The sequence below is a fragment of the Stegostoma tigrinum genome, chromosome 37, assembly GCF_030684315.1.
Source record: "Stegostoma tigrinum isolate sSteTig4 chromosome 37, sSteTig4.hap1, whole genome shotgun sequence".
In the NCBI taxonomy this organism is placed as follows: domain Eukaryota; kingdom Metazoa; phylum Chordata; class Chondrichthyes; order Orectolobiformes; family Stegostomatidae; genus Stegostoma; species Stegostoma tigrinum.
The window spans coordinates 16,877,728-17,166,085 of NC_081390.1; the positions used below are offsets into that span (position 1 = coordinate 16,877,728).

General features: G+C 40.2%; 2 protein-coding genes across 5 annotated transcripts; one reads left to right on the forward strand and one right to left on the reverse strand.

Annotated features, from left to right (window-relative positions):
* Nucleotides 1-2,195: 2,195 nt before the first annotated feature.
* parga (poly (ADP-ribose) glycohydrolase a) lies at nucleotides 2,196-198,611 on the reverse strand. Of its 3 annotated transcripts, none has more exons than XM_059640270.1 (19): nucleotides 198,485-198,611; nucleotides 189,209-189,321; nucleotides 189,002-189,068; nucleotides 187,064-188,101; nucleotides 165,977-166,139; nucleotides 163,075-163,197; nucleotides 156,228-156,311; nucleotides 153,496-153,570; nucleotides 115,661-115,753; nucleotides 97,503-97,660; nucleotides 84,796-84,875; nucleotides 76,236-76,296; nucleotides 66,087-66,162; nucleotides 60,021-60,168; nucleotides 40,572-40,650; nucleotides 32,639-32,747; nucleotides 4,794-4,899; nucleotides 3,345-3,473; nucleotides 2,196-2,691 (listed from the first exon to the last, which is right to left on the reverse strand). In XM_059640270.1, the coding sequence occupies exons 3-19, from the start codon at nucleotides 189,013-189,015 to the stop codon at nucleotides 2,549-2,551; spliced, it is 2,679 nt and encodes an 892-aa protein (XP_059496253.1). In that variant the 5' UTR covers nucleotides 189,016-189,068; nucleotides 189,209-189,321; nucleotides 198,485-198,611; the 3' UTR covers nucleotides 2,196-2,548. The 3 variants fall into 3 exon arrangements, with proteins under 3 accessions (XP_059496253.1, XP_048419424.1, XP_048419423.1); XM_048563467.2 differs by lacking the exon at nucleotides 189,209-189,321 and adding an exon at nucleotides 191,145-191,228; XM_048563466.2 differs by lacking the exons at nucleotides 189,209-189,321; nucleotides 198,485-198,611 and adding an exon at nucleotides 197,972-198,415.
* Nucleotides 198,612-205,502: 6,891 nt separating this feature from the next.
* rps24 (ribosomal protein S24) lies at nucleotides 205,503-214,800 on the forward strand. Of its 2 annotated transcripts, XM_048563558.2 has the most exons (7): nucleotides 205,503-205,526; nucleotides 208,571-208,636; nucleotides 211,070-211,279; nucleotides 211,365-211,475; nucleotides 212,315-212,334; nucleotides 214,422-214,456; nucleotides 214,712-214,785. In XM_048563558.2, the coding sequence occupies exons 1-5, from the start codon at nucleotides 205,524-205,526 to the stop codon at nucleotides 212,318-212,320; spliced, it is 396 nt and encodes a 131-aa protein (XP_048419515.1). In that variant the 5' UTR covers nucleotides 205,503-205,523; the 3' UTR covers nucleotides 212,321-212,334; nucleotides 214,422-214,456; nucleotides 214,712-214,785. The 2 variants fall into 2 exon arrangements, with proteins under 2 accessions (XP_048419515.1, XP_048419516.1); XM_048563559.2 differs by lacking the exon at nucleotides 212,315-212,334 and having other exon boundaries at nucleotides 214,712-214,800.
* Nucleotides 214,801-288,358: the final 73,558 nt, after the last annotated feature.

Genomic DNA, 288,358 nt, shown 5'->3' on the forward strand with positions numbered 1-288,358 from the left:
CTGTATTCACGCCAGTAACTTTCCTCAAACACCATGGGCTCTCAGCTTATTTAGCAGCCTCCTGTGCAGTGCCTTGTCAAAGGTTTTCTGGAAATCCAAATAGATCATACCTACTGAATCTCCTAACTTGGTTACTATCACCTCAAAGAATTCTATTAGATTTGTCAAGCATGACCATGACTCAGCCCTAACTTAAAAAGCATTTCCAAGTACTCTGCAGTCGCATCCTTAATGACAGACTCTAAAATCCTACCGAGGCCAGACTAACCAGCAATTTACTGTCTTCTGCCTTCCTCCTTCTTAAATGAAAGTGTTACATTAGCCATTTTTCAGTACTCAGGAGCTTCCCTGATTCTAGTGATTGCTGAAAGACCACTATCAATGCCCCTACAACCTTCTCCGCTACTTCCTTCAGAACCCCGGGGTGTAGACCATGTGGTCCCAGTGATTTATCCACCTTTCAGCTTCCCCAGCACCTTCTCCTTAGCGAGAGCCACGACAGCTCACCTCTGCCCCGACTCTTTTGAAGTTCCAGTTTGTTGCTGGTGTCTTCCACTGTGAAAATGGATGCAAACTTCCTATTCAGTTCCTCTGCCATTTCTTTGTCCCACATTACTGTGTACACCAAGGAGTGATGCTGCCCCACTAAGTGCTTGGCAAATTGCCTTTCTTGTCAATTGCAATTAAACAGTAACTGGAAATATTTTTAACTGAAATTACTTGTATCCTTATGCCTATTAAATAGTTTAACATGAGATAAAAACTGGTAGGAATGCTACAGTATTAGAAATTTTATTGATGCAAATGGTTGAAGAAATTCCATGGCATTGAAGATAAGTTTTATAATAGAAAATATGAAGAATGCATCGATGACATACTATAGGTGCTGAGCACCACAAATCAGTCTGATTAAGGTGTTGTGTAACTGAAAATAGTATTGATGAAGTGTTCTGAAAATTTATTAGGCTAAAATGACAAATTTAACTTTAACAAACTGAAACTGACCAGTATTCACTTTCATTTAACAATTGAAGATGCAATATTCTTAGAGAGCAATGCACCAACTGAAATCTTTATGCCAATACAGGTACATCAAGCTATGTTCTACTGTACTGTATACATGCATTGAGTGGGAATAACCAAAAATGAATGTAAATTAAGCTGAAAGTAAAATAAATGTACTTTGTGAAAGCTTGAAACTGAATTATGGGAATGCTAAATTGTAATCCTAAATATCATTTTCCGTTGAGTAAACCTAAAAAACTGGAAATAAAATGTCATAATTTTCAAGTCTACTACTTCAGAGCATTAAGGTTTCTGCATCACATCATAAATATTTCAGCTGGTCTGAATTTACCTGAAATCACTATTTTCTTTCACTTTATAATTATAGGCTCATTTATGTTATATGGTGCTATGGATATTTGAAATACATTCACTGACGATATATTGACAAATGTTGAAGCTAGTTACTCATGCTTCCCAGATTTCTTAATCAGTTAAACAGGCAGTCCCCGAAGGATTTCTGTCAACCACATATTAAAAACTCTGGTATTTGCTACCTAAACTCTATAGAATTCATAATATACCCGATTCCTCACATTACTGGGGTCTGGAAATAGGGAGTCACTATGAGCTCTTTACAAACATATTCTAAGGGCACTGCATCATATGTCTAGTTGTTTCTAGTCTGTGGGTAATCAGCAGTTTTCACTCTATTCAATTTTGCTTCATGATCAGTTTAAAAGATTCAATTCAAAGACAACTATTGTAAAGAACTTCATTAAGCTGTGTACTCAACACCAATCCTTTATTAAGACAGTCAAACAAAAACCTTTACATATTGGCAGAGAATTCTCCCCAGATATATTACCAACAGCTACAGCTTCTTAATTTTTGTAGGTATCAAGCACCACAATCTGAAATGAAATTATTTCAAGTCCTTAAGTAATTTTAAAAACAAATTGAGAAAAAAAGATTGTTTCCCCTTCCGTCATAACCTAAATTTTTTTTTGTTTCTCTAATTTAATTTCCATTTCCATTGATAAACACATTAATAAAACCATGCTCAGAGCATGCTGGGATTTCAACTTTGATTGGAATCTGTTAAACAGAGATTACTCAAAAACCAGAAAATAATAACATTGGTTTAATTCTTCTGAATAATTGCAATAATTACACTCAAGAAAGACAGATTTATATTGGCAACTGTCCTTTTATTATAATTGCATAAAGTATGAAGAAGATATGTATTATATATGGAGTGGATATATATTTCATCCATCAGTCATTTGTCCAAAATGATTTTTATACCTGAAATTTCAATTTGCACCACTTTAGGCTTGATTTCTAGCACTAGCAAACACTGCTAACAAAAATATTTCAGAAATAGTTCTTTTGAATAATGGACAATGCTTTGGGATGAATTTTATTGAGGTATGGGCCTATCAGCTCAGAAACATTTGCAAGCATAGTTCTCATGTTGTGCTAAAAAGCTCAGCTGCCCCATGATTTCAAAGGAAGTCTTTACAAGGACCTAGAAAAGCCATCATTCACCATCCTCATCTGTAGAATCTGTGTATAAGGCTACAGAATCATAAATGAAGCTGTAGAGTTTAATGTGTGGTTTTGAAAAGGAATAAGATCGGCACACTTCGCTGTAATATCGCTCCAAAAGCTTGTAGATTTGGCCTGAAAAGAAAAATGTATACAGGTCAATGCTTCGTTTTAAGATTTAGGCAGCAAATGTGCCATTATTCAGCACTAAAGGGCTTAAAAAATATATGCAACATGCAATGGTCCAAATAAAGAGCCACAATGGATTGACTGGAATATGTTGTAGCATTTAACAGAAATTTTACATTTTTAACTATGTTCACAATTTAAATGCTTTGCATGCAAAGGATCTTTTCCCTTTAAAGCAAAGAAAACTTGCTGTCATTTAATTTCTGAAGAAACATCATGCTGGAGTCAAAATGTTAACTGTGTTTCTCTTGGCACAGATACTGCTGACCTGCTCAGTTTCTCCAGCATAGAGGTAACAAGGTGTAAAACTGGATGAACACAGCAGGCCAAGTAGCATCAGAGGAGCAGGAAGGCTCATGTTTCGGGCCCAGACCCTTTTTCTGAAGAGGAATCTAGGTCCGAAACGTCAACCTTCCTGCTCCTCTGATGCTGCTCCCTACTGTGTTCATGCAGCACTACACCATTGTCTCAGATTCTCCAGCATCTGCAGTTCCTACTATCTCTGAAACAGTTTCTCCAGCACTGTGTGTTTGTTCTTGCTGTCATTTAGTCTATTTCTGATTCTATATGCTAACAATTCTATGGAAAGCTTGCCTTACCAACAGTTTGCTCTTTCTCAGTTAGGAATTTGTGCATCTCATATATCTCAATCATTAATTCTCGGTCTCCGAAGGTGAAATAAACCACATCTCGTCCTGCTTCTGCTGCTGCCATCATTTGCAATAAAGCTGCAACATATTCACATGAGTTTGTTAATCTTTCAAAAACATATCCTCTGAAGTACTGTGCTTAAACATAACTAAATTTCTTTGAAATGCCAAATAATATTTTGTGGATTTGCAACTTTTTTTGCATTTTGAAACTGGCTTTTAGTATTATTTTGCAGTGCTCAGATTAACCACACATTTAACTAAAGTAATTTTCAAAATGACAAAGCCTGGCAGCTAATATACCAGGGCTCCTTCAATATAGAAATATTAGTATTTGGATCACAAATGAGGAAAATATCCTCCAAGATGCAGTCAGTATAAGGCAAAGCCTGGGAGAGTAATGAGCCCTTTGGGACCAGTGATGAACTCTAAAATGACACTACTACAGTCAAATACCACATATAATGAATACTATTTTCCACGTTAAATTCTTTTTATACGTAGGCGTTTGTTGAACGTTGGGTTGACTTTTGCTTGACCTTTTGTTCCAAAAACACATCATTTAGGAAAGCAACATGACTGTAGTTATTTAATAAAAGTCAATTAATTGAAAGGTACTTTTCCTCTGCATGAATTTCTAAACTAGGAATGATCAATATCATGATTTTCAGGCAATACGGCTCATATGTTGCCTATAATTCTGGTTTCTGATGCTATATTTCCTGATTATCTATGTGTTAACTGAATAACCGTACCTAGATGCATCTATGCCAAACGCTGAGAATGTGCGCAATAATTCTTATTCATTCAAACAGAATTTGACAAATGTCTCCAAACAATTTGTGAATTGTTATTGTGAAGATTAAGCAACAGACTGCCTGTTATGCTGCGAGTGGTTTCTAACACTTGGATTATGTTGAACTATTCATTAAGCACAGATCAAAAGATTGAAAATTTAAACAGTGATGTATTTACCAATATGTTTAGTAAATAGAATTCACAAATTATTTATTGTGAAGCCTTCTTCATAATGTATTAACTTCTGAAGATCATTTGATTATATGAAATTAACAAAATAGATGAGCATCTTTTTAAGGACAACAATTCTGTTTCAAATGCCTCTCATTTTAAATGTTAACTCCCCAGGTATATGAGAAAAAAAAGTGCACAATATCTTCTTTCATGACAAAAAAACTTGCATCAATAGAGTATTTGAGATCTTCACAATGTCCCAAATATACCATCACTGAAGAGATATTTTTGAAGTACAATCAGTATTATTTTGTAGGCAAGTTCCCATTAATGACCAAGCAATCTTTATCTCATGGCACTGTCGCCTGGATACATTCAGATAAAAATGGGTAACATTCGTTAAAGTTTGGAAACACATTTCCTTACATTTTAACCTGGCATCACCACCGAAAGCTCCACACCCCCAGTTCCCTGTGGCCACTGCTGGAAGATTCTTGGGATCTATGCATGGTCGCACAAAACCACAGTAAGCCTAGAAAAAGGGTTTTAAGAAAAGGGTAAAAGAAAAGATTTAATGTAAAGTGGGCAAAGGAGACAAACTAATAACTAACAGATCTAATGTTTTTTTGATGCAATACTAATGCCTCAGTCTGTAGGTTTGATCTAGGTCAAAGAAGGATTCCATGGTAGAAGATAATTGTTTAGAAGAGAAATTCTGTTCATTTTCATTCAATAGTTCAATGATTTGCTCACATATTGTTATTAAGCCGACAGTAACTTTTTTAAAATTATAGACATTAACAAGATTTTCTTTCCAGCTGCTTCACAATTGTAACTGAAGGATCACCATGTCATTGGACTGAGTTTCTTTGGCTGATTGCATATTCAACTAAATTGATGAACTACAAAAAAGTAAGCTTAGCTCCTTATTGACAATCTAGAGCCATTTAACTTTGCATCTTGTACTTCCAAGGAAAGGTATTAATTTTTTGATTCTGTTTACGGAAAGCCTATTGAGAGCATTTGGGGATTAGCAGCAATCATCAAGTGAATATTACACAGCAGCACAGCTGTACTTACAAGGCTTGAATGCACACTGGCTTTACGTGCAGATCTTAAAACAGCCTCAATGGGTTTCAGCTCAGCACTTTTGAAATATGCTATTTTCCCTTATGGATTATTAAATCCTCCTCTTGCTGTTTTTCTAAGTTGCACCTTGGTGCTTTCCTATAGTAACATGACTATAAGACTGGCAACTCAACATCATGGAGAAAATTGTGCTTTGATTCCCAAATGAGGAGTGTTTTGCAATTAGGTCCAAGCGAGCTGCACCGCTATGCTGTACTTACTGTTTCAAGTTACTTTTAACATGAATTGCTGGAAATACGTGGAGAAGGATATAGAAGATAGAGAACTTGGGGGAATAAATAGTGGCATCTTGAAAAATGTCCATACTACACAGGTGGTGGTCCTGGGCATCTTAAAACGCACAAATAAGATAAGTTCCAGGACCTGATCAGGTGTACCCTAAAACACTGGGAAACGAGGGAAGCGATTGCTGGGACCCTTGCTGAGAGATTTGCATCAGTGATAGCCACAGGTGAGAGGCCAAAAGACTGGAGGTTGGCTAATGTGGTGCCATTATTTAAGAAAGGTGCTAAGGAAAAGCCAGGAAACTATAGACCAGTGAGCCTAACATCAGTGGTGGGCAAATTGTTGGAGGGAATCCTGAGGGACAAGATTTACATGTATTTGGAAAGCCCGATTAGGAATAGTCAACTTGGTTTTGAGCATGGAAATTATGCCTCACTAACTTGATTGAGTTTTTTGAAGAAGTAATGAAGAGGATTGATGAGGGCAAAGCGGCAAACATGATCAATATGGACTTCATTAAAGCACTCATTAAGATTCTGCAAGGTAAACTGGCTAGCAAGGTTAGATCAGACAGAATACGGGGAGAACTAGTGACCAGCAGCAAGCCACAGTGTTCGTGCTGGGTCCACTGCTTTTCATCATTAAGTAAAAGATTTGGGTGTGAACATGGGAGGTATGATTAGTCAGTTTGCAGATGACAGCAAAATTGGAGGTGTTGTGGACAAGGAAGGAGGTTACCTCAGAGTACAACAGGATATTGATCAAATGGGCCAATGGGCTGAGGAGTAGCAATTGCAGTTTAAATTAGATAAATGTGAAGTGCTGCATTTTGGAATGGCAAATCAGGGCAGGACTTATATACTTAATGGGAAAGGTCCTGGGGAATGTTGCTGAACAAACAGTGCCGGTTTATAATTCCCTGAAGACAATGATGAGGAATGACCTTATAGAGGTTCATTAAATCATGAGGGGCATGGATGGCGTGAATAGACAAGGTCTTTTTCCCAGGGTGTGGGAGTCCAAAGCCAGAGAGCATTGTATAAGGTGAGAGGGGAAAGATTTTAAAGGGACTTAAGGAGCAAAGTTTGCATGCAGAGGTGGTGCACGTATGGAATAAGCTGCCAGAGGAAATGGTGGAGACTGGTGCAATTACAACATTTAAAAGGCATCTGGATGGTTATATGAATAGGAAGGGTTTAGAGGGATGTGGGGCAAATGGGACTAGATTAATTTAGGACAACTGGTTTTCGTGCATGATTTGGACCCAAGGATCTGCTTCTATGCTGTACAGCTCAAAGACTCTATATTGGACATGATGAATGCAGGACGACTACGATGACAGAGTAATTGAGTTCATAGAGATATAAAGCACTGAAGAATGCTATACCATTTCATGTGACAGATAATACAATGCTCTTTACCCAAATTCCTACATTGATTCTATAAAATCCTTCAATGTACAAAGAGTTGTACAGCGCAGAAACACACATTCCGGTCCAATTGGCCCATGCTGACCAGATATCCTAAATTAATCTAGTTCCATTTGCCTCTAAACTCTTCCTATTCACATACCCATCCAGATGATCTTTAAATGTTGTAATTGTACCAGCCTCCACCATTTTTTCTGGCAGCTCAGTCCATACATACACCACCCTCTGCGTGAAAACATTGTCCCTTAGGTCCCTTTTAAATCTTTCACGTCTCATCTTAAACCTCTCGTTTTGGACAGTCCTACCCTGCAAAAATAAGACCTTGGTTATTCACCCTATCCATGTCCCTCACGACTCCATAAACCTCTAATAAGGTCACCTCTTAGCCTCTGACACTCCAGAGAAAACAGCCCCGGCTGCTTCAGCCTCTCCGTATAGCTCAAACCCTCCAACCCTGGCAACATCCTTCTGTCTTCTTTAATGAAGGTCTCTCCACATTTTTGTTATATATTTAAATACACACCTAGGATGCTGTCTTGTTAGGGTCTGTAACTTTGAAAATATATGTTGATTTTACATATATTTTACTTCAGCTCCAGTAGGCTACTGCATCATTAGCACTGCAAAAGTCCTGGTTAAGTACTGGTACTGGCAAAGGCTGTAGAGATCGCGGCCAGGTAAGGACAGTTCATCTGTTTCCCTAGAGTTCAATTTTGAAGCAGATGGATTTTTATGACAACCTGGCAGCTTTTTAGATTACTTCAACTGATAGCAGCCTTTTTTTTAATACATTAAAAATTCAATTTCAGTTCTTGAAATGGTATGGAGGGATTTCAACTTATGCCCTTCAGTTGTGAATTCAAGCTTCTGAATTTTTAGCACAGTAACGCAAGGACCAGACCTTCACAATGCTCTGTGAAATCCCTATAGTTCAGTTAACAGAAAATGTAAATGGGAAACAGAAAGCAGTACTTTCCAAATGAGAATAAAACTGGAAGGGAATGCAGTCCAGAAAAAGTTCACTCAATTGATTACAGCAATGGAGAGATTTTATAACAGTGTGCGCAGATTAGGCCGTACTCACTGAAGTTTGGAAGTAAGAGTGGAGACTTTACTGAACATACAAAGTTCTTAATGGGCTTCATGGTATAAATGTGGAGAGGTTGTTTCCCCTGTGAAATGTTCTAAGACCAGAAAGCATAATCTCACCCATTTAAGATAGAGATGAGCTGATGCTTTTTTAAAATCTGAGATTTGAGAGAGACAAAGTAATTTGTCATTCAGTATGTTGGAGCATCCTGAAGATATTAGTAGCGTTTTTTTCACCAAAACTGTTTTGTTTCTCTCTGAATTTGTGCAATATTCAAGTTTTGTGTAAGAAAGGTGGAAATGTAAAGAAACTTAGATTCTGTGGTGGTGGTGGGGAGTACAAAGACGATATTTTAGGATTAGCCAAAGCAATTAGCTGAACTAAACTTAAATTTTAATTTATGAGAGATGGTTCTGTGAAATAATTTTTAATCACACTTCACTGTGCTGTCATAAATTATGCATTTTAAACTGAAAAGCATTACTTAAGGATAAAATGAACCTCAGGAAGCTTACCAACAAGACAGGCAGTACAGGTACCCAAGCTACAGATGTACAATTTATTGCTGCACAAAGTACATTTTAAGTATATTGCAAACACATGTATCCGAACACAACTTAATAAGGTCAACTGCTTTTAATTTAGAGTGTTCAAGAAAGTTTGAAATCTCAGCAAAAATTTCATTTCTTGCATTTACTTACTTACATAGGCAACAGAGACAATAGTTTTTAAAATAGTGCAGTTTTTGCAGTCAAATATACGTGGATTTTACTCATTCTATGTTATTTAAATTGCTATGAATTTGCAGTCAATAAATTACATTGCTGGATCATAGATCAGCACTCATTATAAACATTTTCTTCATTGACACATGTAGGTACAATGCAATTTATTTTTGGCTGGGCTTATCTCTCACAAAAATTGCTTGTCATATTTGTTCCACGGCAAATATACAATGTTGTAATAGATTAGTCTCAGTGTATGTTCCAGACTGATTCAATTGCCAAAGATATACGTGAGAGCTTAATAGCATCAGAATGGAGACAGGTTTCTTGAGTGCTTATACATTTTCTCATAGAAGTAACTCAATCCAGGTATAATAAATTGCTCTATAGCTAGAACAGGAGCAGTCTTTAAATCACAAGAGAAATAGCTTCAGGGCCTCATATAAATCCCAAGGCATAAATTCAAAAACACAGAATGGTTTAGATTTTGGATGTTTGGTAGCCAGTACTGTATTAATTCTACTAATAGGTTGTTACATGGACTTTCTAAAAGAAGTAGATTTGAGCAGCAACAAATACTCACAACATACAACTGTATATTACCATTAAAGTAACAGATGCTCCAAGGGCACTTAATTTAAAACAAAAAAAAAATTGAACAGTGTTTAAAACACAGAAAATATGAAATCAATATCATTTTGAAGGGAAGCTATCCCTGGGATCCTTTCAATATTTATCCATCAATTAAGACCAAAATAAATTATTTGGTCATTGTTACATTGCTGTTTATAGGAGCATGTTATGCACAAATTGACTGCCACTTTTCCTACAACAATGACTACACTCCAAAAATAAACTGATTGTGAATATCTAGTTTATGGCTTGCATGTTTAAATTTAATTTTAATTTTAAGAATTCAGGTTTAATAGTCGAAAAGGAACAAATGCAACTGAAGGACGTTGAAGTCTAGTGCACCTAAGAATCAGGCCCACATTGTTTTAAGAAGTTAACAGCTAGAAAGGTAGGATCAGAAACAGAAGGTGAGCAATGTTGAGCTGGAAATGTGGTGTTAACTTGGCCTGCACTAACAGCAGTCCAAAAGAAGTGCACATTTGGGAGTTAAAGATGAATGTCAAAAGTGTTTAGGAAATCTGAAAGAATGTAAAAACATTTACTTTATCAGATCAAAGAAGAAATTATAAAATGAAGGATATATAAAAGTCAGGTTTCGGATAGATTGGAGAGAGTAACTGATGAGATGAGATGGAGCTTAAGAAGGTTTTAAACTGATCTGGAATAGTTCTGAACTAGAGGTGCCTCTGGGCAAACAAATGCTGCCACTGGCAGGCTCTAGGTAGTTGGTGCTTAGAAGTCTCGGGGATTGGTGGCTCCACATCATAAGAAATGTTTACAGCTAAACATAAATCCTAGCGCCACTGATAGTTTTGTGCAGTTGAGTGTGTGATGAAAGAAATTCACAAGTGATTTTGCTTGATGCAGTTGGAAAAGACTGGAGCATAGAGAAATTTGGCAGGTGTTTCATTATAAACTGAAATTATGTCAGTATTTCAATGCTTGGGAGCAATTTCAGAACTTCTGGGTGAAATAACTCCATTGAGGCCAGTATCCTGTCACTGAATCACCCTTCATTCACACGTGCATAGTACTTGACACGTGTCCAGCTTCCTCAGAATCAGCAGTGAGTGAACAGAAGCTCTGACACTCCTGTTTATGTCAGTCAGCTAGGGGTGCCTGAGACCAGTTTAACAGCCCTAATCAGGGAACTCCTATTCAATGAGGTCCACCTAACTGACCTCGTTATAATCACTCCATCCCTTCCCCTCTACATCTGGGTACAGAGGCCTGTTTTTTTTCTTGTAGCTCTGCTAGGGCATTTTCATACCGGGTCCGGTTACTCCGATTCAGCGTTGGAGAAGGGTGGTGTGTACTGGACCACAACTCTCTTGTGCCTGGAGCATCTCAGAAGAAATTCATCCTCTTCTTATGAGTAAAAGGCGTCAAGTCTGCAGCATCTGTGTCCATCTCAGACTGAGGTTTCTTCGAAGCTAGACGAAGGGCGAGAGCCCCACAGGTTCTGACAGCCTTTCAAATTTTCTGAGGGGCTGAATATATTTTGTTCTGGTCCTATTCATGGGTTTGCAGTTTTCATGTGGTCCACATGCTTGTTCAAGACCACCTCATCTACCCAAACTTTGTACTTCACATGACCTGATCGCACAGTGACTATGTCTCTTACCCATCAAAACATCATCCCCCAAAGTAAACCGTATATCTCACTGAGAGGAGTCGTGTGTCCGGCATTAGCATTCCTGATGTTGTCCCCCCACCCCTTCATCCCCTAAAAGGACCAGGAAGATCAGATTTAATCTGAGCTTCTCCCCATTAACAACTCTGCTGGAGCTATCCCTGTAGTTGCATGTGGGGTGGTCTGATAATCAAAAAGAAACCGGGACAGTTTGGCATCAAATGAAGTCATAGGCTGTTTCTTTAAGCTTGCTGTCAAAGTTTGGATTGTTCTTTCTGCCAGACCATTGGGCAATGGATAGTATAGAGCTATGCTAATATGCCGAATACCATTCAATTTCAGCAAATAACCAATTCCCTACTGGTAAGTGATGGCCTGTTGTCTGTGACCAACACTTCCAGGAGTCCATGTACTGCAAAAGATGCTCACAGCTTTTCTATCATTGTTTCCATGTTTGACGAATGAGCTCCGTGCATGTTCAATCACTTTGGGCGTCAATAATGACTAAGAGCGTTGCACCCATGAAAGGGTCAGCACAGTCAATGTGTAACTGAGTCCAGCATTCAACCAGTCATTCCCACAAATGTGGGGGAGCTTCTGTTGGTGGTTTTTGCTGTTGTTGACACTCTAGTCACTGTCACATCAATGCATCCAATCCTTGGCACCAGACATAATGCCTTGCTAACATTTTCATCTTGGATACCTCTAGACAATTCTGGAGGAGTTCAGCCTGTATGTGGCAGCGGCCTTCCCTTGGGGTAATCACTTTTGCTCCCCATAATAAAATGCCATCCTCTATGGTGATCTAGCGTCTCCAGGTGCAGAAAGGTTTCAATTCGAGTTGTGATGGTCCTTTTGTTTACCCCCATTACCAGCAGCTGTTTAAGCTTTGCCAGGACCAGATCCTTTTGCATCCACAGCCTGACACTGTCAGCAGTGGCCAGAAGGATGTCCAGAAAATTTAAAACCAGAATGGACTTTTCCAACGATAACACCACTGCCAGCAGGAGGCAGCTCAGGCATTCACATTGGCTACTTGTCCTCCTGGACATTGTTCCACTTTGTAATTGTGCGCCCTTAGGATGACAGCCCAACAGTGAATTTGACCTGAAGCTAAGGGCAGCACTGTCTTATCCTCTGAGTAGCCCTAGTAGGGGTTGGTGATATGTTACTATTACAAATTTACATCTGGAAAGGTATTGGTGGAACTTCCTCACACCAAAGATTACCATCACACCTTTCTTTTCTATCTTGGCATATCTGCGCTCTGGATCAGCCGAAGTCTGGAAAGCATACGCTGTTGGGCCCTCTCCATTGGGCCACCAGTGAGCCAACACTAGCTGATGCCATGGCATTGCATGTCAGCACCAGATCTCACTTGGGATCACAGTGTGCCAACACCTTAGACAATGATAGCTGCTTCCTCACTTACCTAAATGGTCTTGGCTACGAGGCCATTTCCAAAAGCAGATGTAAGACTGCCAGGATGGAGGCCAGGTTTTAGATTAGATTAGATTCCCTACAGTGTGGAAACAGGCCCTTCGGCCCAACAAGTCCACACTGCCCTTTGAAGCATCCCATCCAGGCCCATCCCCCCATAACCCTGAACACTATGGGCAATTTAGCATGTCCAATCCACCTAGCCTGCACATCTTTGGACTGTGGGAGGAAACCGGAACACCCGGAGGAAACCCACGCAGACACAGGGAGCATGTGCAAACTCCACACAGGCAGTCGCCTGAGGCGGGAATCGAACCTGGGTCCTTGGCGCTGTGAGGCTGCAGTGCTAACCACTGCGCCACCATGCCGCCAGGTTGCATATGAATTTTTTTATAATAATTTACTGATACAAGGCAAGACCGAAGCTCTGGTACAAAAGTGGTAGACTGGGCACCCTTGATTGCCCTCACTTTATCTTCCAACTGGTGTAACTTAGGCTCAGTGACTCTGTAGCCCAAGGAGGTCATTTGGCACACCCGAAATATACACTTTTCCCTTCTAAAGTGTACGGCCACCTTGGAGAAATGTCTAAGGTCTATGTCCAAGTGCTGTTATTAGTCTTCCTTGTTATATGCATGTTATCCAGATAAATGGTGACCTGGGGTAGACCTTGCAAAACGATCTCCATCATCTGCTGGAAAATGGCAAAGGCTGCCATTTGGGATACCATCAATCTCATACATTGGTACAAACCCTATGGGTGATAATTTTGGCATAGTTCTGGGAAACGTCATCTAACGCAACTGAAAGTATGCATGGCTCAAGTCCACATTCGTGAGAACAGTCCCCTGCCAGCTTTGCGTTTCAGTCGTTTCTGCAAGGGATTAGGATTTTATCCAGGTGCAAGATGTTTAGTTCAAATCCCCACAAAGGTAAACTGATCCGTCGGGCTTCACAATTGGTACAACTGGTGCTGCCCATTCCACAAACTAGACTGATTTGATGATTCCTTCGTTTTCCAGCCTTCTGATTTCTACCTTGACTTTTGCACATAAGGCAAATGGCACTGTGTGGTCCTGGCAGAATCATGGAACTGCTTCCTGGTAAACACGCAAGGTGGTCTTGACTCCTTTGATAGTTCCTAGACCTTCCTGAAATTCTCTAGGATATTTAATTATGACTTCACTCAGGCAGTCACTTCCTAATTGAAAAACGTTGAGCCCTCAAGCTGAATCTTTCTCAACTGATTTCATCCGATCGAATTCCCCCGTATAGCTTCTCTGTCTATCTGAGGTCTTACACAAATTTAAGGGTTGGAGTCCAGAGCGAATTATGTTAAAGCCTCATTCTGCAATCACTGATAAAGCCACGCTGGTACCAACATTGATCAGAACTGGGTGACCACTTAACCAGATGTTTATTTTGACTTTATTCTGATTTGGATGCCGCTAAGCAATTTAACTGTTCCGAGCCAGATGCAGGTGGGATTGCCAGGGTGTGCACTCTCCTGGATATTGGCCTATAAGTTCTCTTACTCAATTCAGGCCCAGTAAGACTCTACTGCTGTCTCAAGTCAGGATACTGGCAGCAGCATCTGCTGGCTGAGATCCTGAAGAAAATATTAGTCTTTTAGCCGAGGTTTGGCTCTGCAAAGCACATGTCCTGAGTGAGGCTATACAATAGCTTTCACTCAAGTAGTGTTTCCCAAGCTGGTGAGGCTGTCCACTTCCATCCGCAAAACCTGTACCTCATATGCTCCACTTGCCGCATTTGCAGATATCAAAGCCAGTTGTAGTGCTTGTTCGAAGTCCAGTTGGAATTCAGTTAGCAGGTGCTTTTACATGATTACATTATTAATCCCTCATAACAGTCTCTCAGCATCTCATTAAGTGTTAAACCAAAGTCACATGCCTTTGCCATACATCTTAGCCTCATTAAAAATCCCAAAACACAGAGTCCCCTGTTTATTGAACTGCCGAATAAAACAGCAGGGTCTCAAAATTAGTGGAGGTTTGGGGGTCATAATATTCCTTAATCAAATTAATCAAGTCTTGAAACGTCTTAGTATCTGGTGCCTTAAGAAAAGTTAGGGTCCTAATAATCAAAAACACTGTGGGTCCACAAGCAATCAGGAGAATTATTTGTTGCTTTCCATCTGCCCTAATGTCATTTGCTCAGAAAAAAATAACACATTCTTTCCACATACTGAGCCCAATCTTTGATGGCAGAATTGAACAAGTTAAGCTTCCCAAATAATGGCTTGATTCCAGAAAAGCTTACCTCTATTCAAAGATTACTATTGTGAGCAAATTTCTTCTGGAGCATACTTTTTCCTCTCGTTGCTACTACCTTAACTCCACAGTCTGCTGCGCTGACACCAACTCACCCTTCATTTACATATGAATAGTAGTTTACACTGGTCCAGCTTCCTCAGAGCCATCTCCCAGAGTGAACAGAAGCTCTGACACTCCTGTTTACATCTGTCAGTCAGGGGTCCCTGACTGGCCAGGTTAACGGCACCAATCAGGGAACCTGTGCTCTGAGGTCCACCTAGCTGACTTCATTACAATCACTACACTGGGGAACTCAAGATTTGAGAAAAGAGATTGAACAACCACAATGTGAATATTTGTTCAGGCAGTCAAAGTTGGAGAGGTTTTGAGGGTGTTCCAAGTCTAGGTCTTCTGAAATGAAAAACTGTAATTGCTTTGTGAATTAGAGTTTTAATGAGAGTTTTAATGTCCTGACAGGATCTTTTTGACCACATCTGCTCCATAAAGTGCAGTCTGTGGGTTTTTGATCATAGCTTGCCCATTAACTCATTTACCTCAGGTTAATATTAAGTGTTACATAGTCAAAGTTGTTGTTCACTACAAATGGCTTAGAATCATCACTTTACCTGTCCAGTATTTAGCCATTACATATATTTTTGCTTTGTTCAAATTTGTACAATAAAGATTTTTTTTTAATGTCTCAATTTAGCCGAGTGCTATATAATGCGCAAAATAAAAAGGAAGAATACATCCACTGTTCCATTTTAGTTTTTGCTCATACAATAAAACTGTCTGGTAAACACTGAATGGGCGAAACCAATTAATTTAAACAAAATTATTAAATCACTACCAGCTTTAAAGCTCTAGCAAAATGGCTTATTGACCGTTCTGTTTCTAATAGAAATGGATGAATTCTTTCATTTGCAAGAATTTTTTCCCCGCTCAAAGAAGCTTCAAATTATCAACCCATGCTTGTCTCTAATAATAAGCCAAACGTACTTCAGTTCTATTCGACATTTTTTCTGAGCAATCAAATACATAAAGAGAGTCTTGCAATTACACAAAACACTTTATTGCAATTTGCAAACACCTTAAAATGTTTCATGCAGAATTAACACATTGGGCCTTAGTGGCAGAACCAAGAGCCTGCTTTCAGCTTAGTAATAACCAGCTAGTTTTGTTGGGGATGAGTAAGGAATAGTCAGCACTTTCAAAGAATCTCTGATCTTCTGGGGCCTTAATGTACACCAGAAGAACCAAGATAGATGCAAGCTCAATTCAATGTTTCTTGAAATAGTTAAGGATACTTAAAGAATGATAGAAATATGTTGAGGTAACAAGCTATATGGAGTTGCTTTCAAGCATTTGGGATCAAAACAGTCAAAATAGAAAATCAAAATCTGCACGCGTTATTTTTTAGTAACAATGTTTATCTAATTTATATAGCAGCAATCTACAAACTTCTTTAAAATTTAAATTGGGTTTTATTGAGCTAAGTGACAGTTGTTTGATCATGTGAACAATTACAGCATTTGACTGCTGAGGCAGTGGTGGACATTTATGCAAAATTTCTTGGCTAATTCAAATTAAGCTATTAACTGATGCATAAAATTGGGTAAAGTGTTCCAGAAAAAATACATTTCATGGAAAGATGGCTCTGGAAAGTGACAACCAACTGATGAAGATCCACGAGCAGCACACATTCAGCCTTGTTATCTAGCTTTCTGAATGTTATCTGAAAATAGGCTTGCAAATAGGGCAAATAATAACTTATTGACAGACACCAGAGTAACAAAAAGAATCAGAAATACTACTACATTAGAGCTGCTGTGTTCAGCAGTCCCTTTTTACATGGAAGTGCCACAGCTGAAACAAATTAATGATCTGTTCCAACTGACACTGCCAAAATGATTTGAAAAATTGTCATAATTTACTACAGTATACTAATTTACTAGTGGGTCGCATGTGAAATCTATAGACTTGGCACTTTCACTAACTCAATGAATCACCAATAAACAATTTGGAGAAGCTTGCTTAAATTTAGTCAGAAAGCATGTTTATCTATTCACAAATGAAACTTAGTGATTCATAATTCTAATACAATATAGATGCAAATAATCTTAAATATGACTAAACAATTTGTTACTGAAAAATTTACTTGGCATGCGGATTTAGTTTACAATTAAATTGTCACTAAAGTTTACAATATTCATTTACTGTGGATTGGACAATAGGAATTCTCAGAGAGAATATGTTTTTTTTACAATTCCTTTATATGTTGTCACTTTGACGAATGGCAATCTTCAGAAAATACAAACTGAAATTTCAAGCTCTGTTACAGATCTTAGAGACTTGAACTTCACTTTTATGGCTGATAATGGAAAAGATCCTTTGCAACATTTAATTGTTTACATAACTCCACTGCATTTCCAATTTATACTATGCATTTCTACTTCAGAGAAATATATAATGCACATTCCATATAAATTAAAACTCAGCATTGCTTATTAAATTTTGTTACTTGAGTGCCAACCAAATTGTGCATAGTAGCAATATGTATGCCATCTTAAGAGATTAATTTAGTTGCCTTGATTCTTTTGTACAAGAGAACATATAGCAAAAGTTTCTACATGTATATTTAAAGACATCATATAATAAAGCAAATGTTGGTCTTACAGAAAGTCCGTCTGGGGAAATAATAATGGGGAAAAAAGTGGCAGATGAATTGAACAGGTACTTTGCATCAGTCTTCACTACAGAAGATACGGGTAACGTGCCAAAAATAGCTGTAAGGAATGGAGGGAGGAAATAGAGGGTAGTACTTTCCTGAAGAAATACATAATGAAAATATTAAAATAACCCTTTACCTTAATGAGAAGTCATAAGTAAATCATAATGAATGGGATGATCATGAGTAATTGACATCAAAGAGAATCCATCAAAGCAAGTGAAACAATTTGATGACCATCTCACTCAAAGGCCAAAGGCTAATCTTAGATTTATCACTGGACTGTTATCTATTATTGCTAGACTATTAATCCAGAAATTCAGGTAATGTTTTGGGGACCCAGGTTTGATGGTAGATGGTGGAATTTAAATTCAATAAACATCTAAAATCAAAGATCTGACGAGGATCATGAAACTGTCGACTGTCTGAAAAACCCATCTGGTTTAGGAATGTCCATCAAGGATCGAAATCCGCCTTCCTCACCTGATCTGGCCAACGTGTCACTCTAGATGAACAGCAATGCAGTTAACTTTCAAGTGCCCTCTGAAATGGTCTGGCAACCCACTCAGTATCAATTGCTAGGAAGTCTCAGAAAAGAAATGAAACCTGATGAACCACCTGGCATTGACCCAGGCACCAGAAACAACAATAGACAACACAGCCCTGTAGACTCTGCAAAGTTCTCCTTACTGATGTCTGGGCCTAATGCCAAAATTGAGAGAGCTGTCTCCAAGGCTAGTCACATATTCAGACTCATTAAATCATATCCTACACTACCATTACCATCCTCGGATATGTTCTGCAGGACAGGACAGGCTCAGCAAAGGTGGTGGGACAGTGGTGTGAGTCAGGAGAGAGTTGCCCTGGGAGTCACCTTGGGAGTCGTCAACATCAAATCCGGTCGTGATTAAATCTCACAACATCAGGTGAAGTAAGTACAAGGAAAGCACCTGATTACCACATACCATCCTCCATCAGTGGATGACTCTTGTGCTCCTCCATTTTGAACCACATGTGCCCTTGCAAGGGCACAACAGAACATTAGAGAGATTGGGTCTGTGGCAGGTGGTAAGGGAACCAGCAGGAAGGAAAATACACGCTTGACCTCATTATCACCAATCTGTCTGTCACAGATGCATATGCCCTTGTGGAGGTTAAGTCTTGCCTTCATAATGCGAATACCTTATATCATATTATGTAGCACTATCACCATGCTAAATGGGACAAACTTTGATCAGATGTAGCAATTCAGGACTGGGATTCATGAGGCACTGTCAGCCATTAACAGAAGAACTGCACTCCAATACAATCTGCAACCTCATGGCCCAGCATATCTCCCACTGCATCATTACCATCAAGCTAAGGGATCAACCCTAGGATCAATGAAGAAAGCAGGAGGGCAATGCCAGGAGTAGAATCAGGTACACCTAAAATTGAGGTGTCAACCTAATGAAGCTACACAACACAAAACATGACTAACTGAATGGCAAACAAACAGCACAGGCAGCAACTGCTACACAGATCCCATAACCAATGGATCAGATATCAGCTCTGCAGTTCCCTCAGTTGAGAGTCGTGGTAGATAATCAAACAACTCACTGGAGGAGGCAGCTACATAAATATCCCCACCCCAAATCTAGGTGATCCCAATACAAGAGAACAGAAGATAGAGCCTCAAGTATTTGTAACAATCTTCAGACAGAATTGCCAAATGGATGATCCATCTCAGCCACCTCCAGAGGTCCCCAGCATCACAGGTGCCAGTCTTCAGCAAAATCACTTCCCTTAATATGGAATCACTGGATACTTCCAAGGCTGGGGCCTGACATTATTCCAGTAATAATACTGAAGATTTGTACTCTGGGACTTGCTGCATCCGTAGCCAAGCTGCTACATGACAACAAAACTACCGAAGTACAGCCTTTATACAATGAGGAGGAAAAATCCAACACAGCCAACTATAGTCCCATTAGTCTATTCTAGGTCATCTGTAAAGTGATGGAGGGTGGCATCAATAGTACTATCAAGCAACACCTGCTCAACAACAACCTTCTAACTGACTCCTAGTTTGGAATCCACCAGGCGCACTCAATTACTGATCTCAACGTTGGTTCAAACATGGCCGTAAGTCCTGAATTCCAGAGGTGAAATGCGAGTAATAGCCCTTGGCAACAAGGCCCTAATATAGTTGGAGTCATATCTGACACATAGGCAGACGGTTAGTCATCTTAGTTCAGACACCCGCAGTCAGTGATCTCAGCTCCAGCACATCTCTGCAGGGGGCTCCTTACGGAACTGTCCTCAGCTCAACCATCTTATAAAGTCTGGAGTGGGGATGTTCACTGATGATTGAACAACATTCAGCACCTATTTGCAACTCCTTGATACTGAAACAACCATGTCAAAATGCAGCAAGGCCTGGACAATGTCCAAATCTGGGCTAAAAAGTGGCAATTAATATTCACACCACACAGGGATTGACAATCTCTAAGATGACCGAGACAATCTAAACACTGTCCCTTGACATTCAAAATCATTTACATCTTTGAATTTCCCACAATCAACATCCTGGGAGTTACCATTGCTGAAACTGAACTGGACTTGCCATATAAATACAATGGCTACAAAAGCAGGTCAGAGGCTAGGAATCCTGTAGCAAATAAATCACCTCCAGCCACCCCAAGCCTGTCTGCCATCTGGCACGTCAGGATTGTGAGGAAATTCTCTTCACTTGCCTGGATGAACGCAGCTCCAACAATGCTTAAGAAGCCAGGACAAAATAACCCCCACTTGATTATCACCACATCCACAAACATTCAGTCACTTCATCATTGACACACCGTAAACTCTGCTGCTAATATCTACAAGATTGACTGCATAAATTTGCCAAAGATCCTTAGACAGCATTTTCCAAACCTATGGTCAATTCATCCACCAGGACAAGGGCAACAGAAACATAGGAACATCTTGATGTCCAAGTTCCTCTTCAAGCAACTCTCTATCTTGACATGCAAATATATCACTGTTCCTTTACTTTCACAGGGTCAAAGTCCTGGAATTTTCTCCCTACTGGCATTGTAGGGCTACCGATATTGACTACACCTGTTAAAAAAGGGTGCCCACTACCACCTTCTGAAGGGCAACAAGGGTTGGGCAATACATTATGGCCCAATCAACAATGCCCATATTCCATGAGTGAAAAACAGCCAAACCCTCCAGAGGTGGTGAAGAAAGACCAGATACAGAATGTTGCCTTGCACGCCCTAAGCCAAAATGTACAGCCCACAAAGATGCAAGCCTGCTTTGAAAAATATAACTGAACTTCGTTTTAACCGGCACCTTATGAAGTGGCACAAATTAGATATCTCAAATACAGCAAAGTTTACTGTAGTATTCTGTCCAATTACTGTAGTTTTTAAATTTACCTCAAATTAGATGTACTTGTTGCTCAATCAAATGGATACACAAAATATTAATAATTGATTCAATTTCAAGTCAATTTCTCCTCAAATACCGTAGTCTACTACAATCTCCAGATAGTCAGTTGAGGGTGCAAGTGAGAAGGTTCTCTGCCAGTAAGTTTTATTTAAGATAAATGTGCATTATTATTTAACTGATTTATGCTGTAAATAAAGTATAACAATAGTGACGTGCATGTCCCCTGCATTACATTTTTACAGCTTATTGGATATTTTTACACTGATTATGCTATCTTAATTAACTACAATATTTGATCAATCAGCACACTCCTGGGTCCTATAGGACCAGATCTGCTGTACTTTATAATCAAAGTAAAATTTCCTGAGTTATTTCAGCGGAGTATCTCATTTCTTTAATTCTAAAGTCTAAAAAACAAAAGATATTGAATTTTGATTTTGATTCTAATCATTGGGAGGGGGAGGGAGGTAAGGTGCGCTAGAAATAGGTAGATGCGGGTACAGAATTCTTGTGGTTGGTCAGTGGGAAGAGTGGAGTGGACAGGTGAGTCAGAAGATGGACAGGTTGGGGAAGGAGGGATATTGAAGCTGGTGAAGTTAATAGTCAGGGCATTGGGCTGTAAATCCTGACGAAAAGTTTCAGCCCAAAACGTGGACTTTCCTGCTCTTTGGATGCTGTCTGACTGACTTTGCTTTTCCATCTCCACATTTATTGAATCTAGCTTCCAACATCTGCAGTCCTCATTGTCTACAAGTAACAGAAAACAGTAGGCATAAAAGGCCATTTTCTGAATGGTAAGATGAAACTAGTGGGTGCTTCAACTTTCTTTAAAATTTATAAAGGATATGGATGAAGGGGACAAACATTTGGTTGTTATATTTGTTGATGAAATAAATAGAACAGTTGTTAAGAAGACATAAAAGAGGCTACAAAGGGATTATGCAGGGGTCAAGTAAGGGCAAGATCTGGCAAATGGAGTATTGCATGCAAAAATGTGAAATTGACTGTTTTGGTAGGAATTAAAAAAAACAATATCTAAATGATGAGAGATTGCAGAATTGAGATTCAGACAGATTTTAATGTGCAGGTACAGAGAGAATCAGAAAAGATAAGAGAATGTTATTGTTTATTACAAGGGCAAGAGAATATTAAATTAGGGAGGTGGTTCTTCAGTTATATGGGTACTAGCAAGACCCCATCTGGAGTACTGCACACAGGCCTAGTCTCTTTGTTCAAGGATGAATGTAAATGTCCTGGAAGCAGTTTAGAGAAGGTTTACTAATTTAATATCTGGATTGGCAGGGTGTCTTATAAGGAAATTTAGATAAGCTCAGTTTGTATTACATGGAGCTTAGAAGAGTCAGAGGTGATTTGATTGAAACACTCCTGAGGGGTCTTGGCAGAGTGAATATAGAAGTGAGGTTTCCTTTTTTGGGAGAACTTAGACCTAGACCTGTTTATAATCAGAGATCACCCATTTACAACAGAGGTGGTAAGAATTCTTTCCTCACAGAGGATTGTGGGTCTCTGAAATTCTTTTAAGTGGTTTAAGAGTCTTTGAATATCAAGGAAAGGAAAAAATGTGTGCAATAATGTGGGGCTATGTGGCCTACCTGTGTTCTTAATTCACACATTACTATGCACTTAAACTGTTCCATCCAATTTGCTGTATTGTTTTCTCTTCTGATATCTCTTTCCTGGCACCATTTCTGTGTCATGTATTGTGAATAAAAGATTTCTGAAAATGCTGTTTGAAAAGGATTTCAAAGTCCATGCTTTCTGAACTGATTCTCCATATAAAGGGTGACTTATTCTACCAGTTTATTCACATGGAGTGTGTTCTGCTGGCTGGACCAGCATGCGTTGTCCATCCCTAACTCTCTTTGATAACATGACAGTGAGCTGCTTTCTTGAACTGCTGCAGCAATGTGGAGTACGTGTTTGGTGAAAGGAAGGGGTTTTCAGGACTTTGACACAGTAACAGTGAAAGATCTATACTCTGTGGATGGTGGTCCGGTTTTGAGGCATTAGATGGTGAGCTACCCTCTGCTGGCATTTGACCTGTTCTTGTACCTACTGTAGTTATATGGCTAGTTGAGTTCAGTTTCTGGTTGACAGGAAACCTCAGAATGTTGATAGTGGAGGAGTCAGCAATGGTAATGCCACTGAATATCAAAGGGCAGCAGTTATAACCATCTCCAATGAGAGAGAATCCAAGAAGCTAAAATAGAATTCTATAATCAGTTTAGCTGGGAAAGATATCTCTGGCTGTGGAAGACAGGAGACAATTTCTTTTGAGGGATGCGTGGGGAGCCAGCCAAAGCACACTGGGTCTTAATGGCCTCATTCTTTATTGAAGCTAATTGCTTGAGCTAATTGAAGCTTGAGCTAAATTTCTCCACACACTTATGAGATCATTAAATTAGTTGACTGAAAATAATGTCTGGTAGGTAGAATTATTCTGAAAAATAACAGCTTGTATATCAACAGCAGAAGGCAGAAAGAACAATTAAAAATCCAAATGAACATTTAGTTTTTAAAAAAGCAATTGTTTGATAGTTAGGTCAAATGACTAATCATTATTCAAAACAGCTCAGAAACAGTTTTCATCAGAGACTTTTCAAATAGTAATTGTGGTGTTCAGCAGATATCTTAAAACACAAAGGAACCATACAGATTTGCAAGTTGTAGCACCAAGCCAAAACCACTCAGTTCAACAGGCAGCTAATCGCAACTGTGGCTACTGCTTCAAGAGCGATCTCTAAAAGAGTAGTCTGTTGTGTTTTAAATGCGAAATAATGCAGATCAGGTAGCAACATATCAGAACTACACCCTATTTGCAATATGATCCTTTTCCATTTGATTCATGTAGGCAATTAATGACTCTGTTGACATCCATCACACTTTACAAATCAAAACTAAAAGTCTATAATTACACTGAATTTCATTTTGTTATAATAGTTGCACTTCACTTCTTGCATTTCTAACAAAACCTGAATTTAAATTCAAATAATAATTTCTGCATTGCTGTCAAGCTTTTAGAAACAATCATATGTCAGAAAGCTATTCCAAATTATACACAATGTCCTACCAAAATCTTCAGTTAATTGTGATTAAATGTCCTGTGTATTGTGAACTGATTACTTCAAAGAAAAATTCTGACATTCATATTCTTTCATCTAAGTTAAATGTAAAATCTGTAGTTCTTAAACCTCCTGCTGAGTAAAAACATCAATACAAAAAAACAATCAGGGACGTTCAATGTTTATTGCACTGATGCCACAGTTGGTAACATTGGATTAGAGCTCTGTTTTATCTGTGGGTTGAACTCTATCGTGTCACACATTTATGTTCTTCAGTGGCGCAGAAAACGGTCTTCCAACCTGAACACTGTCAGCAAAAAAAAACTCAGACATCACCACAACCCTTCCTGATAGAATGAGCAAACCTCTTGATAGAACTATGCTTAAAAAATGCATTTCTAGCACAGTTACAGCTAGTTGGATGTCTAATTGTATTATAATTCTTAGATTTCCCCCTCTGTTACATAAAATGAATAGCAATCCAAATTGTCACAAATAATCAGTGGAACCAGTGCTCTCGTAAAATTGGAATGTTTTTGCTATTCACAATAGTGTATTTGGATAATTTTAAACTTGGCTGATTAGAGTTTGTGTGACAGCCTATAATTACTACATCTAGAATGCTTGGCATGAGTCAATTAAATATCCCTCAATTAAGAGAAATTTCCATCTTTCCTCATCACTACCATATTGTATATTTCAATATGTTGGTGGTAACAATGAAAACTTGAGAAAGGAGTGAAGGGTGAATTGGCCAGTGATAGTGAAAATCAATGCAGTGAAGAGCAGTGCTTCAATATTATTTCAAGAGAAGTGAAAATGATTTAATTACCGTGAAAATTATCCAGGTAACTTCTTCAGAAATGCTGTTTTTTAAAAATTATTTTATAGTAGCCACATGGCTATCTGCCACACATTTCTTTGGTTTGAGAACTGGAGGCACTTTGCTGAAGGAAAAGCTAAATACCTTGAGATTGGGAATTGGTTTTGGCCTTTACATGTAAGCTGAACACGTTTAGAGTTAGCACATTACTTTCATTACTTGAAATTAAAAACTTAATCAACTTATTCAGGGATGTTATGACATACCTTTGAAGCAGGTGAGACTTCATAGAATCCCTACAGTGTGGAAGTAGACCATTCAGCCCATCGAGGTGACACTGACCCTCCAAAGATCATCCCTCCCATACCCACCCCCTATGTGATCCCTGTAACCCTGTATTTTCCCTGTTTTAGCATGGCTAATCTACCTTGCCTGCGCAACCCAGGACGCCGTAGGCAATTTAGCATGGCCAATTCACCTAACCCAGACTTCTTTGGGCTATGGGAAGAAATCAGAGCACCCAGAGAAAACCATACAGACAGGGATATCGTGGAAACTCCACACAGGTGGTCACCCACAGCTGGAATCAAACCTGGGTCCCTGGCACTATAAAGCACTGTTAACAATTGAGCCACCATGCTGCCCCTCGAATGTGAACCTCCTGGCTCAGAGACAGAGACACTACCAGTGTGCCACAAGAGCTCTAAAATTATTAAAAAACTTATATAGTTGGATTGGTTCTCAACAATCTTTCTGCATGTGACAATGAATGGGAACTTGTGGTATCATCATTAGTGGGATAAGTATTAGTAAAAAATCTTTCTGGATTTCAAATACATTATACAGTTATTTGATTAGTTTCAAAAACAGTTGATGGTCATTCGTATCAGAGTAAAATTACCACTGGTCAGCAGCTTATTCTAAACGAAACACTAGCTGTTTTAGAATTAAATTACAATGCCTTATCAGCCAACATGTTGTCAAATCATACCCTAAAATGAAAAGGACACAGTGAATTTAGTTAAATTTGATCAAGGTCATGAATCACACAGGCATTAATTTTTTTCAAAACTTTTGATGGTCTCTGTTGCATCACCATGACAGAGTCAAATAGAAATTTTGGTGAAGAAGGCAGCCCTGAGAAGCTGCAAGTGCGCCCTGACCACTGGTACCAGGGACATCTGGCTGCTGTTAGATAATTGTCCCGAAAACAGGGTCCCAAAAACAAAAGCCTCAAATGCATGCCACATGGTACATATGGAAGAAAGCAAAGCACAGTGGTCAGAAGCACTCTCAATTTCCACTCATGACCCTTCTTGAAGAAAAGCAGGAGAACACTTTAGCTTTCAACCCATACCCAAATCACATGAACTCATTATTTATTTTAATTGCCCCACCCGCCCATCACCTTGGCTATTCACCCTATCCATGCTCCTCATGGTTTTATAAAGTTCTATAAGGTCACCCCTCAGCCTCTGACATGCCAGGGAAAACAGACCCAGCCTATTCAGCTTATCCCTTTCACTCAAACTCTCCAACTCTGGCAATATCCCTGTAAATCTTTTCTGAGCCCTTTCAAGTTTCACAACATCATTTCTATAGTAGGAAGCTCAGAATTGCACGCAAAATTTTAGTAACATCTCTTTTAAAGGAAAACACCTATGACAGGGTTGCATTCTCTCAGTACTGCACTTACATGTTAGCCAAGATTAACTGCTCAAGTGGGGCACATAAACTCCACATTTAGACAGAATGACACTAAGTTACACTTTGATCAATCCAACAACACTTTAAGACATGAGGTAGGAATCATTTGTAAGCAATGCACTTGTGAGCAGTATATTGTTTGTCTGACCTCAAACATCCTATTCAGAGCATTCTGCACAATGAAGACTGCAGTCAGCAATGGTGGGAATGGAATCCAGCTTTAAATGGAATATCATGGAATTAAAAAGGTCCAAACGCTGAACTTCACAACTTTTCAGGAAGTTACTTCCCCACTGTTCAGTCACAGAATGGGTTTGCACCTGCTGAATCAGGATTGCATACCAGAAATTATAAAAACGTGAATTACTTTTTCAATGCAATTGGTTTTCCAAGTTTTCACTATTTCTACAGTCAAGCTTAATTTTCAGTCAGCAAGAGATTTAAATGCGCAATATCAGTCATCTTTGACATCTTACTTTGCATGTAATCTCTGAATTACAAGAGGCTTTGGGTTCCACAATCAAGGAAGAGCTATCAAATGCCTTTTCCTGGCTTTGACAGCAATTAACTTGAGAGACTGGCACTGTGAGCTTGCAATCAAATATATAGGATAGTCCTTTATGTAATATTGTTGAGACTGCTACACTAACATTAAGATGTTCACTGCTCAAGTTGCATCGTGTAGAATTCGTAATAGAAACATTGCTGATTACCACATATTGTGGCCCGTCACCCAGAGTTTCAGTATTTCTCCACATTGAACACTACGTCAAGAAGCTCGGAGGGTGGCAAAGGTGCTGAATGTAGTCTAGACGATGGGGCACGTATGTTCATCACCAAAAATAGTCACCAGCACTAAAAAGACTAGTTGAGTCCTAAATGATATAGGTGTTGGGCTTATCTGTGGTAGGGGTTAAGGGAACCAACAAGAGGAAGAAACAGATATGACCTCACCCTTACTGAATTGTTTGCCACATATGCATCTGTCCACAAGTGGACCTATAGTAATGTGAATACTATGCAATTATTGTGATAAAGTCTTGGCCTCACATTGAGGATACCCTCCATCCTGTTGAGTAGCATCACCAACATGCTAAAAGGAGTAGATTTCAAACAGATCTAGCAACTCAAGACTGGGCATCCGTGAGGAGCTGTGGGGGATCAATCCTGCAATGAAGAATATGGGAGGGCATGGCAGGAGCAGCACAGGCCTTCCCAAAAATATTATATCAAGCTAGTGAAATTACAACATATTACTAACATGCCAAACAGCATAAGCAGCAAGTAACAAAAAAGAACCAAGCAATTCTATAACCACTGAATGTACTGTATTGATTACTGGGTTGCTTAAAAGGCAAGGAGCCCTAACAATCTTCTAGAAATAGTTCTGAACGCATGATCCAGAACTTCAAGTGCCCCTAGCCAAGCTGTTCCAGTATATCCACAGCACCAGTATGTAATTAGCAATATGGAAAATTGCCCAGTTATGTCCTTCACACAAAAGTGGGACAAATCTAATGCACTCAATTTGCGTCCAACAGTAAAGTGATAGAAAGAGTCAGCAATTGTGCTATCAAGTCACACTTGATTAGCATTAACTTACTGATGCTCGGTTTGAATTTTTCCAGAGGCACTCAATTCCTGAACTCATTAAAAGCTTGGTTCAAAAATGGACAAAAGAGCTGAATTCCAGAGGAGAGGTAAGAGTGATTGCCCTTGACATTTGACTGAGCGTAGAATCAAGATTCTCTAACATAACAATAGTCAAAGGTAATCATGGGGAAAACTCTATTTTCTTAAGTTATACCTAGCACAATGAAAGAAGGAAATAGCAAGAACTGCAGATGCTGGCATCACAGTCAATAAAGTGTGGAGCTGGAGGAACATGGCAGGTCAGGAAACATCAGAGGAGCAGAAAAGTTGACATTTCAGGTTGGGACCCTTCATCAAGTCCTGAACCCAAAGTGTCAACTTTCCTGCTCCTCTGAGGCTGCCTGGCCTGCTGTGTTCCTCCAGCTCCACACTGTATTGACAATGAAAGATGGCTGTGGTTACTGGGGCCTCAGTCATCTCAGCTCCAAGACATCACTAAAGGATTTCCATGGGCTGATGTCCCAGACTCAAACATCTTCAACTGCTTCAATGATGTCACCTCCCGCATAAGGTAAGAAGTGGAGACGTTCACTGATAAGTGCAGCATGCTCAGCACCATTCATGACTGCTCAGATACTGAAGTAGTTTAAGTTCAATGCAGCAAGACCTGGAGAATAGCAAAGACTGGGGTTACAACTAGCAAGTAATATCCTGGCCACACAAGTGCCAATGATCATCCCCAAAAACAAAATCCAACCATCACATCTTGACATTCAATGGCATTACCAACAGTGAATTCCCCTCTATCAACATCCTGGAGGCCACCACTGACCAGAAGCTGAATGGGACTAGCCACATAAGTAGAACAAGAGCAGGTCAGATTCTAGAAGTTTTGCAAGGGCACCTTTCTAAAATCATTCCACAAGTCACAGATTAGCAGTTTGATGGCGTACACCATACTTTCCTGAAGGTCCATCAACATTCAAGAAGTTCAACACATCCAGGATAAAGCAGCTTGTCTGCTGGGAACCATTTTCATAAATTTTCACTCCCTCCATTACTGAAACACAATAGCACCATTGCTCATCATTTACAAAGATGCACTACAAAGATCCAAAGACTCCTTCACGAGCACATTCCAAACCAATGGCCACTGCCATCTAGAAGGACAAGGGCAGCAGATACATGGGAACATCATCTTTAAGATCTTCTCCAAACTACTCATCATCCTATGTGAGAAATATACATGGCTATTCTTTCACTCTCACCGTGCTAAAATCCTGAAACCTTCTCCACAGCATCAAATATCTATTCCAAATGGACTGCAACAAATCAAGGAAGTTGTTCATCACCACCTTCTCAAGTGCTTTTAAAAATGGGTAAATGTTTGCCCAGCCAGTGAAGTCCACATTTAAGGAAAGAATCTTAAAAAATCTGATACATTGGAAGATTGCCAATACTGGAGATTCCTCTGGACTTCTCTCATGATGGGAAACTTCACTGCAAAACCTTGGATATGGTATCTTCATGACAGCGTTAAGAGCCATCTAATCTTAGTGCCTTTTGATGTCAGTTTACCCTCTCACTGACTTTGCCTTAATGGTCTGTAAAACATGTCATGTGCAGATATTATGAAGTGGGATCACAAAGATATCAAGTGTACAGTCAGATTTATAAGTGGACAATTATTCAGGAACAGAAAAGGTCAAACACCGTAAAAGTAACACGGTCCATGGGTCCTTTACACTCTCAGGCTGCTTGCCAACAGAATTTTAAACAATTAAAGGAAGCCCAAACCCAGTGCATTCTAGGGCTAGGTTTCAACAAGGTTCCCTCTGGCTTCTCATGGTCTTTGCCACAATGCTCTGTCCAGCTGTCTTGGATGAGAGACATACACAGTTAGAGTGAGTTAGAGTTACTAAGTGGTGACCCTGTGAGTGAAAGATGACAGAGAGAAGATGGTGGCAATTATCCCTCCAGAGCACAGAAAATAATTAAGCTTCTTCCAACGCTTCTGTTCATTCTGTTGTAATGTGGGATATGGCACCAAACTGGGCTGCTGTTGGCGTTCAGGCTAGCTGAGTCTGCTTTGGCAGCCTGCAGACAAAAAAAAAAGGTCCACTTCATACCATTTCGTTCATCAGCACCAGCAGGCCCCTGTCTACAAAGTGGGCAGCAAACTTTTCTTTTTAAGCTATTTCTTCAGTGATCACCAATGTCAAAGGAACAGTTTCAGGCTTGCATTGTCTGACATGATGTGCAGGTGGTCTTACAATATGGCACCAGCATCATGAATGTGCAAAGGTCTGAGCAGTGACAAGCACCTCACCCTCTCCAGCTTAACAGAAGACTGCTGAAGGAATCAGTTAATAACTAACGAGATAAAGAGTGGAAGATCGCTTGAGAAAAGTCACAGACAGCTACGGCAGACAGAGCACAATGAATCTCACTCAGCAAAACGCTTAACTGAAAATAAGAAAATAACACTGGCAGATTATTGTGACTGTAAGATCAGACAATAAAACAATCAAGGAGATCTAAAACAAGTCTTAATAGGACGTCCGTTTGCCTTACCTGAAATGCTCAAATATGGGAAAAATAAAAGCGGTCTGAATGAGTGGGGCCAAGCTCCAACAGAACCAGGATTTTTAGTTTTAGTTTTTCAGTACCAGTTGCTGCTGGGGTCTTGAAGCTGGGTTTGGAAGCTACAGTACATCTCTTCCTGCTAATCTTCCTCTTCTCTCACACACCATTTTCTCTTGATGTTTTTCCTTCTAGACTGGAGAACTGTACACAGACTATAAGCATTCCTACAGTGTGGAAACAGGCCCTTTGGTCCAACAAGTCCACACCAACTCTCAGAGCATCCCACCCAGACCCATCTCTTTTTCACCCACCTAAACTAAACATCCCAGAACACAATGGAGAAATTTAGCATGGCTAATCCACCTTGCCTGCACTTCCTCGGACTGGGGGAGGAAACCAGAGCATCTAGAAGAAGCCCACGCAGACACAGAACTCGAACCTGGCGTCCTGGCACTTTAAGGCAGCAGTGCTTACCACTGAGCCACTGTGCCACCCACGAGACAATCTATTTCACTAAATTTGCCTTTACCAGTGATGTTACTATATTGTAACAGTTACACTTTAGTAGTTAAAAATCTATTACACTGTAAAATTCTCTACAGAGTTGTTATACTAATTCATTTTCTTTTGTTATATTTTAACTATAGTGCATAAATAAAGTGTGATTTGCTTCGAGACTGGTAGTTTGACCAATCAAATTGCAACCAGGATGTAATGCCTAGCACTTGTCTTTAAAATAACAAAAAGTTAGGGTCTAGGATTTTTATTAATATATTTTGAGGGTTTCTTCTGATCCATATCAGGATCTATCGATTTTGTATCAGATTTCTTATACACTCATTTGTATAATTTATCTATGTCCAATCAGGGAATAATTTAAAGACTTGCTTCTGCGTTAGCAAATTGTATTTTGTTTTCACGTAAGGAGACTAAAAATCGCCAATGAAAATACATCGGCTAATTTTGTTTTTTTTTGTTACATTTATTGATGCTTCATGTTAATATCGTGAATGCAAGCACCTAACCTGAGTTTTTTTAGAATTAGGCAACTAGGTTGAGATAGACATGGAGAAAACACTGCCATAGATGTAATTTGCTCATTTTAAAAATCTCATTTTAATTATACCTCTAGAAGGCACAATTCAAAACGGTGGACAATGTTATGATCCCACTGAACTGGAAGCCAAGCTAATGGTTTTATGTAAGATAACAAAGTGTGGAGCTGGATGAACACAGCAGGCCAAGCAGCATCTTAGGAGCACAAAAGCTGACATTTCAGGCCTAGACCCTTCCCGAAAGGTCAGCTTTTGTGCTCCTAAGGTGCTGCTTGGCCTGCTGTGCTCATCCAGCTCCACACTTTGTTATCTTGGATTCTCCAGCATCTGCAGTTCCCATTATCTTTAATGGTCTTATGTGATTACCTTGCTTGTCACAGACAATGTAGTATAAACTTTTTCCCTTTAACACCAGAGGTTTGCAGTTACCTGCTTGCTAACAAAACTCTAGATTTAATCAGTGTTCAAGGATCTGACTCTTTTCAAAAAGTAAACTCTTCACAGGAGTAGCTAACACTCATCTTCATCTATCTTGAAATCTAAATTCCAAAAGGATTTTGATACATCTAATTATACACCTTGTGATAACCATCACATGGTCACACAGAAGTTATTTGTTTCAGAATATCAGAATGCAGAAAATGAAGTTAAAACACTCACCTTATTAATTTCTCGTTTTAAATTGCATGGAGAAAATTGATCTAAGTAACATCTGAAAGGTAATGCATCGATAGCTACAATTTCTGTGTTGCACCTCTGCCAAGTATCTCTGTATAAATTTAAGCAAGAGATCCTTCTTTAAAATCTTCTTTTTAAACAGCATCTTTAACATTTTAAAACATCAAAAGAAGCTTCACACTGTGTTATCAAATAGAATTTAATACTGAGCCATTTATGGAGATATTAGAACAGACCAAAGTTTGGTCAAACAGGCAGATTTCAGCAGTGTCTTAAGAGTCAAAAAAGATAGGATTGCAGAGTTTAGGTACCAAATTATACAAATTGGGAACTTGGTAGTTAATAACCCAACCATCAATGATAGGAGGAATTAAGTCGCAGATACTCTGGAGCCCAGAAATAGAAGTGTGTAGAACTAAAGGAGATAACAGATTAATCCAAGGTTCATTTTAGGGACAGGATAAATTTAAAGTGATGAATGATAAAATTCTTGAATATCATAAAAATGAAGGATTAAAAGCAGTAGTTATTTTCTATAGAGCATTGACAATTGCTAAAAATTCAGCAGATATCTGCAAAACTATGATACTGGTGGCAAAATCTTTTTTTTCAAAACACCAACAATAAAGAATTCTACTTTATACAGTAAGGTCGCCAGTAGCGATTGATTAATCATTCATGCAATCGTTGTGCAACATGCAGTAGATTTGAATGATTACATGGGACAACATCTGTGTTGGATTTATAGCTATTAAAAATAATTCCCATTTTCTCTTCATCCATGATCATAATGAATGGTGGTGCTGGCTCAAAGGGCCGAATGGCCTACTCCAGCACCTATTGTCTAAAAAATAAAACAGAACAAAGAAATGTGTATAATTTCAGCACAAATTAAACATTATCAGCAGGGTACTGAAAGACTTACTTCAACTGTACCATTATCTAAGTGGTCAAATAGTAGCTACATCAAACAGAGACATCTTAGTAATGTTTCAGGATTTGAAATAATTCTTCAACTGAAGTCATACTTCTTGGCACAAATGAAGATTTGGGCTGATTGAATCACAACATGACAGTAAAGAAAAAAATGCTGTTGACTTTAAAATTGTTGCAAAACATGAGAATTATTCCCTTCCAAAATGTATTTACATACAAAGGCAGGCAGATGAGCTATTTCAGGCAACATATTAATGCTTCTTAATGGGCATGATCTTCCTGAGCCTTGCCTTCAGGAAATGCTTATTTTCTTCAGTGCCAAAGCCATTAAAAAGGGCAGAAACATAGTCCTGTTGAATGTCTATCAATTTTACATGGGCTCACACAGAAGAAGCAGGGTCTGTACACATCACAGATGCAGGAAATCAAAACTACTCAAGTCACAGAGCAAAGAAACAGACCCTTCATTCCACACAGTCTATACCAACCATAATCCCAAACTAAACTAGTTCCACCTGCCTGCACTTGGTCCATATTCCTCCAAATATTTCTTATTCTTATACTTATCCGAATATCTTTTAAATATTGTAAACACCCATATCCACCACTTCTTCTGGAAGTTCATTCCATGCATGAACAATGTGTAAAAGAAGTTGCCCTTTAATGTTCTTCTTAAAATCTTTCTCCTCTCACCTTAAAATATGCCCCAAGTCTTGAAACCTCCCATCCTGGGGAAAAGGGTGCTATTCATTCTATCTATACTCCTCACGATTTTATAAACCTTTATAAATCTCTGCAGGAGTTCCTCAGGGTAGTGTCCTAGGCCCAACCATCTTCAGCCGCTTCGTCAATGACCTTCACTCCATCATAAGGTCAGAAGTGGGGATGTTTGCTGATGATTGCACAACATCATTTATGGCTCCATGTTCACATGCAACAAGATTGAATAATATCCAGGCTTGAGCTGAAAAGTGGTAAATGACCTTCTTGCCAGACTATGGCCATCACCAAGAAGAGACAATCTTACCACCCTCCCTTGACTTTCAATGGTGTTACCATGACTGAATCCCCCACTATCAACATCCTGGGTGTTACCATTGACCAGAAACTCAACTGACACATCACATTATCACAAGAGCAGGCCAGAAGCTGGGAATACTGCAGCAAGTAACTCATCTCCTGATGACTCAAAGCCTGTCCACCATCCTCAAGGCACAAGTCAGGAGTGTGATGGAATTCTCCCCACTTGCCTGAAGGACTGCTGCCCAACAACAGTCAAGAAGCTTAACACAATCCAGGACACAGCAGCACGCTTCACTGGCACTACATCAACAAACATTCACTCCTTCCACCACTGACGCTCAGTAGCAGTAGTGCGTACTATCTACAAGATGCACTGTAGAAATTCACCTAAGATTCTTAGACTGCACCTTCTAAACCCACAAACACTTCCACCTAGAAGGATATACGGGAACACCACCCCCTCCAAGTTGCCCTCCAAGTCACTCACCATCCTGACTTGGAAATATATCGCTGTTCTTCACTGTAACTGGGTAAAAATCCTGAAATTCCCTCCATAATAGCATTGTGGGTCGACCCACAGCAGGAGGAATGCAGTGGTCACAGAAGAAAGCTCATCCCAACCTTCTCAAGGGCAACTAGGGATGGGCAAGAAATGCTCGCCAGCCAGCGATGCCCACATCTCACAATGAATAGAAAACAAAAGCCACCCCTCAACCTCCCACGCTCCAGTGAAAAAAAGCCGCAGCCTATTCAGCCTCTCCTTATAAAAGAAACCTTCCATTCGTGGTAATGTTGTGGTAAATCTCTTCTGAATCCTTTCCAGCTTAATAATTTCCTTCCTATAACAGGGTGACTGGAACTGGTCACATACTCCAGAAGAGGACTTACCAACACCCTGTACAACCGCAACATGACATCCCATTTCCTATACTCAAAAGGTCTGAGCAATGAAGGCGAGCTTGCTAAATACCTTCTTAACCACCTATCTACCTGTGACACCAACTTCAAAGAACTATGTACCTGAACCCTTAGGTCTCTTTGTTCTAAAACACCACCCAAAGGCCTACTTTTAATTGTATAAGTCATGTTCTTGTTTATTTTGCCAAAATGCAATACCTCATATTTTTCCAAATTAAACACCATCTGCCACTCTACAGCCCACTGACCCACATGATAAAGACCATTTCGTAATCTTAGATAAGCTTCTTCACTGTCTACCATTCCAATGCTTAGTGTCATCTGCAAACTTACTAAATCATGCTTTCCAAGTTCGCATCTGGATCATTTATATAAATGACAAACAAGTGGACATAACACTGATCCCATTTGACACCAATGGGCATCAAATCCGAAAAACAACCTCCACTACCACTCTCTGTGCCACCATCAAGCCAATTTTGCATTCAACTGGCAAGCTCACTTTATGCATTAGTCTACTATGCGGAACCTTGTCAAAGGCAAGTGAACAACATGTACCACTCTGCCCTCAATCACCTTGGTTACTTCCTTGAAAACAACTCAATCAAGTTTGTGAGACATGACTTCCCTTGCACAAAACCATGCCTAGTCGTTCCCTGCCTTGTCAGATGCATATTAATTCTATCTTTCAGAATTACCTCAAACAATGTACCCACCACTGTTGTCAGACTCACAGGTCTATAGCTTTCAGGCTTCTCCTTACATCCTTCTTAAACAAAAAAAGGTACAACATTAGCCATTCTTCAGTCATCCGGCACCTGATCCATAGTTGCAGAGAATACAAAAATTTCTGTAAGGGGCTCCACCACTTCCTCTCTAACTTCCCACAACATCCTGGGATACTCTACATCAGGTCCCAGAGAATTATCCATCTTCATACTTTCTAAGATCTCCAGCACTTCCTCTTCTGTAATGTGAACTGTTTTCAAAACATCAATATTTACTTCTCCAAGTTCTCTAGCCTCCATTTCTATCTCCAAAGTAAAAAAACTAATGCAAAATATTTAATATCTCTCCCATTTCCTGTGATTCAACACAAAGACAACCTCTATGATCTTTAAGGAGCCCAACTCTCTCCAGATGCTCTCTTGCTCTTATTGCACTTGTAGAGTCTCTTTGGATTATTCTCAACCTTATCTGCAAAGGCTATCTCCTATCCCCTCTTTGCCTTCCTGATCTCCCTCATGGGGATGCTACTTTACTCTTTATACTGTTCAAGAGATTAATTTGAACCCATTTGTCCATATCTATGATACTTTTTTATTCTTGACTGGACCGTCAACGTCTTTATTCATCCACTGCCCCCTAATTCTACCAGCCTTGCCATTCACTCTAACAGTAATAACAACTCTGAACTCCTGTTATCACAATTTTGAAAGCCTCCAACTGTATCAGATATATCCCCGCTTACCTGTGAACAATCTACTTCAATCACCTTTTGAAAGTTCTTGACTCATACCATTGAAGTTTTTAATTGAAGTAAGGCAAATTTTAACTTCTTTGGAAGGCTTATCCTTTTCCTTAATTACTTTAAATTTGTTTTAAAAATATGCTCACTAGATCCAATATACTCCCCTTTCACTTCAGTCAGTGGCCTGCCTTATTATCCAAAAGAAGGTCAAGTTTTGCTCCTTCTCTAATATAACCATTTACATATTGATAAAGAAAATTTTCTTGACCACATTTATCACTATGATAGTCCCAGTCAATGTTTGGAAAATTAAAATCAGCTATATTAACAACCTTGTTATTCTTACTTCCATCTGCGATCTCTGCACGTGTTCCTCGATTTCCCTATGACTATTGGGAGGGCCTATGGTACATCCAATCACGGTGATCATTTATTTATTTCTAATTTCAATCCATATAGTTTCACTGACATTTTTTTTAAAGAAATACCTTCTCTAGTTACAGCAGTCCTTAACTAAAAATGCCACATCCTAAAAGAAAAACAAATTAACATTTCCTGGGATAGTGTCTCATTTTCTGGCAGACAGAAACTGTGACTTGAAACATACTCCAAATTTTCAGAATTCCACCAGGAGTCATACAGCCTGATCTGCAAGACTGCCATCAAGCCACAGATCGAAGACTGAGAAGCTTCCACCAGCACTAGGCCTGAAATTGCGAATGCTTAAGTTGCACTTTCAAACCAAATAGCATTTGTGGGTTTAAAGTGATTTTCAGTTGCTAAATTTACAAAGTGCAAAAGCAACTTTACTGCTGATATATGAGTCATGTGGCGCGTTCCAATAAACAACATTACAAACACATCTCCTGAGGACATCCTGCTGGTGATTGGAGCTTAGCTCATACTTATTTTGATTCTGCAAGCTTGTGCTGAACAGACACTCTAGAGTTGAGTCAATATGGTGTGGAGTTGGAAGAACACAGGTCAGTCAGCATCAGAGGAGCAGGAAAGTCAATGCTTCAGGTTTTCGCCCTTCATCAGGGCAGAGGAGGGGGAAGGAAGCTCGGAAATAAATAGAGGGAGGACGTTCAGGCTGGGGCTGAGGGGAGATAGGTAGTTTGTGATAGGTGTTGGCCCAGGATGGACATGACACTAAGGGGGTGGGAGGGGGAGTTAAAATGGTTGGCAATCAGAAGGTGCTGTTGATTATAGCCTACAAAACTCTGCGAACTGCACTGACTCCATGCTTGGTCTCACTGATACTGAGGAGACCACATCGGAGCAGTAAACGCGTCTGTGTCAGTATGCGGTCAAAGGGCTTCAGGACAGAGGAGATTATCAGTGGGTTGCAGTGGAAGAGAGAATCACTGAGATCTCTTCTGAGGAAGGACAACTTCTGCAAGGTGGGCATCCTTAGAAGAGTCTTTGCAGTATGGTTTTCAGGCACTTGGAGGAGCAAGAACTGCAGATGCTGGAGTCAGAGTCAATACAGTGCTGAGGTGGAGGAACACAGCATGTCAAGTAGCATCAGAAGCAGCAGCAAGGTCAACGTTTTGGGTTTTCACCCTTCATCAGGATGGGAGAAGGACAACGGAGCTTGTAAATAAATAGAGGGAGGGAGCTGGGCCTGTGAGAAGTTAGATGGGATGGTGACAGGTGGATGCAGGTAGAGGGTTGTGGAGATAGATCATAGAAGTGGTGGGGCGGATAGGTGAAAAAGATGACGGACAGGTTGTGTCAGGTCAAGGAAACGGGGATGAGGCTGGGGTTCAGAAGATTATGAAACTGGTGTATTGTGTGTTGAGGTCATCGGGCTGTTAGTTGCCGAGGCGGAATATAAGGTGTTATTCCTCCACTTTACCTGTGGTGTCATTGTGACACTGGAGGATGGCCTCAACATAGACTTCACCAGTTTCAAAATCTCCCCACCCTGGCCTCATCCCATGTCCATGTCCAACCCTTCCTCTCATTCCTGCCTCCTTGACCTGACACAACCTGCCCATGTGCTTTCTTATCTATTTATCTCACCCTTCCCATGACCGAAGAAAGCATATGGGCAGGTTGTGACAGGTCAAGGAGGCAGGAATGAGAGGAAGGGTTGGACATAGGATGAGGAGGGGTGGGGAATTGTATGTTGAGGCCATCCTCCAGTGTCACAGTGGCACCACAGTTAAACAGGAGGAACAACACCTTATATTCCGCCTCAGCAGCTAACAGCCCAATGGCTTCAACACAGAATACATCAGTTTCATAAACTCCCAACCCCCAGCCTCATCCCATGTCCAGCCCCTTCTCTCATCCATTTCCTTGACCTGACACACCCTGTCCATATTCTTTCTCACCTATCTGCCCCACACTTTCCATGATCTATCTCCACAACCCCCAACCTGCATCCATCTATCACCACCCCACCTACCTTACCCCTGCCCCACCCCCTCCCACTATTTATTTGAACTCCCCTCCTCCTTTCCAGTCCTGATGAAGGGTGAAAATCTGAAACGGTGACTTTCCTGCTCCTCTGATGCTGCCTGACCTGCTGTGTTCTTCCAGCTCCACATTATATTGACTCTGACTCCAACATCTGCAGCTCTTGCACTCAGAGTAGATGCCATTTCTATAGTTGAAAACAATACATTCCACCAAGGAGTGGTATCCCCTGGATGTCAAGCTGATGTTTATTTCTCTCCTTCTGAAACAGGCTGAATGGTTGGATGTTGACTGGGGACATTTGGTTGCAACAATGATCTTTTCTATTTTTTACTTAATTAGGATACACAATGGTGGTTAGCCTGTGTCATTTTGTGATGTCCTAAATTCCAATCGTTCTTAATAGCATCAGTCCTGTTGTAGGCAGCACTGATTATAATGCAATTCGAATGGTATACCAACTGCTTGAAGCTCTATAGTTGGAAAAGTCTCCTGGTTTACCAGCAGAGATGGGCCTTCCCACCGGAGTAAAATAAAGATTGTTTGATATTTGAATGAAAGAACTGTGTTAAGTGCTGGTTTAGAATACTCCACAATACCCTTAGTTACTAACAGCCAGAGATGGGAGATCCTGGTGCTTCTCTCAAGCATCATTAAAGGGGGTGGTACCTGAGATACCTGCTTTAAAAAAAATGCAACAGCTTGATCCTGGATGGCAGAGCAGAGAGCCTCTACTCATTTCTTTCAGTCTTGCAGCAACACAGTTAAGGAACCTATCCAAATTAGGAGTCATGGATGTGAATGCAAGTGTTTACATTAAAATGGTGAGTTTTTTTTTGACTTTTAAGAAAAGTTTAAGTAACAAATATAAACAGATTTTCTGACATGAAGCTAATGAAAAATAAACAGTTAGCTTGTAATTACATTAGAGTTCAGAAATGGAAACTTTGTGCCATATATTTTTGTACTAATAAATAGTACACGCTCTTTAACATCATTTCCTGTATCTTTAGTATTTGTGCACGCTTGCCTCCAATGGGGCTTGTTAATCAGCTTCATAAAGCAAGAACAAAATAAAGTTACTTTATAAGAAGTGGACAGTTATTAAAATAAAACTAAGTTGCACTTTTAAACCAATACCTTGGAATCTTGTCATTGTACTGTCCAGTCCATTTGTATGTATCTGCGTAGCCTTTGTAGACAGAGTATTGCTCGGTACCTAAAACACACAGACAACTTGTTGTAAGATTGCAGCTGTGACCGATCAAAAGGCTTCCATCCCCACATCAGGTACAGTGGAAGATGAGCACAATGCCGGACAGAATAAAAACATAAATCTGGAATAAACAGAAAATGTTGGAACTATCCAGTAAGGAAGAGAGGCGGTTTGACTTTCAGTCTGATGAACTGAGAAAATTTAGAACTTCAAGTAAGTGAAAGGGTGGAACATAGAAGACATTAAATGATGACAGGATTAGTGGTGCAAGGCCAAAGAAACTTGTTTGGAAGAAGTAAAGAAACAAACAAAAAATCTTTTTGCATAATTTGCCCTCATTAGGAAATGGCTTACACGGACTAAATAAACAAATCACTCCCACCACAGTTACAACTGATTTTTGGTTTTCATTGATGAATATTGGCTTCAAGAAAATGTATTTACACTGGCCACTGCCTGAGAAAGCTTGACAGAGCAGACATGTAAATAGACGTCATGAGGGAACAGTACCAGATGCCGAACAACTGAAAGCAAGATAGTACTATCTAAGTGGATAGTGAAAATGGGTTGAATGGCCTCTTGTAAGAATTTACAAATACAGATGTAGCTGCACTGCATTTTGAATTATAAAAGAGGCATAAGCAAGAATTGGAAGAACATCAAGTAGTTATTGCCTTGAGTGCCTCCACAGTACAGAAGAACAATGGTCACAGGCGAGCACTGCATGAAGAAAGCGCAAACATAATCCATATTCTTTGCTTCAAAGAGTGTTCTGGAGGCAAGATGCTACAAGAGGCGATTCCATGTCTATTTTGCAATTCAGTAAGCTATATGAAAAGATGAGAAATGATAGTAAACAGTAGCTTGAAATTTGGTTGATTCTTCCGCTCTCTTCCACCTCACTCTCTAATGACCAGCGCCAACTACAGCTGCTTCACCGTCACTTGGACTCAAAGGTCGTCTAGATACAATCACATTATATATCTGACAGTTTCCTTTATCAAACCTAGAACCTATTTAATTGAATGTTGTGCACACACAGACAGACACACCAAAGCTAATGTGTCCTTATTCTGGTCCTATTTCTTTGAAAATGCTTCTTTATTTAAACTGTTGCACAGCATAAGCAAGAACATTTCTTCAGATGCAGCAGAGGTGGCCAACAGCATTTCAGATTTAAAGGTAAGCATACAACAACAGAAACATTTAAGCTTTCAAGCTTCACCTCCACCTTCAGCAATTTCCTTTCTAATGTGAAGTTGTGTTGGGACATTCCATACCCTTGTTACCTGCATTCTTTTCATTTGTTTTATTTTTCTCAAATTTACAGTCAAATTAAAACTTTTAATGATCCTCCAAACTACCTGATTGTTCCTCACAAATAATGACCTTGATCACAAAGTTTATAACTTAAACAAATAGATAATTTATTATTAATATTGAAACTTTAATAGAACAGATAAATAGCAAGGTAATCTATGTAATATCCATGATTAAAGCTAAATTTTCTTTGATCATAACCCCTACGCTCTCTCAGACAGACACAGTTAAGGAATAAATTTAAATAGAAAGTAAAAGAATTGTAATTTGCCAGTTCAATAAAAAACTTCCAACAACTAATACGAGACCTTCACAAAATCTCTGGACATATTGTTGAGACACAAATAGAATTATATAGCTTGTTTGAATTCTGAAGTCATCTGTTAATGCAAACAGTTTCAGCAGACTTCGAGGAATATTTACTCACCTGACTGGGTTTCTTCCCCTCGAACCCAACAATTCAATAACTGGAGAGAAACTAGAGACACAGCAAGACCAAGCAGCACCGTCTCTGAAAGTCTGCAAAAATCACACTGCCTCCTGCCAACTCCTAGTCAAAAACAGTTCTGCCTCGATTGACTGATTCAACATTCAACCAGCTATGCTCTTGAGCATTGCAACAGGTCGGTGATGATTTGTCTACAGTGTCCTTAGATCAGTAATTAAATTGCATTATCTTTCCAGGCCAGTTTTCAGCAGAAAAGACCTGTCATTTTTCTTTTTTTAAAACAGTCTTCTGAAATCACGATTATTCACTAAGAGAATAAAAAAAAACAAATTTTTTTAAAAATCAGAAGAAATATTTACAATGCACAAGTCAGTAAAGCAAGCTATGACTAACATCTACCTTATATTCGAACATCCAGAATTAACATGAGGTAACCGTGAACTAACAGGCAAATTGTGGTTGAACACCCCATCAACTGTACCTTGAAATGGAAAATACAAAGGCAGATCCTGTGAACTTCTCAGCAATCAAATCAGATGGCAGTGAGCACAGAATCACAAAAATGCTTTGAAGTCCTACCGCTCTCATATGTTTTGACTCTTCTTTTTTGGAGACTTAGCCTCCAGTTTCCTTCAAAAGGCATTCCAACTTAAGTTGCATCAAAGACTGCTCACTTCCCAGTTGTTCCAACTCTTCTCATGACATTGAGTTAAATGAGATTCACAAGGCTGCATTCCAACATCTAATCACCAGCACAATTTGAGCTCGTTAGTTGCTCTGGGCAGAACATCTCCACTCACAGGCATTCATTTGCGTCAACTGTTCGCTTCAGCAACAGACAACGCTACTTATAAGGTTATCATTGCCGAAGTGCCAGCTTGCTACCAGACAGCTTCCTTTCGGCTCTACCAAATTGATAAATGCTCATGGCTACTGGAGTCCCAAATACCCAGCAGCATGGAGCCAGTGACATTCCGTTACTATCTCAATTTCCCATGGGCATTTTTTAAGCCTCAAGTTCATAAAATCAGTGAAAGATTCCTGGGGCTTCTCTGAGCCAGTTCCGTGCGTGCCTCAAAACTACTAACAGCATTTTAATTCTATGGAGTTAGCCACCTCTTCTCCATTGTTCCTGGATAACTTTGGCTAACTTGTTCACTGACCCTTAAAACTGATCTGAAAGATCTATCATACCCTCAAAACAGGGCCTTATCCATTATCTTAGACAGATGGGAATACATAAAAAAACCTTTGGAAAATTCGATGCTTGAAACATTATAATCTGAAGTGATCTAATTGTTACTCTCCCTTCATGCTACAGATAGACCAAAAAAACATTTTGGTCATATGGACAAAATTTGATAAAAGGGTTAAAGGACTGGAGTTCTTATCTCAAATATTTTGCAAATTTGTTGTTAAATCTCATATCATGACTTCGAGTCAAAATCATTGTGGGGGAGGTTTGGTAAAATATTCAATACAAATTAAGTTATGAGTTACAGGTTGCACAACTTAAGAGCAAAAACAAAGTTGTTTTCTCCAGATGCTGCCAGGCCTCCTGAGCTTTTCAGGCAACTTTGTTTCTATTCTTGATTTACAGCATCCACAGTTCTTTCAGTTTTTACAACTTAACAGCAACTTGAAGAATAAATTTTATTTCTCTTATTACTGTTCTTTGTCCTTCCCCTTTTGAAGGTCTTGACTTTTTGCGGGGATGCTACCTGCCAAGGCTTAGAACCTCCAACAGTATTGGTCATTATCGTGGTGAAACTCAAGAGTAAGATTACGCAAGCTAAAAGAAGCATCAAAGCCAAAACATTATAAAATCTTGAAGTCAATACTTCATCTATTTTCTCTCAATAAATTGTTGGAATTCGAAGTTTGTCTTTCCATTTCCTTTAAACTGACTTCTCTTACTTGTATCATTCATGATCACTTAAAAGAAATGAGGAGCATAATAAAGCAGGAAAAAATTTTTGTTAATCATTTAAAAGCCATTACTAGAAAGAGCATCCTGGTGAAAAAAAGACACCTTTTCATTTACATACTCCATTTGGTATTTACGATAATTTGTTATTTGTACTTTCACATCATGAGAGATCGTCTGCAGAACAGGATGTAGATAATGTGAAGTAAAGAAATGCAGCCTAATATACAAAGCTCAATGTGTCAATGCCTCACAGAAATTCAAAGTATTCATCTGAAGGTAATTTGTCCTGATAAAATTGAAGCAAGTCTGTACAAATGTTAATCATCACACTCATTTCAGAACCAATTAAGAATATAAACCAATAGAATCTGGAACTGACATTTGGGATTTATATGAATCTGGAGGTGGTCTCTTCTTGCCATTTGTGATGTTGCACCAATTCTGAGATTGGGTTACACTTTTGTAACTCAATTCATTTTGAATATTCTTAAAATAAATGTAATATGACACAATTATACAAGTAAACAGCATTTGCCTTTTTAATAATAAGCACTGTAGCTTTTAGATTTTGCAGTTAACATCAAATTTCACTGACCGATAATGGCTTTTTTGACAAATTGTTGTCCAGTGATTAAGCTGCACATTCCATATGAGCCAAAAAAAAACTATTTTAAAAAAAATGAAACATTCACAATGATTTTTTTTAAGTGATGGATCTTTCTGAAGCAAATTATATTCAGAAAAGACGATGACATTTTTTGAAAAAAAAAAGGTCAATGTTGCACCACATCTCCTCAGGCACTCTTTGAACAAAAATCAAATTGTTGATTGCTAAAAATAAAAATGCACTCTTCAAATTTGCAATCAGAAAGTCACTTAAGACCTTCAGGATTCACAAATGTTTGATTCCTGACAGCCCAGATATAATACCTGAAAATATTTGACAACCAAGTGTCATAATATATTTAAATTGAGGCGTATTGACTTAAATTTTAGCAGCTTGGTAAAGACTAAAATACTGATCATTGCTGTCAACATTAGCTCCCTCTACTGTTTACGCTCAATTTTACCATTCACTAATAATGCCCACTTAACGCTATTCCCTTCCTGTTTAAAATCACCCAAAAAACTACCAATTTCTCTCAAGGTCACTTAGCCAGTTAAAGAGAATAGTTTAATTGGAGCTGTGCATTTATTAGAATCAATCCATTTTCACACAGTTAACTTCCTGTAGGTTCCAGTGTTTTCAGAAAAGAAAGGAAGGAAAAAATAGTTCACAACTTTTCATTTTAATGGCTTTGTCAATATCACTTTTGTTGGTGACATTATTTCCTGCACTATCAATTAACTAATATTGATAGCTGATTGCATTAGACAGTATAAAGAAAAAGGTCCACATAGCAGAAAACGTAACTGCATACAGGTGTTGCCTGATGAACACATTTGGAGCTAATTTAATAATGAAGGATACAGCATTCATGTAAATTGAACATTTCATGAACTTAATACATTACAAAGTGCTTCATGACCAAGAGAATACCACTGAAGTACGGTTACTGCAATAATGCAGGAATGTGTGCAGCAAATAAAAGAACAGCAACATCCCACAAATACCACGGACAGGAACAACCAGGTAACATATTTTAGTGTCCTTAGAATAGCTTTCCTATTCTAATTCCAAATAGGAGATAGGATCATTAACTTCATCTGACAGACAAGATGGGCCAGGTTCAACACCTCAGCCGCAAGGCATCAACTCCAACAATGCAGCACTAGCTTCATTCAGAAGCAGGAGCTATTGCAAGCCAAAACTGGTAGAATGTTGTCATGTTTGGAAGGAAACAATATCAAAGCTTCAAACGCTGATAAGTTACTATAGTTGCAGTGACAGCATGAAACAGAACAGTTAATTATATTATAACAAGGTGTAGAGCTGGATGAATACAGTAGGCCAAGCAACATCAGAGGAGCAGGAAAGCTGACATTTTGGGTCTAGACCCTTCTTCAGAAATGGCTCTAGAAAGGGTCTAGGCACGAAATGTCAGCTTTCCTGCTCCTCTGATGCTACTTGGCCTGCTGTGTTCATCCAGCTCTACACCTTGTTATATCAGATTCTCCAGCATTGGCAGTTCTTACTATCTAGTTAATTCTATTATATTGTGTTTTCTATTTGTTTTTGCATTCCAGATTAAACTTTTCACCATCCTTTTTGCACGCTGCATTTTCTGTAACTGAACTGCTCAGCTGAAAATTTATGTTCAGACTCCTTGTGTTTACTGTAAAAACATCCACAAAAAAAGTTTTACATTTTAATTACAAATATGTACAAAAATAGTACATGAATTACACACCTAAAAGACATGCAAAACACAAGTACAAAAAGACTGGTTAATACAAGAAGTAGCGCTCATTACCTGCCCATGTTGTTATTTTCTGTAACAACTTGTGAAACACGCAGAATTTCCAGAACAATTCCGTAGCACTGCAGATTTAAGAAGCTGTACAAATAAAGTCATGGATTTCTGCTTTGCATAAATAGGAGGGTAGAAGCCGTCTGCTCTTCAGAAATTGTACTTAACATTGATAATTTTCATTGTTGTTCCTCCTTTTTACCTTCCCATTCTAAAATTTTAGATAATGATATAACACAATTACACAAACACAAGATGAATTGTGAGATTAGTGTTCACTCTGGAGTTATAAAATTGAGGCAAGTCAATGGTATATGGTGTCTCTTTTCAACATCCAAACAATAACATGTGCTTATTGAACAGGGTTGCTGGATGGGGGTAGGTCACAATAAGGAAAGTCTCTCATGGTGTGAATTGGCTCTAAGACAATATGCCTGGAAACGGAAATTCTGAACTAACAGCCATTTATGACAAACTTTTAAAAGATTCATTTATGAGATGCCAGGTCAGCACTTAGCGCCCATTCCTAAGTACAATTGAGAAGGTGGTTGTGAACCTCCTTCTTGAAGCACTGCAGACCAAATGGTGTATGCACCTACAAGGTAGTTAGTTAGAGAGTTTCAACATTTTGATCCAGGTGATGACGAAGGATGGAAATATGTTTCGGAGTCAGTGTGAGGTTCAGAGGAGGATCTTCTAGGTGGTGGCCTTTTCAAGTACCTGTTGCCCTCGTTCTTCAACGTGATCAAGATTGCATGTTTGGAAGGTACTGTTGAGGGAAGTTTGACTGTTGCTCCAGCTTATCTTTTAGATGGCATGTACTGCAACTACTTTGTGTTGTTCAAAGAGGATGATGAGGTCCCATTCAATCTGCTGATCCAGCCTGCTTTTATTCGTGGACAGGGCATGTCTAATCCTACTCCGATACTAGAGTCGGACAATTCCGCATTACTGGAGTGCACTGCAGGAGATTATCCAGTTAGTTGAGAGGGGTGACTCAAAAAAGAGTCAACCTTTCACTGGACAGGCAGCAAGAAGCTTACAAGTGTTCTACACTTGAAAATCTAGATTGTTCTGGTTGGCCTTAGTACAGTATCACCTGAGGATTTTTAGGCTTTAGTTCTTACAAACTGGATTTAAGCTTTCTGAACTGAGGTTAGTCTATAGATGGATGACCAGAGACAATGTGTATTCCAAATTTGACAAACAGAAATTCTTCACAACATTTCCTCAGTAGTTTGATGCGGGGGCATAAACATAGCAATGGATTTTTATACATCTCAGCAAAGTGGCTGACAAAATTATTATAGTTGCATGTGTTATGAAAATGACAAGAAAACTTGTTTTTGCTAAAAATAATCTTTTAACCTGGAAAGGATGGCAATGCAACAAAGGCTTAATTCTATCATTTGCTGAATAGGATTATATTTATGTGCAGGTAATTATATCGTTTGCTGAAAGACTGCATTTTGTTCTTATACCACTAAGCAAATATATCACCTGTCTTCCCATACATAATATCCAATATGACTGATCTTTGTTCAGGCCAGTGCCTGTTAGCTGACAACACTAAAAAAAGGCATTTTAATCATGACAGAAAAACTTGATACCAGCTTCATGTTTATTTACTGCTGTGGGCAGTGAACTTCAAATATCAGTCGCTCTCTACTGCTTAAAATTCTGACAAATTGACAAGCTGGAAAGAAATGCCTCCGTTAAGTGAACAGTAACAATAGCAAAAAAAGGAAGTAGTAGTGACCTTTTTCTCTGCTCTCCAAGGACAACTTCTAAATTGAAGTGTATTGAAATACTTTCAAACAATGAATGAAACAAATTGTTTCAGAGTAATGCAAAAACCTCTAAAACAAACAAATTGTAAAAACAAAATGCTAATGTTTAGAACTGTCACACGATAGAATTTGTATTGATGCAGACCTATAATGTGTCCTTCAAAATACATTCCTGGGAAATCCCAATTAAGCAGAGGAGTCTGGCCTCCAAGTGTTCTTCCATTAAAAACAAAATTAAAAAATATCAGCCTTTTGCCATCTGCAGTTAGGTCAATTAAAATGTAGTAATTCATTAAAATCCATCTATCTGACGCCAGCTTTCACGTCAGACTCCCGAAATCCTAATGTGCCCAGAAATTAATTGGCTTCTCACTGCTATGATGCAAATTTATCATTAGACAAAACATCATTCCTGATCTTCTCCAAACACAGCATCAAACAGAAATTTAATTATGTCTCTTTGAAATGTTCAGCCCTTCTTCAAATATATCAACTTGGTTAGATCCATTAAGCCTTTTGTCAGGGTGCATCAGAAATAAATATAATGAATAGATCAGACAGGCAGGGCATTAAGGAGTCTTAGCTGAAGTCAGATACAAAAATAAATGTGTTGAACTTTGAATAACAAATGTGATGAAATATTCTTCTCCATTAAGGCATCACAAGTTTCATCTGTGGTTATTAATGCCCTAGAATGTGTATTAAGTGTGTGTTAATTGTAAATCTTTGAAAATGATAATAAGTCACTTCACAGAAACTGAGTCAGTATAACCATTAAGTGATTGGCTTAGAATAAGAATTGTGCTTTGAACTTTAAGGAAGAGTTCAGAGACACTTCCAAGCCATTCACACTTTTAAAAAATGGATGAGACAGGACTCACTCTGGAATTCTGACTCTCAGAATACAATACCTTAAATTTCAGTCTTAAAGGATTGTTCATGGGATGCTGGTATCCCTTAAGGTCAGCATTCATTGCCTATTCCAAATCATCTCAGAAAAGAGAATACCTTTCAGAACTTCTTCAATTTGCTTGGTGTAGGAATTAATCCTATGCTTTAGGTGGCAAGTTCCATGATTTTAAACCAGAACAAGTAAGGAATGGTGATATGTTTACAGACCAGGTTAATGTGTGACTTTCCCAGGAGCTCACAAGTACAGATGCTGCCATTTGCCTGCACCCTTCTCCGCAGGTTGTGGCAATGGGAGTTACTTTTGATGAACACTTGACATGCATCTACAGCACTGCAGATGGCACACTTCAGCCACCCATGCACTGATGATGAAGGCTGTGAATGATTTCAAGTGCCTTCTTTTCCCTGAAACTATCAAGCTTCTTAAATGTAGCTGGAGAGAATATTTCATCACATTCGTGGTGTTTACCTTTTAGATAGTGGACAGACCTGAGGGCGTAAGGAGAATATCCAGCCTCTGATCTCTTGAAGTCACAGTATTATGTGGCTGGCCCAGATGAGTTTAGGGTTAATAGTAAACTGGAGAAAGCTGATCATGGGTGATTCAGCAATAATAATAATACTGAATGTCAGGAGGAGATGATGCTACTTAAACATGTTGGAGATGGCAAATGACGCATGATGTGGCACAAATGCTTTTCATCACTTTACAGCACAGTTCTATCACTGGTTCTTACTGCACACCAAATGCATGGCACTGCTTGCTTCATGGACTGAGGAGGGATGTATAGAACTGGATACCTCAATCATCAGTGAACCATTTATGTCTCTATAAGGAAGTGCAAGCCATGATAAATGGAGTCAGAGTCACGTAACATGGAAACAGGCCCTTCAGTCCAACTAGTCCACACTGACCTTGTTCCCAAACTAAACTAGTCGCATTTGCCTGCATTTCGCCCATTTCCCTCCAAACCTTTCCTATTCATGTACTTATCCAATTATCTTTTAAATGTTGTAACAGTATGAAAGACTTAAAAAGGGCATGAGGGGCAACACTTTCTCAAAGAGAGTGGTGCATACAAAGGAATTAGCTGCCACAGGAAGTGGTAGAGGCAAATACAATTACCTGTCCAAATGGCTTTTAAATATTATATGTAGGCAGGAAACGTTTGGAGGCAACCTTTTTAAAAATTTCTTCTCTCACCTTAAAAATATGTCCCCTAGTTTTAAATTCCCCCACTCTCGGGAAAAGACTCTTGTTATTCATCTTATTTATGCCCCTCATGATTTTATAAATCTCTATAAAGTCACCCCTCAACCTTCTATGCTCCAATGAAAAAATTCCCAGCTTGTTTTTATAACTCAAACCCTCCCCCATTCCCAGCAACATGCAGGTGAATCTTTTCTGAACCCCCTCTAACTTAATAACATCCTTGCCATAGCCCAACTCCCACAGTTAATTCTTTGGGCTGAGACGAATAATCTCAATAACCAATACATATTCCTTTAGGACATAGAATATAGAACATAGAACATTACAGCACAGAACAGGCCCTTCGGCCCTCGATGTTGTGCCGACCTGTCATACTGATCTCAAGCCCATCTAACCTACACTATTCCATGTACGTCCATATGCTTATCCAATGACGACTTAAAATGCACCTTAAGTTGGCAAATCTACTACCATTGCAGGCAAAGCGTTCCATTCCCTTACTACTCTCTGAGTAAAGAAACTACCTCTGACATCTGTCCTATATCTTTCACCCCTCAATTTAAAGCTATGCCCCCTCGTGCTTTGTTTAAAGTACGACTCCAGCCAGTTGAGAGTTTTCCCAATTCCACCTGTCTTCAATTTTACCAGGGCTCCCTACTGCTACATTCAGACAAATATTGTTTTGATATCAAGGGCAGTCACTCTGGTCTCATCTCCTAAATTCAGCCCTTTGGCCCAGGTTTAGACCAAGGCTAATTCCTCATGTAATTTGCTTTCTGTCAAAATGTTAAATGTAGATGGAATTGAATAGTAGAAACATATGAACTAAACAGAACTTGAGAGCTTGATGTGGGGGTGGGGGGGGTGGGGCAAAGATTATTTGACAGAAACAGCTGATGTAACCTAAAAAGGTTTTTTTAACTACTATATTTGACATTCAGACTATGAGCACTGATGGGAAATCACAGAAAGCAAGATAAATCTTTCTGAAACATAGAACCATCACCCCAACCCATAGCCCCTTCACCTACCATAACTGCCCAAAGTTCGTAAAAATATAACAAGGGATAGGTGTGTAGATGAGGAATTTTTGTTTTACAGCACCGGGTAGGATCTTGAATGGTGCACAAAGGGCTAATGCAAAATTAGCACATTTAACATTTTCCCTTTCTAAAATGCAGCAAGAAATAATAACTCCTCCTGTTAGGTTTCTAATGACTTTTTCTTTTCACATCAATTATTAAAACTGCTGTTGGTTATATAACTGATTTTATTTTAAACTACATTACCTAAATAATTTGCATTGTAACAAAACAACATTCTGCTTGAGCGAAACCTGCTCACGACCATTACAGCAAATTTAAAACCTACTGATCAAAATATGTTTAGTTTTAAAAAACATCGATGGTGCTTTTACAGTTAGCAGAACAAAACTACATAGATTTTATCAGTGATAATGGGAACTGCAGATGCTGGAGAATCCGAGGTAACAAAGCGTAGAGCTGGATGAACACCGCAGGCCAAGCAGCATCTCAGGAGCACAGAAGCTGACGTTTCGGGTCTAGACCCTTCACCCTCTGAAGAAGGGTCTAGGCCCGAAACGTCAGATTTTGTGCTCCTGAGATGCTGCTTGGCCTGCTGAGTTCATCCAGCTCCATACTTTGTTATCTTACATAGATTTTATGATCAATCAACACTGCTCTAAGCAAAATACATTAATTGCCGAAATCTTATATTTTCAGCAAAATATTTAAATTGAATCTCTTCACTGTTGTATCCATCCAGTTTCTTTTGACAGTAGTGGCTTAGAATATTTGTGCAAATTTAATACAGAATTTCAGTTGCTGTGCCACTGTTGTGTACGCATGCAGTTAGGTGGGAGTACTGCTCTTTTTCCTTATTTCCACATTGCTAATTGATAATAACTACCCTATGCTTATGGGTCATGTTAAGTTCCAAGAAGTACCAGGATACTGAAGTGTTTAAACAGCAATAACTTTATTTTGGAGGTGTTCACTCTCTAGGCAGTGTTTTGCAACAGCTGCTTGTCCTTCCAAAATGGTCAATGACATCATTATATCCCATGATCAGACTCAAAGTGACAGTCCACCACACTCTCACAAATACACAATATTCATCCCCATTTACTTTAGAACTTGCTGCAATGAAAACATACAGAATATTTACAATCCTTTTCCAATAGTCAGGAAGCAAGACATTCTGAAAGAACTTCAATTCCTGAATGGTAGTTGGCAGAGCTCAGACATCTGTTTATTTTTCTCATTGGGCTTAGCCTCTGGTGTTTTAAGTGCCCCAAGAACATCATCTATCATTGTCTTTTCCTGAGGTGACTGAATGTTTGCAGGTTTGCATAATGCTGTGGTATTCTGCATTAAGGTACTGTTTCCCACAGATGCTCCAGTTACAGTTCTGGGATTTGGACTCAGCAACAGTGAGCAAACGCTGACATATTTCCAAATCAAGACAATGGGTGGTTTGGAGGGGAACTTGAAGGTAGTGCTGTTCCAATATATCTGCTGCCCTTGTCCAACGAGAAGGAAGTGGTTGTGGGTTTGTAAGGTACTGTCTGAAGGCCAAGATGAATTTCTGCAGTAAATCTTGTAGATACTACACACTGCTGCTACTGAGCATTGATGGTCGAGGGAGTGGATGCTTATGGATGTAGTGTCAATCAAGCGGGCTACTTTGTCCTGGACTCTGTCAAGCTTTTTGAATGTTGTTGGGGCTGCACTCATCCAGACAAATGGAGAGTATTCCATTACACTCCTGACTTGTGCCTTGTAGATGGACAGGCTTTGAGGATTCTGGTGGTGAGTTACTTGCCACTGCATTCCCAGCCTCTGACGTGCTCTTGTAGTCACTGCATTTATGTGGTGAGTCCAGTTGAATTTTTGACCAATGATAACTCCCAGGATGTTGATAGTGGGGGATTCAATGATGGTAACACCATTGAAAGTCAAGGGAGGGTGGTTAGATTGTTTGTTATTGGTGATGGTCATAGTCTGGTATTTGTGTGGAGTGAATGTTATATGCTACATGTCAGCCCAAGTCTGGATATTGTCCAGATTTTGCTGCATTTGGGCATGGACTACTTCTGTGTCTGAGGAATCACGAATGGCGTTGAACATTGCACACAATCATTGGTGAACATCCCCACCCCAGACCTTATGATGGAGGGGAGGTCATTGGTGAATCAGCTGAAGATGGTTGGGCTAGGACACTATCCTGAGGAACTCCTACAGAGATGTTCTGGAGCTAAGATGACTGACCTTCAACAACCACGACCAGCTTCCTATGTGTCAGGTATGATTCTATCCACCAGAGAGACGGTGCCCCCGGATACCAGTGATTTCAGTTTTGCTAGTGTTCCTTGATGCCACACTCGGTTGAAAGCAGTCTTGATGTCAAGGACTGTCACTCTCACCTCACCTGTGGAATTCAGCTCTTTTGTCCATGTTTAAACATAGGCAGTAATGAGGTCAGGAGCAGAGTGGCCCTGGCAAAACCCAAACTGGCATCACTAAGCAGGTTATTGCTAACCAGCTGCTGGTTGATAGCAGTGTTGATGACACCTTCCATCACCTTACTGATGATCAAGAGTAGACTGATGGAGTGGTAATTGGCTGGGTTGGATTTGCAATGCTTTTTATGTGCACAACATACTTGGCCAATTTGCCACATTGTCGGGTAAATGCCAGTGTTGTAAGCATACTGGAACAGCTTGGCTGGGGTAGTGGTGAGTTCTGGAAAACTAGTCTTCAGGACTATTGCCAGAATGTTGTTAGGGCCCATAGCCTTTGCAGTATCCAGCCCTCCAAATATTTCTTGAAATCATGTGGAGTGAATCCAATTGGCTGAAGATTGGGGACCACCGGAGGAGGCCGAGATGGGTCATCCAATCGGCACTTCTGGCTGAAGATTGCTCCAAAAGCTTCATACTTATCATTTACACTAATGTGTCGGGTCCTCCATCATTGAGGATGGGGATATCCGTGGTGCTTCCTCCTTCAGTGAGTTGTTTAATCATTCACCATCATTCACAACTGGGTGTGACAGGCCTGCTTAGATCTGATCCGTTATTTGTGGGATCGCTTTGTTCTGTCTATCACTTGCTGTTTATGTTGTTTGGCATGCAGGTGGTCCCGTTCGGTAGCTTCACTAGGTTGACACCTCATCTTCAGGTGTGCTTGGTGCTGCTACTGGCATGCCCTCCTGCACTCTCCATTGAACCAGGGTTGATCTCCTGGCTTGACGGTAATGGTTGACTGGGGATATGCCGGGCCATGAGGTTACAGATTGTGCTGGAGTACAGTTCTGTTGCTGTTGGTGGCCCACAGTGCCTCGTGGATACCCAGTCTTGAGCTGCTAAATCTATTTGAAGTCTGTCCCATTTAGCATGGTGGTATTGCCACACAACATGATGGAGGTTATTGTCAATATGAAGGCTGGAACTTGGCTCCACATGGACTGTGCAGTCGTCGCTCTCATAAATACTGCCTCGGACAGATGCATCTGTAGCTGGCAGATTAGTAAGAATGAGTTCAAGTATGTTTTTTCCCTCTTTTTGCTTTGATCCAGTCTAGCAGCTATATCCTTTAGAACATGACCAGCTTAATCCATAGTACTGCTGCCAAACCATTCTTGGTGGTGGATACTGAACTCCCCTACCTGGAATACATTTTGCACCCTTGCCATCCTCAGTGCTTCCTCTAAGTGTTGTTCAACATTGATGAGTACCAATTCATCATTCGAAGGAGGATGGCATGTGATAATCAACAGGAGGTTTCCTCACCTGTGTTTAACCTGAAGCCATGAGACTTCATGCAATCCAGAGTCAATGTTGAGGACTCCCAGGACAACTCCCTCCTGACTATATGCCAACTCTGCTGGGTTTGTCCTGCTGGTGAGACAGGACACATCCAGGGATGGTGACGGTGATGTCTAGGTCATTGCCTGTATGATTCTGACAGTATGACTATGTCAGGCCATTGCTTGACTAGTCTGACAGACTCCTCTCTCAATTTGGACACTAGCCCCAGGTGTTAGTGAGGAGAGCTTTGCAGGGTCAACAGGGCTGTTTCTGCCGTTGCCCTTTCTGATGTTTAAGTCAATGCCAGGTGATCCACCTGGTTTCATTGAGACTCTGTAGCAAATGGTACAACTGAATGGCTTGCTAGGCCATTTCAGAGGGCAAGTGAGTGTCAATCACACTGCTATGTGCCTGAAGTCACATGTTGGCCAGACAGGTGAGGATGGCAGATTTCCTTCCCTGAAAGCTATTAGACAACCAAATAGGTTTTTTCAACAATCGACAATGATTTCGTGGTCATCAGTACATTCTTAATTCCAGATTTTTAAAAAAAGTGAATTCAAATTCCACTGTCTGCCATGGTGGGATTCAAACCTGGGTCCCCCGAACATTATCTAAGTCTCTGAATTAACAGTCTAGCAATAATACCACAAGGCTATCACCTTCCTGTTTGCCAAGAGCTGATCAGTATGTCATCTCCATTGTCTCTCATCTGTATGGCATAGGAAACCAGTCCTGTCTGTGTCACAATGATGGCTGGATCCCCCTTTTCACCAGTCCTATAATTCCATGCTAACACTTGTGACGTTTTTGGAAAACACAGCACTTGGCTTTGTTCTCTTATTGCTTTTCATCAATAATATGTTTTGTCATGACTAGTTTCAACAAATCAAATGCTGTGTGCAACCAATGCTTTACCACGAGCAGCATCTAAGACCTTTGAGCCTTTGAATGGGTTGTGTTCGGTAACTTAACAAGTATTCGGACAATCTTCTGGACATGGACCCTTGTTCATGGGTTAACCTTAAGGAATATTTCACTGTCTGAACAAATCTTTCCACCAAACCATTCGTGGCTAGGTGATAAGGAGCTGATTGAGTATGTTGAATACCATTCTGCTTTTGAAAGCCGTAAACTCTTGTGATATAAACTGTGACCATTATCACTAATAAACTATGGATAACCAAACGTCACAAAGATATTCCCCAGTCTTTCAATGGTTTTCTCTGAAGAGGTCGTCTTCATGAAGGCAACTTCAGGCTATTTAGTTACGCACGAACCACCACGACGAACATTCAGCATTCAAGAGGACAAGCATAGTCAATATACATTTTTTGCCATGGGCTTCCCAGCTATTCCCATGAATGTAATTGTATTAGTGGAGGTAGGCTGTGAACTCTTGCAAAAATTGTCTTTACTTTTGCCTTCTCGTCAATTTCAGAGCTAAGTCCTGGTCACAAAAAATAGCTTCTCACCATCACCCTTATTTTAATAGCACCATAGTGATCCTCATGTTTAACATTTCCATTGCTGAGCTGGAATGCTGAGCCTCATTCCCCGAAGGAGACATCCTGCTTGTACAGATAGCTCTAGCTATCAGTCCCTCTTGTAGAGAACAGGCACAGACATGACAGGCCAAATCCTACCATTTCAAATTATTGAACTAATTAGTGCTTTAGATTAAAAGAATATTTACTCCAACAAGCAAATATTGCTGTCAATACATCAGGGAAAGATAACTATCATGTACTTTTGTGTCAATTAAACAAGGTTTTGTAATATTTTAATGCAACAGGTTGAACAGGTTGCAAAAGGTTTACGAATTTTGTTCCTTCTAATATTCATCTATGCAATAATTAGGATTTTACAGTAATTTGTACAGTAGCTTCACAAGAACTATCGCGTCAACTCCAATTTGAAAACACACACTAAGTATTTTGCAGGATTCTAAGGTCGAGTCCATACCTTTTTCCTAAAGTTGAATCTACTTGAAATTTAGTAGATCTTAATTTGCTCCTGGAACATCACATACATGAAGCATTCTTGTCAATTTATCTATATTTTTTCATTAGTTAAAATTTAATCAATCACATCTTATTTAAGGATTAATAACACTTTTTCAGAAAATTCTGTTCTGTGATCAATTAAACAAGCATACTAATTATTTATTTAAAGCAAAGTAAAAATGTCATCATGAGGAATGGGGGTGCATATTCCAATATCTGAGAGTATGGTTCATAGCTAGAGTACTGTATACAGTACTCTAGATTTTAAAAAAAAATCCAAAACTATGCTTTACAGCCAGATGTTCATCTGTTTAAACCAGCAATGAATGGTAGAGACATACTGAGGTTGCAGGATTCAGGATACTTCAAGGAGGTGTTATACAACAAATCACTGAGGAAATGTGTTAACTCCAAGTCTCAGCAGCCACCTCTACTTCTCTTTGCTGTTGAATATTTGGGTCCCTTAAAAACTGAACTTTCCTAGCATTTACTGAATAGTATGGCATTTCATTCAACAGACATTACAGTATTACTTAACCTTCCAAAATTCAACATATTAAAACAAAGGAAAGAATTGCGAGAAACATGGAGGTCATGATGCTCATTGAACTTGCATCAACAATCTGAGTTGCCAAATACACTGAAAACAATACGCTAATAAAAATGGTAAGCTAATCCTCAGATGAAGGTAGATAAGGGAATAATGATCACACATGACTCACGAGCAGCTGTCTGATTGTCACTGGCCAAGAAGGTTCAGACAGCTGACTGACACAGAAGATAACCTGCCCCTTTACACATGACAATAATTGCTTGGGGCAGAGAGAAGTTCTCATCAAGCAATTCTTGGAAGCAACAGTTCCCGCTGGGCAGTTCTCACCAGGTAGGAGGAAGGCAGATCAGCAGGAAGAGGAGGAAGACTAAGGGAAGAGTTCCCTCACATCTCGGCTAGAGAGTAAGATGTTATCCTCACCACTTTAATGAGACAATCATTCCAAATTAACAGCCTTACTTGTCTTCTGGTATCGGTTCTAGTCACGGTTGTATACTTTCCTTCATCTAATTTAAGAATGTATCATTCTAAACTGTTGTTTCTTTGCAAACTCAATAAACTATCATAAAATTATCTGCCTATGTCAGGTAACCATGAGCACGAACCCTGAAAATCAACACCTGCCCTCCACCTGACTGGCAGCCAATGTTTTGCAAAAATTGGAAACCTAGCTTTTAACTAATTCATAGTATAAATTAACAAATCTCAATGAGCAGACAGGTTACAAGTGATTTACGGCCCTCTAGCATTGGCCACTCTGTGTCAAACTGTAGAGATTATTCTTTTTGAATAATCTGACAAAACCATATGATGCATTTACTCAAATGGATATGCTGCATAACCTTTATATCTGTAATATTTTCGTGATATCAAATGTCTGAAAGTTACTAATTGGTTGCATTCATTAATTGCTGATAAAACTTGCAACTTGCTAAACAGTATTTTAAGAGGCTTTGTTGGGACTGACAACAGTTGTTTCAAATGCTCACCCATAGAGCCTATTGTCAATTTTAAGTGGTCTGTTCATTGCAATGCATTGTTAATGTATGCAACAGGTACCTTACTGACTTTTATCACCCTGTTCAGTTTCTACAAAATTCAACATCTAATTGGAAGCATATTTGAATTGATCAGATTAAGTACCAAATAAGATTCTCTAATCAGTAGGCTATACTGACTGCTGGAGGCTATATGAAAACAAGCGTACCCAGGAAAAACTAGTCACTTAATGATAACTGATCATAGCATCAATCTCAGGTACATTGCTTCACTCAACATTGAGTGTAACAGCCAGCCAGTTTTGAAGCCTCCAGGGAATAACCGATAAAAAATGAGCTTTATGTACCTATCTTGTCAGCCAATGTTGCAGTGATTTATTCACAAAAATCAACTCATTACCTGTTTACACAGATAAAAGACTGGGCAGTAATCTGGCAGGGAAAAAAAATTGCCTCTTACTGAAACCAACCAGTGTGCCAAAATAGTTTTTTCTGGTTTTCTAAGGAATTGCTCTGGTTTTAAAGAAATGCATTCATGCTCCTGTGAAAATAATTGGGACTATTTTCAAGAACTAATGTTTTCAGTGCAAAGCAGGATCAATTTGACTTTTTTCTTCAAAAAGACTTCTAGATTTAAGACATCTTCCAATCTTTGTGACAGATAAGGTAATGTGGAATCATTTCATTCCTATTATTTTAGGTCTTCTCCAAGTTGTGGGGAAAAATACTGTCTATTAGAAAATAGGTTGTTAGTTGTCAGCTGATCGGATACTTTACAATTTGAAAACAAATGTAAATCAAAAAACAAAGTCAAATAAACATACAAGTGAATCAATGAAGTAAAGTATTTTCAAGAGTTTAAAATACCTTTATATTTCATCTAATAGCTAATCCAGAATTTCTTTTGAAGTTTTCAAATTTCAAAATATTGGGCTAAGAAAAAGCAAGAAAGAAAACAAACCTGTAACAATGAGACATTCATTGTCATCCAGAGCCTCTGTAAACAGCCGTGAAACAATGAGTTCAGGGTTTATCAAAAAGCGGATTTCTTCCTGGACAAGTCCAGCACCTGTGACACCACCTCCAACATTTTTGTTTGCAAAGTCAACCTGAAAGCACAGTTTTTGTTTAAATTTAGAGATTAAAACCAGATCATGACTTTGAATGGGCATCCTGCTATTGTATTTTTAGGCCTTCATTAGATATTATGACTACAACAAACTCTCATTTCCTACAAACCTAGGCATGCATATACTGAGTTCATATCAAGAGTGGGCTGCAAGTGTTAGAAAAGCATACAGTCTTTTAATTGCGAGATGCTGCTTGCCTGATGGGTTTTTGAAAGTGAAACCATTTTGTGGGCTGAGGTGAGGGCAAGGGCAGGAAGCATATGAATCTTTACAATGACAATAGTATTACACTTGGCAATGAAATTCTATGTTTGGTTTCGAGTTCAAAATGGCAAAATTCAAACAACGTTATTTGTGCTTAACATTTAATTTTACTTTCTCCTGGAGGAACACAGCCCCTTATTGTAACTGGAATGGCATAGGCTATCAGAAAATCGTCCCACTTAGAATCACCTTACTCTTGCTGATATGCTCATCAGACAGCAGAGTTTAGTTGAGAAACACAGTTCAGCTGAAAACCTAATGAACCATTCCAAATTTTTTATAAACGCAACTGGTTAGTCATCAGTAAGAAACAGAAATCAGCACAAAATGATAGCTAATTAGTTTTAATTATATACACTGCAATGTTGATTTAACTTAATTTACTTTTTGCCCTAATGTGTTGAATTTCTGGTTTGCTGGATCTCTTTACCTCAACCTGCAGTTAACTCCAATGGATAGTTCGAAATTTGCTAAAATCCTTCCCAGGAGTAGCCCTTTCATTGAATCTTAATATTTCTATCTAAAACTTAATTGCTTTAAGTGGTGCAATCATAAATTAACTTAATTAATCTCTAGAAATATTTTGGAACCTCCTTAATTGATCACACATCCTACAATTCAAGTATTACCATTTTGTTTTTCATAGATTGGATATACATGGCAAAAAAAATCTAAAACTATTTTGTAAATAAAATACCAAAACAGATTTTATACATATATGCAGAAAACTAAATGTTATGCACTGGTAGAATTTACATGTACTGAGAGACAAGTGCAGTACTAAGTTAAGTTTCAAACAATTTATGTGACCTTTAATTAGCATATTTACTAATATTTATATGAATCAATAAAAATAGATTTTACCCTATTGCTTAATCTGATCAAATAAGAAAGGCAAGTAGCCTTATTTCATAGAATATTTCGTTTTTGATCGATACAAGCCTACATTTCATGTAAAACATGTACATTAAGAAATAATTAAGTTGGCTATTTGCACATTAACAACTCAAACCAGAATATGATAATTAGGAGTATACACACAGATTGCTGCATTAAAAGGACTATTTAGCACAATTTATACTCAATAGTTAAATCGCTGGTACCCTTCCCTGAAACACATTCAATACATAAGTTGGTTATTACAACAAACCAGCATTAACAGTTGCATTTTTCTGGAGTCAGCACGAACCATTAATATTCCTAGGTTTCTGAGAAACATCAGCAGAGGTTTGGGGACAAGTCCATCAGCTAATTATACAGAGAGTAAGGAAGTGGCATAGTAGCAAAATACTTCATAAAACAGTCAATTGTAGAAAGATTTCAAAACCAGTAAAATTGTTTCAATATTTCAAGTAAATTACCAGCATTTCTACCTCGCTCTGACAATTGATTGAACAAGTGATAGCTGCAGCAGAATGGCACAGTGAGAGCCCATAACCCAAACGTCGATATATTGAAGCCATCTTCTGTTATTTCTGCGTGGCCGTTACAGCTATAAGGGGCACTTGTGGCTCCTGGAGATGTCATTCAAATCTCCCAACTCTTATTTTGGAGGCCCTCTTGTGGTGCAGTGGTGGTGTCCCTACCACTGGATCAGGAGGATTGGGTTCAAGTCCCACCTGCTCCAGAGGTGTGTATTAACAACTCTGAACAGATTGCTTAGAAAAATAGGTTAAATAAAACATTTAATTTTTTTTAAGAATAAGTACTAGAAGACCATAGTTCTTTTTAAGTACATAGACATATACTGTGAGCAGCATTATATACTGAACAAGTTTGAACCAAATTAATAAAAAGCTGAATTCAACTATTTCCTGCAAAAAGACTATTTGCCTTGTTTACTTCAAGTTCACCGTGTAGCTCTAATATTGTATTCAATGGAACTTCAGTATTGTTTTGGAAGATTTCCAATTCCATTGTTAATAATGAATTTTTGTGAAGGGGATTTGTAAAAAGGGCTACATGACAAATATACCCTAGCAACCATCATTGCCTTTTGGGAATAAGGAGAAACAATTCCTCAAAATGCATTAAAAAAAAAAGCTGCGCAATTATACAATATAATACAACTGAATACATGACAAGAATGGCCCCTTTGGTACACCAAGTCCGCTCCAATTCTAATGCGTATTTAGACCTGCTACTTATTACCAATGCACAGTTTCTATCCCTCTGTACATCCCCCATTCACAGGTCATTCAAAATATGCCTTAAATGTGCCTGTTTCACCATCTTCACTGCCAGCGCATTCCAGGCACACACATCCCTCTGAAAATATTTCCCTGCACTTCTCTCCTCAACTTTCCCCCTCTCACCTTGAACGTGCACCCTGGTAAAAAGCCTCTGACTATCCACTCCATCCATGCCTTTCAATTTTGTAGTGCTCCGAACTTTCCAGTGAAAGTAATCTGAATTTGTCTAATCTCTTCCCATAAATAAAATCGCCCAGACCAGGCAACATCCTGGTAAACCTGTGCACCCTCTCCAAAACATCCATGTGGTACTGTGGTAACCAGAACTGCATGCAATATTCCAAATGTGGCCTAGCTAAAGTTTTGTACAGCTGTAACATAACGTGCCAACTTTTATATTCAATGGCCCAACTGAGGATTGCAAGCATGCTGTATGCATTCTTGACCACCTTATCCACCCGTGTTGCCATTTTCAGGGACCTGTGGTCCTGTATGCCCAGAAATCTCTGTATGTCAATCTTCCTAAGGGTTCTGCCATTTACTGTATAATTTACATCATCTCAAATTTACAGAATTAGATTTTACGCTCAACGGACTGCAAACTAACTCTGAAATTTTGCTTATTCTACTTTGCATCCTAATACATAGATTTTCACACCAAAAAAGACACAAAAATATGTGGCACAACTGAGCTTGGGAACCTGTGGGGAAGGAAGGGCTGCACGCTAAGATCCAGATTGAAGATGTTATGACATTGCTGCTACCATAAACACAAGTATGCCGTTCTGAAGAAACAGCATTAAAAATAAATATGTCCCCGTACTGAATACCAAATCAATAAAGTCTGTAATTTTAAAATCGTAAGGGTTAATTGGCCAAACCACACTTCTGAGATTAAATCTGAACATTTGTAAATCAATTCTGATGCTGTCGTATTGAAAGCCACCAAGTTCTTTAAAAGCTATTTACAAATTCAACAGAAAAAATGTGAAAGAGCCGAGATGAGGCTATGATCCCATCAGAGTTTTGCTCTGGTGTCCGACTTGCCAGGTGACAGCTGCCACTGCAGCTCCTTCAAGCATGTTAAAATGAAGTGGAGATATGATAGGAGCTGCCTCAGGGCTAGGATTTGAAGTAGACTCTTTCAATGACCACCAACATCTTCATGTACCTTTAATTTATTTCAATTTGCAACATGCAGAATGCACTTTTAAAAGGCACTGCATTATTCAGATGCTATTCGAAGTGTGTCCTTCAGCAACTACAGAATTGCTTATTTTCCACTTTCAATCATGATAGTAAACCAGACAGGTTAAATAGTTAAATCAATTTTTAAATTTTCTTCTTGTTTATTTATTTCCTTTACCATTTGCATGTGCTTTGAAATTACTGCTGTTTAAGGATGATGAGTCTATAATTATATTCAAACATTAAAGTAATTTCTAAAGACTTTTAAGGAAATAACCATTAAAAGCTCAATGTTTATACCGCTGTTGAAAACCTGCTCGACTGTGAACTACTTGATTTGTTTTAGAAGAAGCAAATCTCCAAGGTGCATTGATATTGTACCTTCTCCCAATAGGATTTTATGGTTATGCAACTATGCTCAATTTGGTTGAACTCACTAGTGTCACAAGCTCGTGCATTTTCCAACTGTGCACATCTCCTTTGCTTTATTAGAATTAGACACCAATTTCACCAGCTGCTTCCTGAATATCATCTCTCTCTACACTGACCCCCTCCTTCCATTAAAAACATTAAGCCTCAAGATTTCAGCCACTTGATGTGGAATGGTATGTCACGATTTTTAAAAAAAAAGATGTCACATTGACAACAGCCTTTGATTTTTGCCTCAGCAGATAACTTTGCAAGGTAGCTCAAACAGTACACTTAATGCAGTTGCTGGTAGACCTTTAAGTTGACCACAAGCCACAGGCAACTGGACAGCATTCAGGCTGCTCTAATAATCTATCAGCATGCTGCTAGAAAAGGTTATCCTGTCAATTTAAAAATTAGTGTCTCAGTGCACTGTGTTGCTACCATGTAATAAGCAGAAAAGGTTTATAAGAAGCATCTTGGTATCCAAAGCTCAGAATCGTTATTAAATTTCAAATTCAAGGTGCTCTCTATGTGATAGTTTCAATCAAAAATTTTTCAGGAGTCCTGTATATGATTATTAGTGGATCAGCACCACAAAAGTTGCTAAATGTTTGGGACAAACATGTATACTTATGACAATCTTGAGAGCTGAGACAGCTGACTTCAAAGTTTTGTATCAATGCAAAACCCTTCAGGCAATACCAATAAAGTCTTAATAATGTGTTGCTTAACTGTGGAATTTTATCAGTTGTTGTGGGTATTTAGTGCCTATCCCTTGAAAGCGCAAGTCTGTGTATGAAGTTAATCACAATTTATAAATAGGGTTTGATAATGGATATTTCTCAGCTCAATGTTACGATTATGCTGTTTAAAAAAGAAGAAAGATCGCGGCTCATCAAAAAGTCCAGCTCTTTGAGTACAAGATTTTCAGTTTTGTCACTTGGAGTCCTAAATATAACTTTGAATTGCTCTTGTTCACCGCTGGAAAGAAGAGAAGACCCATTTATCAAAATGGAAATACCATGGAAACACACGTTATGAGGTATTTATGCAATACAATGGCAGAAGTATGCATTTTGACAACGGTGCAAAACAAATTGTTATTTCTACAACTGCAGAAAATACCATGATCTCTACATTTGCTGACCACCGACTCTAAGTCTCTCGGTAAACTGTAATCATACTTGAACTTTTGTAGTATCTCAGCATGTTGAAATGCAAAATACCTGGATATAATTTGATAATACAATGACCCAATTGAACGCAAGAAAAATTGATCCCAAAATAAAATGGTTTATATGATATGGCACTTTATTTTAAATAGCCTCTAAATTTATTATATTATGTTGAAATATCAATTAAAGAGCACATTTTTAAACTATTTTGTTTTATCTGAACCTTTTGAATTTTAATGACTCTGTGTCACTGGCTTAACCGACAATTATCGCCTATTCCTAACTGCCTTGGCCAGGTAATTTCATAGGATAGTTAAAAGTCAACATTGCTTTGCATCTGGAGTTACACACATGGCTGACCAGGTAAGGATGACAGATTTCCTTCCCTAAAGTGAATTACCTAGGTATTTACAACAATCATCAATAATTACATGGTGCCAATAGACCAGCCTTTAATTCCAGACCATTTTTTTGCTGATTCTTGCTATTGTGAAATTCAAACCCACAATCCCAGTACATTAATGAGGGGGCTGTGGATTACTCATTCAGCCACATTATCACTCCTCTACCAAAACTCCTTGGATGGTCCAAGAAATATGATAAACAGTATAATTTTGGTTATCAGCAAATTTTCATGGCTTTCTTTAAGCTTGTATTCTGTTCATACCTGAAGCATGCCACAACCATTGTCTTCGATTGTTCCTTCATACGTAATGTGCAGTTTGGTCAGCTTCTCCGTGGACCTGAAAACAAACATTAGAGCTAAATAAATCTAATTCATTTGAATACCTAAGATGGAAAATAATGTACTTTATAAGAGATAATAGGAACTGCAGATGCTGGAGAATCTGTGGCAACAAGGTGTAGAGCCGGAGGAACACGGCAGGCCAAGCAGCATCTTAGGAACAGGAAAGCTGACGTTTTGGGCCAAGACCCTTTATCATAAAATCTTCTGATTCGTTTTCTGATGAAGGGTCCAGGCCCGAAACGTCAGCTTTCCTACTCCTAAGATGCTGCTTGGCCTGCTGTGTTCATCCAGCTCTACACCTTGTTGTCAATGTATTTTATAAATTTATATTAGATGTAAGGGAGAAGGTAACATCATGGTAATGCCAGTGACATGGTATTGCAGAGCCCAAGGCTAATGATCTGGGAAAATGGGCCAAAATCCCACCATAGGAGGTGGTGAAATTAAACCCGAGCTTTGCAGGGGTTCAAGGAGAAAGCTCATCACCATTCTGTTCCAGGTCAATTAGGGAGATAATTGGTTGATAGTGAGAGCTTAGTTAGTAACATCAAAATCCCACCAACAAATCTCTTTTTAAAACAGATGCCAGCATTCTTCTAGAATATTCACCTAATTATTATGATCTATATTCTGGCTTTGAACTGCTATACACCCTTACCCATTGCTTATTGATAGGTACTGCAATTTTTAGCAAAGTAGTAAATTAACTCTGAGTGGAACTTCTTTTTTGCTAACTTCTTAACACAATGATATATTGCTTATCTATCTCAAATGATACCTTTCAAAATTCAAAGATTACCAGTGCACATTCATGAAATCAGAAATTACTTCTTTAAGAACATGACAAATTATATAAACATAATTAAAAGTGTTTTCAAATGATTAACATAATCATTATTATTGTCAAAAATGCCAAGCTAATTACATGCAGCAAATGTATTTTTGAACAAGTCAGAACACACTTCGAGGGCAGGTTGACGAAGAGTCACTCAACCTGAAACATTAACTTTGATTTTTCTCCACAGATGCTGCCAGACCTGCTGATCTTTTGCAGCAATCCCTACTTTTGTCTCAGCATCGGCAGTTCTTTCCGTTTTTATCTAGGACAGGTTGAACTTGAACCTTGAAATTCTGATTCTGAGGCAAAGACACATCGTAATGTGCCACAAAGGCTCCTGTCACAACTTTAGCCTGGTGTTCTTCATTAGTAGTCCAGTTACATTACCACCCATCATCACCTGCCTCCAGTGCTGAATGGGTAACAAGAGCCTTGCCCTTAAGATAGGCACATCATTCACATAATACATGAAAATCAGAGTCTAATCAGATTACCATTTGTCTCAATTTTATTCTTGTTAGCAAAACTTGCAAGAAGAAATATCTAAATACAGATGAGAAAATTTAGTTATGTAAATCTAACAGCCCAAGTATTTATACTTTGTACATTTGTCAACTGAACTGCAAGCATGAAATTCTAACTACCAAGTGAGTTTAAATTAAACAGAGATAAACCATATACTTAAAAAAAAGGAAGCTTGTCAGAATTAGAAAAATTGAGAACTGCAGAACCTTGAACCTCCAACAATGAATCGTAACATACTGTCAGAGTGGTGCTTGCTTCATGAATTATTGGTAAAAGTTTATATCCTACGTGGCATTTAAATTCATGGCAATGAGCATTCTTATTGCTCAGTGTATGAATTTTCGCAGGACAATGTTCTGCAATAAATTTACTGGCCAGGCCAAAGAAAATAAATTTGGCCTTAGGTCCCAAATTAACAGTAGGGCCTTACTGGTAGACATTAACCCGGACATGAGGACAAAGCGATCACCATTTCTTTTCATTCTTTCAACTGAGATAAAGGAAAATATAACCAGTGACAAGTTAATTTGCTAGTAACCTAAACTATTCAAAAGCTAGAATTGTGGTCAACATATTTACTAATGCAGTGAAATCAATAGGATTTAAGTCATAAAAACTATTCAGTATCCTTCAACCATACATTTTCATGTGATATTAGAGGAAGTTTTGGTGGCATTCCATTGAGATCACGGTTGTATAAATGAGGAAATGCTAGTTTATCACATGTAATTCACTCTATGAGCTCACCCAGTGATTTCTGATAGCAGATGGCATGAAACTGTGTTTCTGGGAAGCTTTGAACTCAGGTTTTGAAACAAATTTAACCAGTGTATTGATATTACAAATCTATGGACACCAGTGGGCTTGATCATTATTTTAAATTAGCATAGTTAATTAAATATATTCACAGGTAATATTTTATATTTTATATTATTTTAGTATCTTCCAAGGTCTGTCCAAAGATAGCTAATATCACTTTTCATGTTAATGATCAGACATTTGACCATACCAGTAAATAACCAATATTCTAATGAGGTCATGCACCAGGTTTTTAAAATAATGTTCATGACTGCTCCCTAATCACACACCATCTCCCAGACCATGAGTGTGTTTGAATATTTTTTATTTATGGTTTTTTCTTCTTTGCATTGAAGAGGTCACATTAATTAGTCAAAATGTTTGAAAACTCAGGGTTAATGCTGCTTTCTAAGCAATATGATATTGCTTGGAAATTATGTGATAACTTCAAATTCTTGGATAAAAGTGGCATTATATGTGTAACTGAAGCAAATCTCCGAAACACGTAAATTGCTTTCACCCTAAGAGCCTAAACACAACTTAAACAAATAAGCTACAAATAAAGAAGTCAAACTTCAGTTCTTAGTAAAATTAATTAAACTGTGATATTCATTTCATAAGCAAGAGGAGAACCACACTCAGGCGGCTGGCATTTCATTTTCAATGTTTGAAGAAATTAAGCTAAGAAGTCAACTATTAACAGCATCACAATCCAATTGTTACTCCCTGCTCCAATTCTGTAAGCTCCTTGCAATTCTTTATTCATCAAACTGCATCAAACTAGCAATTACTTAATCCTAAGCCTTTATTAATGTCATACCTATCTTGAATGCTGTAACAACAGAATAATACAGATTGATGCACTGACCAATTTCCATTTCTTTGTAAAACTGCTGCATCAATGCTTGGATCAATCCTACTCTCTAATTGTATTTCCAGCAGACAGACGTCAGCCTTGTATGTTATGACATTTCAATTGCTCCTCTAAATATCTAAAATTTGTGAATGTTCCCACCTTGACTCACCTTACAGGCAATGAGTTCCAGATATCATCACCCTTTGGGTGAAACCATTTTCCCTCAATCAACCTTCAAACCTAAACTCAGCTTAAATCTACATCTGACACTGAGTAAGGGGAAAGGCGTTGTCCCCTCTAACCTATGTCCCGCAATTTTGAACACCTTCGTCAAGTTCTCTTGCAATCTTGCTGCTCTAAGGAAAACAACCCCAGCCTATCGGGTCTCTCTTTCCCTGAAACGATCTTACCCAGGCAACTTCCTGGTGAATCTCTGCAGGACCGTCTCTAGCACAGTCAGATCCTTTCTACAGTGTAGCCAACAAAACTGTACACAGATAAAGTCCATCAGAGATAATGGGAACTGCAGGTGCTGGAGAATACAAGATAACAAAGTGTGGAGCTGGATGAACACAGCAGACCAAGCAGCGTCTTAGGAGCACAAAAGCTGACGTTTCGGGCCTAGACGCTCTGATGAAGGGTCTAGGCCCGAAACGTCAGCTTTTGTGCTCCTAAGATGCTGCTTGGCTTGCTGTGTTCATCCAGCTCCACACTTTGTTATCTTATACAGCTAAAGTCCATGCAGGCCACATCAAATGCCAAACCCTCCAACTCTCCTGGTTACCTCTCCAAGCCCTTGATACATTCTATGCCTCAGAATTCTTCATAATAATTCCAATTTTTGCTTGAGCATTGTGGATAGTTCTCGACATCCCACTATAGGAAGGATGTGAATACACTGGGCAGAATGCAGAAGCAAATTATAAGAGTATTTCCAGCAATGAGAAAATTCAGTTGTGAGTTTAGATTAAAGAAATTGGGAGTATTTTCCTTGGACAGAAGGTGGCTGACAAGAGGTGTGATGGATGTTTTCAAAATCACGAGCAGGCGGGGTAGAACTGATAGGGAAAAACTGTTCTGCTTGTAAATGGAATAACAAAAAGGCACAGATTAAAAGCGACGCGCAAGATTTGCAAGCGTGCTATTGTGAAGAATCATGCCATCCTGAAGTCATGTCTACAATTACAGAAGTATCTATCTACTCCCCTCACCAACAAATCCTTAGCTGCTATTGCCTACCCATAGTTCTTCCTCAGCCCAAGCAGAAGGGCCACCCACGGTCCACGGCCTTGACTCGGGCAGGCCTCCAAGGAGGAGCAATCATTCTCATCAGTTTCCAAGGGTATAAACAGTTTAACTGCAAAATGCACTTCGGTGATTCCCTCACTACCTGCCTGATCTCTTTCTTATGTTTCTCAGTCATCCATTCTTTCTGTACCAGCATGACCTTATGCTGCAGGATAATTACATACTTAAAATGGCTGTCCATGAACCTCTCTGCCTCATGAATGCAGCATACTGCCCAAATGTTGCTCGAGTTCCAAAACCCAGAGCTCGATTGCTCCAGCCAGAGGAACTTCTTGCACACACTGTCATCCAAACTGTCAGGAGCATCTAGGGTCTCCCAAATAGCACAGAACGTGCTAATCATGGATCTGAGCTTGCCAGATATATCTTAACTAAACATAACATGAACACTTGCTTTCATTTAACGCTTATTCCTTTAAAATCACACGTTAGAAAGATCTTGTTCTTGTCAGACAACCAATCTCCTTAAGTCTATGAAATGAAGAAATTCAATTTTGAAGTTCTAAACTATTAATTATCTGTGCATAGTTCTGCATCTGTACTTAAGGCCTTAATGTAAATCAATATCCAGAAAAACAGACAGGAGAGAAAAATTACTCTGTTGCCCTGCGATGTCTCATTTTGATTTTATTGGAACATCTCCACCACTGGTCCACCTACCTCTGGGATGCCTCTGCTCTCACCTGTTCTTTCTAAGTTCCACATAAGTCTGCTGCAGGTTTGCCCACTTCATGGTGCTCACTCAGCAGCTCCTTACCATGATGCAACTACAAACAGCAAGGGACCCAGCACTGAATCCTGTGGTAACACCAACAGACACACGCTTCCAGTCACAAAAACAACCTTTGAACATTACCCTTTGTCTCATCACACTAAGAATATTTGGCATACAATATGCCCAATTGCCCTGGATCCCATGAGCTCTTAGCTTCTTACAAAAGATCCGATCAGAAGTCTTGAAGTCCATGAAGACTACGTCAATCAAACAACCTTAATCTACACACCTAGTTGTCTCCTCAAAAAATTCATGCAAATTTTTTAGACATGATCTACCTCAACAAAACCATGTTATCTTGATTAATCCTTTCCTCTCTAAGTGGAAACAAAGAAACAAAGAAACCTACAGCATAGGAACAGGCCCTTCGGCCCTCCAAGCCTGCGCCGATCACGATCCTCTGTCTAACATGTCATCTATTTTCTAACGGTCTGTGTCCGTTTGCTCCCTGCCCATCCATGTACCTGTCCAAATATATCTTAAAAGACGCTAACGTGTCTGCGCCTAAAACCTCCACTGGCAACACGTTCCAGGCGCCCACCACCCTCTGTGTAAAGGACTTTCCACGCATATCTCCCTTAAACTTTCCTCCTCTCACTTTGAACTCATGATCCCTAGTAATTGAGTCCCCCACTCTGGGGGAAGAAGCTTTTTGCTATCCACCCTGTCTTTATCCCTCATGATTTTGTAGACCTCAATCAGGTCGCCCCGTAATGTCCGTCTTTCTAATGAAAATAATCCTAACCTATTCAACCTCTCTTCATAGCTAGCACCCTCCATACCAGGCAACATCCTGGTGAACCTCCTCTGCACCCTCTCCAAAGCATCCACATCCTTTTGGTAAAGTGGTGACCAGAACTGTACACAGTACTCCAAATGTGGCCGAACCAAAGTCCTATACAACTGCAACATGACCTGCCAACTCTTGTATTCAATACCCCGCCCAATGAAGGAAAGCATGCCATATGCCTTCTCGACCATCCTATTGACCTGCGTTGTCACCTTCAGGGAACAATGGGCCTGAACATCCAGATCTCTCTGTTCGTCAATTTTCCCTAGGACTTTTCCATTTACTGTATAGTTTGCCCTTGAATTTGATCTTGCAAAATGCATCACCTCGCATTTGCCCGGATTGAACTCCATCTGCCATTTATCTGCCCAACTCGCCAGTCTATCTATATTCTGATGTAATTTCTGACAGCCCCCTTCACTATCAGCTACTCCACCAATCTTAGCGTTATCAGCAAACTTGCTGATCAGACCACCTACACCTTCCTCCAGATCATTCACATATATCACAAACAACAGTGGTCCCAGCACAGATCCCTGTGGAACACCACTGGTTACAGGTCTCCAATTTGAGAAACTCCCTTTTACTACTACCCTCTGTCTCCTGTTGCCCAGCCAGTTTTTTATCCATCTAGCTAGCACACCCTGGACCCCATGTGACTTCACTTTCTCCATCAGCCTGCCATGGGGAACCTTATCAAACGCCTTACTGAAGTCCATGTATATGACATCTACTGCCTTTCCCTCATCAATCAACTTTGTCACGTCCTCAAAGAATTCTATTAAGCTGGTAGGACATGACCTTCCCTGTACAAAACCATTTTGCCTATCACTGATAAGCCCATTTTCTTCCAAATGGGAATAGATCCTATCCCTCAGTATCTTCTCCAGTAGCTTCCCTACCACTGACGTCAGGCTCACCAGTCGATAATTACCTGGATTATCCTTGCTGCCCTTTTTAAGCAAGGGGACAACATTAGCAAGTCTCCAGTCATCTGGAACCTCACCAGTGTCTAAGGACACTGCAAAGATATCTGTTAGGGCCCCGGCTATTTCCTCTCTCGCTTCCCTTAGTAACCTGGGATAGATCCCATCCGGACCTGGGGACTTGTCCACCTTAATGTCTTTTAGGATACCTAACACTTCCTCCTTCCTTATGTCAACTTGACCTAGACTAAGCAAACATCTATCCCTAACCTCAACATCCGTCAAGTCCCTCTCCTTGGTGAATACTGTTACTGGAGATTAATTCTGTCCCACAGAATTTTTTTCTCAATGCTTCCCTGCCACTGATATTAGACTCATCGGCCTATAGTTTCGTTGTTTAGCCCAGCCATGCTTCTCAAACTAAAACACAATATTAGCTGTCCTTCAGCCCTCTGCTACCTCTACTGAGGCGAGAGGGGATTTGAAAATTAGTGACAGAACCTCAGTAGTCTCCTCCTTTGCCTACCCCTGCAGCCTGGAATACACTTCATCTGCATCTGGCTTTTAGGCACACTAAAGCAGATAATACGTCCTCTCTTTCATTGCTAATTTGTTCAAGCCTATCACATCATCCTCCCAGGTCTGTATACTCACAGTGGCCATCTCTATCGTGAATGGTGCAATACAGCTCATGCAAAGTACTCATTTAAAAGCTCTCCTACATCTTTTGTTTCCACATTAGAGTACCACTCTGGTCATTACTCTTTCCTTGGTTATGCTCTTACCCCTAATGTACTTATAAAACTTACAAGGTGCTTATAAAATGGATTTTTATTTATTTTACCCATCAGTGTTGCTTTATGCAGCCTCTTTGCTTGTGTAATCCCCTGAATGTTCTATACTCCTCTTTGTTTCTCCTGTTTTGAACCCATGGTAGCCGCCATCAGCTTCCCTTTTTTTTCTTTATCCAATCCTGTACATCTCTGGATCACTTGCTCTCGCCCTTCACCTTAATAGGAATACATCAACCTGCATACACTATGCTTCTGTTTCGAATGCCTCCCACTGCTCTGGTGTAGACTTTCCTACAAATGGCTGCCTGTAGTCTACTAATGCCAGATCCTACCTTCTATAAAAAGCGACCTTCCGCAAATTCATAAATTTTACTTCTGGTCCATCTTTATCCTTTCCCACAACCACAGGTAGTTCTGCAATAATGCATGTTTCATTAACATGAATTGGCTGCAACACCATTGATGAAAAGCAGACACTGTTTGGATTGTGTGTACTTTCTGCTGCACAGGTATAACGATTTTCTACGGCAATTTCCTATAGTGCAAGGTCACACAAGAACGCAACTATCAGGTTATAGGAGAACTACCTGTACCTTCAATCTTACTGCAATATGTTCACTGTCACTGAAATGTTCCCCGCACTGGCACTTTTATCACTCGCATGACTTTGCTCCCTAATTTTAGAGAGACCTGCCTATGTAACTGCTATTCTATGGCTCCCTGACTGCTTGGGGATCTATTGTACACTCCCAGCAATGTGACTGCTCCCTTTTTATTTTTAGGTTCTACCCTTATGACCCCATTTGAAGAACCGTCCAAAATATTATTCCTCCTCACTGCAGTAATTAATTCCTTGATCAATATTGCGACACCATTGCCTCTACTACAGTCACACCCTCCTTTTTGCACAAAGGTTCTATACGACAGAATGTGGCGTTGACTGTCCTGACCCTCACGTCTCTACGACAGTAATGATATCACAGTCCCATGTGCTCATTACATCATCCACTCATCTCCAATATAATAAAGAACTGTGGATGTTTGAAATCTCAAACAAAAACAAATTGCTGGAGGAACTCTGCAGGTCTGGAGAGAAAACAGAGTTAAGGCTTCAGGTCCAGTTACTCTTCTTCAGATCTGAAACTAAAACATTAACTCTGCTTTCTCTTTACAGATGCTGCCAGACTCGCAGAATTTCTCCAGAAATTTCTTATTTGTCTTACTTACAAGATACCTTGCATTAAAATAAATGTCATCTAGCTTTGCCATGCTGCCTTATGCTTTAACATGACAACATACATTCATCTTGTAAACTGACTCGTCTTTTCCTCTAGACTTGTATATGCATCACCCCTACTGAACCTCCACCCATCCCCCAGACAAATTCATCTAAATCTCTATGAATAGTACTAGCAACTACCTTCCTTGAAAAATAAGGACTAGCAGGCTGCCGTCAACCTAAAGGCAGAAAAATAATTTACATCTTAGATTAATGCGGTATAATGGAAAGTATTTCAATACACACTTTATAGATTTCGACTGGCTTTCCTTGTTTATTTATTTAGCAACCTGACTCTTTGTATGATATTTTGAGAAGGCCTTTCGGCTGATGTGAGTGGTTGTGCTTCATACCTCACATTTGCAACATAACCTTGAAGGAACCTATCTTCTCTGCACTTTACTATTCAAACTGCACTCTGAGTGCCGGGGGGAACTGGAACGTTGTCTCTTTGATGGCTACTTTAAGTTACATTATCCTGCAATAAACTTCAAAAATACATGCTTAGGGCTATCTATTCATCCAGCACTAATACAGGTGTAATATTTTAGAGAAAAGCAATTTCTTGCAACACATTAAATCCATTGGCTTACTTTTTAGGGATCTTGATTTCTGTGTTAAGGTATGGCCATTCATATATGGATCCTTACCTACAGCACCGGGGAAAATTAACTATTGTGCAGTGAGATACAGTTAATGCTTCAGGTGGGTAAACTGTCATCAGAACAAAGATGGTTTAACTGGAATATTTTCGGCATTTTTGTTTACATTAAATTTTCCAGCAGCCACAGCATTTGCTTTTAAAATCTTCAGTTATTTTATCAACATTAAAACTATATTGCTACAAAAACCTATTCAATTCAAACATTCAGATTGATCGTAACAACCATCCAATCTGAATCAATTGTACACAATGTAATAGACCGAGATAAACTTTCACTTTGGACAGTTTGAACGTGATTTTTGGCCTCAGCTATGAAGTCTTCTTCGCAGACTAGGGAGCAGGTGTTAAGTGTATAAACATTATAGATTATTCACAATCTCAATCACTTTCAACAGCGTTATATCAAACAAAAGAATGCTCAAGCACAATGTGACGACTGACCAGTAAGTAAATACAATGAAGTCAATGTCCCTGTTAAATTTAAACCCAAGTATAGGTTGGTAGACTTCTCTTACCTTTCCCACTCAGGGAAGTCATGTAGACACTGTCGCTGAAATGTTACTAAGCCTGTGGGTTCTAAGACAAAAAGAGAAAGAAATTAATAAAAGACAGAGGCATCCAAAATAATATATCTAGACACATTAAATTGACTTGTATGAATAGTTATACAAATTAAAATGTTACATTTATTACAATATGGACATTACAAACAAAAGGTCATATTGCACTGTTGGACAAATTCTGCCTTTAAAAAATACTGAACATAGATATTTAACTAAAAATCATTGTATGGTTACAACAAAGAAAGAGGTTATTTGCCCCACTGTGGCTCTTGGGAAGAGCATATCATCACTGCTATTCCCAATAGCTATTCAATCCTTTTTTCCTTTATCTGCAGTGAATTAGGTAGCCACAAAAGCAACTTTCAGAAGGTGTAAGATGTGACAATGTAAGGATAGCTACATCTAAAGAATCAGATATCGCTTAAAGTAGGAGTCAAATTAGAAATCAGTTTGGCTCATCAAACCATACATTCTCCAGGAAACCAAATCTAAAAGTTATATTTTTACCCTTTGTTTGTTGTTCACAGAAAGGATTTGTACACAAGTTAAATTAAGGAGCTTTTTTCTAAAGAAACAACAATGGCTGAAAAAGGGGTTACTTCTCAATATGGCTTATATTCTGAGTCTATCTCGGTAAGGTATCACATAAAATGACATCACTTTTCCCAGCCATAATAAAAATGATTAGGAAATTCCTCAGTTAGTCACCATATTTATATAACAGGGATTGGTTCTACTAGCATAATTGGAATTATGCAACTATCCTCCACTGAAGGCACTGTACAATTCAGAGAGGGTTTGCTGGAGCATTCTGTAGAATGTTGTGTTCTGTAGCTTATAGAGGTGTTTTTTGCAAGTATATTATATTTGCTTTACTATACGTCCCATTCACTGCTAAGCAGAGATGTCAAAAGACACTCAGATTCCAGTAGAACAATACAAGGAAATCATGACAACACAAGGAGGATCTCTGAGAAATAAGCAATGGACAATTCATGAGTGGGCTATACAGGAGAACACTTCACACATCAGTATCTATACCTCGTTTTCACCACTGTAGCTGCTGACAGAAGCTTGTAAAAATTTATAAGGGCAACACAAAGGAGGATTAACAACCAAAGGTTACAAAGGAAACCATGACTGGACAGGAACCGAAAAACTGTTTTAATGTTTTCTTTAAATTTAAATGACTCATGCTGGCACGCTAATACTTATGGTTCTTTGGTTTTGTAAGAGAGTATCGGAATAGGAATGTTTTCAATTATATGAAATTACTCTTCGTTGCTCTACTTTACCTACAACGGATAAAGCAACTTACAACACCAAACTTCTCCATCTGTTCAGAAATACTGAAGGAATATGTAAAGTATCAATTCAGAACAAAAAGTAATTCTGTTGCAATATCCCTGCTCCTTTTAACCACGCCAGTTGACAGTCAGCTTCCACAATAAGTCAGCGGCCAGATCGCTCAATATGGTAGCTAACATTAATGAACCCAGGTAGATTAACAGTTGACAGATCTCAATTTAAATAAAATGAAGGTGACAACGTCACATCCTAAATGACAGATTGCATTCTTTACTTATAACTTTTACTTTTGATCAGGCAGTTGTTACAGCACATGTGGGATGAATCCAAAGCGTGTCAAAGTGAGGAATCTAATGCAGCATCAGCAAGATGCAGTGGCCAAATTAGCAATTCTTAAGCAACAGGTTTATCCAGAATTTAGTTTCCATAAAATGTCTTCAAGACAATTTTGTGGTACATTAATGGCTAACTCCAATGTAACAGGAGAATTCATTGGGTTCACAACATATTTAAAATGTATTTTACGAGGATGTTGCTTAAGCTGGCAAATTGTAGCTGTGAAGAGAGAACACAGCAAATGATAATGGTCTGTTTCATTGATGAGAAGTAATTTAATTAGTACACAAGAGAATGTTTGGGAGTAATTATAAAAAAAAACTCCTGCTCACACGCCTGATGAAACATTGGCATTGGCACCATTCTGTCTTTCAAAAGGACAGAACCATAAAAATGATACAGCACAGAATAGGGCCATTCAGCCCATCTTGTCAGTACTGGCCCAAAGACACCCAGATATCTTTCTGATCCCATCTTCTGGCACACGGCCCAGAGCTCTGCAGCTTTACAGCACTTAAGGTACATCCAGGAACTTTTTGCAAGAGTTTAGAGTCTCTGCCTCTATGACAACTCAGACATCGAATTCCAGACACCCACCACTCTCTCCATTAAAAATGTTCTCCTCATGCCCCCTCTAATCATGCTTCTGCCACCTTGCTTGAACTTATGACCCCTGACTTTTGAATTCTCTGCCATGGGAAACAGGTTCCTTGAGTATACTCTACCTCGATCCCTGACAATTTTGTACCCCTCGATCATGTTGCCAGTCAGCCTTCTTTGTACAAGAAAAACAACCTCAACCTCTCCAATCTCTCTTCACAGCTACAATTTGCCAGCTTAAGCAACATTCTCGTAAATCCTTTCCAGAAAAACTGCATCCTTCTTATAATATGGTGACCAAACTGTGCACAATACTCCAGCTGTAGCCTCACCAGTGTCTTATTCATTTTCATCATTACATCCTGACTTTTGCATTCCATATCTCTGGCAATGAATAATAGCATGGTATATGTATTCTTTACAAATCTTATCCGCCTGTACAACTACCTTTAGCGAACTGTGCACTTGAATATTTACATCTCTCACTTCATGTTGAATTCCCTAAATGCATTACCACACACCTCTCAGACTTGAACTCTATCTGCCCACTCCACCATCCTATTGGTATCACTTGTGAGCTTACAGCTATCCTCTACACTATCCACTACGTGGCCGATTTTCGAGTTGTCTGTAAATTCCCTATTTGTATGCCCACGTTCAAGTCCAAATCATTAATATGCAAGACAAGCTGCAGGGATTCCAATACCAAGCCCTGCTGAACAACACTTGAAACAGCTTTCCATTTGCAAGGGTTGCCATCAACCATTACTCTATTTCTTGCAACTGAGCCAACAGTGGATCCAGTTTGACACATTACTCCGTAGCCTATGGGCTTTTACTCTTTTGAAAAGTCTGCCATGTGGAACCTTGTCAAATGTCTTACTAAAATACATGTAGACAAAATTTACTGCCCTACCCTCACGGATACACCTCGTCACTTTTTCAAAGAATTCTATTACATTTGTAAGTCATGAACTTCCTTTAACAAAGCCATGCTGACTACTCCTGACTAATCCATGTCTTTAAAAGTGACAGTTTATCCAACCTCTCAGGATTGAATCTAATTTGCCCACCACTGAAAAAAAACTAACTGGTCTATAATTGTTTGACATTTCCTTTGTACACTTTTTAAATGATGGAAACATATTTGCATTCCTCGACTCATCTGGCACCTGACCTGTGTCGAGCGAAGATCAGAAAATAATCTTCAGAGCATCTGCAACTTCCTCCCTGAACTCCTTTAACATTTGTGGTGACAATCCATCTGGCCCTGGCAACTTTCAAGGATTCCAACTCCCTGATCACTCACTTGCTCATGATTTATTTTGTTCCATTTTACGTACTGTTCCTCTTCGATTACTACATCCACCCATACCTTTCTCTGTGAATATAGAGGCATAAAAGTCATTTTAAAATTTGTCCCATATCCTCAGTAACACAAGTTCCCTTCTTTATCTCCGATAAGGAAAAAGAGGGACCTAACTATCCTTTTGCTCCTCATATACCGGTAAAACACCTTTGGGTTTTCCTTCATCTTGCTTGCTAATATTTTTTCATGTCGTCACTTTGATTTCACTATTTCATTTTTAACACAATCCTTATACTTTCAATACCCCTCCAGCCTATTTGCAGTGTTGATTTTTGTGATGATCATAAGCTTTCTCTTTCTGTTTAAACTTCCCATGTATTTTTCTCAGCAACCACAGGGGTCTAATTTGCCAGTACCATTCTTATTTTTGTCTGCTTTGTGCCCTAATGTTCTCACTTTAAAGTGTCTCCCACAAGTGGCTACCATTGATTTAGCAGTCTTGTCCAGTCCAACAAATCACTTCAGTTTTGTAAAATTTGCCTTACCCCAATCTAAAACATTTACTTCAGATTTATCTCTGTACTTTTCCACAACAAAACTAAATCTAACTGAATTGGGGTCATATACCAGATATGGTCAGTTCACTCATTGTCCATCTTCATTTCTCAAAACTAATTGCAGGATTTCATCTCCTCTCATTAGGCTTGAGAAGTACTGTTTTTAAAAAAAAACTTCCTTGACACAGTGCAAGGATTTTTCAACACCAACACCCCTTACATTGTTTGAAATCCAGTTGATATTGGGATAGTTAAAGTCTCCTACAACAACTGCCCTCGTATTCCTACAGGTAGAAATTTATCTACATATATGCTCTTCTATCTCCCTCTCACTACTATTTGGGCTGTCTGTAATATTTTCCTACCAGTATGACTGCCTGTTTATTATTTCTAACTTCAGAATGACTCAATTGTGAACCCATTTAGTTTATCACCCCTTCTCACAACTATAATTGATGCTTTAACCAATACTGCTAACCCCCTCCATTTTTGTCACTCACTCTATCCTGCCTGAAAATTCCAAATGCAGGGATAACTGAGCCACCAATTTTGCCTGTCCTTTAACCAAGTTTCTGGTCTGGCAACAACAACATTGTACTGCCATGTATGTGTGCCCTTAGTTCATCTGCCTTGTTTGTAATACTTGTTGTATTTAAGTACAAACAGCTCAACCCTGTCAATTTCCTTTGCTTGATGCTTTCTAATCTTTGTTTCCGAGTCACTGACTACATCACTAACTAACGTTCTACCTCCCTTTTCGTGATCGGAATCTGGCCTGTCTAAGACTACAGTTTGGTTCCCAGCCTCCTGCCATACTAGCTTAAAACCTCTCCAATATGATTACCATAAGCCCTTGCAAGGATATTTGTCCCAGCTCTGCTCAGGTGCACCCGATCAAGCTTGTACAGGTTCCAACCTCCCCAGAAACAGTCCCTTAGCCTCAAGAATGTAAATGCCCTCCCTGGTGTACCATTTCGCCAGGTACACTGATCTATGATCCGTCTGTTGCTTTTATCCCAGTTCTCTCTGGCACTCAGTACTGGGAGAAATCCTGAGATTACAACATTTGGGTCCTGCATTTCAATTTCACTCTTAACCTCCGATATTCAGCTTTCAGGGCCTTTGTTTACCTATGTTGTTGGTACCTATGTGTACCATGACCACTGGACCTCCGCTCCAGAAGATCCTCCAGCTGCTCTGTGAAATCCCCAACCTGGACCCTGACACCAGGTAGGCAATATATCATCCTGGATTCATGATAGTGGCCACAGAAATGCCTGTCTGTGCCCCTTACTACTTTCCCTTTCAAGAGTCAGAGAGATGTACAGCATGGAAACAGACCCTTTGGTCCAACTGACTCATGCTGACCAGATATCTAAATTAGTCTAGTCCCATTTGCCAGCATTTGAGCCACATCCCTCTAAACCCTTCCAATTCATATTTCCATTTTGATGCCTTTTAAAATGTTGTAATTGTACCAGCCTTCACCACTTCCTCAAGCAGTTCATTCCATACATGCACTATCCTCTATGTGAAAAAGTTTCCTCTTAGGTCCCTTTCAAATCCTTCCCCTCTCAACTTAAACCTATACCCTCTATTTTGGACTCCTTCACGCCAGAGAAAACACCTTGACTATTCAAAATAGAAACTGAAAGGACTGTGGATCGTGAGGACGGGTCACTCGACTCAAAATATTAACACTGATTTCTCTCCACAGATGCTGCCACAGCTGCTGAGTTTTCCCAGTAATTTCTATTTTTGACCTTGACTACTTACCTCTCACTGGCCCTCATGATTTTATACACTTCTACATAAGGTTACTCCTCAGCCTCTAACGCTCCAGGAAAAATAGTCCCAGCACATTCTGCCTCTTCCTACAGCTCAAACCCTCCAACCCTGGCAATATCCTGGTAAATCTTTTCTGAACCCCTTTAAGTTTAACAACAGCTTTCCAAAGCAGGGAAATCAGAATTGAACACAGTATTCCAAAAATGGCCTAACTAATATCCTGTACAATTGCAATGTGACCTCCCAATGCCTATAGTCAACCACTGACCAACAGAGGCAAGCATACCAAATGCCTTCTTCACAATTGTTTCTACTTCGAATCCACTTCAAGGAACTATAAACCTGCTCCCCAAAGTCTCTTTATTTGGCAACGCTCCCCAGGATCTTACCATTAAGGTAAGGTGACTTGCTCTACCAATATGCAGTACCTCACATTTATCTAGGTTAAACACCATCTGCGACACTACAGCCCTGCTGCACATTTCTCCGCACCCCGCCCCGCTTCTGTTGCAGCACAGCCACTTGTGGTGCCATGAACATGGCTGATATTGAGATGTCACCCCTCAATAATACTAATACTCAATCTCAAAACAAAGATCAATTGTTTTTAAGCTTTTATTTCTTTCAAAGTTTGTCAATTTTGTTGACATCACTTCCTTAATTTGAACTAGGTGCAGGTGTATGCAATTTCGCCCCCCCATCCCTGCTCCACCATTTGACATGATTGTGGCTGATCGTATCTTGACCTCAACTCCATTTTCCGCCCACTTTCCATAACCCTTCACCCATTACAACTTGAAGATTTGTCCCAGCATCTTCCACTTTAAACATGGCGCAACATATGAGTGATGAATGATAATGGACAGTGAACTCCATAGATTCAAGACTATTTGAGGGGAGTAATTTTTCTTCACCTGTTTTAAATCCCTTGTCCTAGTTTTTTTTTATTAATTTGTGGGATGTCAATGTCGCTGGCTGGCCAGCATTTATTATCTATCCCTAGTTGCCCTTGAGATGATGGTGGTGGGCTGCCTTCATTAACTGCTGTAATCCACCTGCTCTGGGTTGGCCCACAATGCTATGACGGAGGGAATTCCAAAATTGTGACCCAGTGACAGTGAAGGTACAGTGAATCGTTTCCATGTCAGTGTCAAGTGGCTTGGAGAGGTACTTTCAAGTGGTGGCGTAGCCATGTATCTGCTGTCCTTGTCCTTCTAGACGGAAGTGGTTGAGAGTTTGGAATGTGCTGAGGATCTCTGGTGAACTTCGGCAGTGCATCTTGTAGACAGTTTACTCGGCTGCCACCATGCCAAGCATTGGCGGTGGGGAGAGTGGACGCAAATGGATGTAGTGCCGATGAACAGAGTTGCTTTGTACTGAATGGTGTCAAGCTTCTTGAGTGTTTTTGGAGTTGCACCCATCCATACAAGCAGGGAGAATTCCATCACGCTCCTGACTTGTGCCTTGTAGATAGATTTTGGGGAGTCAGGAGGCAAGTTATTCACCATAATGTTCCTAGCGTCTGACCTGCTCTTGTAACTATGTGACTCTTGTGACTATGTCAAGTCCAGTTCAGCTTCTGGTCAATGTCGAACAATGTCAAACAATGACCAGAATCTGTTACTTCAGTCGGACATTCTGGAAAATGGTCTTGAGCATGAGAGATGAAACAATCAGTATGGCATATTGCTATTTGACAGATTTGTTTCGGTAGAGCAAGTCACCTTACCTTAATGGTAAGATCCTGGGGAGTGTTGCCAAATAAAGAGACTTTGGGGAGCAGGTTTTTAGTTCCTTGAAGTGGATTCAAGGTAGAGACAATTGTGAAGAAGGCATTTGGTATGCTTGCCTCTGTTGGTCAGGATGTCGACAGTGGGGATTCAGTGATGGTAACACTGTTGAATGTTAAGCAGTCGTATCAGATTGCCCGATGAGGGGAAACATCCTTTCTAAATCTAATTTGTCAACTCTGTTAGTATCTTACATATCTCAATTAGATCCCTTCTCATTCTTCTAAACTTGAGAATATAAACCCAGACTGCTCAATCTCTCTTTACAAGACAGATCACTAATCTCTGGAATCAGTCTCGTGAAATTCTTTGGACCTGCCTCCAATACAACCACATCCCTCCTCAAGTAAGGGGACCAAAGGTGAACACAGTACTCCAGGTTTTCAAACTACCATGAGCTCATACTTTTATTTTTTATAAAAAAATTTCTACTGTTTCAAATTGATAAAATCAAAGAGTTGCTCTCTTTGCTTACTGGGTGAGGATATTTCTGACTAACTTGAAAGTAACTACTTGTGGCGAGTGAGGAGAAACAGAGTGTTATTTTTCCTTCTCATCTCTGGAGACAAACCTGACCTCTGTTTGCAATCCTCACATTATCATCAAGATTCAAGTGGGAGAGGCGGAGAATCAACAATGTGAATCCATGCTACATTATGATTGGCACCAGGTACTTGTAAAGTCTACTTTATTTGATGCTGCTTTACAGGTGGGTAATAAAATTTCAAATGGCCCATTCGTAAATATTTGAGAATTTGTAATTGCTTCACTGTAGAAACTCAATGAAGAACTGTTAATACTCATGCCAAGTAGTATGAACTTACTTTCTTCTGTGACTTTTCTGAAATAACAAAAAAGTGTTTTAAGCTTTTCAGCTTTCTTGTGTGAAGATCCTTCAAACAATCTGAGAAAAAAATTAAAGCAATATTGAATAGAAGGAAATATTTTTCATAGAATCAACAAAAGCCAGAATAGAAAAACAAAAGAAAATTAAGTTTATGTTAAGATCTGAAGACATTTCTTGCATAACCGATGTCAAACTGGATAAATAAATGAAAACGGCTGCTGCAGCTTTAAATATCGTAATAAAATTTGATGCAGGTACTGGATCCATACTCTATAACAAATGAAGTTTAATGCTGCAACAAAGAAATGAGCATTAATTTTCATCTCTTTACTCTTCAATGGTCTCATTCTTTTCAAAAGCCTTTTAAAACAAAAGAATACCCAAGGAAATTCTTAATGAATTGTGTACTTCATACTCTATTTTTATGATTTTAACCCTCAAGCAGTATTCAAAATAATGCAAGAGATCATGCTGAAAACCGATGAATATTCTTCGTTCCTTTGCTAAGTAAATGCTAATCTATTGTAGGACAAGTATGCATACACTCATCTAACTGTATTGCTTATTTAGTTGCCTTCTACATCATGTCATTGTTCCTAGATATAAATACCACTCTCAGGGCCTTTCAAGCAACAAGTCTGGGAATAAAATTGCTAAATCTAAGCTGATGCAGTAAAATCCCTTCAGGCTATATATAGTACTTCTGAGAGCTGATTACAATGCCAAACTGAAGTGACATGCATTTTTCATCAGACAGGTGAACTGCTGTATGCCTCAAGATAAAGCAGTCCTTTTTTCATACAGGATAACTGAATTTCCCAGGTAACCCTAAAATTTCACCTCATAATTAGAACAGTGACAAACTATTTCAAGCTACTCCTTAATAATCAAAATGTTGTATCCTCCATCTATGTGTCATTATTTTACACTATGTTTGAAGGGGAAAACAATGTAATTTGATTTTATCCAAACACTAAATATTCACTCTTCTCTATATGCCTGAAGAATTCAATGCACTTTATGTGAAGTATCCTGCTCTCTTAAAGAAGGCATTTTCCTTTTTGCTGATTTTCAAAGTGATTTTCATCATTTAGTTTTTAATGAAGTTATCTAACTACATAAGAAATTATGAATGGTTTATTTTAGGGCAGCAGGGTAGCTCTATGGTTAGTGCTGCTGCTGCACAGTACCAGAACCTGGGTTCAATTACACCCTCAGGTGACTTTCTGTACAGAGTTTGCACATTCTCCCCATGTCTGCGAGAGTGTCCTCCCACAGTCCAAAGATGTGCAGGTTGGGTGGATTGGTCATGCTAAAGTGCCCATAGTGTCCAGGGATGTGCAGGCTAGGTGGATTAGCCGTGGAAAATGCAGGGTTACAAACATGGGGTTTGGCTGGGGTGCTCTTCGGAGTGTCAGCGTGGACCCGGCGGGCTGAATGGCCTGCTTCCACACCGTGGTGGCTCTATTCTACTTAAGTTGGTTAGGTATTTCTGTAGAGAAACAACAGATGCATGGAATTAGAAAATCTTTTCAAGTTGATGAATCGCATGATAAAAACAAGTTTGATAGCATATTCAGAATAATATAACACCTCAACAATACTGAAAACAATAATGGTTCCAACCATTAAAACACGCTCCTCATACAAACATGTCTGTAAACATGTGTACGTCATAACAATACCACTTGAACAGATTTATTTAGATTACAATGATGCTTTCCATTAAAGTAATCATTTGAAGGATAAAGGTGACCATAATGATTAGCTTTTTATCCAGATAATAAAACTGCAACTCTTATTTTTCTCAACTAAATTAAATTTAGAAAAGTTGGGAACCCTATAAAATATATTAAAAATACAAGCGACCACAGGAGGTAAAAGCTGCAGGACCATGCAATACAATAAAGTTATGAGTTCAAGTCACACCAAACTAACTTGTGCAAAATCCAGAAATGCTGGGAACTTGTGGATCATCATCACAAAAAAAAATGTACCACACCGAAACCAAGATGATCCAAAAAACCCAACTTTGTTCACAATGCCATTCAGTTAAAGAAGTGATGCCTGTGCGTGCCATTATTGACCTATAGTGTCTTTTAAAATGGTCTGGCAAGTCATGTAGTTATAGGAAACAAAATTACATGAGTAAATGATTCAGATCTCACCAACTAGAAAATGCAACCTGCACATTCAAGTCTCAGCATAACAGGACAGTAAAAGTGAAAGTGCAGCCAAAAGATCCCTTTATCTTCTTGGCAGCAGTGTTCATGCATTTGAGGATTAATTAATCAGTAGTAACCCCAATGGAAGCCAACTAAGTCCAATAGTAGCAAAAACGAACTTTTAACCAAAAACTAATTTTCAACTAACCATGGTTCATATTTCAGTTACGACTTACTCGCAAGACCACCTCTTCCAGTACTAGGACAAATAGCCTAACAGCATTCGTACAAAAGGGCTTCTGACAGTTCCAAAGAATAATTTGTTCAGTGAAATGTAGTCAAAAAGCATAACTGTGGAAGCTTCATTACTTGAGCGACTTTTGATTTGGTAATCTCTACTGTGAATTCTTAAGTGGCTTTAACATTCATTTGCATTTCACAAACAGGACACTAAAAGAGCAGGCAAATGGGCTTCCCTTCATATTTCTTAGATTTACAGATTAATAATCATTCGCTGTCTATTACATAGTTTTTTTTTGGAATTTCCTTCCCTCTGCTCCCGAACATGCAGATCTATGCTGAGGTACGTTTAAAATAAGCATAGTACATTGCTAAGAAATTCAACTGATCAGTCTTCATGTGTGTGCTTATCCGAACTGCAACACATGTCTATCTGATGACAAGGATTGACCCTGGCCAATAATTTCTGACGATAGCTTGAGAACTTCAAGACAAATTCTTATGATCAGAACTAATCCTATAGGAAAGTTATCACCCAGTACACAAATCCAGACACATTTTGGTCTGTTTAACTAAGTAAGCTACGGACTGTGCCACTAGAAGTGCATACATCAGCCAAATTCAGTGTCTTGCAATATAGGAAAAGATCATAAATATTCAAAAGGATTAAAATACAAAGTCTCAGAAGAATGAAAACCCACAACAGGTAGAATTAAAGTAAAGTATTAAAGATAAATTAATTTTAGGTGCACTTTGTTTTGCCTAACAGAATCAAGAGACCTTCTATAAAACAAATGTGACGATGTTTATCATGTTCTCACATGCAAGGTGCAAAACAAGAATACAAATGCATGGCTGTTAACCATATTCACAAAATTATGCATTTAATATGGTGAACAATGCAGTCACAGAATATGACAGCATGGAAAGAGGCCCTTCAGCCCATCATGTCCATTCCAACCATCAATCATCGATCAGCTCTGGATGTACAGCTCCTACAACTTATCTCTCCATTATAACGCATGGAGGTAAAACTAAATTTGTGTTAAACATAAGCTAGAGGCAAAGCGATGAACAAAATCAAAATCTACTGTATTCGTAATTATTTCAAGGCTTACTGAAGAATGTCGTTCAACTTAATGTGCTGTACCACAGAACTAGATCAATTTATTTCTCTGAACTTAACCATTAACTTCTATTCGTGCATACTGTTTGGGGTGACTGTAACAAGTCAATAGCAATACATTATCTACACAATAATTAAGAAAAAGCAAAATCAGAGTACTGTCTTGTTATCTACATCAAATGCCACATGAATATTAAGAACAATATCACTAACTAAAGTGATTCACAGAATACAATTTAGGACAAAATTGATTCATAAATATAGTAAAATCATTCACTTTTGTTCTTGAAAATAAAGCACAAAATATAAATAAGATAGACCTCTATAACCATTTCTAATTACAAAGTGCGCTGGAGAGCTGTGCAAAAGCTGCCTGTGAAACCAAAGGTTCGCACACATAATATTTGTTTGCGTTACTCTGTTACCTCTCCAGTCAGAAAATGTTGTTCGGAAACATCACTTGTCCAGAAATTTGAGCTGCCGCTCTCTTTCAGAATTGAGACATAAACGATAGAATATTTGGATGGATAAATCAATGTTTCATTCTGCGTTATAATATTTTATCACATGTTTTGGGAAAATATTTACACATATGATTAGGCATTCTAACATAATTTTACAATCTAGAAAATTTTAAAATCCAGGAATGACTTTGTCCCAAATATTCCAGTCTGAAGTGGCTACCATGTATTTAGTTAAAGGTTTTGTCCAATGTAAATGTATTGCACCAATGATATGGCAATTTCAGTTACGACAATGCAATTAAAAGACTGCATTGTCCAAAGAGAATTCTTGTAGAACTACTGTGGTGAACTTATATATATAATATATATATATATATAATATTGTTTATGTATATATATATATGCAGCAGGATTAAGCTCAACTAACACAATTAGCTTAGTCACCAGTCATCAAGGGTCAATGTATTGCTCATTTGTAAAAGCACAAGCCAAATGTTTAAATAGGAAATTGTGCACTCATCCAATTACTGGGGCTGTAAATCAAACAAAACATTCTGCACCACGTTGAAATTTGAATTTTTTTTTGGAAATACACAAAAGTGCAGTACTTTGGGAGGCACTAATGCCTTTTTGGCATTGACTTACATCAGAATGCTTTACATCTAATTCACTTAACTCAAGAAGCACACCATGAAAGCCACCCACAGCCAGTCTCTGACCTTTTCACTGTCAGTGTGGAGCAGCTGCATCAATGGTAATCAAATATATTCCTTCACTTAGATAATCAGAGTCTGAGCTACCCAGCTGCAGACAGGACAATGACATAAAAACACAGCACTGTCAGTCTTTATACACAAAAGCAGAAGAGTAATGAAAGAAAACAGAATCAGCACAGATTCATTCATTAGGAACTTTAAAAAGGAAGATCACTATTTAGAACTATTTTAGAACTACTATTAAATTTGATTTTATGAATTTATTAAGAGCTACAAAAGGAAGTAAACATACTTGGGTCCTGTTCCAAATATACTTCGGAAAATAAAAATAAAAAAATACAACGCTGCATCATTTAGCCATTATAGAAATTGGGTCTAAAGCTGTCAAGAGAGCATTAACTTTCAATTTAAAGTCACAGCAATTCCAACTGTGTTTCCCTTTCCTGAAAAAAATATCAAATAAAGGAGACCATCATTCAACAACATGCACATTCAACATGGAGGAAGCATAAATCTAAAAGAAAGATACTTCAATGGATGGCTTTTCATTAGTGAAATTACAGCATGAAATGTCAATGTTCTGAATATAACATTCTTGACTAATTGATATAATTATAAGAATTCAGCTCAGCAAACTGAGTAGGGATTATGGGATAGTCTCCATTGCCACTTAACCAGAACATATTTTGTTTTACAGATATTTCAACATTAAGTGTGATTAAATTTATTCACATTTTAGGTTCTAGATGCATTATGATAATAGGGAAATTTTACTAAGCCATGTGTGACAAAGAACTGAACACAATGTTTGTGTAGTTAAGAGTCAAGCGCCAAATAAATAAATGTGATACATCATGGGTCTTAATAATTTTTTCATCCTGTATTCACTGAAAAATTAAAATCAATCTGATAAATATGAATGCACCTTAATTTTACCAAATAGTTTGAATTTGGATTTACACGTCAACAAGCACCAGTCTATTTATTTTTAAATTTATCTTAATTCTAAACACTTTCATCAGAATATATTTCAATATCTTCTGCTCTAGTTTTCAAAGTCTGCATATTTTAATTTCTTAATTTTATGCCAAATTAGTATGAACATATATTAAGTCATGCTACTCAGCATCTTTCAGGGATGAAATAATGGTCCTTCTGATAGAAACACAGAATATACTGAAGCATATAATGCCTCACAAAAGACCTTCCACATCAAGGAGATGTTCACCTGTAGATCTGCTAATGCGGTATATTGTATCTGCTGTTTCAGATGTCTCCTCCTCTACATTGGGGAAATCAAGCGGAGGCTTGGAGACCGATCTGCAGAACACCTATTCTCGGTTCACACTAAACAACTGCATCTCTCAGTCGCAAACCATTTCAACTGCCCCTCCCGTTCCGCAGACAACATGTCTGTTCTGGGCCACCTGCAGTGCCACAACGACGTCACCTGAAGGCTGCAGGAACAGCAACTCATATTCCGCTTGGGAACCCTGCAGCCCAATGGCATCAATGTGGACTTCGCAAACTTCAAAATCTCCCCTCCCCCTACCGCATCCCAAAGCCAGGTCAGCTTGCCCCCGCCTCCCTAACCTGTCCTTCCTCCCACCTATCCACTCCTTCCACCTCAAGCCCCACACCCATCTCCTACCTACTAGCCTCATCCTGCACCCTTGACCTGTCAATCCTCCATGGACTGACCTATTCTCTCCCTAACTCCCCACCTACACTCACCTTTACTAGCTCCACCCCGGCCTCTTTGACCTGTCTGTCTCCTCTCCACCTATCTTCTCCTTTATCCATCTTCTATCCGCCTCCCCCCTACTGCCCCCCCACCCCCATTTATTTCAGAATCCCCCTCCCCTCCCTGTCTAGTCTGGAACGTCAGCTTCCTGCTCCTCTGATACTGCTTGGCCTGTTGTGTTCACCCAGGTCTACACCTTGTTATCTCAGATTCTCCAGCATTTGCAGATCTTACTCTCACCAAAATTACTGATTGCTTTTGTGAAGATCTGCCAATTAGTTTTGCAACTTACCATTACTTTAGTTTAATATTTAGCAGGTTTGGAAGACCTGGTAATGTAGTGATAATGTCACTGCACTAGCATGATGTTCTGGGGACAAGAGCTCAAATCTCATCATTGAAATAGTGGGGGAAAGAAAAACCTGGGATTAAAAAATTGGTCTAATGATGAAATCATTACTGATTGGTGTAGAAACCCACCTGGTTCATTATTGTCATTTAGAGAAGGAAATCTGTCATCCTTACCTGATCTAGCCTGCATGTAATTCCACAAGAATGAGAATGACGCTTGATTGCTCTCTGGGCAATTAAGAATGAGCAATAAATGCTAGTCCAATCAGCGATGCATATATCCCACGAACAAATAAGTGTCATATTCTGTTATATTCTAACCAGTGGCAAGAAATCTCTACACGTGTGTGTTAATATCCATGTATGAGTGCTTTCTAGAGCTGGAGCACTGCAGCTGAAGTCAGGCAGTTAAAATTATACGTTGCCTGGTTGAAACAGATATTAGCTGTCTCACACGGGTAGTTGTACAATAAATGCACCCTTACTGACAGGTTGGTTTCGTAGCTGGACCCTATCTATCCAAAAGGCAGGGAGCATCTGTACACGCAAGCCAGGAAGCTAAGGAAACTATTATTGAACACTTTGGTGTGCCTTCAAGAAGAATTATTTGAAGACATTATTCTGCTGTCTTCTAACAATGTTAGATTAATTGAATTGAATAATTTACTCTTACGAATCACCAGATGATGCTCATTACTGCCATAATTTATGTTGTTTACCATTATGAATCTTTTATAATCACTTTATAACACTAAATCAAATTTTAAGTCATTCTGGACATATGTTTAACTACCCTTTTTAGGTAACCATGAACAGAAATATCTTATGAATGGAATATTCACACTTATTTCTTTGTTCCTCATTCATAAGATTTTTTTTGAGTCTCTTCTGGTATACCATAAAGTCTTTTCTGCATAATTACAAACTTTATATAACAATTATGCTTCAACACAGATCATTGGGTATTTTCCTTTATAAAATGTCCTTAGTAGCAATGATATTTCATCAAGAATTTAAATAATATTGAGAGCAATGAGTATTTTTATTTGGGTTGAAGTGAGCTGCAACACAAGATACTTATATCATTAAATGTACTATATTAGTTACAGCAGCCAAATCCAAACAACCACCTTCTGAAAAGCACAATGAGTTTGCTATCTCAGGGTTCAACACTGAATAAATATAATCATTCTAATCACTCACACTCTCCCTCATACAACAAGCTCCTTATCCTAGGTGCTTTTGTACCTTGAAAAACAAGTCTGAATGTTTGAAGATGAATCTAAAGAAAGCATTGCATATTATAACTGGCAACTTCTGCTATTTTCACTTTTTGCCCCAAACAGCACTTTGGAGGAATCTCAAAAATTATTATCCTGGGTTAGTTTAAATATAGTAAGCGCACTTCAATTTCTTATACTTATATGACTAACATCTTTGAAAAAATCTAAAATCCTTTAATCAGATGGTCATGCAATGTAAATGTAGGAAGAAGAATATTCTAAGCTTTTCACCTCACGCTTGGTGGTACAAGAAACAAGTTACATTTGCTTAACACCTCATCACACCCATTAGACTATTTCCCAAGCACATCTAACTAATTCTTTTGAAGCACAGTCATTACTGTTGCTGAAGCACAGTAGTTAGATCTTGCAAGTACCAATAAACTCCCTGCTTCACCCTTCAAGGAGTTCAGAGATAGTTTTCCCAAGGTACCATATAAATCAACTGAAAAAACATACAGGTAAATAAACAAGTTACTTCTATCACTATGTTTCACTGCATGTACATTTGGATTTGGTGCTAAAGATCATGTTACTAAGATTCTACTGTCACTGTTATGTTCACAACAAATGGTAGCTTTTTACTAATGATGGGACCGGAATTGATATTACCACATAAAGAGCTGATTGTATCAAAAGATAACTTCAATGGATGGCTCTCGTCTGTGCTTTAATTTTTGATCATATGGAACATATGTAACCTTAAATTAAGTCTGCTTATAAGATAATATCGACAGGATACTGCACTCCACCTGGGAGCATATTGAAAAATATGTATGGTAAAAATAAACAGATTTAATTTCTCAAAAATTTCAAACATTTGAAGAAGTTTTAGAACAGCATAGTGGCTCACTTGTGGCAAAATACTGAAAATTAGAGGATAAACTGTTATGAAAACATCATAGCATGCAGGATGCCACACACATTAGTGATTCAGCATTTTTGTTTGCCCGTTTTCTTTTTCACAAAAAGGACTTGTACATAAGATATTCTAAAAATGCATTTGTTTAAAACAAGATATGATCTAAAAAGGATTACCTTCTCAATACTGCACTGGGCAGAGTTGTGTATTGGGATGTAGTCAAATGTTACAAACAATGTAGGATGGAAAGTTGTTTTGTGAACCCTATAACAATAGGTAATCTCATTAACCATGTTTGGTTATTCCATAAAACATTTTGTGCCTTGATGTTAAAAGCCTCTTTTATCACTGCAACTGCTTTGAAGGAATCAGAATAGACATACCAAGAGTCACTGGGCAGCAAAAAGTTGAAAAAGCACAGAGCTGCCATCATGATGATAGGACAAAATACAACGACTGCCTTTTTACATTGTACTAGCTCTTATGGTGTTCTTCATTTTTGTGACAGAGGAGATAGCTTCAGGGACACTAATCAATCTCATTGTTCCATGCTGCTTTTTTCTTTACTGGAATAAAAGCATCTTACAATGCAAACTGAATACTGACATACCCAGTGCCCAGTCTTCTACGGAAGAGCTGAGTTAAGTGCTCGTATAGATGATACAGAATTTCAATTCTGCTCGCAAGGAGTTTAATTATTGCATTCCTGGGTCTCCTGCTAAACTGATGGATGCAAAGTGCCAGAAGTCAAATTCCACATAAAGTAGGCAGACTAAAGGAGAAGGTGACATTATTAGACTAGGGATAACTACACATTCCGATCAGATATTCAGGTCTCAACAACATTTACTTAGTAGCCTTAAAAGGTGCAGCCTTGAAGAAACTCAATAGCTCAGGTAATTGAGGTTAACCTGATAAATCTCTAAGCTAAGCTGCAAAGCCTGCATAAATCAGATGGTTGTTTTACAACTAATCAATGGGCTGGATTTTAGCATAGCCTTCAGGACCTGACATTGGAACCAAATGGAGGTCCAGAGTCTGGTCCTCTTGGCAACACACTTTTCTGGGAGCCAGCCTCTTCACGGGCCATCTTCACTTGCTATCTCTCAAGGACAGTGGTTGACTCATAAGCTCAATGCCAAAGAACTGCCTCTTCTGAAGCCTTAACAGTTCATGGGGACTTGTGAGGGAAAGGCACAACACCATGGAATCAGCTTTTGGAGTGTTAATACAAAACAAGATGTGAGGGCGAAAGCCATTGGGCACCTTGAAGCAGAAGAGGAGCCACAGCATAGGAACTGTTTGAGCCGTGAGTGAGGCCTATCCATCCCTCCTGGGGTCATTGGAGCATGAAGCCTTTTAACTCCAACAAATCCCAGACTGCTACAGGGAGGATGGCTTCACTGACCCGGTGATCACTGCTGTGTCAAAATTCTGTCAGCTACAAAATTCTAGCAAAGCTATAAAATCATTCCTTTTAACAAGTGACAGTTGATTCCTACCCAAGCCTGCCACAAGAAAGTTATCCAGTAGAGGCTTTGTGGAGATGTCCTATCGTGGCTCTACCTGTTTATCCAGCCCTCTCCCTAGCTTCTAACTACGATCACCATGTGGCCAGGAAAACTGAGCCCATTGACTCTTTTGAGGAATTTCAACAAAACGGCAAATCTCGGTATAATTAGAGGCAAATTACTGTGACTCTGACCTGTTAAAATGAGTAGAACAAAAAAAAACTTGCCTAATGGATTAGTTGTGATTGGTTTACATTTTGTAGGTTATAACAAAAAAAGTACTCAATCTGACAAAAGTCAATCCATTCTATTCAATTCATGCCCCCAATTATCCTATCAAGTATAAAACCATGTAAAAAAAAATCAGTTTCTATCTTACCTAATATATTTATCAGCAAAGCAGCAATACAGCTGTTTATCAACTGCACAGTAAATCTGTCTAACCAACCGAGCACTGTAAAAGCCTAAGGTGACCTCCATGCAAACATTATGATCAGGAGTAGACATTCAACAAGATCATGGCTAATCTGACAACCTTTCAAACCCTTGTTTATTAAGAACCTATCTACTTCTGCCTTAAAAATATTCTTGTCAGGAAGGCAGAGATTCACCACCCTCAGAGGGGAAACAAAAAATCGCCTTTCCTTTATTTGCAAAGGAAGACCCTGGTTTTTAAACAGTGGTTGCTAGTTCTATAATTTTCCCAAAGGAAGAAACATCTTCATCACACATACCTTATCAAAACCCTCTGGATCCTATATGATTCAATCAACTTGCCTCTTATTCTTCTAAACTTCCAATAGATACAAGACCAGCGAGTCCAATCTTGTCTCATAAAACAGCCATTTCACTCCCATTATTAGGCTGGAAAATGTTTCCTGAAATGCCTTTGGTGCATTTATAGCCTTCCTAAATAAGGTGACCAATACCTTTTCATAGTACTCCACATGCATTCTCACCAGTGCCCTATAAATTTAAGCACAACTCCTTATTTGTGTATTCAACTTCCTTTGCAATAAAGGATAACATAATTACTTACTCTATCTGCATGAGGACACTCCGAATCCAATGCATTTCAGACCTGAATCTGTCCCACATTTAGATATTGTGCTCATTTTTTTCTCCCAAAATGGACAATTCACATTTTCCCACATTACACTCCACTTATCACCTCTTTGTCCATTCACATAACATATCTATATCTTTTTATAGCCTCACATCCTTTTCATAACTTACTTTTCTTATCAACTCTGCACTATCAGCAAATTAGGCAACTATACATTCCATTGCTTTATCTAATTCGTTCATAAATTGTGAACAGTTGAGGTCCCAACACCCAAAATTCCTGTGTCACAATCATTAGATCTTGTGAAGCTGATATAGACCCATTCACATCTATTCTCTGCTTTCTGTTAGCTAGCCAATCTTCTATCCATGCCAATGTGTGACCCCCCATATCAAGAGCTTCCATTTTCTGCAAAAAGCTTTGATCTACTATGTTATATCTCTTCTGGAAATCTCAGTGTAGTACATCTCCCTGCTCTCCTTTACCTAGTGCATGTGTTACTTCCACAAAGGATTTCTAGTGGTCAAACACGATTTCCCTTTCACAAAACCATAATCAACTCCGAACTTGAACTTACACAAGACCACCCGAAATGTAGTGAAATAGTTGACTACTGTTACTCAAGCATGCCTCCCTCCAATGAAGCACAGGGCTTCCAAGCAATTCTCTAAAATAACATGCAGATGCTGGAAATACTCTCAGCAGGTCAAGTAACACCTGTAGAGAAAGAAGCAGAGGTCACACTTTAGGTCAACAATATTTTGTTAGCTATCTGACCTGCCAAGCACTTCCAGTATTTTTTGCTTAATAAATGGATGATTGTATTTTCATAAACCAGGTGATCAATTCTGTCAGGCATCATTCAAATTTTTTTTGATCTCTATGCATAAAATATTGCAACAGGAAATGTACAATAAAAACAACGATGACTTTGAGAGATGGCTTTGTCATATTGATACTGTATGTACTTCAAGAACTAAAAACTGAATAAAGAATGTGATGCTAGAGACCTGAAAACCACAATTACATAAACTGCTGGAGAAACCCACACAGATTAGTCGGTATCTGTGGAGATAAAACAGAGTTAACGTTTTGAGTCCAGTGACCCTTCTTCAGAAATACTGCGATATACTGTAAAGGAATTTTTTGTACTTACTTCTTAAAGTTTATGTCCGGGAAGTTAGAATATTCATGTTTGCCTTTGTTATTGCGTCGAGGGAATGTGCAAAAGAAGGCATTGGCCAGAAGGCAAGCTATTTGTTCTTGTGACATTGTGATGGAGTGATTCATCTTCCGTTTAAGTAGTGGTATCGGCTGGCATGGCAGGAGGCAAGGGAAAGGTAATTAGTTTAGCAATTCAGCGAATAGAGAAGCAAAATTACATTTACCAAATTAAAGAATGTATAGTAATTTAGGAGCACTGCTATGCCTTACAAGCAGCCTTGTGGCAGTAATCACATTTACGTCAATTGATTGGGAAGCATTATTATTTGACGCATTAAAAAATCCCAATGTTTTAAAAGGACTCAAACCAACGTCAAGAAAAACATAGAATGGCTCCTTCCCAATATTCTGTACAAGGAACACAATGCAGCCTAGATACTTTTAAGGGAGAGGCATTTCTTGTTAGTCATAACTTAAACCAGCTCGTTGCCGTTTAAAATATCAAATATTTATATTTGATAACAAGTTCATTAATTTAAAAGTGGTTACTTTCAGATATGGATTTTGTGTCATACTGGTACACTGTGCATTGTGTTGAGTTTCATGTACATCGTCTGCCTTAAACACAAATTTGAAGCATTACTTCAATAATTTTTGTTTCCAATTTAAATGTTTGAAGTCAAACTTTGAGATTAAAACAAAACTTCTGATGCCATGGTTAACGAACAAAATAATCATTTAGCTTTTTTATACAGATTTACAACACAATCAAGAAGAACATTTTTTATTTTACAAATACATCACCTTTTGTCAGAATGATCCAGACCTTTAGTTTTACGGATATGTGGCTGGACGGCAAATCCTACAAAAATACAGTTTTTCCAGGGGAAGGCTTTTAACTTTTGCTAGGCCAACTTTTCACTTTGAAACTTGGCTTGTGAATTTTTCCTGCCTATATGACCTGCACTTTAATACTCTCAAACTAACAGCTAAAGGAACTGTTTTAGAGACCAGAGACAATAACTCCCAAAATGACAACGCTGCAGTGAGAGAATTTCTTTTTGATCAACTAAGACACACCACTGGACACAAACTGAAAATAATTTTACAATGAATATTACACATTCACCCAATACTTTAAATAACTCACAAGGCTCAAGCACTAGAATACTCAAAATTTGCCTATATTATTGATACACTGATTCATCCATTGCAAAATTACATTTTTTGCACATGTAGAAATCAACAAAATTCAAGTCTTTACCTTTGGTATCTCAATAAAACAGTTGTCACTACAAAGTGCTCAAAATAGGAATATTTTGTGACAAAAGAGGAAACCAATTCTACCAAGTGTAGTTCAATATGTGGAATGAAAGTTTAGCACAAGGATGTGCTTTCATTAAAAACTAAAAACAGAAGCACTCAAAGTTTCTCATGAAATTCTGTTTCTACTTTCTTTTAAAGACATTTCCTGGAATGTTAATTGCAAATTGCTTTGCATCCCAGCAGACTTTGTTCAGAAACAGCTGGAATCACACTGGGATGTAGCTAGGATCCTTTAGGTTCCAAATATAAATAATTATAAATGTTATACTTGGATTTGAAAACATTGTCCATCCGTAACTGCCCTGGAGTGTGTGATAGTGAGCTTGGCTTCATCCACTGCAGTTCTTGGGGTGTAGTGAAGTGCATAGTGCTGTTCGGATGTGTTTCAAGATTTTGAAGAGGCTATAGTTCCAAGTCAGGATGATATGTGGCTTGGATGGGAAACGTGCACATAGCGATGTTTCCTTGCATCTACTCTTACCATTTTAGATGGCACAGATCACAGGTTGTAAGACACCAAAAGAGGTCTTGGTGAGTTGCTACAGTGTATTCTGTAGATGGTGCACACTGTTTCCATTGTGTGTTGGCCATGAAGGAATAAACACAAAGTTGTGAATGGGACAACTGTAACTCTCAGGATGTTGATAATGGGAGCATCAGCAACAGCAGGAGTCTGGTTAACTCAGTTGCTTGGACGATTGGTTTCTAAGGCAGTGTGATTCCAACAGCTGGGTTCAATTCCCATCACTGGCTGAGGTTACTGTGATGGACTCTCCTTCTCCTCCTCCTCTCCCCTCATGAGGTATGGTAGTTTTCAGGTTAAAGCACCCACCAGTGTCTCTCTCTAATGAGAAAGCAGCCCTATAGTCTGCTAAGACTATGGCAATACCACTGAACATCATGGGAGGGGGCTATATTGTCTCGTGTTAGAAATGGCACTTATGAAATGCAAACATTACTCCCCACTTTACAGCATAAACCTGTGTGTCGTCTGGACCTTGCTGCACATGGACACAGACATCTTCACATTTGAGGTGCTGTGCAATCCTGAATGAACATCTCCACTTCTGACCCCATAGTCCAAAATCAACATCTCCAATTATGACCCCAGAATGGAGGGAAGACCATTAATGAAGTAGCTTAAGATGCTAGAGCCTAGTACAAGTATACTACTCTAAGGAACTTCTGCAGTCATGTCCTGGGTCTGAGATTGACTTCGAACAATCACAACCATCTTCCTTTATGAAAAGTATGACTCCAATAACTCTTTTTGGAGTCATACTTTTCATAAAGGAAGATGGTTTTTCCTGATTCCACATGACACCAGACTTTGACTTTAGACTAGGTTGCTATACTTGTCATTTTCTTTTCATTCTTTCGCAAAATCTATTTGTACCACTAGATTTGTACTACTAGATTTGTACTCTGCCTTTTTCATTAACTTCAAGCCATGGGAAAATGTCTACCTATAACTCCAGAACAAAACTATAGCTTCATACCATTGTCATTAACTAAAACCAAAAGATAAAAGGTAAAATCACTATAACCTTGTTCAACCATAGGGCTGCTCTCTCAAAGAGACACAGTGGTGATGGTTTAACCTTAGAGTCACCATGTCTCAGGCAAATGAGATGGAGAAGGAGAATTCTTCATGGTAACCTCAGGTGCAGGAATTAATCCCATGCCGTTACCATCACTCCGCATCACATACTGAGCTAATCCACCTGCTCTAATCTGAATTTGTGACATTGCAACACACTGTTCACTCACATACCTTACTGAATGTAAGAAGTGATTAAAACCCAAATTATAACTAACAACTTGCATTTACATCATTTGAGGATGTTTCATGATTTTCAATGCTGTTATAGTTTTAACATCATGAACAAAGTTATCAGTATGAATCAGATGACTGTTCATGAAACGTTGTAGAATACATGCACTTGATACAATGCAGCTTACATTACAAACTAAAAGCCTAGTGATATTTATCAGTTAGCCTGTTACAACATTATTTATTCTAAAATATGCACAGTTAACATTTCAAATCTGGTGAGAACTTGTGATGAACAGTCATCAGACTCAACATGTTAATTGTTTTCTTTCCATAAATGCCACCAGACCCACTGAGTTTCTCCAGTAATTTCTGTTTGTGTTTCCTCAGTCAGCATGCTGGTTAGATGTAAAGCACCAACAGTCCATAAGCATCCATGATTAATATTCAATTATCAGCAAAGGGAGAAAATGAGAAAGGAAGACATTAGGATCAACGGGTTTCAAACATATGGGTTTCTGAACCAAATTACTAGGCTTCTGACCAAGCCCTCATTAAATATTTTTCAGCTTTAAATTCCTAAAATATACCACGATCACTAGCTAAACAACAAAGCTATGCAAGTTTCATTTCATTTCCAAATAGTACAAGGGGGCACTTAAGAAGTTAATATGGGAAGTAAAGATATGTTGAGGAAAGCGAAGCAGGTAACATTGAACTGAAACCCAAGATATTTGAATAAGCACCAACAAGTGTAACTGGTTAGGAAAATAGATAATTTTCACCCTGTTAAGGAGTCAGAAGAAAATTTTATGTAGAGGCAGAGGACACAAAAAAGTACTTAAGAGGACTTTGCATCTCTTTACAGAGGAAGCAGATAACACAAAGGTTATCTGTAGAATCAAACGTAATCTGCAACATTCTCCTCATGTCTGCACGAGAATACCAGCTGGGCTGTTTAATTTTGTTGTAAAGTTTATAAAGGCCACGCTGTTTTATTTTCCATTATTTTGGATTGTGAACCAAAATAGAAAAAAGGGTACTACTGCAAAACAAGGACTGTGGGAGTAATAGCTGCACTTTCAAAGCTAAGCTGCTGGGACTCATTGAGCTTTGTTTACACTGTTCCCGCCTTTAAGTAGTGAAGGAAGATCTTCAGACACCATGAGACAAAGTGAGTAACTGAGTTCAGACTAAGCTTCATCCAGATCCAGAATGGTGATTGCACAAACCAAATGTGGACCAGATGTCGGGGGCAGGAATTATCAGCATGACAACTCTCTGAATAGCTCTGGGACAGGTGAACAATGTGTGAAAAATACGGGATAGGGGCTTCCATACTACAAAAAAGTGACAAGATCTCACTCTCTCTCTGTGTAGTGAGCTAATCAACTCCTAGAAGATAACTAGTTATTTTTTCCCCATCAATAGCTGTAAAATGTTGCTTGTAACCAGTGACCGAGAGACTGTATATGTATCATGCTAACCACCCTGTTTCTTCAGCAAAGAACATGGAACCTGGATGAGGAGATCAGAGAACATAAGGATTTGGAAGAAGCAAAAGCAACACCTCAAATGAATCCTGTGGATTTGTACAGTGGTACTATGAACTGTGTTTCCTCAGTATTTCTTCCTCCAACGATAATATCTTTGTTTGTGTCTGTCTGCATGTGTGTACAGAGATTTAAAAAGGAGGAGAAAGAGAATTTCAACCAGTAGAGTTATATGCTGACAATTTATATTTCAGTTTGTCTGTAGTTAGAATTGATTTATTTAAAATAAGTAGTAGTTTATGCTCAGTACTGAATTCTGGTTCGTGTTTCCTGCTGACCTAGTCCATTAGGTAGAATAATTGAGGTCTTCAAGTGCTTTGATTAAATCTTAAACCTTTGTGACGATCACAGGAACAGTGGGTCTTGAGTACTTGTGTGTTTTCCCATGTGGTTTGTGACTGGTTCAAAGCCACAATTCACTGACCAAGAACAAGAGGTCCTACTAAGTAAGCAGCACAAATATTCCAATTAGATGTACAGTGCCCAGGAAGGGGCAAAGAAACAGCAAAAATTCAAACAGGAAACTACAATCCTGTTAACCCCCTTGCATGATGGTCATGCATGATTGTTGGGTGGTATCCCTTCATTTGACCATTTTGCTCCCGAAGGTTGAAGCACTTAAAAATAAAGTGAACGTTCACGAGGTTGAAACAAAAGGAACAAAATTTGGATGGGACATCTAAAGAAACTGAGCCCTGTGAAGTCAGTATTTTTGGCAGCAAAGAAAGATTGAGACAGGAGAAGCAAAGTAAATTATCACCTAAAAGTTTGCTTTCTGCAGTGACATATTACACAAAATAAAACTAACAGCAAGTATAATAAAGCCATGGAATAAATGGCAAATAGTTAGACATGTAAGTAAATATTTGGAAGTCATCAGGATTTTTAAATTGGCCTGGACTGAATCTTAACCAACATAATGAATGGATATACCTTGCAGGAATGCATGCAGGAATTGTAAGCCTACAAAAAAAGACTCTTTCCAATACATTTGTAAAAATTAAGAAAAATGATTCCGATTGAATAAAAACAATTGCGAGTGATGAGTAAATATGTCCCTCTGAGACAGGCAAGAAGGGGTAAGATAAAGGAACCTTGGATGACGAGAGCAGTGGAGCTTCTTGTGAAAAGGAAGAAGGTAGCTTACATAAAGGTGGAGGAAGCTAGGGTCAAGTTCAGCTAGAGAGGATTACTCGCAGGCAAGGAAGGAGCTCAAAAATGGTCTGAGGAGAGCCAGGAGGGGGCACGAGAAAGGCTTGGCAGAAGGAATCAGGGAAAACACAAGGCATTTTACACTTATGTGAGGAATAAGAGAATAGTCAAAGAAAGAGTAGGGCCGATCAGGGATAGCATAGGGAACTTGTGTGTGGAGTCTGAGGTGGTAGGGGAAGCCCTTAATGAGTTTTTTGCTTCTGTCTATACGAAAGAAACGAACTTTGAGGTGAATGAAACCTTTGAAGAGCAGGTGTGCATGCTGGAATGGATAGAGATAGAGGAAGCTGATGTGCTGAAAATTTTGTCAAACATTAAGATTGACAAGTCGCCAGGCCTGGACCAGATTTGTCCTCGGCTGCTTTGGGAAGCGAGAAATGAAATTGCTTCGCCACTTGCGAAGATCTTTGCATCCTCGCTCTCCACTGGAGTTGTACCGGAGAACTGGAGAGAGGCAAATGTAATTCCTCTCTTCAAGAACGGAAATAGGGAAATCCCCGGCAATTACAGACCAGTAAGTCTCACGTCTGTCGTCTGCAAGGTGTTAGAAAGGATTCTGAGGGATAGGATTTATGACCATCTGGAAGAGCATGGCTTGATCAAATACAGTCAACACGGCTTTGTGAGGGGCAGGTCATGCCTCACAAACCTGATCGAGTTTTTTGAGGATGTGACTAGAAAAGTTGATGAGGGTCGAGCTGTGGATGTGGTGTATATGGACTTCAGTAAGGCATTTGATAAGGTTCCCCATGGTAGGATCATTCAGAAAGTCAGGAGGAATGGGACACAGGGGAACTTAGCTGCTTGGATACAGAATTGGCTGGCCAACAGAAGACAGCGAGTGGTAGTAGAAGGAAAATATTCTGCCTGGAAGTCAGTGGTGAGTGGGGTTCCACAGGGCTCTGTCCTTGGGCCTCTACTGTTTGTAATTTTTATTAATGACTTGGACGAGGGGATTGAAGGATGGGTCAGCAAGTTTGCAGACGACACAAAGGTCGGAGGTGTCGTTGACAGTATAGAGGGCTGTTGTAGGCTGCAGCGGGACACTGACAGGATGCAGAGATGGGCTGAGAGGTGGCAGATGGAGTTCAACCTGGATAAATGCGAGGTGATGCATTTTGGAAGGTCGAATTTGAAAGCTGAGTACAGGATTAAGGATAGGATTCTTGGCAGTGTGGAGGAACAGAGGGATCTTGGTGTGCAGATTCATAGATCCCTGAAAATGGCCACCCAAGTGGACAGGGTTGTTAAGAAAGCATATGGTGTTTTGGCTTTCATTAACAGGGGGATTGAGTTTAAGAGTCGTGAGATCTTGTTGCAGCTCTATAAAACTTTGGTTAGACCGCACTTGGAATACTGCGTCCAGTTCTGGGCGCCCTATTATAGGAAAGATGTGGATGCTTTGGAGAGGGTTCAGAGGAGGTTTACCAGGATGCTGCCTGGACTGGAGGGCTTATCTTATGAAGAGAGGTTGACTGAGCTCGGTCTCTTTTCATTGGAGAAAAGGAGGAGAGGGGACCTAACTGAGGTATACAAGATATTGAGAGGCATAGATAGAGTTGATAGCCAGAGACTATTTCCCAGGGCAGAAATGGCTAGCACGAGGGGTCATAGTTTTAAGCTGGTTGGTGGAAAGTATAGAGGGGATGTCAGAGGCGGGTTCTTTACAGAGAGTTGTGAGAGCACGGAATGCGTTGCCAGCAGCAGTTGTGGAAGCAAGGTCATTGGGGTCATTTAAGAGACTGCTGGACATGCATATGGTCACAGAAATTTGAGGGTGCATACATGAGGATCAATGGTCGGCACAACATTGTGGGCTGAAGGGCCTGTTCTGTGCTGTACTGTTCTATGTTCTAATTCTCTTCCACGCTGTCAAATGGTTGATTTGCAATCTTCAGCCAGATCAAAATACCTAAGAACATTTTGCATCAGATAATCTGCTCTGATTCTGTCAAGACCCATTAAAAACTCTCCAAAAAAAAACAAACCTTGATTTTTTTCAGTGAATTGCTAGAAGGAACAGAGATTTCAGGCTTTAATACCTTTACTGGAGTAAATAAATGAAAAGCAAACATGAAACATTATTTTTGTAGGCAACTTACACTAAAACTATAGAAAAGGACTTCTCCGCTTAATAGATCCCATTGAAAACTCCATGCTAAAGTCAGACTTTACACTGCTCTGTAGGTGGACACTTCTTTCTCGAAAATCAAGTCCAAAGTGATTCCTAGTACTTGCTGGCTGATGTCCTTTATTTCTTTTCCTTTTCCAGCTGAGCAATATTTAATCCTATAATTGGCTTTCATGAAGTAGGACCAATTAGAGATTCTTCCCTCCACCAAGCTGGGAAAGTCTTCTAGTCTCGTTAGATCATCAACTTAGGCTTTTCAATTTGAGACTAAGCTCTCACGTATATTTGGCAAGGTGACCAACAGAATCAGCATTCTGAGATAATGGGAACTGCAGATGCTGGAGATTCCAAGATAATAAAATGTGAGGCTGGATGAACACAGCAGGCCAAGCAGCATCTCAGGAGCACAAAAGCTGACGTTTCAGGCCTAGACCCTTCATCAGCATTCTCCCTGCTTGATGTGTCTTTATCTTTCTGCTTTCTCCTCTCTGAATTTTTCAGACTTACCTGTCTAAAAGGTTGGGATAACTTAAAACCTTGAAATGTGCGACTATAATGACTTTCTATGGCCCGCACTCCCTTCACTGCCTGTCTCCATGGCAACATGAATCACATGCACCTTGCATTCACTTATAAATGTCGATTTACTGTCTTTATAATTCCCAAATCTATTTTGGAAATAAACAGACAATTCAAATTATAACCAGTTATAAAAACCTGATATTCCCAGCATAAACCAGAGATTAATAGCCTAACCTATAGTCAGATGCTCTTCCACTGTCTGTTTATGAATATCTTGCTGCTTCTTCCCAGGAATACAACCTGGATCCTTCTTTAACAACCAAACACCCCAACTTTGTGTTGGGGCAGAATTCAGAACAGGTCACTCGACCCCATTTAATTCTTCCATTTTACACTAAGGACCCAAACATAACAATCACATAAACTTTGTATTTTTTAAACAAATTATTAACCTTCCCATTGAGTTATTGGCAATAATCAACAAGTTCCACACAATTCTGAAGAATTAGCAGCGCCTATAATGATCTTGTTAAACCTGCACAAATGACAAAGAACACAACAACAGTCCTTGTTTCTCAAATTCGGATTCTGTCATTTATCTCAAGAGTTTCAAGATTGTGTTAAATGAAACAGCAATGGAGGAAGTTGCCCACAAAAATTACTTAGAAGTTAATCTGGCAGAATTCCATTTCAAGAACATAAGAAATGCACTCAGTTCTCCTAATTATCAATGGCAAAATTTGTGTAAACCTGTGTGGTAAATCAACTCAGACATTATGTTGGTAACAGTGTCAAGGCACGAAACAAGGGCTTCAGAATGAATGTCCACAGCGAAATTTGCCCAACTGTTGTAGTCTTATGCATCTTCACAGCAGGACCAGGACAGCAATGCTTGTGGGTGTGTGAACATAGAAATGATCTTTTACACAACAGACTCATTCCAAGTTGTAGCCAGAACTATTTGCAACATCCCTCATATGTTGTGCAAGGGAGATTGAAGATTCCTTAAGTTTGCAGACTTCACCAAGATGCAAGGTATCAATGACTGCATACCTGCATGACTGCACACTGTAGGAGATGCACATCTACTCTGTACTGTGCTGGAACAGAAACTCATTCCCCTTCCTCAATGTCCAGTTGCTGTGCAAAGCATGCAGGTTATGACATCCTGACACCAGTTATACTGCAGCAGTATCCTATATACATTTCATTTGGGGCACCAGAGCAAACCAATGGGTGACTAGTGGGCAACGACATGGCGGACAGCTCTGGAAAGCATAAGTTAATCATGCATTGAAATCCACAGTCCAACTTTAGGAGCAATCAAAGTTTAGCCACAAGTAGTTTTAGTTTACTCTTTCGTTCCATGTGACTGTCAATACTAAGATTAGCATTTGTTGTTTATCCCTAACTGCCCTGAGAATGTGATTTGACCTACCTGAATTGCTGATGCCAAATTGGTCTAGGTATATTCACAGTGCTGTTTAGAAGGTTTCCAGGTTTCAAACCGAGAGAGATTTAAGGATGTGCAATATATCCATATATGGGGCAGGGAGGGGAACATAAAGTTGAAGATTTTTCATGTCTGTTGTCCTTGTCTGACAATGGTTCACATGGGAAAGAAACTCAGCAAATTGCTGCAACAAATCTTGTATGTGGTACACACTGCTGCAGTGGTAAATGGGATGTTAATCGAGCTGCTTTGACCTAGATGATCTTGAACACATTGTCAGAACTGCATTCATTCAGGGAAGTGAGGGTATTGCATCACACTCTTGACCTGTACTTTTTAAATGGCAAAAAACTTGGGAGTCAGGTGGGGAGTCACTCAGTGTAGTATTCCTAGCCTCTTACCTGCTCTTGTAGTCAATGTATTTATATGGTGAGTCCAAGTACAATTTCTGGTCAATGGTAACCGTCAAGATGTCGATAGTGAGGTATTGAGTGATAGTGATGCCATAGAATGTCAAAGGGGTGGTTAGAGGTCATTGCTTGTGGTGTGAAAGTCACTTGCTGTTTTTAAGCCTAGGCCTAGATAATATCAGATATTGTTGCATTTGAATGTATCCGAGAGGTCTTCGCCGAATGGTGCTAAACATTCGCATATATGGTGAATTTATGATGGTAGGAAGGTCATTGATGAAGCAGTTAAAGATGGTTAAGCCTAGGACACTACCTTGAGGAATTCCTGCAGACATATCTTGGAGCTGAGATGATTGACCTCCAACATCCACAACTATCTTTGTATGTGCCAGGTTTGACTCTAACCAGTGAAGTGGCGTCACCCCAATTACCATTGAATTAAGTTTTGCTGTGGCTCCTTGATGTTACAGTCAATCAAATACAACCCTGATGTCAGGGCTGTCACTTTGGATTGGTCTTGCTTTTTGGACAGGTCATACATAGCAATTTTCTACATTGTTAGATAGATGCCAGTACTGTAGGTGTACTGGAACTGACAGATAGCGAGAACTGCAGATGCTGGAGTCAGAGACAAGACAGTTTGGAGCTGGAGGAACACAAAAGGCCAGGCAGCATCAGAGGAACAGGCAAGTTGACGTTTCGGATCAGGACCTTTCTTCAAAATGTACTTCCCCAAAACATTTTTGAAGTAGTACATTTCTGAAGAAAGGTCCTGACCTGAACGTCAACTTTCCTGCTCCTCTATGGTGCGTGGCCTGCTGTGTTCCTCCAGCTCCACACTGTATGGACTAAGAACTGGGTTTGATCTGGAAACACAAGTTTTCAACAATATTGCCCACAGGCTTTCAGGGCTCATTGTCTTTGCAATAGCCAACGTTTTTAACTGTTCCTTCACATTATATAACATGAATTCAGTTTTTGAAGACTGGTATCAGTGATGTTGGGGACCTCAGGTGCAGATTAAGGTGGCTCATTCACTGAGCACTTCTGGCTAAAGATGGGTGCATGTGCTTCAGCTTTGACCTTTGCACTGATGTAATGGACTGCCTCTTTGTTGGAGATGGAGGGGTTTTGCGGAACGTTCTTCTCCAGTTGGTTGTTTAATTGTCATTGCCACGTATAACTGGGTGTGACAGTACTGCAAAGCCTGGATTTGACCCATCATGTTGCTGTGCCCATCATTTGAAATTTAGCAGGCAAATAATTCTCTATTGCAGCATCATCAGGTTAACACATCAGTTTTAGGCTGGCTTGGTCCTGCTCCTGGCATGTTGCCCTGCATCGTTCATTGAACCAGTCCATTGACAGCAATTTAAAAAACATCAGTGGACACTGATGGATCTTCATTCAGGAAGATGAGAAGAGTGGCTTGAGAGAGACCTGGAAACATTTCACTGCCTCAGTTGGTTATCTGAAACTCTGGACAAATGATTGGGCATATTATGTACTTAAGCATATGAACATTCAGATGCTGAGTTCAAAAGGTGTAAAGTCATTTCATTCTCTGCATTGATAGCCTCCATATCACTGAGCACAAAAATTCACTTGTCTCAAAAAAACTGGGATATGTAAAATATAGACTTTCTATTCAACTTATTCAGTTGCAAATTAGATGAATACTATTTGACTGATCCATTTCATTACTTATTTGTTTGAAATGTGATGAGGTGCTATATAAATACAAGGCTGTATTCCTCCAAACTAAAACACTTTGAAATGTCCACAGTCTGTATTCTCATCGTGCTCTTGTTTCTCATCCTAACAATTTGAGTACATGTATTTTTGTTCTGCTTGCTGGCAATCATCTGACTTTATGCGTTCAAAGTTAATTTTATTCATAAAGTTGTTGCATAAAGCAGTGACTACAAATAAGAAGAGACTCATTACAGCCTGCAGTCAACAGGAGACACATAGCAGAAAGTAATTCTAAGTAATCTTTCTCTTTACATCTTCCACAAGTACGACTAAGAGAAGAAAAATATCTCAGCAGTAGAAAGGTACCAATTTTACCCAACATTCCTGACTTGGGCTCTCCTATGCCAAAATCCTCAAGAGACTGAACTGCATCAGGTTGGTTGCCACCACCGATTTACACTCAGCTGAAATCAGTGTCAGTGATCTAACAGTCTTAAAGAAAAGAATGGAAATAATTAACCATTAAGGAAAAGGTTGACACTCTTGAGTGGATATTAATTTTCAAAGATACCAGCAGTTAAGCATGGCTGTGTACTTACCTGACACTGATTCAGGGAATTAATGCCTGCTCTAGATCCACTGCAAAGATAAACAGTGGTCTTAAACTTCAAATGACACAGTTTCTCACATCGGAGAAAAGTCTGTCTGACTTAGTATGGGAATCTCAAAAGGCTAGTAAAATTAAACATTTAATTGACCAGGCAGGAAGATAGCGCCGCTGAGACGGGATGGCGCATACACAGGTGACGTGTAGATCAAGGGTAGCAAAGATTGCAAACCACACTTCATAACTTGCAATTGTATTGTCACTGCTTTACTATCACTGGTTAAAAATCCTGAAACTCCGTCCTCGTCAGCATTGTTTGTACTCACACCAAGTGAACTGCAGCGGCTGAAGAAGGCAGCACACGACCGCCTTCTCAGAGGAAGGGCAATTAGGGTTGGGATTAAATGGTCTCACCCTGTGAAATAATACATTTTGAAGTTAATTTGTTAAATAACTAGAAAAGCAGTTCTGACAACTAAAGAAGACACACACAACAGGGAGTGAGGTGGTTTATAAAGAAATGCGGACAATGAGATGGTTTGAGGTGTGTATACATCAATGCTAGAAGCGTCAGAAATAAAGCGGATGAATTAGAGCACGGGTCAGTACCTGGAACTATGATGTTGCAGCCATTACAGAAACTTGGGTAAGTCAGGGACAGGAATGGTTGTTGGAAGTTCTGGGATTTAGATGCTTTCAAAGAAATTGGGAGGGTGGAAAAAGAAGTGGGGGAGTGGCATTGCTAGTCAGGGCGAGTATAGCAGCTACTGAAAGGCAGTTCGAAACTGATAATGTCTACAGAGTCTCAGAGATAATGGGAACTGCAGATGCTGGAGAATCCAAGACAACAAAATGTGAGGCTGGATGAACACAGCAGGCCAAGCAGCATCTCAGGAGCACTCTGATGAAGGGTCTAGGCCCGAAACGTCAGCTTTTGTGCTCCTGAGATGCTGCTTGGCCTGCTGTGTTCATCCAGCCTCACATTTTGATGTCTACAGAGTCTGTTTGGGTTGAAGTCAGGAACAAGAAAAGAGCAGTCACTTTGATGGAGGTTTTATACAGACCCCCAAATAGTTGCAGGGAAGTAGAGGAGCAGATTGGGAGGCAGGTACTGGAAAGGTGCAGAAGTCACGGGGTTGTAGTCATGGGTGACTTCAACTTTCCAAATACTGATTGGAAACATTTTAGTTGTAATGGTTTAGGTGGAGCAGATTTTGTCCAGAGCGTTCAGGAAGGATTCCTGACACAGAATCTAGTTAGACCAACACGAAGAAAGGCCACTTTGGATTTCGTGCCTGGCAACGAACCGGGCCAAGTGTTAGACCTGTTGGTAGGATGGCATTTTGGCGGTAGCGATCATAACTCTGTTTCTTTCACGATTGTCATAGGATAAGGTTAGGTACATATGGCAGGGAGAAGTTTATAATTGGGGGAAGGGTGATTACAATTCATTTAGGCAAGAACTGGGTAACTTAAATTGGGAACAGATGCTGTCAGGGAAGAGCACCACAGAAATGTGTGGATTGTTTAAGGAATGCATACTGCGTGTGCTCGATATGTTTGTCCCTAGCAGGCAGAGAAGATGCGGTTGAGTGAGGGAGCCATGGTTCTCAAGAGAGGTCAAATGACTAGAGGAAGAGGGAGAAGGAGGCTTATGTAAGGTTAGGAAAACAGGAACAGAAAAGGCTCGAGAGGGATACAAGTTACCAGGAAGGAGCTAAAGAAAGGGCTTAGGAGAGCTATATGGGAGCATGAGAAAACCTTGGCAAATAGGATCAAGGAAAACTCCAAGGCTTTTTACACAGATGTGCAGAACAAGAGAATGACCAGAGAAGGGGGTAGGGCCGATCAGGGATTTTAAAGAGAGTTTGTGCACAGAGCCTAAAGAGATAGGAGACATCCTTAATGAATACTTTTCTTCAGTATTCACAGCTGAGAGGGATCTAGTTGTAGAGGAGGATGTGTAGGCTAGAGGAGGTTGATGTTAGTAAAGATGATGTGCTAGGAATTCTGAGGAAGTTGAAGATAGATAAATCTCCCAGACTGATGGGATTTATCGAAGGATTCTATGGGAAGCGAGGGATGAGATCGCAGGGCCTTTGGCAATGATCTTTTCTTCCTCACTGTCAAAAGATATAGTGCCACAAGATTGAAAAGAGGCAAATGTCATTCCCTTGTTCAAAAAAGGGAACAGGGATAACCCTGGAAATTACAGGCCAGTTAGACTTACGTCAGTGGGTGGGCAAATTATTGGAAACGGCTCTGAGAGACAGGATTTATGATCATTTGGAAAGGCACAGATTGATTCGTGATAGTCAGCATGGATTTGTGGAGGGTAGATCATGCCTCACAAACCTTACTGAATTCTTTGAAGAGGTGGCCAAACACATGGATGAAGGTGGAGCAGTGGATGTGGTATACATGGATTTAAGTAAGGCATTTGACAAGGTTCCCCATGGTAGGCTCATGCAGAAGGTAAGGAGGCATGGGATAGAGGGAAATGTGGCAGCTTGGATTCAGAATTGGCTGGCCCTTAGAAGACAAAGGATGGTAGTAGGCAGAAGATATTCAACATGGTGCTCAGTTAAGAGTGTGTACCAAAAGGATCTGTGCTAGGTCCTCTTCTATTTGTGATTTTTGTAAATGATTTGGATGAAGGAGTGGAAGGGTAGATTAGCAAGTTCGTGGACGATATGAAGGTGGGTCACGTTGTGGACAGTGTGGAGGGTTATTCTAGGTTACAAAGGGACATTGATAGAATGCAAAGCTGGGCTGAGAAGTGGCAGAAGGAGTTTAACCCTGAAAAGTGTGAGGTGATTCATTTTGGAAAGACAAACCTGAAAGCAGAATACAGGGTTAACGGAAAGACTCTTGGCAGTGTGAAGGAGCAGAGGAATCTTGGGGCTCATGTTCACAGTTCCCTGAGAGCTGCCACCCAGGTGGATAAAGTTGTTAAGAAGGCGTATGGTATGTTAGCTTTCATTAATAGAGGGATTAAGTTCAAGAGCCATGAAGTTGTTCTCCAGCTGTACAAAAGCCTGGCTCGGCCACATCTGGAGTATTGTGTCCAGTTCTGGTCATCTCATTACAGGAAGCAATGTGGAAGCAATGGAAAAGGTGCAGAGGATGTTGCCCTGAATGGAGGGAAGGTCTTACGAGGAAAGGGTGAGAGAGCTAGAGCTTTTCTCTTCAGAATGACGAAGGGGGAGAGGTGGCTTGATAGCAGTGTACAAAATGATCAGAGGTATAGATAGAGTAGACAGCCAGAGATTTTTTTTCCTGGGGGGAGGTAGCTTTTACGAGGGGAAATAGTTTTAAAGCGAGAGGAGGTAGATATCAGGGAGACATCACAGATAGGTTCTTTACTCAGGGAGTGGTAGGAGCGTGGAATGCATTGCCGGATAGGGTAACGGAGTCGGCCTCATTAGGGGCATTTAAGCAGCTATTAGATAGGCATATTGATGATAGTATAACGTAACGTTGGAGGCTAGACAGATCTTAGGTTTAGGGCAAAAATTCAGCACAAAATCGTGGGCTGAAGGGCCTGTACTGTGCTGTACTGTTCTATGTTCTTTTAATTCATATAATACCTCATCACAATCTCAGGATTTTCCAAAGCTCATTGTAACCAACGAATTACTTTTGAGTCTTAATTATTCTGGCAAGTACATCAGCCAACATGTGAATTATACACCTCCAATTAATCTATGGTTGAAAGAAATATGATGTTGAGTATATAATTTTTGTTGGTCTTTGAATATGAACAAAGAGGCTGGAGTTTGGTTTAATGTTACATCAAAAGGCTGTATGTCTTCGACATTGGCATTTTAGTGAGAGAGCTGCCAAAGAAGATTGCAGTGTATTTGAACCCATGTCTCTTTGACTTGCTGATAGAAACAGATAACTTCAATCATGTTCAAGATTTAGAACACTTCAATACTGCAATACCAAATTAGTTGTTGGGGTGCAAACATTTTCAGCTACATTAGAAACTGATATACACTTAAAGTTTTGGCAAAGATCTGTAGCTCGGATTGTGGACTTGCTCGCTGAGCTGGCTTGTTTTTGTTCAGCCGTTTCTTCACCATGCAAGATGACATCATCAGTACAGCCTCCACTGAAGCGATGTCATTCTACTCCGCTTGGAATTTATACTGTGAGGTCCATTATGGTGAGCATTGTCATTTTCGGTTTTCATCTGTATGGGTTTGTATATGGGATTCAATTCTACGTGTTTGTTGATTGAAGTACGGTTAGAACCACGCCTCTAGGAATTTTGGTGTTTGTCTATGTTTGGTTTGGGCTACTGTGGTTACTTTGTCAGAGTTAAATTGATGGCCTTCATTATCTGAATGCACAGATATTAAAAAGAGAGTTCATCGAGTAATGTTTGTGGCATTGTTGCACCCATTCCCACAACATGCAGAATGAACATGGTTTATAAAATACCATGCAACAACTGCCACAAACATTACAAATCGGACAGACAGGAAGGAAACTAGCCATCAGAATACATGAATGACTGCTAGCAGCAAAATAGAACAATGAACTCTCCTTAATATCTGTACATTCAGACAAAGAAGGCCATCAATTTAACTGGGACAAAGTAACCATAGTAGCCCAAGCCAAACACAGACTTGCACGGGAATTCCTAGAGAGATGATTCTCCACCTATATTTCAACCAAAGTATATATAGAATTGGACCCCTTATTCAAACCAAAGCAGATCAAAACTGGAAATGACAGTACTTACTATAAGGGACTGGACAGTATAAATTCCAAGTGGAGTAGAACAACATCGCTTCATCAGAGGATGTCACCTAGCATGGTGATGAAACATCTGAACAAAAACAAGCCAGCTCGGTGAGCAAGTCAACAACCTCAACTGATATACATTTCCATGTCTTCTGTGAGCTATTTTCCCCTGACTATTGACATAATCACGAATCACCTGAACAAATTCCTCTTTAGTGGAATTTGTTCTGTTATTTGTTATGGACTAGAAAATGGTCCACTGCTTTGAAACATTCACTGCGAGCATGAAATATTGTCAGTTCGGGCACAACATAGTTGGATACCGGTGAAAGCTTCTTTTCATTTGCCTCGAGCAACATACTTCTGCCCAAAGCAGAGCTGATCAGTCAAAAAATAACTGATTTCAGCAGCTGGATGCCATTCAGTGGCAACTAAAATGCATTAAATCTGACATATACCTTTGAGAAGAAATATATTTTTTAAAATTGTTTTATTTTCCACCCCAAAAGCTTTTGATAACCATGGTCTCAAGGTGTGGCCTTTTCTCTTAAGCTTATTGTTCTAAAATGTGAAATGAGAAACAAACAATAACGGTTCACAAAATGTAACCCTGGTCCAAAAGTCGGATTTCTTCTATTACTATTAGGATAAAAGGTTTGTCCAGGCTTCAAAGCATTAAACTATTTTTTTTAAAACCCAGATTGCCACCTACCTTGGTACAAAGAGTTGGCAATTGTAGAGCCAATTCAGCCATTTCAGGTAGAAGGAACTGAAGAAGGTGCTGTGTTTCAACGTCATTTAAAAGCTAAAGAACAATACAAATTTATTGAGTTATTTCAACAATTTAACTTATGTCCTGCACAGCAATACTGCATTGCCTTGGGACAAAAATTTTGTAGATGATTTTTCTTTAATTAAAAGTACTTGTTACACAGTATAGTTTATGATAAATATAACACAATAATTGCCACAGAATTACATTAATGTTGTATGATCTACTTGAGGTTTGAAAAAATGTCACTGGACTGATAAATTAATTAAAACCCGTTGTTTACATTAAACCTGAAGTATCTCACTGTTCATGAGGTATACTAATGGTTCACTATAATTTTAAACAATATTTCGTACTTAAAAACATTACTGTTGACATCAATTTTAAACTTAGGTTTTGAAATGTGTGTGAAATTTCACAAGCAACAGCAATTCATTTGGAAATTCAACAGGGTGAATGGGTCCTTGAATTGGTCATCTTATTTGCTGAATTGAATATTAAGCACAGAAGAAAAGTTATTGCATTATTTAGGAGTTCACTGCCAAGCTACAGAGAAATTTAGAGATACAATTTTGTTTGACCACTAATCAAATGCAGGCACGCTGCTTATGGATACATTTGCGATATAAATTTATAAGAGCTCAAGAGGCACAGATTGGCTAACCCAATGTGCATTGGGTTGCTGACTCTGGGCAGTCAAAACCATGACCGTCAGCTCAAAACATTAACAAGCTAATAAAAACATGGTCACCAATACTGGCACAAAACTTCTTATGCCTGGTGTTCAACCAGCTGTCCATCAGTTTTCATCTCAAATTTAGCTATTCACGGGACATGCTGTATCTGGCACATGGGGCATATTGAATCTGGCACACTGGAATTATTCCCTCATGGCAGTCTGGAACACTCCGGGCACTTCAAATGTTCATTTCCTGTCCTGAAAGCCAGGCTAATATTATTAAGTGCTAATTCTGGGTCCGTGTATGTGGCACTGTGGTGAAGACCGAACAGAATTAAATCAGCAAATGACACAAAAACTTATTAAGTATAAATATGGGAAACAGGCAGGGAAAAAAAATGAAGTCAGAAAGAAGGCAAAAACAAAATCTTTTTGGACAGAATGCTCTGATATAAAAGCAAGACAGCACAGATCCTACAGAACAAAACAATACAGTTCATCGTCTCTCAAGTTATCTTTGCAATGTGCAAAGACCAATCTTTATCCTTTCCACTGGCAGTCCCCAAGGAATGAGGATGTTTGCTTCTAATCCAGTTCATTGGGTCCTGAAGTGGTTGCTAAGTCCAACGTGTGAACTGCTGACTCTGCTACAGGTGGCCAGAAGGATTGAGTATAACTCTGCACACACCCAAAAAAATCTCTCAATAGTGCCCTGCTGAACAAGCCTTCTCCTTTTTCTTCTCTTCAGAGCTTGTATTCACCTCAGGACTAAGTGTTTCGCTCCCACACTGCATTTTCATTGAGCTATTAGGCTAGGTGGGATTGAGATTCACAAGGAAGAGGTATTAGAAATCCTACAGAGGGTGAAGATAGATAAGTCCCCTGGGCTGGATGGGATTTATCCTAGGATCCTCTGGGAAGCCAGGGAGGAGACTGCCGAGTCCTTGGCATTGACCTTTAACTCATTGTCTACAGGAATAGTGCCAGACGACTGGAGGATAGCAAACGTGGTTCCCCTGTTCAAGAAGAGGAGTAGAGACAACCCTGGTAATTATAGACCAGTGAGCCTTACCTCAGTTGTTGGTAAAGTGTTGGAAAAGGTTATAAGGGATAGCATTTATAATCATCTAGAAAAGAATAAATTGATTAGGGATAGTCATCACGGTTTTGTGAAGGGAAGGTCGTGCCTCACAAACCTTATTGAGTTCTTTGAGAAGGTGACCAAACAGGTAGATGAGAGTAAACCGGTTGATGTGGTGTATATGGATTTCAGCAAGGCGTTCGATAAGGTTCCCCACAGTAGGGTATTATACAAAATGCGGAGGAATGGAATCGTGGGAGATATAGCAGAGGGTGGTAGTTGATGGGAAATGTTCATCCTGGAGACCAGTTACTGGTGGTGTACTGCAAGGGTCGGTGTTGGATCCACTGCTGTTTGTCATTTTTATAGATGACCTGGATGAGGGCGCAGAAGGATGGGTTAGTAAATTTGCAGACGACAGTAAGGTCGGTGGAGTTGTGGATAGTGACGAAGGATGCTGTAGGTTGCAGAGAGACATAGATAAGCTGCACAGCTGGGCAAGAAGGTGGCAAATGGAGTTTAATGCAGACAAGTGTGAGGTGATGCACTTTGGTCGGAGTAACCGGAAGGCAAAAGTACTGGGCTAATGGTAAGATTCTTAGTAGTGTAGATGAGCAGAGAGATCTCGGTGTCCATGTACACAGATCCTTGAAAGTTGCCACCCAGGTTGACAGGGCTGTTAAGAATGCATAGTGTTTTAGCTTTTATTAATAGAGGGATCGAGTTCCAGAACCAAGAGGTTATGGTGAAGCTGTACAAAACTCTGGTGCGGCCGCACTTGGAGTATCGTGTACAGTTCTGGTCACCGCATTATAAGAAGGAAGTAGAAGCTTTGGAAAGGGTGCAGAGGAGATTTACTAGGATGTTGCCTGGTATGGAGGGAAGGTCTTACGAGGAAAGGCTGAGGGACTTGAGGCTGTTTTCATTAGAGAGAAGGTGGTTGAGAGGTGACTTAATTGAAACATATAAAATAATCAGAGGGTTAGATAGGGCAGATAGGGAGAGCCTTTTTCCTAGGATGGTGACGGCGAGCACAAGGGGACATAGCTTTAAATTGAGGGGTGAAAGATATAGGACAGATGTCAGAGGTAGTTTCTTTACTCAGAGAGTAGTAAGGGAATGGAACGCTTTGCTTGCAATGGTAGTAGATTCGCCAACTTTAGGTACATTTAAGTCATCACTGGATAAGCATACGGGCGTACATGGAATAGCGTAGGTTAGACGGGCTTCAGATCGGTATGATAGGTCGGCACAACATGGAGGGCCGAAGGGCCTGTACTGTGCTGTTATGTTCTATGTTGGTTCCCTGCTCCTTAATGAAACTGAAATTCTCAAGTCTAATGAAGATCCATTTATAGTTTATCAATCTCAGTTATAACCCGGTCAGACGTGCTGCCAAAACAGAAGTTAAGTCTGAATAAAAAAAGTTGGGAAGGAAAGAACAGCGCACTTAATTTAGTTTTTGAAACAACCAAGTTCAAAAAACAATTTTATGTAAACTGTACAAGACATCTAATGTTTCCATGGCTACTTTAAAGCTAGCTCACATCAGTATCTGTCTCCTTAAGGCACTTCTGGTATCACTGCACTGAAAACTGTAGCTTGGTACAGACTCCAAGGTAAAATTTCAAGCTGTTAGCAGGAATAAATCAAAATGTTGCTTCTGTCATCTATTAACTTAAGGAGTTGAAATGCACCTTTCAGTGTGTCGTTACTGACAAAGCTCCACTTCAATGGATTTCTTAAGGTTAAGGTTGTTGAGCGGTATGGGAGAACCCAAGCACACGGAGTTGAAATACAGTATCATGCATTATTGTGTTAAATGACAGAATGAATCTGATGTATCACCTCCTCCTGCCCTACTTTCAATGCTATTTCATATTTTTTGTAAGCAAACAAATACACCAGAACATGAGCAATTTGTACTCGTATATAATATTAAAAACAATGTCCCAAGGCATTTTGAATGGGACAACAAATAAAAAAGAAATAAAAAGGAGGCCACAGCGACAATGGTAGCAAAGTCAGAGTGAAAACAGGCAGTTTGGTTGTAAAAAATGGTTTAAAACTGGAAAGAGAAGTGCAGAAGTTGGGAAGGGGTATTCAATGAGGCAGTTAGTCACAAATGAATTACATAATGGACTATTTGACAAGTAGGAGGCTTGTACCAAAAACTGGAAGCAAAGTGGGGAAATTTTATCATGATGTGAAAATGAAGGACTGAATTGCGAATTTACTGAACAGCAGGGATATAATTGTAGCTCAGTGACAACTGGATTCCGGGTCAGAAACACTGATCGGAAATGAAAAGAAACATCTGTTGTTTATGGCTTGGAAGAGATGATAACAAAAACATTTCAGAAATTAAGCTCATTGGTCACTTGGCAGAGATAAATTGAGGAGGTAGGCCTGATGATGGATAAAATGTGGAGTTTTAAGCACATCTCTAGATAGTTAGACATCTCTTAGCATAACTGCTAAGATTTAACTTCACCTAGTCTGGGAATGGTTCAGTGAAGTGATTAATCAGTGACAAGGCACTGCATTAATTATGGGAATGAAAGCATCACCCTGCCCAAAAGGATCAGCTGGAAGAAATTTTTATTCACTCATGGGATCAACAGTTGTGGGATTCAGGAATAATATCAACATAGTCAATGGTTTGCATTGTCTGTTTGCTTAGTTACTTGCTCACCTCTGAATTATGATCAACGTTCCAAGTTCAAGTCCCACTGAAAATTAAGGCTGAGGCTCCAGTGGAGTATTGAGGAGGTATTGCATTCTGTGGAAATGCCATTTTTGGTTGAGATTTTAAATTGAAGCCTGATATGTTGGCTTGGGTCTAAGTATCCCATGATTCAAAGAAGAGCAGAAGTTATATCCAGGGCCTGACCAATAATTGCCCCTCAATAAAAACACGGTCCTGAAGGGGGCTTGACAGGGCAGGCATGAAATGGGCATTTCCTTGTACAGGAGCAAGGGGAACTAAAGGTCACTGTTTCTCAAAAAGGAGATGAGGCAGACTTCACTTTTCCCCAAGACAGTGTTCAAAATCTTCAGAACACTTGTCTTCAAAAGGCAGTGGAAGCAAAGTCTTTGAATATTTTTAAAGTCGACGGTGGATAGATTCAAAGTACACAAGGGGAGGAAGTTTACGAGTGGTAGGCAGAAATGCGAAGTTAAGGTTAGAATCAGCTCAGCAATAATCTTTTTAAATGATGGAAAGGCTTTTTCTTTTGGAGGGGGAATTGGGTTTCAAATGGCCTTTCCTGGTTCTTACCCTGTATGTTAGAAGAAACATTATCTTATTGTTATTTGTCAGGGGGAGGAGAAAGACAGAGAAAGGAAAGAAAGTCAAGCTCATTTTGTTTCGATGAAACCAAACTTGAGGGAAAAAGGGGATATTATTTATTAATTTCAATATTACTAAATTTTTCACCAGTGATTTCAGTCAATACCTCATCATTTCTCAGATAATTGTTTCCTCAGTTTCAATACTGTCTGATACAGTTTTGGGGAACCACTCCTGCACAAACATAACGTTTGACTATAGCTAACCCTCTTCGCAATACTACTGTCAACTCCTGAGAAATACCATATATGAAAAGTCAAATCAGCCTTCTGTCTGTGCCCAAAGACGCAAGCTGTCATTGGCTAATAATTTGTACAGAATCTAATTTCTAGTACCTGTCAGCAAGTGCTATATACTGCACAACATAGGCACTATCCTGAATACTTATTAACCTGAATACTAAATCTTTCTTCTACTTTCCAGATGTGACATTCAAGGTATAGTAATGGCAACAGGCTCATCAATACAAATTTCGCACAGAATATTAAAGTTTGATCACACGGAATGCATGTTACTACTGTCATTCAAAGGTCAAAGTACAACACCCTTTTGTTTTGTCCAAAATCAAAGACATGCAACATACTCCAATATTTGAAACAGAATCATTATGTATCTGTTTCAGTGTTGCACACACACCTTGTTTCTTTTTAAAGATAACAATCAGGATGCTGGAAGGCAAAATTCTTACAAATAATAATAATTGGGGTTGCAGCCAAAAAAAATGGACATCTACACTTTAAATCTCGAACAAAGACATTCAAAGCTCTGACCTGCACAAGTATTGATTTAGAGATATTGGCTAGGAAGTGTCACAGCAATCAATCACTGACTAATTTCATCATGACTGGCTTGCAGGACGTTGATTAAATGGAAGCAAAGAAAAAAATGCAAATGGGTTGATTTAGTTGGAGGATGGCAACTTCCTGGGCAGACAGCCTTGACTAGCAATTTAGTAAAGTGAACATATATATTGCCACAAAGAAGGTTGACTAAATACTGTCATAACTAATGACTGCTTGTCACTATAAACCGTTCTCATGTGGGTAATAAATGAGTATCCCTGACGGGACTAGATGAGAAGGCGCTGAGGCAGCAGGCCTAGCAGTTTTAAATCAAATCTCGACAACACATCAAATCAAGTAAACGAAGACCTGTCACATGACCACAGACATTTCCATATATCACAAGGGAAAAATCAGTAATCAAGTAAAAAGGCAGCTTTAATACCAGTGTACACAAAGGTGCAAATTTACAGTATTTTATTTATCCAGGCTGATAAACCAACAAGGTTGATTTACTTTGACAGACCCTGACAATGGGAAGAATGCAGCTCTTTGAATTGTTAAGTCTGACATTTCAAATCTGTAATCAGGTATGTCTAAGTAAACATTATTCCAAAGAAGCAGTTCCACTGAAAATCAACTTATCCAACAGACCTTTACTTTCTAATTAATATAGGGATTTTAGCCGAATTACTACTTTGCTGAGAAACAACATGACAGGCATATTTAATTTAAAGAAAAGCTCATTCATCTTTCTGAATTGGAAGCCAAAATTATCAAGAAACAGACAGCACTTTGTTACAATTTTCGTTCAAAGTTTGTGTCAACAAAACTGAGGCCTGCACTAAATACTTTACTAAAAGGAGAGAGAAAAGGCAACCATTCAATTCCATTTATTGGTTAAAAATGTATTAGTTTCAAGAACTTACTGACAAGTAGTTCACAGCTAATTGTCCAAAAAATACTGCTGAAGCTGAATTTGTAAATTTATTTTTCAACATCGAGCTGTTTTGTATAAGCTAACAATTCTGAATTCTTTTGCACAGCACATACAAATGCATTAATTCTTATTTGTCACAGGAAATCATCAGCTGAACACTAGATTTCAGCCATACAGAAGTATAATAAATTGTGAGATAACTGGCATAGAAGCTTTTTGTGTTTGAACTTTGATCGGAAATGTTATAATGCAGAATATATCAAATGTATTTTTTTTTTCTTTATTCATTCACAGGATGAAGGCATCGCTGGATAGGCAGCATTTATTGCCCGGGGGCAGTTAAGAATCAACCACATTGCTAGGGGTCTGGAGTCACATGTAGGCCAGACCAGGTAAGGATGGCAGTTTCCTTCCCTAAAAGGGTATTAGTGAACTAGATTGGTTTTGCCCAACAAACGACAGTGGATTCATGCTCATCACTAGACTTTTATTTCCAGATATTTATTGAATTCCAAATCCACCATCTGCCACGGTGGAATTCAAACCCAGGTCCCCAGAACATTATCTAGGTCTGTGGATTAACAGTCCAGTGATAATATCACTAGGCCATTGCTTCCCCACCTACTTACAAAGTATTATACAATTATGAAGGAAGTTTTTTCTCTTGGAATCAGGTGTAATGCGTCATTACTCTCTATGATAATTTCACCATATCTAGTGGATGATGAAATGTAGCTCCATGGTTACTGAATGCCAGGGCGAAATATTCTCCACAGGCTGGCACAGTGTAGTCAACAGGTCATGATTTCCCTTGGCAAAGCAAGTAATTTATGGCACAGAATGAGGCTATTTGGCGCATTCTGTTTGTTCTGGGTGGAAAAATTGTTATCCCGTCTAATTCCATTTTCTATCACTTGGTTCATTGAATTCTCTGTCTTTTGTACTTCAAATGCATAGCCAATTCTTCTTAAATGTGATGAGGATTTCTGCCTCTAACCACCTTTAGTTCCTGTCACCCATCTCCTCCAGGCAATGAGATTCTTCCTCAAAACTTGACAAAAGTCAAGTACTAGTACACACTAACGTATAAAAAAAACTCAGGGCAATTCAAAATCAACAATAGTGTGAAGCAGACCACTGAGCACAAGTCTATCTATTTCGAAAAATGAGAATCAGTGCAGTACTTATTTGATGTAAAATTAGTTTCCTGAAGAAACTAATGTTTCCTTTGTTTGATTTGAACCCTGACTTTTGAAATCAGCACAGAGTAAGACTGGAAATTGAAATATAACATGTTTTACTGAACCTGCAACTTAATTTTTATTTTTTCAATTTTCACTTGCATGCACAAAATTCTTGACCATTTGTTTTTGAAAAAAAAAGGTAGAGAACCTCTCTACCTGCATCATGTCTCTAGGTCAGATGTAACATCCAGTGCCTGTGGTGTTTGGTATTGTTATGGGCACTGTCTGGAAACCCGAGTTTGCAGGTCACTGAGATCAAACAGCTGGAGTTTACTCAGCTCTCCTACACTTACAATGGCAAATGTCGTTGGCAACATAAGGAATAAATCTTGAACAAAAAGATTTTACACGTATTTTCTCTCTCAACGTGCAACTGTTTCTACTGCACCATGAAGCCACTGTCTTGAGACTCAATTTCCAAATGCACTAGCTCATTTCATCCTCATTGCAATGAATATTTATTCTCAAAGCATTACGGTCACTTACATTTACCCTCACCTTAACCCTTCTACCATGAAATCTTCACTCATACTTTGTCACCTCCTTAAATTATCCTAGTGCTCCGGACTGGCTTTCCACACACTGCCAACTGTATGATAGTCAGCTCAGTCAAATTCTGCTGCCAGCATTCAATCATGTCAGGTTTTGCTCATCCATCAGTCCTGTTGTCGCTGGCCGACATTGACTTCTAATAGCATAATGAGTCAAATTTAAATTAATTGTTCTGAGAAGGGGTTATTGGACCCGAAATGTTAACTCTGCATTCTCTTCACAGATGCTACTAGACCAGAGAGTATTCCTGGCAATTTCTGTTTTTATTTCAACCTTTCTGCCTGTCTCTCAGTCCCTTTGAGTATGCCCTTTTCTGTCTATGTGCCCAATATCTTTTTCTTTGCTGACATTTGCATCGTCTTGTCCCAACCATAGGAATAAGTTCAATCATCAAAGTTGAAACTATAGAAAGACGCCACTTAGCTTATAAGCCAGAAGATCAATGTTGCTTTCATTCAGAGAATACTGGACTCTGAAGACCAAGGGTTCAATGCCTCTCCAGGACCAAGCATCAAAGTAACTATACAGGGGCCCCATCCAGATGAAAATATTTACTGAACAGAGTCAGCCTTAAAGACGGGAAAATATGCGATCACCTAGGGCATGAAATCAAGGGAATTATTGTTAAAGATTAATTAATTACGTAGTGGTCTGAGGTAGGCTTAATATGAGACAGGAGGTTGCCTACATGCAGCAGAGCGGGCTGGCTGTCTCAAAAAGGATGATGATGGGCGTACATGAGCAATGAAAGCAGCTCAAAGATCACCAGGTAAATTCATAGATATCAAGATTAGTGTTAGGGGTTAACTGAGTTCAGCCTCATTTGAGAGGAGAGATTTTTAAAAAATATTTAAGCATCATTACTAAATTTCAAAGAAGCTTCTTTTAAAAGCTGACTTACAGCACTATTTAAACACTTTTCAAATGTAGCACTTTGACATACATAATACAGTACTATAATTTCATACTGGCAACCATGCTTCCCTCATTACCCGATCATGATCTACATGCTCATTGATTTACATCAGCTCCACAGCTCAAGAATCCACTCAACTGCTTCCACAGCGTCACCCCCTCCTAATTTTGTAATCTCCGCCATCTCTACAACCTTTGGAGATTTGGTGTTGCTTAACTGTGAACTCTTCAGCATTTCCAGTTCTAAGCTCTCCACTATTGACAGCCATGAATTCAGTTAGCTCGTTACCAAGCTCTCTAATACCGGCCTTAGAACGTTACCACACTGCATTTTCCCTTTATAGCCCTTTTATAAACTAGGCTGTGTGTTTAGGCTTTCAGTCAACCATCTAATATGTCCTTTTATTTTTCTTTATAATTTTCCTGAAGCACACTGCAAATTTTATTATGTTAACTAAGCTTCAAAACTGGTGCTGCAATGGAAAATCACCTGTGATTACAAGCCCACTTGAAAAGAGGTTTCTCAGCCAAAAAGGTTTGAGAACCACGATGCTGAAACAGCGAGCTTAAAGCATAAGACCACAAGACATAGGAGTGGAAGTAAGGCCATTCGGCCCATCAAGTCCACTCCGCCACTTAAATCATGGCTGATGGGCATTTCAACTCAACTCCACTTCCCTGCACTCTCCCCGTAGCCCTTGATTCCTTTTGAGATCAAGAATTTGTCGATCTCTGCCTTGAAGGCATCCAACGTCCCGGCCTCCACTGCACCCCGTGGCAATGAATTCCACAAGCCCACCACTCTCTAGCTGAAGAAATGTCATCTCATTTCAGTTTTAAATTTACCCCCTCTAAGTTTAAGGCTGTGCCCACGGGTCCTAGTCTCCCTGCCTAACGGAAACAACTTCCCAGCATCCAGCCCTTCTAAACCATACATTATCTTGTAAGTTTCTATTAGATCTCCTCTCAGTCTTCAAAACTCTGATGAGTACAATCCCAGGATCCTTAGCCGTTCATCATACGTTAAACCTACCATTCCAGGGATCATTCGTGTGAATCTCCGCTGGACACACTCCAGGGCTACTATGTCCTTCCTGAAGTGTGGGGCCCAAAATTTGACACAGTATTCTAAATGGGGCCTAACTAGAGCTTTATAAAGCCTCAGAAGCACATCGCTGCTTTTATATTCCAACCCTCTTGAGATAAACGACAACATTACATTTGCTTTCTTAATTACGGACTCTACCTGCAAGTTAACTTTTAGAGAATCCTGGACCAACACTCCCAGATCCCTTTGTACAGCCACTTTACGAATTTTGTCACCATTCAGAAAATAGTCCATGCCTTTATTCTTTTCTCCAAAGTGCAAAACCTCACATTTACTCACATTGAATTTCATCAGCCATTTCCTGGACCACTCCTAAACTGTAAATCTTTTTGCAGCTTCTCCACCTCCTCAGTACTACCTGCCTGTCCACCTATCTTCCTATCATCGGCAAACTACACCAGAATGCCCCCAGTCCCTTCATCCAGATTATTAATATATAAGGTGAACAGCTGCGGCCCCAACGCTGAACCCTGCGGGACACCACTCGTCACCGGTTGCCATTCCGAAGAAAAGCCTTTTATCCCAACTTTCTGCCTTTTGTCAGACAGCCAATCGCTCAATCCAAGCCAGTAGCTCACCTCGAACACCATGGGCCCTCACCTTGCTCAGCAGCCTCCCGTGAGGCACCGTATCAAAGGCCTTTTGGAGTCTAGATAGATAACATCTACTGGGTTTCTCTGGTCTAACATATTTGTTACTGCTTCAAAAGAATTCTAACAGGTTTGTCAGGCACAACCTCCCCTTACTAAATCCATGATGACTTGTTCTAATCTGACCCTGCACTTCCAGGAATTTAGAAATCTCATCCTTGACAATGGATTCTAGAATTTTTACAAACTACCGAGGTTAGGCTAATCGGCCTATAATTTTCCGTCTTTTTCCTTGATCCTTTCTTAAATAAGGGGGTTACAACAGCAATTTTCCAACCATCTGGGACTCTCCCTGAATTCAGTGACTTTTGAAAGATCACAACCAAAGCCTCTGCTATTTCCTCAGCCCCCTCCCTCAGAACTCTAGGATGTAGCCCATCGGGGCCAGGAGATGTATCAATTTTTAGACCTTTTAGCTTTTCTACTTTCTCTTTTGTAATGCCTACCATACTCAACTCTGCCTCCTGGCTCTCCCTAAGCATCTTTGGCATACAAAAAAATCTCGGTGTCACAGACATGGTGAAATATAGCTGAAACCACAAGAAATCATTGGCCAAAACGGTACTGCCAATACCTTTGGTAAACTATTGGTAAGCAGAAGTTTTGTCAAACAGGTGTGTTTGAAAGGAGAAATGAGTGGCAGAGAAGTTGGGAGGCTCACAGAGGGATTTACGAAGAATGGGGCCTAGGACAGAGAGTGTGGAAGGAGTTGAAATGCAGATGGAAATCCCGTTGGATGTAATTTCAGAAAATTATTAGGCTTGGTTATGATGCTTTCAGAGTTGAATTGGAAGCTGCTGGTGAAAAGGGTTGAAAATGTGACAACCTCACTTGTGCTATAGAAACCAGGTTTACTTACTTATTTACTTACTTAGGTTTTACTTATTAGTAGGCATCAGGTGCAATGTGGTTACCAAGGTAGTGCAATTCTTTTTACAGCTAGTTGACATATAGATGAACTGTCAATTGCAACATCCCTCAGACCTGTTTCACCTCCAGCTCAATCCTGTCTAGCTCAGCATGGGACAATTAACTGCTTCCTTCAGGGTTTTGTTTACTCAAGAGTAACAAAGCCAAATGTATTAACATGATATGTTTACAATGGAACGGTGGTCAGCACAGATATGATGGGATGAAGGCCGTACTGTATCTGGTATTCCCATGTCAGATCCCATCCCAGATCTAACCAGGCCTGAGTCCACTCAGGTTACAAGATCAGACGAGATTGGATGTTTTCAGGTGAGCATGGCTGTTCCTGTGGTGCACTGTTTTATGTTCTATTATACATGTTTAAAATTATGTTTTTGCTCTTACCACTATACAGTCCCATTAATAAAGGCTACAATACTGCACTATATTAACCTTGCCCTAAAACTGTCACATCACATTTAAAGAATTACACACAAGTACATTTAGGTCACTTTGTTTCTGCAACCCCGTAAGAAATAGAGCCCTTTGCAGGGTTTCTTTGGATTCTTCCAACTGCAATTAATCGCTACATTTCTCGGCATTAAACTTCAATTGCCACTTGCCCGCCCATTCCACCATCTCCTTTTGAAATTCCACATTATCCTTCTCACGTTTACAATACTTGCAAACTTCCTTTCACCTGCAAATTTTGAAACTGTGCTTCAAACAACATGGTCTAGGACATTAATATACATTGGCCCCCCCAGGAACTCCATTACAAACCTTCCTCCAGCCACAGAAACATCTATTAGTCGCTATTCTTGGTTCCCTATAACTCAATCAATTTTTATTAATATTGTATTGTTCATTTTATTCCACAGGCTAGAATTTCCAATTCTGCTTTGTGGCACTGTATCAAATGCTTTTTGTATGTGTGAGTAAATCACATTAACAGGATTGTCCTTAAATATTTGTTACTACTTCAAACAATATTCTATTGTTAAATCAGATTTTCCCTTAATTAACACTCATTTGTCCATGCAACTATTAATTTTAACCAAAATTATTGTCTTTAGAAGTTTCTCCATCACTGAAGTCACTTTTAAATAAGGATGTAACACGTATAAATCCCCAGTAATCTGGTAGCAAATAATCTCAGACTAAACCGGGAATGTTGTAACATGCAGAACCTTAATAATAATGAGCAGATCATAATTATTATTTAATTAATTCAGAACAAGATCAAGATGTAAAAGGATGATGATGCTGTCACTCAGCTAATTAGAAATGAATAAGATCAAATGCAAAGTTTAAGTAAATATTAGTACTATCTTAACTTGCTTAAATGGGAGGAAGTGAAAAGAAGAAACTAGTCAGAATTGTGCTGAATTGGGTCTCAAAAATAAAGTTTTCAAGTACAGACCATAATGAAGCATGTAGTTGTGAATGCTGTAGATTTAAGTGGGTAAAATGGCTGTGTGTCTTTAATACCCTAATCATTCTTTCATTTAGTCCAAAATGAACAAAACTGAACTTTAAACATTCCTCTAAGCTGCAGACCACATGATTTAAAAGAATGATATGACCTTGTCAAAACTGCAACTGTTTGCAGCAATCCCAAGTTAATAAACTGCAACTGATTATACTGTCCTGTCAATACTATTAAACAAAAACCTGACAAAGAACAAGAGTATAGTCTTCCAATCGAATTATTAAATTACCCACTTAAAAAATATAATAATGTGCCTTTGTTTACAGGTGTTAGTATACAAATATTTATGAATCACAAATGCAACTGGCTACTTATTGTACCTTGACATGGGCCACATTGGTGCCAATGGGAAAGAAGCCAGCCGCATATCTGTTCAGATGGTGAAGTTTTAATGTCAGAGCAGTGATACAAAGCACTGTTTGGGATTTCTGAAATGCATCCCTATACGACCCCAAGCATCAACAAACTTATGGAAAGCACTCCCAAAAAGGCACTAAGAAATTTAGTCATCAGTCTTTCATTCCTACGAATGCAGAAGCTCATGCATTTTGTGTAACGATATGATTTGATTTACACTTCACTTCATCACATCTCGAATCAATGCAAGAGAAGCAGTACAGATGTCTATTCATACAATGCAAATAAAATCAAAATACGACAACAGCCATTGTGCTCAGTGCTTCTCCATTATCCAACTGGAGATATCAAAAGGACAACGAACGATGACAAACTGAAGAACTCTACAGTATTAACTCAGCCGAAGAAAAATCAGTACCAGCCCAAAACTTGACTGAACTGCTTCACTAATGAGCACAAGCTGAAAACGTATTTGTCAAATCAAAACAGCCTTTCACAGGAACTTTTTGAATGAATTACAAGGTATGTTGGAACAAATTTATCTGGGCTATTATTCGTATTCTACATAAGCCTCTGTCCACCCATTTTCATCCAAATTGCTATCAGTATAATTACTTATTCATTTCTCCCTCACATTCTTCCCTGACTTCCTTTGATTCAATTCCCTCAACTAGTCCAAGTTGCACATACTAATCACTCTGGGTAAGGAGGTTTCTCCTGTATTCCCAACTGAAATTATTAGTGGTCGTGATATTTATGACTTGCAATTATTGTCTCCCTCATATGTGGCATCATCTTGTCTGTTGTATCAGAAACTTCGTAATTATGAATGCAATACATCAGGACACACTTTTCTAGAGAAAATAGTCCCAGCACGAATAGATTATTCCATTACTGGTATTGCCTATTTTTATTACTCTTTGAAACAAGCATTGCATGCAATTGATTTTGCAGAGCCTCTTACATTATCAAATATTCCACGTTTTCCTTCATTTCAAACTACACAATAACAACCAGTTTCTGGATGTGAGTTTGCTCGCTGAGCTGGAAGGTTAGTTTTCAGACGTTTCGTCACCATTCTAGGTAACATCATCAGTGAGCCTCCGGTGAAGCGCTGGTGTTATGTCCCGCTTTCTATTTATCTGTTTAGGTTTCCTTGGGTTGGTGATGTCATTTCCTGTTCTTTTTCTCAGAGGATGGTAGATTGGCTAGAAAGCAGGACATAACACCAGCGCTTCACCGGAGGCTCACTGATGATGTTACCCAGAATGGTGATGAAACATCTGAAAACTAATCTTCCAGCTCAGCGAGCAAACTCACATCCAGAAACTCAACCTGAGCTACAAATCTTCTCAAAACTCGCTAATAACAACCAGTAACAGCACAACATGCTTCCACTGCTGTGATAACTAAAACTTAATGACATTAAATTTGGCCCTGAATTGAGCTCAATGCCAACAGGAAAAAATATTACTGCCCAACCATTCATAACTAGCCATAGTTACCAGGTCCCATAGCCATCTCTCTCCATTTACTGCAGATCTGCACAGCCATCATTCCTCCCTTTATTCAGCATCTGATGACGCCCACCCACAGTCCATTTGTAATCTACTCTAATTTTTCCCAATGTTTCACCTTCTATTGTCAGCAACACTAAATTCTTACTTATACTTTACAGTTCCTTTTCTTAACTGTCATGGAGTCAGAGTCATACACAGCATGGAAACAGACTCTCCAGTCCAACTAGTCCATGCCAAATGCAATCCTAAACTAACCTAGTCCCATCTGCCTGCTCCTAGCCCATATCCCTCCAAACCTTTCCCATTCATGTAACTATCCAAATGTCTTTAAATGTAACTTACCTACATCCACCACTTCCCCAGAAGTTCATTCCACATGTGAATGGCCCGCTATGTAAAAATTTTGCTTCATATCTTTTTTAAATCTCTCTCCTCTCACCTTAAATATGTGCCCCCGTGTGTCTTGAAATTCCCCATCCTAAGGAAAAGACAACTATCATTAACTCTATCTATACCTCGCATTATTTTATAAATTTCTATCATCAGGTTACTTCTCAACCTCTTACGACCCAGTAGAAAAAGTCCCAGCCTATCCATCCTTTCTTTATAACTCAAGCCTTCCAAACCCAGCAACATTCTGGTAAATCTCTTCTGAACCCTCTCCAGCTCAACAATATCCTTCCGATAACTGAACAACCAGAACTGGAAAAAATATTCCAGGAGAAGCCTCACCAATGACCTGTACAACCTCAGCATGAGTTCCCAACTCCTAACCTCAAAGGGGTGAGCAATGAAGGCAAACGTGCACAAGGTCTTTTTAAACACCCTGTCTATATGTGACACGAATTTCAAAGAATTACGTACCTGCACATCTAGCTACATTTTTTTCAAAAGACTACCCGAGGCTCCACCATTAATTGTATAAGTCCTAGCCTTGTTTGTTTTACCAAAAAACAATACCGCACATTTATCCAGACTGAACTTCATCTGCCATTTTTCAGCCCATTGATCAATTTAATCAGGATCCCTTTGTAATCTTTAGAAAGCCTTCTTCACTGTCTACTACGCCACCAATTTTGGTGTCCTCCGCAAACTTAGTAATCATGCCTTCTAAATTCCCATCCAAGTTATTTATATAAATGACAAGCAAAAGAGAACCAAGAACCGATCCGTGGAGAACACTGCTGGTGACAGGCCTCCAGCCCGTAAAGCAATCCTCCAATACCACACTCCATCTCCTGCCATTAAGCCAATTAAGTATCCAACTGGCAAGCACGCCTTGAAGCCCACGTGACCTAGCTTTACTAATTAGTCTGCGATACAGAACCTTGTCAAAGGCTTTGCTAAAATCCAAATAAATAACATACTGCTCTGCCATCATCAATCCTTTTGGCGACGTCCTCAAAAAAAAACTCAATCAAGTTTGTGAGACACGGTTTTACTTGCTCAAAACCACACTGACTACCCCTAATCACTTTTTGTCTCTGTAACAGTCCATCAAATGTTCGGATTCAGATTTTTCAGTGGACAAATTCATTGGTGGTTCTTTGTCCAATTCTGGTTCTGAATAGTTTACACCAATGCCACATTTCAAAAACTGTTATCCACTTCTCATTGGCCTCACATAGGATTCAGCTCTTCTACCTGTCTCGTCTAATACTCCACACAAAGGACTTGTGGTAAACTGTTTTTCAAGTGCAAGCTGATGTAAATGCCCACAGAGAATGAAGAATGACTTTATTTGTAGCTTCTTGAAAATAGTTCAGACCACTATTTATAAGATTAGCAATCCTCTCTCCATCTTTTAACCAGTAAATGACTAAGAAGTAAAATTCACTTGCCTTGTACTTTCAGGTCCTCAAAATAGCTCATAATACGTGGCCAAAGAAATGATTTAACATTATCTTCTCAGGAGGGAACCAGGGATGGACAATAGAGTCATGGAGATGTGCAGCACAAACAGACCCTTTGGTCCAACTTGTCCATGATGACCAAATGTCCTAATTAAATCTAGTTCCGCTTGCTAGTATTTGGACACAGCCCTGTTAATCCACTCTATTCATACATCCATCCAGATGCTTTTAAATGCTGTAATTGTACCAGCCTTCACCGCTTCCTCTTGCAGCTCATTCCATACACGCACCATCCTTTGTGTGAAGAAGTTGCCCCTTAGGTTACCTCAAAATCTTTTCCCTCTCTCCTTAAACCTACGCCCTCTAGTTTTGAACGCCCCCACCGCAGGGAAAAGATCTTGCCTATTCATTCCATCCATGCCCCACATGACTTTATAAACCTCTAAGGTCACCCCTTAGCCTCCAATGCTCCAGGTAAAATAGCCCCAGCCTATTCAGCCTCTCCCTGTTGCTCAAATCCTCCAAGCCTTGCAACATTCTTGTAAATCTTTCATGAACCCAACTTTCAGAACATCCTTCTTGTAGTAGGAAGACCAGAATTCCATGCAGTATTCCAAAAGTGGCCGAACCAATGTCTTGTATAGTCGCAGTATGACCTCCAAACTCCTTTATTTAATGCACTGACCAATAAAGGCAAGCATACCAAACACCTTTTTCATTATCCTATCTACCTGCAACTCCACTTTCAAGGAAATATGAACGTGCATTCCAAGGTCTCTTTGGTCAGCAATACTCCTCAAGACCTTACCAGTAAGTGTGTAAGTCTCGCCTTTCTAAAATGCAGCACCTTATATTTAACCCCATTTGCCACTCCTTGGCCGATCGGTTCATGTGATCAAGATCCCATTGTACAGAGGCATCTTTCATTGTCCACTACACCACCCTGCGGCACGGTGGCACAGTAGTTAGCACTGCTGCCTCACAGCACCAGGGACCTGGGTTCAATTCCAGCCTCAGGCGACTGTGTGTGGAGTTTGCATATTCTCCACAAGTCTGTGTGGGTTTCCTCCGGGTGCTCCGGTTTCCTCCGACAGTCCAAAGATGTGCAGGTTAGGTGGACTGGCCATGGTAAATTGCCCATAGTGTTCAGAGAGGTGAATGGGTTTGGGCGGGTGCTTTGAGAGTCGGTAAGGACTTGTTGGGCCCAAGGGCCTGTTTCCGCACTGTAGGCATTCTATGATCTATGATCTAACCATACCTCCCATGTTCACATCCAAATCATCTACATAAATGACAAAAAGCAGTGGATCCAGCACCAACCCTTGTGGCACACCACTGGTCACAAGCTTCCCGTCCGAACAGCGACCCTCCACCACCACCCCATCTTCTACCTTCTACCCTGTATCCAAATGGCTAGTTCACCCTGCATTCCATGTGATCTAACTTTGCTAAGCAGTCGACCACGAGAAACCTTGTTGAACACCTTACTAAAGTCCATATAGGTCACTACCACCTCTCTGCCTTCATCAATCCTCTTCGTCAGTTCTTCAAAAAACTCAATTAAGTTAGTGAGATAAATAAAGTGTTTGTAGTCACGCCCACAGACCTAAAGCAAATAACGTTCTCAAAGGGCACTTTTTTTCCTAAGCCTAGAGTAACTTGTAAAACAGTGTTAAGAAATTAAGTCATAATATTTTTAAAGGCAATATTTTTAAGGAAGCAGTTATTAAGTAGTCAGTAGATTTGGCTAGAGTCTTACGAAGCTAAAATTTTACTTAGAGACTATAATGATTGAGAGGTAACCAATCTACAGAGGAACATAACAGCAATAGTGATAGGTGGTAGTTTTGGGTTACAACAGTTCTGAATTTCCAACATATCTTGGAGAAATAATGGCAGCTGATCCAGAAAAATAAACAAGATTATGCAACAAGACAGCAATAAGTGAAAAGTTACAGTTGAAGATCAGATTAGTAATCACTGATTTAAAAAAACTACAGACACCCGTACCAAAGTCACTGGATTTCTGTCAAGTTTTGTGGTTTAAAAGCTAAATACGAGGAATCATGACCTAGTACTTAGCTGTACCCATTAGGATATTAACAGATATAATCTCAATTCATTCAGTAACCACTCAATCTGGTGAGCAGTTGGTGTGCAACAGTTGTACCTCTAGCTTAAACTAGGAAGAGGTGGCCAGAAGCATAGGACAGTTTGCTTCTGAATCTGGAGCAGAGGCATTGCCATCTCTTTGAATTCTTATGATTTACTCTTTGAGTAACAGACAGGGTCCAAGAGGCTTGCCACAGTGCCATAATCTGGTTTTCACTTACACCAAAGTCCTAGCATCAAGAATCTGAGCTTGTTTTTGTTCACTGATGATTATACCAATCAAAGTGGATATTTTTATTTTTAGTTTTGCACAGCTCCCGCTAATTGTCTGCTGTTTGAATTATTTGTTGTTTAAAATTGCTTCATTTACTTGATGTCTGCTAACGATCACAATGCCAAAAACTAGTTTTATTAAAACTGAATAAAGGAGCCTTTCCTTTATGTGACTTTATTTCCTGTATTTCTTTGCATAGTGACTAGTAGTAAATGAAAGCAAGGCGACTGCTGTCTGTTTGAGAATATATATATAGATAGCTCAATACAGTATTTTATTTGAAGCAGAGATGAAACACAATGTTACATTCTCTATAATTTCAGACAGTGCACAATGACTCAAAAGTTAATGAGCCTTTCATGGAAATCCTTTATTTAATTTCCATTGATAAGGCAAAGCTTCACATATTACTTCCCATTAATTTAGTTAACTCCAAGCGCTCTTCATAATACCCAATATCTGATTCAGTCCAAGCAATTTTTAGATGACAAGAATGTTTATTCCTGTGTCACTGTCAGCACTTCACAATGAAAAATCCAAGTCAGAATCAAAGTAATGACTCATTCAATGACATGTACAGAGTTTACAACAAATTAAAATAGGGAGGATCAAAGCAGAAAACAATTATGGCATCACCACAATGTGAATGGCATTTTATCATGTCAAAATATATTAAAATGCCTCATAAAAATTACTAATGAAGTTTAGCATCTTATGTATTAAATGTGTAGCCATTATGTCTCATTCTACACAAAGCCATGAAACAAAATATTTAATTTAATAGTATTTGTTGAAGGAGAACTGTGGCCTATTATAACAGAACTCCCACTTTAAAATGTAGACAGGTCCTGATTTAATTGTAAGATGATGGGCTCCTCTTAAGATTGCACAATAGAATCAGTAGCTCAGTTCCTGATGAGGGATTCAACACAAAAATTCACAATGAAGTACAAATCCCAGCAATTATACCAGATTGAAATTTTTGATATGGATAAAGAATAGCTACAAGTTGAAAAAATTAAAACTGTATGCCCATTATTCAGAAATCTTCTAAGATTTATTTATTTTCTGATCTTTCGTATGTACTGTTAAATTAAAAAGAACCAATTCTGTAAAGATCAGTCACTAATAACAGTCACTGCACTTGAAAAGTAATTCACTGGCAATAAAGCACTGAAACATCTTGAGGATATGAAAGGTTCTACATAAATGCCCATTTATTTTTTAAAAGTCAATACACAAAATGATTTAATACTGCCATCTGCTGGCAGACATAAATGCATTTGGCCTGCCAACAGAAACAAATCTGCCAGGTTGTCATACTGCTCATCTCAATTGGGTCCTGTACATATCTGAATAAAACCTGATGATTCAAAATTATTTGCAGTTTAATTAATTAAGTAAGTAAGTTAGTTCACCACGCATACAGCATACTGACTGAAATGACAAACTGATAAAATGTAACCTTCAATAAACATTACACATTCCAAATGTCTATTGCAGGGGTAACCTGTACCTGGCAATGTAAGGTGACTTGTATTTGACTACACCAAGCAGCTCATGCCTGCTTACAAAATGGAAGACAGAAGTTAAACAAAACTAAGCAGCCTGCTCACAGTGAAATACAATGGTACTTTTGAACAGTCAGTAAAAGAACACTGTAGGTTCCCATCCAAGACAGTTCTGATAAAAGGATGCCTTCGGACATAAATTGACCAAATCCAGCTTTATTAATGAAAGGATGATTGTCCCAGTAAATAAATAACATCAGGTGTTAGATCAGGTCCTTAAGCAGCTGATCAATAATGGGCGCTTCTATGGACAGCCACCAGTTCCCATGATTTTGCTTTAGCTGAATAAAACCTGATGATTCAAAATTATTTGCAGTTTAATTAATTAAGTAAGTAAGTTAGTTCACCACGCTAAAGTTTAAGTTATCTCGTAGCTACCTGCAATATTAAATAGTTTCTAGCTAAACATAAAAAGTTGGTTTCAATACATAATCAGGATATAATACAGGCCTTAAAAATCATTTAAGCTTAGATGCAAAGGTTAACTTGGCCTTCGGCAATGCCTTATGCCTGAACGAGATAGATTGCTCACAACTCAAATTACAAAATGCTAACAGGAGAAGTAGTTGTATAACACTGCACTTTGTAATTAACTTTAGAACAGAAGTTAACCTTATAGCAACTAGTTAAAACTAAGTGACTTTTTATTTTTATATTATGCAATTGGAAAGTGGGAAAATTAAAGAAGTAATCGAATTTAATCACAGACAGCACCAAAATGCAATGAGTAATAGAAGTCGAGCTGTCCTTATAGATAAACTAGCCCAAGAACAAACCAAAGAAGAGGAGCCATTAAACTTTTGGAATGTGATTGAACATGATGCATAGAAAGATTGCAAAGCCTACAGATTATAATGTCTAGCTATTACCATAAAATCATGGGAACTGGTGGCTGTCCATAGAAGTGCCCATTATTGATCAGGTGTCCCACGGGATTTTGTGCTGGATTCAGGGGTAGGACAGTGAATATGTTACATTGATCAATGCAACACAAAATGTATAAAAATGCTGTATTTCTTTGTAAGAGCAGAGGGCGTGTCACTGATCCATCTTTTGAACCAGGTTCAGGGAAGATCCTTTGCCTCTCTCCCTGCATAAACTGGTTTCTGCTTGGATAAATACCTTTTGCTTGCCTGAACCCTGTCTGCCTCCTGAGTCTTTGTCCTGGATTGGGAAAAATGCTTCTACACCTACCATATTAAAGAATTCTATAGTTCCTGTTTATAATAAATTTAAAATGCTTCAAATATTTTCTTTCATGGTAAATTCTACATCCTCCTGGGAGGTCCAAGATTCTGCACCTCTAAAATTCAAAACTGTCTCATCTCACATTAGAAAACACCAATGAAAGATCAAAACCTTGAAACATCCACTGTTTATCTGTTTAAAAATGCTGCCAGACCAGCTGAACAATGCCAACATTTTCCAAATTTTAATTCAGAAAAGAACTGTTTGCGATCAATTAGGATCCTTCTTTCAACTTTATCAGTACTGATCAGTATCAATCAGCACCAAATACTCAATGTTATAGAGCCAACGTTGAATTTTCCAGCTTCTGGCCCTCATGAATAATAATGTGCAAACACAAAAAGAATGATGATCCATCCTAGGATCCCTGGAACAACTCACTATGTTGAGCAATTACAGCTGATCTAACTTAAATAATTCTTTTGACCTTTGGGAATCTGCAGCAGAAGGAAAGGGTTGTTGTGGGTAAAACAAATGTAAAATCCAAGACATTCTATTCAGTTATAATTCACTGTGGAAGAGTTCTTTGTTCATTTTTTTTCCCACTCAAACAAAAAAGCAGTTTTTGAAATCGGTGCCAAAAATTGTATTCAAAAGGTCCGACATAGATATTGGGAAAAACTTTCAAAGTAAATACTGGCAGGATAACAAAGTCACACATTTAAAGTTGTGAGTAGTAAATTTACGATCAATGGCAGCAAGTCCTTTTTCATGCAAAATGTGAAAGACATACAATGAATACACTTTTAAATGGAGTACTGAACACAAAAACCTGAAATTATTTTTAGTAGCATGCAATGGCACTGTTACCTTGAACAATAGATTTCTTTGGCCTTCCTCATCCTTACTTATAACTTAAAATTACAACTTACTTTTTCATGTTTTTCAATTTGTCAGAATGCATTTATTTATAATTTGGAGTTTTGATTTTAAATATCATTTCAGATATGTTTTCTGTGGAAAGTAATATCTCACTTGATACTCCAGATGGATTAGTGGTTTCTGCTGCTTCTTTCATTCATAGAGAATGCTGTTATTGAGAATACTTTCCCTGCTCTTCATTTTCAGTGACCTCCCCACCAAAGTGCACTTTTGCATTGTTTGAATTCTTCAGAACAGCTTGTACTGGAGCCTACCAGGGAGAAGGCAATTCTGGATCTGGTGTTGTGCAACGAACCGGATTTGATCAGGGACCTCGAAGTAAAGGAGCCATTAGGAGATAGTGACCATAATATAAGTTTTAATCTGCAACTTGACAGGGAGAAGGGAGAATTGGAAATGTCAATACTGCAGTTGAACAAAGGGAACTACGGAGCTATGGGGGAACAACTGGCCAAAGTTCAATGAACAAAACCCTAGCAGGGATGGCAGTCTAACAACAATGGCAGGTATTTCTGAATACAATGCAGAAGGAGCAGGATCAGTTCACTCCAAAGAGGAAGACAGATCCTAAGGGGAAGCAGGGGAGGGCATGGCTGACGAGGGAAGTTAAGGACTGTATAAAGATAAAAGAGAAGAAGTATTACATAGCAAAGATGAGCGGGAAGCAGGAGGACTGGGAAACTTTGAAAGAGCAACAGAAGATAACTAAAAAGGCAATACGCGGAGACAAAATGGAGGTACGAAGGCAAACAGGCCAAAAATATAAAAGAGGGTAGTAAAACTGTTTTTTAGGTATGTGAAAAGAAAAAAAAGGTTAAGACTAAAATTGGACCCTTGAAGACAGAAACGGGTGAATTTATTATGGGGAACAAGGAAATGGCAGAAGAGTTGAATAGGTACTTTGGGTCTGTCTTCACTAGGGAAGAGACAATCAATCTCCCGGATGTAATAGTGGCTGAAAGACTTAGGGTAATGGATGAACTGAAGGAAATTTATATTAGGCAGGAAATGGTGTTGGATAGACTGTTAGGTCTGAAAGCTGATAAGTCCCCGGGACCTGATGGTCTGCATCCCAGGGTACTTAAGGAGGTGGCTCTAGAAATCGTGGACGCATTGGTAATCATTTTCCAATATTCTATAGATTCAGGATCGGTTCCTGCGGACTGGACGGTGGCTAATATTGTCCCACTTTTCAAGAAAGGAGGGAGAGAGAAAGCAGGGAATTATAGACCAGTTAGCCTGATGTCAGTGGTGGGAAAGATGCTGGAGTCAATTATAAAAGATGAAAGTACGACTCATTTGGATAGCAGTAACAGGATAGGTCAGAGTCAGCATGGGTTTACGAAGGAGAAATCGTACTTGACTAATTAATTGAGGATGTAATTATGAAGATGGACAAGGGAGAGCCAGAGGATGCAGTGTACCTGGACTTTCAGAAAGCCTTTGATAAAGTCCCACATAGGAGATTAGTGAACAAAATTAGGGCACATGGTATTTGGGGAAAAATACCGACTTAAATTGAAAACTGGCTGGCCGACAGGAAGCAAAGAGCAGTGATAAATGGGTCCCTTTCGGAATGGCAGGCAGTGATGAGTGGGGTACCACAAGGTTTGATGTTGGGACCGCAGCTGTTTACAATATGTATTAATGATATAGATGAAGGCATTAAAAGTAATATTAGCAAATTTGCTGATGACATGAAGCTGGGTGGCAGTGTGAAATGTGAGGAGGATGTTATGAGAATACAGGGTGACTTGAACAGGCTAGGTAAGTGGATGCAGTTTAATGTGGATAAATGTGAGGTTATCCACTTTGGTGGTAAGAAAAGGAAGGCAGATTACTATCTAAATGGAGTCAAGTTCGGCAAAGGGGAAGTACAATGAGATCTAGGTGTTCTTGTATGTCAGTCAATGAAAGCAAGCATGCAGGTACAGCAGGCAGTGAAGAAAGCTAATGGCATGCTGGCCTTCATAACAACAGGAATTGAGTATAGAAGGAAAGAGGTCTTTCGGCAGCTGTACAGGGCCCTGGTGAGACCGCACCTGGAGAATTGAGAGAAGTTTTGGTCTCCAAATTTGAGGAAGAACATTCTTGCTATTGAGGGAGTGCAGCATAGGTTCACGAGGTTAATTCCCAGAATGGTGGGACTATCATATGTTGAAAGATTGGAGCGACTGGGTTGTATACACTTGAGTTTAGAAAGATGAGAGGGGATCTGATTGAGATGTCTAAGATTATTAAGGGATTGGATACTCTGGAGGCAGGAAACATGTTTCCACTGATGGGTGAGTCCAGAGCCAGAGGACACAGTTTAAAAATAAGGGGTAGGCCATTTAGAACAGAGTTGAGGAAAAACTTCTTCACCCAGACAGTGGTGGATATATGAAATGCTCTGCCCCAGAAGGCAGTGGAGGCCAAGTCTCTGGATACTTTCAAGAAAGAGATGGATAGAGCTCTTACTGATAGTGGAATCAAGGGTTATGGGGATAAAGCAGGAACAGGATACTGATTGTGGATGATCAACCGTGATCATAATGAATGGTGGTGCTGGCTTGAAGGGCTGAATGGCCTACTCCTGCACCTATCATCTATTGTATCTATTGTTTGCATTCTTAAACTGGCATCAAAAGTCATTTGCAATGAAACAGACAGATATCTGCCCGAGAAGGATCACTGGACTCAAAACATTCATTCTGTTTCTCTCTCCACAGATGCTGCCAGACCTGATGAATTTCTCTAGCACTTTTCATTTTTCATCCACATTTGGTGGCTCTATTTAGTTTAAAAGCACAATTATTCATTGCACCCACTACAGGGCACAACACTGTCAGATTTAAGATCAAACATCAACTGCATAATATATTTGCTCTGAAGGATAGCAAATAGATGCACCTGAGACACAGCTGACATTTTAAACCCAAAGCATCTGCCATAACTTCTAACAGCATCAACTAAATACTGTTTATATTTTATCAAAATGAGCCATACAAAAACTTCCTTACTTGTTGAAATATGATTTAAAAAATGTACAGGTTAAATAACAGAAATTGCTTTAAATCTGCATGTTGCAAAATGAACAATTTTTGAACTCCATCCACAAATTAGGTAAATAATTCTAAGAAAGAAATTACACCTTAGAATTAAACAAAAATACTACTTTTCAGTAAGTGTTTGTTCTAGTTTTGAAAATTCAAATCAGTACAGAAAATTCACAGATGGTGTGTATGCTAACAGATGTAAATTCAGCTCTATTTCAGATTAACTCAGCCAATAACTTCAAGAGGACCACATACTACTAGGAAACCTTAAAGCAACTGTCCAAAAAGAGGAAATAAATAGAAAGAAAGGAAATAGAAACTGGCTCCCAATTCATAAAACCCGAGAACGTATTTATTTTTCTCACAGGTTCTCAATGAATGTAGATTCTCCTAAGATGCCAAAATTCCAGTCAGTTGGATTGTAATAATGTAAGCATATACTTTGAAATACTCTCAGTTCTATCGAAGCAATCATATTCCCAGTCACTAGGGCACTGCTAAGTTTATTGGTTTCAGTCGACAGGACAAGTGCACACTTTGCTTAAAACCAATCAGCAGTTACAAAAAATGACAGATTTAAATACATAACTGGGTCTCTTGGAATTTCTTTGCTGAATAACTTTAACTTTGTGGTTAAACTTCAAATGTTTAAAATATCTTACTTGAGTCAATTTGATGAGTGTCATCTCTTCTTTTAATGCAACAGATCAGTAGCAGCTGTTGATTTCATGCTCAATGTTTGCATTGTCCCAAACTAACTGTCAGTGACTAAATTCTTGCAACAACATAAAATTTATACTTACCAGCTGCAGACCTCTCAGATCAATCAACATTACGATAAGCCCTTTAGTAGCTTATGCTATTTCTTTCATTGCGAAAACCATTTTTACATTCAGAAGTTAAGAAGATGTATGCAAATTGCTTCAACATCAACACATCCGAATACTGATAAATATTTATGTTTCATACTTCTAAGTTTACAATACTAAGTTATGAAGAAGTCATTTTGTAATCAAAATGTTAGCTGTTTCCTCTCTACTAATGCTGTCCAACTGAGTTTTTCCTGATGAAGGGTCTAGGCCCGAAACGTCAGCTTTTGTGCTCCTGAGATGCTGCTTGGCCTGCTGTGTTCATCTAACTTCACACTTTGTTATCTTGGATTCTCCAGCATCTGCAGTTTCCATTACCACTGAGTTTTTCCAATGTTTTGTTTTTATTTCAGATCTCCAGCATTTAATGTTTTTATTTTAGAAACATCTCACCATTCAGCATTAATCAAGTAAAAATGTATATAAATTAAAATATGCTATCAAAGTAGCTCTGGTTGCATGAAGCAAAATATTTGAATCACCACTAATCTGGGAACTTGCGCTGAATGAGCTGTCCTACTGACCAGTCAAGCAACAATTCTAGTCAAGGAATCCCCAGTGATCTATCACCATCTTTGAATACGTACTGTCTCGTGGAGTATACATTTGAGGAAGTGGCCCTTAGAACCCTCAACATTGCTGAAACCCCAGTAAATTATGTGGTAACAAGTCAACATGGACATTAAGACTTTGTGCTGATTATCACTGTATACATTGTGTTAGTTAATGAATCAGTGCTCATTGATTTTGATTATCACTTAGAAGAAATGCTGAGGATTGCAAGGGCAAAGAATGTACTCTGGTAGGAGTCTTTAAAATCCATTATCAAAACTGACTGGGCAGCAGGACTTTTAACTGAGCTGGTCAAATTCTGAAGGGCATAGCACCAGCTTGGGCTTATGGCAGTAAGAGAGAGAACTAACATGAAAAGGAAAATCTACTTGATCTCAATCTTACCAGCCCACTTTCTGCAGCGTTATTTTTCCATAACACTGGTCAGAGGAATGATGATCGGCCTCTAACAACTAAAACCACCTTCCTTAGTTGTTAGGTATAATCCATCTGGTAGATGGCTTTCCTCTGATATTCACTGACATTAATTCAACTGGGGATCCTTAATTCCACACCTGGCCAAAAAGACCCTTGATGTAATGGCCAGTCACCTTTTCCAATTCCCCTCGAATTACAGAATTCCTAGTGTGTGGAAGCAGGCCATTCTGCCCATCAAATCCATAATGACTCTCTGAAGAGTCTCCCACTCAAAACCCCCTAACCCCATCCCCCCCTAGCCCTGCATTTCAGATGGCTAATCCACCTAGCCTGCACATCCCTGGACAATATGGGCAATTTATCATGGCCATCCAATGAAGCTGCACATCTTTGGACTGTGGGAGGAAACCCACACATACACAGGGAGAAAGTGCAAAGTCCACACAGACAGTCGCACGAGGGTGGAATTGAACCTGGATTCCAGGCACTGTGAGGCAGCAGTGCCATACTGAGCCACCGTGCTGTCTCTTAATGAGGGAAAAGTAATCTGACCGTTTTTCTTCTCCATGTTTGGACCAAGGCTGTGATGCAGTTTGGAGCCAAATGGGTCTAACAGAAGCTAAAGTGAACACTGATTAGCAGTTCAGTGCTGATACCTATTACCACTTTGTTGAATTGTGTGGGTGGCTTTTAGTAAATAAATTAGTTGGATTGGATTTGTTCTGAATTCTGTGGGCAGGAAAGATTATTTTACACTTCAATGAGAAGTGATGTTGCAGCTGTGTTGAGACAGCTTGACCAAGGGCACAGCTAATTCTGGAGTGCAAATCTTCAGTACTGCAGGATATTGTTGCAGTCCACAGCCTGAGCTATTTTCACGGCCATCAGCTGTTCCTTGACACTGCAAGGAGTGAATCAAACTGTACACTGGGATTTAAAAAGAATGAGGAACTCAAAAGACAACAAAAATTGGCCTTCCATTCAGCACTTCTGGCTGAAGGTGGCTGCAATCACTTGAATATCTACAAAGTTGTGATACACAAGAATTCCACAAATGATTACAAATAGCCAGCACATTGCAGCAAGTTGCAGTATAAAAATGTTATTTCACAAAGGTTAACATTCCTTTCAGTGAAGTAATGAAACAAATTTTGAAGCTACTTAATGTTGCCTAATTGCTGGACAAAGAAAGCAATTGCAAGGGCCCTAGAGCTAGTCTACTTACATCCATTCCAAATGTGACTTCACTGGCTGCAAAGCACCTTTGGACATCATGAGGTCAGAAATGCAAGTTTTTTTCTTACTTTCTTGAACTTCTGCACATTTACTGTAATAATTTTAATCCCTCACAGTAATATCTCAGCAATTTTCCAAGTCTGAATGCAGTTGGAATATATTTTCAAAAGTCTCATTGGAATATTTTCTCTTGATTTCACTGAAGAAAAATTACAATAGAAAATCAATTTTGATTGCAGCAGTAAATTAAGAAAACAATTCTTGACTACTAGAACCATTATTTTTGGCAGCAGACATTAACTGAAAGTGAATCCAAGTACACCCTTTCTTCAAGCTACCACACATTAATTGATGTGATAAAACGATTTGTCACAGATCAGTCTACAGAGAATAATAATTAGCCAAGACCATTAAAAACTGCTTCACTGCCTATTTAACAACCATTTTTAGTGCAAGAAAATTGGAGAAATTGAATAAACTCAAGGAAAATGGTTCTTAACTGTCACTTAACTGGGGTAATGGAGATTGTACATACGTGAAAAATTACAGCACTGCTCTTACCAAATAGTTGAGTACGTAACCCAGGACAGACTTTGATAGGTGACCTCAGTGTTCACATATTCATTAGTGCAGTAGCTACTAATTCAGAGCCTCCTTTGCACTTCTTAATTAGGAATGGAAAACTGATATTTGCTGTCACAATTACGAATAATCTTGACACCACATTTGAAACAAAATCCAGCATTCATCACAAAAATCCATATTTACTGCTTTAAGATCTTTTCCTGGTTGAAATATGCTTCATAGGTGCATATGCAAAATATCACTGAAACCGCTGTACAACATACATGCTGAAATCTTACAAGTGGTCAACGCTGGCCCAGAAAACAACAGAAGCAACTTGTGTCATATCAGGGAGAGTTACATTTCACTCCAAAAGCAAACCACAAATTCATCAATAGAAATTAGAAAAAAAAAACTGATTTCTAATTTCCCTATCAGTCTATAGATTGAATGGGTACTGGTTATATCTGAATAATCTTACAATTTTTATATGGGGAGGTGCAGGGGATGCTATTTTTAGGCTCTTGTGCCACTATAGTAATATCCCTAAGCTCAGGTTCAAATGTCACCTACTTCAGTGGTGAGTATTACATATCAGAACATGCTGATTAAAAATATCTACACCAATTCTGGCTAATTTTCAGCAATCACAGAACCACCTCAGCATAAAGAGCAGCAATTTGATTTATTATGTTTATGCTGGCTCTCTGGAACAATTTGTCTAGGCCTACTCCCCAACATCCTAGCTGCAGCTGCGTATATTTGTCCTTTATGAACAATAACACAATTGCCTATCCTGAATGCCTCAACTTAACCTACCTGCACCACACTGTATCAATGCATTTCAGATCCCACGCAAGTGTAGAAGAGGTTTTTCCTATTTTCATCATTGCCCTATTTGCTAATTGTCTTAAAAATCTGTGCGCTCTGGTTCTAAATCTGTAAACTAACAAAAACAGTTTCTCCTCGTCCATTTGGTCCACACCATTTATAATTTTGAATACCTCTGTCAAATCTACTCTCAACCTCAACTACACTAAGGAATGAAAACAATCTAATTAAGTTCAGGTCATCAGAATTGTAAAAGGTTCATGCAATTAGACTCAGAAATAAATCATTAAAAAAATCTTAACAGTTTAAGGAAACCAGAAAAGCATCAGTTCAGTAGACTTAAAAAGCTGAGATGGGTTGATAGTTCTCACAGATTGAATGTCTGTAATGGACTGTGTTGGGTAACAGACTGAAGCTTTACTTTGACATCTGTAAGATATTTTTCACCGTGATGCACACATTTTTGTTTTCTTTCTTTGACGTAATAATATTGTGGTGCAATATTAAAGAACATCTTCAGCCTTGAGTGAATATGTTTCAGAGACTAATAATGGCATCCATCAACAAAAATTACTTATAGGAACTATCATGTCAGATTTCTTTCTGGGATCTAATTTATCCAGTTTTACTGTTGGCTGGAATCATAAAACTTTCCTGCCACTGAGGTCAAACTGACAGGTCTGTCATTGTTAGGCTTACCTTTACTTTGGCATGGGTGAATAAAATTTGCAATTAATTAGTACTCTGTCATTGTCATAACTCTAAAAAAATTTCAGCAGATTATGAATGCATTGTCCATAAACTTCCACTCAGTGTCCTTAGCAGTCATCTGATCCTGGTATCCTAACAATTTGAAGTACAGACAGCCTATTTAATACCCGTCCTTTATCAAAATTAAATTCTTCTAGTGTTGGAATTACTTTCTCATTCACCATGACCTGTACAGCATTGACCCTGAAGACAAATATAAAGTATTCAGTTAACGCTTCAGTCATGCCCATTGCTCCCATGTGAAAAAAACACCTTTTATTGTCTAATCTATTCTATTCATCGCCTTTTCACACAATTTTACAACTTATATGCCTATAGAAGGCCTCAAAATTCCCTTTAATGCTTGTTAGGAGATAGCAGAGAGGTCAATGGCTAGGAGTTTTGTTTTGAAGTGCTTGGTATAAAGGTTACAGATGAGATGAGAAAAGGTTTTTTTTTGCCCGGAGGCTGGTTGAAGTCGGGAACTCACTGTCTGAAAAGACCATAGAGGTGGTAAACATAACTTAAAAACTGTCTGGATATGTACAAGTATTATAGCCTCATAGGCCATGGACGAAATGTTACAGAGAGTGGGATCAAGCCAAGCAGGTCAATTTTCAGCTGGCTCGGACAAAATAGATCAAGTGACCTCTTTCTGTGCCTTCTAAGATTTCCGTGATTCTATGTTAACAAATTGACGTTTGGTAGTACATAACTTGAGTACTGCTGAGAGGACACACATATTTTCAAGTATTTTGCTTTCATTCAACAGGACAATGTAAAACTGGCCATAGTGAAAGAAAAACAATTTCACTGTATTCAAGGAGTGCTAATAGCTTGGCAAGTAGACTTTGATTGGTACAGGCAGTGCCATGGAGAATGCAGCAGTCAGATGATGGCTAATTATCAAAATATATATCAAATTTTAAACTAGGCAAGGTTAACCATGATCGGAAAAAGTATCACCCTGAGAAATGAACCAAAGGATGACTCACTTATTTTATATTTAAACAGGAACAGTGTATGTACATTGTCTTTCTTTCTGTAAAGAACAGGGTCTAATGAATGCTGATAGTACATGCAAGTGCACTACATTGCAACCCAATTCTAAAATTAGCTTGCTTCCTAATTCTTCAAACACTCAGGAATATTTAGCGTATATTTTTCAATTGCGGAATCACATGTAATGTTGGACGCAGCACTCTGAGTTTTGTAAACACCAACTGTTTGGTACAGTAGTAACCTGCTTAATGCAAGCAGCCAAAGGAATATCATGTTTGATATTATCTCCCGTTTTTTGGGTGTACATTAGTAACATACTGGCTCTGAAATTGATAGACCACATCAATCATTTGAGAGATAAGCAGAGAGTATTTTGGCTTGACAGCAGCATCCTGTTGTTGGCAAATATCACTCAGGTTCCCTAATACTAGTAGTTTGAAACTGTTGCTCAAATTTTTGACATACAGCCAAAAGTAAATTGGACGTTTTATATGACACTGCTGTTTTGCTCTTATTTAGGTCATTCCTGCAAGTTGTCCTGATGAATACAAATGATAAGCTTGGACACAATGTGTCTTTTATCAGCCAGATTATGTATTTATTTTGTCTTGCGTCTATTTATTATTAATCCTCATCATATATAGTGGATATGATTGCATGAATTGAATTTTTACACTGCACAACAATGACATAATAGTGAAACTTCCAATTATCTCAAACCCAGCTTATACCAAAACTGTTCTCATATTTGTCTTTCCTAAGCTTATGCAGGTATTGTTTTTCCCCACTACCACTTGCCCCCGTTACATTGACAGGAAGGTCTGAATAAATAAGCTTCCATTTGCAAAAGATATATCACAAATTAATTAATATTAAAAACTAAGCAGATCGCACTGTGTCACTCGGTACAAAGATAGATTAATACAGCAATTCGAACCCTTTTATTCCCAGAACAATCCTAATTCTGTGAAAACTGGATGAGAATCAGCAGCACTTCTGGTTCAATGTCCAGAGTATTTGTGAACAGTCCATACCAGGAATGGTTAGGCACATGACCACAGGTTTGCGTCACTGGGACATACAAACTACAGATACTGGTAAGTTTGAGGCAGTTAGGATGAACATACTTTATCAATTCACTTTAAAGCAATCATTCCCATTCACTTATTTGCTGACTTTTTCACAGAACAATGTGTTAGAAAGGAAAAGCAACTGGAATTTATACAGTGTCAATCATAACTTAAAACTACTCCCAAGCACTTCAGAGCTACAGAAGCATCTTTAAGGGGCTGTCACTATTACAATGAAGCAGTCAAAGAAAATATGGATAAATAGTAAATGAGGGAAGAAGGGAATAGAGGACCATGTTGATTCAATGACAAGAGGAAAGGTGGCAGGAAACTCAAGTAGACCACAAACATCAGCAGAGACTGATTAGTTAAAGTGAAGTTTCTGTGCTCAATATTCCACTGAATTCTACGTAACACAGCAAGCAAACAAAGCAAAGAGCTTTAACTTGCCCACTTTCCAAGATGATTCAATAATGGTGACATTGCACAACAAAGGAAATTGTGAAGGATGGAGAAATGAAACAAGTATCATTTTTTTTCCCAGGAAAGGTATATTTAGAAGCACAACATAAGAACTCAGCCCAATAGTATCAATATGGACTTCACAAGCTTCAAAATCTCCCAACCCTGACCGCATCCCAAAGCCAGCCCAGCTCATCCCCACCTCCCTAACCTGTCCATCCTTTCTCCCACCTAAACCCACACTCCCTCCTCGAATCTACCAGCCTCATCCCCGCCTCCTTGACCTGTCCATCTTCCCTTGGCTGACCTACCCCCATCCTAACTCCCCACCTACATTCGCCTTTACTTGGTCCATCCCCGCCTCCTTGACCTGTCTGTTTCCTCTCCACCTATCTGCTCCTTTGTCCATCTTCCATCCACCTCTCCCCTCTCCCTATTTATTTCAGAATCCCCTTCCCCTCCCCCATATCTGAAGAAGGGTCCAGACACGAAACAGCAGCTTTCCTGCTCCTCTGATGCTGCTTGGCCTGCTGTGTCCATCCAGCTCTGCACCTTGTTATCTCGTAAGGACTCTGGGAATGGCTTTCAATGAATTCTGAAACATTGGGCCAGATTTTCAGAGAGTGGCAATCTCACTCAGGTCACCACTCTGTCCTTTCGTTTTCGTGCCAAAAGGGAACTCCACACTTCTGATAGGAGATTCTGCTCAGAGCTCCCTCAGAAATGCAGAGCTTTAATTCCATTACGACAGTTCTTTCATCAGTTCAGGATCGAGTTTGTAATGTCATATCAAAGAGGCTCATTTGTTCTTCAGCCAGCAGATAGAGTGTTACGCAGGAAGAAAAAAAGTTAAAGCAGAATGCTGAGCAACCAAATTATTTGAGGTTGCATCACATCTCACTACACTGATCCAGATTTAATTAACTGGAGTAAGATTAAAGAGGATTTGCTTGAACAGAAAGTGTTCTGGGACACTGAAAACACTTCTAATGGGAACAGTTTGCATGCAAAGGATGACTGATGTAATGCTTTGAGTAAGTAAGGTGGAGCCTGCAGCTTACCTTAAACTCCAGTCTGTCCTGATTTTATCACTCATATCAACACAAACATCTCAGAAACTGCACTTTCTTCCTAATGCACTGCATGATGAAAATGTTTATAGTAAAATATCATTATCTAAGAATTTGGGTTCTTAAGGAGAAGTACGTAGGATTTTGCTCTTTGCTCCTGTGACATAAGTGCCTTGTTTTGAAAGATTAGAACTTCTTTTTATTAAGCATGGGTCAAAACAGCTGTTCCAAGAAATAATTTAAACTAAATACCTAAGTAAACCTCCTGGTAAAGTCTTTACAAATTTAAGATTTACAACCCATAAAGAGAGAGACAGACAGCTAAAGGAAGGTGAGGGGCACAGAAAGGAGCCAGACCAGCGAAATAGTTGCTTAGTTTTGGTACTTTCCAGGTCAGAGATCTACAACGAGCTATCAAGGCTTGGTCATTAAGTACTTGCAAGGCTGATATAGCCAGATTTTTAATTAGTAGGGAAAATCAAGGATTGTAAGGGAAAGGCAGGAAAGTTGAGTGCAGGATTATCAGATTAGCTGTGGCTTCCTTGAATGGCAGAGCTGACTCGAAGGATTGAATGGCCTACATCTTCTCCTATCTTATGGTCTGAAGTTATTTCAGTAGCTCAAGCAAATAGGGCTGGGAAAAGCCCTGAGTTCTTTTGTAGGATTCAGTGAGTGAACTTGTGTCTGTGTGTCTTAGCTGGAAACGATAGCAAAGAGAACGTCATCGGGTAAATGTGCAGGCATTCACTGCAAGTAAACTGCCCATGATCTTGTCAGCTGAGTAAGAAATCGTACAATGAAGAACAGGAGTAATACTTCACTGAGACTAACAGCATATAAAACGATACTGTTAGGAAAAAAAAATTGAAATTTCATTTTTGCTGTTTACAACAAGATTGTTCCAAATTGTCTTCTATATATAACAATTTTTGTGATAAACCTATGTTCATGTGAAAGTATATTAGACTGACCATCACAGTAAGCAAACAGCAAAAAAAAAGTTAGTCTATCAAACTAGGTTTCACTCTGGAATTCGACTTTACTAATATTATAATCATCAGGGATGATAATTGCTATAATCTTTTCATATTTTCTTCACTTTTATCTCCAAATCCTGGTCACAGCCATTTGAAAGTTGAAAGGACACCACTTTCTTCAGATATTTGAGTCTTGAAAGCACTTCATTTCAATGGATTTAGATGAACTGGGTGAACTAAACCAAACTCAACAAAACATCATTTATACCTTTCACAAATAGAATGCGAATTTCCAAACCAATGCAGGGTACAGTCTACCCTTGATACTGAAAATTTGCATTGGATTATCCAATAGTGATATCACGTAACACAGCTAAATGAGCATTTTGCACTAAGAATGGGTCATATACTTTGAACAGAGTAAACATAATAATATAACACTCTCAGACTTTATCTTGGTGTTTCACAATATTTTCCCTCTGTAGCCCTATTTCAAGGCTTGAGAACTATTAAAACCCCTCAAGAACTGAGAGCGCGCGGGCCCTTTAGAGCACAAACCTGACAGTTGTAGCTTGATCAGTGCTCCTTGGTGGGTATTACCGCCTTGGATCTCACAAGCTCACTTGGGTCCTGATCCCCCTTTTGGGAGGCCCTGTCTTAACTATTCTTGTCCATGGACCACTAGTCCTTTATAATTGCTGATAGAAAACAACTGTGTAAAAGATCTATGTTTCACGATTTCTTCAAACTACACCAGACATGCATTTCTGAGAAAAGACTGGAGGAGGGAAAATACCTCATGTTTAAAGAAAATTAATTTGTTCTGACTAGTAACACCTGCATTTGATTTTTAAAAAAATATTAGAAACTTATAGCACAAGAAACTGTATAGACAGCTTGTCAATGTTGTCTCAAAAAGATATGCAGAAATCTGGCAGGGATAGATGGTTTCCAGCCAGTTTCTATCTTCCCATCGCTGCCAACCACTGGACCCCAACACCCAACAGTGCTAACTGAGGAATGCTTGAAAACAATTTTGAAAATTACTGAATTTCTAAAGGTTTTCAGTAGAAAACTAATTAATAGAGTTATTTTAAAAGATTTTTTTTTAAAATGTGCCGAATTTGCAAGGTTTGCAGGTTTCTTCTAATATAGTCACTGACTTAATCTTCTCAATAATGTATTCCAGCTAGGTTTAAACTAATGTCACCGCCATATAGGAAGCAAAACTACTTGAACTGTTTAAAAATAAAGCAGAAGCACGATTTATATAATCTTCATAAGGCAATATACATTATGTTGGTCTAAACTAGCCACTTAAAACTGAGCTAAATGGATTTCAAAACTGCACAATGCAGATTCAAATTCTTAGAACTCCATCAATAATTTTCTTACCTTACTACAAAGGTAATTCAGGGTACTGAAGTCCCATTTCTTGGCATATCCTGCATTATACTTCAGTATTGCATCCTTTACAAAAACAAAAGAACAATTTCCAAACAGTGGTTATTTGCCTAATTTTATTCAACGAATCCATTCTCCAAGTCACCAATACTATAGCTATGCCTTAATTAGACAGGTTGGTCCAATCAGCCAGGAATAGTGAGCCGAACACATAAAACAAGGCAGAAATCAGCAGTTCAGTTTATAAAAGATTGGTAAAATCAAACAGAAAGCAATAATAGTTGAAAATGGTTGAATTTTAAAACAGAATGGTCTCCAACCATCAGTAAGTTCCAGAAAAAAAAAAAAAGAGGGGGCCAACTCTGATTGAAAAGATCAGGGGCACAGAAGAAAAGTATAAAAAATTCTAAATTTATGTTTTTAAAAACTGCAGTTAAAAATTGTAATTGTGGCTAAAAGTGGGCAAAAATGAAAATACAGTCTCATGATCCATCTCTGGTGCACTGTTGCATACTGAAACAATTATTTTCTTCCCCTTTTAAATTGACCACAGTAACACAGCAAGATTATTCTATTTTAATTTTGTTTTAAGGTCCAATATAAAGTCATGTATAAAACAGTTTATCCCTTGGCTAGCACTGAGCTTGGGCAGAGAGGCTGCAGTAACACTAGTCAGTCCAGCACTGCTGACTCAAGCAATGGAAAAGCCACAAAAATCATGAGGACATGCAATGAATTTGATGTGAGGCTCTCCATAGTCAAACTATCAACAATTACCTTCTTTATTGACATGAAAAGAATGGTTATTTAGAATAACACAGCCACGAATGGGTGGCAGAGGAAAGAAACATCAACATTTAAGAAGTACTTGGATGATTAAATGAAGCAGCATAGCATACGAGACTACATGCTAAGTGCTGGAGAAGAGGAGTAGAACAGATAGGTGCTTGATCACTGGCAAAGACATGATGGGCTGAGCAGCCTCTTTCTATGCTATAAATCTCTATGACTCTAAACCCTATCCTAAATTTCAATTTCTCTATCAATCGTTGTTTAATCTTCTCTACAGAAAAGCAAAGAACCTTGGCTCCTCCAATCTCACCTGAACTAAAGTTTCTCATCCTTTACATTAGTTTATTTATTCCGTCAATATGGGTGACGCTGATTAAGTTACATTTATTGCCCAAAGTTAGCTGTTCCGGAAATGGGGTAGAGAGTTTTCTGCTTGAATCGTGACAGTTCTTATGCTGACTGATGGTGAGCCATTATAGTGAATAAATGAAATTCAAAAATAATGTACACCAGTGAAGAAGATATGGTGACATATCCCCAGATTAAAGTGTCTTGTGATGTGGAGGTGGTATCTTCACGACATTATTGTTCTTCTTGAGGCCAAGGTCATGATATAGAACAGTGTTGCTGAACTAAGCTGGGTAAATTTCAAAATTCCAGCCTGCAATTCATATTTGCAATGACAGTGTGGTATGATGGAATGGGTGAAGTGGGTGAAGGTTGAGTTCAGTACTTCAATCAAGGAAACTGCTTTGTCGTGTATGGTGGTGAACTTTGGATGGTTATTATGTTTGAAATTATCCAGTCAGGTAGCAATTGTTTATACTAGTAAATCTGTTCTTTGTTCTCTTAATAAATAGCTTCCAAAAGTAAGGGTCCATAAATAGTACAGAATACATTAAACGATTTAACTATGCTTATTTAACATTATCTCGTAGATAATATTACCTTAAATTCCTATGTATAAGTCCAACGATTAAACAGCTTTTCCAACAAGCATTTGCTTCACTGAACACATCAGCCAAACTGGCAACTCTATGTTGGAATCTCAAACATAGATATGACAGTTTGCAATGTGTTAACAAAATGCACCTATTTTCTGGTTACATAGTCCAACCTTAAAATAATGCCCTCATTATGCTTCACTCCAATACTTATAAATATTACAGAAAAAAAAAACATGCTGTTGAAGCTTTTCATCGTGTACTTGAGGATAGTTTTGCAAGGCTACCAATCATCAGCACTGATCAGCACAAGATGAAAAGTTTTGATAGCATGTCTCTGTTTTCTGGCAATGATAATGTTCTGTACTACAAAGTGATTACTTAGATTATTTTAAATTAACACTGAGAAACAAGGCTGCAGAAAATTTTTTGCAGATTGTTAACAATTTGGATAGTAATTCATACAATCACATTGCAGGTGTAAGAAACATTACTGTGCCTCCTAATCCTGCTACCTTGAAAATCTATTCAATTATAGTAGTTTCATTTCCCTACCCTGTATGTCCCTATAGCCCTTAGATGACAGAAGTTATAATATTTTGTAATGGATGGACTGCATTCACATGAAATGTTAAATGATTCAATGAAATACTAAAACGTTTCTTCATCACTTCATCAATACTAACATAACTAGGCTATAGTAACGATGACCATACTATTAACCTAGCAACTGCTAAAATGGTGAATAGAGAGCTGAAATTTAAGATAAATGATTTGACACTGAGGCCATTTGTGGGATGTTACACAATGAGTGAAAATGCCACTTCCAGAAGGACATCAGTAGATCTTAATGCTGACAGAACAGAACTATTCTATTCAATTCTATACAAATATGTTCAAAAAATTGAATTTCATCAAATGTACTTAAAATAAATTATTTAAAAACCCTAACCACCACAACTGATTTGATCTTATTTCATATTGTACCTTCACATCCTCGGAGTTAGTAAACTTTCTCAGCAGCGCTGTTCGAATTAACTCCCATCGACTACTCACGTTCTTGCTTCCATCCTGTAAAGAGAAAACAACTGAATTTTTAGATGTAGTTTATGCTCATAAGCTCTACAGCAAAATCTACACAACATAAAAATTATAATTCAACAAAGTGACATTACTCCAGACTTCCTTACAAAATACAAAGATTGTTTTATACAATAATCAATTATAAATTAAAAAGATTGAGCAAATGCCATAAACATGGCGTTATATCCAACAGCATTATTGTTGCTACATCACCCAGAACCAACATCCTTGATCAAAAATTGAATCAAATCAGCCATCCAAATAGCACAACTACAAAGCTGGGAATTCTGCAGCAACTCAGCTCCCGACTCCCCATGCCTGTTCACTATCAACAAGCCAAAAGTCGGGGATTTGGCGGATACACTCTACTGTCGACATAAATGTAGCTTCTACGCCACTCAAGGAACACTAAGATAAAGTAGCTTGCTTGATCAGCTGCTGACCAAAGCCACCAGCTTCAAAATTTACTCCATCCACCACTGATACAGTGGCAGTAGTTTGCATCATCCACAAGATTTGCTGCACAGCTCACCATGGTTCCTTCCAAACCTGTAATCTCTTTCACTAACAAGGCAAAGGACACCTCTTGCTTGGAACACAATCACCTGCAACTTCTTCTCCAAGCGACACACCATTGTTACTTGGAACTATGGCAACATCTAAGGTTTTAGAGTAGATTTGTATCTCAGATTGTGGATGTTGTAGTTGTTGGCTTGCCGAGCTGGTTCGTTGTTTCGCAGACATTTTGTTACCATGCTGGGTAACGTGATCAGTGCAGCCTCCGTTGAAGCGCTGTTGTGTTTTCCTGCCTGGTATTTAAACTCTGGAGTCCGTTGATCTGGATTACCTCACTTCTGGTTCTCCTTCGCAGTGAAGTGTATATGGGGTCAAGCTCTATGTGTGTGTTGATGGATTTCTTTGTGGATTACCACGCTTCTAGGAATTCCCATACTTGTCTCTGCTTTGCTTGTCCCATAATCTTGGTGTTGTCCCAGTTGAATTGGTGGTTCTCTTTGTCCATGTGGATAGAGATGAGTGAGTATTGGGCATGTCTTTTTGTAATGACAATCAACTGGCTACAAAAGACACGCCCAATGCTCACTCATCTCCATCCAAATGGACAAGGAGAACCACCAATTCGACTGGGACAACACCAAGGTCCTGGGACAAGCAAGGGAATTCCTAGAAGTGTGGTGCGCCACAAAGAAATCCATCAACAAACACAGAGCTCGACCCCATATACACTTCACTGCGAAGGAGAACTGGAAATGAGGTAATCCAGCTCAACGGACTCCAGAGTTTAAATACCAGGCAGGAAAACACAACAGTGCTTCAACGGAGGCTGCACTGATGACATTACCCAGCATGGTAATGAAACGTCTGTGAAACAACAAACCAGCTCGGCAAAACAACCAATTACAACATGGCAACATCCTTCAGGTGAAACAACAGGAATACACGAACAAGACTATGAAGGCAACTCCAGCAGGCAGACAGTAATAGTTCAGCAAAGTGTTTCACCACTGCCTTTGAAGGAGCAACAAGGGATGGGCAACTAATGTTGTCCTGGCCAGTGACATCCAGTGAGATTAAGAAAAGTTTCAAATACAAAGCTGTCATTAATTGACAAATTCCAGCTAAATTATCAATCATGCAGGACCATTATCACCACTAACAAGCTCATTATTCAAGCCAGCATAACATATAAATCACCATTTTCATATTCCAACATCAAGAACGCAAATGCCAGACACAAGATTCCACTAAGCAAGAGAGACAGTGTACTTCAGGGGCAAAGTCTGGTGTAGAAACCGTGGGAATGGCATCCCACAGGTAAGAGGTATAGTTGTCATGAGGTCAGGTCCAGGTGTTGTATAAAGTTCGGACAGGTGTGACAGTCCTGAACAAGCACATGGCCTGTACAAAAGCTTCCAACGAGCAAACAGTGTAAGAGCAAAGCATGCCCAACTCCACAGCTTTTCCGCTTGTTCCAGAACTGGTGAGTCCTCCCTCTTCCGTCAAGTGTCGACGATACCTCGAAATCTGAGACAGGCACAGCATATGCTGCTGCCTCAGCGCCTGAACAGGAGAATGAATTTCTTCCAAGATGCTCCTAGTGCAAGGGGCGAGCTACTGGGCATTACAAATCACCCGTATCAGAGTCAGAGTTGGAGGAGCCTGAGCTGGTGTCATGACACCCCAGGAGCAGCTACAAAAAAAAAAATGAGCCAGCCTATGTCCTCTGGCTCAGGAAACAACGGATGTGGTGACTGTCATGCGGTTAGCCAGATTCCCCCCCACAGAATATGGCACCCCTGACTGGGGTTGTTAATCTAATCCAATCAGGGAGCCCTGGCTATCACAAAAGAACAGGAGAGTCAGAGATTCTGTTCACTCAGACCTGGCTCTGAGGGAGCTAGATCAGCGTCAAAGACTCTCCACGTGTAAGTAGAGGGTGACTTGGTGACAGAATACCAGTTTCTGTGGAGTTGTTTCAGTTCTCTCCTCTTCCCTTCTTTTTTCTCCCCTCTCCTATTTGTATGCTGAAACTTACCAAACAAATATACTGAACATCATAACTGATAAATGAAGAGTACTCAGCACTAACAGTAATATTTACAGAAAATACAAATTTTACTATGTGCACCCAAAGTATTAAAAAATACACTTCTGCACCAACAATCAACATAAAGCAGACCTTTAAAATGCAGTCTCTTATTTCTTAGATGGTTGCTCATTCCATGGAGTCTTGTGATTAATCACTCCCTGAGAATTCAAGATAGCTTTGTCTACTGCCCAAGATTTAGCTCCAAATTTCCTTTGAATATATCCCAGAGGGAATGTTAAAAACTGTATCTCTCAATGAGTTTATCTCATCAGTGATTAAACATGCCAGCACAAAAGGAGGCCATTAGGCCAATGTGTCTGTGCCGGCTTTCAAGGAGCTTGCTAATTAGCCCCATATCCCTGCTCTTTCCTCGTAACCAGCTAATTATTTTCCTTCAGGTATTCATTCAGTTCCCTTTCGAAAGTTATTTTAATTTTGAATTTGTTTCCACCACCCTATTCAAGAGTATATTGCAAACCACCGTAAGCTCAGAGAAGAAATTCTAATTTGACTTCTGGTTCTTCTATTATTTACCTTAAATATTTTTCTCCTGTTTCCAATCATTCTCTCATTGGAAACTGTTTCTTAATATGTACGCTATCAAAACCTTTCCATGATTTTGAATTATATTATACTTTCCCTCAGCCTCTTTTGTCCGAAAGCCAACACCATCTTCTCTCCATGTAGCTGAAGTTCTATTCCTACTTGTGTCAACATCACAGCTGGTATCATTCTGCACCATTAATGTTGCCATTCTAGAAAATCTCCTTTACATTCTCTCCACTTGTAGCACCATCTCTACATCAATTACACACACCCTAAAATGTGATTCCCCAGGACTGGTTACAATATTTGGATCTTAAACATGTGACAAGTAAGTAAGAATCCTCATGAAGAATTTATGACAGACAAAAAGCTTAATTTGTTTCATGCCAATATTAGAACAACCAAAGCTGTCATGCAGCAGGAATACAGATCTATTAGGTGGAGATATTTCATAAAAGTATTTACATTCTATTTGAACCACCAGTGACACATTTAATGCATAACAGTAATATGTAATTTATATATTATGCATTTAAGAAAAATGTAGAACAGTGTAGTCTGTACTGTCAAATCACAAGCAATAGAAATTAATGAGTCGGTTAGGCATTCTTTCTGTCTGTCCCAAAAACATAAATAAAGCTTTAATTACTGTCCTGATCAAGATCAAGTCCTATACACTTTACTTACACTGATCTTCAAGTGAGACTAGGTCAGATTGGGATGTCTGGTCAGCATGGATGAGTTGACCCCAAATGGTCTGTTTCCATGCTGTATGACTCTCCGATTCAATGACTAAGTGTCAAATGGATGGCTTATCTTGGCCACAGTGCAGGCCAAATAACACATGTGCAGTTATTCCTGTTGCCGTCTGGTCAGCATCAGTAGTTACTGTGCTCAGGCAGCTGAAGGTTTGGACATTATACAGATACAGCGAGACAACATAATGGAATGATTTGGAAAGAAAGACGAGAATTTTAAAGTTGAACCATTGCCTAGCTTGGACCCAATGTACACCATATAAATACTCTGTATAAAACAGCAGGTCAAAGGCTTGGAATTCTGAGCAAGCAACTTATTACTTGACTCCCCAAAGCCTATCCATCATCTGCAAGGCAGAAGTCAGCAGTGTAATAGAATACTCTCCACTTGCAGTGCAGGTCTAACTACTTGTCACTATCCAAAACAAAGGCCAATCAAAATCCACATGATTTTGAATACCATTGACTAGATTGATCCTCGGATTGATAAAGGATTAGTATTCAGGTCTCCCCTTAACATTCCTTGACAACCAACTCAGTTTCTCCAATTAAAGTGCTACAGAAACTCAGCAAGTCTCAGTATGCAGCAACTTAGCTTCTCCAATCTCTCCACAAAATTGAACCTTCTCATTCCAGAATCATCTGGTAAAACTCGTCTATACTTTCATCCGTGGCCTGACACCCTCTGAGCGTGGTGTTCAGAATTATACATAATACTCCAGCTAAGGACTAACCAATGATTCACAGAAGTCCAGCATGAGTTTTATGTTTCTGCTTTCCATGTTCTCATTAACAAACACAAATATCCTTGTGCTTTCTTAACTGCTTTATCAAGTTGCTAGGTATCTTCAACGATTTATGTATATGTAACCACAAGGCCCTCTACTCTTTTACAACTTCAAACTGGCAATGCTTAAACTATCAGAGATAATAGGAACTGCAGATGCTGGAGGATCCAAAATAGCAAGGTGTAGTCCTGGATGAGCACAGCAGGCCAAGCAGCATCATAGGAGCAGGAAGGTTGACGTTTCAGGCCCAGACCCTTCATCAGAAAATCAGGTCAAGGGTCTAGGCCCAAAATGTCAGCCTTCCTGCTCGGCCTGCTGTGTTCATCCAGCTCGACACCTTATCTCTAATGCTGAGACTATACTACCTCTCTAGGTCAGTCCTTCTAAAGCACAGCACCGCACTTTAAATTCCATCTACAATCTGTCTGTTAAATGGTATTAGTCTGACTATACTAGTCTGCAAATAATACACGACTAAATTATAACAGATTTTCTGCAAATTCTGAATTCTTTTATTTCCATTTTATTTTTCTCAAAACTTTGAAATATAAGGGGCCAAATGCAAACTGAATAATATTTAGAGACATTACCTAGTGACCCAGCCTCTACAGTGCTTTATGGTAAAGAATTTCACAGGTTTACTACCCTTCAGAGAAGAAATTCCTCAACTCTGACTTCAACAAGTGGCCTGTAACTCCTGAGTTTATGATCTCTGGTCCGAGACTCCGAAGAGAAAATAACCGATCAGCAAACACCTTGTCAGGTCTCTCTAGAATCTTGTGTATCAACAAAGTTACCTTTCATTCTTGTAAACTTCAGTGAACATAGGTCTAACTACTCCACCATCTTCATGCAAGAAATTCCCTGCATACCAATCCTGAGAAAGATTAAGGGGACCTTAACTGTTGACAATATTCCAGGTGTGTTTAGCTAGTATACTTTATAAGTCTTTATAAGCGTATGGGTCTGGGTAGGATGTTCCAAGGGTCGGTGTGGACTTGTTGGGCCAAAGGGCCTGTTTCCACACTGTAGGGTTTGTATGATTCTATGAAAACCATGAGCTCTTAAATATTAAATAATGTTATGTGTGGTACCTTATCGAATGCCTTCTGAAAATGTAATTATATTATATTTACTGTTTCCCCTTTATCCTGTTTGTTCAATCCTCAAAACAAAACTGAGGCATTATTTCCCCTTCGTAGAGCCATGTTGATTTTGCTTGTCAACATTTCATATTTTGTAAATGCTGCATTTTGTTTGACAATTTTCATCATCTTGCACTAAAATCACCAGACACAGCCCTCTGCCAAGATATACTCCAACTGACTGTGGTGAAATTAGAGAACACCTTACCAATGTCTGCAGTTGAAGGATCAATCTTGTTTGCAAAATGACATTACAAATGGTTGTGGCAGCATGGGTGGCAAACCAATTACTCAAATGATAATTAGATCCAGGATTTTGTTACAATTTCAACTAAATGCTTGCAAAGCTCCCATGTTAAATTTATCTACAAATTTTGCAGGTTCAGAACTAGCAAGACATGATTATACATTTTACACATTCAATCTTGTAACCTAACTATCTCAAGGAACTGCAAGCTGCAGAGAAATGAAGAGATAAGAACATCAATCCAATGGGGAAGGGTTGGCAATGTGGAAATATAACTTGACTAATAATCTAGAACCTCAGGTTAATGTTCTGGGCACACAGATTTGAATCTCACCATACAAAATGGTGAAATTTTAATTCAATCAAAATCTGGAATAAAAAGTTAACCTAATGGTGGCCATGTAATCACTGTTAATTGTCATAAAAATCTTTCTAGTTCACCATGCCCTTTCAGGAATAAAACCTGCTATTCTTACCTGGTTTGGCCTACATGCAACTCTGAGCAATTTGGTTGCCTCTTTATTGCCCTCTAAATAATTAGGGTTAGGCAATAAATGCTTGCCTAGCAAACAACTGGCCCAGAAAAAAAGTATTGTTTGAGTATATAACATCCAAGGAAAGTGCATATCAATGATTAATTACATAAAGGCATCCTTTACCTCATTTTCAACCGGAAAAAGATTTTGAACAGAGCAGGGCATTCTCACATGCTTGTCATCCCAGACATCATTAAAATATGTGGGATAGGGTCGAGGGACTTCACCACTTTTCAAAAGGTCTGTCTACAATACAAGCACAAAAGGTAACTGTAACAATTATATATTTATAGTTGGTTTTATTATAATGCATGTTCCATCAACGCAAAATGGCTGTAACGCTAACGATGAATAGGGGAGCACTAAAGCCTGAACTTGTGTTGGCTAAACCACAATTCCCTCAGTATGCAGAGGATCAGGCGTTAACATCACTTGATTGCTTCACAGGCTTTGTCATGAATACTTACAATGTTAGCACAGAGACAGTCTCCGCAATGGTGATCATTTCGCGGGCTTTGTTTTGAAGTGCTGTCTATGAGAGGTACAGCACAACTTCCTCCCCATAGTAGATTCGTCAACTTTAGGTACATTTAAGTCGTCATTGGACAAGCATATGGACGTACATGGAATAGTGTAGGTTAGATGGGCTTGAGATCGGTATGACAGGTCGGCACAACATCAAGGGCCGCAGGGCCTGTACCGTGCTGTAATGTTCTATGTTCTAAGTTATCCTGACATTTTTTCCAAGGTAAAATGTTAAATTTACTTCTTTCGTTATTGTTACGAAGGAAACATTTATTCAAATTGTGCTATCATTTGTTATAGACTTTTGGGTAATTTTTGAGTGACGTTGAGTGTTTTTTTTGGTGGTCTGCCTCTCACCCCATTTTTTGCATAGGTTTCCTTACTTCAGAATAAAAGGTTTTCCACATCAAATAGCTCTATACGTCAAAAGAAAGTGCCTTTGTTCGACATCCCTAAAACACTAAGAGAAAGGAACCTATGAAGTTAATTGAAAAATTGGCTTAAAAAACATTTCTTGCTGCAGTTTCTAGTTTATTAGATGTTGTAATTATTTGGTATAAAGTCTTTTGAAACATTTTACTAAATCTGTAAATGGTAGCACGAAAATCAACAATTATTTGACAACGAATTGGTTCAGTTGGATGACATTATTTGTTTTGTATGTAAGTTTGCTCGCTGAGCCGGAAGGTTCACTTTCAAACATTTCGTCACCATTCTAGGTAACATCATCAGTGAGCCTCCAGTGAAGCGCTGTTGTTATGTCCCGCTTTCTATTTGTGTGTTTAGGTTTCCTTGGGTTGGTGATGTCATTTCTTCCATTCACTCCACCCAAGAACTACTGAACACCAAATACACCAAGATAGAAGAGGATGAAATAATGGTCTCCTTTGACGTAACAGACCTGTTCACATCCATCAACATCAACCTGGCCAAAGAAACACTGGCTACACTTTTAGAAGAACCAAAGACACATACACCAGACACCACCAACCTCATCAGCAAGGACATCATCATCAAGCTAGTGGACCTATGCCTTACCACCCACTTCACTTTCAATAACAAAACCTACAGACAAACCAACGGAACACCCATGGGATCTCCGATATCAGGGTTCTTAGCAGAGGCAGTAATGCAGAGACTCGAACAAACCGCTCTGCTAATTATCCAACCCAAACTTTGGGTCCGCTACGTGGGTGACACCTTTGTCATCACTAAACAAAACAAATTACAGGAAACCTTCAAGACCATCAATAATACCCTTACTGGCATAACATTCACAAAAGAGGAGGAAAACAACAAACTGCCATTCCTAGATGTCACAGTAGAGCAAACAGTCAATGGGGAACTTCAAATCAGGATCGACAGGAAATCAACACATACGGGCCAAATACTGAACTACAGAAGCAACCATCCCAACACCAATAAACAAAACTGCATTAGAACATTTCAACGAGCCACCACACACTGCAGCACAGAGGAACTAAAAAGAGCAGAAGAAAATCACCTATACAGCGTATTCAAAAAGAACCGGTACCCAATAAACACAGTCCGCCGAGTTCTCAGCAACAAACTCAAACAAACAGACAAAACGGGCCCAGAAACCATAACCACTCTCCCCTACAAAGGCATCTCAGAAATGACTGCCAGACTACTCAGACCTCTTGGCATCATGGTAGCCCACAAACCCACCAACACACTAAAACAGCAGCAAATGAACTTAAAAGACCCTATACAGACAACAAGCAAAACGAACGTCATTTACAAAATACCTTGCAAGAACTGTGACAAACACTACGTTGGACAAACAGGCAGAAAACTAGCCACCAGGATACATGAACATCATCTAGCCACAAAAAGACATGACCCACTATCACTCGTATCCTTACATACAGATGAGGAAGGACGCCACTTTGATTGGGAGAACACATCCATCCTAGGACAAGCCAAACAGAGACACGTATGAGAATTCCTAGACGCATGGCATTCCAACCAGAACTCCAATTGATTTGGAGCCCATCTACCACCTGCTGAGAAAAAGAACCGGAAATGACATCACCAACACCAGAAATGACATCAACACAGGAAATGGCGTCGCCAACCCAAGGAAACCGAAACACACAAATAGAAAGCAGGACATAACAACAGCGCTTCACCGGAGGCTCACTGATGATGTTACCTAGAAAGGTGACAAAACGTGTGAAAACGAACCTTCCCGCTCAGCGAGCAAACTTACATCCAGAACCTCAACCTGAGCTACAAATCTTCTCAAAACTCATTATTTGTCTTGTAAAGCAATTTAGGTCTAAGGTGACTTGAGATTGGCATACTCTGGCTAGGGACTGGGTCTTAAAGCACAGAACTCAGTAATAAGTCCATATTTGTAAGGCACATTTCAACTATTACTCAGTTGGATAAATTACTGCGCAGCCAAGTTTTCCTAATAAATAACTGTGCTCAATGCGTATATTGCTTGGAAAGAAAAAAAATTATTTCAACATACTCGGATAGTCACTGAGTGATTGCTAGATGGTCTTAAAGGTGGCAACGCACTGCTGCATTCTGGTGTTCGATGCATCTCAACGATTGGAGTTCCAAGCCATGTGATATCCGCAGGGTATTTCCCAACATAAGGTCTTTTTCCTTCCACTGCAGAATGTTCTCTTCTAAAAGTTAAATATTTTTTAGCACAATAACGCAATCTGCATTGGAAGTCAAACAACTAATCTGCAGATCACACTGTGTGACATTTCATTAGTTTTAGAGGATAAAATATCAAATAATTCAACATTTAATGCCTGAATAGTTTACTCTTTTCAAACACCGATTAACTGCATTGAGTCAAGAAACATAATCCTCCAGGTGAGTTTCATCTGATTTCAACCAATGTTCTGGTTTGTCTTAGAATCAAAAGTTTTACAACAAAAAAAACTTTATTCATCTGAGATATTCGGTGAAATAAGTACATTTGGTATATCCAGAATCTATTCCTTGATTGGTTCAACAGAATGTTCAAGTCCTAGCCTCCACGCCTGCATACTCGGCCTTATGATCACAGTCTGCAATTACACACAACCCATCGTCAGTCTCCAATAACAGGTATTCCCCCTTCTAGCCAGATCATTATCCACTCCTTTGTCTGTCCACTGCTTTTCTCTCTCCTTGGGCTCTATCCCCACATATCGTTTGCTCTTTACACCCCCCGCCCCCAACTTAATCCTCTGCATAAAAATCCACATTTTCCTAAATACCATCAGTTCTGAGGAAGGGTCACCAGATCTGAAACATTAACTCTGATTTCTTTCTAGATGTTGCCAGACCTCCTGAGTTTATCCAGCAATTTCTGTTTTCGTTTTCAATTTACAGCACCCGCAGTTCTTTCAGTTTCTGTTCAAATCATAGGTTTGGGAGAAAGCATTTAGTCTGAATAGTAATTTAATACCACACAATTATAATTTACACTTTCAAATGAACTTCAGCTGAAAATAAATATTTTGATATTGTAATCTCGTTACAAAATCAGAATAGCTCCAGTAGAGAAGACAGATATTTAGTCCACTCTGTCAACTTGACTTTTCTTAAAAATCTGAAATGTTGCTTTATTTTTAAAACCAATTTTAACCCACTTTGTATTATGCCACTTTTGACTCATTTGAAGGCATAGATTACTGGTTTAAATTCTAATTGATTCAGAATAGATCCTGGCTGTATCGGATTTACTTGCTCTAACTGAGATATTCAGTGAAAAGTTTCTGTAATCTCTCTCATTTATCTTCTAAATGCTGCAATCAATAGGAAACAGTACGAAAAAGACCCAACTACTATCACATGTAATATGAATAGAATGTATATATTAGGAATTCAAAAATCAATCTATTCATGCTATGATCAACTCAAGACACCCATGCTTGTAAATGCTGCAGCCAACATTGTATGACTTTGCTACTCATGCTCTATTATGCTACCATAGAAATGTTGCTTACAAAGACCGAAGGAGATTCTAGCTACTCCAAAACATAATTAAAAATAGTAAAATCTTCAATTAAATGGCACAAAGGTTGGGGTGGGGAAAGAGGATATGTATGTTTTGTGTCCAACATGCAGTGGTCTTCCAATGGCAGAGACAGAGACAGTCAACAGCAACCACCGAAAGAATGCGACAACACAATTAGCAAGCTCTACCTTTTAAATTTTTTAAAATTTACTCACAGGATCAGAGCATCACTGGCCAGACCAGTATTTATTGCCCATCCCTAATTGCCAATAGGGCAGTTAAGTGTCAACCTCAGTGCTGTGGGTCAGGAGCCACAAGTGGGCAAGGCCAGTTAAGGGACATTAGTGAACCTGATGGTCTTTTTTTCTGAAAACCAACAATGGATTCACGGTCATCACCAGACTCCTAATTCCAGACATCTGTTGAATTAAAATTCCAACATTTGCCATGGCAGGTTTTGAACCTGTTCCACAGAACATTACCAGGTCTCTGATTAACAGTCTAAAAGTCTAGGCCATCACCACCACTTACATGGAAATGACGGGATACACATTTTTTCTTTAATCCTCTACTTTCTTCAAGTACACATAACATTGACTGGAAATGAAGTCAGTACAAGCTTGCCCAAGTTGCAAGCTAAGAAGCTGCTGATATCCATTTCTAACTTTCACACACAAACATTGTCACTTCAGAAATAAGGACCAATTGTGCAATATTTTAAAGGTCAAGTGATTATACAATACATGCAACACAGTAAGTGATTTGGTGATTTTGGAAAAAGAAACACTCAGACATTCACTTACAGACTTGTCCATTTTTGACGGCACCAGATGAACAGCCCAGAAGCAGTTGATTGCTCCTGATTCCTCTCCCTTCCACTGCTGGACATACACATTACTGCAGCACTTCTGCAGATGTAGTACTTTACTATCTGTCAATTACACAACATGCTCAGATCAAATGCAATTACATCCCTAGGGGCAAAAGTAGACTGTACAGAAAACCTTACGATACCCAAAAAATATTAACAAGCTAATTTTAAAACTATTAATAACAGTACACATGTGCTGCTACCCTTCGCTGACAATGCAAATTATCCTGCCTGACAAAAGCTTTGCAAACAAAAGGCGGCACTTACGGTATTAAATGAGCTTGACCTGAATGCTAAAAGTAAAACAGTTTCCTAATATGTCAAAGAAGCCATCTGATGAAAGGATTAAAACGATATTTAACCCTTGAACGATTAATTCTAAAATTAAGGTTAAACATAACACAAGTTGACTATGCAGCTCAGTTGTCATAACTACCCAGCTTGTTTGATGTGTCAGGCTCGTCTTTTCTCCATATGTGTGAAATATCAATACAGGGCCAGTATGACATTGACAGCTAAGCAAAGTTAATGGGGAGTCAGCATTAACGTGCCCATTCAATTTAGGATAATAACTTATGAAAATATAGTAAGCATTTAATTTAAAATATTTTAGTTTGTTTGTGTACAATACTCAAGTTGGGTTTTAATTTTTTTATTGTATTTTGAATTTTAAAAGCATGGATTGCTCGGGGTCAATTTAAACTGAGATTTACAACTTTAGTTTGGGAATAAATGAAATCCAGAAATTAGAAAGCTAGCTTCCAGCATTTTTCAGGTCAGCTTCATACTCCTTACACATGAAGTTAACTTCAACTCAGCTACAATTCTGTAGACACTATCAAGTCTTCCGGAATATATCCAATTTGCCATATTTTATATGAGTCTAGACAATGAGCCCTGGCAGACTATTAAATAGTAGACGTGGTAAAAGTGGTATTATTGTAAATTTTTCAACTTGATTTTGTTCATTCATAAGATGTCCACATTATTGGAATGCCCAGCACTTTTGCCCAATCCTAAGTGACCTTGAGAAAGTGCTGGTGAACTACCTTACTGAAATGCTGTAGTCCTGGATAAGCATATGGATGATGATGGGAGCGTGTAGGGGGTGGGGCTTAGATTAGTTCACAGGTCGGCGCAACATCGAGGGCCGAAGGGCCTGTTCTGCGCTGCAGTGTTATATGTTCTATATGGTGTGATACATATTAATATTGTTATAATAACTCATCAAGGAAGTGAAGGAACAAAACTACGCCACAAATTGCCTTAAGCTGCTAAATATGGTATTCTGCTCATCTTTAATATCCCTGCCTCTGGACTGGGAAGCCTTGGTTCAAGCCTCACCTGGGATTTGTAATAACATCTTTGAACAGGTTGGTTAAAAAAATGGGATAAATTAAAGAGAAATTCACAGAAGTAAAAAGCAAAATATCCTATAATTTAGAATTTAAGATTCTATGGTATGTTAATATGGAATAATATTTGAACCAAAATGCATCAATTAAACCAAAATTTGGAGGCTTTATGAAGTAATTATAAAATAGACCTAACGCAATGACCACAGCTCTTGTTCAGTGTTCTGTCAGATATTGAAAGTATCATATGCTAGCTGCAGACAAACTGCTTCCAAATGAAACAGATCATACTTTTGTTTTTGTTGCTAATTAGGCTGGCCAAAGGCCAGTCATTTGAAACTTTATCAATCAAACTCTATCCCTTTGAAAGGAGAAGGGAAATATTAATTCACTTAGTAACTCAATCTATGCCTGAACATAAAAACTTCACATTTATCATTTGAATTTTCAAGCAAAAATAGTTTCAAATGACTGGCCTCTGGCCAGCCTAATTAGCAACAAAAATAAGGTGTGGTCTGTGTGAAAGCATCTCATGTGAAAGCAGTTTGCCCGCAGCTTGTAGATGATGCTTTCAGGTCGAAGAGTCGCTAATTTTTAAATGAAAGGTATATTATAGCATATAGTATGTTGTAAGGGTTTTCCTCCATTTGTGCTCCAACAGATCAAGACAAACATGAATGATCCTACAGCAGCCCAACACCACCGTTTTTAGTGGGTATATTGGTGTTAACATGATTTGTCTGCCTGATGTTATTTATTAATTATGTAAATAGCACCTTTGTAATTAAGACTATAATTAAGGCCAATCAGCCCACTGAGGCTGCTTCGCATTCAATGAGATCACGGCTGATTTTTCCTGCCTTTATGCCATTTCCTTGATTCTCTTGCTGATTAAAAAACTGTGCATGTCAGCCTTGAATATTCTTAACGAACCAGCCTGTAGTACTGGCAATTTAGCTTTATTTGCTGATTGGTAGGAACAAATGTTAAGGAAACCTAAACAGATAAATAGAAAGTCGGGCATAACACCAGCGCTTCGTCGGAGGCTCACTGACGATGTTACCTAGAATGGTGACGAAACGTGTGAAAACTAACCTTCCAGCTCAGCGAGCAAACTCACATCCAGAACCTCAACCTGAGCTACAAATCTTCTGAAAACTCGCTAACAAATGTTAAGCACTGTACAAAAAATCATATGAATCTAAGTGAAAACTATAATATCCATAACATTTCATGACTTGTCTGTGAGCTTCAAATTAAAATTAATCTAATAACCCACTGTAGATCTTGGTAGTTGTTTGTCAGGCCTTGCTGTGCCATTTCAGTCAGTTACTGCATTTGCCCAGAAAAACAAATGACAGCTCTTCAAAAATATACGCTGATCAAAATGCACCCAGCTGAACAAAACAGCAGAACATGCACATTAATGTGCTCCTGTAATTTCCATCTATGCAAACAGTGCCACAACAGTTCCAGCAGTGCATATTTTCAGACCGCACCCTGTTATGCATAATAACGTAACAAACCAGTCTGTGAAACAAAACTGAACACTGCCATGTTACTTTCACTTTCATTTCCAACTCCTTAAGGAGAGAGAAAAACAGATCAAATCCACATATGTAGAAAATCCCTAACCAATATGATGATTTTATAGTTGCTACGCGTTCACATCTCTACACAATGCAACATTTTTAAAGTTCTAAGCTGGAAAAGGTTACACTTTGCAGGTTTTTAAGCTTAACTGGAAAGTACTTATTCTGCAATATACCATTTTTCCTTGTGCAACGTTTCATTCAACTTTGTTCACAATATCTGATACAACTGAAACAGCAAAATATAACATAACTCAAAAAATTCTTTCATATATGGCACAATTCCTTACAAGAAGGCACTCTTCTAAACTGATTTAAATAAAGTGATGGCACTGTGCAAGGAAGGAATCTTATTTTTGTACTTTCCACACAGTATTATATTGGCAGTTTGTATTGGTAGGATCTAATCATAACTATCTTGACAACCTAGCAAATTCAATAAAACTACAACACGCATTGCACCAACAAAACTAATATTCCAGCTTTGCACTATTTTCTACAAACCTTCATGATCAAAACACATAACAGGCACAGAATAGTAGAAGAGCATTAATTCTGCATGAACACTTGCTCGATTGTTCAGCTAAATTCAGTTAATTGACAGGACTTTTCATTCAGCTACACCACAGGAACAGGCCTTTGCACAGTCACTAACACGTTTCAGTCAGTTTAGTAAATCACTCCACACACAGAGGAACCACCCACTGTCCGCTTCCTGTTTCCAAAGCAAACCCAATCAACCAGAGATCAGTTCATGAATTTTAGAGTACCAACTCCTGTTGTTTCACTGTTAACCTTTGAACTATCATAATCTTCCATATTTTCAACACAATTGTTAAATTATTATTAACACAAATTTAAATGAGGGAAACACAAATGCAACATGTGGAATGCTAGTTACAAAACATTGTTTTGGGCATTTGCGAGAAAAGCTCTACTTTATAGTTTTATAAAATCGTTAAAAGTGATAAAAGGTGTGCCACATACCTATATACTTTGGAATTTGGATTTCAAAGTATAGCCCATGCCCGGAATGGGTTCTGTTCCTAAATCTATTTGCAGGTCGATTTATATGCATGTCATGCTAACCAGTCTATAATTTCACTTTCTCTTTAACTCACTCTTGAAATACATTTGCCATCTGCCAATCCATGGGAACTATCCAGTGTCTATAGAGACTTGAGAGATGACGACCAATGCACCTGTTATTTCTCAGGCTACTTCCTCAAGTACTTGGATGTAGGTCACTGGCCCTCAAGGATCGGCAGGTCCGTAATCTCATCGATTTCTCCAACATAATTTCCTTCAGTTCCTCTCACTCATCCAGACCCAGTGTTCTGCAACGTTTTTGGGACATTATTTGCATCCTCCTTTGTGAAGACAGGACCAAAATATTGTCTGCCATCTCTATGCTCCTCATTTTAACGTGCACGGTTTCTGACTGTAAGGGTCCTTCATTTGTTTTCATATGCGTTTAGAAGTTTATACATCCAAACCATACTTTCATATTCCATTTTACCACTTTTAATCAATACCTTTGCCCTCCTTTGTTGAAATCTAAATTTCGCCCAATCCTCAGGTCTGCTGTTTTTGGCCAATTTGTATGTCCCTTCCGTGAATCTAACAATCTCCCTTGTTCACCATGCGCAAATTTTAGTAGCAGCATCAGCTGGAATCATACCAAAAACTGTAAACTAAACACTATGTGCTAAAACAAGTAAATCTTTGAAAAGTCTCTCATTTATTCTAAGATATTTAATGCATTTCTTGTAATCACACAAACTAGGAATATTTTAGAGGAATTAAAATGAATATACATACCAGTTAGTGTCCACTAAGCCAAAGAGATCTGAAAGGTCACAGACTTGATTCACTATCTGAACCAAATTAGCTGACCTCTACACGCATAGGAGGCTGTGACCCCTCCTTCTAAGTCGTTGTTCTTATTGAACTCGGTTGCGAGAAGTTCTTCTTCTCAGAGTTTTGAATCTTTGGAATTTTCAGCTCCAGACAGCTATAGATGCTCATTCTCTTGAATATACTCATGACAGAGATAGGTTTGCAGGACAATACAATGTTTTCTCCATCTGCTTACTGACCACCCTCCTGTCTGGATTCATCAAAAAGAATGACTCCAGCAAAGATCCATGAGCTGGAATGCTGATTTACTGACAAAAAGGTTGAAAATGTGCAAAAATGCAGACAGCATTTATAAAACAGAAAAAGACTGTCTGCAATTAATAATTAAGCAACAACAAAAACATTGCCTTCAGCAGAGCTGACCTGTATGTTAAAAACATGATTAACACTGAATCTATCCCTCTTCTTGACAAGAATTACCACACCCTTGATTTCTATTCATGCTCACCCTCTAACTTTCTGGCCCTTTCTTTCTGTTCCAAGAGCATGTGCAAAAGCAATACTTTTCAGGCTGGAGTAATAATTTTCCTGATAAGTAGTACTGATCTACATCTTGGTATGCAGCAGACAATTTCAAAGATTTTAGTGTCAGAAATGTGATTCACTCTTCACTGCACTCTAAGTTGGATAATAAATGCTGGCCTTATTCTATGAATGAATTTTAAAAAACTAGGAAGAATTGTGAACCGTGAGAAGGATAATGCAGAACATACACCACCACCACCACAACAACAATGACGCCAATGACAACGACAACAATGACTACGACAACAATGTTGCTGGAAAAGCTCAGCAGGTCTGGCAGCATCTGTGGAGCAGCGAACAGAGTTAACATTTCAGGTCCAGTGACACTTCCTGCAGAACACAGTTGGTTCCATATGGTACAGCAAGGTTAGATCACGCGGAATACAAGGAGAGCTAGCTATTTGAATACAGAATTGGCTCAAAGTTAGAAGACAGAGGGTGGTGGTAGAGGGTTCCTTTTCAGACTGGAGGCCGACAACCAGTGGTGCGCCACAAGGATTGGTGCTAGGTCCACTGCATTTTGTCATTTATATAAATGATTTGGATGAGAACATAGGAAGCATGGACAGCAAAGAAGGCTACCTCAGAGTACAACAGAACCTTGATACCATGGGTCAATGGGCCAATGAGTAGCAGATGGTATTTATTTTTGATAAATGTGAGGTGCTGCTTTTTAGAAAGGCAAATCAGGGTAGGACTTATACACTTAATGGGAAGGTCCTGTGGGGTTTTGCTGAACAAACAGACCTTGGAGTGCAGGTTCACAGTTTCTTGACAGTGAAGTTTGGGGTCATTTTCCCTGGGGCGGAGGCTAGCCGTTGGCCTTAAAAAGTTTTATAAAATCATGAGGTGCATGGATAGGGTAAATAAACAAGGCCTTTTCCCCAGAGTGGGTGAGTCCAAAACTAGAGGTCTTAGGTTTAAGGTGAGAGGGGAAAGATTTAAAAGGGACCCGAGGGGCAACTTTTTCACACATTGGATGGTGCATGTATGGAATGAGCTGCCTGAGGAAGTGATGGAGGCTGGTACGATTACAACATTTAAAAGGTATCTGGATGGGTGTATGAATGAGAAGGGTTTAAGAGAGAAAGACCAAATGCTGGCAAATGGGACTAAATTTATTTAGCACATCTGGTCAGCACAGATGAGTTTTGCCGAAAACGTCTGTTTCCGTGCTGTATATTTCTACAACTCCAAAAGTTGATAGGACGAGCAGATAAGTGGCAGATGGGTTTCAATGGAGAAAATGTGAGGTGATAGATTTTGGGAGGAAGAACATTGAAAGAAACTGTAAAATGGGCGGGGTTACAGAAAAAGAGGGACTTTGTTGTGTACGGGCACAAATCTTTCAAAGGAGGATAGGTAGATTTAGCAGTACATAAAACATAGTATCTACAGCTTTACTAATAGGGCAATAGAGTACAAGAACAAGGAGGTGATGTTAACTTGTATAAGATGCTTGTTCAACCTCAGCTGGAATACCATGTACAGTTCTGGGCACCATATTGTAGGATGGATGTGAATGCATTTGACAGAATGCGAAAGTGGCTTACAAAAATAATTTCATGGAAGAACTACTTCAGTTCTGAGGACACATTGAAGTAGTTGGGGCTATTCTCCTTGAAAAGAAGTCGACAAAGAGGAGATGCAATAGTCATAGAGTTGTACAGCACAGAAACAGACCCTTCAGTCTAACCTGTCCATGCTGAGCAGATATCCTAAATTAATCTAGTCCCATTTGCCAGCATTCGGCCTATATTGCTGTAAACCCTTCCTATTCATATACCTATCCAGAAGCCGTTTGAATGCTACAATTGTAACAGCCTCCACTTCCTCCTGCAGCTCATTCCATACATGCACAATCCTCTGCATGGAAAAGGTGCCCCCTGAAGTCCCTTTTAAATCTTTCTCCTCTCACCTTAAACCTATGTACGCCCTCTTGTTTTGGACTTCCCCACCCCCCACAACCTCGGCTATTCACCCTATCCATGCTCCTCATGGTTTTATAAATTTCTACAAGGTCACCCCTCAGCCTCCAGCACCCTGGGGAAAACAGACCCAGCCTATTCAGCTTCTCTCTTTCACTCAAACCCTCCAACCCTGGCAATATCCCTGTAAGTCTTTTCTGAACCCTTTCAAGTTTCACAGCATCATTCCTATAGTAGGAAGCTCACAACTGCATACCATATTCTATTTAACATTTCTTTTAAAGGAAAACAGCTATGACAGGGTAGCACTCACTCAGTACTGCACTAACATGTTAGCCGATATTCTCTGCTCAAGTGGGGCACATTTGGAGAGAATGACACCAGGTTACACTTTGATCAATCCAACAACACTTTAAGATATCAGGTATGAATCAGTTGTAAGCAAAAAGTTTACAAAACCATGAGCAGACTGGATAGAGTAGACAGGAAGAAACTGTTCTCTCTCATAAAAGGAACAAGAACAAGATGGCATAGATTTAAAGATATCAGCAAAAGGAAAGAAGAATAAAGTCAGGGAAAATTTTTAACTCAGCAAGTAGTTAGGGTATGGAATGAACTGCCTGGAAGCATCACGGAGACGGGTTCAATTGTGACGTTCAAGAGTGCATATATGCAAGGCTGCAGAGAAAAAGGAGATTACCACCACAAAAAGGTGCTGATTTAACCAGCTAGTACAGACAAAGGCCTCCTTACAAAGTTTAACACTTCTGTTATTCTGTGCCATTTGCTCCTTCCTAATTTTGTCTACAAAACTTATCAATGTTCCACCTCTATCTCAGTTCGAGTCACTTGTGACCTGAAATGCTAACTTCATCCCTCCAAATAGATACTACCAGACCTGCCATGTTTCTCCAGCACAGCAATATTTTCTGTAATAAAAATGATGTTTTAAGCTAACTTTCTTCTGCAGTTAACTACACCTTTACCAACAGACGCTGAAAAACAGAACCAGAAGTGATGCCAACCACCGCAGCAAACTGAGGCATATAATAACAAGCAGGACAGAACTCCAACGCTTCACTGGAGGTGCACTGACAATGTTACCCAGCAGAGTCACAAAATGTCTGCAATCAAACACACTGGCTCACTGAGCCCTTCTACAACCTCAATTTGCATTTATGTTGCAATGTCGATGTACATAAACATTATAAGGTGCTTCATGAAAGTTTAAAAGAAACAGAAACCAAGCTTTTAAGAGAATTTGCTAAAAGCTTGCTTGACTCAACACAGGCTATTGTTTGGTGTCATTAATAGATCCAGTGTTGGAAAAGGAAGATTTTTTTCCAGGATGAATGGTTTCAGATTCAATATCTTAGAATCATTTCACCGTATTGTATTTCTGTACAAGGTTTGCTGACTTTCGCTTCTGTTTTGAATTCAAAGATGGTTAGTAGACCGACAAGCATGGCAAATTTCCAAAATTCCTGGTACTCGTATTATTCCTAGGTGAATTTGATACCAGGCTATCGGTAATAATAAATAACAGCCTTAAATCCAACAGAAAATAAAGAAACTCGACCAAAACCTGAGTTCATTCAACTGAATATACTATTCAAATGGGATTCAGGAAGGAAAACATAAGTTGCTGGAAAAACTCAGCAGGTCTGGCAGCATCTGTGAAGGAAAAAAAAATCAGAGTTAATGTTTCGGATCCGGTGACCGTTTCTCAGAACCGGTAATACAATACCAGAATTGGTATTGTGCAATAAGACAGGATTAACCAATAATCACATAGTAAAACGTGGCTCAGTGGTTAGCACTGCAGCCTCACAGCACCAGGGGACCTGAGTTCAATTCCAGCCTCAAGCGACTGTCTGTGTGGATTTCCTCCAGGTGCTCTGGTTTCTTCCCACAGTCCAAAGATGTGTCGGTTAGGTGGATCAGCCACGCTAAATTGCCCATAGTGTTCAGGGATGTGTGGGTAACATGGAATGGGTCTGGGTGGTTCAAGGAGCAGTGTGGACTTGATGGGCCAAACGGCCTGTTTCCACACTGTAGGGAATCTAATCTAATCAATGTTTTGGGCGGCACGGTGGCTCAGTGATTAGCAGTGCAGCCTCACAGCGCCAGGGACCCGGGTTCAATTCCTGCCTCGGGCGACTGTCTGTGTGGAGTTTGCACATTCTCCAAGTGTCTGCGTGGGTTTCCTCCGGGTGGTCCGGTTTCCTCCCAGAGTCCAAAGATGTGCAGGTTAGTTGGATTGGCCATGCTAAATTGCCCGTAGTGTTCAGGGGTGTGTGGGTTATAGGGGGATGGGTCTGGGTGGGATGCTTCAAGAGGCGGTGTGGACTTGTCGGGCCAAAAGGGCCTGTTTCCACACTGTAGGGAATCTAATCTGAAAAAGGTGGCCCTGGGTTAGATCAATCGTAACAAACATTCAGCTTGAACAAGAGTGGAATAGGTCTGAGAACATTTTTTAAAAAGGTAAACAGAAGAAATTATAAAAATGTCAAATCAGAGTTTATTAAAGTGATTTGGCAGATTAGATTAAAAGATAGGTCAATAAAGTGGCAGACATTTGAGAATATTTCAGAACAGACAAAATACACACATTGTAACAAGCAAGAAACATTCTAAGGAATAGATCCTCTATCCGTGGTTAACTGGAAACATTCAAAACAGCATCAACTTAAAGAAAAGAATTTCAATTTTACAAAGATCAGTAGCATGTAAGAAGATTGGCCAGTATATGAAAAACTGCAAAGAATTACCAAAAATGATTAAAAAGAGAAAAATTACAGCTATATTCTCACTCTCTTCCCATGCCCCTTGATGCCTTTAGTGTCTAGAAATCTATTTCTTTCTTAAATATAACTCAGCGACCTGGCCTCCTCTGCATTACGTTGCAGTGAATCTCTCAGATTTCACCACCAACTGAATAAAGATATTTCCCTTCATCTTAGTCCAAAATGGTCCAGCTTGCATCCTGAGACTTTGATTCCTCGTTCTAGACATCCCACTCCATCAAGTGGAGCATTATTCCTGCATCCAGTCCAACTAGGTGTGCAAGAATTTTATATATTTCAATGAGATCTTCTCTCATACTTCTATACCCCAGGATTACAGGCACAACTGATCCAAACTCTCCTCAGACAACAAACGTGCCATCCCAGGAATCAGTCTTGTGAATCTTCACTGCACTCCTTCTACAGTAAGAATATCTTTTCATGGGCGAGACCAAATAGCACACAATACTCCAGGTGTGGTCTCACCAAGGTGCTGCACGGATACATCAAGACATTCTTTGCAATGACAGCTAAAATATCATTTGCCTCCCCAACTGCTTGTAACACCTACATGCTTGCTTCAGTGACCGGTGTAGAAAGACATACGGGTCCCTCTGTATATCAGCATTTCCCAACTTATCACCTTTTAAATAACATTCTGTTCTTCTTTTTTCTTACTGAAGTGGATAGCTTCACACTTACCTACATAATGCTGCATCTGCAATGCCCACTTAGTCAATTTGTCCAAATTTCCTTCAAGCATTTTTAGTTCCTGTTCACCACATTTAGTTTATTCTAGTTTTGTGGCATCAACAAATTTGGGAATATTACATTTAATTCCTTCATCTACATTGTGGATATTCATTATAAATAAAAAAAATAATAGCTGGGGCTTAAGTACTGATATCTGTGGGTACCCTATTAGCCAGTGCTCTTAAAAATAGACCCATTTATTTCACTAAAATAAAAAATTGCAGATGCTCTAAATCAGATACAATAACAGAAATTACTGGAAAAGCTCAGCAGGTCTGGCAACAGAAATCAGAGTTAAAGTTTTGGGTTGAGTGACCCTTCAAGTGACCCTACTGGACTCAAAACGGTAACTCTGATTTCTCTCCACAGATGCTGCCAGACCCATTTATTTGAACTCTGCTGGCCAGATGCTCGTTATTTTAGGAGAGACAGGAAATGCTCGTGGGGAACCTGTGGAATCCCCTTAGAGTCATACAGCGTGGAAACAGACACTTCGGTCCAATTTGTCCATGCTGACCATGTTCCCAAACTAAACTAGTCTTAGCTGCCTGCATCAGGCTCATTTCCCTCCAAAGCCTTCTTATTCATGTGGTTATCCAAATGTCTTTTAAATGCTGTAACTGTATCTGTATCCACCACTTCCTCTCAGTTCGTTCCACACGCTAGACACTTTGTTTAAAAAAAAGTTGCCCCTCAGGGTCCTTTTTATATCTTTCTCCTCTCACCTTAAAAATATGCCCCCTAGTTTTAAACTCCCCCCACCTCAGTGAAAAGACCTTTACTAAGCACCCTGTGTATGCCTCTCATGATTTTACGAACCTCTATAAGGTCATACCTCAACATCCTAACCTCCAGTGAAAAGAGTCCCAGCATATTTTCCCCAACTCAAACCCTCCATTCCCGGCAAGATCCTGGTAAATCCTGCATCTTTTGGCTGCAACTTCTAGTACTGGACACCCTGATCAATGGGAACATTGTCCCTGCATTTACCCTGGTGTTAGGGCTGCCTATGACTAAGCAACACAAAATGGCCAATAGCTGACCATGGCTAAAAGGAGTTAGCGACCTTTGGAAAATATCTGCTTAATGTAGTCTTCACAAATACTAGCATTGTAGACTCGAGGTTACTGGACTGAGATAGTATATACAGTTGCAGTTGTTTACACATAAAACACTGGTTAAAAACTGTTATAAAACCGAGGTTGATTATTCCACCTCTCCCCCCCAACTGATGACTAAAACAGAAACACCCAGAGGAGCGTCTCACCGTATAATCTGCTAAAACAACCCCAATGTCTCATAACAGAGTAGATAAATAAAAGTAAACCCCTGACATACTCTTTATAATCAACAAATAACTATTTCTCTAAAATTTGAATAAATTAACTAAACTATGAACAAACTGAATAAACCCCCTTCTAATTACTAACTATTCCCGAATACAAGATTTTAATGGTATGCTGTTCCAATAAATATAAGTCCCACAAATGAAACTTTAAAAATTAGACTTCAGTATCTTGAAATTACAGCCGGATCTTCCAGAACATTCTGCGTCTTCTCCAATGTATTCTTCTATCAGGAACGCATTCTAAGTGAATCCTTCCGTCAGGAACACATTCTCTGTCATGTTATTTTGTCAGGAACATTAACTAATTTTGCCATAGGTAATTTAGATGGAGCTTACTCTAAAGTTTAGAGAATTCTGAGGGAGCCAGTGAGTCTTTTAGAGCAAGGAGGCATTCTCTTGGCAGATGACAGATGGCTCTCCCCTGATTTTCCATATGTCCTAATCGTTTATACTCTTGATGACATATTAATTTCTTATGACAGGATTGGTCCTATATTGTCAGAACCATCAGATTTAAATTTAATTGGTTTTTGGTGCCTAAGGGCCTGGTTTAAATAATTGGCTTAATTCAAAAGCCGGTTGTCTTGATTAAAAAAATGCTGCTTTGCCTGCTAGCTGTATAGCCTTTCGATACAAATATTTCAATTCAGGTGCTCCGTGCACCTGCACACCCTATACACCCCTTGCGAAGCACAGAAAAAGCACATCATCTTTTAAAGGGGCCCTGCATTGCTTTCCCCACAGCATTTTATAATCAACAAAATTCTACAAACACCAAATTCTAATGACCTGCCTTCCAATCCACAAGTACTCTCCATAATTTCGTAACAAAACGTTTCACACTAATTAGTGTTCTTCAATTACACCATCATTCTGTTACAATACCAAGAGTTGGCTTTAATTAAAATTCTTCACATTATTGTAGATATGGATTTTTAAGTACTTTTAGATCCACCTGTATACAAAGAAAAAAAATCACTGAAAGCACTAAAGGAAAGATTCAAACCAGCCAGGCAGTAAAAGCAGCCCCCATATCATTACAGGGAGACAAAAAAGTCTGGTTTCATCACAAAACCATGTAGACCGTGGGTGGACCACAAGCCTGTGCATCTCTTTATCATTCAGTGATCCAGAGATTACAAAGGGATAACTCATCACTGCTGAACAATTGCAAGCACATTGTGTGTGTGCGCGCCCGTGTATATATGTATGTGCGCGCGTGTGTGTCGATATGCACTCTAGGCTTGAAACGTATAAGTTAAGACATTCTGAAATTCTGTATGCTTTAATCGCTTTGGAGAAATGAAGCTGTACTGAAAATAAAGCTGCAATAAAGGTTACCTGAAACCATCTTGAGCCTCAGACTCTCATTGGAAAAAAAGAGCTCTAATACCTGTCTTGTCCTGTTGGATTTTATAGGTTTCCATGAAATCTCCCTCATTCTCATTAACTTTAGTGACTAATGTCCAAAACAATCCAATCTCTCTTCTTATGTCAGTCTTACTATCGCAAGAGTCAGTTTGGTAAGTCATTGTGCACTCCTTCCATTGACAGAACATGCTTCTCAGAAAAGGAAACAAAACTGCTCTGAGTATTCCAGCTATAGACTATCACTCTGGAGGCCAACATGCTACTTGTCCTAAAATAAAACAAAGAACTGTGAGCAAACTAAAGAACAAACAAGAACAGAAATTTCTGGAGAAGCTCAGCAGATCTGGCAGCATCTGTGGTTCTTAGTACACCGAAGGAAATTGCCCAGAAATTAAATTATCCTCCTAACAACTCCTCTAGGTCGGGAACACTCCAAAGTCACTAGTTAAATTGGAGGCTTCAATGAAATTAAGTAAAATAGTGGTTCGTAAGAAGTTAGACAGACCTCCTAGTCCTGATGCAAACCCCCAGTTCCGTTAGATTCAACCTGAAACCCCTTCCCAATGGACCTGACCCAGTAGGTGAATTCTGTATAACGGGTATTATCTGACTTTCTTTGACAGTTCTGTGCTATGGAAGAACTGACAGGATGGAAACACTGTTCTATATTTCTCATGGAGTTCCGAGTGGAATCTCCTCTCAGCAATGTTAAAAAAGGGCCAGATTGTCAGTTTTTGAAAAATCCAGCACATTATTTCCTGTCAGCTGACAATTCTCAATCCATGCCGATATGTTACCACAATTCCATGTAGTTAAATATTTCACACAAACCTTTTATGGAACACATTCTTAAAATCCAAATACACCACTCCCACTGGTTCTCCCTTCTCTATTACACTCCTCAAAATAAAAAACTACAGAAAGTCTGTCAAACATTATTTGTACTCATGGTAGCTATTCAACTTTTTTATTAAACTCTACCTTATATCTAACTAAAAGCACTGCTTAAAAATTGTGTTTACTGCATGCAGAAATTCCATCATTGCTATTTACGATACAGTGTAACCTCATTAATAATTTAACACTGGCAGAGTGATGTATATTGAAGTTCAGAAAGGGAAAAAAAAATGCACATGGGCCATGAGTAGTTTAACATTATAAAAATGTAATTTATGCAGGGCATTAACTAGTCAAATCAATCGTGGAAGATGCTTCATGACGCAGGTGAAACAGATCAAAAAAATTAATTCCTTTAATACTTAACAAAACACTCAAAAAACATAATATTGTAGAAATCTTTGGAAAATATTCTAAAAGATACAACACAGACACACACATATAATTAGACAGTACACTTTCCTTAATGTTTTTCCAGCTGAAGGAAACCTACCTGACCAATTAAGGAACATGCACAGCTTACTGTTAAAACAACTTACAAAGTCACGCAGCATGGGAACAGGTCCGTCAGTCCAACTCATCCATACTGAGCACATAGCCTAAACTGATCTAATCCCATTTGCCAGCATTTGTCCCATATCCCTAAAACACTTCTTAATCATGTACCCATCTAAGATAATAAAGTGTGAAGATGGATGAACACAGCAGGCCAAGCAGCATCTCAGGAGCACAAATGCTCTAGATGTCTTTGAAATTTTGTAATTGTACCTGCCTCTGCCACTTCCTCTGGCAGCTCAATCCATACAAGCAACACACTCTGCATGAAAATGTTGCCCCTCAGGTCCTTTTTAAATCTTTCCCTTCCCATCGTAAAATGATGTTTTCCAGTTTTGGACACCCTGGAAAAATGACCTTGGCTATTCACCCTATCCACGCCCTTCATGATTTTATAAACCTCTACAAGGTCACCCCTCAGCCACCCATGCTCCAGGGGGAAAAAGCTCAGCCTATTCAGCCTCACAATAGCTCAAACCCTCCAATCCTGGCAAGATTCTTGTAAATATTTTCTGAAGTTTAACAATATCTTTCCTATCAGGGAGACCAGAACTGAATGCAGTATTTCAAAAGAGCCCTAACCAATGCCCTGTACAGTTGCAACATGATGTCCCAACTCCTGTAGTGAATGCACTGATCAATGATGGTAAGCATGCCAAACACCTTCATCATCACCAATGTCCACTTGCAACTCCATTTTTCAAGGAACTATGCACCTGCATGCCTAGGTCTCTTTAGTTCAGCAACACTCCCCAGGGCCCTAAAGTTTACTGTATTAGTCCTGCCCTGATTGTCTGACCAAAATGCAATATTTCACATTTATTTAAATTAAAGACCATTGGCCACTCCTCGACCCACTGGACAAGCTGATCAAAGCTCCATTGTACTCCAAGATAACCTTCTTTCACTGCCCACTACACCAGCAATTTTGATTTTATTGTCATGGGTACCAAAATACAGTGAAAAACAATGTACAGGTCAAAAAGACTTAGAGGCATACCGGCAACATTGAAAGTTACATTATTTGAGGCTACAGTCCATTCAACAATCTGATAACGCCAGAAAGGTGCTATTTGTGAAACTGCTTCTGCATATTCAGGCTTCTGTACCTTCTGTCTGATGGAAGAGGTTGTAGGAGGTCATTATCAGGGTGCAAAGGGTCTCTGATGATGTTGGCTGCCGTTCCGTAACAGCGGGTCATGTAAGTAGAGTCACTGGATGGAAGGTTCGCTTCCGTGATGGCCTAGGCTATGCACATCATCTTTTGTAGTTTCTTACTATCCTGAGCAGAGCAGTTGCCATACCAGCCCATTATGCACCTGGATACTACGCTTTCAATACTGCATCTGTAGAAGTTAGTGAGTGACCTTATAGACATGCCAAATTTCCTGAGCTGTCTGAGGAAGAGGCATTGTTGTGTCTTGACTGTCACATTTACGTGAAATGTACAGGTCATAGGTTACTGTCACTCCGAGGGTTTTAACACTCTTCACTCTCTCAACCTCACGGGGGCGTGTTCTCTTCCTTTCTTTCTGAAGTCGACGATCAGTTCTTCAGTTTTGCCATTTTGCCAACTTTTGAGAGACAAATTGTTTTCATTGCACCACGTCACCAAGCCCTCTATCTCCCTTCAGTGAATCCACTGGTTCATCGTTGTTAGATATCTATCTCACTACTGTGGTGTCATCAACAAACTCATAGATGGCGTTCGTTCGCAATTTGCCAACACAGTTGTAGGTGTACAGGGAGTACAATGGAGGATGAGGGCGTATCCTTGGCAGGCTCGAGTGTTGAGTGTTATTGTGGAGGAGGTGCAGTTACCTACCCTCACTGATTGCAGCTGATTGTCAGAAAGCTGAGGATCCAGTTGCAGAGGGTGGACCGAAAACCCAGGTGAAACAGTTTTGAGATCCTGGAGGACACAATGGTGTTGAAGGTGGAGCTGTAGTCAACAAGCAAGAGTTTGTCGTAGGTGTCTTTGTTGTACAAATGTTCCAAGAAGGAATACAGGGCCAGGAATATGGCATCCTCTATGGACTAGTTTTGACAGTAGGCAAACTATGGGAGATCTAGGCATGTTGAGAGACTGAAGTTGATGTGAGCCTTGACAAGCCTCTTAGAGCACTTCATGGTTACGGAGTTCAGTGCTATTGAGTGGTAGTCAGTTTTGAGGTCATCTGCAAACTTAGTAACCATACCTCCTATATTTGCATCCAAATCATTTACATAAATGGCAAAAAGCAGTGGACCCCACACCAATCCTGGCAGCACACCACCAGTCACAGGCCTCTGGTCCAAAAAATAATCTTCCACGACCACCGTGTCTCCTACCTTCAAACAAAGTTTGTATCCAATCAACTAATTCCCCCTGGGATCCATGTGATCTAGCCTTGCCAGCGAGTCTATCATGCAGAGCTTTGTTGAAAAGCTTGCTAAAGTCCATCCTGACACCATCTACCACTCTGCCTTCATCAATTTTGTCACGTCTTCAAACTCATTAATGAGATACTATTTCCCATGCACTAAGCCATGTTGACTCTCTCTAATCAGTCCTTGCCTTTCCAAATGCACATAAATCATGTCCCTCAGGATTTCATTTACTCTTACTGGTCAGTGACCCCATGACAACGTAGTTCCACCTCACTCTCAAATACCTTGCCTTAAAGGCCATTGTCGATGCTCAAATCTACCATTCCAACAATCAGAAAATCCCAGCCTAATCAGGGTTTGTCTTTCCTTAATGTCCTTTTGTGAACATGTAGCAACACTAGCAAATTTATAATTCTCTTATAATTCTCTAACAAGTAGAACTGAAGTTAACTGTAGTAGGTTTATAGCAGTTTTTGTTGAAATTACTCATGTTAGTATAGAGTGAAAACATAAACCATTTATGTCTGTTTGCTACACCACACTTCCTTGAAAGTGGAGTCACAGATGGACAGGATGGTGAAGGAAACGTCTGGCACGCTTGCTTTCATTGGTCAGTGCACGGAGTACAGGAGTTGGGACATTATTTTGCAGCTGTACAAGACATTGGTTAGGCCACTTTTTGAACACACAGTGTACAATTCTGGTCGCCCTGCTAGAGGAAGCATGTTGTGAAACTTCAAAGAGTTCAGAAAAGATATACAATGGCGTTGCCAGGACTGGAGGTTGTGAACTATGGAGAGGCTGAATGTGGGGGTGGGTGGGGGTGCTTTTTCCCTAGAACATCAGAGGCTGGGGGGTAACCTTTTAAAAGTTAATGAAATCAAAAGGGGCATGGATGGGAGTTAATAACCAAAGTCTTCTTCCCAGGGTAGGGGAATCCAAAACTAGAGGGCATAGGCTTAACGTGAGAAGGGAAAGGCTTAAAAGGGCCGGAGGGGCAGTTTTTTCAAGCTGAGCATGATGTGTGTACAGAACAAGCTGCCAGAGGTGGGAGTGGAGGCAGATACAATTACAACATTTAAAAGGCATCTGGATGGGTACATGACTAGGAAGGGTTCAATAGGGATATGGGCCAAATGTTGGCAAATGGGTCCAGATCAGTTTAGAACATCTGGTTGGCATGGACCAGTTGGAACGAAGGGTCTGTTTCTATGCTGTGTAACTCTATAACTGACTAGACAAGCTTGTCATTGCTGGTCTTACATCATGGCAGATATATTTGGAGACTCAGGCACTGCCAGAATAAAGAAATAATAAGAGTTTACCTGTTCAACTTGCATGACTTCCTGTCCAGGTACTCAAAATGATCTGTGATTTTTCTCAATGCCTTTTGGGGTCCCTTCCAATTTCCCACCTGTGAAGACGAACTAGTTGATAGGTTTGTTTTTAGCTCTGGCTTCAATACTTCTTGTGTTCTATCCTTCAAACCATAAAATCCCTTTGGTTGTGCCTTTAAGAGTGGATCTTCACATTGGTAATTTATGCCTTTATCCACTTCCATCATTTCTTCAATGTTTTTATTACCAGAATGAGTATCGAAACAGTGAACCTTCTGGGTAAGTGAATTGTCATCCAAATCTTTTGAAACTTTGGCTGATAAACAATTAAGTTCCGTTTCTGATTCATAGAAACAATTACCTGATGTATCTACTTGCATAGGCAAGACAGGCTCAGTCTCTTTCTTAACAGAAAGACATATTCTTGTGTGTCTCTCTCCAGCATCTTGCTTTCCAGTTCCACCTGTGCCTGGCATCTCCTGTTCACAGCCAGAATCAGAAATCGGACTTTCTGGAACAACATACATGTCGTCAACAGGATTTTCAAATGACTTTGTGACCTTAGGGTCAACAATATGATGTTCCTCTTTAAGAGTTGTTACCCCACCAGGTTGAATGGCTGTGGTATTTTTTGTTACTTTTGCACTTGAAGGTTTTATTACCCATTCCTCAAGTGTCTTGCACTTTTTTTTGTCCGGGGTTTTGCTCTTACTATTCCCTCCAGAACCAGAGTTTTCAACTTTGGTACTTGGTGTTTTTTGATTATCTGTATCACTCTCAGAGGTGCATCTGCCCACACTTCTAGTTGTCCATTTAAATTTCTCACCCTCTGAACCGATGGAATTCTGATTCTCAGTTTTCTCTTCCAGCACACTGCACCCTGGGGATATATTGTATTTGGATTCATTTTCTGAAATATCAGCAGAACTGCTTTGCTGTGTATGTTGGACTGTTGGTATGTCCACATTTCCAACTTTAGAGGTTGCTTCCAATTTTCCACCTTTAACTTGCAGCATTTGTTCAGGGCTGCAAAATAATACATTGAGCTGAATGAACAACTATTTCAATACGTATAAATGTGCATTTGATAACTTATCATGTTCTGTTAATGTGAATTTTTTTTTAATACTTTCTTTTCTTTCCTGCGCACACCCAAAATCTGGACAAGATAGATCCTCAACAGCCAAAAGGCAATAACTCAGTCCAAGTTGTTTGTTGCAATCCTATGTTCTCCAAAAGGAGCTGAATTTTAGGTCTTTAGAAAGAGGCACATAAAACTAAATACTCCAAAGAAAACAAACCAAAAAGAATTTCAATTTGACCTTGGGTATCCCCAAGCTTAAACTAAAACCCTGGTTGCAAAGCCTCAATCTGACTGCTAGCTCTTGTTAATTACGATAAACTTCCAATTAGTTTATTTGCGGCTAGTTTGAGGATATTTAGAATCAATAAATAGCAGGGAATTGATGTCATTTTATCTGTTACTAACTCACAGAACTTTGAGATTTATTATTTCACAATTCTTCCTAATATTGAGCTCAACACTAGTTATTAACCTAATGACATTACGAATGGACCACCATACCTACATGTCAGTTTAAAAATTTGTCAAAACTATTTCTTGCTCTCATTTCTTTCAGTTTTATCTTCAACATGCAAATGTTCATCTTTTGTTTGGAGTAGTTTATTCAAAGCACTCATCTCGCACCTATTATCACCAGAAATTACCATCAGGAGAAAATTATCAAGTGACTCAGTATTAATCGCAGCTTGCAAATCCTGCACGCTGGACAGAGTTGCTGATACATACAAACACAAAGGTATGTATCTTGTTGCTCACTACATTCTGTGGGAACATGATGGCGTCCATGCAGAGCAAGAGTTACTACACCACAAGTAATAAATGCTATAAATTGAGGATTATACCTGGCATGGTCCATCTTTAACCTATTACTTTTGCTTGTTGCTAAATCTTCCCACCTTTGCCTTTGGCCTGTAAAACACCAAAACATATGTTACCACACAATTCATAATTTCAAAGATTAAAATTTTAAAATCTAAAAGCTACTTCATACTAAATTCAAATTTAGGTATTATGGAGCCAATTGTTTAACCCAGTTTGGCAACCCTTACTTCATGCCTTATTCCTGATGTGTGCTCGTTACTTAATCTCCTCCAATATTTCCATCAGTTGTAAGAAGCATGGATTCAAGTCCTACCTGATCCAGAGGGGTGTGATAACATCTCTGAACAAGGTGATTAGAAAAATAGGTTAAATAAAAAAACTCCAAACAAAATTTTAAAAACATTACCTCCTGTGCAAGCATCACATGCTCTGACATTTTGTATTTTGCCATTCAAAACCGTAAGACCATTAGATGCATGTGCAGAAGTAGGCTTTTCAGCTCAACAAGTCTGCTCGTACATTCAGAGATATCATGGCTAATGATCTTCAATTTTTCCCCATAATCCTTGATTCCCTGACTGATAAAGCATGTGTTCATCACAGCCTCGAATATACTCACTGACCCAAGTCATAACAGTCTGTGGTAAAGAATTTCACAAATTCGCTACCCTCACAGACGAAACTTTAAACAAGCAACTCTTTAATAGAAAATTGTGGCTCTGGTTCTAGATGCTCACAAAGGAAAACAACCCTTCCACATCTATCAAGTCCCCCAAGGATCTTGTAAGTTTCCATAACATCACCTCTCATTCTTCTATATCCCAAGTACAGGACTAATCCACTCAATCTCTCCTCATAAGATAGACCCTCCACATGTATTAGATTAGTGAACCTTTTATGAACTGTAGTACATACTCCTTCAGGTAAGGGGGCTGAAATTGTTCATAGTACTCCAGCTGAGATTTGGCTACTGCCTTGCATAGTTTTTGCAAAACCTTCTTATACACACCATTCCCAATAGACGCCAACCTCCTATTTGCCGCTGAACTTGAATGCTAGCATTTTTGAGATTCGTGGTCGAGGACTCCCAAATCCCTCTAATCCGCAGCTTTCCACTTATATAATATTCAGCTCCTCTACTCTTCCTGCAAAATTGCATAACCACACATTTCCCCCCATTGAATTCTCTCTATTCTATTCTACTCTTAAGATTTTGCCGACACACTTTATTAGTGTATACCCCTCTGGAGACTGTGTCATCCTCACCATTTGCCTTCCCACATTCACTTTTTTCATCCATGTCATTAATATATTATAAATAATTGTGGCCCCAAAACTGATTCCCGTGACACACCAGTAGTTACAAGTGGTCAGGCTGAAACCATCTACCTTATTCTACTTTCTTTTTTTATTTAGCCATATCACCTCCAATACCACTGGCTCTAATTAAGTAACCTAATGTGTGGTAACTATTTCTTAACTCTTCCAAACTATTTTCTCTAGGAAAAACTATTTTATACATTCAACTTTAACCCAGAGTCCTACAAATTGGGGGAAAAATTCCAAGCTATAAGCTTTTCTCCTAAGCAAAAAACAAATTCTAACTCGTTGAACTGAAAGCAAGCTGATATGCTTCAAAGTTTACCCTGTTCTCTGTCCCAACGCAAAGAAGTTCTCATTATCACCCAAGGACTCTGTTGTTCATATCAGTTTTTCTAAAAAATGATGGCACAGAACAGCTGACAAGATCACAAACGCCCTCATATTCAAAGACCAAAAACCCATTTGCCAGCAGTTCAAAATCTAAACTCTAAAATAGATTATATAGCTCATCAACAGTTATATCTCACACACCCGGGATCACACAATCAAGATACTTGTTAGAGTGCAAAATTCGCCAGAGCAAGACAGAGGCCTAATGATAACACAGTGTAGAGCCGGAGGAATACAGCAGGCCAGGCAGGATCAGAGGACCAGGAATGCTAACCTTACGTTTAGGCGGGATTCTGACTTAGAGGCGTTCAGTCATAATCCCACAGATGGTAGCTTCGCACCATTGGCTCCTCAGCCAAGCACATACACCAAATGTCTGAACCTGCGGTTCCTCTGGTACTGAGCAGGATTACTATTGCAACAACACATCATCAGTAGGGTAAAACTAACCATTAGTGGGTTAACAATCCAACGCTTGGTGAATTCGAGTCGGGACCCTTCTTCAGAAATCTCTGTAAGGCCAAGTGAGTTTGTCTGGGAAAAGAGGTGCTTAAAGTAAGGTTTACTACACGTAGTAAAGTATGGTGGGTGGGGAGTCTAGTCAAAGGTGGAGAGGAGTACATTTTCCCCACCTACTCTTTTTCAGTAAGTAAATTAGTTGGTAAGAAACTGCTATAGGGACTGTCTTTAAATTGCTGCAAATTAGATAACAGTATTAGGCAAAAAGCTGTCAAATGGGATTAGATCAGTTTCGGACATCTGGTCCACAATAATGAGTTGGACCGAAGGGTCTGTTTCTATGCTGGATGACCCGATGAATCAGTGTACTCAAATTTAACTGAGAAACGCTAGGAATAAAAGGAAAATCAGGGTCAATATGATCAAGTAATTTAACTAATCCAAAGCATAATAAAGGTGAACATAAAAGCAGTAAAGTTATGATGTGCTGCTGGAGCTCAGTTGAATGGAATATGTGGCCTGTATTATGGGACCCTACCAGTGTCCTCGACAACCGAGCTGGAAAAGCTGTCAGCTACAAAAACTTGAACTCCAGATTTCAGCATTTAGCTGATAGTTACATAAATAGCACACAGATAGTCGCAGAGCAGTTGAAGCAGAAAGGCACTGTCAGTTCCTGCAAAAAAAAATAGGCAGGTAGCACAAGATCCCGAGTCCAGCTGACAAATCGGTTTGCCTTTCTGGATGCTGGTGAGGGCACTAGTTCCTCAAAGAGTTGTGATCACAGCAACATGTATGGCAATTCAACTGTATAGGAGCGGACAAAAGGAGAGCAAAAGGGACAGGGGATGAGTTTGACAGGGAACAGACAGGTGTTTCTGAGGCCATAGGTATGATTCCAGGATGGCATATTGCTTCCTGGGTACCAAGATCAAGGACGTCACACAGCAGCCAGAGGACATTCTTCTGGGGGAGGGTGAACAGCTCGAGGTTACGATCCACATGGATACCAATGATTTAAATCGAAAGGAGAATGTGGAACTGCAATCAGCATTGAGGGATCTGAAAAGTTCTAATCTCCAGTTTACTCCCAGTGCCACATGCAAACGAGTACAGAAATTGAAGAATAGGGGCAAATTAATACGTGGCTGAAAAGATGGCAGGAGATAGGGTTTTAAATATCTGAGATTGGCTCTGAGGAAGATGTCACCTTTACAAAAGCCAGACAGAGTTGGGATGGAGTTAATTTCATGGTGTTTTGCTCCTACTTCTGGAAAAACATTAATCTTGTTTGGCAAAGGTTTGGGTAACAAGAGAGAATATTAAAGAAGAACAACAAAGTTCATAAAATAATGGACAGGTAGCTAAGTTAGTTAAGTTAATTAGTAAAGTCAGAACAAGGATGAAAGGAAAACAAATCCAAAACACCTGTTAGATCTCAGTTACACTACTGTGTACAGTCCTGGGTACATTATAAGTAAAGGTGAAGTTGCCATAATCCCAGCAGACGAAAGGGCTGCTCTAGAGATGACTAGCAGAGTGTTTAACCTAAAAGATCACCACACCTCAGGTTAGAGGCAAGGTTATGAAGGCGGTATTTTCATGACGATTTCGGTTGGTATAGGAATTGAACCCATGCTATTGACATCTTTCTGAATTGCAAACCAGCTATTCAACCAACTAAGCTAACCAACGCACATTATAGGGTGGATGTAAATGCATTAGAGAGACTGCACAAGAGGCTATGAGAATGGTTCAAGGGATGGGGAACCTCAGGAACAAACTTCGACTGAAGACTTTTTGCATTCGGAAGAAGACAGCAAAGAGAAGATGTGATACAGACTTTCAAAATCATAAGTGGCCTGGATAGAACAGATAGGGAGAAACTGTTCTTGCCCATAAAAGGAAGAACAGCAAGTGGGCAGTCATTCAAAAACGGTCGGCAAAAGAAGCAAAGGTGAGATAAGGAAAAACCTTTCAGTCAGTGAGTAGTTAGGATTATAGGATAAACTGTCAGGAAGTATGGAGGGGTCAGATTCAATTAAGGCATTCACAAGAGTAGGGGATGATTATTTGTATAAAAATAACATTCAAGAGTACAGAGAAAGGTAGCAGATTGGCACCCCACGATACTTGTTTAAGGAGCTAGTACTGGGTCAATGGGCCAAATGGCCACTGTCTGAGCTGTAACACATTGGTGATTGTGTAATGAAGTCTAAATTGGGGTTACCGTGCATGGATTTGAATGCACAATATAGTGAATAAGATGGAGGAATAACAGGTGCAAATTGCCATATGGATATAATATTGAACTAGTAACAGAGACCTGGCTCAAGGAACGGTCAGACTGGATGTTAAATATTCTTAGATACAAGATCTGCAGAAAAGATAGAAAGGGAAGAGGGTGGCAGTACTGATTCAGGGGAATGTTACGCGCTGCAGGAAGTGGCTGTCTTACAGGGGTCAAGGACAGGATCAGTTTGGCTAGAACTAAAATTACTCAGTGCAATCTATAGAACAACAAACAGGAAAGATGCAGGGGATCGAATCTAAAGTGACATTACAAATAGGCACAAATTTTATACAGCAGTTATAACGGCAGATTCCAAAAATAGACTGGAGTACTGGTCATGTAGGGACACTGAGGGACAAGTGTATCTGGACTGTGTTCAGGAGAATTCCCTAAAGAAGTAGGTGTACAGTCTAACAAGAAAGGACATATTGCTGACCTGGATCTTGGAAATTAAGTGGACCAAGTAGGTCAGTTTAGGACAGTGACAATTGTATATGTTTTAAGATGATGGTGGACAATGACAATGGTCAATCCAGACTAAGAAAAGTCAATTGGTGGAGAGTGGACTTCAATGGGACAAGAACAGAGTTCAGCCAGATAGACTGCACCAAAAGGTTGGTGGGAAAACAAGAATGATTTAAAATAAGGCTGAAGTGTTTGATGGACTATTGTTAATGAAAGTTGACAAGACACCATGACCAGATGAGATGTATCCTGAAGGATACTGAAGGAATTAAGTAAAAAGAAATTGCAGAGGAACTGACCACAATCTTTCAGCATTCCCCAGACTGTGCCAGAAGACTGGAAAATTACAAACATTTTGCCCTTGCTTAAGAACAGGTTGTAACTATAAGCCCGATAATTACGTGGCAGTCAATTCAAATCTAGTGATGGGGAAGCATCTAAAAGCAATTACTTAAGACAAAATTTGTAGTCACAAGGATAAGAGTAGATATTTGGAAAGAGCCTACATGGATTCTAAAGAGCAAATCATTTTTAACAAAATGGAGTTTTTTTGAATAGGTAATAGAAAGCCCAATGAGAGTAATAATGTACTATGTAATAACGAATGCTTACACTGCATTTGCCTTTGTAAATGCCAACTGAACCTGCACGTTAACCTTAAGAAAATCCTGAACTCAGATTCCCAAGTTACTTTGCTCTTCAGTTTACCAGAGCCCTCCCCATTTAGATAATAGTTCATGCCTCTATTCTTCCTCCAAAATGGATAACCTCACGCTATTCCATCTGACACTTCTTTGCCTCCCAGCTAATATGTCCAAGTCCTTCTGCAGTTTCTCAAGTTCCTCAAAATTACTATACCTCCACCTATTTTTGTCATCTGCAAACTTAGCAACGATACCTTTAGTTCCTTCATCCAGATCATTAACGTATAACTTGAATAGTTGTGGTCCTAACACTGTAAATTGAGATGGGGATGGTGTGGAAATTTAAAAGAATGTAGACAATTTGGAGGTGGCTGGATAGCCAACGGATGAAGTTCAATGGAGAGTAGTATGAAATGATGCATTTTACAAGAAAGAACATGAATAGACAATACAACATAAGGGGTACAAAACAAGCGGGCGGAGGAGCAGATGGACCAGGATGTATATGTGCATAGCTCACTGATGGAGACCAGACAGGTGGAAAGCAGTGTTAATAAAACATCAAAAATCCTTGGTTTGATTCATTGGTATGAGGATAAAGAGCAAGTAAGTGATACTGAACTTGCACAAGACACTTGTCAACTTCAGTTGGAATATTGTCATTGTACCAGTTCAGGGTGCCACACTTTAGGATTGAATGTGAACATACTGGAGAAAATGCAGAAGAGACTTTATGGTTCCAGGAATGACATACTTCAGTTATGAGGATAGACTGATGAGTTTGGGGCAGTTTTCCTTGGAAAAACTACAGAGATCTAATAGAAGTTTTTAACAACGCAAGGGGGCTGGACAGACTAGATAGGGAAAAACCATTTCTATTCATAAAGTATCAATGAAAGGGCACACATTTAAAGTGATCTGTAAAAGCAGCAAATGCCAGGTGAGGAAAAAATGATTTCACAAGATGGGTCCCAGCTGTACATTCCAGACCCGAACAAACATAAATGGAGGTTCAACAAAGGCGTTCAAAATAACATTAAATAATCATTTAAACAGAAACAATGCGAGGGTATGAGGAAGATGCAGGAGAAAGGCACAAACTATGATGCTCATTTGGCGAGCACAATGAGCCGAATGGCATCCTTCTGCACATAACACTTCTGCAATTTGTGATATGTTTTAAAGCCAAAACAAACTATGGTGAGCAAACTATGGTAAAATACTGCATGATTCACCAGATATTTTGCAAAGAGATTTCAATTTTCATGCCAGGTTAAGTTAAATGTTAAAAAAAGGGATTTCGCATAGCAAGTTTTTTATACGATGTATTCATAAAGTAATTATCAACATATCTCCTTTTGGCCACTCTGCAACCCAAACATAGATGCATGAATGAAGACCTGAAGGTGCAAAGGTTTAGTGAAATGAGTGAGTGACTTTAATCATATGTAAGGTAAGAATGATTACTGATTTTATGAATAAATAAATCTAAATAAAGTTGTATAAAATCAAACAGAAATTGCAGCCTCATTTTTGAGATTCAATGCCTCTACTCTGCTCATTTTTTGGGAAACAGTAAATTCATCAACTCCTATAGACACACTATTGAAAGCATTCTGTCCAGCATTATGGCCTGGTGTGACAACTGCTCTGCCTGGAACCATAAGACACTACAGAAGGTTGTGTGCACAGCCCAGACCAACACGGAAACCAACCTTCCATCTGTGGGGTCTATTTACACGGCTCACTGCTGTAAGAAAGGCAGCCAATATCAGAGACCCATCACACCTTGCTAATGACCTCAGATAACCTCTTCCGTCAGGCAGAAAATACAGATGCCTGAACACACGCACAAGCAGGTTCAGGAGCAGCTTCATTCTGGCCATTATCAGACTGCTGAATGGACTCTAGCCTCAAATAATGTAACCTGCACGCCCCTCTTTGATCTGTACACCCCTTGTTTGTTGTGATCTGCCTGTACCACTTGTAAACAAAGATTTTCAGTGTATTTCGGTACACATTACAACAAAATCAACCAACTAAAATCTCATCCATTAACAATTCAAAATTGTATACATTTAGTTGCTCATCTGAAGATATCCAATGTACTGTAACAACTCAGATAATTACATCAGAGAGACTTCCAAAGTGGTCTCGTAGTAAGGGCAGACAGCATTATTAATAGAGAAAAGATGATGCCTGAATTACAGAAGTCAACTTTGTAGCCTTCTCACTCAGTTTTCTCAACTGCAATTTAACACTTGCCCAGGAGCACAAACTTATCCTTTCAGAGACTGGCACAGAGCACTTTGGTTCATACAAAAGAAAACTTAAACAGAAATTGCTTGAGAAATTCAGCAGGTCTGACAGCATTTGTGGAGAGAAAGTAGAGCTAAGATTTTGGGTCTGGTAACCCTTTTTCAGAACAGAAGTTCTGTAGCAGAGGCACCACCATACCAAAAACTTTAACTTTGTTTTCTCTTCATAGCTACTGCCAAACCTTTTAGTTTCTCCATTTGACATAGTAGGAACTGCAGATGCTGGAGAATCTGAGATAATAAGGTGTAGACATGGATGAACACAGCAGGCCAAGCAGCATCAGAGGAGCAGGCAGGCTGACGTTTCATGCCTAGACCCATATCTGATGAAGAGTCTAGGCCTGAAATGTCAGCTTTTATGCTCCTAAGGTGCTGCTTGGCCTGCTGTGTTCATCCAGCTCTACACTTCGTAATCCCACACCTTTTTATCTGAGTTTCTCCATTAACTTGTTTTTGTTTCAGCTTCCAGTACCTGCAGTTCTTTATTTTAAAATATCTTAAGAATTACTTGCAAGAATTTGCATTGACTTCAATTCACAGCACAGTATTTATGCCTAGAAAACAGAATTCTGCTCAAGGAAGAGAACACCATCACAGATTTGTTAACTTGTGAAAGAATCTGTCACCTTGGTGCAGGAATGCTAATAAGTGGATTATTGAGAAAATAGGCAAGAAAAGCAAAGGATGAAAGCAAGAACGGCATGGAAAACTGACCAAGTATCAGTTTAAATGATAAGAATGATGTGGGCCACATTCAACATGATGGCCCTCCAGTTGTCTTGGGACTCCCTAGGAACTCTTATGTACCTCCCTGGTCAATGCACCAGTATCCAACGACAAAATTCATGGAGTTTTAGGCACTTTTGTTTATTCTTTCCTAACTTGAAACAGGAAACAATGCTTTTTGGCAGTCGTGACGAAATCTCCAAGCAGAAGTCCAACTAAACTTAATGGCAACCCTATAAAACAACAGTACATTTTCTTGAAACTTTGCGCCTAACATACTGCAGAGTTGATATTGAAGTCTGGCACAGGTGAAGTTCAGACTGGAAATGCTGCTGTGTGGTACAAAGGGGCAGGCTTTGCCTGGTTACAGACCTTTCTTACGGAATAGCAAGTCAGTGCTTCTCTCCTCTCGTCGACAGATGCTGGAAGGGGAAAGCTGCTGGGGGGCAACTTCCAGCCTCAGTCTTTTGCTCATGGGCTCGCAGCCTGGCACTACGCTCATGACTGATTTGTTTAGGGGTAGAGAAGTAAAGTAATGCTTAGAAAATTAAAAAAAACACAGCTCAATCACTACGCTTCAGAAATAAATTAAAGCACAAAAAAATGGGAGGCAGGCAGGTTGGAGATGGGGACGATGAATATTTTGCTGCTAGAGGGGGTGGGGAGGCTCTGGGATCCCGCTATAACTAAGATGGCGGCGGAGGTGGGATAGATCTCGCGATCGCCGCGGAATTTTCGAGAAGCGTCCACACCCTCACCCCAACCCACACTTCACGTCACGGAGCGGAAACAAAGAAGAGGGTCTTTGCGGAGATCGACAAAAAAAAGCATCTCCTTTCCCCACCCCCGATCCTTCCCCTCATCCGTCAAGGAACATATTTAAACCTGTCGCGTCCTCCGCCTCGCCGGCATCCTGGCTTCGATCACCGTCCCCGACCGCCGCCTCCCTTGTCGCTCTCAAGCCGGCCGCCTGCCGAGTCAGCGAAGCGGCTGTAGTTTCCCGGTGGCAGGGCGGAGCCGGGAGCGAATGGGGGAAAATGGAACGTTGAACTACAAATCCCGGCATGTCCCGCGATGGCTGTCGGACCGTCACCATAACTGACATCCGAATACACCAACCATCTTCAAGGCCCTTGGCGCGTCACCGTGAGGGCGGGCGCAGTCCATGGTGAAGGGAGCACCCGGAAGTAATACGTCTCTGATCAAGTTCACTGTTTTGACAGAGACCTGCTGTAACACCCCTCCATCAATCAACAGTATTGACGATCGGTGGTTAAATAGCTTGGGCCAAATGCTTGAACAGTTTTCCATTCAGCATAATGACTGGCCTGGATGAATTGCTCTACTCTCACCTCCAGTTAAGAAGAAGGGTCACTGGATTCGAAACGTTAACTGTTTTTTCTTAGATGCTGCCAAACCTGCCGAGTTTCTCCAGCAATGTCACTCTTTTTCAGATCTTCAGTATCTGCAGTTCTTTGCTTTATCTTACTTCCTGGTTGCTGTAACCTAAATGTTTGATCTTTGTGAATTTGACATCTGGAACAAAATGTAAACAATTAGCTATATAATCGTTTATTTTGTTTTACATAAATGATTTGGAGTTGGGGACTAAGTGTGGGGTGTCAAAATTTGCAGATGACACTAAGATGGATGGTAGAGCAAAGTGTGCAGAAGACACTGAAGGTCTGCAGAAGGACATAGTTAAGTGAGTGGGCAAAGGTCTGGCAGATGGAGTACAATGTTGGTACGTGTGAGGTCATCCATTTTGGTAGGAATAACAGCAAAATGGATGATGTTTAAATGGTAACAGATTGCAGCACCCTGCTGTGCAGAGGGACTTGGGTGTCCTTGTGTATGAATCGCTGAAGGTGGGATTGCAGGTGCAGCAAGTAATTAAAAAGGCAAATGGAATTTTCTCTGCCATTGCTAGAGGGCTGGAGATTAAAAACAGGGAGGCTATGCTGCAGCTGTATAGGGTCCTGGTGAGGTCACACCTGGACAACCGTATGCAGTTTTGGTCTCCTTACTTGAGAAGAGATATACTAACACTGGAGGGGGTGCAGAAGAGATTCACTCAGTTAATTCCAGAGTTGAGAGGGTTCGATTATGAGGAGACTAAGTAGGCTGGGATTATATACATTGGAATTCAGAAGAATGAGGGGAGATCTTATAGAAACATATAAGATTATGAAGGGAGTACATAAGGTGGAGGCAGAGAGGTTGTTTCTGCTAGCAGCTGAAACTAGGACTAGAGGGCATTGCCCAAAATAAAGGGAAGCAGATGTAGGACTGAGGTCAGGAGGAACTTCTTCACCCAAAGGGTTGTGAATCTATAGAATTCCCTGCCCAGTGAAGCGGTTTAAGCTACCTCGCTGAATGTTTTTAAGGCAAGGCTAGATAAATTTTTTAACAGTAAAGGAATTAAGAGTTATGGTGAGTGGGCAGGTAAGTGGAGCTGAGTCTCAAAAGACCATGATCTTATTAAATTGTGGGGCTGGCTGAGGGGCCAGATGGCCTACTCCTGCTCTTAGTTGTTGAAATATGTTCTCACTTTTTCGGTCAGCACAGAAAACATATTACGGCAGCATCTATCTGTCAAGTGATATGCTGGATGAATAAGTGGACCTGCTTGTATATCCATATATTTGGAAAACAACAAAATTAAGTTTTATACCTTCATTTGCTGACATATGGTTTTCTTCATGCAGCTGTGAGTAACAGGAAAGAACAGGAGCGTTTTTGTAAATTGTATTTCCATATAGCTGGACTTAGTAAGCAAGTGGGCATAGAATGTTCGCAAAGTTTCCAAATATGCATATTTTATAATAGTTCCTGTTATTTAAAACAACATATTGCTTGTTAGACATATGCTGTTGTAATAGTTTGGGAACAAGACCAGAAAATATTCCACATAGTAACGTAAACAATCCTCATTATTTTTGTCATACGGCTGTGCTTGAACTGCAGCATAGAGGGAGCACTTTCTACCCATGCACGAATACTTTAGCTGGCAACATTAAAACAAATACGTTGACTTGATGCAGACCAACGATAAAGTTCAGGTCACACATCTTTTAGGTCTGTGCAGTTCTTAATGGTAAGTTTTTGGCATTTAATTTACCTTGAATCTGTTCCCCCTCTAAAACATGCTTATGATGATTAAATAAATGAAGAAGATATATAATTAAAACGCTTCAGTAAATTAGATTCTTGAATTCTAATGTACAGAATTGATTGTCATATTTAGCCTGGGAACACATTTTCATAAAATGTAAAATGGATTTCCTAAATATTTAAGAAAATTCAATTAACTGGGAGGGAATTCATGGTGACAATTGAGTGTTCCATTACATATCAATTTAGTAACCTGAGAAGTGGGGTTTCTTTGTGGTCCCTGCACAAAGCCTTATATGATGGGATCCAGCTTAAGGGGGGGCTTAAAAGTCCAAAGTCCATGACAGGTGTACTGCAGTAGTTCAAGAAGGCTGCTCACCCCTTCTGAAGAGCGACTAGGGATGGGCAATGAATGCTGGCCAGCCAATGATACCCACATCCTACAAATGAATAAAAAAGTTACTGAAAGGAAAGAGAGGACTTTGTGTATATTTATATAAAAGAAAGGCCTGAAAACAACCTTGTTTAATCTCCTTAAAATGGTAAAACAACTCTCGGTAAGTACGTTAGCAAGTTCCTAAATAATCTTATACGGAGAGAAGTTACTCCACAGTCAATTACTTTATCAATGTCCCTTTCTTCTCTATTGTCTTCAGTGACTGAGTAAACTATTTGGCTGCAACAGCTAATTCTGAACACAATGTCCCTTTAAGGTCAATTTATGATTTTATTTCAAGACCTTGTTTACATATTCCCAAGATAAAAGATTTTAATTCTCTATCACAAATTTCACAAGGTCTTCAGAATTTTCAGAACTCAGGCTCTTCACATGTGCCCAAGGCATATCTAAGTTATTAGATAATTGTGCATCCAAAACCTTAAACTTCCACATGGTTAGTCATTTTAGACATGCAATTGTTTTTCTGGCTTCCAATCCAGGTGTCAATGTGGTCAGTAAAATAAGAACAGTTTCCCCTTTTAAATCATAGGAAACAACTCTATTTTTCTACTGTGTACTGATCTAGGAAAGACATTAATTCAGTAAAAACAAATGCTGTTAATATAAATAATATTATGACTGATTACATAATTGATGAATTTTGACTTATTCAAAGAATAATCATTCTTAAGTTCAAATCAATAATTACGAAGTAATAATCCAATACATGTCCACTAAAAATGATGCAGAAATCAGATGTAAAAAATGTGCAAATGTGATTGTACACTTATGCTATCTGGGTAGATCAGAGGGACACAGCAAGTACTCAAATAAAATGATGTGTATATTAAACCTGTTGTAATATCACTGGATATTTTAAACATGATCCAAACACGTTGCCAACTAGAATGGTACTGGAGCGGTTCCATGTGTGTAACTGGCCAAAGTGTGGGCCAAATGCACATGCACAACAATCCCCAATGTCCCTCCAATCAGCAGTAGGAATTATTATACTCAGAAAGTTGAAAGTCTGAAGAATTTTTCAGAGATGATGAGACACAAAGCAATGGAAACATTTGAAAACAAGACTGAAAAGTTTAATATTCAGCCATTATTCAGCTGGAAGCCAAGGTAGGTTAATAAACACAAAGGAACGATGAGTGAACGAGATTTGGTATGAGTATTGAATGAGTCCAAGCTTATAGAGGATGAAAGATATGAGGCAGAGCATACATTGGAATATGGCAAGGTGGCTCAGTGGTTAGCATTGCTGCTCAGTGCCAGGGACCCAAATTCGATTCCAGCCTTGGGTGACTGTCTGTGTGGAGATGGCATGTTTTCCCTATGTCTGTGTGGGTTTCCTATAGGTGCTCCAGTTTCTGTCCACAGTCCAATAATGTGTAGGCTAGGTGGATTGGCTGTGCTAAAGTGCCTCATAGTGTTTAGGCATGTGCGGGTTAGGGGGTTAGCTGTAATGAAACGTAGGGTTACAGGGATAAGGTAGGGGCTGGGTGGGATGCTTTTCAGAGAGTTGGTGCAGACTCAGTGAGTTGAATGGCTATTTTCAGAGTGTAAGGATTTCTATGATTCTAATCAACTCTAGTCATAGCAAAGGCAGGAATGAGGGTTTCACCAATCAATAAGCCGAGGCAAAGGATGTCTGGGAATGTAAGTAGTCTTCTAGTGATGGAGCAGATATGTGGTCAAATACTTATCTCAGAATCAGGAAGTATGTTAGTAAATCTATTTTGTCTGGAAAACCGAAATTGGGAACATGTGTGTGTTTATACAGGAAACAATTGAAACATAGGAACCAATGTTCAAGGATAGTAAGAACTGCAGATGCTAGAGTCAGAAATAACACAGTGTGGAGCTGGAGGAACACAGGAGGCCAGGCAGCCTCAGAGGAGCAGGAAAGTTGACATTTTGGGTCAGGACCCTTCTTCAGAAAATCTGAAGAAATTTCTGAAGAAGGGTCCCGACCCGAAGAATCAATGTTCAATCAAGATTGCCTGATGACGCGATTTTCTGATTGAAATCAAGTTGATTAGTAACTCTACATCTTAGTAATAGAGTCATAGAGGCCTGCAGCATTGGAAAAAGACCCTTTGTCCCATCAAGACTGCACCAGTCAAAAAAAAGCATATTCAAATGCCACTTTTCAGCACTTAGCAGATAGTCTTGTATGCCTTGGTATTACAAGTGCACATATAAATACATTTTAAATGTGATGAGGGTTCTGTCTCTACCACCCTTACAGGCAGTGAGTTCCAGATTCCCACCATCCTCTGGATGAAAATACCCTCTAAACTTCCTGCCCCTTAACTTAAATCTATGTCCCCTTGATTATTGATCCCTCCACCAAGGGGAAAAGTTCCATCCTGTCTACCGTTTATATGCCATTCTATGCCATTATACATCACAATCTCCTCCTTTTGTCTTCTCTGCTCCAAATAAACAAAAATACCCTGATAAATCTCCTCTGCATTTTCTCTAGCACAATCACATCAGTCCAAGAATGTGGATTCGGGTACTGCTGAAATGGAACAGCTGAAGATTGTTGTGCCCAGACACTACTATGAGGAACTCTTTGTCATAGTGTACTGTGATGGAGATGATTGACCTTCAGCCACCATAACCATATTCCTTTATGCTAAGTATAATGCCAAACAGTAGAGAGTATTTTCCCTGATTTTTTTATACACATCCATGGGACATGGGCATAGCTGGCCTGGGCCCAGTTTCAGTTGTCATATCCCACTGCTCTATTCCATCTGCAAGCAGAGGTCCTATTTCATTTGTATTTTTCCTTTTGTTCCTCTTGAAAATTGGCCATAGTGTGCTACACGCGCCCCCCACCCCCCACTCCACCACCAAACACCCTGCCTGCAAAGTCCCAATCAAAAATGAATGGCTCACAATTAATTCTCCAGCATTGAAGCAGAAGTATGGCTCTCTCATGATTCAGACTTGGGCTTGCACAGGCATCCAAGGAAGAACAGCTGGAATGTTGTGAGCTGGCACACACAATGGCAATCAAGGCACAATATCCTCCACACAGGAATGAATGGTTGGTCCTCTGCAGAAACATAGAATCCCTTCAGTGTGGAAGCAGGCCATTTGGCCCATCAAATCCACACCAAACCTCTGAAAAGCATCCCGCTCAAACCCAGACCCCTGCCTTGTCCCTGTAACCCTGCATTTCCCATGGTTAATCCACCTAGCCTGCACATCCCTGGACACAATGGGCAATTTAGTATGGTTAATCCAGATAACCTGCACATCTTTGGATTGTGGGAGGAAACTGGAGCACCTCGAGGAAACCCATGCAGACACAGGGAGAATGTGCAAACTCCACACTATTGTCACCTGAAGGTTGAATCAAACCCCGGTTCCTGGCACTGTGAGGCAGCAGTGCTAACTACTCAGCCACCGTGCCACCCTATGAAGGTCACTGAGCGTCAAAAACGGAATAGGTGCCCAGAGGGAGAACTGGGTGCACGGCATGACAGTGGTATTGAGAGACAGTACCCAGAACTTTATGTCATCCTGTGCCTGCAAGGTCACACAGTCTGAGGAGGGAATAAGAAAAAGGGAACAAAAAAAACTCAGCAGGATCCTGAAATTGCACTGGGCTCAATCCTGCCAGGAAAGTGAGACACCTTCCTAAATCCCTCACCTCAATAGCCCAATAAATTCAGAGAGAGAGAGAGAGAGCCTCCTTAAAATTCTTAAAGAGAGTAACACAGAAACACTTCAAAATACCTCTTACCCCAACTATGTCAGGGAGAAAGAGAGCAACTTATCCATATCCTATATTAGAATACATCACTAACTGGTTGCTTCATTTGCCCAGATCACACAACAGTACAATTGCAAACTAAGTTTTGTATTTCACCAAGATTCTTTCAAAAATCAGTATTGCTGATGAGAAACAAAAACAATTGTTACTAAGCTGCAAGTTGTTATAATTTGCTTGAAAGGATGATGGAAGGGTTTATAACAAACAGCCCTCTAAAAAGAATTGTAAAGGGAAAAAAAATGCATGGTTATCAGGAGAGAGCTGGAGGGTGAGATTAATTGGAATACCTGTAACTCTGTCAGTGAACTGGCACAGATACAATGGGCAGGCTGGCCTCTTCCTTATGAACCGATAGTGAAAGCACACAGTGAAAAAATTGAAGAAAAAATATATTTGCACTTTCTACAATGGCTATGCGTTTTAAAATTTAAAATTAAACACTGTCACAGGAATGGGTAGAAAAGCTATGCTTCCAATCAGGCAGTTGCACGGCCTTCACGAGGGCATATGATTGACAGGCGTGGGGTCTTAGTTCCTTTTCCGAGCCGTGCACCGAGGCGCCAGCCGAGATGGTGAGTGCGGAGTCAATGAATCCGTTCGAAATCACCGCCATCCGTGGCCATCTGTCCTCAGCCCTGGGGTGGATGGCTGTCCAAGAGTTTTCTCAATGTTTTGGCGTCTTATTTTCTCTGTATGTTGTCTATTTATGTTACCAAATAGCCCCTAAGTTCCGAAAGGGACCTCCAGCATCCACGGGCCTGCTTCATCCCGATGGCAGGAACTCGCTCCGCCTTTTCGCCGCTCCGTTTCAAATTGTAGTAGCCTGAATCCAGAGGTTGGCTTTTGGGTATTGACGAGGCGAGAAATGTGACCCGGACTTTCTGATAGTTTGTAGTTGAATGTATCAGCTCCGCTGGTAGCAGAGAAAATGAGAACTTTCTTTAACTCGTAAGAGTTAAAAACAAGGTATATAACGTGTTAAATTATGAGCTGGTAAACATGCTGCAATCCTCGTTTGGAATGGGATTTAATTATTAATTATGCAGCCATACTCCCAAAGTTTATTTTGATTTGAAGTACTTAGAGAGTAGAACTTCAGAGGCTTTTGGTTACAGTCAAAGTAAATGGCGTTCCAATCTCGGAGGCGTTCCTGCCTTAATTCCCAATTAGAAAATAATATCAATGCCGTCTACGTGGCTTTAATAAAAACACCGTGGTTCGTGAATGCACAAGGAGTGATAATGTTAAGGGTTGGGCTTCCTGATTAAAATAAGTTTTAGCTCATAAAATGGGGGAGGATTTACAGAAAATGTGGCTGAGGGCTGCTGTCATGGGTTTCAGATCAAGATGTGGGAAGGGGAACGTTGAGAAAAAATGAGAGGTGAACCAGCGTGCTTGTAGATTGTGGAATTTTGGAGAAGAGAAAGGGAACCAACAGCTACGGAGGAAAGAGGAGCTGAGGATTATCAGATCAGCAATAATCTTCATTGAGTGGTGGAGCAGACTTGATTGGCTCTTATGTCTTGTAGAATTATAGTTGGTATATTGGCCAAGTAGGTGGTGGGTGAGTTTCACGGGTGCTCAGTGGTTAGCACTGCTGCCTCACAGTGCCAGGGACCCGGGTTCAATTCCACCCTCAGGTGATGTCTGTGTGGAGTTTGCGAGTTCTCCCCGTGTCTGCGTGGGTTTCCTCCAGGTGCTCCGGTTTCCTCCCACTGTCCAAAGATGTGCAGGCTAGGTGGATTGGCCATGCTAAATTGACTGTAGTGTTCAGGATTGTGTAGATTAGGTGGGTTGTAGGGAGATGGGTCTGGGTGGCTCTGAGGGTTGATGTGGACTTGTTGGGCCAAAGGGCCTGTTTCCACACTGTTGGGCTTCTGTGAAATGTGAGGTGGTGCATTTTGGTAGGAACAGTTTTGAAAGGCAATGTAAAATAAGTATGATTCTAATCAAGATGTAGGCATAGAGCGACCTGGGTGTGTATGTGCGTAGATCGTTGGTGGCAGAGCAGGTGGAGGGAGCATTTTGGAATGTATGCAGTATCCTCTGCTTTATTAATAAGTTCATACAGTACCAGAGCAAGGGTGATGTTGAACTTGTATATGACACTTGTTAGACATCAGCTGGAGTATTGTGTACGTGTGTGTTCCACAGGAAATATGTGATCATTTGAGAGTGCAGAAGCAGTTAATGAGAATGGTTCCGGGGATGAGAATGGAGGCTAGATTAAAGAAGATGGGTGTGTTCTTGGAGAGAAAGCAGTAGAGAGGAGGTCTGATAGACGTTTACAAAATTGAATGGGCTGCTTCTAGAAGACAGGGAGAAACTTTCCTGTAAAAGGGACAAGGTGTAGATTTTAATTTGCAACAGAAACGAAGGTGTACCATTTTCATTTGGATTAATTATGGAATTAAATGCTGTGCCTGGAAGTCTGATGGAAGTAGGTTCAATTAAGGTATTTTGATGAATATTGGGCACTCAATTAGATAAAAATAAACTGCAAGGGTTTGGGGAGAAAGCAGGAGATTGGCACGAGATGATTAAACTTGTCTAAAGAGTTGTTGCAGGCACAATGGCTCTCCAGCTTCCTTTAGTGCCATAAGACTTGTGATTGAGGTTTTCCCTTACCTAGAAGCCTAAAGAGAGAGATGTCTAAGTGAAAAGCTCAGTTTGGAAATGTTCTGACTTCTCTTGCAGAGTTAAATTAAAGGTTTCCAGTTGAAGGCAAATTAATATTGTTTTGCCTTCGTTGTGTACAGCCTGCCAATGAAGAATACCTTTCATGATGTTTGCCTTAAAGTGCTTTGGACTCTAAACTTTTTTAAAAATTCATTCATTCATGGGATGTGGTCATCGCTGACTAGAATAGCATTTATTGACTATCCCAATCACCCAGAGGACAGTTAAGAGTCAACCACAATGTTGTGGGTCTGGAGTCACATCTAGGCAAGATCAGGTAAGGATGACAGATTTCCTTCCCTAAAGGATATATTAGTGAACCAGATGGGATTTTTTTCCTGACAATCAATAATGGCCACAGTTAGATTCTTAATTCCAGATTATTATTGAAGTCAAATTCCGCAATCTGCGGGATTTGAACCCAGGTCCCTAGAACATTACCTGCATTTTGGGATTAATAGTCTAGTGGTAAAAGCACTAGGCCATTGCCTACCCACAATGGCACTCAGTATTGTCATGCAGCAACTGTGATAGTCAAATTACACACGTGATCCCACGAACAGAGTGCAATACATGTCAGATATTCTGTCATAGTGGTTCTGGTTGAGGGATACACAGTGGTCAGAACCAAAGGAGAATTCTCGTGTTCTTCTACATAGTCTCATAACATCTACTTACAGTCAAAGTGACAGGCAGCTGAATGTTGCATCTGAAAGATGACGTCTCTGACAGTGCTATGTGTCCTCAGTGGTAGCCTGGAGTGTCAAGCTCCAACTATGTGCTGAGGTTTCTGGGGTGGAGGTTGAATCATTGACCTTAGGATTGAGGCGAGAGTGGTACCCACTGAACCATAGATAAATGCATGATCTTGCTAATTCATTGGTGTACTTGTTGTTCATTATGTCTACATCTAAATATTTACTGTTTCTACATGCAGAATGACACCGTAACCATTAGAACCAGAAAGTTCATGACAAATCGCTTGCTTCAACGCAAGCAAATGGTGAGTTGAAATACTTTGCTATTTCTATTATACTATATATACTTTATTTCTATGCAAATTTTTAAAAAACTCATCTGATAAGTAATCATTATTTTCTTTCTTACGCATACTTACACTATTATTGCTGATTTTTGTCTAGTCAGTTTTTGTTTTTCCAAAATTGCAAATGTGTGGTCTTATGTTTTCTCCCAGTTCAGTCTGCACTTGTTGAAATCGTGATTGTTAAATACCAAAATCTTAAGTGGAGCCCGTTCCTTTCATAAATCTTTTTCCTTTCATTTTCCTTGCAGTCTTCAATATTTGAAGAAAAAAGTACTCTTTATGTTAGCTAAATTGATGCTGCTTGCTGTATCCTGTTGTTTACTCTTGCAAAACAGGGTAGTGGTTGTCGCATGAGTTTCCCTATTTAACAAAAAAATGACAAAAATAAAAGTTGTTAAAATAAAATTTACTTGTATTTATGGGAGCCTGAGAATAGTTGTAATTTCTCTGTACATCAGTGAAAAATTCTTCAGAGTTCATGCGGTCCTCTTGAGATGATTAGCAATCATCTTTTATACCCCTTAACTAATGTAATTATTTGCAATTTGACAAACTGCTGCAGTGGTCAGCCCTGGATGTGCATGTTTTGTTTAATGTGTAAACAGTCAATAGCAGTGTAAAATTGCGAAGAAATGTAAATGGGTTAAGTGAAGCAGCAAAGCCTTGGCAAATGTGATTTCATCCTGAAATAGATACCCAGGTCAAAATAGTGATGAGCTGGAAACAGGATGAAAATCCAAAGATACTTGGAATGTAGATTTATTTAAAAAGTTATAAACAAAATCAAAAAGTATCCAAAAAGACTAAATATATATTCATCTTGATATCCACATATACAAAAACAGTGCTTTAGTTATGCAAAACCCTAGTTAGATCACAAGCAAAAGCAAAGTTGATGGAAAGACTCAGCACGCCTAGCAGCATCTGTGAAGGAGAAAACAGTTAATGTTTTGGGATCAGGGACCCTACCTCTATCACGTATAGAGTAATGAGAGCAGTTCCAGGTTATGCTTGGAATGCTTTATTTGCCTTCAAGAGATTGCAACATAGATTGACTTGAATAATACTTGAACACTCGCGAAAGTACTCCCAAGAGTTTAGATGGACTAAGGGCTGATTTGATTGAAGATTTTCAAGCTCTTAAGGGCAACATTTTGGGTGTTTATCAATATCCAGTCATTAGGAAATCTTTAGACTGGGGACATATGGATGTGAGTTTGCTTGCTGAGCTGGAAGGTTAGTTTTCAGACGTTTCGCCACCATTCTAGGTAACATCATTAGTGAGCCTCAGACGAAGTGCTGGTTTTATGTCCCGCTTTATATTTATCTGGTTAGGTTTCCTTGTGTTGGTGATGTCATTTCCTGTGTTGGTGATGTCATTTCCTGTTCTCTTTCTCAGGGGGTGGTAGATTGATTTGGAGCCAGTGTGTTTGTTGATGGAGTTCTGGTTGGAATGCCATGCTTCTAGGAATTCTCGTGCGTGTCTCTGTTTGGCTTGTCCTAGGATGGATGTGTTGTCCCAATCAAAGTGGTGTCCTTCCTCATGTGTATGTAAGGATACGAGTGATAGTGGGTCATGTCGTTTTGTGGCTAGTTGATGTTCATGACCCACTATCACTCGTATCCTTACATACAGATGAGGAAGGACACCACTTGGATGGATGTGTTGTCCCAATCATAGGACAAGCCAAACAGAGACACGCATGAAAATTCCTAGAAGCATGGCATTCCAACCAGAACTCCATCAACAAACACATTGATTTGGAGCCAATCTACCATCCCCTGAGAAAAAGAACAGGAAATGACATCACCAACCCAAGGAAACCTAACCAGATAAATAGAAAGCGGGACATAACACCAGCGCTTCGTCGGAGGCTCACTGATGACGTTACCTAGAATGGTGACGAAATGTCTGAAAACTAACCGTCCAGCTCAGCGAGCAAACTCCATATCCAGAACCTCAACCTGAGCTACAAATCTTCTCAAAACTCGCTAGCACTCGGGACATATCTTAAATTTGAGCCAGAGTTTTTGAGAGTGAAAAGTCATTGGGGAAGCGGGGGGGATGGAATTTGAGACAGATCACTAACTTGTATTCTATTTGGTATTTTCTGATTTTTTTTTGTTGACAACTGTCCCTGAAACATGCAAAAATGCCCTTGCATTAAGATTGTGGCAGAGTAGTCTGGCTTGAAATTACCTTGTAGCTTCCTCATGTTGCATTTATTCCTTGTATGTTTCCTATATTGATAGTTTGTTGAAAATTGAGAGCCAAGTGCTTTCTGACAATGATTGCCTTTAGTACAGCATCATGTGCCTATTGCCCTTTTGAACTGATCTCATTATATTTTCTGATTTATGGAATGGATCACTCATCTTTTTCTAACCTAGGTTGTCGATGTTCTCCATCCTGGCAAACCCACTGTTCCTAAGACAGAGATTAGAGAAAAACTAGCAAAAATGTACAAAACGACACCAGATGTCGTGTTTGTTTTTGGCTTCAGGACACAATTTGGTGGTGGTAAGACAACAGGTTTTGCCATGGTCTACGATTCCTTAGATTATGCTAAGAAGAATGAACCTAAACACAGGCTGGCAAGGGTAAGAATACAATTTGTGATGCCTCAGTGGGTGTTATTGCATACTCTGCTTCAGGTTTGCTGACTTGTGCCTGTTGTGTTTTTAGCATGGTCTGTTGGAAAGAAAGAAGGTTTCCAGGAAACAACGAAAAGAGCGCAAGAACAGAATGAAAAAAGTTCGGGGCACAGCTAAAGCTAATGTTGGTACTGGCAAAAAGGTATAAAACCTTTCCTCAAAAAAACAAGTGCTTTTGTGTCTTGTGATTGTTTTCTGCTCAGCTTTCCATTTGAGAGCATCACTTTTCAGTTTTATCTTTTTCATTCATGTGTGCTGTCTTTTTTTCTTCTGGAGTATAGAAGGTAATTCATACTAATTTTGTGTATAAGTGTTCTAGTGTTAGTTTACTAATAAGCTTGGCTTTCCTGATAGCTTTACTGAATCATAAATATATTTATAGTTGATGGTTATACCATGGCATTTAGTTAAAAATGCCATTTCTCCCACTCTCCACGTTAACATAGCATGTTTGATATTAATGAACTTGTCAAAAAACCTTCAAGATAACCATGTCATCAGTTAGCTTGAGCTTTAAGTTTTCTACGTGTGGACTGGAACAGATTGCTCACAGGTTTAAATAATCTTTTGAATCCAGCAGTATAAAAGTTGAAGTGTCCACTCCTTGTAAATAGACAGAACCTGTGTATGTAGAGGCTCCTCTTATCTCGTTTTCACTTCATGCTGTTAAATGCTGCCTGTTCACTTTCTGGCCCTAGTTTCCAAAAGATTGGAGACCTCAGAATTAAGTTCTAGTTCTGTCAGCCAAACAAAAAAATTCACAAGCAAGCTATATGTTGTTGTGTTTGCTGTAACCCTTCGAACCAAAAAGTAGTTAGAAATTGCATTGTCCATTTAGTTTATACTTTTCCCCCACTGTTCGTGTTTCTTCTCACTCGTTTTAATAAACACTAAGTTCATTGTCTGATTTGTTTCTTAACTGCAATCAGTCAATAACTTTGTTTTGCCTTTCTTGTTATTCTTGTGGATTATGTCCTTCAGAAATGAAGCGTCATTGACAGGTACTGGATTCCCAGCATGTGTGCTGATATAAACTGCATGCCATCAAAATTTGCACTGTACTGCTTGATGTTCACCTGATTAGTGCTCTGCATGTTTGCAATATTTCATAAATCTGGTGCTGCTTTGTGATCAAATCAGGGCGTTTACATTTTCTTGTCATGGTTTCATAAGCTTTCTCATGCCTGTCAACAAAACACTGAATATGATTGAAAAGCAAAAATGTAAATGCTGGAAACCTAAAATAAATCAGTTCAACTAAGGGGAAAAGCACTGACTGTCTCTCACTAGTAAAGACAAAAGGAAGCCCATATTTTGGTATAACACCAATTACATTATAGGAAAACAATACATATCCAGCTCTTTAGCAAATTGAAAGTGAATCTGTGGATAGATTTCCCCCTCTGAAATAAGGTAAATTGATATTTCACTGATTTGAATGCCTTCACTTGAGTCTATAAAGTTACATTGCTTTATCTGAAGCTACCAAGAGAGTAAAGTTTGTCTAAAAGCCTGGAAAAATAAGTGTTAACCTTGCACTGATGGAAGGAACTACTGGTGTGATCTTATAATTGGAGGTACATAGCATGAAGTTTATAAGTAGAGAATGCTGTAAGCATGTTATGTGTAGTGAGTTGGCAGCTAGTTTTGAATACCATTTACTCATTTTACAATTTTTTTTCTAAAAATGAACATGTGCTCCACCTGCTGGTCACAAGTGGTGCACCACCATTACAATTTAAAAAGTGTTGAACATTTTGAATTAGTTACTGAAGCTGAATTGATCGTCACATAAGGATGCAAATAATTCAGTGAGGTCCATAACAACTGTGGGTTTCATCTGTTAAAAGTAATAAGCAGGGAAAGAAGCATTAACTCTGATTATGCAACATGAAGGAGGAAAATAGGATGAAAATGTATTGGAAAAGAGCTAAAATTCATGCGCAAACTCATTTCTGACATCGAATCACCTCAACATTTATATTGGGTGTGTAAGAGGAGAGGGAGTGACTGTCAAGATTAATGATTAAGCATAGGACCCCATGGTAACATTAGACATGATACATGACTTGTTTGTAGTAAGCTACACAATTTGTAACAGTGTAGTAGCAGCATTTTGAGACCTAGATATAGTGCATGGTTTATCAGCGATGTGTGTTAAATCTGAATTTGGTGTGAAATCAAATTAAAGATTTTGAATCCTTTGCTTTTCTGTCAAGTAATAGGCACTCTGGCTTTTATTACTGGCTTGTATGTAGAAGCTGGCAATAGTTCGGTTGTATTTCTAAACTTGGTTTAAATGAAGCACAGAAAATCAAATTCCTGTGGTGTGCAACAGCTTTTGTCTCTTGAAATGTAGCATTGTCTTGATCATTGAAGTACCTTAATTGTCACTCTGCATTTTGCTGCTTATGCTTGCGCAGTCATTGTTTCAGTAGCGTCTTTTAAAAATATATTAAAGCTGATTGTTGCTGTGAATTTTTCAGTGTCCACGTTTATTAAATATGTGACTGCAATTGCAAGCTTTGAATAGGACACTTTCATGTTATTTGGAATGTGAAATACTACATCAGATCTTATTGAGAGTTTAATTTAAATTTGATTCCTGCCATTGCTTATCTTGAAGTTAATTTATTTTTGTGTTGAGAAAATTCTTGATCTTCCTCTCTTCTTGTCCTGAAGAGGACTGAATCTTAATCAGATGTTTTTGTAATAATCGGAGTCCAAAATGAGAGGGAACTGAAAGCTGAAACGTAATACACACGTGGAAATGTTGAACATGGAATCAAAATTGTTGGCAATATTATCGGGTCCAAAGAAAGTTTTACTTATTGGGAATTAGTTGTTGGGAGTTCACAAAGCTTTCTGGTCACTCTGTGTCTTCTCTGACCTCCGAATAATCTCTTTTTCTACGAATAGCATATTTGCATTGGCCACGTGCATCACCTCTCGGCAGCAATGTGAGAAAATTCTCAGGTTATGAAAGATATCCTAGGACTTTGCTACCAATTTATTTTTATTGAAGGAACTTGACGTAACATTTTTGTGAATTGGCTAAATTTGTTCTGCTTTATTTTGTTTGCTACAGTAACATGGGAAAGACGTTGGAAGGTTCCTTGAAATGTGAGTAATTGATTATATACTTGCTGTTTATTTTATGATGCGAAACTTGTGTGTATAAGAATAACTTCTGCTCAGACAGAAGTATAGCGCCTTGTTACCTTGCATTTATTTACTTCTTTTAATCTTCAGTTGAGATTTTTAAATTGGTTCAGAATCTTTGTAAGGATTTAATCCTTGACTAGACAGCAATATAATGGATGATGTAAAGATGCAGACTTAAACTAATTTTTTTTTCCCTTTTTTGTATTTTAACAGGCTAAGCTATCCATGGATCATCACCTGTAATTATTTCTCCCCCAAATAAATCGTATTAAAAAAGTTCTCGTCTCTTGTCTCTGTACAGAATCTACATGCCTGGATATGAACTTATAAGGGTGGGCATAATGAATACTGACTTACAACCTTAAAGCAAATCTTTCACTTGATGTTATTTTGGAGAGAATGCATATTCTGCTGAACATGAGCACTTTGACGTGACAGTACACAGTGGGCACATCCATTAACATGCCGAGTTAATGATGGATAGAAATTTAACTGTCTACATCAACTAATCTTTGCACAGGGCTTTTGCAGCCACTAACATTTCCTTTATCTTATCAGCTTTGGCAGAGTTTTAAGCCAAGCCCAAGAGTTTTCTTATAAGACACTACCAAAAATGGTTCACTGATTTATGAATTATGTTTGTGGCCCGAGAACAGCCGCCAGTTAGACATGCTGACCAGACTGATGTTTTTCTCCTATTTAAAAACAACTGCTCTCTGTATTCATCCAACATACAGGTATTTCAGCCTGTTTTGTGTCGCGATTCACGGCAGCTTTATTTTTCTGAAAAGGGAGCAATTATATCTAATCTCCACACAGTTGGTTTCCCTCTTATTGATGTCGGGTAATCCTTGCAGTTTCTGTTTCTCTTCCATTCACCTCTGGAGACCTTTGTCTGTCTGTTGATGACCCCTATGCTGTCACTTCACATCAGTAGCATGTCACGTTCCGCATGTGTACTTTTTGAATTTATCCAATTTTAAATGTTTTCACTTCTTACTCCCAAGCAATTCATTTCATCCTCCAACTTGCTGCTGACTCAGAATTCAACAGACCAGTTTGCAACAGATCTTGTATTTGGAGAGGAATCACTTGCAGCCCTAGTACAATGTTTTTGTACTTTGCCAGAAAAAGGCCTGGTGCATGTCCTCGGAGTTTTGTTAACTCCGATCTGAACAATTCCAGGTTGCCCTCTTACGGCACTTCGTAAACTATCCAAAATTCTTACCACTAATCCTAACCAATAGCAAGTCCACATCATCCTTGTGCTTATTTTCATCTTCACTCATGTTAAATCTTGTAAATCTCTTATATTAACATTTGCATCTTTGTCTTTGACTTCCTGTATGTTCTTTCCTGGAGCAGAGAGAAATTTTATATTCATTCTATGACATAAATGCTGCAATCAATGGGAAACAATTGAAACCAATAGGACTCTTACTGTTGCACCAATGTTTTAACTTTTGTGTTTGTCACAAATACCCTGAACCCTATTTGTGTTGCAGCTTCCTGAAAATTTTTCCATTTAAATTATACTCTATTGTTTGCCCTTCCAAAATGAATAACTTTGCGTTTTCTCAAATGTATTCTATTTGCCCACTTCTCTGTAAACTGTATATCCCTTTCAACTTGCCCTTCCAACTATTTTTGTATCATCTGAAAATTTGGCTACAGTACATTCTCCTCCTTCCTCCAAGTAATTAAAGTACATTGCAAACAATGGTGGCCCTAGTGCTGAACTGTGTTGTGTCGTACTGTACGACATTGCCTACCTGAGAGAGAATCTTTGCCCTCACATAGTTTGTTGCCCATTAGTTCATCTCTATCCACTCCAATATACTACCTCCAACCCCACGGGCTCTTAAGGCTTGTCCTTTTTTGACTCCCATAAAGATGTGGCTGGCTGGCCAGTATTTATTGCTGAGAAGGTACTTTAGGAGTCAGCCACATTGTTTACCGTTTTTGTTTGTTTACCAAATTCGTATCCCACCATCTACAATGGTGGGATTAAAACCTAGTTCCCCAGAGCGTCAGTCTGGAGTTTTGGATTATTAGTCCAGTGCCATTACCACAATGTAATATGATTCAAAAATAAAACTCTTCTATTGCTGGAAAAGTGTACCTACCATACGAACAGTTAGATGGGTGGTATTACTTATAGATTTTTGGTGAGATTTTTGTCTACAGTGAGCTATAAAATGTCTCTAGCACAATTAAAGGTGGAAACTTACCATCTTTCTGCCTGTACGTTTTTATGGGCTGACATGTTTTAGGTAAATTAATCTCTAGAATTACTAAATTAATAGTTCATGTTTGTTGCTTTGGCATTATATTTTTGTGCTCTCAGGTAGCATATTGTTTGTTGGCATACGTTTTACCAACCCTCAGCTAATTGTGCCCAGTAGTACAGCTTCAAATGTGTACCCTACCCCCTCTGTCTCTTCTCACCACCTCCCCGCCCACACGTACACACACAGACCATGTTATTAAGGTAAAAATTCCTGTTAATATGAAAGTGCGTTCCCAGTAGATTATTGAAATCTGAGGTAAAAGTGTTCAGAATACTTAACAGTTCCGGCAGTATATCCAGAGACCGGCAGTTATTGTTTCAGGTCAATTACCTTTCATCACATTTTGAAATATATTAACTTCATGTTTTTATCTTGTATTTCCCATTTGGATGTGATCTGATCAAACCCTTCAACATCTTAACAAGAAAGATTGGGTAGATAGAGATAAGCTAATTCCATTGGCTGGGGGTATAGTGTGCAAATTAGTGCCAGAGTATTCAGGAGAGATGTCAGGAAGCACTTATACGTGTACAGGGTGGTAGTGATTGGAGCTCTCCTCCACAAACTGCAGTGGATGCTGGTTCAATTAATTCTAAATCTGAGATAAATACATTATTGTTAAGCAACAGTGTTAAGGAATATGGCTCAAAGACAGGTTTGATAGAGTCATGACAGACATCAACTATAATCTCATTGAATGGTGGCACAGGTTGAAGGTGCTGAATCACCTGTTCCGAGTAGTTGAGTGGATAACCTATGCATCATGAACAATGGATGGAAACAAGCCATATGGCTCTTTGAGCTTGTGCTGTTCAATAACAAGTTATATTTATTCCCAGTAACTTTTGATTCCCATGCTTAAAAATCTATCTACCTCTGTCTTCAAACATTCAAGGTTCAGAGGGAGAGTTCCAAAGTGTCTCAGCCATCAGTATTTTGGGGGTGGGTGCTAGGGAAATCCACAACGCCTTTCCTGAAAAGTGAGTTTTAATTTTAAAACAGTGCCTGGTTGCATACTGGCTCATAAAAGCAAACATCTTCATTCAACTTGTTGACATCATTCAGGATCTCGCACGTTTCTAATCCACTGCTTGGCCTGGGGCTTATAAAGATTTTAATGAAGTTGATTTTATGTTACTATGCTGTAATGATTCACTTGGAATTGTAAAACCCATATATGGCAGAGTCCACTTGGCCCAACAAGTCTGCATCAACCCTCCAAAGAGCATCCCACCAGACCTAGCTCCTCTATCCCTGTAACTCCCCTAATTTACCTTGTGTACACATCCCTGAACACTATGGGGAATTTAGCATGGTCAATCGACCTAGCCTGCTCACCTTTGGACTGGGGGAGAAAACCGGAGAGAGAAAACCTATGCAGACACGGGGAGAACATGCAAGCTCCACGTAGTCACCCAAGGCTGGAATCAACCCTGGTCCAAGGTAAACGCAGGGTATGGGGGTGTGATTCTGGTGGGATGTTCTTCAGAAAGTAGTTGAGACTCAATGGGCTGAATGGACTTCTGCACTGGAGTGGTTCTATGAAACTGGAATTGCCTCTATCTGTCTTCTAATTTAGTGTGGTCCTCAAACCCTTAAATGTTTGGTCTCATCCTTGAGAGACCCTGGGACACTTGAAGCATTTTAAATTAAAAACAGTATGTTAATTCCTATATTTATTCATAACCAGCCATTGAAGAATCTGACAATTCGAATGTGTCACTCAGAAGTTGGAGAAAAGTAGGTTGAAACACAAAGGGGGAATGAAGTAATTGTAATATTGATTAATACATAAATTATCACTTTGTAATTCCACAATTTCATGGCCTGGTTCAGGATAACATTGCAAATAATTAAGCATGCACTTTGAGTTTTCATTGTGGAGTTTGTGAACATGTGCAGAACTGAAGAAACCCTCAGGTTTCAAGCCTTGTGGCTTGTTGGTGTTACTGTAAACATGTTGAGTAATTGGATGATTCAGTTGTTCTTAGCATTAAACTATTGCTTTGAATTAAAGAAAGTAACATCAAATATTTTGATAGGCTGTAAGCTTGCATTTGATGGATGGAATAAATGTTTCCTTCATTTGTTCAATTCAAAAACAAATTTACTTACATGTTTTTAATAGCAAAGTTAAACACCAACAAGAGATCATTTGATCCATTGCGTCATCTTGAATGAGTTTTCCAAGGACCTCTCTCCAGAGCAGATGTTTGCTTTGAGTATTTATCAAATTTGCTTTGAAGTTTACTGTGGAAAATGCATCTATTCAGCCAGTATCTCACTCCTATTTCTTCTAAGAATTATGTGTCCTGTGAATTACGAGACTTTGCTCTTGGAAGCAGCTTGGAGGGCAATGAAGTGTCCAGGGCACCCGAAGCAAGATGATTTTTTTTTTCCTCTGTGGCAGCGAGGGGTGTTGAATTATGCTCCTCTTGGTGGTGGCGAAAGGAGGTGAGATTGGGCCCAGTGCAGGACCTTCAGTGATGGTTGCATTGCTGAGATTGGCCCAGCATGGTATCATGGAAACAGTGTTGTTGGTAGAGGCAAGATGGCACTGAAGGATGACTATGCAGTTCGGCGTTAGCAGCGCAGCATGGTGAAAGGATTGGAGGCTGGCTGACTGCTTGTGCTGATGTTGGTCTTAGCGACAGGATGGTTGAGCCTGGATCCAGGCCCGCTTAAGAGAGATTATAATATTGAATTGTAACTTTTTCTTTATTTTTCTACCTTTTATAAACTGATTAATTTTAAGATGGCTCTGGAAAGCAACAACACCTTGCACTGTACTCGTAACAAATATTTGTAACAGTAAATAAACATTTAAAAATAACCTTGGATCAAGCATGTAATCATTTTGAATGTCTACAGTTTCCTACAAACCTTGTCCAATGAGAACAATTCCTAATAAAAGTGTCCCACTGAGCATCATTTTAGGGAGTCAGTGCCATTGTGATGATGTCATTGAACTAGTCAATCTCAGGCTAGTACTCTGGATATGAGTTCAAATAAGAAGCATGTTATTAACCTGAAGAGGGTACAGAAGAGATATACCAGGGTGTTGCCAGGTATGGAAGGTTTGTGTTAAAAAGAAAGGCTGGATAGACTGGGACTTCTTCTCACCTGAGCGTAGAGGGTTGAGAGGTGACCTTATAGAAGTTTATAAGATCATGAAGGGTGTGGATAAGCATAATGGTAGTTGTCTTTCCCTTGGGATGGGGAATCTTGCAAGATGAGAGGAGAGATTTTTAAAAAAGACAGGAGGAGCAAATTTTTTTTACACAGAGGGTGGTTTGTGTGTGGAATGAACTTCCTGAGGAAGTGAGCACAATCACAATGTTTAAAAGACATTTGGAAAAGTGCACGTATACGAAAGATTTAAAGGGATAGTAGCCAAATGCAGGCAGCTGGGTTAAGCATAGTTTGGGATTATGTCCTGTATAGACTGGTTGGACTGAGGGGTCTGCTTCCATGACACTATAAATCCCAGTATGTGGCTGATAGAATTTAATAACGCTTGGAATATAAAACTAGCCTTATTAATAGTGCCCACGAAACTATTGACAATTGTAAAAATCCAACTGGTTCACAAGTGTTCTTCTCACCATCTGCCTCCTTACCCTACATGGCCTAAACGTAACTCAATTCTCAGCAATGTTGTCAGCTCTTAACTGCGCTAAGAAGCTTCTCAGTTTGAAGGTAATTACTGATATGCTACAAATGTCAGTGATATGCTCATCCCATGAAAAAATAAAAATTCTAGTAAATCAGCTAAGACCTGTATTTGAGCAGGAAATTCTATGAAAGGAAAATGTTCATGCACCAGAACTGAGATTCTTTGCCTTGATTGTACAAAAGCTGGAAAAACTCAAGCCTCGTTTTAGTTTAGAAGAGTGCTCCATCTCCTAGGAGCCACAATTGATTTTATTGAAGGCTGAGGTTAAATTGTACTTCAAGGCAACTGTCTAGTGTTTTGACAGAAAAATGGGCAGAATGCCAAACACAATCAAAATGTTACAGAGATAGTAGGAACTGCAGATGCTGGAGAATCTGAGATAACAAGGTGTAGAATTGGATGAACACAACTATCCAAGGAGTTATTAGAGGGGCAGGAAAGCTGACGTTTCGGGTCTAGACTGAAATGTTAGCTTTCCTCCTCCTCTGCTGCTTGGCCTGCTTTGTTCATCCAGCTCTAGACCTTATTATCTCTCAATCATAATGTAACTACTTCTATTTTCACAAGTGGGGTAAGTGTTAAATTGGTCTTTGTGGCAAATATGTTCTGAATATTTCATAAAACTCAGGTTACATTGTTGCAATGGGGGTGCTACTAAATTCAGTCATTACTACTTACAAATCAGACTTGGCTGCGCAAGTATATATTACACATAAGCTGTTCCTTTCCATTTGCAGCTCTTTCACTTACACATTTAGTCAGATCACATCAGAACTTGCATTTATAGAGTGCTGAAATGTTTGATGGTGCTTTGCAGTCATGTTAAATTACAAACTTTGACTCTGAGCCACATCATGAATATCAGAAATGACCAAAGTTTGTTCAGGCATAGGTCTTTGTGTCTGGAAGGGGGATAGAGAAATAGAGAGGTTTAAGCGGGGAAAGCCACAGTTTAGGGATTAGCTGGCTGAAGGTGATGTGTCCAAATGTCGACCAAACATTAGGATGCTCACCCGGTTAGGATTAGATGGAGCAGATACCTCAGAAGACTGAGACTGGTGCAGTTGAAATACATCTTTTAGTGATAATGATGAGGATTTTAAAATCTAGGTGTCACTTAACTAGGAGTTTGTGTTGCTATGTCTTGTGATCTTTAATGTTATTCTTTGTACAAAGGTTTGAGAACAGAAGCTTTTTCATGTACCACTTGAATATGATGTCTGCAACGTGTAGCTGAAATTGAATTGATGATGAAACCAACCCCTCTCAGGAACAGCAGAAAATAATTACCATGCTGCGGCTTGAAATTTTATAGTTTTGATTGCTGGAGTGAGTCAGTGTGGCTTTGAATATTTCTCTATCAGCTCCCACAGAGATGAAAAGATTTAAAAATGAATTCAAAATGATTAAATGCAAGGACAGAACTATCACATTGTCATCGTTAAATCATAACTTTGAACAAAATTAAGAAGCAAATTGTTAATGCTGGGGAAAGAATGATCCAAGCTGTACTGCACCGTAGGACTCAAATGAGGAGCAGAAAAGCCAGTTTTGTGAAATTTTGGAGGTCTTTAAAACCCACTTAGGCCCTACTACTAATGTTATTTATGAACATAATATGCACAATGGAAAATATTTATCTGTATGCGATTGCTGCGAGATGCTTAGACAACAAAAGGATGATTTGAACATAAATAGGATTGTCTTGGACAATAAGTGATTTCCCTCCCACATGAGAGAGCATTTCCTCCTAAAAAATAAAAGCTTACACTCAACTTACATTCTGGGAGGTGATGACTGAGAGCTATTGTTGGTAGTAATGCAGAGACCCAGATGCCCCAGGCAGCTATGAACTCTTGCATGGCAGCTGGTACAATTTGAATTCTGTTGTTTTTGAGTTCTGGTGTTGAGTATCTTGTATTTGCAAATAACATCAGTAGCAGGTGCTAAGTAGGTTTTGAAGACCTCCAAAATCTAGAATTAAAAGTCTGATGATGATGATTGTCAATTGTCATTAAAATCCAAATGATTCACATTGATTGCCTTCCCGTTGACCAACCACAAAATGCCTGTTTGTAGGATTTGTGGAACAGTCCCATTTCAACAACTGCACTGGCACTATCCCTCACCTCTTTCGCCATTATATCGATGACTGTATCGGTGCTGCCTTGTGCTTCCATGAGGAACTCAAACAGTTCATCAACTTCACCAACACTTTCCACCGTGCCCTCAAATTCACCTGGACCATTTCTGACACCTCCCTGCTCTTCCTGGACACCTCCATCTCCAGCTTCGGTAACCGACTCATAACTGACATCCATTTCAAACCCACTAACTCCCAATATTACCTCGTCTCACCCGTCCTCCTGCAAAAGTTCTATCCCATACTCTCAATTCCTCCACTTCTGCTGCATCTGCTCCCAGGATGAGGTATTCTACTCTATGACTTCCCACATATTGTCCTACTTTAGAGACCGTAGATTTCCCTCCTCTGTTTTTAAGGACGCCCTCAAATACATATCCCCCATTTTCTGTGCTTCTGCCCTCAAGCCCTCTCCCCTCAAGTACAATAAGGATAGAATCCCCTTAGTCCTCACATACCACCTAACCAACCTCCAAATACAGCCCATCATCCTCCAACACTTCCACCACCTACAATTGGACCCCACCACCAAAAAAAATTCCCTCCCCTTCCCGTCGCCTTTTCGCAGGGACTGTTCACTCTGTGACACCTTTATCAGCTCCACTCTCCCCACTAACTCCTCCACTGCACCTGGGTATCTTCCTCTGCAACTGCAGGAGGTGCTACTTCTGCCCCTACACCTCCCCTCTCACTTCTTTCCAAGGCCCCAAGCAATTCTTTCAAATATGGCAGAGATTCACCTGCACTTCATCTAACCTCACCTACTGTATCCATTGCTCCCAATGTGGTCTCCTCTGTATTGGGGAGACCAAAGGCAGATTTGGGGACCGGTTTGAGGCTCATCTGTGCTCTGCATGCCCCAGACCAGACCTTCTGGTTGCTCTACATTTTAACTCCCCCTCCCACACCCTTGATGACATGTCAATCCTTGGCCTCCTCCACTGTCAAAGTAAGGCCAAATGTAAACTGGAGGAACAACACCTCATATTTCGCCTTGGGAGCTCACAGTCCAATGGCCTGAATATTGACTTCACCTGCATCAAAATCTCTCCTCCCCTAACCTGACCCACCTATCCACTCCACCCTTCCCACTGACCAACTAGAATAACTCCCTGCCTGCAAAAACTTCGTCCTGATTCACTGATGCTCTTTTAAGGAAGAAAATCCAACATACATACGAAATGGGCCACAAATGATTCTTAGCTGCCCTTTGAAATGGCTCTCCCAAAAAGTCTCAAAAAAGTAGTGAATGTAGCAAACTTAACTCTCTTGATCCTGAAAAGAAAGTCTTCATTACCAACAAAACGTGGAGCTGGATGAACACAGCAGGCCAAGCAGCATCTTAGGAGCACAAAAGCTGATGTTTCGGACCTAGACCCTTCATCAGAAAAGGGGGATGGGGAGAGGATTCTGAAATAAATAAAGAGAGAGGGGGAGGCGGAGCGAAGGTGGATAGAGGAGAAGATAGGTGGGGAGGAGACAGACAAGTTAAAGGAGCAGGGATGGTGCCTGTAGAGGTGAGTATAGGTAGGGAGGCAGGGAGGGGATAGGTCAGTCCGGGGAGGATGGACAGATCAAGGGGGCAGGATGAGGTTAGGAGGTAGGGAATGGAGGTGCGGCTTGAGGTGGGAGGAGGGGATAAGTGAGAGGAAGAACAGGTTAGGGAGGCGGGGATGAGCTGGGCTGGTTTTGGGATGCAGTGGGGGGGAGGGGAGATTTTGAAGCTTGTGAAGTCCACATTGATACCATTGGGCTGCAGGGTTCCCAAGCGGAATATGAGTTGCTGTTCCTGCAACCTTCGGGTGGCATCACTGTGGCACTGCAGGAGGCCCAGGATGGTCATGTCATCAAAGGAATGCGAGGGGGAGTTGAAATGGTTTGCGACTGGGCGGTGCAGTTGTTTGTTGCGAACCGAGTGTAGGTGTTCTGCAAAACAGCCCCTGAGCCTCCGCTTGGTTTCCCCAATGTAGAGGAAGCCACAACGAGTACAACAGATGCAATATACCACACTGACAGATGTGCAGGTGAACATCTGCCTGATGTGGAAAGTCATCTTGGGGCCTGGGATGTGGGTGAGGGAGGAGGTGTGGGGGCAAGTGTAGCACTTCCTGCAGTTGCAGGGGAAAGTGCCGGGTGTGATGGGGTTGGAGGGGAGTGTGGAGCGAACAAGGGAGTCACGGAGAGAGTGGTCTGTCCAGAAGGCAGGCATGAGTGGGGATGGGAAAATACCTTTGGTGGTGGGGTTGGATTGCAGATGGCAGAAGTGTCGGAGGATGATGAGTTGTATTCAGAGGTTGGTGGGGTGGTATGTGAGGTCAAGGGGGATTCTGTTTTGGCAGTTATTGCAGGGACATGGTGTGAGGGATGAGTTATGGAAAATGCGGGAGAACGGTCAAGGGCATTCATGACCACTATGGTGGGGGTGGTGGGGGGGATGTTGCGGTTGTTGAAGAAGGAGGACATCTGAGATGTACAGAAGTGGAATGCCTCATTGTGGGAGCAGATGCGGCAGAGGCGAAGGACTTGGGGATAGGGGATGGAATTGTTGCAGGAAGGTGGGTGGGAGGAGGTGCCCACGTGTTCATCCAGCTCCACACTTTGTTATCTCGGATTCTCCAGCATCTGCAGTTCCCATTATCTCTTGCTTACTAATATTTGGGAACAAATTTCAAAATCGACAACCTGTCTCTCAAACTAGCCCATCAACAGCCTGAAGTGGTGGTATGAAATCATACCTTACACAGTGTTTCAGGTAATGTCCTTACCAGCACAAATGGTGGCACATTGGTATACAGTTGGTACAGAGTTGCCCTGGGAGACCTTAATGTTGACTCTAGAGCATAGGAAGTCTTATTGTGTGAGGTCAGACATGGAAAGCTCCTTCTGCAATTTCCTAACCCACCAGCTAATGAGGCAATTTCTCCTCCAGGTTGAACACCACTTGAAGGAAGTATTGAGGGTAGCAAAGCTGAACCAATTCCTTAGAATGCAATGTCCATCTCCAAGCGTCCCTCAGCAGCATCATTACCCAACAGTTTTAAAGGACATTGCTGCTAGACTGAATCTACAGCAGCTGGTAAGGTCTCTCTCAGGAGATAAAAGCACACTTGACTTCATCCTCATCAATCTGCTTCTGCAGATGTATCTGCAAGACAGTATCATTACCAGTGATTACCACACAGTCCTTGTGCAGGTGAAATCATGTCTTAATACTGAGGATACTCTCAATTATGTTGTGTGGCACTACTACCATGCCAAGTGGGATTATCTTCAAATAGATCTGGCAACTTAGGCTTGAATGTCCGTGAGGTGCTGTGGGCCAGCAGCAGCAGTACTCCACTACAATATGCAATCACAGTCCTAGCACATCCTTGACACTGCTCTTACAATGGGATCAAATGTAGTTCAATAAAGCATGCAGGAGAGCATGCTAGGAGCATACCTAAAAATGAAGTGTCAACCTGGTGAAACTACAACACAGCATGACTTGAGTAACAAATGGTATTATGGTGGGGGTGCAACTATTTGTTGGATGTGTAAATAATCTATCAAAGTTTGTGCCCAACTCATAGAATCCCTACAATGTGGAAGCAGGCCATTCTACCCGTTGAGAGCATATTGACCCTCTAAAGAGCATCCCACCCAAACCCAACTCCCTGCCCTATCCCTGTAACCCTGCATTGCCCATGACTAATTTACCTCACCTGCACATCCCTGGACACTGTGGGCAATTTAGCATGGTTGATTCACCTAACCTGCACATCTTTGGACTGTAGAAGCACGGCAGAGCTCCCAGAGGAAACTCATGCAGACATGGGCAGAATGTGTAAATTTCACACAGTCACTGGAGGCTGGAATTGAACGCAGACCCATGACAATGTGAGGGAGCAGTGCTGACTGCTGTGTCTCCGTTGTGATTGATCTCCCTTGTGATCTACTCAAGCTTAATGCAAATGACATTCAGTGATGTCGGGTCACAGAAAAAGAAGCAGCTTCCACTCATATGAAGCAACTAATGATGACAACAGCAATGCTAAAATAATATACTGTCCACTATGAAGTCACCTTGTAGTGTGATTCCAGTGAGATGTGGTGTAGAGAACTTGTCATGAAACAGGAACAAGCAATTCCAATTTCATCCACAGCATTCACACAAACGGAAAGATGCTCTATACAGGTTGAGAAAGTATGCCTTGCTTTTGTCAATGCTTGTGACCATTTTAATCAACATATGTTTGGGAGAGACAATGTGACAGTAATGTCTGCCCATTCGCTACCTCAAAGCCTCTTTCTCAAATTGTTTCTATCTGTCCCAAAGCACCTGCAAATGATATTACTTTTTTGCAAAGATATTATTTAGAAATGAAGTGCAAGTGGGGGAGTGGATGTATATTGTCGACATGCTATTGACAGCAGTAGTGTATATGAAGAAAGTTGATGGTGCTAAAACAGAGCATGAAATGTTACAGGTTCAACAAGAAGAAGCAGCACACTAGGAGGCATTAACCTATGAGAGACATGGAGTCTGACATATAAGCATGTTGATCAGATCAAACAAATGATGCAACTCTCCAAGTCCAACAGGATGATGGCAGATTCTTCGCTTGCGAAGATCAGTCGGGAAGAGATTCATCAGCGATTTCGTTGGCACAGCCGTTGGTGGCTGTAGAGTCCTATCCTGGACCTGTAGATCCTGGGGCAGTGCGGGCAGGGGAATGCTCCGGACAGTGGGGCTTGAGATGAGGGCTCCTTCCTGCATTTCCGTCTGTCCTCTGCAGCTGCTCTCCTTGAACATTGAACTGCTCCATCGCCGTCTCCGTTGCTTCCGCCATGCGTCCCTGTCAGAGGCCAGCTTTTGCCATTCCGTAGAGGCGATGCCGGCCTGAGACAGCCGTTGCTTCAGTTGGTCCTTGTAGCGCTTGCGCGGGGCACCGTGGTTTCTTTTGCCATCGCAGAGTTCCCCGAAGAACACTGTCTTGGGTATTCTGGTGTTGTCCATCCGCAATACGTGACCCGACCATCGAAGTTGCTTCAGGAGAAGGGTCGTTTCGATGCCGGGGAGCCGGGCCTTTTCCAGCACTTCGTTGTTAGAGACACGGTCCTGCCAGGTGACGCCCAATATAGAGCGCAGGCAACGTTGGTGGAATCATTCCAGCAGCTGCATCTGTTTCCGATACAGAACCCAGGCCTCGGAGCCGTATAGCAGTGTGGTGATGACCGCGGCCTTGTAAACCTGGATTTTCATCGACATGCTTATCAAGTGGTTTAGCCCATACACACTTCCGCAGTCGCCCGAAGGCGCTACTTGCTTTTGCAAGGCGATTGTCGACATCTCCTGTGACTGTAGCATCGTTGGAGATTATGCTTCCCAGGTACATGAAGCGTTCGACCGTGTTGAGGGGGTGGCTGTCGATTGAGATTCGAGGTGGGTTGTATGCGCGACATGGTGGCTTCTGGTACAGGATCTCCGTCTTCTTCAGACTGATCGTTAGCCCGAAAGCCTTTGCAGCTTCGGAGAAGCGCGTCACTGCAGTCTATAGCGCATCTTCTGTGTGTGTGAGTAGGGCACTGTCGTCTGCATACAGCAGCTCCACGACGGGCCCCTGTGTTGTCTTCGTGTGAGCGAGGAAGCGGCGCAGATTGAAGATATTGCTGTCCGGGCGGAAGCGAATGTAGATCCAACAGGAAATAGTGATAAAAGGACAGCTATTAACCCCAAGTACACACCTATTTATATTTCATTCATGGGAAGTGGGTGTCTCAGGCTGGGCCGGCATTTATTGCCCATCCCTCGTTGCCCTGGAGAAAGTTGTAGTGAGCCTGTCACTATAAGAAGATATTGGGAATACAGAGAAGGGGTATTGTCCAAGATGGCATCTCTTACAAAGGAACCACAGTTGTTATCTTTCAGAAGGTTAGAAGAGAAGTGATACAGTGCATCTATGCAAGCCATCTTCATATAGAGGATGGTTCAAATGTGGAATGAACTGTCAGAGGTAGTTGTAGATGCAGGTACAGCTACAGAGTTTAAAAGACAATTGGACAGGTACATAAATAGGAAAGGTTTAGAGGGATATGGCCAGGGACAGGCAAATGGGATTAGTTTTGTTTAGGAGACTTGGTCAGCATGGACGAATTGGACCGAAGGGTCTGTTTCCATGCTACAAGACTCTATGACTTTATCCAGGCATTAAGTGTGATCTGAGGAAGGCAAAGAAATGCACTATTAGTTAACCATAAACAATGAGAAAAAAATTTGATTTCTCCAACTATGCAAGGGACTGATTTGACCATCAGTCTCAGAAGTCAAACATTCGCCATTCCAGATGACTGATCAGCAGGAACAATTCCCAAAACAGCAACACTTGCCGTGGTAACGACTTTCCCTGAGAGGCAACATCATTACAGGAATGAGTGGACACCAGATGAACAACATCACACGTGATTGCTTTAAAGATTTGTTCAGTGCATATGTAAGGATAGACAAAGTGGGACAAACTGGATTGAACAGGTTTCTGTGCATTTATTGTAAACCATGTGTGTAAGTGATTTGCAACTGGAAATTATATATCTGCAAACTTTTTTTTCAGCAAGAATGAGAATGCTTTGAGAGGTGCCTTTGCAGGCCTGAAATGGCCATGTGACCTCTGTCAACCATTTGTAATGATGATGTGACAGCAGAAGCCATTCTGTCCACTATTTAAACAACTCTCAGCTGCATTAAACTTCTATTCAATTTGTACAGAAAATAGATTATTCCAGAAATTTGGTAAATAGGACAATGAATTTAATGATAAATTTCTGCTCAAACTTTCACCTCTTAGCCTTTCTGTAGAGAAGGGAAAAGAAGTGGCAGAGCTGTGTGAGAAAGCCGAGGCGTAAGTATAATTAATAACTCTCTCAAAGAGTCAGCACAGGCAGAGTGGGCTAAATAGCCTATTTGTGGGCTGTAGCTGTTTTCCAACCATGCTGGTTCTGTAACATTTATACGCACCTCTGGAGCAGATGGACTTGAACCCAGGCCTTCTGGCTCAGAGGTGGGGACGCTGCTTCATATTTCCAACATTTTCTGCCTTGTGTCAGATCTCTACCAATGGTAGAGGTATCCATATTTTGTGAGCCTCGTAATTTTGCTTTTTCTGTCTCCTGACCTAATGATGGTGAGAAATAGAAACTTCAAATCTACTCTTGCTATAACCATGATTTGAACCCCAAGCAAACTTTCTTTAAGCCAGCTATTTTTACTAGTGCCAGGTATAATAACAACAAGCTTCAATTGACTGCTTCTTGATTTAGCTGCTATTTGTCACTATCTACAGGGCATTAGTATAAACAAGCTTTTGTCTGTTCGGGAAAAGACTTCAGGGTGCTTGATGTTGTCAGTTCCTATCTATTGATCAGAGGTCAATTTGATCTTCCTCAATATTTACAGGACATCTTCTCCCTAAAGCGATATACACAACAGGCAGTGGAGAATACATCAGTTGCATACACTATGTTACACAATGGAGCATAAAATCAGAGGGGATTTGCAAACTGTTCACACTGCACAGATTTGCTTCACAGCTGAGTTAAAACTGGCATCATAAGGTAGGTATTCAGTGAGAGCGGAACAAACACATTAGCATCATTCACACAGAGGATTTTATTTCAAAATAGCTCAACATTAGTGCAAAACTGAATTAGAGACCGCCATGTAAACAGGACATTAGGCAGCCATCATTCCTGCTGTTCTAAACACTAAATCATGGAATGTGATGTCTATGCAGACAAAATCAATTCTGTTAAGTTAATGAAGTGAGGGAAAGTGTTGACTTAAATTTGTGGTGTAAAGGGAGTTTGTCCTACTTTAATAGCTAACTAGGTTTGCAATTCTCAGTTTCTTGAAAGAATTGTCTCATTTAGAACAGATGGAAAAAATTATGTGCTTTGAGTACTCATGTACACTTAGGCGCACTATTTTAAATTTACTGTATTCCACTCGATTCAACCTGGACTTTTAATTCCCAGTGAATGGTTGAACGAGTGAGCTTTGGGCATCGAAGTTTGGGGCAATAGCTGAACTCAAGGCTCAGCCTCTAGCTTAATGGTTGAAAGCCACAGTTTACAGAAGTCAGTGGGAGAAGATAAACTGCTTTATTCAGCCTTCAGGGATATTCCCTTCAGAGAAACCCATCACTCCCCTTCCAAAGGTCCCAAAGACTTCTATCTACCTTGCTCACACTCTCCACCTGTTCAGCTACCCAGGTACCAATCACACTGTTGTTGATAAGCTGATGGCACTTTAAACATCTACAAACCAATCAGCTACTTGTTGCTGATTGAATCTCACTTTGTAGACACTCTTGTTGCCAGCTGCTCTGCAATACACTCCCCCACCACTTAAACAAAGCAGCAGTGAGCTTCAGAAACTTGCTTTTAATATGTCCAGAAATCTTTCAACAATCCTGGGATTTTGAAATAGTCCCTTTTGCATTTCAGCCTACAATTAAGTACAGAAGAATTAAAAGATATGCCCTTTACACACCCTTCCACAGAAGGAAAATAAACTATTGTACCTGTGTTACAATGGGATTTTGAATCACTCTGTGAACTGCAAGCATTATCATTCTGCTCCAATACTTTTACTGTACATAACTTCTCACATTTTTGTTATCCCAGTCTTCCAGAGATATAGTTCTGCAGAAACTCCAAATAAAATGTCTTTCTGATGACACAAAGATTATTATAAGTGTTATTAGTCAGTGTCTTTTGTCTTTTTTATACTTAGCAATTATTTTAATGCTTGCTATAAACTATTCATTTGGAGCACAGGAATTAACTTTGAATTAAAAGGCTCAGGCAAACATTTCAAAATTGAATTGAACAACTTGAAGCAGTTTAGATGATCCCAGTCTATTCTTTGGTTTCGCCTTTCTCATTCTTCAGTCAAGTGGGAGCCATAAATTAAATTGAGAGGGATTAAAGATAATTAAAACAAATGTAGCAGTTGTTAATACAGTGTTTCAATGTAAAGCCTGAATTTTCCACTTCAAATAGTCCACTTCAGGATGTCAGCCTTTACACAATGATAGCACTCTGTCTGAGCCAGATGAAATTTTAAGCCAAACATCCTGACATAGCTTATCAGGTAAATATCAAAGACCACATGGCCCTATTTGACAAAATACAGTAGTTCTCCCTAGTAAATCAGGGAATATTTATCCTGCAAGCAGCAGCATTTTTAAAAACACAGATGATCCAGTCAGTATTTCACTGTTGTAAAAATTCTCTGTGTGTAAATTTGCTGCTCCATTTCCTGTATTGAAACGGCAATTACGCTTCAAAAAATATTTTGTAAATTGCCTGGCACAGAAGTGCCTCTTTCTTAACTTTCATTCCTCTCCTTTTCCATTTACTATATTCCTCCTGTTTTTTGTATTTTTGTTGTTGTTGTTGACAGAGTAGCTGTCTTTTCTTGTGAAGTAGCTGCTGGGAAATGATTGGTACAGACCTTTAGTACTTAAGGTTGTAAAGATGTTGGGACCAGAAGAGATGCATCTGCAGATATTGAAGGAAGTGAGAGTTGAAATCATGGGGATAGTGGCCATAATCTTTGTCTTCCCTAGACTCTGGGAAAGTGCCAGAGGACTTGAGAATTGCAGATATTAAGTCCTTGTTTAAAGCAGGTTATAAGGACAAGTCCAGCAATTACAGACCAGAAACTTTGATGTTGGTGTTGGCAAGCTTCTAGAAACAATCATTTGGATTAGAATTTGTAGTCACAAGGTAAACAGTGAACTGTTTAGGAAAAGCCAGCATAGACTCTTGCTAGGGTTCTTTGAAGAGGTAACAAATTATTTGATGAGGGTAACACCATGACTGTGCGTCTGGACTTTCAAAAGATATTTGATGTATTGCTACACAGCATGCTTGTGAGAAAATCTGCAGCTCATGGTCTTATAGGAATCAAGGGCTACGGGGAGACGGCAGGAAAGTGGAGTTGAAATGCCCATCAGCCATGATTTAAATGGCAGAGTGGACTTGATAGGCCGAATGGCCTTAATTCCACTCCTATGTCTTATGGTCTTAAAAAGGTATTTTTTGGATTGGAGGAAGGTTTGCAGTGGAGTTCTACAGGGCTTGTGGCTATAACTCTTGCTTTTCATGATATATAAAGGCAAAGCATTGCAAATGCTAGTGATCTGAAGTAAAAATAGAAAGCACTAGAGAAACTCACGAAGTCCAGCAGCATCTGTGAGAAGAAACACAGTTACTGTTAGAAGTCCAAGGTGACTCTTTTTCAAAAGTTGAATTAAAAGTTGAATGATGGCCATTGTCAATTGTCAGAAAATTCCATTTGGTTCACTAATATCCTTTAGGGAGGGAAACTGCAATCCTAACCTTATTTGGCCTGCACATCACTCCAAACTCTCAGTAACTCTCAACTGCCCTCTGAAATGGTCTAGCAAACTACTGAGTTTTACCTTAATTACTAAAATCTTCAAAAAGAAATGAAACTGAATGGACCACCTGACAATGACAACCAGAAATGACAGCTGTAAACTCAGCTGTGTTAACCTTTACTAACATCTGGGCTTATGTGCCAAATTGAGAGAGCTATTGCACAGACTAGTCAAGCAACAGTCTGGCCGAGTCACACTCCTGGAATCCATACCTAACACACACCATCACTAGCAGGACAGACCCAGCTATGGAATAGCACAACTGGTGAGTAAATCTGATAGCCTTCATCCGATGAATCAATGCTCCGCCATGTTGAACACCACGTACAGAAGCTCTGAAGGTGGGAAGGATGCAGAATGTGGGGATTTCAATGTCTATCACCAAGAATGGCTCAGTAGCACCACTACTCAGCAAATTTATCAAGTCCTAAAGGATTGCTGTTGCATTGGGTCAATGGTGAGTTAACCAACAAGATGGAAAAACATACCTGACTTTATATTTTGGTAATCTACCTGCCACAGATGCATTTGCCAATGCTAGAATCAGTAAGTGTGGCCTACACAGAGTCCTTGTGGAGACAAAGTCAAATTTTCACAATGGGGCTACCTGCATTGTATTGTGTCTCGTTATCATGGTGCTAAATATGATAGACTTCAAACAGACTAAGTAATTAAGCATCCGTGAGGCATTTTGGCCAACTGGAGAATTTCATAGCCCAGCATATCCACCACTCTCTCATTACCATCAAGCTGGGGCATCAGCCCTAGGTTCAATGAAGATCATGGAAGGTGTGCCAGGAGCAGCACCAGGCATGCCTAAAAATGAGGTATCATTGTGGTTAAGCTGCAAAAGGACTCCGAACAGCGAAAGTAGTAAACGATGGGCAGAATTAAGAAGCTTCGCAATCAATGGACCAGGTCTAAGCTCTGCAGTCCTATCACATCCAGTTGTGAATGGTGATGGACCATTAAACAACTCATTGGAGGAGGAGATCCTACTAATATTCTCATCCTCGATAATGGGAAACCCCAGCATTTCAGTGAAACAGGTAAAGCCGAAGTATTTGCAAAAATCTTCAGCTGGAAGTGCTGAAAGGAGGATCCATCTTGGCCTCCTCCACAGGTCCCTAACATATCATACTTGCCAGTATTCAGCCAATTTGATTCACTCTACAAAGTATCAAGAAATTGCTGAAAGCACTCCATAATGGAAAGGCTATAGGCCCTGAAAATATTGCAGAAAATGGTGCTGAAGACATGTGCGCCATGTATAGCTACAACACTGGCATCTGCTCTCAATCATCAGCAAACTGATGGAGGGAGTCATAATGGTACTATCAAGCAACACTTGCTCAGGAAAAATCCTGCTCACTGACACTCACGTTCGATTACACGTGAAGGGGTAAAGTAGTTAGTAGTGCTGCCTCACAGTGCCAGGGACCTGGGTTTGATTCCACCCTCAGATGAATATGTATGTGGAGTTTGTACCTTCTCCTCGTGTCTGTGTGGGTTTCCTCCTCATAGTCCGAAGATGTACAGGTTAGGTGGATTGGCCATGCTAAATTGCCCAGGGCATCCAGGGAAGTGCAGGCTAGGGGAGTGGGGTGGGGGTTGAGGGTGCATTGTGGGTGGTGTAGCATAACAGGGATCGGGTAGGTCTGGGTGGGATGCTCTTTGGAGGGTTGATGTGAACTCAATAGGCTGAATGGCCTGCTTCCACATTGTAGGGAGACTGTGATACAAGACTACTTAACTCCTATCTTTATTTTGGCCTTTGTCCAAACTTGGACAAAAGAGCTGAACTCAAGAGCTGAGATGAAAGTGATGGCCTTTAGCATCAAGGCAACATTTGATTGAACGTGATGTCAAGGAGCCCTAATAAAATCCATGGGAATTGGGGAAAGCTCTGCTGATTGGAATCATATCCACCACAAAGGAATATGGTTGCAGGTGTTGGAGGTCAGTTTCTGAGCTCCGGGACATCGTTGCTGGAGCTCCTAAGGGTAGTTTCCTACACCCAAGCGTCTTCAATCGCTTCATCCATGACCATCCCTCGGTCATAACATCAGAAGTGGAAATGTTCGCTAATGATCGCACAATGTTCAGTAACATTTGTGACTCCTCAGATTCTGAAGCAGTCCTTGTTCAATGCAACAAGATCTGGACAATATCCAGGTTTGACAAATGGCTAATAACATTCATAGCACACAAGTACAAGGAAATGGGAATCTAACTATCACCTCTTGACATTCAATAATGTTCCCATCATTGATTCTCCTACTACTATCAATAATCCTGGGGATTATTGTTGATCAGAAACTGCACAGGAATAGCCATTTAAATACTTTGGCTACAAGAGCAAGTTGGAAAACTCATTTCCTAACTTTCCAGAGACTGTCAACTATATACAAGGTCAAACTTTCATGAGCAACATTCTCCCAATTATTTTTTCTGCTGCTTGAACCTCTGAGGTCCATGTGCAGCAGAGGCTTCCAAAAGCCGAAGCCAAGGTGTCAGCACACTGCTCGATGTATGTGGAATCTTTGAGTAGCCATGGAGCATCGAGGGAGCATTGGTCAGGAGTGTGTGAAACACTCCCTTCTTGCCTGAATGATTGCAACTCCAACATATTAGAATCACGTTTGTGGGATGTGGACATCGCTGGCTGGCCAGGGCTTATTACCCGGTCCTATTTACCCTTGAGAAGGTGGAGGTGAGCTGCCTTCTTTGACCCACAATGCCATTAGAGAGGGAATTCCAGGATCTTGACACAGTGATAGTGAAGGAACGGCGATATATTTCCAAGTCAGAACGGTGAATGCCTTGGAGGGAAACTTGAAGGTGGGGGTGTTCCCATACATCTACTGCCCTTGTCTTTCTAGACTGAAGTATTTGTGGGTGTGGAAGATGCTGTCAGAGGACCTTTGGTGAAGTTCTACAGTACATCTTGCAGATAGTAACTCTGCTTCCTGGCAGTGCTGGTGGAGGGAGGGGGTGTCATGCCAATCGATTGGGCTACTTTGGCCTGGATGGTGTCAAACTTCTTGAGTGTTGTTGGGCAAGGGGGGAGTATTCGATCACACTCCTCACTTGTGACTTGTAGATGGTGGACAGGCTTTGAGGAGACATAAGGTGAGTTATGGACCACAGTATTCATAGCCTTCAACCTGCTTCTACAGCTACTGTGTTAATGTGGTGTGTCCAGTTGAGTTTCTGGTCAATGGTAACCCCCAGGATGTTGATAGTGGGGGATTCAGTGATGGTAACACTATTGAATGCCAAGGGGGAGTAGTTACATTGTCTTTTATGTGTGATGGTCACAGCTTGGCATTTGTGTGGCGCAAATGTTACTTGCCATTTATCAGCCCAAGCCTGTATATTGTCCAGATCTTATTGCATTTGAATGTGGACTGTTTCAGTATCTGAGGAGTTGCAAATGGTGCTGAACGTTGTGTAAAAGTTGATAAACATCTCCACTTCTGACCTTATGATGGAGGGAAGGTCATGGATGAAACAGCTGAAGATGTTAGAACTGAGGACACTACCCTGAGGAACTCTTATCGAGATGTCCTGGAGCTGAGATGGTTGTCCTCCAACAACCACGACCACCATCCTATGTATCTGTTATGACTTCAACCAGCAGAGAGTTTTCCCTCAATATCCATTGATTCCAATTTTGCTAGGACTCATTGATGTCACACTTGGTTGAATGCAGCCTTGATGTCAAGGGCTATCACTCTCATCTCACCTCTGGAATTTAGGTCTTTTGTCCATGTTTGACCCAAGGCTTTAAGAGGTCTGGAGCTGAGTGACCCTAGAGGAGCCCAAACTGCGTGTCACTGTGGTTATTTCTGAGCAAGTGCTGCTTGATAACAGTGTTGACTTTACTGATGATCAATAGTAGGTTGATGGGGCAGTAATTGGCTGGGTTGGATTTGTCATACTTTTTGTGTATAGGACATACTTGGGCAATTTTCCACATTGTCGTGTAGATACCAGTGTTATAACTGTACTGGAACACCTTGGCTAGGGGCGTGGCAAGTTCTGGAGCACAAGTCTTCAGTACTATTGCCAGAATGTTGTCAGGGCATGTAACCTTTGCAGTGTCCAGTGTCTCCAACTGATTCTTGATATCACATCCAGTAAATTGAATTGGCTGAAGACTGGTATATAATGCTGGGGAACCACCAGAAGAGGCTGAATGGGTCATCTGCTTGGCTCTTATAGCTGAAGATTGCTGCAAAGACTTCAGCCTTATCTTTTGCACTGATGTGTTGGGCTCTTCCACCATTGAGAATGGGGATATTTGTGGAGCCTTCTCCTTCAGTGAGTTAGAATGGTAGGATACCTACAGCGTGAAACAGGCCATTTGACCCAACAAGTCCACAACAAACCCCCAAAGAGTGTTCCACCCAGACCCATACCCTGTCATCCCGCATATCCCATGGCTAACACATCAAACCTACACATCCATGAACACCAGGGGCAATTTAGAATGGACAATCCACGTAACCTGCTCATCTTTGGACTGTGGGAGGAGACTAGAGCACCTGGAGGAAACGCACACAGACATGGGGAGAATATGCAAACTCCACACAGACTCAAGGGTGGAATTGAACCTGGGTCCCTAGTGCTGTGAGGCAGCAATGCCAACCACTGAGCCACTGTGCCATTTGTTTAATTATCCACCACCATTCCTGACTGGATGTGGCAGGACTGCAGAGCTTAGATCTAATCTGTTGGTTGTGGGATCGCTTAGTTTTGTCTATTACTAGCTGCTTTTGCTGTTTGACGTGCAAGCGCTCCTGTTTGGTGGCTTCACCAGGTTGACACCTCATCTTCAGGTATGCCTGGTGCTGCTCCTGATTTGCCCTCCTACATTCTTCATTGAACCAGGGTTGAGCCCCTGGCTTGATGGTAAGGTTGAGTGGAGAATATGCCAGGCCATGAGGTTACAGATTGTGCTGGAGTACAATTCTGCTGCTGTTGGGGACTCACAGTGCCTCATGGATGCCCAGTCTTGAGTTGCTAGATCTGTGTGAAGTCTGTCCCATTTAGCACGGGGATGGAGGTTATACTCAATATGACGACAGTACTTTTTCCACACAAGCACTGTGTGGTGGCCACTCTTACGGAGGCCATCATGGACAGATGCATCTGCAGATTGGTAAGGATGTGGCCAACCATGCTTTTTCCTCTTAATGGTTCCCTCACCACCTGCTGCAGACCCAGTCTAGCAGCAATGTTCTTTAGAACCCAACCAGCTCGATCAGTAGTACTCCTGCTGAGCCACTCTTGGTGGTGGACATTGAATTGAAACTTTTTCTGGGTAAGTGCAAGTGCCATGTTTGGTGGCACAGATCCTGGCTGGATCTCAACCAAGCTCACTGCTTTTAATTGCCATTCCAATCCAGTATTGAGTATCACATCATATCACCCATCCCATTGTACCACTCACCACTCCAGGAGGAATTTGCCACTCATTGGACATCTACCTTAAGATCAGCATCCCTTGCACCCTTGCCATTTTCAGGAGCTTGCAGTGCATCTGGGAAACCCTGGCATCTGCTGGGTGACTGGACTGAGATGGCTGACAAGGACAAGTTGGCACCAAAGTTATCAGAACAGGAACTTGGTCACCTGGTTGACACAGTGTTGAAAGGAGTGCCATCTTCTTCCTGGAGGGCAGACAGAGAAGGTCATGTCACTGCACGATATCTGCTAGGTCAGAGGTCACCAACTGGGTCAATGCCCTATCCCAGGTTCAGAAGGCCGGGTAGCAGTGCTGAAAGAAGATCAATATCCACTCCACAAAGATGCACATTGGTGAAGGGCGATATATGATAAGTGCCAATTATATCATGGGAGGAGGGTTATCATTGTGTGTATGTGGCATTGGCTCACTCTGAAATGAATGTCTCCCCCCGTAACATTGCCCACTGTGTAGCAGGCTGTTTGCATCAGATAATAAACAATACTAATCAGGAAAGGATTACAACAGAAAGAGCCTTGGATCAGAACTACACAATTGCAAGTTTCTGTAATTCTGATCATTCGTGGCCTTGATTTACTAATGCACATTTGCTGCCCTGGTCACATAGTTGTTCTATGAACAGTAGGTTGACACGAGGGCTGCCAACTCGAGTTGTATGCATTATTAGAAGTTTCATTACATGAATGAGCTGCTTTTGGTGATAAATGGGAATGTGGAATTTGGAACACAGATAGATCGGTCTTGATTTTATTGCATGGCAGAGCAGACTTAAAGGGCTGAATGGCCTACCTCTTCTCCTAATTGTATTGATATGTTTGTATGACCTCCCAGCTGGCCCAATCAAAAAGTCTTGCTCCAACCCCTACCACTCCCAGCGTTCTTAATCATAAGAAACATGGTCAAAGAAAATGGAGGAAAAACACACAATTGTTTTAGGTTTTATTCCAGCTTGCTCGCTGTAGTGATAATATTTAATTCCAGGACGGTTGGCAGCTTTAGGATATCCTGATGTTTGAGTTTTCATGCTTTTGCCAACACCAGCTGCTGACATGAAGCAGCAGGAGTGCTGCTCACAGACCAGCAGATGGAGCCTGTGGCAAAGTACTGTACTTCTTTCATTGTGACAAAACCATCCGAAAACATGGCACAGCTCAGCCTGGCTGAAAATATTCACCATCTTAATTGGGTTCTGTTTCTGCAGAAAAGTGTCCATTGAAGACTAACCAGAATGGTTTGGTTACCGTCAAATTTGTGAAGTTGGGGGTTGAAAACTGAAGAGATTAAAACAGACAGAGCGAGTGAATACTACAAACTGTCAAGGCCTGGAAATCTTTTTACAATATTGGCCAATAACCCCGAATGTCAGATGCCACTTCCTTTTTGTGGTTGAATATTATTCTGTGGTAAGGAAGGGAACAGCAGAGATAACTGACAATGCCCTCATGTATGAAAGTAGGCTTGCAAGTTATCGGATGTGAATTCTGGATACCTTGTTGAAAGAAAGTGCATTAACTTATCGCTTTCCCGTCTCAGACTTGTCCTAAAAAAACTTCATATGGAGTGTGTTAAATTACAGATTAGCTGTTACCTCATGAATAAAAATGTGATGAAAGATTAGTGAATCTATTCTTGATGATGTTGGTTTAGGGCAGAATTTTGAATGTGATTACTGGGAGAGCTCCCTGCTTGCCTGACTGAATGTGCTAAGTGATCTTTTGTGATCCACCAGAAGAGATGTTCAAGATCGCAGTTTAATACCTCGCCCTGAAATTAAACGTCAGCTTGCATTTAGTGTTCAAGCTCTGGGTTGAAACTTCTGTTTGCAATGAGACTGGAACTGACTGTGTACTTGTTCGCTCACCTCAGTTGTGCAGATTTGGAGACGTAAAATGCCGTCAGTCTAGTTCAATTGTAGCAATTCCTTGCAAATTCAGTTTGGAATTCACTCTGAGGGCTTTGATAAGTGGGTGAGAAAGAAGTGATGTTTAAGAAATGGAAGACGTGATGGAGAAGGCATTAATATTTGACGGTTAGCGAAGACCCAGTGAGCTGTGGTGAATTTCAGGATGGTTAGAAGTAAATTTTCTAGTCTGAATTATATCCAGCACCTGGATGTTAAAGGCTTTGACATGTTAATTGGATCCCAAGATGACAAAGGTTACTTTCTTATCTACACCCATTCTATCAGCGGTAAAACCCATGGTGTTGAAAGTCAGAAGGTTATGAATTTGCGTTCCAGTAGGACGAGCAGAGAAAACAATAGTGGTATTTCAGTATGGTGCTGTTGCCGTGCTACGTTATTGTGATGTGCAATATTTTGGATGATGCACTAATCTAAGAATTCATCGGATTCTTAAAGGGATTTCTCCCAACATCCCATGTTTACCCCAGAAGTAAAACCATTCCCCTATTCAATCTGTTGCTGACTATGGCGCCTTGCAGTGCACTAATTGACACATGAATTAGCCTGCTTAAGGACAGTGACTACTTGGATAAAAATCCACTGGGCATGTTCTGAGGATCTGAAAGCTGGCATATCAGTGGAAGATAATAAAATGTGAGGCTGGATGAACACAGCAGGCCAAGCAGCATCTCGGGAGCACAAAAGCTGACGTTTCGGGCCTAGACCCTTCATCAGAGAGGGGGATGGGGAGAGGGAGCTGGAATAAATAGGGAGAGAGGGGGAGGCGGACCGAAGATGGAGAGTAAAGAAGATAGGTGGAGAGAGTATAGGTGGGGAGGTAGGGAGGGGATAGGTCAGTCCAGGGAAGACGGACAGGTCAAGGAGGTGGGATGAGGTTAGTAGGTAGCTGGGGGTGCGGCTTGGTGTGGGAGGAAGGGATGGGTGAGAGGAAGAACCGGTTAGGGAGGCAGAGACAGGTTGGACTGGTTTTGGGATGCAGTGGGTGGGGGGGAAGAGCTGGGCTGGTTGTGTGGTGCAGTGGGGGGAGGGGAGATTTTGAAACTGGTGAAGTCCACATTGATACCATATGGCTGCAGGGTTCCCAGGCGGAATATGAATTGCTGTTCCTGCAACCTTCGGGTGGCATCATTGTGGCAGTGCAGGAGGCCCATGATGGACATGTCATCTGGAGAATTCCCATTCTCTAGATGACATGTCCATCATGGGCCTCCTGCACTGCCACAATGATGCCACCCGAAGGTTGCAGGAACAGCAACTCATATTCCGCCTGGGAACCCTGCAGCCATATGGTATCAATGTGGACTTCACCAGTTTCAAAATCTCCCCTTCCCCTACTGCATCCCTAAACCAGCCTAGTTCGTCCCCTCCCCCCACTGCACCACACAACCAGCCCAGCTCTTCCCCCCCACCCACTGCATCCCAAAACCAGTCCAACCTGTCTCTGCCTCCCTAACCGGTTCTTCCTCTCACCCATCCCTTCCTCCCACACCAAGCCGCACCCCCAGCTACCTACTAACCTCATCCCACCTCCTTGACCTGTCCGTCTTCCCTGGACTGACCTATCCCCTCCCTACCTCCCCACCTACACTCTCTCCACCTATCTTCTTTACTCTCCATCTTCGGTCCGCCTCCCCCTCTCTCCCTATTTATTCCAGCTCCCTCTCCCCATCCCCCTCTCTGATGAAGGGTCTAGGCCCGAAACGTCAGCTTTTGTGCTCCCGGGATGCTGCTTGGCCTGCTGTGTTCATCCAGCCTCACATTTTATTATCTTGGAATTCTCCAGCATCTGCAGTTACCATTATCTCTGATATCAGTGGAAGCTCTCGTTCATCTCTGTTGAATCACTAAAAGAATAAGAGAACTCTGTGCTAGAGGAACAGTCTTTGTTAGTGTTTCTATGTGAATGTCGACTGCAATTACTGCTCCAATTAATTCCTGTTCAATAGCTATGTGGTGTTAACCCTAGCTTTCTAAAAATAATCAGTTCCAGTAAGAAGGGGCTTATACAGTTATTTTCAAGTAATTATAAGTAAGGATTTGGAGGTGCATGAAGCATGTAAAAATCATGGATATGCAGAGGTAACTTTCTGAAGCTTGTGCAATCATTTTCCCATAATATACACTTCAGCCAAAACTCAAAATGAATGTCTATGTCACATTGTCAAAACAATTGGCCTGAAGTTACCAATGCAACAAAAAACCAATGAACAGGTTGATTCATATTCTTCTTATGCAGTATTTGAAATTGATTATTTTACAAGTAGAATGTATCAATTTGATGGAGCAGGGTGAGGATATTCAGTTCCTGCCAAGCTAATTTCATCACCAACAAAGATTAAGGCAATAAATATTGGCCCAGCCAGTGATGCCCACATCCCATGAATATATTTTAAAAACAGATCTGTACCTTAAATCCATTTGTTCGCCTTTTAGTGCAAATTCATTGATACCCCGAAATAATAAAAATTTTTCAATCTCAGTCTTGAACATTTCACTCACTATTTGGGAGTGCAAATGTGACCTTGCCCCATCATTCATATAAATAAATGCCTCTTGAATTCACTTCTGAATAACTTCATTCTAATTTTAGAACTATGTCATTATACCGGATTCCCCTATTAGAGGAAATAGTTCTCTGTACCTCATCTGTTCAATTCCCTTCTTACTGTGAACATTTTGATGAGACTGTTCCTCGACCTTTGAAACTCGAGGAAACACGAGGCAACCTGTCCTCGTAAGTTGACTTTGCAATACTTGTATCTTTTTAGTGAATGTATGTTATATTCTCTTTCAGTCAATGTATCCTTCCCGATGTTTTCTCCCAATTGAGCTCCGGGTGTGATCTGACTGAGGCTCCAACAACTGAAACATAGCTTGCTGTTTGAGTATTATAGCTCTGTGAGAAAAAGCCCATCATATAGTTATTCTTATACATGTGACTAGCTTTTAGTGCTTTTTATATTTTGACACCTCCACAATTCCTAGTTCCTCCCGAAGAAAATTCGTTTCTTTTTCTTGGGTCCACATTAGTTGACCACACTCCCCAGACTGTACTCAATTTTTTTTACCCACTTTAGTCTTTAAAGGGATGTGGGCATCCCCAATTACCCTGGAGCTGAGTGGTTTGCGAGGCCATTTCTGAGGGTAGCTAAGAGCCAATCATGTTGTGGATCTGAAGACATACATAGGACAGATTGAGTAGGACTGTTATTTTCTCTGCTCAAAGTGCGTATAGTGAAGTCAGTGAGTTTTTATGACCAGCGATGATGGTCTCAGGATCAACATTATTGACACTGGTTTTCAATTCTAGGTTTTACTTCAACCAGCTGCTGTAGTAGGATTTGAACCTGTAACTTTAGAATATTATCTTGAGCATCTGGATTGTTAGCGTGCCTTTGGCCCTACGTCTTCCTAACTTTTGAAACTTAATGTTCACATCTGTGGAATCTTCTGATGTCTCTAACTTGGTGTAACTTGCAATCTTGGATGTAATATTCTACTCGTTCATTTAATCATTGATAACTATAGTAAAAGGGTTGACACCACCGTACGTCCTGGGGGCAAGCCAATCACAATACTTTTTATTTATCACTTCTTTCTGACTGCGACCTCTGAACCAATTACCAACTTGTGCTGCAATTAAAATTCACCAAGGTTGTGCCATTTATTTAACGCTCTTGCACCATTCTTTCACGAGTATCTTAAATGCCATAAAACACATAACAAAGACAATGAGCAGCTATTAAAAGACATCATCATTAGGACATTTCCTGGGCGGAAACACTTCCTGCTTGCCCCTAAATGACAAGGCCACAGGCTAAGTTGTTTCTGCAATGTGCAGGAGCCATTTGTTGCCTCATTAACTTGGCAGTTCTAATGTATACTAGTTCGTTCATCATTAAAGGTTCTATCAGTTGTGTTAATATACAGGTTATTCCAGAGCAGTATAGGATAAGCAAAACACAACAACCAGCCCATTTGTAGTGTGGCAAATGTCAGCTCACATCCTATAAAGGTCAATAATCAAGCAACAGGGGCAGTTTGATGACCAGAGGGACAAAAATTGCATTACATTGTTTTGAGCATTGATTTTCCGCGATACTATGCAAAATAAAGCATTTTCTGTTCTATTGCTCATTCTATTGATGGCACTGAAGAATTATGTGGTAATAGGTGGCCCTGTGATCTAGCCCATTTGGTTGGTAAATGTTGCAATAAAATATGAATCTGTTGAATTGCTCTGAAATGTGTGAGCAATCAGTACAAACTAAATTATTGTAATTCAATAGTTTGTATTCTGAAGAAGGTAATGAAGAGCTGTGATTGCGGTAGTGACTCTCAGTGAATAATAAAGTGGGGGCTGGAAATGGGGAAATGGGAGTCATTGGCTTGGAGAGGAAATGCTGGACGATGCTATTGTGAACAATGGAGCTTGGGGGTTGAAGGAAATGCACGGGCCCCATTCAGCATGATGAAAAACTTACCTTGTGTCCTTACCTAAAATATTACAGCTACCAGAGAACCTGACTTTCCTAACTGCTGCCTCAGGGAAAGCCAATCTCATATTGGGGGCTCTTTGCAGGAGGAAGGCCCTTAATTTGCTTTTGGAAAGAGTTCAATGCTGTTTCAGATGTGGTCACTGGCATCGATTTTTTTTTTGGACTTCACTAATGTGGCAGAATACTTGCAGTTTGCAATGTGCACCTGCCTCATACCTGCCACAATGGGGTTCTATAATGGCCTAATTGAGCCTGGCTCAGTGCCAGCAGATATCACTTCACATTGCATCTGAAATGAAACCCAATTCCTCTTACTGAAGAATTCTTTTGCTGGACATTTCCGTATCCCACTGAGTGACTTATCTGACCAGGATTGTCCAATTAGTGCCAAACTGGGGGAAATTCCCAAGTATATGTGGGGGGGGGGGGTGTGAATAAGAGGAGAAGAGCTTTCATTTATATAGCAACTGTCATATCTGACGGATGCCCCAGTCTACTTTACAGCCATTTAGTGCGTTTTAAATTTAATTGGCTTAACTCCATGACTTGAACAAAAAAGATCTCAGCTGCTATTCCAGTACAGGGCTGAGGGAGTGCTACAGTGTTAGAGATGTTTTGGGTGAAAAGTCAGCTCATTTGTAAAAGACGCTATGACACTATTTTTTAAAAGGAGCACTGGGTAATCCCTCATGATCTTTGCAAGTACTTACCATAGTCACTAGGGGCTTTGCAACTTCTGGTTGTCATGCAAGGTTCTATCTAATTGCAAATGTAACTTTCTTTTATGGTTTACAGTGATAAAAGATAACACATGGATAGATTCTTTGAATTGGATAAATTAGGGGAATTGGGGGACGTATGCACATGAGTTGGTGTCAGAATGTTTTCCTTTTCACAGAGGGCCATGGACCTTTGGAATAAGTTTCTGGTTTGTGCACTCGGAGTTATATTTCTGTGATTGTTCATAGGTAAGCTAGATGAGTTCTTGAAATCAGGAGAGTGTTAAAGATTGGTGGGATATTATGTGGTATTCCGTGTAATCACTGCCATCTCCTGGAATGTGATTTGGTCATTTTCAAGATTGGAGAACAATTTCTCAAAATTCTTTTCTTCCCTGAAATGTCCTAGGTATTTGGAGATAGCAGGAGCTGCCGATGCTGGAGACTCTGAGATAACAAGGTGTAGAGCTGGATGAAGACAGCAGGCCAAGGAGCGGAGGGCTGCACGTTCTGTGGGGGTAAGGTTGGAGTTGGTGAGAGGGGTGAGAGGTTGAGGCGATTGATGTCTCGACGGCAGTTGGAGATGAAGAGATCGAGGGAGAGTAGGAGGCTTTCGGGTGGTGTCCAGGAGGCTCCCCACATCTCCTGCAACTCAGCCCTCACACCTCCTTCCCGGAATAACAACCATTCTCTCCGTGACTCCCTTGTTCGCTCCACACTCCCCTCCAGCCCCACCACACCTGGCACCTTCCCCTGCAACCGCAGGAAGTTCTACACTTGCCCCCACACCTCCAACCTCACCCCCAGCCCAGGCCCCAGGAAGACTTTCCACATCAAGCAGATGCTCACCTGCACATCTGCCAATGTGGTATACTGCATCCGCTGTACCCATTGTGCCTTCCTCTACATCGGGTAAACTGAGCTGAGGCTTGGGGACTGCTTTGCAGAACACATACACTCGGTTGGCACTAAATAGCTGCACCTCCCAGTCATGAACCATTTCAACTCCCCCTCCCATTCCTCCGATGACATGTCCATCCTGGGCTTCCTGCAGTGCCACAATGATGCCACCCGAAGGTTGCAGGAACAGCAACTCGTATTCCGCTTGGGAACCCTGTAGCCTAATGGTATCAATGTGCACTTCACCAGCTTCAAAATTTCCCCTCCCCCTACCACATCCCAAAACCAGCTCAGCTCGTCCCCGCATCCCTAACCTGTCCTTCCTCCCACCTATCCCCTCCTCCCACCTCAAGCCCTGCCCCAATCTCCTACCTACTAACCTCATCCTGCCCCCTTGACCTGTCTGTCCTCCCTGGACTGACCTATCTCCTCTCTACTGCCCCACCTACACTCACCTGTGTTGGCTCCACCGCCGCCTCTTTGACCGGTCTGTCTCCTCTCCACCTATCTGCTCCTTTATCCATCTTCTATCCGCCTCTCCCTCTCTCCCTATTTATTTCAGAATCCTATTCCCCTTCCCCATTTCTGAAGAGGGGTCTAGGCCCGAAACGTCAGCCTTCCTGCTCCTCTGATGCTGCTTGGCCGGCTGTGCCCATCCAGCTCTATCTCCTTGTTATCCTTGGTATTTATTGATTTTAATGTTTTACTCTTTCCTGGATGATTGCACGGTTGCTGGATAGAGGTTGTGTTGCTTTCTTTAAATAAGGTTAAGTAGAACCAATTGTATGAAAGGAAAGATCTTCCTGTTCATTTTTAAACATATTTTTAAACTGGATACCATACTCTCCTATTATTTAATTATAAATCACAATGTGCAGTTTGTGCATAGATCTGACTAGCCAGGAGTAAAACCAGGATCATCAGGAAAAAGACACAAGAATGGGAACATTTCATGAATAGTTTTGTTACGATGAAAGCAAAAGTGTGAATGAGAGCTGGGATTTTTTTTGGTGATTTCAATATTCTAACCTTATCTAACGTGTGTTTACTGTGCATTATGGGAGCCTTTGTTCTGAGGCCCCTATGTTTCTAATGGTACAGTCAGCTCTTTACCTGAATTTAATTCTGAGCCCCGTAAGAACACCTTATCTGTTGTGAAATTATAAACATGTTTTGAATGTAATTACAATGTTGATGCTGTAACAATACAAGCAATTATTCCTGTGGAGAAGAGATTGTACATTCTTCATAAACAATCTGGGATTTATTTTTACTGATTTCTCATTGTACATGGAGAGAATTGCTACAATGAGGCAGCATGCCTCAACAGTCAGATGCATTCAGACAACTAAATCTATGAAGTTCTAAAAACATTTAAGGGGCCAGTGTCAAAATGCAGTTCTTGCATTAACCTAGATCAGACTTGTTTTAACGAGGCACATAGTTTGTCACTTACAGTGAGTATTTAATTTTCATTTTTTACAGGAATAAGCTTCAGAGGCCTGCTTTTTAAAAGATTTTTTTAATAATTATCTAGCCTTGCGCCATATAAAGAAAGCTGACTGCACAAATTCCACTCAGCCTTCAGCCAAACCAGCCACACATCCCAGTTTCTGGAACATTGTCTCCAAGCCTCCTTGTGGAGGTCGTGCATGTGTGCATACATGTGTGTTTTGTCTGTGTGCATGCGTGTGTATGTATGTGTGTGTGTGTGTGTGTGTGTGTGTGCCTGTGTGTGCGTCTGTTTTGTCTGTGTGCATGCGTGTGTGTGTGTGTGTGTGTGTGTCTGTTTTGTCTGTGTGCATGCATGTATGTGTGTGTGTGTGTGTGTGTGCCTGTGTGTGTGTCTGTTTTGTCTGTGTGCATGTGTGTGTGTGTGTGTGTGTGTGCGCCTGTGTGTGTGTCTGTTTTGTCTGTGTGCATGCATGTGTGTGTGTGTCTGTTTTGTCTGTGTGCATGTGTGTGTGTGTGTGTGTGTGTGTGTGAACCATAATAAGTTGTACAATTATTAATTATGTAGGCACCATCATATTCAAAACACTAAAAAAGGTTGTAGCAAATATGTAATAATGTGAAAAAGCATTTTCATGCACTGAATTATGCATTTTTTAAAAGTTGACCATTATAAAATATATTATCTGAATAAAATGAGCTGTCTTGAACTGCAATGTGAAATGGCTTATTCATGTACCCACATGATGGACAATAGACATTCTTCACTCTAGGGCAATATTTAAATAACATCTATCACAATAAGACTATAAATCTAAATTGCTGATATCACAGTGTTCCATTGCTTTCAGTAATTGCTTAATTTTATCCATCCTAATTAGGAGTTAAAAATCAGAGTCTTGGAAGTTATTAATGACACTGTTGTCTTTCATGGCTGTGCTATCCACACCGTAGGGAGGGTTCAAGACTGAGAGAACCAGGATTAAAAAATGACTTCTGTTGTGAGCAGCTTGATAAAACACCAGTAAAATATAGCTGGTCTTAACATGTGAAGAAATTAACTGGCATGGCCTGAAATTTCCTTGAAGATGGTAGTGGGACCAATGTGACAATTGCTCTGCTTTGGAGCGAGGGATTTAGTTGAAACATTGTTTCAAAATATTGAATTTTGTATCTTTGGATGTGTTTTTGTTCCCAGAACAAGCGCAGAGGTGCCATTCTGCCACTAGGGGACGGTAAGGCTCCACTTATACAATACCGGGGTAAAGGAAAATTCCACTCGTACTTCCCAATGTGATTGTGACGGCCTGTCGAGCTTCTTAATGTACTGTCAGAGAATAAAATACAGTTGTGTCTTTAAACCCTGTTGAATAGTGACTTAAAATGTGTGCTGAGAATAAAAGCTTCTTCACAAAAAAGTTTGTTTTTTGTATAAACAAATAGCAACAACTGAATTCAATTTATGTTAACTAAAACACGCCAAATGCTGCTTTTGCAGACTTTGACGTGTAAGTAAAAATTGATCTCTGTTTAATGAATAATGCAAGCACATTTTCTCTTCAATGCATAATGTGCTTGTGGTCTCTGCATGTATGTATATTAGAAATCTCTGCATTGTTTCTTGAGGAATCCTGACTAACTACAAAAATATTCTGCTGTTTCCTAAGGGATTTTAATAAGCTCTGAAAATGTCTGATGTAAACTAAAGTTCACAGCGCTATGTTCCACCTGACCAGATGCCAAAATTGTGTCCAGTGCAGGGATTATACACAGTTTAACAAATGGAAAATAGCGTCTAATCTGATGTTCACCACTGAGAATTGAAGAAAACTGAGATCCTAGCAAAACAGAAATCTACCAGATGTCCTGCTAATACAGCATCTGAGGTGACTTGCCCTTATTAACCTTCTAGCAGCCCCACTTAAATCTGTCTTCAAACACTAAGGAGCGCAGGGCTACTTTGTTTTGCGTCACTGGTGTTTATATACATGTTATCTGGTTACTGGTTGCAAATGCATGTAATATATCTGAATTCATAATGCCGTGTTGATCCCTCTAAAACCAGTCACAATGGCACTTTCCCTTGGCCTTGCACTGCATGAGAATGAATGGAAATCTGAACTAAAGTGTATGAAGCTAGACAAGGTAGGCTGGTAATTTCTGCTTTGGCAGAGTTCTGTATGCATTGTGGCCAAGGGAGCGTTTCTATCAGCTGCAATGCCTTGGCACTGGCTCTGATTTTCTATGTTTGGGTAATCTTGCATTACTTGGACATGAACAATGGAAAATCATATTGTACAATCCGCAAGAAGTTCCAAACATATTGGAAAGGGAAAAGAAATATTCCGTATATTGTGTTTTCACAGCCTCAGGACAACCCAAGCCACTTTACAAACAAACACTTGTTGGATTTCTTTTTCATGAGAAGTGACGAGGTTAGCATTGTTGTCCATCCATAATTGCCCTTGTTTGGGTCACTGCAGAGGGCAATTAAGATTCAATGTGCCTGAAGTCACATATAATCCGGGTCAGGATGGCAGATTTTCTTTCCTTGAGGGAATTAGATTGCCCCTTCCCTCCAATGATTGATGATAGCATCACAGCCATTGTAACTGAGACTCAGTCTTGAGTCCATATCTATTATAGAATTTAAATTCCACCCGCTGCAAGGATGGGATTGGAACCCATTTCCCCCAGCAATAAACTGTGTAGCCAGTAATTTTATAGTTATACCACTGTCTCCCTTCATAGTGCAGTCTAATTTAGCAAATACAGCAGTGCACAGCAAGATCTCACAAACAGCATTGATTGACGGATAAACCTTGTCAAGAATGCCCATTGGAATTCCCCTGCACGGCTTTAAAATAATGCCATGGGTATCTTTTGCATCCAGCTGAGAGGGTCAACAGAATCTTGGTTTCATACTTTGATTGAAAGGCGATGTTTCTGAAGGTGCAGCACACCTTTGTACGGCACCTGAGTTTCACCCTACACGTTTCTGCTGCAGTATCTGGCATGGGCTGAATTCCATCCAGGATGTACATGTGCTCACCTTTGGAAGGTTGTGACAGTCTTCAAAATGGCGCAGGAGTAAATTAACCAAAATGAAGGATGAGCGAATTAGCAAAAGCCTGATCAGTTGGAGAACCAGAGTTGTTCACTTTGGAGCAAGTGGGGGTTGAGGTGAGATCTAACTGAGGTGCACAATGTTACAATTTGTTTAGATATAACCAGCACAGCAATTAAACAACTACTTTGATTCTGCATTCACAGAATAAGATATTAATAACTTCCCAGAATTGCTTCTGAAGCAACGGTCTGATGGGAATGAGGATTCGAAGGAAATGAGAATTTATAAGCAAAGAAGTGCTGGAGAAATGAATGGGTCTGAAAGCTGATATATCCCCAAGGCCCGATCAACTATATCCCAGGGTGGTTGCTGTAAATGGATCGGTTATCACGTTCAAAAATTCTTGATGGAGAGTGCCAGCAAATTTGCTGGTGGCAAATGTAGCTGCATTATTTAAAAAAGGAGCGGGAGATAAAAACAGAATTACAGACCGGTTACTCAACATCAGTGGTGGATAAAATGCTAGAGTTTATTATAGTGGACATGATACAGGGCACTTAAGTTAACTTATCAATTAACCTGAAAAGGAAATCATATTTGACAAGCCTGCTGGAATTTTAATGAGCATCTAACCAGTAGAATAGATAAAGGAGAACCAGTACGTTTGATGTGCTTGATAAAGTCTCACAAAATAAGTTTGTGTGCACATGAAATCAAGAGAAATATATTGGCATTGATTGAGAATTGGTCAGCAGACAGGAAATAGAGAATGGGAATAAATGGGTCTTTTTCAGATTGGAAGGTGATCATTAGTGGTATCCCACAGGGATTAAACCTTAGGCCTCGTCTATTCACAATATATATCAATAATTTGGATGGGGGGAATTAAAAGTAGCATTTCCAAGTTTGCTGATTTCAGAGCTAGGAGGAACTGTGAGTGTTGCAGAAAGAGTGAAGATGCTTCAAGGCAATGTAGCCAAGTTGAGGGAGTGGGCAAATATATGCTAGATGCAGTGTAATGTAGATAATTGTGTTATTAAACTTCATTTAAATGGCGATAGACAGGGAAACATTGATGTGCAAAGGGACCTGGGGGTCCATGTAACTGATCACTGAAAGCAAGCAAGCAGGTGCAGTAAGCAGTTAGGAAGTCAAGTTATGTGTCAGCCTTCATTGCAGGAGGATTTGAATACAGGCACACGAATGCCTTGCTGTCGCTATACAGGGCCTTGGTGAGAACACACCAGGAGTATTGTTTTGCTGTTTTGGTCTCCTTACCTGAGAAAAAATAAACTTCCCACAGAGTGAGTCCAGCAAAGGCTCACCAGACTGATTTTGGGAAGGCAGGTTTGCCCTATGAGGAAAGATTAGATTGACAGGGCCTATATTTGCTATAGCTTAAATGAGTGAGATAGGATCCCATTGAAACATATAAAATTCTAAGAGATGTGTAGAGTTGCTATTGATTGAGTAGGATTCTTGAGATCAAAGGGTCAACGCCTCAGGAGACAGGGTGGACCATTTCAGACTGAGATGTAGAAAAAATTCTTCATTCCTTGTGGAATTCTCTACCATCTAAGGCAGAGCCCAAGTCTCTGAATATATTGATGAAATAAATAGAGATGTAGACACTAGAGATATCGAGGTGTATGGGGTCCCTTGAGGAAAATAAACATGAACAGCGAAAACAGTCAAGTGGGAGAAGGGGACAGGTGTGATTGATTTACAGAGTGCAGATACAGGCCATAGAACCCCTACAGTGTGGAAAAGGCCCTTTGGCCCCATAAGTCCACACCAAACCTCAAAGCATCCCACCCAGACCCATCCGCCTATAACCCACCTAATCTACACATCATGGAACACTGCAGGCAATTTAGCATGGCCAATCCACCTAACCTGCCCATCTTTGTACTGTGGGAGGAAACTGGTGGAGACCCACGTAGACACGGAGAGAACGTGCAAGCTCCACACAGACAGTTGCCTGAGGATGGAATCAAACCCCGGCCCCTGGTGCCGTGAGGCTGCAGTGCTAACCACTGAGCCACAGACTGAAGAGCAACACTTTCTTTAAGTTGTACAGCCACTCTGAGGTTCTGCACATGATGATTGGCACGTTGATGCTTCTATTTCCAGTTTTGGAGGCATTTTGAGGTCTGTGAGCTGAAGAAATGAATTAAAGGGAGTGTTGCTGAGGCACACCTCCCTTGTGCTAATGAGTTTATGACTCTATGACACTGAGCCAGAGCTGGTAGCAAGAGTTGGCTCAGCATTTGCCTCTATGGCCCACTAGAGTTACAGTCAAAATCTGGACAGTAGAAGATCCTGCCTTCTTTGAGTCAGGAGAACACCATCATGAAGCTTGTCACTGACTCAAACTGAAATCTTCACCCATTCTCTTTCAGTGCACATGATTTTTGGAAGTTATTTGTCTGTTTTCCAGCTCAGACTCTCACCTCAGTTTGAATGAGATAACTCAACAAAGAATCACAATCAAATAAAAGTTTTTGTATGCTCTGTCTTGCTGTTGTCTATTTGACAAAAACCACTGAGTTTGTTTTTTATTTTGTTAGATGATTGGTGCAGAAAATTGTTTCCAATCTACAATAAAGTAACAGTGCAGCAACAAGGTCATGCAGGTCAAGGTGGCATGGTTAATGGACGGTGGCTCTGTGGTTAGTACTGCTGCCTCACTACACCGGGGGCCTGGGTTTGATCCCACCTCTGGTCTGTGTGCTGTGTGGCCATGGGAAATTACCCATAGTGTCCAGGGATGTGCAGGCTAGGTGGGTTAGTCATGGGAAAATCAGGCTTATGGGGACAGGGTGTGTCAGGGTGGGATGCTCTCTTACTCTCTGCTTCCTGTTAGCCAGTTAATTTTTTATCCATACCAATAGTTAAACTCAACACCATGACCTTTTACTTTCCGCAATGACCTTTGGTATGGATTCAATAGACTGCTTCAACACTGTTGGGATTCTATGATTCACTCGGTACAATTCCTGAGTTATCCTTCTCCCTCACAAGCTTTGAAAGTGTCACAGAGCATTTCCCAAACTGCAAACGAAGCAAGAACAGGAAACGTAGATACAGACCGATGATTGACAGCACGAGTAAATTAGGAAGCTGGTAGGACACCAGAGTCCTCAAAATCATGATTCAACTTACAGAGTTGCTCAATACAGCAGGATCATTTAATGCATGAGTTACGTCATATACGTTGATTATTTCTCCCATAAAATGCAGTAAGTGGAGGATACACTATAACAATTGTAGTGATCAGAATGTGAGTTCCCTAATTGGGGCTGTTAACCTGGTCCTATCAGGGAGTCCTGCCTAACAGATATAAGAGGAGTGTTAGGGTTTTTTTCTCATTTTAGGAAGAAGCTCTGAGCTAGCTGGTTCAGCTCATGTACAATGCAATGAATAAAGGGTGACTTAGTGACGACATACGAACCTTATTTCAGCTATAATCCAAATCGTGGGCAGAAAAGCTTTCCCAGTCACTTCCAGCATTGTAGCTTTCAGGCGCAGTAGATCTGGGAAAGACCTGTCTATCACCAATCCGGCCAGCTCCTGCAGAGTCACAAGTAACATTTGAGGATATTCAGCAAATGCAGGAAAGGCACAGCTAGGGTATTATTCTGTATCTATAATCCAGTCTCCGTCAGACAACAAAATAACGTTCACAAGCATCACACACGTCAATCTTAAGACTTCCAATACCTTCCGAACTGTTGGGTAAGATTACAGGCCTGCCAAATACTTCAGGCAAACCATTACTCTCTATTGATTTTTACAGATGAATTATCAATCTTGTAAGTCATCAGGTTGCTGATCACACCCACATAATAAACATCTGTTGTAAGGAAGAATTCTTTTTGTAAAACAGAGAACTATTCTAGTTTCTTTGATCTGTTGTCAGAACATTTTTGGCTCTATGGCCTGTGTTCATGCTCCTTTTACTATATTTCCTTATGAAGTTTGCCATCAGTTTATTTTGATATGAGCTGACAGCAACCTCATTTTCTAAAGCAGGCAATGATATAATAGCCATGCAGCAATGTTCACTGGGGTGTTAGAATGTGAGATTGTGTCTGCACACCTCCTTGTGGGGGCAGCTTGTCTTTGGGCATGGGAGGTCCTTCCATTGTCAAACGTTTTGCAGAGGCAAGTCTGCCCAATGATTCCTGATGGAAAGTTATAAACTGGAATTAACAAAGCCTCAGACTTGTTACCAGAACAGGATCCACATCAGGAAACTAGACTTTTGTTTAATTTGTCCTTGGGATATGGGTATTACTGGAAAGTACAGCATTTATTTCCTGTCCCTAATTGCCCTTGAGAAGGTGATCTCAGTGAATTGCCTTCTTCAACTGCTGCATGCAGTTTCATGCAGATATACCCAGAGTGCCATTGGGATGGCAATCTGGAAGATGGCAGGCATTGACACAGGCTGGAAGATTCACTCCTCAAAAACCCAGGGATGCTGAGATTGGTCGTTGTGTTCTTCACGTCATGCTTACCAAGACCAGCTAATTTGGCTCAGACCTAAGATCCAACGTTCCAGCTTCTTGGCCCAGCTACTTCCTGGAGAAGCTTACAAATTCATCAGGGAAGTCAATTTTGGTACATCAGACTCAATTATGCAGATAATAGCCTGTGAACCATCCAGACATGTAGCTGTCTTTGTAATTCATATTTGAGCATAACATCGTTTTGAAACAAAGGAGGAATAGTGCATGGCCTGTCGGTTTTATGACAAAGATTTGGATGACTCCTTCAAACAAGCCATTCTTGGTAATCATCTTTGTTTCCTATCACTCATAATACAAAGAGGATATAAGGTTCAGCTATATGGTCTTGTTAGTGATTTACAAACTTCTCTGTGTGCGAAACCCAGGAAAAAGGAATCACTGAAGATATCAACATGTTGCCAGGAGCCCCTCGGGTTATTAACAAACTTCCAGGGGGGCACTGTAGGCTTTGATACACTGAGCATCCTTTCCTGACTTACTAAAGGGAAGTGGGTTATAATTGCAGGTTCCAGAAATTTCTGAAAGTGGTTTAATGAGGTGCCACATTAAAAATTGTTGCAGAAAGTAAGAGCTCATGGTGCTGAGTTTAACATATTGGTATGGATAGAAAATTGACTGGCTAACAGGAAGCAGAGAGTAGGAATGAATGAGTCATTTTCAAGCTGGCAGGATGTCATGAGTGGTATGTCACAGGGGTCGGAGCTGAGGCCTAAACTCTTTACAATTTATATAAATTATTTGGATTAAAGGACTGATGTGGTAGCTAAACTTGTTGAGGACACAAAGATTGGTAGGAAAGTGAGTTGTGAAGTGGACGTAAACCTACAAATATGTTAAGTGAGTGAGTAAAGATCTGGTGAATACAGTACAATGTGGAAAAGTGTGAAATTGTCCATTTTGACAGAAAGAATTAAAACAGAAGCATATTATCTAAATGGTGAAAGCTTGCAGAGCTCTGAGATGCAGCAAAATCTGGGTGCCTGAATGTGTTAATCACAGAAGGTCCATATGCAGCTGCAGCAAGTAATCGGCAAGGCTAATAGAAGGTTATGTTTTATTGCAAGAGGAATTGAATGCAAGAGTAGGAGATTATGCTTCAGTTATTCAAGGAATTAGTGAGACTGCATCTGGAGTACTGTGTCAGTATTGACATCCTTACTTATGTACAGCATTGGTTGCTGTACCGATGGAAGGATGTCACTGCATTGGATGGAGTTCAGAGAAGGCTTACTAGATTAATGTGACATATGACTATAAATGACTCCAGACCCTAAGGAATGTGTTTGACTCTTAAATGCCATCTGAAATAGCCTAGCAAGCAACTCAGTTCAACCAGTTAAGGATGGGTATAGTGTCCTTGCCAATGATGCTGAAATTCCATAAAAGAATTTTTAAAATGTACATTATAGCAAGGCAACAAATAAAGAAATCTGACAATCTTCTTGATCTTCAAGGATTTTGGGGTTTCAGTTTAGTTTTCAGTCAGAATGCAGGTGATCTCAGATAGTTGATCAGAATGTCAACTGTCAGGAGTCCCTTGGCCCTACCTCACCATTCAATCAAATCATGGCTAATCTATATCAGCATTCTGCTTACTTGCCTTTCCTTTCTATTCCTTGACATTTTTACCCAACAAATAAAACTATTAATTTCAATATTGGAAGCTTCAACTTACTCCCAGCATCCACAGCATTTTATGGGGGAATTTCCAAGCTTAATGCACTCTGTGTGGAAAAAGTAATTCCTGACTTCAATCCTAAATGTTGGGCTCAAGTTTTACAATTATGCCCCTAGTTTCTGTGTTTTCCCTGAAGAGAAATAGTTTTTCAACATCTAACCTATGAATTAAATCACCCCTTAACCATCTAAATTCAAGGAAAAGCAAGCCAAATTAATTTAACCTGATACTTCAGACTTTGCCTCAGTAAAAGTGCATTTGTGTAATTCCTTCTCCACGCCTGTATATTTTTCCTGTAGTTAAGTGTTCAAATCCTTAACACAATACTTGAATTGACTGGGGGATGACTGGCAAGTTCTCTACTTTTATATTCCTATCTCATCCAAATAAAGACCAACATTCCATTCCAGCAAATCTTTAAATGACTTTTAATACCTATGTATTAATTTTCGGTGATTTATGTACTGGACAATTCGCTCCTCCACAGCTTTATCTATGAAGACAATATTCTGAGTTTTCTTTCTTATATCCAAAGCTGACCCTTCCTCATGTTGAGGTCCATCTTCCTCATGATTCACCCATTGGCTTTATCTGTCAGAGGTTCCTTTATAATTTCTTGCTCTCCCTCCACAAATTTTTGTGCAATTTTGATTTGAGATTGCTAGCATTCTCCCCAGTTGCTACTTTAGTGTAGTCTTAGTTATTTTAAAGCTGTTTCCATAATTTCACCTCATAATGTCAGTGGCTACTTAAAAGACAAAGGAATTTATAGCCTCTGGGGCATGTTCAAAAATAATTATATTGCAATTTGCAGCTTAATAATTCTTTACTTATACGGTTTCCTTGCATAGACAGGCTTTTTGCAAAATGCTACCCTCTCTGTTAAGCTCATTATTCACTATAAGTAGGTTGGTTTTCTATATATCAAAGCAGGAAAACAAATGTTAAAATTATAACATTGGTCATTAATAATCCTTCATTTTTTTCATAGTTTCTCTGGTCACAAAGTTCTTCAAAAATAATCCCTGTTTGACCAGTGACACAAATAGTAACATATGAATGGTTTCAAATACTGTTCACTGATGTAGGTAACAACCATTGCTGCGTGAAACAGCACTCTCATCTCCAAAAGGATTCACAACCAGCTCTACAGATTTGAGCTGACAATCAAGGCTGGCACTCCATCAAAAGAATTGCTGAAATGGAATGTCAATCTTTATCTCAACAGGGTTGGAATACAAAAATCTGGAAAGTTATGTTTTAAAACTAAATACAAAACTGAAAGAACTGTGGATGCTCTAAATCAGAAAGAAAAAGTAAAAATTGCTGGAAAAGCTCAGCAGGTCTGACAGCACCTGTGGAGAGAAAGCAGAGTTAACTTCTGAGGAAAGGTCACTCGACTTGAAACATTAACTCTGGTTTCTCGCCTCAGTTGCTGCCAGACACACTGAGCTTTTGCAGCAATGTTTGTTTTTGTTTGTGGATGTTATGTTTTAGTTCTATAGAGAATTTGTCAGTCCCCCGACAAAAGTATTATGATACGTTCTGGACAGTCCACCACAGAAAATATATGTTATCAATAGAGAGGGTATTGCACAGATTCATTTGCATTATATTGTAATTATGTAAACAATTAGTGTTGTTAAATACATAAGACTTTTCACGGCTTTTCGCCTTTTATGTAAATGAGTTGAATGTGAACATAAGAGGTTCAGTTAGTAAGTTTGAAGATGACACTAAAATTTGTGGTGTAGTGGATAGCAAAGATGGTTACCTCGAAGTACTATGGGACTTTGATCAGATGCGCCAATGGGCTGTGGAGTGGCAGATTGAGTTTAATTTAGGTAACTGTGAGGTGCTGCATTGTGAAAAGGCAAATCAGTGGGTGGGGACTTAACGGAGAGTGTTGCTGAACAAAGAGACCTCGGACTGCCGGTTCATATTTCATTGAAAGTGGAGTTGCAGGTTGATAGGGTATTGAAGAAGATCTTTGGTACACTTGCCTTTATTGGTCAGTGCATTGAGTATAGGAGTTGCGAAGTCACATGGCGGCTGTACTAGGCATTCATTAGGCCACCCTTGGGATACTGCATGCAATTCTGGTTTCCCTGCTACAGGAGGATGTTGTGAAACTTGAAAGGGTTCAGAAAAGATATACAAGGATGTTATCAGGGTTGGAGGGTTTGAGCTTTAGGGAGAGGCTGGGTCGGCTGGGTCTATTTTCTCTGGAGTGTCAGACGCTGAGGGGTGACCTTATAGAGGTTTATAAAATCATGAGGGACATGGGCAGGGTGAATAGATAGCATCTTTCTCCTAGGGTCAGGGTTCCAAAACTAAAGGGAGTATGTTTAAGGTGAAAGGGAAAAGATTTAAAGAGACCTCAGGGGCAACATTTTCACACAGAGGGTGGTGCGTGTGTGGAATGACCTTCTAGTGGAAGATCTTTTTTACCTTATTCATGCACAAGATGAGGCAGCATTTATTACCCAGAGGGCAGTTTAAAGTCAACCACATTGCTGTGAGTCTGGAGTCACATGTAGGCGAGACCAGGTAAAGGTGGCAGTTTTCTTCCCCTAAAGGGCGTTAGTGAACCAGATAAGTTTTTCCCCAACAATTGATAATGGATTCACAGACATCATTCAGTTCTTAACTCCTGATATTTTCTGAATCCAAATTCCACCATCTGCTGTGGTGGGATTTGAACCCAGGTCCCCAGAACATTGCCTGGATTTCTGGATTAACAGCCTAGCAATAATACCACTAGGCTATTGATTTCCTGATTAATGGTGGAGCATGGTACAATTACAACATTTAGAAGGCATCTGGGTGGGATATTAATAGGAAGGGTTTAGAGGGATTTGGACCAAATGCTGGCAAATGGGACTAGATTTATTTAGGATATCTGGTCAGCATGGACGAGTTGGACCGAATTGTTTCCATGCTGTACATCTCTATGACTCTGAGACTCAATGAAACCTGTTTATCTCTGATATACGTCACATGAGCTATCATGGAGAATACTCTAGCTGCATCTACCTCATCCCTGTGTAAAAATTGGCAGGCATACTTTCTACCTTATGCTTTAGAAGGTAATAAATTATCTGTATAACACTAAGGGATCTGGGTTTGTGAAAACAGTGTATAAATGTGAGATATATCTTTACTTAAAATGCAATATTGGAAGGCAGTTCATGAGATTTTGTAATTTCCATGGCTAATGTTGAACATAATTGGCTGATTACTTTTTGAATATATGAAAAGTAAATAAGCATTCAGTCTGTATCCTAAATGCAAAGATCATACTATTTTACTCTTAGCAATTTGTTTCTGAACCAGAAATCATAATTCAAAGCTTTTAAAGCTTCTGGCAGTGCTCCGAAAGTGATAAATTGGATTTCATGGACATTTAGATTACACTGTGACATTTCTGCTCCCATGGGCCTTTTGAACATTTTTTTCAGTATTTTCCACTCATTCAATTGTCACATGTGTCCTTCAATTTGCACTGTCTCATTGTTAACGATAATTATTTTTAATCAACCACAAATCTTTACCTTTGCTGTGGAGGCAACACATTTGAGTTGAAATTCTTGTTACTCAGTATTAGCGACAAACAGTTTTAATGCACACACTTGGGTAGATGTTCATTGCTCATTGAACAAGAGCTTTAATTCCTTTATTTTGGATGGTTTCAGGATGATTACACCACTCACATGATTATTTGTTGGAGGGAACAGTTTTGCCTGGTCCAGAATATCTCTTACTCTTTATCCATTTGAAATGAATGGGGTAGAAAATGGTCGATTCTGCAATGGGGTCATACAATGTGATCTTCAACGTTACCCTTCTATCGTTGGAAGTGTTAGCACTGTCATAGAAAATGTAGCAGTTTGCTCACAGCAACAATCTAATGACGAAATAATCTGTTCTGGTGATGTTGTTTGAGGGATAACATTGAGCAGGTCACCAGGATAACTCTCTGTGTTGTTGTAAGGTCATATTTGTGATCTCCATCCATCTAAGAGAGCAGAGAAGCCTCAGTTTAATGTCTGAACATTTTGACAGTGCAGCACTCCTTCAACACCACACTGAATTGTCAGCCTGCATTTTTGTGAGGTCTCTAAGGTTAAACTTGACTTTAAACTCCTAGACTATTCATTCATTCACTGAGGAATCAATAGGGAATCTTGGATTCAAACTGTCTGTGTGCAAGGCAAATATCTCAGACGGGTTGTCCCTCTGGAGAAGGGTAGGGTCATTGGGTAGGCTTTTGTTGATTGAGACTGTTTCCCATATGGGACAGGCCTCCCATAAGATCTCTCTTAGAGAAGAATGTGGTTGGGTTGTTGTGGTGGAACCTTGCCTGTGACATCAGAAGGGAGGCCTAAACTGTACGCTTACCGGGCCAGAGGAGAGGGAGAGGTGCCCAATGCTGGATTATCTGCCTTCATGAGAAGCAACAATGAGTCCTGCAACACCCATCCCATTACAGAGATTGGCAAACACAGTGGCAGAAGGCTTGGGCACATTGTGGAGTTTCATATCCCCATTAGATGGCCAATGGAACCTTGCCTTCTGGAGAATAGTGGGCAAAATTCCAGGCTGGAATGCCAGTGTGGTGGGTCATCTCCGTGCCTGATCTGTTTTTTATTTTCTTGTCCCATTTCCTAACTTTTATTGGGAATAAAGAAGAAAATCTACAGTTAGGACTCTGAGCTTAATGCCTCAGAAAATCCTCCATGAGTTAGCGTTAAAAGCTCTCATTTTGAGATAAAAGGAACTGCAGATGCTGGAGAATCCGAGATAACAAAGTGCAGAGCTGGATGAACACAGCAGGCTAAGCAGCATCTAAGGAGCAGGAAAGCTGAAGGTTTTGGGCTTAGATCCTTCATCAGAAATGGGGGCGGGGGAGAGGGTTCTGAAATAAATAGGGAGGGGGGGGAGACGGATCAAATATGGATAGAGGAGAAGATAGGTGGAGAGGAGAGTATAGGTGGGGAGGTAGGGAGGGGATAGATCAGTCCGGGGAGGACGGACAGGTCAAGGGGGCGGGATGAGGTTAGTAGGTAGGAAATGGCGGTGCGGCTTGAGGTGGAAGGAGGGGATAGGTGAGAGGAAGAACAGGTTAGGGAGACGGGAACGAGCTGGGCTGGTTTTGGGATGAGGGGGAGGTGTAGGGGGAGAGTAGATTTTGAAGCTGGTGAAATCCACATTGATACCATTGGGCTGCAGGGTTCCCAAGCGGAATATGAGTTGCTGTTCCTGCAACATTCGGGTGGCATCATTATGGCACTGCAGGAGGCGGCTATTGCGGGGACGGGGTGTGAGGGATGTGTTGTGGGAAATGTGGGAGACACAGTCGAGGGCGTTCTCGACCACTGCAGAGGGGGAGTTGTGGTCCTTGAAAAACAAGGGCATCTGAGATGTATGGGAGTGGGATGCTCATCCTGGAAGGAGATGTGGCGGTTGTGAAGGAATTGGGATTTGGGGATGGCATCTCCATGACTCCTTTGTCCACGCCACACTGCCCTCCAACCCCACCACACCCCACATTTCCCCTGCAACCGCAGGAAGTGCTACACTTGCCCCCACACCTCCTCCCTCAGCCCCATCCCAGGCCCCAAGAAGACTTTCCACATCAAGCAGATTTTCACCTACACATCTGCTAATGTGGTACACTGCATCCGCTGTACCTGTTGTGGCTTCCTCTACATTGGAGGCTTGGGGAACGCTTTGCAGAACACCGATGCTTGGCTCGCAGTAAACAACTGCACCTCCCAGTTGTGAACCATTTCAATCCCCCTCCCATTCCTCAGACGACATGTCCATCCTGGGCCTCCTGCAGTGCCACAACAATGCCACCCGAATGTTGCAGGAACAGCAACTCATATTCCACTTGGGAACCCTGCAGCCCAATGGTATCAATGAGGATTTCACAAGCTTCAAAATCTCCCCTCCCCCCACACCTCCCCCTCATCCCAAAACCAGTCCAGCTCGTTCCCGTCTCCCTAACGTGTTTTTCCGCTCACCTAACCGCTCCTCCCACCTCAAGCCGCATCATCATTTCCTACCTACTAACCTCATCCCACCCCCTTGACCTGCCCATCCTCTCCGGACTGACCTATCCCCTCCCTACCTCCCCACCTACACTCACCTCTACTAAGGAGCAGGAAAGCTGAAGGTTTAACTTGTCTGTCTCCTCTCCATCTATCTTCTCCTCTATCCACCTTCGATCCGCCTACCCCTCTCTCCCTATTTATTTCATAACCCTCTCCCCCATTTCTGATGAAGGGCCTAGGCCCAAAACACAGGCTTTTCTGCTCCTAAGATGCTGCTTGGCCTGCTGTGTTCATGCAGCTCTACATCTATTAGCTCTCATTTTGAGTCAGCTTTGGTGCTGAACACAATTCTGCTAATTACTTGGATAATACAATTATCTGAACGATTGATTTTATAATGTATCATATTTGATTTGAATTTAGTTTTACAGTCAGTCTCAACACAGTAATAAAAAGGCACATTGTCATAATTCACCTTATGTTTTTTTTCTTAAAATAAATCTTCTCCTTTCCCAGTGACCTTATTGCCAAATGAAAAACATGTTTTGTTTGTGCCTTAGAATGACTGGGAATGAAACAATTCTCTCCCTCCTATGTTTCTGACTCTATTTTCCAGATCCCAGCAAAGTCTGGAGGCAAAATTGACATTGTGTACCAGATTAGTGTACACCTAGTGTACCCGCCATAATGTTCTTGAAGGAAGGAAATTGTCATCCTTACCTGGTCTGGCTTACAAATGACTCCAAAGCCACAGGAATATGGTTGACCCTTAACTGCCCTCTGGGCAATTTGGGATCGTAATTAAATGTTGGCCTAGCCAGCTACGTCCTTGTGAATGAATTAAAAAATTATTGAGAGAAAATCCTGCCCAGATTCAGGAGCTGGAAATCGACCTCCAGATACCTGTATGTCTTTCCAATGAACATACCTCTATGGCCTTGTTCAGTTGCTTTGCGTACATCAGGGCCAGTGAGGTACAGGCACCTTCTTAAAGGAGAATGTGGCACATTTGGAAACAGAAATGGACAGCTATATTGCTGACATACCAAGGCATCATTCTAATGTGGCATAAATGCGCTATAATAAACTATCAGGGAAACAGTAAACACTAGGAAATGCCCCAACTATCTCCAAGTGGACAATGATTGGTGGAATTTGACTGGAAAATGAGCGTATCTCAGAGGGCCACTGGACCTGAAATGTTAACTCTGCTTTCTCAAAACAGATGCTGCCAGACCTGCTGAGTTTCTCCAACAATTTCTGTTTTTGAACTTACCTAAAACTCCAGGCCACCTTTTGCAGCGATTTAGACTGAAGTATGGCCTTGTTGTTGGAGGTGAAAGGATCTGCTTTAACACATTACAGCGTCAATTCCTTGTGCGAGCAAACACTGTAACATGTATCATGTGCTACATCTTTGGTGTGAAAGACTAAACAAATGGGGCCCAATTACTCGAAATTACTCATTAATTTGCTGAATGAAGTATTAATCTGTGCAATATCTTCGGTGCGCTCTTGGTAAAGCTGGCACCGAAAGGGTAGTGGGAAGCATTTCCTTGCTTGTTTTCAGTTTAAGTGCAGTAATTAGTCCCTCTGGGCAGGAATGGTTGCAGGAGAATTACTGCCAGCACAGCCAACATTTGTACTCAGTAAATAATGAAAATCAGCAAGCTACCTCCAGCACTGTTTCACCAGCAGAATGCTCTTTAATTCCTGCCCCTGAGCAGACCAGGGCTACAGCCAGAACACAAGCCAACCCTTTTAATTAAGAAAAGGTGATTTTAAAGAGAAAGTAAATGGGTGCAATATACCATGAAGGTCCGGGGTGTCCTGTGTTGAGAGTGAGGGGCTAAAGCAAATTCTGTAATTGTGTTTGTAAACATCTGAGGCATGCTTAAAAACCAAATTCATGTTTCATTTCAGAAGTCTTCCTTGCTCTGTGATTGTTGTTTAGACAAGTCAGTTCTGGCCATGCTAGAGCTAATGAGTGCTTCAGTACACAGACGGGTTGTGATGGTGCTGGTTTGCAGGGAGCTGAGGGGGTGCGGGTTGGGGGTTTGGTTCAGGAGAGAATGAGAGTGTCTGCAGCGGACACACTTGAAAAAAACAGTAGCTGAAGCTGCCAGGAGCCACAGTTTATTGTGCTACCGGCATCTTCTCCACATTTTCTCTGGTCCAGATGAAATGGCTGCAGTGATCTGATTTCAGTTCGCATTGTATTACAGGAAACCCATCTGAGTGTTAAGCCAGCCTGCTTTTGAAACAATCAAGCCACATTTATATCACGCGGTAAACCATATTATTTCACACTTTAGTCAGCCAGGGTAAGTCGCATGTGTTCCACAGGACACTGATTAAATATTCAGCATTGTAATTTATGCAAACAAAGAGAAAAGAGAAATCCCATCAGGCAGCAACAACTCTGCAAAATCTGCCACGAAATAATTATCCTCCCTGTCATTCTAACACCAGCCTGTGAGGTGTCTGTCAATAAAATATTGGACAACAGAATCATGTTCAATTATACCTCGCGAGATAATGTGGTATGTGAGCTCCAAGTACATGAAGAGTGTGCAGATATTCTACATGCAGTGCTTACTGACTGGCAGCCCAATGTAACCTGCAGTCATTTAGCCTTTCACAACACTGAAGCAGCTTGTCTTCCCAAATTAGGATTTAGTTCATTTCTTACTTGAACTGAGTCAGAAGGGAAACGAGAGAGAAAATAACATGGAAACCTTTTATTGTAAACTGGGTTTGATTATTGGTTATAGATTTGATAACAGGCTTCAGAGTAATGAGATCTCTCTACATACTCCCTAATATTCTTGTCAACATTATCTTGCTGTACCAAAAGGTGAACAGGGTTGTTTTACAAGCACAATCCTTGACTTCCCTTGGCATATAATCACTTGGTTAACTAGTGTTAAGAAAGAAAAAAGCGTATTATTGAGTTAACCTTATTGTAACTTCGACAAGTAATTGAATGACTGTTGTTGATTTTGTTTCATGGATGGCATTGAGATACAAATGGTCTTGATGAATTAATTGACAGAACAGGCTTGTCAGAATGAATAGCCTGCTTCTTGTCTTATGTTCCTTTCAAGCATCGTCATTGCACCACTGCCTGCAATTGATGTCATTGGTCTTTGTGTAACTTCCCATGTCAGACTGGCACAACTTTAATGTTCCATGTCTGCATTTAACCTCAAAAACATGCAGAGATGTTTTATTTACTTATGTGCACACAGGGGAATCTGTTTCTCCTATTGGCCTTCAACCATCATTGAGGTCTCAATCCTGGTGTATATTTTATAGTTACAGCGAGGGAGTAACTGTTCAAAGGAAGAAAAGGAGTCTTGAGCCAACAGAAAATCTGCCCAGGCCAGCTCATTGTTTCATACCTGGTACTGTCATCGAATGAGCATCTGCAGAGTTGTAATTTGTGTAGATCTGGAAAATGGTGTCTTATCTGCACAATGTTTTTTGCATTTTCATTTTGGAACACAGTTAATGATTTTAAAAAAAAGTAATCACCAAACGAATTAATGCAAAAGAACTCTAATCCTTGAAGTCAACCAATTGGGTCGACCCCCTCAATCACAACATGTGCCTCAAATTTCAATCAATGCACTTGCTGTGATGTTAAAAAAAATAACAATAACACTGAGGCTAAAAGGTCAAATTATAAGGGCAGGTTGCACAGTCAAATCTTGACTTTCCTTGAGTAGGAAATGCTGAGTGATGATCTAATTGAGACGTTTAAAGTAATTAAAGTAAAAGGGTTGATCAAGAAAAAAACTATTTCCACTGGGGTGATCCAACCTCAGATCAGATGTGACAACCTGCTGAATTTAAGCATTTTACTAAGCAGAGAAAACAAAACTAACAAGGATTCCCTAGTAACTGTGGATGAAGAGGGAAGAGCCCATTGCAGAATCCCTGCTCACCAGGCGGGTGCCTTTCTCTGACAATGCTCCCAGAGCCAGGTCCTCTTGATTGAGTTTTAGCCAAGGGACAGTGCGAGGCCAGTGACAGACCCCAGCCTGGTAGGATCATGCCTTCTCAGGGTATGTTTGCTTGTGAATGCAGCTCAAAGTGGGTGGTAGTGTCCACTTCAAGCTAAACGCTAGCATGAGACCAATAGTCAACATGAACCAGAAAGGAAAGTTGAAAAGAATGTCTTCAGGGGTAAGTTCAGGATAAAGTGGTTAAACTTAATGAGTGCTGTGCTGTTCAGGAGTGAGGCTATAGAAAACACTTCTTCACAAATTGTAGTGGAAATGTACAACTAATCAGCCATGGGGCTGGGTCTAGGGAATGGGGTTCAATTGAACATTTCAAACTGAGATGGTTAAACTTTTGAAGAAATAGAAAATGTTGGAAAAAACTCAGCAGGTCAAGTAGAATCCCTGCAGAGAGAGAAACAGTGTTAATGTCTCAGGTACAGCATTTCCTAGCTTCTGCACTATTCTGGTTTTTGATGAGTGGTTAGTTGTTTGGTAAGGGGCAGAGGTATTAAGATATAGACACATATGACAGGGAATAAGGAGTGGAGCTGCAGACCAGCCTTAATCAGCAAATTGTTACAGCACAGAAGGAGGCCATTCAGCCCAGCATGCCTTCGCTGGCTCTTCAACGAACATCATGACTTAGTGCCATTTTACGTGCCTTTTCTCTACACGTTTGCACATTGTCTCCAATGAAACAATTATCCAACTGTGTGCTTCATGCGTTTCCACAACATTCCCAGGCAGCGCATTCTAGATTTGCTGCGCGGAAAAGATTTTCTCACACCACATTTGTCATGTTTGTAAATCACTTTAAATCTATGCCCACTTGTTCTCAGGCCTTTTACAGACAGGAACAGTTTCTCCCTGTCTACTGTTACCAAGACCCATCATGATTGTGAAAATTTCTGTCAAACCATCTCTTAACCTTCTCCAAGGAAAGCAGTTCCATCCTTTCCAACCTGCCCTCTCTCTAATCTATCACCCTTGAACTAGTTTTGTAATTCTCTCCCAAATGTTCACAACCTTCCTATAATATGGTGCCTGGAACAGTACACAATACTCCAGTTGAGGTCCAACAGGTTTCTGGTATAAGTTCAGCATCAAATGCTTGCTCTTGTACTCTATTCCGTTATTGATACAGTCTAGAATATTGTATGCTTTAATAGCTGCCCCGTCCCCTTCAATTGATGCACATATACACTCAAGTCCCTTTGCTCCTGCAGCCACTTTAGAACTTGTATACATTGTCTGCCCATGTTCTTCCTACAACAATGCATCACCTGATACTGCTCCATATTGTACTTCATCTCTACCATCTTACTCCCCTACATCCTTACTTTCTCATGGATGATGTCAAGTTTCTTGTGTGTTGTTGGACCTGCAATCATTCAAGCAAATAGGGAGTATTCCATCACACTCAAAGAGTCATAGAGTCATATAGAATGGAAACAGACCCTTTGGTCTAACTCATCGTTGCCGACCAGATTTCCCATAATAAATTAATCCCATTTGCCTGCATTTGGCTCATATCCCTCCAAACCTTTCCTACTCATGTACTTGTCTAAATGACTTTTAAATGTAACTATACCCACATCTACCACTTACTATTGCATTTAATTTCACATATAAACCAGCCTCTTTGTGAAAAACTTTCCCCTCAGGCCCCTCTTTAATCTTTCTCCTCTCACCTTGAAAATATGCCCCCTAGTTTTGAACTCCCTTACCCTTGGGAAAAGACCTTTGCTGTTCACCTTATCTATACCCCTCATGATTTGATAAACCTCTGTAAAGTCACACTTCAACGTCCTACACTCCAGTGGAAAAAGTCCCAGCCTATCCAACCTTTCCTGATAACTCAAACCCTCCAGTCCCATATAACATCCTGGTAAATTTTTTCTGCACCCTCTCTAATTTAACTATATCCTTCCAACGGCAGGGTGACCAGATCCATATATAGTACTACAAAAGTGGCCTCACCAACATCCTAACTCTTATACTCAATGGTCTGAATAATGATGGCAAGCATGCTAAACTCCTTCTTCACCACCCTGTCTACCCGTGATGTAACTTTCAAGGAACTATATGCCTGAACCCCCACAACTGCCTGTTTGACAACATTCATGGCTCTACCATTAACTGTATAAGTCCCACGCTTACTCATTTCACCACTTTGCGTTTATTCAAACTAAACTCCATTTACCACCCTCAGGCCATTGGTTCAATTGATCAAGATCCGTGTATAATCTTACATAACCTTCACTGTCGACTTTACCACCAATTTTGCTGTCATCCACAAACTTACTAACCATGCTTCCTTTATTCTCATCCAAATCATTTAACTGTGCACAATACTCCAGGTGTGGTCTTGACAAGGTCCTGTGGAATTGCAGCGAGACAACCCTGTTCCTGTACACCAATCCTCTCGCTAAGAAGGCAAGTATACTATACGTCTTCTACACCAGCTGCTGTATCTGAATGCCCACTTCCCAGCAACTGATGTATGAGGATACCCAGGTCTCATTGCACCTCCCCCTTCTCCAATCTATCACCACTCAGATTATCATTTACCTTCCTGTTTTTGTTACCAAAGTGGATTACCTCACATTTATCCACTTTATACTCCAACTGCCAACTCAACATTGAATGCAACAATTTCAATGAATAAAAGCTGTCCCTGATTTTGATTGCAATACCCTCCCTAACTTGTTGTCTTCTATGCATTTTGCAGTTGTACTTAGTACCATTTGCGGCACACAAATGCCAGGCAACGAACATCTGCAATAGGAGACAAGCACACCGTGGGTCTACCTACAGCACATGGACTGACCACTTGATTGGCACCAAATCCACTGCCTCCACCACCTACACTTAGTGGCAGCAGTGTGTACCTTCTACAAGCTGCACTGCAGTGACTTGCCAAGATTCCTTACACAGCACCTTTCAAACTCATGACCATTTCTACCTAGAAGGACAGGGCAGCAGATACATGGGAACACCACTCCTGACATATAGATGGTGGACAGGCCTTAGGACATAAGGAAGTGAGTTAAGTATTACAGCGCTCCTAATCTTTGACTCTGTTCTTATAGCCACAGAATTTATGTGTCTGATCCAGATCAATTTCTGGTGAATGGTAACCCCAGAATGTCGATAGTGGAGTATTCAGTGATACTGATAGTTATCCCATTGAATGTTAATTGGCAAAGGTTAGGTCCTTTCTGGTTGATCATTATCTGGCATTTGTATGGTGCAAATGTTCCTTGCAACTTGATCGGCCAAATCTAGATATTGTTCGGGCCTTGCTGCAAATCAACATGAACTGCTTCAGTATCTGAGGAGTTACACTTGGTGTTGAATATTCTGCAGTTATTAATAAACATCTCCACTTCTGACCTCATGATGGAGGGAAGGTCATTGTAGGCAATTGAAGACAGTTGTACCTAGACACCATCCTGAGGAAGTCCTGCAGAAATGCCTTGGAGCAGAGATGAATGGCCTCCAACATTTGTGCGTGATATGACCCTACGACCAGTGGACAGTTTTTCATCTGATTCCCATTGACTCAAGTTTTGTTGGGGCTCCTTGATGCCACATTCTGTCAAATGCAGCCATGATGTTTAGGGCAGTCACTGTCATCTCACAATCAAGTTAATGGAAGATTTTCAAGCCATTTTGTGCAATTTACTGTACAAATGTCTGTACCTGTGCCTCATGTCTTGTAGATGAAAATATTGTTTGAGTTTACTTTCTTCATTCAATTATGTATCTGAAATACTTCTGCTACACCGTCCATACTCTCTCTCTCTCTCTCTCTCTCTGTCACACACACACACACACACACACACACACACACACACAAACACACACACAGACATACACGCACACACACACATACACGCACACGGACACACACACACACACACTCACACACACACACACACACACACACACACGCACACACTCGTCTCTTATGAAGGCTCGGTGTCCTATTTTACCATTTTTGATTCTATTCCTACAACTCATAATTCGTTCCCACAAAATGGCCACAAATGGTTTACAAATCTTTTGCTTGTCTTTCCTAGCACTCTGATCACGTCACACATCCAAGGGGATTTACTGCATTTTACCTAATCTAGAACATTCTAACATTGATCTAAAAGTTCCAGAATGCTATTAATGTTTTTCTTCATAAAAGCCTTCAAGGATTTTGAAAGAAAGAAGAAGAAGCTGCCATACAATGACTTTCAGAATGACCTCGGGATTCCCTGAAACATAGCAAAACCAATGAAGGTGCCCCTTGTCATTGCATAATTTAGGGCAATGTGAGAACCACTTCAAACTCAGCCAAGTCCCACAAACCTAATTGAGGTATACAAGATAATGAGAGGCATAGATAGAGTTGATAGCCAGAGACTATTTCCCAGGGCAGAAATGGCTAGCACGAGGGGTCATAGTTTTAAGCTGGTTGGTGGAAAGTATAGAGGGGATGTCAGAGGCAGGTTCTTTACGCAGAGAGTTGTGAGAGCATGGAATGCGTTGCCAGCAGCAGTTGTGGAAGCAAGGTCATTGGGGTCATTTAAGAGACTGCTGGACATGCATATGGTCACAGAAATTTGAGGGTGCATACATGAGGATCAATGGTCGGCACAACATTGTGGGCTGAAGGGCCTGTTCTGTGCTGTACTGTTCTATGTTCTATGTTCTAAACAGAAGCGAAATAAACTGTTAATGAGGGACAGATATTGGCCAGGCCAACCTGAGAACTGCTCTACACATTTTTGAATAGTCGCTGAGAATTTTCAAATCCCTGAGAGGGAGATGGTGATTCAGTTTAACCTCAGCTCAGACAATGCAGCACTCTCTCATCCTAGATTGTGCTCATTGCTCTGGAGTGGGGCTTAAACCCATGAATGTCTGAATCAGAGGTGTGAGTACTCCCACAGGCCCACCACTGACATTGTTAGCATATTAACTAACACGTGGATTCCTGCAGTTTTAATTTCACGCTTGAGCACTTTGTTGCTGTTATAATATTGGTTGAACATCTGGGTCTTATGCTTTGCTTTTTCCTGGGTGAGTTAGGAAGCTGACATCCTTGGAAATCCGTCACAGTTCAAGCTACAGCAAAATCTACACGGGCTTTATTTGTCAGATCTATAACTTTGTGACAATGTCTGTCATTCACACTCTTACTAATCCGATTGTAGCATTTACTTGCAAAATTAATTTCCAATTTAAGATACTTAGGCCCTGATATTGGACCTTATGATCACACTCTAAGCAGAAAATGAATGCCAAACAGACCACAAGAAAACACAGAGAGTTGTGAACACAGCCCAGCACATCACGAAAACCAGCCTTCCTTCCTTGGACTCAGTCGACAATTCATGCTGCAGCTGGAAAGCAGCTGACATAATCAAAGACCCCTCTCACCCTGGTTATGCTGTCTTCCACCCTCTTCCATTGGGCAGAAGATACAAAAATTTGAAAATGCGTACCAACAGGTTTAAGAACAGCTTCTTGACCACATGGTCATGGACTTCTCCTACATTAGAGTTGATCTTTGTCAGCACCTTCTCCGCACCTGTAACACTATATTTTACATTTTGTTCTAATACACTGATTTACTTATGTAAGGTATGATTTGTCCAGTTAGCACACAAAACAATATTTTTCACTGTATCTCAGTACATGGGACAGTAATAAAATCAAGTCAAATCAAATCAATTTCATGAAATTATGCCTTAAATGCCTCAAAACTTAGGGATGCCTTTTTCTAAGTCACGTAACAGAGGTGTTTGGCCCCAAACTGTTTTCTTCCGTCCTCTTCCTGAAATTGGAGCTGCTTCAACACAACCAGCTCTGGATCAACTCTGCCCAGAGTAACCAAGTCTATTTGTGATCTAATTGGAACCATTTATAAAATTTATATTTCAACCCAATCATTAGTTCCACATCCTCAATCCATGACAATCATCTTTTCTCCCCTAGCTCTGGCCCGAGGGCCGACAGCCGCTGCCATCTTTGCACCACGCCCACTTTGCCAGAGATGCTCTTACTTTGTCAACCCAACTTAAATGTGATCCATGGCTTCAGTCTCTACCCGTCCTTGTGCTGTGATCATTTAATGTAACCAAATCATGCCAATGGGCTGCCAATATTCAGCATCTGTCCTGTAACATTTAAAACTATCGTTTGCAGGTTACCAGCAAACGGGTCTGAAATATTGCTCAAATTTGTACTGAGTAGCCCTTCATCCGAGCAACTTAACCTTTGTGTACAAGTGTGGTTGGATAGACCGAATTAAATTATCTAAGGGGATTGACACCAAATATTGAATTTCCAGCTATCACAATCTGAATGTTAAATGGTTTCCACTGCCATATTTAGTGGTTATAGAGTTTAGAGATCATTTTTGTAACACAAGGCAGCAATTGAGCACTATTACCAGAAAATGACTGTCATTATTTGTTTTATTATACCTTCTGGCAATTGTCGCACAGTAAGCACTCTAGGACACCAGTGATAGATTAGTGACTGCTCGACATTACAGGACCAAGGGGACACTAAAACCATAATTCTCAGTGCACTGTACAAGTCAATAAATTACTTAAACACACACTGTCTTTGTTTAGCATTGCTGAAGTTGGTAGTCCTGTGAATGAAAAGGCAAATGCAATTAAAGCCTTGTTTTTCCCTCGGATATGTTACCAGATAGCTACAACATGCCTTCAAGACAGAAAGATATCCTGAGGCATTAGCTAGAACGTAATCAAACTGAATTTAATGTAAATACTTTTTTCTTATTTTTACAACCAAGATACTGACTGATTTAGGATGATGCACTCAACATAGAGAGGAAATCTTCCCCCATATAGTTTGTAGCTGCTCTGTCTCTGTAACATTGTTTGCCAATATTGTTTTTGGAATGGATATATGTAATCGACAATGAAAACTGACATGTTTTGTAATCTGTACAGCTTCCCAAATTCTTTGGAATTTATTCACCTGCTTTTGTTTCACTTTTAGTAAAGTAGACCAAATGATAAAAACCCTGGGCCATGTGCAGGATTTCCCAAAGAGTGTGTCAGATGGCGTCGCAAGCTGAAATTGTTGGGGTTGTGTTGACTTGTTGAGATCTGAGCCAGCAATGGAACTCAGACTGAGTTAAAATAGCTATATCCTTGTTGTAATAGATACCTGCTCTGCTCTCACAATTCTCAAACCCTGAGTGTTGCTGGCTCACCACCATTTATTGCCTGTCCCTAGTTGCCCTTCAGAAGGTGGTAGTGAGATGTCTTCTTGAATTGCTTCAGTCCATGTGCTGTAGATTGACCCACAATGTCCTTGGGGTGAAAATTTTAGGATTTTGACCCAAAGACCATGAAGAAATGGTGACATGTTTCCAAGCCAGGATGGTGAGTGGCGTGGAGGGGAACTTGCAGGTGGTGGTGTTCCCATGTAACTGCTGCCCTTGTCCTTCTACATGGTGGTTGCCGTGGTTTGGAAGGTGCAGTCTAAGGATCTTTGGTGAATTTCCACATTTTATAGATAGTACATACTGCTGCAACTGAGTGTCGGTGGTGGAGACTTCTGGATGTGGTGCCAATCAAGCGGCTACTTTGTCTTGGATGGTGTCAAGCTTCTTGAGTGTTCTTGGGGCTGCACTCATCCAGATAAGCGGGGAGTATTCCATCACACTCCTGACTTGTGCCTTGTAGATGACGGGCAGGCTTTGAGGAGTCAGGAGGTGAGATACTCACCGCAATATTCCTAGCCTCTGTGTTGCTCTTGTAGCCCTTGTGTTTATGTGGTGGGTCCAGTTGATTTTCTAGTCAATAGTAACCCTAAGGGTGTTGATAATGGGGGTTTCAGTGATGGTAACACTGTTGAATGTCAAGGTATGGTGATTAGATTGTCTCTTATTGGAGATGGTCATTATGTGATGTTTGTGTGACAAAATTGTTACTTGCCATTTGTTAGCTCAAGTCTAGATATTGTCCAGATATTGTTGCATTTTATGAAGGATTGCTTCAGTATCTGAGGAATTGTGAATGGTGTTGAACATTGTGCAATCATTGGCAAGCGTCCACACTTCTGACCGTATGATGGAGGGAAGGTCATTGATGAAGCAGCTGAAGATGGCTGGGCCTTGGACACTACCCTGAGGAACTCCTGCAGAGATGTCCTGGAGCTGAGATGATTGACCTCCAACAACCATGACCATCTTCCAATGTGTCAGGTATGAGGCCAATCACTGGAGAGTTCTCCCCCTGATACCCACTGATTCCAGTTTTGCTTGGTGATACCACACTCAGTCAAATGTAGACTTGATGTCAAGGGCTGTCACTCTCACCTCAACTCTACAATTCAGCTCTTTTGTCCATGTTTGAACAAAGCTGTAATGAGCTAAGGGACTGAGTGGCCCTGGTGGGACCCAAGCTGGGTGTCACTGAGCAGGTTATTTCTCAGCAGATGCTGCTCGATAGCACAGTTACTGACACCTTCCATCACTTTACTGATGATCGAGAGGAGACTGATGGGGTGGTATTTGGCCAGGTTGGATTTGTCCTGTTTTTTGTGTCCAGGACATACCTTGGGTATTTTCCATATTGTCATGTAGATGCCAGTGTTTTTACTGAACTGAAACAGCTTGGCTAGAGGAGTGGTAATTTGTGGAGCACAAGTCTTCAGTACTATTGCTAGAATGTTGTCAGGCCCATAGCCTTTGCAGTGTCCAGTGTCTCCAACCATTTCTTACTACCATGTAACTGGCTGAAGACTGATAACTGTGATGCTGGAGACCACTGGAAGAGGCTGAGATGGATCGTCCACTGGACACTTCTGGCTGAAGATTGTTGTGAATACTTCAGCGTTATTGTTTGGACTTACGTGCTGGACTCTTTCATCATTGAGGATGGGGATATTTGTGTAGTCTCCTCCTCTAGTGAGTTGTTTAATTGTTCACCATGATTTACAATTGGGTGTGGCAGGACTGTCAAGCTTAGATCTGATCCATTGGTTGTGGGATCAGTTGGGTCTATCTGTCACTTACTACTTATGCTGTTTGGCATGCAGATAGTTCTTTTGGTAGCTTCACCAGGATAACCCATTTTCCGTTTTAGATACGCCTGATGCTGCTCCTGACATGCCCTTCTGCACTCTCCATTGAACCAGGGTTGATTCCCTGATTTGAGTCACAGAGGGAAAAGAAAGGTTTGAAAGCAGATCTGTCTGTAGTGCTGATCTAAACAAATCTGAACAAAGTGAGTAGCATGCTCAAAAGACTTCATAGTCGCTCTTAAACTTCCTTAGTAACAATTTAAAAAATGGATAAATCAAAAGTCCCTGTAGTAGAATCTTGAGAAGACTTATGCCATTATTTTACACCCCGGGATAAACTCCACTCCCTGCCCAGGACATTTCATCCTCCTCATCCAACTTCTTCAGGCTTGGCTTCCAAACCACAGCTCAGTTTCAGAAATCATGCCCAGCACCAACAATGCCAACATCTGCCTCCACAATGTAACTAGTCATTGCAACTAGCTCTGCTCAGCTGTCTGTCTACACCCTTTCCCATTCAGAATTCATTACCTTCCTTGTTGGTCTCCCAGTTTCCATACACAGCTGTCAAGCCACTTACATCTCCTGCTCCACTCAGCCTTTCCCCTGTGTTTCCTAAAAATATAGACCTGATTGCCCTTGACAAAGCAGCAGTGAGCTGTCACCTGGAGTGGTTGAATTTCTAGGTTTTGGACCTTGTGATGGTGAAGGAACAATGATATATTTTGAGGCTAGGATGCTGTGTGACTTGGAGTGTGACATGTGAGTGCTGTCCTTGCTTGTTAAAGACTCCAATTTGGGAAATGCTGTCCAAAATTCCTTGCTGCAGTGCATTTTGTAAATGTACACACAGTTGGCATGGTGCACCGGCGCAGGAGTGAGGTGGGTATCAATCAGGAGGACTTTATTCAGAAACTGAATATTTTCAAAACCTCAGGAAATTTCAATGTAAGATTGTGACACCTCAACACAATGCACAGCAATTGTAGAAACAAGTGGGGCTTAGGGTAGAATTTGGTGCAGAATATTCTAAGGCTAAAAAGCCCTTTCAAAACAAATCACTTATCCCGATATAATAGACAAGCAATTAAAGTATCTTTTAAAGAGGTTACTGCATACAATGAAATCTAAGTGTACCCATTTCATTGAGAGACTTTTTAGCTCTCCCAGTGGTTCATTTTATCATTATATACAGTCATCAAGAACTTATATATTCTTGACAGGTATTCTCAGGATTGGGATCTTACCTCTCCTCTCTCCTGAATCATTCCAAATCACCATGATTTTATTGGACATTGTTGAGTCAATTCATTGTTTATCAAAAAGGATTTACTTTAGGTAATTCGCTGACAATATTCTGATCATATTGTAGTGCAGAGTCAGTTTTGTTGAGTTTCAAGGAGGGGGTTTCTCCCCATGAGACCCAGTGGGATTTCTCACTGTGATGTGCTAAACTCACCTCATTAGTTAATTAGCCTGACCCAGTGCTGGCTGAATCTACCACTAGCCATACCTGGTTGATAAGCTGGGATATACTACTGTCCCTGATGCCCGTGCCATACTGGAAAGGCCATTGGGCACCCAGAGAATAAACTGACATTTTGAAGCTGCCTAGACTACACTTAGATGCAACGGGAGGTAAAAGAGAAAAGGAAATCTCTGGAGGGCACATTGCTGGTATGGGCGCCATTTCACTGCAAATCAACTTGGATAATTCTAAAGCATGTTCAGAGTGCCTCTGAATCTGTTCGCTTGTATCTCTGTGTAACTCCTGCTCTGCAGTTTCACATACACAGTGTTCCACGCAACAATGCCTGACCTGAGAAGGTGCTGCCCCCGATGTAAATATCTCTTGTGGAACGGTCTCTGTAAACTGGGCTTCACTGCTCTGGGACAGACATTGTGAAGCATCCTCACTGGCCCTGGAGGCTAACAGCATTGCTCTGATTGAAATGGTCAGCAATGTTTGGGTCTGGGAGGTGTACAGGACACAATGAGACCATTGGTAAGAGTCCCCATGGATTGTGAGCCTGTGTGTCCTCTCCATGTAAACTGTTGTTGTCTTAGGAAGAGTCTTACATCACTGGGTTGTCCCTCACTTGGGGCACAGACCCCTGTCTCCCTCTGGGTCTGGTCACAGCCATTTGTTTCCTGTTGTTCAGTTATGTTTTCCAGAGCAATGCAGGATGACAGTGAGTCGTAATTTCTAGACTTGGCTTCTACATGTCAATGAGGCCCTGGGCATCCAAATCCCCTCCCTGTCAACCCCAGAACCATCACACCTCCTCAGGCTCCCCCCTTCAAAACCTGTTGACATGAGCCTGCGTCTGCTCACAATGCCCCCTTACCTCCTGGAATATGCGGTAACTGTGCCAACTGTCAACTTACATGCCCCTCACACCCCAATGAAAGCAAAGGTTTCCATGGGTGTACCTATCCCCCTGACCCCGCATGAGGGGGTTTTCCAAATGCCCCCCCTTACATGTACAATTGCCCCCTTTTCAATTGTCATCCCTCCTGCTCCCAGCCTGCAGTTCATAATGCCCTCAAATAGACCATCATCATTGAATTCCTACAGTGCAGAAACAGGCCCTTCAGCCCAACAAGTCCACACTGACACTCAGAGCACCCACCCACTCCCAACCCCCTATAAACCACCTAATCTACACATCCCTGGACAGTGTGGGTAATTTAGCATGGCCAATCCACCTAAGCTGCATACCTTTGGACTGTGGGAGGAAACCAGAGCGCCAGGAGGAAACCCGCGCAGACAAGGAGAGAATGTGCAGACTCCAGACAGGCAGTTGCCCAAGGCTGGAATCAAACCTGGGACCCTGGCGCTGTGAGGCAGCTGTGCTAACCACTGAGCCACCGTGCCACCCCATGGAATAGGTTCCCTAATCTCGGATCTGTGGTAGCAGCTGCCCTACCACCCTCTGCTTTTATCAGATGGCCCTGACAGAATGACCGTGACCAGCCTCCTTGTGGTGGACAGTTGTAGTCGGGAAGTGCCCATATCAGCAATGTGAGGTCTGATCTTTGGACCGGCTGCTGAGGGGCCACAGAAGTGCCCCTTATCCAATTGCCAGGCTGCAGAGACACAGGCCTCCTGACCGAGAGCAGTCTGACCGGGCACCTGACTGCGACCAAGCCCCTGAACGGCTATCGGAGGCTACTCTTGATTCCTGTGCCAGTGCCCTGACCGACAAGTGCCTCCATAGCCTCAGACATGCAGATGAGCCTGTTTGCCCTAGAAGCTGCAGGCACATAGTACTGGTGTAAGATTGACGTGGCAAATGTCCATATGACAAGATATTTGCCCCATTGACTGAGAACTGTTGACCAACAAGACACACTGCCTAGATCTGTGACTGAACTGAGAGGCGGGGCAAGGTTGCAATGCTGTGAGCGAGCAGGTAGGCTCAAGGTGAAGGAGCGCTGAGAGAACAAGCAAACGACCCGGAGGAGGAGCAGCCTGCTCCAGTCTATGAGCTGGTTTCTTCTCCCTGTGCGCAAAGTGCCCTTGTGGCTGCCTTTCAAAACTAGCTACCAGTGTCCCATGGAGCGCAGATTAAAACTGCAGAGCATCCTGTTTTGGGAAGATGCCCAGCTGGTTCTGAGAGGCTGGTAGGTGTCAGATGCCAGGGGCTATGGATGGGCGAAGTGGACCCTGGAATGATACATCGGTGACTTCTGTTAAAAATGGCAGCCACATGGAGCAAGCAGTGAGTTAAGATCGCCAGGTACCCGCTCAGATCTTCATGTCAGGAAGTGTTGATGACGAGTTTCCTTGCAGCGCGTGGGAGTATATGAAGCTGCAAACTAATGAGGCTGTTACAAAGCATAATAGGCATCTCGTCGCAGTGTGGTGAGAATTGGGCCTCAGCACCTGGAATTCTGTTTGCAAAATACAATAAGTTGCTTCCAACAACAAGAAAAGGCTTCCCCCAAAATCTCAGACCATTCTCTCAGATTTCTCGCCACAGTTGACATCCTTCAGTCTCTTACACGATTCTGCCAACAGGCAGTAAAACAGAACCTGGCCAAATTGAACACAAAGTTTCAGGAGGTACACATCTCCACTCCTACACTTCCAATTCTCCATTATTCCAGGATTCTTGAGACCCATTCCTAGGAGTTAGGCTGAAGAGTTGATTATGCTTCTCAGCAAGCCCTGATGTAGCGATCAAATCATTAACTCTGCTCAACTCCTGACGACTTGAATGCTTCTTGCCAACAGGGATCAGAATTCTTTATATTTCTTCTAATGGTTTGTGCCTTGTGTTTTCATTGTTGCCAAGGTTACAGGACCTGTGGGACACAATCTGCTATTTGGATGTAGGTTCTCTCAGTAGTGTATCAGATCTGACTCATAACACCCTGCCTTATTTTCTTATCTACTAGCAGTGGCTGCAGTGAATCATTAACATTTTGTTTACCAGCTCATGCCTTGAACAAGCTAAGTGCCAAAGCCTTGTGGAATAGTTAGGCTGTTTATTTTTCCAGGCACTTTGACTGCTCAGATCCTGATCAATCAGTGACCATTGTGTACCCTGAAGGACACAGACTGATCTTTTCTCGTCAATCAGAGTGTCAAAATATAATGCGGGTTGAGGTTGTGGACTGAAGGCAGGCGTGCCCTTCGCGTTCCAATAATTGTACAGCACTAACATCTAAAATTTGACTCCTCGAAATATCTTTCTCAATTTCTATTTAGTAGCAGCTGTTTTATTTCAATCACAGAGCAATGAGAGTTAAAGACTAACAGTGTTCAAAAATCATATTCCAGCTGAAGTCAATTGGATTGAGACTGTTACTGTTTCGTCGTCCCTGGCCAGCTGCCCTGGTCATTTACCTCATTCTTGTTTGTGAAATCTTTCTCTGTGTAAATCTACCATGGCCTTTCCCAAAATGCACAACTGTGACTATACACTTGGTTGGCTGAAAAGGATTTTAGTCACGTGTCCTAATAACTCTCCTTGCGACCCCAAATTAAAGTTTGTTTGGGAACACTTTGACTTTTAATTACATTAAAGGTGCTACGTGAATGGGAATTCTTTGTTGTTGTAGTAGCTAGCCCCCGACGAATGGGTTGAGGGCAGGAAGCTTATGAGATGGGACATAAAACTAAAAATCTCAACGCAAGCCCTGCTGAGAAGCAATATAGGAGGTACACTCCTGTGTAGTTCTGCCTAATGGAGTAAGAATGAGCCAAACTAGACAGCTCTACTGTCATGTTTGTGAAACTGCGAAGCAGAAATTATTTCATAGCAATGTGGAAGTGGCATTACAGGAATAGCCATTGCGGCCTGATTCAGTATTAGAATGCAGATCACCATTGGCGAAGAAACATATGGGACTTGTATGGTGGAAGGGGACATCCAACTGAGACGTAGCAAGTGCTCATGGAACAGAGCATCAGGAAACTGTCTGCTCCCCCTCTGCAGTTCTGAAGACTTCACAAACAGTACAAAAACTGTTTCTATAGCAACTGAGTTTTTTCTTTATAATATTCCACATTGACTTTGCTAAAATGTGGAATTTATCATGGCATTCATTGGAAATGGCCTGTTAGTGTTGTGTAATACGGTAATAAAATATAAATTATTTACATGACTGTGATGGAAAATGTTATTTGTGTGACAACACAGAATGCCAGCCTTTCATACCACTCAAAATCAGAGTCCTTGTGTGGTTTCAGTTCCGAGAAAACACTGTTGCCAACCCAGTGCCTCACTTTGGGTTTGTGGCATTATCTATGCAGAATGGAAATAATATTTTGATGAACAAACAAACTCTGAAAAGCTGGAACTCTGATGAGAGTCTGACGGAAATCCAATGGTCTCTTGCACACTCTGCTCTCTGCTCAGACCAAGACCCGGGCCCAATGGATTAAAGACTCCAGATGAAAGTTAATTGGAATTAGATCATGACAATAAACTTGGGGCTGAATGTTCCCACCTGAGTTGACAGAGTGGACCAATTGATGCGAGTATGTCACGGTGATGATTTCTTTCGGCAACTAAAAGAATGACCTTTCAGTCAAATCCAATTTGACAGCAGGTAGGTAGCAACACAACATTCACTGCTTGCATGATTAATACAATTCCCTCTAGCTGGGCCTCAAATGTAAAGAATTATGCCCCACCCCTCAAAGAGACAAACATTGACTCCCTCCCCACACTCCATGCAATGGCAGCCATTTTGTTTCTTTATTACACAGCTCAGTTCAACACAAAGATGGCAAGCTTTCAACTTCTTATCCTGGAGTGAGTCAGAGGCTAATAGAAAAATGCAGCACAGAAGGGGCCCTTTGGCCCATCGCCACTATCACTGACAAAAATTGGTCTAAATTGACACTACTTCTATTTTCCAGCACTTGGCTTGTAGCCTTGAGTATTATGACATCAAGTACTATTTAATGTTGTGAGGTTTCCTGCCTCAACTACCCTCCCAGGCAGTGCATTGCAGAGTCCCACCATCCTTTGGGTGAAAAGAAATTCCTCAAATCTCCTCTAAACTTCCTGCCTTTCACGTTAAAATTATGCCATTTAAAAAAAAAGAGACCAGCTGCTTTGTATCCATGGCCCTCATAATCTTATACCCATCAGATCCCTACTCGGCCGTTTCTGCTCTGCTCCATCTGAGGCCAATATCCTTCATGTTCCCTTTTGTGTTATTGTCCCCCATGACCCTGATGAGATGTTAACTTTCCTCATTTCTGTCAGTGTCTTTATATTACTGTTAACTTTCCTCATTCACCCCTTTGAGCCCATTGACTTTCAATTTGCCATGCTTTTGTTGGCCACATGGTCTCCTCATATTGAGGGCAGAGCCATTAGGACTTAGAAACACAGAAACACAGAAAAACAGGAACAGGGGTAGGCCATTTGGCCCTTCGAGTCTGCTCTGCCATTCAATATGATCATGGCTGATCAGCCGACTCAATCCCCTGTTCCTGCTTTCGCTCCCCATACCCATTGATCCCTTTAGACCTAAAGCCTATATCTATCTCTTCCTTGAATACTGTCCCTCCTGCAGCTTCCCGTCCCCTCCTTTGCTCCCTATGATCCCAACCTTCTGTCTGGAATGGCCCCGTTTCACCATCATCATGGCCTCACTGGGCCAGTCCATTGAAATCCAACACCAGACCTGAACTTCCTACTTTTCCCCATGACTACATGGACTACTCTCTGAAAAGACCTGACCACTAATATTAAACACACAGAACTGCCTGTGGCCCTTCTCCTAGCTTGACTCAGGAGCACAGCCCAGACCTGGCTGACTTACTGGTTGTGCCAAACCTCCCAGGACTGACTGTGGCTGTATTCCCAGGCAATGCACTGTCCCGGACTCTGCTTGGACCAAGCGCCTGACTGTCCGTGGCCAACCCCCTGCACTGAAATCAGACGAGTCCCTTGACAAAATGTGGTGGCATCCTTTGACTGACCACCGTCCCCCTTCACTCTGTGAACGACAGTCCCCTATTGATTTTGTAGCCAATTGATTGAATGACGTGGTGGTATGTTTACCCCATGGGCTGCGAACATGTGCTGTAGGTGTGCCATTGACATAGCCTGGTACCAGACAGTGACCTGCCCTCTGTCTTGTCGGCTCAATCCTCTGAGCGATGAGAAGCTGCCTGCTTCTCCCTCTCCCTCAGAGGATCTGGCAGCCCCCAAGTAAGCATTAACTGAGTGCAAAGAACAGCCAGCTAAAAGAAATAAGATGCATTATATATAGATGCATGAGCTGTGCATGTGTTCCTGCCATCAAAACAGAAGCTTGTCAGGCATAACAGACTGTGAGCTCCAAAGTAAAGGCCTTAAGGGTACAGTAGTGTGTAGTAGTTTTTTGAAAATAGCCATGATGTATGTGGTGAGACCGGTGGTTTGAGATTGACGCGCATAAAGAAAAGCTGGCGGAGGACAGTGTCAACGCTGCCTGCAGAAAAATGGCAGTGATTATGCAGTTGGATCAACGTCTGGAGAAGCAAGGGGTGAGCTGCGCTCTCAAGTACAACTCTGACTTTTGTGACGTGAATTGGTACACTGTCTAGCTTCTTGGGGAAGGAAGAGAAGAATGGGGAGATGCATAGAAATGAGGTGGAATTAACTGAGATTAAATTGCAAGGAAGTAAAGATTGGCTGTTATTAGTGAGATTCAGACCCCTGCGCTTCTACCACGGAGAGAATCATTTTCAGAATCTGATTTCTTCAATCTTGCTGTATTTTCCCAACATTCCCAGCAATGCCCACTTTGCGTAAGGCAGTGGAAATTCTACTTTTAACGTTTGAAGGGGCAAATACAATTCGATCTAGGGTATTTTGGGTTTTCAGGCCACAGGCTTCTTGATTTTAATAATCTCATCTTTATGTTTGAATGTGTCACTGGTTTCCTTATCTGTTTCAGCTCCTCCAGCCTATGTTTCACCTTTGAAATTCATCCTGCATGGTTATCTCAAAGATTTACCAGATTTCAGTAAAGCTGTAGGCTATTGAGCTCAGGCTACCAATCAATTAGATCAGACCATATCTGTTCATATCCCTGATAGCCCTTACTAAATACAGTCCTGAAAACTTCAATTCACCTCACATCCAAACAAACTGGGGTTTGTACTGAAAAATTAACTTGTTCAGGAATGTTATAACACACCACTGGAGTGGGTAGGCCTCTGAACTAGGGCCAATTAGTCCAGAAATAGGGACATTACCACTACACCACACCAGCCCTCACCAGGGTCTTGTAATCTATGACTAATGTTAGGTTGATTAATTTCAGCATCAGTCTCATTAGCAACTTATTTTCCAGACCCATTGGTGTTGGCTAAGAGGATTGCCCTATCTAAATCTCTGATCAATGCTGGTCTTTGGGTAATGTTCGAGCAGTGAATATTCAAGTGAGGTGCTCAGAAAAAAAAAAGTCTTGGCTTGAAACTCATTGGGATGACTCATTATATGTGAAAAACTCTGGCCGAAAGCAATCTTAAACTATTTGTGCAAATGATCAGAGAAATGGTCTGTGCATCTACCAACAGCAAGAATACTTGAGGTAATAATTTTTAATATTGTGATGCATTGTTGTCTTCACAGCCTTCCCTTCCTTGCTGCCAGGATTTCATTTCAAGAACACCCCTTAATTTTAGGCCTTCTTTGTTACCTCTGATCTGGAGGTGAGCACAGTGAAAGGAGAAGAGAGGCTACAGTGTTGAGTAGGGAATTCAAGGGCCATGACCCAGGAATGATGGAGAAAAAGCCATGAATGTCCATGTGGAGCTGACAGCCGAATGGTATTATCACTGGACTTTCATCCACAGGCACGTGTAATGTTCTGGCGACCTGTATTCATGAAACATCAATTTGATTCCTATTGATATGAAATTCTGAGATCAAAGCAAATTTACAAGCTGGGTTTTTATTTCATGATGTTAAGAACTCACCTGTGACCATTGTAATATCAAATTTAAAGGTTTCATTTTATGGGGTAGCAGCTGGGAGTTTGGAGATGATATTTGAAAGCTTAAAAATAAGGCTGTGTCTATTGTAGCAAAGCTGACAGGTCAGTGTAAAAAACAGGCCACAGGGAGGATGTAAACAGTGGAAAACAACCCCTTCATGGCGATTATTCCATGAAGTGCCGTGGGACACTATCGGTAATTTGATAGCTTGCTATCCTGTTAAACAAACATTGCTGTGGCAATTGCCAGTCGCACACTGGAGATGTGACGGTGTTTCCGCACAAAGTTGAGCACACAAGGGTGGGGGGATGATGGGTGAATGCAAGGAGGCGGATTGACCTTGGATCTGCTAATGAGAATGGAGAAGAGATGCTAGAAGTAAGGATTCAACTGTGTCTTCCTGTAAAAGTATCTGAGGGCCTCCCCAAACTTCCGACCTTGCTGCAGTGATTTAATGTTGCTGCTTGAATCTCCATGACTGAGTAAATTGTCATATGTTACTTCTAGGGAAGTTCCAAAGGAGGGTAGTGGCACATACAACAACTGGTCCTGACACCTTGAGTTTAGGAGAAAGGAGACAGGATCATGCTGAGTAGTTCTGCAATGCCAATTAACTAAGATGCATAAGTTAAACATTAGTCATTTCAGCTGGGAGTCAGAGGAGTTTGGATGCTGTGGGGTTGTAGCATGGGTTTTTTTTATGAGAATGGTACTTAACAGGAAAGGATTGACAGGTTGGGTCTTTTCTCTTGGCAGTGGTTAAGGGTGAAGATTGAGGGGTGACACAATAGATGCCTTCTCAATTTTGAAGGGTTTTGATAAAGTGGATGCACAGAGAATATTTCCTTTAATAGGCATAGCATAACCAGAACCATTGCTGTAAGATACACCAAGAAATCCAATAGAAAATTTGGAAATATGTTTAGCCAGGGGATGATCTTTTATAGAAGTTTGTAAAACCATGAGGGTGAGTAGACAAGGTCTTTTTCCTCAGGTGGAGGAGTCCAAAACTAGAGGACATTGGTTTAAGGTAAGTGTGAGGTGCTGCACTTTGGGAGATCAAATATTAAGGAAAAGTATGCAGTTAATGGCAGGACCCTGAACATCGTTGATGGACAGAGGGATCTTAGGGTTCCCATAGCTCCCTGAAAGTGGCCACGCAAGTAGGTAGGCAGTTAAAAAAAGGCATATGGCGTGTTTCTGTTTATTGGTTGGGGAATTTAGTACAAGAGACAAGATGTCATTTTGCAACATTATAGGACTTTGGTTAGGCCACATTTAGAGTATTCTATTCAGTTCTAGTCACCACGTTACAAAAGATGTGGAGGTTTTGGAGAAAGAGCAGAAGAAGTTTACCAGGGTATGAGCTACAAGGAGAGGCTAGAATATCTCATGTTGTTTTCTCTGGAGCAGTGGAGGCTGAGGGGAGACTTGCTAGAGGTCTATAAAATTGTGAGACGCGTAGACAGGGTTGATGGTCAGAATCTTGTTCCTAGAGTTGAAATATCTAAAACTGAGGAGCATGCATTTAAGGTGAGAGGGGGAAAGTTCAAGGGAGATGTGAGGGACAAGTTTTGTTTTGTAGGTAGTAGGAGTCTGGAACACACTGCCAGGAGTAGTAGTGGAGGGAGACAAGAAAGGGGCATTTAAAGGACTTTTAAATAAGCACGTGAATATGCAAGGGATGGAGGGGTACGTAGCAAGGGCAGGCAGAAGTGATTAGTTAAATTTGGCGTCATGTTCAGCACAACATCGTAGGCCAAAAGGCCCATTCCCCCCTGTGCTGTACATTTCTATGTTCTATATGAGGAGAGAGGTGAAAGATTTAAAAAGGACTTTGGGGGCAACTCTTTCCTGCAGAGGGTGGTATGTGTTGAATGAGCTGCCACAGGAGGTGGTGGAGGCTGGTACAATTATAACATTAAAAAAAAATTGGATGGATATATGAATAGGAATTTTAAATGAATAGAAAGGGTTTAGAGGGATAAGGGCCAAAGGCTGGCAAATGGGACCAGGTCAGATTGGGATGTCTGGTTGTCATGAATAAATTGGACTGAAGAGTCTGTTTCTGGGCTCTCTGATGAGACTGTGAAACTTGCCGCCATTGAGAATAGTTGAAGCAAATAGAATTGATGTATTTCGGAGGAAGCTAGACAAGCATATATGGGGGAAGGGAATATTAGGTTGTGATGGTTGATTTAGTTTAAAAAAAAGGGAAGAAACAGGTCTAGTATGAATGTCAGCATTGACTGGTTGGCTAAGTGGCCTGTTTCTGTACCAAATATCCTGAATATGTAATTCTAACACTCTGGGTGGAAAACCACCGGTATCAGGTTGTTTTCCATCCCATTTAATATTCCAGTCAATTCAGTGGAGATTAAAAGTGAGCAGCTTGTGCAGCTAATTATCTATAACATCTCCAGAAGAGGAGGCGAGGCAACT

Bases quoted from the DNA above. Each gene is read 5' to 3' on its own strand.
- parga (XM_048563466.2), bottom strand. From the start codon at position 198,101: ATGAGCGTAGTGCCAGGCTGCGAGCCCATGAGCAAAAGACTGAGGCTG. The intron at 97,661-115,660 runs GTAGGTGGCAAT...CTGCCATGCCAG, and splicing joins TGCCAACTCTTTGTACCAAG to CCGATACCACTACTTAAACG. The intron at 3,474-4,793 runs GTAAGGAAATGT...AATATGTTGCAG, and splicing joins TGGTGATGCCAGGTTAAAAT to CTTTATTGCAAATGATGGCA.
- rps24 (XM_048563558.2), top strand. The intron at 208,637-211,069 runs GTGAGTTGAAAT...TTTCTAACCTAG, and splicing joins TGCTTCAACGCAAGCAAATG to GTTGTCGATGTTCTCCATCC. The intron at 211,280-211,364 runs GTAAGAATACAA...TTGTGTTTTTAG, and splicing joins CTAAACACAGGCTGGCAAGG to CATGGTCTGTTGGAAAGAAA.